This window comes from Asterias rubens, chromosome 1 (genome assembly GCF_902459465.1).
Source record: "Asterias rubens chromosome 1, eAstRub1.3, whole genome shotgun sequence".
NCBI lineage: Eukaryota > Metazoa > Echinodermata > Asteroidea > Forcipulatida > Asteriidae > Asterias > Asterias rubens.
The window spans coordinates 10,998,975-11,261,461 of record NC_047062.1 but is presented as its reverse complement, the minus strand read 5'-3'; the positions used below and the strand labels follow the sequence as shown (position 1 = coordinate 11,261,461).

The 262,487-nt window shown below is 38.9% G+C and overlaps 16 protein-coding genes across 27 annotated transcripts; 8 read left to right on the top strand and 8 right to left on the bottom strand.

Moving 5' to 3' along the window:
- Window positions 1–8,723: 8,723 nt before the first annotated feature.
- Window positions 8,724–13,689, bottom strand: LOC117289561 (probable RNA-binding protein EIF1AD). The gene is made up of 5 exons (XM_033770722.1): window positions 13,468–13,689; window positions 12,146–12,369; window positions 11,617–11,725; window positions 9,746–9,854; window positions 8,724–9,022 (listed from the first exon to the last, which is right to left on the bottom strand). The coding sequence occupies exons 2-5, from the start codon at window positions 12,230–12,232 to the stop codon at window positions 8,740–8,742; spliced, it is 588 nt and encodes a 195-aa protein (XP_033626613.1). The 5' UTR covers window positions 12,233–12,369; window positions 13,468–13,689; the 3' UTR covers window positions 8,724–8,739.
- A 4,097-nt stretch (window positions 13,690–17,786) lies between these two features.
- On the top strand, window positions 17,787–19,151 carry LOC117297041 (carbohydrate sulfotransferase 3-like). The gene has a single exon (XM_033780166.1). It carries the CDS (start codon window positions 17,787–17,789, stop codon window positions 19,149–19,151), a length of 1,365 nt encoding a protein of 454 aa, XP_033636057.1.
- A 2,676-nt stretch (window positions 19,152–21,827) lies between these two features.
- On the bottom strand, window positions 21,828–23,309 carry LOC117299823 (carbohydrate sulfotransferase 3-like). Its single transcript, XM_033783363.1, has one exon. The coding sequence runs from the start codon at window positions 23,302–23,304 to the stop codon at window positions 22,060–22,062; it is 1,245 nt and encodes a 414-aa protein (XP_033639254.1). The 5' UTR covers window positions 23,305–23,309; the 3' UTR covers window positions 21,828–22,059.
- A 5,740-nt stretch (window positions 23,310–29,049) lies between these two features.
- Window positions 29,050–31,028, top strand: LOC117299818 (carbohydrate sulfotransferase 3-like). The gene has a single exon (XM_033783347.1). It carries the CDS (start codon window positions 29,245–29,247, stop codon window positions 30,559–30,561), a length of 1,317 nt encoding a protein of 438 aa, XP_033639238.1. The 5' UTR covers window positions 29,050–29,244; the 3' UTR covers window positions 30,562–31,028.
- Window positions 31,029–43,420: 12,392 nt separating this feature from the next.
- LOC117290044 (carbohydrate sulfotransferase 3-like) lies at window positions 43,421–44,792 on the bottom strand. Its single transcript, XM_033771281.1, has one exon. The coding sequence runs from the start codon at window positions 44,691–44,693 to the stop codon at window positions 43,458–43,460; it is 1,236 nt and encodes a 411-aa protein (XP_033627172.1). The 5' UTR covers window positions 44,694–44,792; the 3' UTR covers window positions 43,421–43,457.
- Window positions 44,793–51,051: 6,259 nt separating this feature from the next.
- LOC117290033 (carbohydrate sulfotransferase 3-like) lies at window positions 51,052–52,477 on the bottom strand. The gene has a single exon (XM_033771270.1). The coding sequence runs from the start codon at window positions 51,916–51,918 to the stop codon at window positions 51,133–51,135; it is 786 nt and encodes a 261-aa protein (XP_033627161.1). The 5' UTR covers window positions 51,919–52,477; the 3' UTR covers window positions 51,052–51,132.
- A 3,463-nt stretch (window positions 52,478–55,940) lies between these two features.
- On the bottom strand, window positions 55,941–59,005 carry LOC117290027 (carbohydrate sulfotransferase 3-like). The gene has a single exon (XM_033771257.1). It carries the CDS (start codon window positions 58,219–58,221, stop codon window positions 56,896–56,898), a length of 1,326 nt encoding a protein of 441 aa, XP_033627148.1. The 5' UTR covers window positions 58,222–59,005; the 3' UTR covers window positions 55,941–56,895.
- Window positions 59,006–59,141: 136 nt separating this feature from the next.
- On the top strand, window positions 59,142–66,089 carry LOC117290014 (B9 domain-containing protein 2-like). 2 transcript variants are annotated; one of them, XM_033771246.1, is made up of 4 exons: window positions 59,142–59,174; window positions 60,882–61,005; window positions 61,495–61,620; window positions 65,181–66,089. In XM_033771246.1, the coding sequence occupies exons 2-4, from the start codon at window positions 60,918–60,920 to the stop codon at window positions 65,489–65,491; spliced, it is 525 nt and encodes a 174-aa protein (XP_033627137.1). In that variant the 5' UTR covers window positions 59,142–59,174; window positions 60,882–60,917; the 3' UTR covers window positions 65,492–66,089. The 2 variants fall into 2 exon arrangements, with proteins under 2 accessions (XP_033627137.1, XP_033627129.1); XM_033771238.1 differs by having other exon boundaries at window positions 59,161–59,286.
- Window positions 66,090–73,922: 7,833 nt separating this feature from the next.
- LOC117297032 lies at window positions 73,923–79,588 on the top strand. The gene is made up of 6 exons (XM_033780155.1): window positions 73,923–74,078; window positions 74,859–75,156; window positions 76,007–76,081; window positions 77,838–77,942; window positions 79,026–79,091; window positions 79,560–79,588. The coding sequence occupies exons 1-6, from the start codon at window positions 73,923–73,925 to the stop codon at window positions 79,586–79,588; spliced, it is 729 nt and encodes a 242-aa protein (XP_033636046.1).
- Window positions 79,589–80,975: 1,387 nt separating this feature from the next.
- LOC117296897 (cation channel sperm-associated protein subunit gamma 2-like) lies at window positions 80,976–100,193 on the top strand. The gene is made up of 15 exons (XM_033780004.1): window positions 80,976–80,993; window positions 81,831–81,995; window positions 82,806–82,933; window positions 83,258–83,462; window positions 84,119–84,256; window positions 85,940–86,057; window positions 87,714–87,826; window positions 89,193–89,333; window positions 91,871–92,027; window positions 93,240–93,399; window positions 94,988–95,170; window positions 96,101–96,203; window positions 96,926–97,070; window positions 97,657–97,743; window positions 99,146–100,193. The coding sequence occupies exons 1-15, from the start codon at window positions 80,976–80,978 to the stop codon at window positions 99,235–99,237; spliced, it is 1,953 nt and encodes a 650-aa protein (XP_033635895.1). The 3' UTR covers window positions 99,238–100,193.
- A 5,515-nt stretch (window positions 100,194–105,708) lies between these two features.
- LOC117291457 (ubiquitin carboxyl-terminal hydrolase 34-like) lies at window positions 105,709–190,877 on the bottom strand. 4 transcript variants are annotated; one of them, XM_033773157.1, is made up of 76 exons: window positions 190,684–190,877; window positions 186,930–187,020; window positions 186,044–186,611; window positions 183,671–183,724; window positions 182,860–183,009; window positions 181,519–181,586; window positions 180,812–181,004; window positions 179,938–179,996; window positions 179,484–179,562; window positions 177,844–178,062; window positions 176,631–176,787; window positions 175,674–175,804; window positions 174,449–175,299; window positions 173,413–173,669; window positions 172,513–172,634; window positions 171,065–171,192; window positions 169,203–169,292; window positions 168,812–168,910; window positions 168,258–168,340; window positions 167,671–167,825; window positions 166,734–166,847; window positions 165,468–165,567; window positions 164,565–164,727; window positions 163,137–163,263; window positions 161,870–162,169; window positions 160,635–160,820; window positions 158,000–158,128; window positions 156,141–156,350; window positions 155,093–155,161; window positions 154,130–154,207; window positions 153,185–153,271; window positions 152,276–152,467; window positions 151,936–152,044; window positions 150,916–151,040; window positions 149,614–149,754; window positions 148,547–148,743; window positions 147,014–147,134; window positions 145,861–146,044; window positions 145,024–145,187; window positions 143,372–143,584; window positions 142,602–142,658; window positions 141,160–141,237; window positions 140,530–140,624; window positions 139,346–139,509; window positions 138,060–138,265; window positions 137,021–137,074; window positions 136,284–136,388; window positions 135,940–136,080; window positions 133,954–134,067; window positions 133,714–133,794; window positions 133,389–133,471; window positions 132,408–132,489; window positions 131,596–131,682; window positions 131,043–131,117; window positions 129,294–129,488; window positions 128,333–128,482; window positions 127,265–127,369; window positions 126,767–126,914; window positions 126,032–126,129; window positions 125,368–125,449; window positions 124,675–124,760; window positions 124,243–124,326; window positions 123,630–123,736; window positions 121,691–121,868; window positions 121,003–121,160; window positions 119,541–119,619; window positions 118,317–118,443; window positions 116,777–116,884; window positions 115,700–115,804; window positions 114,914–115,035; window positions 113,966–114,089; window positions 112,435–112,514; window positions 111,165–111,302; window positions 109,225–109,359; window positions 107,869–108,067; window positions 105,709–107,267 (listed from the first exon to the last, which is right to left on the bottom strand). In XM_033773157.1, the coding sequence occupies exons 1-76, from the start codon at window positions 190,730–190,732 to the stop codon at window positions 106,753–106,755; spliced, it is 11,157 nt and encodes a 3,718-aa protein (XP_033629048.1). In that variant the 5' UTR covers window positions 190,733–190,877; the 3' UTR covers window positions 105,709–106,752. The 4 variants fall into 4 exon arrangements, with proteins under 4 accessions (XP_033629048.1, XP_033629068.1, XP_033629078.1 ...); XM_033773177.1 differs by having other exon boundaries at window positions 131,043–131,111; XM_033773187.1 differs by having other exon boundaries at window positions 154,130–154,198.
- An 85-nt stretch (window positions 190,878–190,962) lies between these two features.
- Window positions 190,963–200,672, top strand: LOC117291472 (aldose 1-epimerase-like). Of its 7 annotated transcripts, none has more exons than XM_033773199.1 (8): window positions 190,963–191,061; window positions 192,908–193,107; window positions 194,279–194,433; window positions 194,930–195,139; window positions 196,062–196,143; window positions 196,509–196,650; window positions 197,540–197,714; window positions 198,302–200,672. In XM_033773199.1, the coding sequence occupies exons 2-8, from the start codon at window positions 192,921–192,923 to the stop codon at window positions 198,377–198,379; spliced, it is 1,029 nt and encodes a 342-aa protein (XP_033629090.1). In that variant the 5' UTR covers window positions 190,963–191,061; window positions 192,908–192,920; the 3' UTR covers window positions 198,380–200,672. The 7 variants fall into 7 exon arrangements, with proteins under 7 accessions (XP_033629090.1, XP_033629132.1, XP_033629107.1 ...); XM_033773241.1 differs by having other exon boundaries at window positions 191,039–191,052; XM_033773216.1 differs by having other exon boundaries at window positions 191,050–191,097.
- A 974-nt stretch (window positions 200,673–201,646) lies between these two features.
- LOC117291448 lies at window positions 201,647–221,564 on the bottom strand. Of its 2 annotated transcripts, none has more exons than XM_033773140.1 (12): window positions 221,137–221,563; window positions 217,629–217,776; window positions 214,364–214,500; window positions 212,421–212,556; window positions 211,427–211,528; window positions 208,343–208,473; window positions 207,698–207,804; window positions 207,053–207,209; window positions 206,161–206,265; window positions 205,136–205,294; window positions 202,986–203,081; window positions 201,647–202,096 (listed from the first exon to the last, which is right to left on the bottom strand). In XM_033773140.1, exons 1-12 carry the CDS (start codon window positions 221,404–221,406, stop codon window positions 202,028–202,030), a joined length of 1,617 nt encoding a protein of 538 aa, XP_033629031.1. In that variant the 5' UTR covers window positions 221,407–221,563; the 3' UTR covers window positions 201,647–202,027. The 2 variants fall into 2 exon arrangements, 1 of the variants encoding a protein (XP_033629031.1); XR_004519153.1 differs by having other exon boundaries at window positions 202,010–202,096; window positions 205,186–205,294; window positions 221,137–221,564.
- A 4,168-nt stretch (window positions 221,565–225,732) lies between these two features.
- LOC117296340 (transcription intermediary factor 1-beta-like) lies at window positions 225,733–227,857 on the top strand. Its single transcript, XM_033779214.1, has one exon. The coding sequence runs from the start codon at window positions 225,733–225,735 to the stop codon at window positions 227,662–227,664; it is 1,932 nt and encodes a 643-aa protein (XP_033635105.1). The 3' UTR covers window positions 227,665–227,857.
- A 3,979-nt stretch (window positions 227,858–231,836) lies between these two features.
- On the bottom strand, window positions 231,837–253,971 carry LOC117293812. Its single transcript, XM_033776267.1, has 16 exons — window positions 253,851–253,971; window positions 250,444–250,580; window positions 249,350–249,425; window positions 247,461–248,682; window positions 245,804–245,940; window positions 245,464–245,546; window positions 244,653–244,786; window positions 243,441–243,534; window positions 242,483–242,619; window positions 241,726–241,922; window positions 239,120–240,915; window positions 238,316–238,398; window positions 237,600–237,736; window positions 236,375–236,547; window positions 234,147–234,231; window positions 231,837–233,342 (listed from the first exon to the last, which is right to left on the bottom strand). Exons 2-16 carry the CDS (start codon window positions 250,482–250,484, stop codon window positions 233,193–233,195), a joined length of 4,545 nt encoding a protein of 1,514 aa, XP_033632158.1. The 5' UTR covers window positions 250,485–250,580; window positions 253,851–253,971; the 3' UTR covers window positions 231,837–233,192.
- Window positions 253,972–254,146: 175 nt separating this feature from the next.
- Window positions 254,147–260,590, top strand: LOC117301290 (lactoylglutathione lyase-like). The gene is made up of 6 exons (XM_033785181.1): window positions 254,147–254,315; window positions 256,002–256,084; window positions 257,067–257,207; window positions 257,501–257,571; window positions 258,299–258,388; window positions 259,566–260,590. Exons 1-6 carry the CDS (start codon window positions 254,247–254,249, stop codon window positions 259,655–259,657), a joined length of 546 nt encoding a protein of 181 aa, XP_033641072.1. The 5' UTR covers window positions 254,147–254,246; the 3' UTR covers window positions 259,658–260,590.
- The last annotated feature ends 1,897 nt before the right edge of the window (window positions 260,591–262,487 follow it).

The following is a 262,487-nucleotide window of genomic DNA, read 5'->3' as shown; positions in this document are numbered from 1 at the left end:
ATCTTGTACAAAATTGTTTTTTCGTTTCGTTGTTTTCTTGTTTAATTTGTTTTCGCTTTCCGTTTTAATACCGGGGACAGAATGTCAAATGTGCAATCCGCATTATCAAAATGTTTTTTTTTATTATATAAGTAAGACACGGTTAAGGTTTAACTGAGATCAGTTGTTGATGAGGGCAATGTTTGGATATTAGAAATGGAGAAAATGTGCCTAGAAGTGTTACTATTTGTTGTCAATTGGTGCAATGACCGGAGAGTTTCAATAAAGTTGAGAAGTCATCAAGGAGATGAGACTTTAGTAAGAGCTAACACCCCAGCCCCACCAATCTCCACCCCATTCCCCAATATCAACCCTAAACAATTCACAAAAGCATCATCAAATTTTGCCTTTATTTCTTGGAAGTAAACAGATTTATGGGCCTTGTTTTGGGAAATTTGAAATTTAATTATGTAAATTACGTAGCAAAAGTTTATTATTTTTTTTCTGTTTATCTTGAGTCAAACTTGCCATGTAAAAAAATTGTGTGTAATGCGGAAAAAAGTTGTAAAGACGGATGTTTCCTTTTGAGATAAAAGAAAACATTTTTCTTTTCGCAAAACCAAAGAAGTAAAACAATCAGTGAAATGACCTATTGCTCTCATGCCAACATTCTCTTGTTCATACCCACAAATTTCTGAACAAATAAAAGTTTTAGTGTGGTTTTGGGGGGGTTCGGTGAAAAAGATGTTGTTCATCAAATCGTTAAAATATATTTTTTTTAAAGGCACTGGACACTATTGGTTATCACTGTCAGCACAAAAACTTACTTGTTAACGATCAATGGAGAGCTCTTGATAGTATAAAACATTGTGAGAAACGGCCCCCTCTGAAGTAATGTAGCTTTCGAGAAAGAAGTAATTACCTACTAAAATATTTGAATTTGATTCCAAGAGCTCAGAATTTGATTTTGAGGTCTCACTGCTGACAACAACACATTTTGAGACGATAAGATCAGGGCCTAATTTCATAAAGCCTGTAAGCACAAAAACTTACTTACCACAAAAAAAGCTTTTGCTAAGCAAAATTAGGTTACCAGCCAGGTACTGAGGTAATAATAATTGTTGGTTTTTATATAGTACTTTACACCTGAAGGGCGTCTCAAAGCGCTTCCGCATTGATAGTTGCTTAGCAATTTCTTGCTTAGGTAATTTCTTGCTTAGCCATGTAGTTTGCTTAGAAGAGTTCTTTGCTCTATGAAATTGTGCCCAGGTGGGAATGCATAATGTTCTATTCTCTCTCAATAAAAATGCCCAGAAGAAAACAAAAACCTGAAATAACTGTAATATTTGTTGTGTCCTCTGCAATTTGATTACCACAACACGTGTTTAGTAATCCACCAAATTAACATGAGCCAATAGTACTTTGTGCAATGATATTATAAGAACGGTGTTACAATACATTGCAATATAGAAATGGGTAGAATACTGGATATGAAAGAAAACAATGATCGGGACAACCAATGATGAGGAGCTCACTACACATGAACAATTACTGGTTTTTTTTTGTCCAGGTGCCTCCTAGGAAGAAAGAAATTCTTCAATAGTTATGGGAAATGAATGATATGATCATGAGTTCAATTAACTATATTTCAGCTATTTATTTTTCGATATTATTTTGTTTACTTATTTTTGATGAATCTATCTGGTAATGAGGTTAAAGGCACTGGACACTATTGGTAATTACTCAAAATAATTGTTTGCATAAAAACTTACTTGATAATGAGCAAAGAAGCGCTGTTGATAGTATAAAACATTGTGAGAAATGGCTCCCTCTGAATTAACAGGGTTTTTGAGAAAGAAGTGATTGCTCTCTGAAATATTTGAATCAAATTTCAGACCTCAGCTGAGGTCTCGAATTCAAACATATGAAAGCACACAACTTGTGTGACTAGAAAGGAAACTATGAAGAAATTTTCAGTTTTGAAAACCAGTGTGATCAGGTACCCAAAGTCTAAACAGCGGTGTAGAAAGGCAGGACAAATTCCACTAGGCTAATCTAACTTTTTGATGAGGATACAACACCCATGTTTTGGGTTTTGATGTATTTTGGCAAATAGTTTGGTTTGATTTTTATGATAAACATACATACATGTACGAAGCTCATAAAAGGCACTGGACACTATTGGTAATTGTCAAAGACCACTATTCTCACATGGTGTATCTCAACATTTGAACAAAATAACAAACCTGTGAAAGTGTTGAATCAATTGGTCATCAAAGTTAATGTGGTAATAATGTGGGTGTGGTTTGGTCGTGCTTGCCTATTAACTTATTTACATTCATCTACCAGACAACTGAGGCTGCTGTTAGTTAGTTTTATTTATTTATTTTCAATTTTAGTTTATAAACAAAAACTTTTTTTTTTTTTTTTTTAATCATGGCGCTTGTACCTTGGTACTGAAATTTATAGGGTTCATTTATGGCTTGATGTAGCGGATTCTTCAGACAGAATCTGATACAATTTAAAAGGAACATTACAGAATTGGTAAGAACTTGTCTAATATCACAGATCTACATACGTAACACGAACACTGTCAATTTCTTGTTTGCAGTTCATTGCTCAGTGAGCGTTTATTGTTTCTTTCTTTGTTTTTTTAATTGATGTCATGCAAAATGTGTTGTCGGTTTTTCACTATTTTCTTGTGACCTAGATGGCCAATTGATCTCAAACTTGTACAGGTTTGTCAGTTTATGAATATGGTGGATTACATAAAGTGCTTACACTGCCAGCAACTGTTATGGTAGCAAAAATCAATTCTGTTATGTTCCATTAAAACATGATTTGGTCCACCCAGGTTTTTCCCATGGAAGATGGCATTGTTACTGGTGATATATTTATGTATTTGTTTATTTTTTTGTAATTGCTGAGACATTCGGATTGCAATTTTCAAGTTACTCAAATCATGAACACAAAGTTTAAAGCATTTTGCTTGTGTAAGGGGTAAAAATTAATTATATTCTTTATCCAAGATGCCAAAATTAACATCTATTAAATACAAAATTCTAATTTGAAAAATTATTACAAGTAAAGAGAAGCGAGCTCTGATTGAATGTGTGGTTAAAAATTTTTTATGTGAACAAAAGATTTATCTGGGTTTTTTTTTATTGGATTGTTGTTGTTTTGGAGTGTTTTTTTTTGGGGGGGGGGGGGGAGGGGGGGTGGCTGTCTGTTATTAAATGGGAATAATACACTGCCAATATCTAGCCTTGTGGTAGATTCAGATATTTTCTTTGAGAGTCAAAATTGTGAACATTGTGTTTGTTTCTTTTTGTCTCCATTTTAAGGCTTTTATTTATGAGAGCAGATACTCAAATATAGAAATTTTAATCTACATCATGACATTTTAAACTTTATTTTAAGCTCTTGGGGAAAAAAGCAGGAAGAGGCCAAGCCATAAATTGGACAAATTTAGTTTATCTTTTAGGTTGTACAACATTTTGTTTTAATGTTAAAACTTAACGGTGGGGTATGCTGTCCCAACAGTAGATTTCAAAGATCCATTTTTATTTGGACTGTCTTCCAAGATTTTCAGCTCAAATGGGCCGCAGTTATAAGCAGGTGAACTGCCCAAAAGACATGTACAAAACATTGTGTGATTGGTGCCCTGCCTTTCTTGGGGGTGGGTGGCTAAGCAGATAATGCTTAGCAAACTTATTTTTGCTGAGCAGCTTCATTAAGTGGGACCCTTGGTTCTGCTTACTGAAAAAATCTGCGCTTAAGGAAGCAAACAAATCCATGCTTCATGAAAGTGTATTTCATATGTTGGCAAAGATTTGTGGCCGTGTAATTCAAGTTGTTACTATGTTCATGTGTAGCCCTACTTGGCCAGCAAAGCTAGTGCAGGAAAATGGCCATGTAACACCCCCCCGCTTCCCCACCCCCAATCACAAGGATACTAGGTAAACACACAATAAACCATCAAAAGTGTTAATCATGCAAGTCTATTAAAAAACATGGCATACAATATGTGTTATAATAATAATAACAATTATTATTTAATTTATACTGCGGCAATTCCAGACAACGCTTATCAAAGGGCGCATGTTGCCTTTTGTAATACACAGTTAATTTCCATCAATTTTATTTGTATTTATAAACAGTCATGTTTTACTTTAGACTATGTCTAATGTGTTTTTTTCTTATCCCCCAAGTGTGCTTTGACTGTAAGATTAATCAGAGAGTTGTTTGTAAGTCGACTGAGAAAAGAAGAGAAGTAGAAATCATGAATGGTATCTTAAAATTCAGCAGGATGTTTGGTTTTTGAGTGTAGCTGGCTTGTGCAATATAAAACCCTTTTCACATGACATCAATTTAGTAGGGGTCCCTTGCTATATTTTAGCATGGTTGTGACATTTTACAAGTTGGAAGGACAACAATGTTTGAACTGTCCAAGGTCCCTAGTAAAATCTTCTCAAATTTGCCCTCCTTTATGGAGAGTATAAACATTATTTTTCTATCACACGAGGTGCATTTTTTAAAGTTTCACAACCATGCTAAAAATAAACAAGGGGAGCCTTGTTAGATAGCTGTCGTGTGAAAGGGCTTTAACCTGCATACATTGATGGCCTCACCCTGTTACGATGATATATTGTTTTTAAAACTTCACGCCACTATTTTTTTGTTCTAAAAATTAGTATCAGAAGGTTGGTTCAGTTTTATTTAAATTTCGCCAATTTGGATTGGATTCACACCTGCGCCCACTTTCATAAAGCCTGTAAGCACAAAACATGCTAAGCACAAACAAATCTTGCTTGGCTAAAATACGTTGCCAGCGAGAACCATACAGTTACTATTGCTGCATTTCTTGCTTAGCAAAGAAATTTGCTCTGCAGAGTTTTCTGCTGAACAGGCTTTATAAAATTGTGCTCAGGTTCCAATTTCATGGCTCTGCTTACCAATGAATTCAGCGCTACTGGGCCATTAGAATCACACGCATTACAAGACGCCCTAAGTGCTGAATGCTGTGGTAAAGCAGAAACATAAAGTTGGGTCCAGCCGATGAAGGGAAAGTACAACATTGGTATCGGAGTTACATCAGATTCATTAAAAGATTCACTAACCATCCGAAGAAATGTAAAGTTTTAAGTTTTGTATCGATTTCATCTGCTTGCAAATGAACATGCAGCGCTTTCAGGCGTGCAACTTTTTCAGCTGATCGGCTGATTTCCTCTTTTCTTTTCATAACAGTGCCATAGAAAACTGGAAAACACTGTACAAAGGTGATCGACCATTTCCTCTTTTTTTGCAATAAGAAAGTTATATGTCTGGCTTTGTGTAGAAACTTGTTACCTATTACACAGTTGCTCTTGGAACCCACAAAAGTGCTATTCACATGACAGCAATTTAACTGGGGTCCCTTGCTTACTTTTAGCATGGTTGTAAAATATAGCTATGTTTGAGAAGATTTTGCAAGAGAACTTAACATGGACAGTAGATAAATTGTCCTTTCACACGAGGTACATTTTCTAAAGTTTTACAACCATGTTACAATTTAGCAAGGGACCCTTGCTAAATTGTTGTCATGTGAAAGGGGCCAAAGTGTATTGTGCTTCCTGCTGGTTCTGATTGCACATTGACCACTAGAAATGCATGCTGTGACTACTCATATAGCCCATGAAAGTACAAATCTCAAGACGGCATTTCCAATTGAAGACTCACTTTTGTTTGATAAAAACTTTCCCAGTTTTATTTTCTTCTCTAAACATAAAAATGATTGGTGTTGCCGGTTTTTATCAAAGTGTACCTTCCCCTGTCAGAACCTTGGCCCAAATTAATGGCACTGCTTAGGACAGAGCTCTGCGCTTATAGCATTGCACAGATTTCTGTGGACAATAAGCACAGATTTCTGTCAAAAGCATCGTCAAGAATTTGGCACTTTGGGTATTTTTTAAGCATATTTACAAAAATGGATACTCGGTTAGGTAACCAAGGTCTGTAGTTTCTTTAACGGCAATGTTTATTGCAATTGGGGCAATATTTTCATAGAGTATTTTATTTGTGTATGAAGTGAACCACCATGGTCTTTCCATATTACCTTATTTTAATTAAAAGGTTCATGGTGAAAGCAAATTTGATGCATCTCCTTTTCTTTTAAGAACCCTCTCCCGAGCCTGTTAAAAACGTTGTTACAACAAAATCAACGCTAAACAGGTTCATCTAAAAGATTTGAGTGGTCTTTGCTAAAGAGAGATATTGGTAGATTTGGCTTATGTATAAGGTAAACCATAACCGTGTAATGGTTGAACATTTTATGTTAATGTACTGTTTTCTGTCTTGGACAGTTTTGTCCATCTATTTATTTTAAATGAATGTACATTTCATACTTTTTTTTACGGGCCTAGAAATGTACGCCAAATGTGTGTACTCTAGACTTTGTCTGTTCACATTTGTCTAGTTCCACTCTTTTGTTTTCAATAATAATAAAGGGGTGGGGAAGTGGTTGCTGTTTATTCAATACCACAGTAGCTGCCTTGGTTTTTTTTTTTTTTTAAGAGCCAAATTTTAAAAACCTACAAAGTTTAAACACTTAATGGATATTTTGTGTGCAAATTGATTACTAAATTCTTCATCAAGTTTCCACTTGAGAATTGTGTCTTAAGAGTTTATATATTCATCATCTCTGAAGCTTTCAGAAATTTAAAGATTTAAATCGTTTATATTTGAAATCTGGGTTCAAGCTAAACGCACAAGTATAACATTTACACAGACAGTGAGAATGCGTTTTTTTTTTTTAAGTGGTGCACACACAGCCGTGTGCTTTATACTAAACCTCGCATAAAACAAGAATACATGAAGCTATTTATCCCATGTTTAAAAACAAAAAATAAACATAGCTAGATGGTGAATGGCTCCTAGCTGTACTTGTGTGGTGGACCTGTTGTTCATGTCGTATATAATTAAAAAAAGATTACGGTGAAAAAAAAAATGTTATCGAAAATGTACTGGAGTTTAGATACACTACCTTGCTGTATCATACCAGTTATAAACGTTAATGTGGTTCAAATCTATTAAAATAAATGTGCACCTTGTATACAACTTCAGTTGGTAATTTTTTTGTCTTTATTTGAATGCATTCATGGTTTTATTGTGGTATAGACGTTAAATGATGATCAAATGTTTACAAATTGTCATTATTTCGTTTAATTACTGTTTCTTGTGTTCTTTGTGCGCCTTTGGTGCCATTATAGGCAGATAAATGCGCTTAACAAATCTTTAATTATTATTATTGTTATAATAAAGAGTAATAATAATAACACAGCATTTTTAAAGCACACTTATACTGTAAAACATTCAAAGGCACTGGTCAAAGAACAAGAAGAAAATTTCACTCAATGTCTGCATAGGCTAATCTGAAGAGATGGGTTTTGAGAGAATTTTGGAATCTTGAGATGTCATGCGTTTGTTGAGATATTGAGGCAGAGAGTTCCAGCAACATAGCCTGAACTTCCTACAGACAATATTGTATACAACCCTTGCATAACGTGAAACGCTACACGGACGCTGAGCTCACGCGCACGTTTATACGCACAAAGAACAGCACTGTTCAATCATTTGCCTCCTTTGACCCAAGAGAGGGTGCTTTTTGACCCCAGTGAGGGCGCTGTGTGACGTCACATGCAAGGGGTCTATAGAAGAGCGCACAAAACAGGTACATTTTATGGAGATTGCCCCTTCTGTTTTTGATAAGAAGAAAGTGGGGGGGGGGCATATCTCAAAATACATTCAGCTGTTATTTTCATAATTCTTTAATTTAATTGGAAATTATGACACAATAATTATGTAAAATTTCCAATTATGACCAGTGTACATCTAGAATCTTGCCTGCCAGGAAGGCCCTTTATACAGTTATTTTTTCAACAGAGGGCAGTTTGAATGTAAACAAAGGTCACATCGTCTATACAGTACCTTAGGGTTGAAGCATGGTTTTTCAACTTCACACAACTTTGTTTTCAGCTTCGTTGTACGAGGTTGAAAAACATTCTTCGACCCCCTGGTATACTGTATATCAAGAACTGCAGTATCGGTACTACACCCTACCTGATGAATTCAAAAGGGTGCTTGCATATTGGGACAAGGCTATATGCAACTACCAACATTCAAACTCGGCTAATATTCCTTCAATTACTTATTTACAACATTTTATACAATCACAATATTTAAGGGGCTGTGTCATCTGGATCGATCAAAGCAGGCTGTTGTACAGGGTGTATGTACATGGAAATATGAACTCTCACCAAGTTTTAGGGCACGATATTCTTCGTACTTAAGTCTGATTTCTGATTTTGTTTTGCCTTTGTAAGTATAAACCTTTGTTTATGAGCAGTAAAAAGTATTGAAACATGGGCGTGACACGCGAGCTTGCACCTGTGCTTATAAGACAGTTTCTTTATTCCTATTGGTCGAGAGGAATGCCATCCTATTAATAGCAGATGTCTTACTACTAGACCATGGAGCATGAAGCTTGAAAAGTTAAAAGTACGACGAGGAATGTTAGCGATCTTTTGGAATACAGATATTCCAGCAGTGAGTACTCAATGCTTTCAAGAGTCCTGCAGAAAACAAAACTCAGGAGGGATTCGAGCCCACTACCAACGCCACCCTATTAATAGCAGTTGTCTCACCACTCGACCATGGAGTGTGAAGCTTGAAATGTTAAAAGTACGAGGAATAATTTAGTGATCTTCTGGAATACCAAAATATTTATCTTTCCTCGTTATCTTCCTCTTCCTCTTCTTCGCTATCAGAGTAAAAATAAGTCACTGTAGGACGATTCGTATTCACAAACAAATCGTCATCGTTATCGCTGTCACTCTCTTCATCCTCATCTTCCTCATCACCGCCGCCGTCTCCAAGGGGACTGCCGGCATCTTTCAAGGACATTTCTGAGATGTCTTTGGCGAGCGCGTCTGTACTTAGGTCGACGCCTTGTTTTCCAGCTGTGTCCAGGTCACTGCTGGAAGTCTTGCTCTTGAACTGGTCTGGCCTAGTGGAGAAATAGATGGAATAACAATTATTACTTAATCCTACAAAAAACCTCGGACATATGAGTGGGCGGAAACAAAAAAAGGCAAAATCTTTTTGGGGGTTTGTGTAGCTTGTGTGGAGTGTAGTGGAACATCATGGTATCTAAGAAAGGCCCCATTTTTTCTGTAGATTTGAGGTCCACAAAATTGCGATTGCTGGTTGCCATATTTTCTCCTGTAGTACATGTTGGACTTCTGCTTTCACTGTTAATCAACATTAATGACTTCTGCTTTCACTGTTAATCAACATTAATGACTTCTGCTTTCACTGTTAATCAACATTAATGTCACTTCACAGTGGATGAATTTCCATTTGCAACAAATGTCAGGCATGCAACTCTTCAGCGCAAAATATTTTGTCCTATTGATCGCGCGTACTGAAGCTAGCCGCGTATTGGAATTCCCCTCGCATCCCCTTATACAACAAGCAATAAAAGCACTATGGAGCCTTTTTTCATACAGCGTGATTTTGCGCAGAGTTTTTTTGTAACGGCGGAGGGAATAAAGTGGAAAGAGGGGTTCTTAGCAGGGGCTCCTGCCATCCCTGGCCCCCTCTTGTTACGCCTCTGGTGATCACATTTGGAATACAGGGCGTGGTCCATAAGATGTTTTTGCCCCTCTGACTGAACGTCTGACGACTCACTTACTGACTAATCTTACTAACTATAATAACAATGACTTACCACAAGCTCTCCTGCTGAATGTATTTGATCTGCTTTGGATAGAGGATGCTTGATATCTCTGCTTTCACTTTATCCCCTTCCTGTATGGGGTCGACTATCACAAAATCACCTAGAAAGAAAAAAAAAGAAAAAAGCATTTGTATGGCGCCGAGTTAAGCCCGATTTCATACCTCCTGCAATTTGACGTGAATTTGAGGTAACACCTCTTTTTTCGCAGCGAATATTCGCAGAAGTTGAGCACAGCTCAACCCCTTCGAATTATTGGTTGAGAATTTGTGTCTTCAACATTAATATCGCATTCGCATTCACAGGATGAATGAACCAGGCTTTAGATTTAAATAATGTCTGGTACAATGACTTGCATAGTCACAATGTACCATTTACATTCAAATTCATCAGACTATAGAGACAGTTGCTGTGTCAAATGGTTCGTTGCAAACTTTTGCATAGCAACCTCCAGATGAGCAAACCCCAGTATCATTGTGCCATACACATCCATTCAGAAATGTGTGTGGGTGTTCACCGACTCTTACGTAACTATGGAAAAGCTTGCCCTGAATCATGTGACATAGCAACTGTCTCGATAGTCTAAGGAATTCAAATTTAAAGGCAGTGGACAGTGTTGGTAATTGTCAAAGACTAGCCTTCACAGTTAGTGTATCTCAACATATGCATAAAATAATAAACCTGTGAAAATTTGAGCTAAATCGGTCATCGAACTTGCAAGATAATAATGAAAGAAAAAAACACTCTTGTCACATGAAGTTGTATGCGTTTAGATGGTTGATTTCAAGACCTCAAGTTCCAAATCTGAGGTCTTGAAATCAAATTCGTGGAAAATTACTTCTTTCTCGAATACTATGGCACCTCAGAGGGAGCTGTTTCTCATCACAATGTTTTATACCATCAACCTCTCCCCATTACTCGTCACCAAGAAAGGTTTTATGCTAATAATTATTTTGAGTAATTACCAATAGTGTCCACTGCCTTTAAGAGGTAACTTGTGATCAAGCAGGCCATTGTACCAGACAATTATTCAAGTCTAACACACAAATGGCTTGTTAGCGTGTTGTCTACTGCATCAGAATCTTGTTCTTATGGCTAAATCATTGGAACATATGTCCTTGAGCAAGGCACTTTAAGCCAGTGGTCACTTTCGTTAAACAGTATTGTCCAAGGCTCACACTTTGTGTATCACAACTTCTATATATAATAACAAACCTGTGAAAATTTAGGCTCAATCGGTCATCGGAGTCGGGAGAAAATGACAGGAAAACCAACAGTTGCTTCCGCACGTTTCGCTGTGTCATGACATGTGTTTACTATAAATCCGTAATTCTTGATGTCGAGAATTGATAATTGTTTTAATGTTTTCTCAAAAAGTAAAGCATTTCATGGAACAATATTTCAAGAGAAGTTTTTACCATTACCTTCTGTAAACCCTGTAAGTTATTTGTAAATCTGTGAACTTTTATTTTGTTTTCTGTTCCGAAAGTGTATAATGGCTTTAACCATGATTGTTTCTATTCAAACAGGTGTAGAAATGGGAAACTGAGCGGGCCGAGAAATCACTATTGTAAGTTGACTGAACCCCTTAGCGCTATTTAGCAGGGATAATAAAAGTTGTGTCTTGAACTAGCTTACTAGGATATCTGAGCTATATGAACACATTTTGATGTATTATTAGTTTGAGAACTTCAGTGACCCCAGCTCACTAAACATTCTTGTGTCTGACTATACTCCAATCAAATAGCAAGGATCTGCTTGGATGTCATAAATATTTATATACATTTCATGCAAAAGTCTCTTTTGTCAGAATATAAACAAGGTGAAAACTGGACCAATCCAGTCTCGTAGAATCGGTACTGTACCTCGTTTAATCCAGACGTTTTTGCGGAACCTAGTTGGCATGCTGACAAGGAACAGGTCCCCTTTTGCCGCCTGCACCTCATGAAGGTTGTTGCCTCTGCTAGCAGTCACCTAAAATGAGTTTTGGTTATAGAAAAAACAAACACATAATTGAACCTGTGGCGAATATACGTAATTGTCATACACCAGTATCTGCAAGAAATTCAATTCAATTATCATGACGATCTAACTTGTACGTTGGCAATTGTTACTGAACGAATGAAGTCGTTAATAATAGCCCATCACTGTTTTCTGTTTCTGCCATTTACTACAAATCTTCAATCTCCCAATCATGCTTAGTTTTGCCTAGTTGCATCAGGCACATTTGGTTGGAGATGCCAGTGGTAGAAATGAAATCTAAGCCCAGTCATGTCCAATCAGTAATGGCAAATTACACTTACAAGTTTAGGGTCATGGATTTCTTTGTGTAAATTTAGGGCAGGTCCGTCGGGTAATCGGAAACAGAACATTTATTTTATTTGGCTTTAGTACCTTTACGATCTGCTGTTGCCCTTCGGGCAGATTGTAATCATCAAGGACTTCCCTGGTCACATGTTTTCTCTTTGTAGCTTTCGACATAACCCTTTTTTATGAGACTTCTAAAATCGTCCGCCAACTGGTCAGGATCAAAGTCCAAGCTTGTTGGAAACAACGTCGTTGTTCTACTGTCACTGGTGGTGAGGGCTGGTGGTTGGTGGTTCAAAATTGCACTTTACCTGTGGAAAGAAGAAGCCCACTAATTACATCAGCCGTCCATTTCACAAAACTCTCCCTAAATCCTAACTTAAGAGTTAGACTAATCTTAGGACTTAGGACGAGTCCCAACCCTGCACTGTAGCATGCAGACCTTAAGATTAATCCTAAGTTAGGACGAGTAACTCGTCCTAACTCGAGGAGATAAGACGAGTCCTAACTCTTTGTGAAATCAACCCCTGGGCCTACTTACATAAAGGGTTTGAAGGCAATGATGTAGGCTACGGTTTGTGGCAACCAGAGACAACAAATTAGAGGTTGGTAAAGCCCTTTCTCTAACTTTAAATTGTTAAAAAGTTATAAATTCTAACTAAAAATTCAGTTCCAATCCACACCATGCGGCGATAAAAAAAAAAAACGCTAACAGTGCACTCTACAGCATTGCAAGACAACAGACAGTAGACAGTGACGCCGCGCCTCTATATGCTTCCCGCCTTTCTCTTCGCCCTGGCAAGAAAGGCACCAAGCCATTGTATTTTCTCCTTATAACTGTTTAATAAGAAGTAAATAAGGCCGTAAATACATACATGGGATTAGGACTCAGGAGGGCCGTGTGACACCCTCTCTTCAGTTTATATAATAATATGAGGAAATTGTACATTTCTACATACCTGGAATTTCATCTTTGAATCTGTTGAAAAGGCAAAAGGCAAGGCCATTTTCATTTTGTAAAAGGGCACTTCTAATTAAATTGATTGGTTGGAAAATCTTTTATTTGTTAACACATCTTGTGACATGGTATGATAATGATGGGGGCATGGGATTTAGTCACTGGATAGTATAGTAAACAAATGGGAACTTTTTGTGAAGGGCACCAACGAGGCCAAGACCATGGCCTCCGTGGCCTTCGTATAATTCCCGAGCCTGTTTGTACTGAAGGTACTAGCACTAACAATCAGACCATTTACTACATCCATGTACTATGAATTGATACAACCCAAACAAGACAGTAAGCCGACTCCTTCATTCCATTGCGTCATCATCATACTCATCATATCATACGCTGATCATGCTGACCTTTAGTGTAGTCAGCCGCATATATCACTCAGTAGTTTACTTACCAAACACCGTGTAAACGAAACGGCCTAGAGTGCCAGTGTTCGACTCCACTCTACGCCTCGCTAGTTAGCCATAATTGCAGACAACTCCACAATGTTATGTTCTACAAGTTTTTGATTCCAAAGCAAGAGATGAAAAGACAGAGCAGAACATTGGACATCTAAAGATTTTACAAACTGTTACACATGTCGCCATTTTGCTTTATTTTGTGATTCACGCTCTCTGAAGAAAGAGTCAGGTCACTTTTCTGAAACGCCATTACGTGTGTATCTCAGGGCATCCTAGTCGACTGGGTACCATACATCAATATTATTTCACAACCTTCACGCAACTTTTGTCCAAAATTATGCGCGTGGAATATGTTGCACTCTGAAAAGAAAAAAGAAAAGAAATTAGCTTTTGTTTAAATTTACTACCAGTCTACTTTTCTTCCTCGAAAATAATTTCGACTGATGCACTTTTACTTTCGAATTTATGACTTTTATCATGATCCCAGGAGCTTCAGGAACTTGGGACGTCGAATACACGAAATCATTAGCCGGGGCAACTGTCTCGGGTTTGGAGGGGGGGGGGGGGGGGGGGGGGCAATTTTTCAATCCTCTGTTCGATGATTCTCTACTCTGTGCTGAATCTGGTGGCCCTCGATCGGTAGTCTTGATTTATTTTTTTACAACCACTAACTAACTACCTTTATGTGACAGAAGACGTTTGCCCCTCCCCCTAAAGTTTCACAATCTTATGGACAAACATTTCCCAACATGTATGACTTGAATGGTCTATAATAAATTGCATATTATTATTTGTTTATTTTTAGATTTAAGTAGGCCTAATGAATACCTAGCGTTAAAAAAAATGTAAAACAAAAAAACCCCAAAAAACAATAAATTTTACAAAATACGATAGGGACATGGATTTTCCGGGGGTTGACTTTTCGAGAAAATAACATTTGTGTCATATATCCGCACCTGTTATAATTTATGTTCTGTTTCATTCATTTGTGTCTCTTATTGGCCTAAGACTTGACGCATGCAGAGCATCTAAAATGCCCAATTTTCCCGGGCCCTTGAGCGAGCGGGCCCGGACCCCAAGCCGTAAAAAGCCCCGCGTTCCACACTTGCACGCCCCATTTTAATAGATTTGCCCCCCCCCCCCCCTAAAATGTATTGTCTGGATCCGCCGCCTTGACGATGATGGCGATGATTGGGGGATGAAACGCTGTCTGGGCATTAAATATGAAGAAATAATATGGATACGAAGCTATTATATAATGAGTTGGTTTTTTGATACAATAACGAACAGCAAAAACGAAATGAGAGAGGGCACATCGTACCCCTCAGACTCCCTAGATTGCACCAGAGAGCATCGGCCTCAACCTTCCCGGCACTCTACAAACTCACTCGGATTTAGGTCCAAGGGGGCCAGACCCATTTCTAGGTCAATTTGACCCGGACCCATTTCTAGGTCAATTTGACCCGGACATGTCACTGTGTCCTGGATTCCGAGTCAAAATCCCGCTTTTAACCAAATTTCTGGTCACAATGACTCGGATTCCGGTGTGGCGGTTTCAGTCTTCCACCGTGTTCAGTTTTCCGGGTGACGTAGCCGGACATTTCAGCACGTTGTTCGAACGGTCACTTTAGCTTTCCGGCGTGTTCCGTTTTCCGGGTGACGTAGTCAGACAAAAAAAACTGCCGCGAGTATCCTGGCGAGTACCGTAGTGTAGTTCTCTCAGTGACCCCCAAATTGTTTCTATTATTTTTATTACGATTCTTTTCTGTTTAGTCACATATTCTTTTGCCCCATCTTAACACGTATTCATGTGTACAACACTGCTTGTGCCACTGGTTAAAATAAATACAGGATAATTTGTTTGGTCTTCAAATTCCCTCATACGATCCACGCGTTTGCCGCTCGTTGTACTCGTGGACGCCGCCATGACAGCTACCGGAGAGTGTAACACGGATGACTCAATACGGCACTAAAAGTGGACTACTTTCGCTTGCTGTGCGCAGGCATCGCATGACGTATTATGTTACCGTATTTGGTCATTCGGAAAACTGAACACGGCGGAAAGTTGAAACCGCCACACCTGGTCACATTGTCACGGATTCCGGGTAAAATTGATCCAGAAATGGGTCTGGCGACCCAAATCCGGGTCAATTCTGACCCAGGAGTTTTTACGCCGTAAATGTTATGACTAACGATGTCCGCTCCCCCCCCCCATATTCCCAAACAGATTGACGCCCATGACCGTGGTGTTCTAATGGCTAAAGTGGCAGTTAGAACATAGAAAGACAAGTAAAAATTCTCTCCAAGTCGTCCGGCTGGCTAGTCCGGCTGGCTAGGTATTTTTACAAACCTGCAGCCGATCTCAAGAAACGCTAGGATTAATCGTATCTCGAGTTAGGACGAGTAACCCGCCCTAACTTATGGCAGAAGGGTTCAATTCGTCCTAACGTCTTCGAACTGTACTCCTCCTTCTCCTAAGATTAATCCTAAGTTAGGAAGAGTTTGGTGAAGTCGACGGATGACGGACCGTGAAATGCCAATCTAAATGGTCCTATATACTGGCTATAGTCAGGACCGTAAAAAAAAGTTACACTGCTGATCCGTTTTTAGGTAGGAGTCCTGTCAGTTTGACCCATTTCTGGTTCATCTTTACACAGATTCCGGGCAAGCTACATTGACACAGAAGTGGGGGGGGGGGCGGTAGCAGGTGGCAGCAAGTAGAAAAGACGGATGCTCATTTGCTTTCGATTTGGACACAGTTCATTGCGCAGAGATAATTGTACTGAAAACATCCTATGTGTGTATTAATATCACACCTGTGCCGTCGGGGTGATTGTGTCTTCTGTTTGTTCTTGCGCTGTAATCCCAACTGACCATCTCGTCTGGCTAGATCCTTTCGTCAACCGTTCATCTTGAGACGTGTAGGGCTCCCTTGCTTCATATAGGATAATGCCTGGGAGCATACATTATGTCCTTGCTCCTTTGCTTAAAGGCAGTGGACACTATTGGTAATTACTCAAAATAGTTATTGGCATAAAACCTTTCTTGGTGACGAGTTATGGGGAGAGGTTGGTGGTATAAAACATTGTGAGAAACGGCTCCCTCTGAAGTGCCAGAGTTTTCGAGAAAGAAGTAATTTTCCATGAACTTGATTTCGAGACCTCAGGTTTAGAACTTGAGGTCTCGAAATCAACCATCTAAACGCACACAACTTCGTGTTGCAAGGGTTATTTTTCTTTCATTATTATCTCGCAAGTTCGATGACCGATTGAGCTCAAATTTTCACAGGTTTGTTATTGTATGCATAGTTGAGATACACCAAGTGTGAAGACTGGTCGTTGACAATTACCATTGGTATTAACAGGCAATGGAGAGCTGTTGTTAGTGTATAAAACATTGTGAGAAACGCGCTCTTTTTGAATTAACATTATATATAGTTGATGTGAAAGAGTTCTCACTCAAATATTAAAAGACCTCGGGGCTGAAGTATTTTATTGGGCATCTGCAAGCACACAAATTATTAATAAATTGTGCAACAAGGGTGTTTTGCTTTTGCAACTTCAATTACCCATTGAGTCATAATTTTCACAGATATGTTATTTTATGCCTACCAATAATAATTGGGACTCTGGTCTTTGACAATAAACCATTAGGCCATAACCAAAGGTGTCCACAGTGCCTTTGAACAGAGCAATGGCAGAGAATGCAGACCACCATCAGTTGCAGGTTATAGAACTTACATATCGCTTTTCATATTGTGTTTCGATAAAAGCAAAATGAATTACTTATTATTCATAAATAGCTCAGACAGTTGCGCTATTCCTATTTGTGGAGAGCGCGTCACGTGGGTGTGTATAACCTTTGTTTATGACCAGTAAAAAGTGTTGAAACATGGGCGTGACACGTCTTCGTCTCGGTAAAATTATCAAGAACCAGGCCTCGTTGGGATTAAACTACTAGTTGAAAACCTCTTCACCACACATTGATTCCCTTTTTAATATTAAAATGACGGGATGCAGTGTGTGGGCTGCGCCTGCAAATTAGTTTTTGGATGGATGTGTACACTGTAAATAAAACCAGCTGCGACACCTCATGCTTGGTAATTACACGATATCTTCCCAAACGCCGTAATTACATGTTATTGGTATCTTCTTAATTTACACTTTCAAATCGCCATGTTAGCCGGTAGAGGTGTGCTGATGTCACAGTTTGTATTTGTATTCCGTTCTGTGTGAGAAAAACGTTGTAATCCTACCTCCATGGTTCAGCTTCGACTTTTTAAGTGAGACCACAAAAGACCACACCCGAGACGATGGTCTTCTGCCTGGATCTTAAAATGGCTCGTCAAATCTCAGCTTCTAACAATCGCAGAGTATTTATAGTTGGAGTAGCAGGCTTTTTATCAGCAACGTTGATATTTATAGTCGCTGGTGGTGCTACGTGGCTGGATGATGCAGTTTTTAAACCTCAAGTACGGCAAGGTGACTACGGGAGCATGAAACTTGACCGTAACAACGGACGTCACATTAAGCCTACCGTATACCGGGCTGTATCATCGGGAGTAATTGGTGATGGGAAGATCAAGGTGACGGAACCCACCACATTGCGAGACGAAACAGCAATTCCTCGTATCGATTTTCCTCAAACCCAGAACAAACCCAGGACAACCGAAGATACTCCAAGCGGTGCGAAGATTATTATCTTAGCATCAATGAGAACTGGATCTTCCTTCGTTGGTGAGATGTTCGGCCAAAATAGTGACATTTTCTACCTTTTTGAACCCGGCTTTGCAATTCAGACCACTCTCCATCAACGAGGTGCTGTATTCTTACAGCCGCTTTACATTGATTTGTTGGACAGCATTTATCAATGTCACTTGACTGGGTATGAATATTATTCAAAATGGTTATCGAGGCTGGTTCCAAAACAAATTTTAAAGAAAGCCCCAGCGATGTACAGAGAGCTGTGCTTCAAGTCCAAAAATTCTTCTCACTGTGGGAAAGTTACACCTCAGCATTTCATGCAAACATGTATGGATTTGAAGAAAGTTGCGATCAAATCAATTCGTATCTCTGATATTGGAAGTCTGTTACCGTTGATCAAAGACAAGACGATCAATCTGAAAGTGATTCATCTCGTTCGTGATCCGAGAGGGATGATCGCTTCGCGGGTGCTTGCCATGAACGAAGTCAAGAAAACGATGGACAAAGTGGAATCATTTACGGACGGAACGAGGGCAGCACTTACCAATTATTGTTGGAACAATTTGCACAACACGGACGTGGGGAAGAACCTGCCCAAATTCCAAAACAACTATTTACTCCTGAGGTACGAGGATGTCTCTTTGGATCCACACGAAGCGGCTCGACGTATCTATAATTTCACTGGTCTTGGTGCTGTTCCTGGGAACGTGTCCAGGTGGATTCAAGAACACACGAGTGCTCACGTAGCCGGGACTTACTCAACCTCACGAGTGTCAAGTCAAGTCTACCAATCTTGGCGCACTAGACTCAGTTTCCCAACTGTTAAAACCATTGAGGAAGTTGGAACCTGTTCTCAAATGATGCAAAGATTTGGCTATCTCCCAGCTAAAGATCAAGAACATCTGACTAATCTAAACATCTCCCTTTTATTTGACAAAGTGCCGGATGTCAATCGGGATATGTACGTTTTATGATTAACTTCATGTAGGAATCTGACTGCGTTTAGTTTAGGTGTAGGGAAATATGCTTTAGGCTATGTTGTACAAGTTTTTTACGTAATAATCTCACAGTTAATGTTTACAATCATCTGACTAAAACCTAAACAGCTCTCTTTTATCTGACACTCTGCCTGTTCTAAAACAGGATCTTAAAGTCACCTGGAAGTGGTATTTTGTCAAAATAAAGCTTTTTTCACTAAAATATGTGTTTTGATGAGTGGAATATGAATAAACAATTAACTAAGGTTTAAGAAAATCAGTTTCCATGTTATTTACAAATTTGAAAAAAAGCCCGACCCGAGAGGGCGCTGTTCGTGACGTCAGTCGAGGCGCGATGAATCGCATGCAGTGCCAAAACAACATAGTGACGCTTGGCGCAAGCTAAAAACATGCCCTCAAACTTGAAACAATACCTGATTTTTGTTCACGTTAGGCAAATGCTCCGTTAGGTTCGTTACGTCTTTCAGGTACCTTCTTCGACTTCCCCACTAGCTGGACAAATTATTGGGATGGCGTAATGTTTTAGAAAAGAACTTTTCTGTTCATGTCAAAATGTGTAGTGTATTCCGGATTCTCGAAGCACGACGGCTCGAATGAAGTGTTTGCTGCCCAGCGCTGGAAAAGAAGTCGGACCGGACAACTTGGCAAACTGACTTAATCTTTAGTTGTTTTGCTGCATCCAGCAGCAATACAACTGGTCGACATTGCCGGAAAAATGCAAGAAAAAAATTGTTTTCAAAACGTACAAACTAACGACTAGGACTTGAATGTACTTGCCCGTACGTGTGTTCGATGTTCGATCGAGGCAAAGTCTTCCTCGATTGACGTCACAAAAGGGGTAGGCGGAGTCACCCCCACACAACTTTATTTAATTTTTTAAAACTTATAAATCGTTAAAAAAATTACTCAAAAAATTATTTTATTGTTCAGGATTATATACTCTATTTCCAGGTGCCTTTAAGTTCACCTTCAAGTTCACCTTCATGCAGAAGCGGTTTTGTCTCTTCATTTTTCAATTGAAACTGACATTTAATTTCCGACGTTGATGCATGCGATTCCGTGAAAAGGTGCCGGGTGGAATTTTGCTGGTCTTTTGTATGATTTCAGCCCTCTGTATGATATATTATCCACGTATTCTGGAAGTGGAGGAGTTGGCTCCAACTAAGTCAAACACAAGTTTGTCAACTGCCTCCTCACATAACACACAGGTATAACATTTTCAAAACTGATATTGATCAAAACTAAACGAGGAAAAAATAATACTTTTTAAAAAAAGTGTAGCCCAAACCACAGAGGAATTACCCTAAACTTAACCCAGTCAGTGTGGTTTTTCAAAGGCATGATCCCGTTTGACATCCGACACATTGTCAGATAAAAGGGAGATTTTTAGATTAGTCAGATGTTCTTGATCTTTAGCATATTTGCATCATTTGAGAACAGGTCCCAACTTCCTCAATGGTGTTAACAGTTGGGAAACTGAGACTAGAGCGCCAAGATTGGTAGGGCCCCCCCAAAAAAAAAAAAAAAAAAAAAAAATACAACAGTATATAGAGTTTGACAAAAATTGCTGCCAAATAAATACACATATAATATTAACTGATGAAAACAAATGCTTTATCCAATACAAACATTACAATTAAACTTGCAAAATGTTTTAATGTTTCACTAAAAAGGGCAGACGTTTATACATGTTGCTACTCAAGGCCAGAAGAAGGAGTAGTAGTCTGATATAACAAAACAGAAAGTCAATAATCAATAATGTGAATTTATAAGCGGAAAATGACACAATACGGCTCTTTCCAACTGTATTGTGCATCCTCATAATATTATAATATAATAAGCCCTTATCCATATATATATTTTTTAAATTGATTATTGAGGTTTTGCAGCTACGCGGAGGTGTTGTGATGATCCCGATCGACACGTGATGCTACGTGACAGCAACACCTGCAGTGGTTTATATATAATGTGCGTGTTGGGGTAGGATAATGAATGAGGCGGTTTAGGTGCACTTGGTTTATTTACACAATACAACAACTGCAATACAATCTGTTGCCTAAATAAAGTTCAGAAATAAGCGTTCTAAAACGTTAAACCAAACTATTATTGTATATCGTTAGCCCGTAAATATTTTTTGGTAACCTTTATTTGGCGACTGGACACACAAAATGGCGGCCGCCACACGCCACATGTTTATTTGTCCGCCGCCACTTATTATCGCGGTTACCAACCACGGTGCGCCTCGCCCCCGCAAAAAGTTTATATTTTGGCCTATAATGTTGTCATTTAATACCAATATAACATTATAAATAATAGGCTAATGTCTTACTTATAAGAAATTCACAAACTTTTGGCAACAAGTTGATACATCATTTTGCTACTGTGCAAGGCCTTCCATCGGCCTATGTCTCAAATTACACTCACAGGGCACAACTTTATATAGAGCTTAGTAAACTGTCTACACAATTGCACATTAAAGACGAAGGTAGACTGCAGCCAAAATACCGTGCCACATGATCAATTTGTGACTAGTTTCCTGCTCATATTGTGCTAGCAGCAATTGTAAAGAAACAATCTGTTCCAGCAGATCTATGAAATCGGTCACAGATCTGCTTCCAAAATTCTTTTGATTGGATTTTATAAACTTCCGTTATTTTAGTGGTGGAATTTTGCTCCTTTGTATAATATTTCATCCACTTATCCTGGAAGTGGAGGAGTTGGCTCCAACAAAGTCAAATAAAACACAAGTTTGCCAACTGCCTCCTCAAATAACACACGTGTATAACATTTTCAAAACTGATAATGATCAAAACTAAACGAGGAATAGAACCCTTTAAAACGTGTAGCCCAAACCTCAAAGAAATTTCTCTAAACTTTAACCCAGTCAGTATGGTTTGTCATAGGCGTATATATCCCGTTTGACATGATCCGGCACATTGTCAGATAAAATGGAGATTTTTATATTAGTCAGATGTTCTTGATCTTTAGCTGGGAGATAGCCAAATCTTTGCATCATTTGAGAACAGGTTCCAACTTCCTCAATGGTTTTAACAGTTGGGAAACTGATTCTAGAGCGCCAAGATTGGTAGACTTGACTTGACACTCGTGAGGTGGAGTAAGTCCCGGCTACGTGAGCACTCGTGTGTTCTTGAATCCACCTGGACACGTTCCCAGGAACAGCACCAAGACCGGTGAAATTATAGATGCGTCGAGCCGCTTCGTGTGGATCCAAAGAGACATCCTCGTACCTCAGGAGTAAATAGTTGTCTCGGAATTTGGGCATGTTGGTCCCCACGTCCGTGTTGTGCAAATTGTTCCGACAGTAATTGATAAGTGATGCCTTTGTGTCGTCCGTAAATGTTTCCAATTTGTCCGCCGTTTTCTTACCTTCGTTCAAGGCAAGCACACGAGAAGCGATCATCCCTCTCGGATCACGAACGAGATGAATCACTTTCAGATTGATCGTCTTGTCTTTGATCAACGGTAACAGACTTCCAATATCAGAGATACGAATTGATTTGATCGCAACTTTCTTCAAATCCATACATGTTTGCATGAAATGTTGAGGTGTCGTTTTCCCACACTGTACCTTTTTTTTAGACGAAATATCTGGCTCGGAGCAAAGCAGTTTGTACATATCCGGGGCTTTCTGTAACAAACTTGCCGGGACCAGCGTCGACAACCATTTTGAAAAATATTCATAGCCAGTCAAGTTACACCGATAAAGGCTGTCCAACATATCAATGTAAAGCGACTGCGAGAATATATCACCTCGTTGGCGGAGGGCAGCTTGAAGGAATGTGCCGGGTTCAAATAGGTAGAAAATATCACTGTTTTGGCCGAACATTTGACCAACGAAGGAAGATCCAGTTCTCATCGACGCTAAGATGATAATCTTCACACCGCTTGGAGTGTCTTCAGTTGTCATGTGTTTGTCCTGAGTTTGAGTACAAAGCGAGTACTGTCTGGAATTCTGAAAACCAATGTGAGGAATAGGTTGGTAAGTGGTACCATCCAGCCACGCAGCACCACCAGCGAGCATGAATATTGACGCTGCCGATAAAAAGCCTGCTGCTCCAACAAGGAAAACTTTACTAACGTTTCTAGAAGCTGAGGTTTGTTGAGCCATTTCAAAATCCGGTTTCAATAAAAAAAATCTAAAAAAGAATCTGAAGTATACTCTATTATACAAATATTGAGTGGCTCAGAGTGGAATGGGAGGAATATTATCGCAAGGTAAAATTTGGACTGTTCCATTTCACGAGGGGAGGAATATTATCGCAAGGTAAAATGTGAACTGTTCCATTTCACGAGGCGCCTCGTGAAATGGAACAGTCCAAATTTTACCTTGCGATAATATTCCTCCCATTCCACTCTGAGCCACTCAATATTTGTTTTATAGAACTGACAAATAGATCCTTGTCATTTGATGTATAGCCTCATGAAAAAAAACAAGTTACTGACAACCAAAAACCATATAGCGCCGCGTAGCGGCAACAACGCACAAATCGGATCACAACCTTTTGCACAGGTGCTTCTTTGTCTTAGCAGCGGCGCGGCGGCGCTGTACTCCTCAAAAACATTGGGAACAAGGATGATCCTAACTGTTGAATGGGAAATGCTATTCCCCATGGGCGAATAGGTCTTTTTGATCACCGGTGCGGATGGGAGTAATAGTGAATGTCACGTGAAGTAAGTTCCCCAATCAAATGACAAGGATCTGTAGGTCAGTTATATAATACTGAATCACCGTTTTTTGCTCACTAGAGTCAGTCATCCCCAGCACACACAATTTGTATTGATGATGAGTGTATGCACTAAACAATACGCCTCTCTTAATATTTATGCATGAGGTACGTCACAATGCTAACTCAAAACGAGACGATGGGCGCAGCCACTGAAAGCGATGGGGGAAGTGCGCCCATAGCCTCATTTTGGGTAAGAATTATGACGTCATGCATAAGTATTAAGAGAGGCGTATAGCCTCTAAAAGGCGCTCCCGCGACCGGCATAATCCGCGCGAGTCCACTGAATTCCGCCAGCGCACCCCATATTACATAACACGAAGCGTGAATATATTGCGTGTACAGCGTATGTACACGTCATGTACATGTACGGTTTATACATTACATTGTACATGTATGTGAGTACCAATTAACCCACACCTGTGACGTCATGCTATTGTTAAATCGCTCCATTTTTTTTGAACGAATGGCGCGATGAGTACAGCCAAGGGCGTCGATCGCTACTGAAAAGTTGGCGGTGGGGGGGCGGGCGAAATAATGCCTTACATTATTTGCACCCATACCATTACCTTTACGTTAAGATTCTGTGTTACACGTCTTCCCTACTTTTTGTTTGACAAGGAGGCGAGTTACAGGGGGTGGATTATTAAACAGCTACCTGAGCGGTCTGTTTTCAACAGAAATTGTATTTTTACTTGTTTATAACGCACTTGTTTACCATTTTAATGTAATTTTGATATGTGTACACTTCTCAACTTTTCGTAATTATCGAGTAAAAAACCAGGCACCTACCTTAAGGTTTTTGCTTTGTTATACATCCACGCTGCAACAAAGCGGCTTTATGATCTACTTATGACGTTTTGAGAGTGATTACGTAACGGGGCTTTTCGCAAATCTCGCAGAAAAGCTCGGGCTAGGGCATACAAATGATTGTATTTTTACACAATTGAAACCTATCATATGACTCGATTTCCTTATTCATCGAAAACATTTCAAGTGGAATTCAGCAAAGTTCACGACTTGACATTTTCGTAATAACATCATCCGATGGCAACCGAGATTATATCAAATTCAAACATCGTATGCACAGTCTTTTTTAATTATAACAACATCGCGAAAAGTTATTGGGTAAAATTCTGAGAATTCTTTATGTTTTTGTTTCCTTTCTTTTTCTTTTATTTTAAGATATTTTACCTTCAAATTACCTACATTTTTTACCGTGTGTATCAGCTGACCTGAGCCGAAATTCCCGTCCGGCGCATGGCTCAACGCAACCCCTCTCTTTCCCACCATTTTAATTTTTTTTTATTTTTAGGGCCTTTGTATTTGCTATAGCTGTCTTTATTTATGTTTACTTGTATATACTGTTTTTGTGAACGTTATTGTCTTTGAATCTTGGCCGAATAAATAGTATTTATAATAATAATAATGATCTTTAGAATAGCTGACCGTGCAGTATGTTGTTCTTCTCGAAGTTTGGAGTCGAGTTTTGCACATTGATATCAGGTTCGATTCTTCAATTTAAGATTTTGAGAAGCAAGGTTGTGATTGGACACTCATGTTGTCTAAATTTATCTGTGCTCTTCTTCTTGCGAAATCCCTTTGACACAAAAGCCCCATCTGTACAGTGGGCAAGCCGAGTAAGACTTTGCGGAGTAGCACTAGCCGTTGGTTGATATCCATTTTGCTTCTGTGACAACTGAGCCCAAACTGCTCGGAGCTGCTCCTATGGATTTTAGTGAATTATTTTGTGCCTTGTGTGATTGTAAAATAAAGGTAAAATATTTTGCACGCGCGTACACCCACAAACTTCCGGATGCATCGTGTACCGAAACATATCGTCTATTGTCTGTATTAAGGAACACGTTGCCTTGGAACGGTCGAGTTGGTCTTTGAAAAGCGTTTGTAACCGTTTGTTATGAAAAAACATATGGTTAGAAAGATGTTTAAAAAGTAGGATACAATGATCCACACACATTTGCCTCGAAATTGCGTGGTTTTCCTTTTACTTTGCGAACTAACACGGTCGGCCATAATTTTATGGGAGTCAAAATGTTGACTCCCATAAATGGCCGACCGTGTTTGTCGACGAGATAAAAGGAAAACCATGCACTTTCGAGTGATACTTGTGTGGATTATTGTATTCTACTTTTAAAATATCTCTCTAAACATATGCATTCTATAACAATTGGTTACATACGCTTTTCAAAGACCAACTCGACCGATCCAAGGCAACGTGTTCCTTTAAAGAAACGGAAATAGGCCCTTTAACCATTCTGAGCGCTGTCCATCAGAACCATGATCAGAATAAAGATGAAATTGAAGAAGACATTTCATCGTATGTCCGCAATTCTTTTATTTTAACAAACATTGTAATAATATCAAGAAAATTATGTATATTTTATACTTTGTTGCATATTTTCTACTGACAGTCAATCAGGTGGGGGACATCTGATTCCTTGACGTATCTTGTTAAAAATCTTAGGTCAGGTATCACCCACGGTTAAAAATAGAGCATGACGCAACTTGTCAGGGTCGGGGGTCATCTCCAGGGAAACCATGTCTGCACGTACTACTAGTTGCGATAACGTAACCCTCCTCCCAACGGCCGCCAGGCCGGAGGGTTACGAGATTATTTTGATCGTCAATTAATGACAATCTGGTTCAACACGTATAATTTCGACAGCTAGTCACCAGATTTTTCCCCATTTTTACCACTTTTAAAAATCATGAAACTTAATCCTTAATCAATGTCTAATGAACACTCAAGTCAAAACACCTTTGAACAAATATTTTTAAAGAAAAAGGACAAAAACTTACCAGATCCCGGAGCGATTTCCCAGGTTCATATGTTTTGAACTTGTCGCCTGCATTGACAATAACTGGCATAACAACTCCTGGATCTACGGCCGACAGGACTGACATTACGAGTCCGTACCGAACATGAACGATACTGTCCGAATGTTGACGACAACACGTTCGGAACAGATCGGATAACTTCGAAAGAGGAGGAATTCCTCCTTTTTGGTCACGTGATTTTGGGTGATACCGGTGTGGTGGTTTCAACTTTCCGCTGTGTTCAGTTTTCCGAATGACCAAATACGGTAGCATTACGTCATGCGATGCCTGCGCACAGCAAGCGAAAGTAGTCCATTTTTAGTGCCGTATTGAGTCATCCGTTACCCTCCGGTAGCTGTCATGGCGGCGTCCACGAGTCGAGTACAACTAGCGGCAAACGCGTGGATCGTATGAGTTGTTTTTTATGCAAGCAGAGTGTGACCTGCCTAAAGTTGTACCCATGAATACATGTAAAGATGGGGCAAGAGATTATGTGACTACACAGAAAAGAATCGTAATATTAACAATGTGGGGTCATTGCTGAGAGAACTACAGTACTCGCCAGGGTACTCGCGGAGGTATCTGACAAGTCACCCGGAAAACTGAACACGCCGGAAAGCTAAAACCGTTCGAACAACGTGCTGATATGACCGACTACGTCACCCGGAAAACTGAACACGGCGGAAGACTGAAACCGCCACACCGGACCCTAAATTCGACAGAGCCTAGTCGGAGATTTTTGGGTCTGGGAACCAGACTACCTTTTACAAAGGAAACAAGGCTCTGATCCGGCCTCGTTTTGTAACCTCGTTGATACCTCGAAAGCCATGCTTCGACCCCGCGGTATCAAGTACTGTTATGTGCCGTGCGGTATAGTATATGCATTTCGTGAAGTCAGAGCGGGCCGATGCTTGCGTAAAGTGCCTTGGACAAGGCTACAAAGCAGTTAGCCCAATTTGGCATAAATAAAAAAGAAATTCAGATTATACCATGTTTAGTTAGCAACTGATGACTTCAAGGTGCAACAATTTTAAAAAAATCATAAAAAATCATGTGACGACGTCATCATAACGTCATTTCACATTCATAAGAACTTGCCAATGTCTACCAACCTAGTAAGTTTCAACATGATCGCATTATTGCTTCGGGAGTTATATTAGTTCAAAAAGTGCACCTTCAAGGCCGCGTCACGTGACCCCCGATGACATCATTGATCTGAAACTTCACACATATGGTGGCTGCCTGACAGTAAACGTGTGTGTAAAATTTGAAGTAATTACAAAAAACTTCACCACACACATCTTCAAAAAGTCCATTTTGAAGAGTTTTCAACCTGCCGCTAGAGGGCGTTGTTGTAATTTGTGACGTCATCAAACTTTTTTTGAATTGCCTACCATTGCTCGACACTTTTATCCGGAGAAGCAACTTCATAACTTTTACCACTTTTTAGTTACAGGGCACTTTCGTTTTTGGCCCGTTTCGATAGGAAGTAGAGGTCATGTGAGGTCACGCACACAAAATAAAATGAAGACCCAATCTTACCTTACTCAATCCCGTAAACAGAAATCTACGGTCTCTTTTGGTTGATTTGATATAGATTTTCAAACATTTAAACAAAACACCTTTAAGATGACGTCACGTGACCGGTGATGACGTCATCATGACAAATTTCTTTTACAACCCTTCTTGCACCATCTTCCACCAATGCCCTTTATCACTGAAAATTTCGTTGCAATTGCTCTTTAGGAACATTGCAAATCGGCACTGAGACAAAAAGTTCTGAAGAGTTCTAATAAAAAATTGAACAAAAACAATAGCTGTTTCGCTGCGCTACTACGAAACAGGATAATACGTGACATTCTTGTGGACCATGCCAGCAAGTTTTGGACTTGCTACGCTCCCATGCGATTATGGAGCAATACATCTGGGCCCAATTTCATAGAGCTGCTAAGCACAAACATTTGCTTAGCATGAAATGTCTTCCTTGGATAAAAACAGTATTACCAACAAAATTTCCTTTTTTCGCATAATATTGCTTGTTACTGGTATTCAGCTGTTGTTTGCTAATCCTAAAAATTGCGTGAAAATTTGGCTGGTAAAAGAAGAAACATCATGCTTAGCAAATGTGTGTGCTTAGCAGCTCTATACAATTTGGTCCTGGTCCTTGCCCTACCACCAGCTGGTTTAACTTTACGATATCTTTTCACACTTCGCTTGATTACACACAGGCTATTACATAATGCTCTGTTCACAGGTTTGCTGATTAAATGCCGAGTGGACAGATAAACAACACAGCTTGCAAACGTGGTTCGGTGAAGAAACTGTAAATAAATAGTAAACTTGCGGTACACGTGTAAATCTCATTGTGTGAAGGTTGGCTCTGATTTTGATGAGTACGTGCTGTGCTCGTTCGGTGTGTAGAACTTCAGTTGTAACGTAATCACACCCGAACCGTTGCTCTCCGGAGTCTCTAACCACATCTTGAAATGGCTCGTCAAATCTCAGCTTCTAATAACTGCAGAGTATTTCTAGTTGGGGTAGCAGGTTTTCTATCATCAGCGTTGATATTTATGCTCGCTGGTGGTGCTGCGTGGCTAGATGGTTCAGTTTACCAACCCCATGGACGTCACTTTAGGCCTACCGTGAACCGGGCTGTATCATCGGGAGTTGGTGATGGGGAGATCAAGGTGCGAGGACCCACCACATTGCGAGACGAAACAGCTAATCCTCAAGTCGGTTTTCAGAAGTCTGGACAACCCCGACTTTGTACTTCTATTCCCAAACCCAGGACAACCGAAGATACTCCAAGCGGTGCGAAGATTATTATCTTAGCATCAATGAGAACTGGATCTTCCTTCGTTGGTGAGATGTTCGGCCAAAATAGTGACATTTTCTACCTTTTTGAACCCGGCCTTGCACTTCATACCACTCTCCATCAACGAGGTGCTGTATTCTTACAGCCGCTTTACATTGATTTGTTGGACAGCATTTATCAATGTCACTTGACTGGGTATGAATATTATTCAAAATGGTTATCGAGGCTGGTTCCAGAAGAATTTTTAAAGAAAGCCCCACCGCTGTATAGAGTGCTGTGCTCTAAGTCCAAAAATTCTTCTCACTGTGGGAAAGTTACACCTCAGCATTTCATGCAAATATGTATGGATTTGAAGAAAGTTGCGATCAAATCAATTCGTATCTCTGACATTGGAAGTCTATTACCATTGATCAAAGACAAGACGGTCAATCTGAAAGTGATTCATCTCGTTCGTGATCCGAGAGGGATGATCGCTTCGCGGGTGCTTGCCATGAACGGAATTAAGAATGTGACGGACAAAGAGAGATCATTTACGGACGGAACGAGGGCATCACTTATCGACTACTGTTGGAACAATTTGCACAACACGGACGTGGGGAAGAACCTGCCCAAATTCCAAGACAACTATTTACTCCTGAGGTACGAGGATGTCTCTTTGGACCCACGCGAAGCGGCTCGACGCATCTATAATTTCACTGGTCTTGGTGCAGTTCCTGGGAACGTGTCCAGGTGGATTCAAGAACACACGAGTGCTCACGTAGCCGGGACTTACTCAACCTCACGAGTGTCATGTCAAGTCTACCAATCTTGGCGCTCCAGACTCAGTTTCCCAACTGTTAAAACCATTGAGGAAGTTGGAACCTGTTCTCAAATGATGCAAAGATTTGGTTATCTCCCAGCTAAAGATCAAGAACATCTGACTAATCTAAACATCTCTCTTTTATCTGACACTCTGCCTGTTCTAAAACAGGATATCTACGCTGTATGATAAACAAAGCACTCTGGGAACATGCGCCATTTTGTGTGATGACACTCGTAAGTTCACCTTCATGCAAAAGCGGTTTTGTCACTTCATTTTTCAATTGAAACTGTCATTTAATTTCACTTTGATGCATGTGGTTCAGTTAAAAGGTAGGACAATAATAAATGACACGTACTTTTTGTTTTAAAGACAAGTATCCTCGCTTGGTGTGCTCTAACATGTGGGCAACATAAAAACCTTTGGAAATTTGTCTGCAATTGGTCACTCGGAGTCGAATTTGCAAGAAAGCAATTAAAGACAAAACTAATAAACTGTGTGCTTTCATATGCCAGAGACCCAAATAATCTATTTTTTTTTGGGGGGGGGGTAAAAACAACAGATTTCTTAAAAAGTATACACAACTATTTTTCGAGTAGGGTAGTTGACAAAGTTGTTTTTTATTTACTGTAAAGGATTCGGGTACTTAACTTTTTCAAAATGTCCACAGATTTACATTGAAGATAATGATAGTGGAAAGCTTCCCTTCAAATATTACTTACTGAGGTTCTGTAGTTTTTGAGAAATGAGTAAACTGGTCACAAAATAATTTTTGTCTCAGGAAGACGAAAATTAAATCCCATTCACCAGTTATGATTATACCATAATCATCATAGCATATCATAGCATAACTGGTTAATACTAGTACTATCATAATCTTTAAACTGTGTAAGTTTAAAGTAAATCTGTGGACATTGTGTTTTGTGTTAGGAAAAAGTATATATACCCTTTAAGAACACCTCTTCTCGTATAGACGGTATAGAAATAGAGTAATGTTGTAACATCATTAACAGGCATTGGCCACCTTTCGTAATTGTCAAAGACCAGTCTTCTCACACTTGGTGTATCTCAACATATGCATACAATAACAAACCTGTGAAAATTTGAGCTCAACAATTGGTCGTCGAAGTTGCAAGAGAATAAACGAAGCGAAAAACCCTTGTCGCACAACTTGTGTGTTTTCAGATGCTTGAATTCGAGACCTCAGCTGAGGTCTCGAATTCAATTCATTATTTTAGTGAGAAATAACGTCTTTCTCAAAAACTATACTTCAGAGGAGGCCGTTTTCCCCAACGTGTTTTACACAAGCTCTCCATTGCTCTTTACCAAGTAAGTTTTTATGCTGACATATATTTTATAAGTAATTACCAATAGTGTCCCCTTGTATAATGCGAAAGACCAGCAAAATGCCCCCAACAAGTTGAAAATCTTCGAATGGAAATTCTTGAACATATATAAATGTTTTGGTGTTAAAATGTTAAATGGATACTTTGGCATGGTTATGCATACATGAACAAATCGTACTATTATACTGTAGATCTTATTTGTATACAAAATTACACTGCAAAAATTGAGGTGTTAAAAATTGACTGCCGACTATATTTGTATACAAAACTACACTACAAAAACGGAGGTGTTAAAATTGACACCGTGTTGTCACATTACAAATAAGAGGAAACAAAAGTGTACACCGTGATGGTGTTAAAGCCATTGGACACTTTCGGAACAGAATTATTTTTTAAAGTTCACAGATTTACAAATAACTTACAGGGTTTACAGAAGGTAATGGTGAAAGACTTCCCTTGAAATATTAGTCCATAAAATGTTTTACTTTTTGAGAAAACATTAAAACAATATCAATTCTCGATATCGAGAATTACGGATTTATTTTAAACACGTCATGACAAGGCAAAACGTGCGAAAACAAGGGTGGATTTTCTCCCGACTCCGATGAGCCTACATTTTCACAGGTTTGTTATTTTATATAGAATTTGTGATACACGAAGTGTGGGCCTTGGACAACACTGTTACTGAAAGTGTCCAATGACTTTAAACTAGCATTTTTATTAAAATTAATACGATTTTATTGTTATTATTTTACCTCCTGGTGATAAAGGCATGGACACTATTGGTAATTACTAAACATTATTTTTTAGGATAAAACCTTACTTGGTAACGAGTAATGGAGAGCTGTTGGTAGTATAACACATTGTGATAAACGGGTCCCTCTGAAGTAACGTAGTTTTCGACAAAGAAGTAATTTACCACGAATTTGATTTCGAGACCTCAAAATTAGATTTTTGATGTCTCGAAATCAAGCATCTAAAAGCACACAACTTCGTGTGACAAGGTTGTTTTTCTTTCATTGTTATCTCGCAACTTCGATGACCGATTAAGCTCAAATGTTCACAGGATTGTTATTTTATGCATATGTTGAGATACACCAAATGACAAGACTATTGTATTATTGTTTTGTATGACAGCATTGAAATAAATGTACTGAGTATAGACTGGTCTTGGACAATTACCATAGTGTCCAGTGTCTTTAAATTTGATTGTGTCTTGGGTGTATAATATGTCACAACACCCGTGTTGTCCATTAAAAAAAAAAAAAATCTTTTTGCAGTGTACGCAAAATCTGGGCCAAATTTTATAGATGGGAAAGAAAGAAGCACCAAACCAACAAAAATACTCATTTGCCTGGATGGGATGGGGGACAAGTAGAAAAACAACGTTATGTCTTGATATCTTGCACCACGGTCTCTTTGGTATATCAATATAATCGTATTGGAGAGATTTCGAGAAGTACATTTAGAAACGCTTGTGTCCATGTACATGTACATCACAACGCATTGCCTTTGGACAGCCATCCCAGTGGGCAAAATACGTTGAAATAACGTTGAAACAACGTCATACCCCGACGTTGAAGTAACAACGTGGGAATATTAACGTTGTTTCAATGTCGGCATTTATACGTTGTTTCAACGTTAAGTTTCTATGTTGAAACAACGTTGAATAATGGTTGGATTTGCAAATCGTTTTAACGTTGAAATGCCGACGTAAAAACAATAATAAAATCACTATGTTGTATCAACTTCAAGTTTAGACGTTGAAACATTGTTGAATAATAGTTGGATTTGCAAATCGTTATAACGTTGAAATACCGATGCAGAAACAACGTTGCAATCACAATGTAGAAACAATGGCTCTTTAATTACCTAGTTAATTAATTAATTAATTATTTATTTCAGGTAATTTATTTCGGATAACTTAATTAAACCAAATTGTTTTATTATCAAAAACACACTTCTAGGCCACGTGACCCCCAATTTGCATATTAAGTCAACGTTAAACCAACGTTGGATCAATGTTGGATCAACAATAGCGTGATCGATTGGTATAACACTGAAGTTTTCGCATAATGCAAACAAAACGTCAACGTCAATCATCAAACATGTTTTACAATATTAACTATTCTGTAACTATTTTGTTAGGACAGTTATATTTTATGAATTGCCGCTTATTGTCGTACTATGACCAAATAGCTCAACATAAGTTGCCCACGGCAGCTCGCCGATAATGTAACCCAATAAAACAAATCAATGATAGCTATATTTTTTAGCTTAAATGCTGCCAACATTGTGTCAGCACTATAATAACAGGCGTTGGCTCAGCACTGAGTGCCCACATAAGTCCAATGTGGTAAATGTCGAGATAAAGCCATCATTGGTCCCACATTAATAATATTAAGAAAAACAGGTATTTAGAAATGCTCCCCATAGAAAACCATATCACAGCGCTTACAAAAACTGAAATGCACATTAAACAACAAAATCTTAGCGGAAAAGCTACATACACAATGTTCGAAAAAATTAGAAAAAGAGAAAAGCTTAAACAGGAAAGAGATGTGTTTTCAGAAGTTTTTCAAATTGATCTGTGGATATGTCTTAACTTCAATGCTGTGGATTCAGTTACAGTGAAAGTGCGATCGCCAGATTGCTACGGGTCCTAGGAATGGTAAGCAAAAATGGATCTCGAGAAGAGCGAAGATTATGGCGAGATGGGTTATGAAAAGTAAAGCAATCCTTGATATATAATTGCGTCTGGTCATGGAAGGCTTTAAAAACAAACAAAAGTACTTTGAAGAGAATTCTTTCTTTTATACGGGAAGCCAGTGATTGGAAAGCAACACATCATGCTTTTCTGCTATTGCTTTTGAATCCATTTACAGGAAAGCAGTGATTGTGACATGACCTAATCAGATAATACACATTTCGCCGGCCTTATCCCGAAATCTCTGCCAGCAAGTTGTCTATTAATTGTATTCAGAACACACAAATTGTGTCACATATTTTGGTGAGTGCACGAAACATCCCGCCGATACATACATTTTCAACAAAAGATGACATGTTGATGGCACAATGATTTTAGTAGGTTATTATGCAATGCAATAACAACCTTTATCCAATTTGTGAAACTACCTGACTGATGACGGGTTGGACCAACGTTGATTTTAGGTTGTTATCATCACGACGCAAAAACAACCTTTATCCAACAGTGTATGTCAGAAACCTCATGTTGAAACAATTCGTTACCAGACTGATGTTTGATCAACATTGATTTGGGGTTATTATTATCGTGAGGTAAAAACATCCAACGTTGCACATACATCAACAATTATTACGTCGATACAACGTTAGCACACTGATATTGGATCAACATTGATTTGAGGTAATTACCGTGACGCAAAACAGCCTTTAAGCAACGAAATAAAACGGGAAAAAAATAACGCTATTACAACATCGCAGGCTGATATTGGATCAACATTGATTTTATCCAACGTTGCAGGCCTACATACTTCAAAAACATTACATTGATACAACGTTGGCAGACTGATGTTGGATCAACATTTATTCTTGGTTGTTATTATCCTGACGCAAAAACAACCTTTTTCCAACGTTGTACATACTTCAAAAACATTACCTTGATACAACGTTGGTATTCTGATGTTGGATCAACGTTGATTTTTGGTTGTTATTATCCCGACGCAAAAACAAACTTTATCCAACGTTGTACTTACGACCAAAACATTACGTTGATACAACGTCAGCAGACTGATGATGGATCAACGTTGATTTTTGGTTGTTATTATCCCGATGCAAAAACAACCTTTATCCAACGTTGTACTTACGACCAAAACATTACGTTGATACAACGTTAGCAGACTGATGTTGGATCAACATCGATTTTTGGTTGTTATTATCCAGATGCAAAAACAAACTTTATCCAACGTTGTACTTTCGACCAAAACATTACGTTGATACAACGTTAGCAGACTGATGATGGATCAACATCGATTTTTGGTTGTTATTACCCCGACGCAAAAACAACCTTTATCCAACGTTGTACTTACGACCAAAACATTACGTTGATACAACGTTAGCAGACTGATGTTGGATCAACATCGATTTTTGGTTGTTATTACCCCGACGCAAAAACAACCTTTATCCAACGTTGTACTTACGACCAAAACATTACGTTGATACAACGTCAGCAGACTGATGTTGGATCAACGTTGATATTTGGTTGTTATTGTCGCGACCCAAAAACAACCTTTATCCAACGTTTATGCAACGTCAAAGAACAACCTAAAGTCAACGTCGCAAATGTGACGTTAAAACAACGTTGATTCATGGTACTTCAACGTTGCGACTCCAAATCAACCAATATCCAACGTTGAAATAACGTTGTGTGCCCACTGGGATAGGACTTAACCGACATCCCATTTTATTAGTTTTAGATAATATCAGTCTTTAGAGAATCCACAAAGGAATTGTGTTCACAACAGAAAAAGTATATGCTTTAATTAAACTATTCAAATTTGTGTTGGTTGGTAATTTTGACTATTCAAGCATACGTCATAATTAACATAGTGACACGTCCAGGTTTCTGCTCTTCAGATTGTGCACACTCTATACTATTATGTAAAAGAGTATTTAAAAAATAACTCGTTTTGCCAGCCATACCACTCTTGCAAAGAGCCATATGGCGGGCAACTCTTTTTAGAGTGAAAGTGGGTACTTTTAACTCGAATTAGAGTGAAGTCCGTTCTAATTTTTTAGTGGAAAATTCCTTCTTTCTCGAAAACTACGTTACTTCAGAGGGAGCCGTTTCTCACACTGTTTATACTAACAATTATATTGAGTCATTACCAACAGTGTCCTGTGCCTTTTGAGCCGTGTTCGCACTGGACTTAATTTGGGCAAACGCAAACTAACCGAGCCAATGGGTAACTTACCCATTTTAAGTCCAGTGCGAACAGCCTGTGTAGTTTTCCTGACAGGTAACTTACCCACGCTGCGCGGTTAGTTTAACCGAGCCAAAGGTCCCTAGGAAGATTGACCGAGTGCCCAGGAAGATTGACCGAGTCAGTTTAACCGAGCCAGAAAGTCCAGTGCCGCGACGTCTCGGTTAAATCTTCCTGACCCGAGGAAGCTGACATGTTTTGTCATGGAAGAATAAGATTTTCGTGATTATCGAACTATTCAATGTAGCACAAATCAGGAATGCAACTCGTAAGCTGAAAAACGCGGAATAATTTTCCCGTACATGGATTTATAAGTTCGAGAAATGACCCGTTCAGAAGTTGCGATCAAAAGTTTCAATATGACGGTGATTTGTACAGCATTAATAGGCAAATGCAGTCAACAACCGCTAGATCGCGTGTACTAAAGCTAGCCGATTATTGGTCCCTATATGTCTTTATGCACAACACAAACACAACGGAGCCAGGCCGTGCAGAAAATAGTGTAGAAGGTATTCCTAGCCGAGTAATGGGCCCTCGGAGCATGCCTCATTGGCAGGCGGCGTTGTCTTCCAAGTTGTAAAAATACAAAAGAGGAGCGGTGAATTTGATATCGAGTCGTTTGGATTAACAATATTATTTGCGAAAGATCGAGCTGAAAACCAAAAAGTGCGGTCAAAGGTTACGCCTGGAGCCAGCTCGGTTAGTTTACCCACGGTCTCGGTAAGTTTACCCATAGAGTAAGGGTTTACCCGAGTCAAATAAATCCAAGTGCGGACGAGTTAACCCGTCGGAATGTTACCCAGCGTCATGGTTAAGTTACCCAAAATATTAATCCAGTGCGAACACGGCTTAAGAGAGCATGTTATCGTTTGAATGGTCATTAAGTGATGATTGAAACAAAATGAACCCCTGGTACTTTCAAAGTTTGGTTCGGTGAAGACTATGGTTAAAAAAGTTCTTGGGTCGTGTTGAATTCGAATAAATTTACATGTAGGCCTACTCAAACTGTTAGTGGAATATTGTTCGCTTTAACTATCTGTTGTATTCTTTGTAATACCCCCAGGGGTTTGATTTGGCATCTTAATTTGTTACTGGAATACTGACCAATCAAAACATCGTCTGCATGCTGTGTCCACACACCTCCATGGTCTACACGAGTAGGCCTATTGCTTGTGTATGTACTTGCATGTAATGTTGGTGTAGGAATTGAGCCTCGTCGGAATTTGACATACGTATCTCTATGTGAATGAATGTAGGTCAAAGGTGAAGATACATGGCGACTGGAGGCCAGTCTCTGGCGTTATTCACGAGCCTCGAAATATGACGTCAGATGTTCAGGCTAGATCTATGACAGCGTGCAGAGCCGAATCTATGACCAATCAGTCAGGAAAAACCGTTAAGAACGGCTTGCAACAAGACTATGACACGATTCGCGTGTACATTACATTGGTGTTTTAGCCATTTAAAAAAAATTCATGAGTAACGGATTCCATTGGTCATTTTTTCCCTCCATGTTTTGTCAAACAGTATCTTCACGACTCCACCACAGAGCAGTCCTTCCTTGCTGACAATGTACATAACAAACACCTGTAACAAGCGAGGAAATAATTAGCACTCATATGTGTTGACATTCTTCCTCCATAGATAAACCTTAAAGATAAACAAGATGATATAAGTTGGTGTTAATTATCACTAAACTATCGCTATCCCCACTATCGAACAACAGCGGGCGCTGCAGGGAATACTTCCAGACTAGTTTGAACATAGACCTTTTCGCAAATACCGGGGCGCGCGCGTAAAGCTTGGAATTAGGTGCATTGTGGTCTGGCTGGTATCCAAATTTGATCCATATATATCCCAAAATGCACCTCATTCAACAGTCTGCGCTTGCGCATTGGTATTTGCGATAAGGTCTATGGAGCTATAAAAAGCTGAACAACGCCTAAACCATTGGGGCCCAATTTCACGGCTCTGCTTACCGCGTAAGAAAACAAGCGGCGCTTGCGGAAAGCAGGGAATTCCGCGATCACAAAAACACACACAAATTAATTAATCCACAATGTTTTGTATAGCCTAGATCAAGGCGCTCCAGCCAGACGCGACCTGCAAAATTCCAGTCCCCATGACGGAAATCCGCCAGCGCCCCCCCCCCCCCCCCCCACTCCATAACACACAGTGCATAATACCACGGAGGAAGGAAGAGAACCCGCAAAACCGCAGAGTAACAAAAGAATACATGTATACTCTCAATGCCCCTGTCTGACCAGTGGAAAAAGATAGGAGACCTCCAGCTGGACGGCTCGTCTTAGTCTAGGTTCCAAGACCATTGGTGTTGCGTGGTCACACACAACCAACGTTCCGATTATGCGCGGCAAAAACTGTACACGCTTGTAATGAACGAACGCTAGCGGGCGCTCTGTTTCTCTGATTTCCGGATCTCACCATGTCCTGTGCTCACCATGGTCTGGGACATTTGCAAATTGAAGGCGTGGCCAGACTATGTAAATTACTTTTAATGTATGCAATATTCATATCACGTGACGAATTGAAGATGACTATTCAAACTAGACCGAGTCAAAGTTCAATATGATCGGCGCTCTATTTTTAATAATCTTTGCTCAAAGAGTAATTCCGTGGTCATTATAGGCCTATTAAAAGGAAAACAGTGAAATTTTAAGTATAGACTACCTATTCAGATTATGGATACGTGACGATTTGAAATCGTAAATAATGGTCAAAAATCGAACGTAAGATTAGCATTCAGAGAGTCCGTGTAACGGACGCTTGTATGGCCCCACGGCGTGGAGCAATCGGAACGTGAAATAAGCCTTGTGGAATATCACGTACCGCCCATGCCGTGTCTCGTGGATGGGGGTTGGAGGTGTTAAATCCCGGGCGCTATGAACTCCCAGCTTGCGGGTGTCGACTCCGTTGTTTCTTATGATAGCAACGTTCCAATATGCCAATTTTGATTCATGGCCCCCTAATTTCTTTTTGTTATGAGTTTTCAAGTAATTTTGATGATGTCAAAACGTAGGAATATCGCATCTACCTCCATGGTTATATTGACAGTGTTATTGTGTGAGTAGCTTAAAAATATTATGAGAATTTTGTATAAAAGGTTGAAATAAAAATAATGCTAAAACAAAATTCCCTCAAAGCATAATTTTGCCAAACAAAGTATTATTTTTTAATTCTGTGAATGAAGAGTTATTTTTGAGGTAATGATTAAACTGGGCAACTAGTGGAATTTATGACCTGACTATTTGCCTCAAATAACTGGGAGTTGAATAGCAGTATAGTCGCCAACCGACAAGCAATCAAAATTCGCTATTTCTCATGAGTTGTTCCAAAAGATATTGTTACGACTACATTCCAAAAAATATGATGTGGTTACGTTCCAAGATGCAGCTTGAAATGCGATCGTGGCGTTTTGCTCCCGACGTGCCAGGGCCCACACTGATGAAGCCTGTACTGGCTAAACAATTTGCTTATAGTTAGCACAAAATAGTATTGCTTAGCAGAAACTGGTTACCAGCCAATTTTTAATTAAATTTGAAATGTTGTAGACTTATGCCTAGTGCCCAACTAAATGTTTGGATAGTAAAGAAATTTTGTACAGTATTCTACTAAACAGATATTAACTGGTGGGCCCTGTAGTGTTATTCACAGTGAAATTTTTTTAATCTTGGGGGAAGGAAATCTTGAGGGATTCAAAAGCGTCTTTGTGAGAATGTATTTTGAAACGTAAGCGTAGCTGCAGATCTTGGAACGTAAGCGTAGCTTGACTCGGGATTGACTCAGGTCTCAAAAAAGTTGTTTTTCTGTATTATATCCATAGGTCGCCCATTGTCTGTATAAGGTATGTGGGGGATTACGAGGTGTCGTTCAACAACCGCGGTACCACGGGTTCGACTTTTGAAGTCCCTTCGTTCGAGCTCCTTCTCTTCCTTCCTCCATGATAATACTAAATACGTGTACAGCAGCGTATGTACACATGTACAATGTATATTTGGTTTGCGGTAACACCATGTGTGTATCTACTTGCCAGGTAGAGTTGTTCTGGGGAACTGTCTTGCTTTATTCTACTGCCGTGGAGTAGATAATCGGAGGTTCGGGAGACTTCTCAGTTCTGAAAAGAACTGTCCTGCTTTTAACTATTACCAGGGCGGATGGTATAGAAATTAGACTGGACTACTACTTTAGCTTATAGGATCGTAATCAACTGTACTGATTGCTCTAGTCATCGTCTCAACGTTTCGACTAGCTTGCTCTAGTCATCGTCATTGACGATGACTATAGAGCAAGCACGTCAATTCGACTAGCTTTCTCTAGTCATCGTCATTGACGATGACTATAGAGCAAGCACGTCAATTCGACTAGCTTTCTCTAGTCATCGTCATTGACGATGACTATAGAGCAAGCACGTCAATTCGACTAGCTTTCTCTAGTCATCGTCATTGACGATGACTATAGAGCAAGCACGTCAATTCGACTAGCTTTCTCTAGTCATCGTCTATACGTTGTTCGTCTATACACTGCGTGCGGTTTTTGTTTCCTCTTCGCCGCGCACCGGGTCTGGGCACACTACGGCAACAGCCTTGAATCAATGTTTTGTATGACAAAACAAGACCCCAGCAGCCTTCGTGATGACGTCATGCAGTTGCTTGTTGGAACTGCTCAACGTATAGGTGGTATTTTCGCGATCCCCAGTGGTGAGTGCCATGGGTCTGGAAAAGTCGTCATTTTTAAGTATGACCAAAAGGGTAAAATCTTTCGGGGTTTTATGTGACATAAATAAAGCACCAGTCTACTTTTAATCGAAAAGGAAACCGCAACAGATATCGCTCCAATCTCAAACAGAGAAGGCTACGAAAGTTTGCAGAACCAAAATATGAAACGTATAGTTTTTACACTTACTATATCATAATGAAGTCGTATAGTGCCAGCGCAAAGGGGGTGAACTTTCTTTTTCACAAATATTTGTTGGCAGGCTCCTACCCTTTTTCCGGCAACCGACACCCAAAATGGCGGCCTCCGCACGCCCCACAATAAAGTGTTCGGCGCAAATTATAATCTCGCGGCTGGCATGTCAACCACGGTAGGGCTCACCAAAAAAATATAACAGTATATAGTTTGACAAAAATTGCTATCAAATTAATAGCCACATAATCTAACTGATGATTATATATGCTTCAATCCAAAACAACAAGTACAATTATACGTGTTTATATGTGTAATTTGCTACTCGATGCCAATAGGTCTGCAGATGTGGACACGCAGTCAATAATCAATAATGTAAATTTAGAAGCGGTGCACACAATACAATGGGAAAGAACATTCTTTCCAACTGTATTGTGTACCCTATCTAATGATAATCCCTAATCCATATTTTTGTGGAATTAATTATTGCGGTTTTGCAGCGACGCAGGGGTGTTGCCATTGAATTTCAATTTCAATTTCAATTTACTTTATTATCCACGATGGGAAATTAATTTCGGCCTTTTATACATCAAATTTACATAAACGATCCCGATCGACACATGGTGCTAAGGAACAGCATCTGCAGAGATTTGATTCTGTGCGTGTTGGTGTATAATGAATAATGCCTTTTAGGTGATGTTTTACTTGGTTTACAATAATGAACTACAACGACTGCAATTCAATCTGTAACCTAAAGTTTTAATAAGTAAAGTTCTGAGTAAAAGTTACAATATAAATAATAAGCGTTCAAAAAAGTTAAATAAACTATTATTGTACGTTGTAAGCCCGTAAGTATTTGTTGGTAACCTTTATCTGGCGCCTGGACACACAAAATGGCGGCCGCCACACGCCCTATCTTTCCGTCGCCACCTATAATATTGCGGCTACCAACCACGGTGCCCCTCCCCCCAAAAAAATAATAATAATAATAATAATAACAATGCCAAATAATGTCAGTTAATACTCATATAATATTATAAATAAGGCTAATGTCTTACTTATAAGAGCAAACTTTTGCCAAGACAGTTAATACATCATTTTGCTACTGTGCAAGGCCTTCCATAGGCCTATTATGTCTCAAATTACACTCACAGGGCACAACTTTATATAGAGCTTAGTAAACTGTCTACACAATTGCACATTAAAGACGAAGGTAGACTGCAGCCAAAATACCGTGCCACATGATCAATTTGTGACTAGTTTCCTGCTCATATTTTGCTAGCAGCAATTGTTAAGCCATATTTTATTCAAGCATCTCTATGAAATTGGTCACAGATCTGCTTCAAAAATTCTGTCGATTGGATTTCATAAATTTCCGGTATTTTAGTGACGAAGAAAAAATAGAACCTTTAAAAAATATATATAAGCCTAGACCACAGAGAAATTACCATAAACTTAAAGTCACACTATTGGTAATTGTCGAAGACCAGTCTTCTCACTTGTTGTATCTCAACATAATGCATACAATAACAAACCTGTGAAAAATTTAGCTCAATGGCCGTCAAAGTTGCGAGATAATAATGAAAGAAAAAACACCCGTGTCACACGAAGTTGTGTGCTTTTAGATGCTTGATTTCGAGACCTCAAAATCTAATTCCGAGTTCTCGAAATCAAGTTCGTGGAAAATTACTTCTTTCTCGAAAACTAATTACGTTAATTCAGAGGGTGCCGTTTCTCACAATGTTTTATACTATCACCATTAACTGCTCACCATTACTCATTACCAAGTAAGGTTTTTTGCTAAAAAAATTTTTGAGTAATTACCAATAGTGTCCACTGCCTTTAACCATGACAGTCAGTATGGTTTGTCAAAGGCGTATATATCTCGTTTGACATCCGGCACATTGTCAGATAAAAGAGAGATGTTTAGATTAGTCAGATGATCTTGATCTTTAGCTGGGAGATAACCAAATCTTTGCATCATTTTAGAACAGGTTCCAACTTCCTCAATGGTTTTAACAGTTGGGAAACTGAGTCTAGAGCGCCAAGATTGGTAGACTTGACTTGACACTCGTGAGGTGGAGTAAGTCCCGGCTACGTGAGCACTCGTGTGTTCTTGAATCCAACTGGACACGTTCCCAGGAACAGCACCAAGACCGGTGAAATTATAGATGCGTCGAGCCGCTTCGTGTGGATCCAAAGAGACATCCTCGTACCTCAGGAGCAAATAGTTGTCTCGGAATTTGGGCATGTTGGTTCCCACGTCCGTGTTGTGCAAGTTGTTCCAACAATAATTGATAAGTGCTGTCTTTGTGTCGTCCGTAAATGTTTCTACTTTGTCTGCCGTTTTCTTGATATCGTTCATGGCAACCACCCGCGAAGCGATCATCCCTCTCGGATCACGAACGAGATGAATCACTTTCAGATTGACCGTCTTGTCTTTGATCAACGGTAACAGACTTCCAATATCAGAGATACGAACCGATTTGATCGCAACTTTCTTCAAATCCATACATGTGCGCACGAAACTGTCATGTGTCACACTCCCACAGTGTACCTCAGACGAAATATCTGGCTTGGAGCAAAGCAGTTTAAACATATTCGGGGCTTGCTGTAACAAACTTTTGGGGCCTTGCGTCGATAACCATTTTGAATAATATTCATAATCAGTCAAGTTACACCGATAAAGGCTGTCCAACATATCAATGTAAAGCGACTGCGAGAATATATCACCTCGTTGGCGGAGGGCAGCTTGAAGGAATGTGCCGGGTTCAAATAGGTAGAAAATGTCACTATTTTGGCCGAACATCTGGCCAACGAAGGAAGATCCAGTTCTCATTGATGCTAAGATAATAATCTTTTCACCGCTTGGAGTATCTTCAGTTGTCATGTGTTTGTCCTGAGTTTGAGTACAAAGCCGGGATTGTCTGGAATTCTGAAAACCGAGGTGAGGGATACATTGGTAAACTGTACCATCTGGCCCCGTTGCACAACCAGTGAGCGTAAATAGTAACGCTGCCGATAAAAAGCCTGCTACTCCAACTAGGAAAACTCTGCAACCGTTTCGAGAAGCTAAGATTTGTCGAGCCATTTTAACAGTTTCGGGAAAAAAACAAAGGTTCGGGTGTACTCTTTTAGTTGTCACACTTACAACCGAAGTTCTATACACACCCAACCACGTTGTTGCTCACACGAGGAGAAACAAACCCAAGCAATTATGAGCGATGAGCGATGTTGTTTATCTGTGTTAGTATAGCCTGGTCCCCTGACGGACGGGCATTAGTTTTACAGATCCAGCGATATTATTGGTTACAAAATACATGTATTACAGTACATGTACATCCATGCAGTGATATTTTAAATACTATGTATCGCGCACGTAGAATTTGACTGCAAAATTAATGCGAGATCAAATGTACATCCGTACCTGGGTATTTTTTAACTGGAGTGCTGTCCTGTCCTGTCGGCCTGCTCACAGAGGCGCAGGTAGAAGAAAGGTACAGGTCGGACGGAAACCAACAACTTAGGCTAGATCCCCTGCCTGTGATGTGACAATACACACCACCATCATTAAAAATTTGCAACAAAACCATATTTTGCAGATGTTAAAACAAAATTGTGCCGATCGTGATCATTACGACACCCCCGCGTCGCTCACACCCAAATAATACTCAATAATAAACAAAGACAATTATTGATTAGGGATTATCATATCATATTTGGATACACAATACAGTTGGAAAGAATATTCTTTCCAACTGTATTGTTTGTCCCGCTTATAATTTCACATTACTGATTATTGACTTTCTTTTGTGTTCCCATTAGACCTATACTGGCCTTGGGTAGCAAAATGCATGTATTAAAAAAGGCTCGGAAAAAAAGTGTGCCCTTCTAATAAAAGACATTTTCTAAGTACATGTATATTGTAATGTTAGTTTTGTATTCATCAGTTATATTACATGGATATTAATTTGGCAGCATTTTTTTTTCAAATTATCTATCCCTTGTACTTTTTGGGGAGCCCTCTCGTTTTTGGCATGCCAGCCGCGAGAGTATAAGTGGCGGCGGGCAAATAGTTGTGGGGCATGTGGCGGCCGCCATTTTGTGTGTAGCTTGCTGGAAAAAGGTTGTTAAATGTACCAACAAATATTCACGGGTTTGTGAACAAGAAAGTTCACCTCTTCTCCCGCACCATTCGACTTCTTTATAAAGCAATGTGCAACACTAGTTTATGGACGCGTATAACTTCTATTGTAACCTTGACTCTGAACTTTACTTATTAAAAACTGTAGGCTACAGATTGCACTGTTGTAATTCATTATTGTGACAAAATAAAACAATGACCTTTATGATTTATGGACGTGGGTCGTTGATCATTTACAATAATAGGCAAAGATCAAACTAAGGCAGTGGGGAAAAAGTAAAGTAACTAACTAAAATAATATGCCTAATACTTGTGCCGGCTAATGGGTTGCTATAACATGTAAGAATTGGTAAAGCAAAATACAAAGGCGGTGATACACAGAAGAAAAAAAATTAAAAGTTCACAGATTTAAAAAATAATTTACAGGGTTTTACAGAAGGTAATGGTGAAAGACTTCTCTTGAAATATTATTCCATGAAATGCTTTACTTTTTGAGAAAACATTAAAACAATTATCAATTCTCGATATCGAGATTTACGAATTTATTTTAAACACATGTCATGACACGGCGAAACATGCGGAAACAAGGGTGGGTTTTCCCGTTATTTTCCCCCGACTCCGATGACCGATTGAGCCTAAATTTTTACAGGTTTGTTATTTTATATAGAAGTTGTGATACACGAAGTGTGGGCCTTGGACAATACTGTTTACCGAAAGTGTCCAATGGCAAATTACATCATAATGTTTACCTACTGCCCCCCCCCCCAACTGAAAGCCAGCCCCCTGTGGCCCCAACTGAAAAATTTCTGCCTACGCTGCTGCATTCCCCCCAAAATCTTCAAAAACGAAATTGCAATGTACAACAGAAAATTCATGCGCGCAGGACTTTATTATTATTATTATTATTATTATTATTTTATTCGCCATAACAGTACAAAACAAAATACATTGACAACATTATACCCCAAGATGGGCAAGGGACAACAAAAGCAAATACATACTATGATCCGTAGATCTGTTGCCCCACATCTGGGGTACACAATAAAATTAATATAGATTTAACATAATATAGTACACAAAACAATAATAAAAGCAGAAAATTAAAAACCAATAGAAAAACCAGCAGAAGCATTCCCACTTTAGTTCAACTGCAGAACTAGAGAACTTCCATTAACTGATATTGATGTATGCAGGAAAGAGATTTGCTTATTCACCACCAGTGTACAGAGTGCTAGTCTTGGTGCAAGACGTTTCTCGTTTTCCTTTCACGCACACCGCGGCCAAATCACCAACAGCGCCCGCACCGACTCACCTGACTTAGTCCACTCACCGCCTCGCCTGAACGTCTGACGTCATTCTTCGAGGCTCGTGAATAACTGGGGATACCAGTGTGGCGGTTTCAACTTTCCGCCGTGTTCAGTTTTCCAAATGACCAAATACGGTAACATGATGTCATGCGATGCCTGCGCACAGCAAGCGAAAGTAGTCAATTTTTAGTGCCGTATTGAGTCATCCGTGTTACTCTCCGGTAGCTGTCATGGCGGAGTCCACGAGTACAACGAGCGGCGAACGCGTGGATCATACATGAGAGAATTTGGTGTGAAGACCAAGCAAGCTATCTTGTATTTAACCAGTTGCACAAGCAGTGTAACCTGCTTACAGGTGTACGCATGAATACGTGTAAAGATAGGGCAAGAGAATGTGACTAAACAGAAAAGAATTGTAATAGATACAATTTGGGGTCACTGACAGCACTACAGTAGTCGCCAGGGTACTCGCGGCGGTATTTTTGTCTGACTACGTCACCCGGAAAACTGAACACGCCGGAAAGCTAAAACCGTTCGAACAACGTGCTGAAATGTCCGGCTACGTCACCCGGAAAACTGAACACGGCGGAAGACTGAAACCGCCACACCTGGCTCAAAAAATTCCAAAACCGGCGTGTAGTTTGACCTCTGACCTCTGTCGTTTCACATAGGGTGCGTTCGTTTAGCTTCCCTGGGTCGACCCCGGTGCGTTCGAATAGCTCTGACGTCATTCCAGGGGCTCACCTGAGTCAGCCCCCCAGTGCCCTAGACTTGATTCAAGTCCCATTCTCGTGTGAGAGGTCCCTAAGCTATTACCTCAACTTACTATGAAACAACCCGTAGCATACAGTACAGTGCGCGCTCGCCGTCAAAATGTGGTCCCGAGAATGGGACTTGTTCTGTGCCTACGGAAGCGTATTTCACGGGTTAGCGGCGAATTTGGGCTTCTGCGCGTGCGTACTTCACGTTACTAGGCATTCTACGCTTACAAGGCTAGCGCAGAAGTTCGGCGCTTGCACTAAGCGGGGAATCGCGATCGTAAGCGCAGAATTCGGCGGTAATCAGAGCCATGAAATTGGGCCCTGTCTTTATCCTTGCGGATTTCACCTTGCTTTGTTCTCAAGACTTGAATTAAATGATCAAAATTGCAAAACATGTCAAAACAACATGATGACGTCATCATAACGTCATTTCGAGTTCAAGAAGTTAATGTCATTGACTAACAATACACCAAATTTCACCTCAGTCGAACTTTTGGTTTGGCAGGCACACACCTTTGAAAAGTGCACATTTAAAGCAATACCACGTGACACATGATGACGTCATCAAGCTAGGACTCCACAGATATGTTGCTATCATGAAGGAAATTATGTGTACATATACATTTTGAAAAATTTGTCATAAACTCTGACACAAACATCTAGTAAAAGTGTATTTTTAGATCTGCCGCTATAGAGGGCCCACTTATTTTTGGTGATGTCATCAGCATCATTTTTTAAACCAGACCTTTTCCAGACTTGTATTTTGTAATTGTAAAGCATCAAAGTGTACATATCAACATAAAATCCATGAAATAGCTTATGTGTTTGAGGAAATAGGAACTATGAAATATGAAAAATGACAACTGTAGAAGCGAGACTGACCGAGGGGGAAACATTTGTTGAAAACGCCTTGAAAAAATACTTAAATGAAGCTTTAATTTTTTGTATACTAATAGCATATCAAAATGAAAAAAAATCATAAGGAACATGTAATATTTTAAACCTTTAACTTTTTATTTCTAACTCAACGGTTTCCACGAGAACTAAAAACGAATTGCATAAAACAAATAATTATTCACAAAAATGCCTAGCATGTAATGCACATGTTAGGATTTTTAAAAATAAATTGCTTTTGTTCAACGGATTTTTAAACCTATGACGTCATTAAGTTGTGTTCCTATTGAGAGGTATATGTATGTGCTTAGTAAACTAAAAAAAAAAAATGTCGTCAGCAAACGAAACAAATCTTTTAGTGGGCGCTGCTCACGTTAAAAGTTGGGGTCAAACTTTATTTCATACAGTGAGAACATGTCGGAATTCTTGATACATACAGACCTTTAAAATGATGCGCAGGAACATTTTGTTCAATTTATCTTCAGATTTAAAATAGTCAGATTGTCATAAGTCATACAAAGCAATATTATTGTTGACTTCCTTTTTATTATCTTTGCTGCAGACCTCGAAACTAGAGTAGTTATATACCCAATATATAATTGATTCTTTATTACTTTGATAAGTCACAACTTCACACTAGCCAGCATGCTTTACCTTTACATTATCAAGTTATATTTCTTAGAAACTTTGGATACTTATCAATTATCGGTGCATGAAACATTGATGTTTATTGCATTACAGTAAATGTATACACGTTATGATATGTTGTTAAAATACCTCAAGAATAGTGTGTGCATTTTATGAAAGGCTTGCTTTATATTTATATAATGATTTTCCCACAGAAAATATGAATAAACAGTTGACTATAGGTTCAAACAAATTGTTCACTTTATTTACAAATTTAAAAGTAGGCCCGACCCGAGAGGGCGCTGTTCGTGACGTCAATCGAGGCTCGATATTTGAATAGAAAATGTGTAGTCTGGCTCCGTACACTACGTCTGGATACCTGATCGGTATGATGCATACGTACAGAACTACGGTCACGGAGCAGACTGCACGCACTGTATGACTGTTGTGCGGACGGTCCACTCGGATTACCCAGCACGGTGAATCGCATGCAGTGCCAACACAAGATAGTGACGCCTGGCGCAAGCTAACAAAAATTTATGCCCTTAAAATTGAAACAATACCCGATTTTGTCACGTTAGTTAGGCAATCGGATCCTTTAGATTCGTCACACCTTCTTCGACTTCACACTAGCTGGAAAAATTGTTGTGATGGCGTCATGTTTTCAAAAAGAACTTTTCTCTTCATGTCAAAATGTGGTATATTCCAGATTCTCGAAGCACGACGGTTCGATCTAGTGTTTGCTGCACAGCGCTGGAAAAGACGTCGGACCGGTACCACTTTCAAACTGACACCATCTTTAGTTGTTTTGCTGCACACAGCAGCAATACACCTGGTCGACATTGCCCGAAAAATGCAAGAAAAAAAACTTTTTTCGAAACGTACAAACTCACGACTAGGACTTGCATGTACTTGCACGTATAAGTACGATCGATTGACGTCACAAAAGGGACAGGCGGAGTCGCCCCCAAACAACTTTATCTATTTTTTAAACTTATAAATCGTAACAAACAATTACTCAAACAAATATGTTTTTGTTCAAAAACATAATATACTCTAATGTTTGAATAAAAAAATTATACTTAAGCTGCATGAAAAAATGGTCACAGATGTGATCAAAATGTGCCCATTGTATACCAATAATTTCCGGATTTTAGTGGTGGAATTTTGCTGGTCTTTTGTATGATTTCAGCCCTCTGTATGATATATTATCCACGTATTCTGGAAGTGGAGGAGTTGGCTCCAACAAAGTCAAACACAAGTTTGTCAACTGCCTCCTCAAATAACACACGTGTATAACATTTTTAAAACTGATATTGATCAAAACTAAACGAGGGAAAAAAATAGAACCTTTTCAAAAGTGTAGCCCAAACCACAGAGAAATTACCCTAAACTTAAAGGCAGTGGACACTATTGGTAATTACTCAAAAGAAATTATTAGCATAAAACCTTTCTTGGTGACGAGTAATGGGGAGAGGTTGATCGTATAAAACATTGTGAGAAACGGCTCACTCTGAAGTGCCATAGTTTTCGAGAAAGAAGTAATTTTACACGAATCTGATTTTGAGACCTCAAATTTAGAACTTGATGTCTCGAAATCAACCATCTAAACGTACACAACTTCGTGTGACAAGGGTGTCTTTTTTTTCTTTCATTATTATCTCGCAAGTTCAATGACCGGTATTGAGCTCAAATTTTCACAAGTTTGTCCTTTTATGCATATGTTGAGATACACCACCTGTGAAGGCTAGTCTTTGACAATTACCAATAGTGTCTACTGCCACTGTGTTAACCCAGTTAGTATGGTTTGTCAAAGGCATAAATATGCCGTTTGACATCCGGCACATTGTCAAATAAAAGGGATATGTTTAGATTAGTCAGATTATCTTGATCTTTAGCTGTGAGATAGCCAAATCTTTGCATCATTTGAGAACAGGTTCCAACTTCCTCAATGGTTTTAACAGTTGGGAAACTGAGTCTGCCGCGCCAAGATTGGTAGACTTGACTTGACACTCGTGAGGTTGAGTAAGTACCGGCTACGTGAGCACTCGTGTGTTCTTGAATCCACCTGGACACACTCCCAGGAACAGCACCAAGACCAGTGAAATTATAGATGCGTCGAGCCGCTTCGTGTGGATCCAAAGAGACATCCTCGTACCTCAGGAGTAAATAGTTTTCTTGGAATTTGGGCATGTTGGTCCCCACGTCCGTGTTGTGCAAATTGTTCCGACAGTAATTGATAAGTGACGCCTTTGTGTCGTCCGTAAATTTGTCTAATGTGTCTGCCGTTTTCTTACCTTCGTTCAAGGCAAGCACACGAGAAGCGATCATCCCTCTCGGATCACGAACGAGATGAATCACTTTCAGATTGACCGTCTTGTCTTTGATCAACGGTAACAGACTTCCAATATCAGAGATACGAATTGATTTGATCGCAACTTTCTTCAAATCCATACATCCCACACTGTACCTTTTTTTTAGACGAAATATCTGGCTTGGAGCAAAGCAGTTTGTACATATCCGGGGCTTTCTGTAACAAACTTGCCGGGACCAGCGTCGACAACCATTTTGAAAAATATTCATAGCCAGTCAAGTTACACCGATAAAGGCTGTCCAACATATCAATGTAAAGCGACTGCGAGAATATATCACCTCGTTGGCGGAGGGCAGCTTGAAGGAATGTGCCGGGTTCAATAGGTAGAAAATATCACTGTTTTGGCCGAACATTTGACCAACGAAGGAACATCCAGTTCTCATTTACGCTAAGATGATAATCTTCACACCGCTTGGAGTGTCTTCAGTTGTCATGTGTTTGTCCTGAGTTTGAGTAAAAAGCGAGTACTGTCTGGAACTCTGAAAACCAATGTGAGGAATAGGTTGGTAAGTGGTACCATCCAGCCACGCAGCACCACCAGCGAGCATGAATATTGACGCTGCCGATAAAAAGCCTGCTGCTCCAACAAGGAAAACTTTACTAACGTTTCTAGAAGCTTAGGTTTGTTGAGCCATTTCAAAATCCGGTTTCACTAAAAAAAAGTATACTCTATTACTGAATCACTGTTTTGCTCACTAGAATCAGTCACCCCCAATACACGCAATTTGTATCTCTTAAAAGCGCTGGCTCCAGCCGACATCTACGAACGTTTTGACCGCATCATGCAATTATTTTTGTGTTTACCCATACACCTTTGTATAGTTCATGTTATTACAGATTTGAATGACAAAGGAAACGAAATGTCGTACGTTGCCTGATAACAGTGCCCTTGTGGGGAAAACCAGGTCGTTCTGACAATCCTGTTTTTACTGTCTCGAGTAATAATTCGGTGTGTCAGACGCCCAAAATATTTCACAAAACTATGACTGGAAAAACTATGTACACTCGGAGTTCTCAATAACTTGAGTTCTCAATAACTCAAAAATCGTCGAGGCTGACAACAGTCCTCTCCTCGGAAATCTCAGATGGATTCTTACACACCTTATTTTTCTCCCGTGAAATTAGCCCAAAATCCCGCGATAAGGTCTCGTGACTATAAGGCCTTTTAAAGGATTTGGGTACCTTTTCAAAATTTCCATAGATTTACATTTAACTTATACAGGGTTTGAAGATAAGATAGTTGAAAGCTTCCCTTCAAATATTACTTACTGAGGTACTGTAGTTTTTGAGAAATGAGTAAAACAATGTCATGAAAATACGTTTGTAAATGATTAAAATAATTTTCGTCTAATGAGACGAAAATAATTTTCATGAAATTGTTTTGCTCATTTCTCAAAAACAACAGCACCTCAGCACGTAATGTTTTCAGGGAAGCTTTCTACTATCATTATCTTCAAACTGTGTAAGTTTGGTGTAAGTCTGTGGACATTGTGTTTTTGTCCTACAAAAGTAACATACATCACCCCTCAACACGACCTCCCTTTCGAACCAAAATCTCCGGTTCGGAACCGGTTCCCAATCTTAAAGGCAGTGGACACTATTGGTAATCAAAATAATTTTCCACGAATTTGATTTCGAGACCTCAAGGTTCGAATTTGAGGTCTCGAAATCAAGCATTTAAAAGCACTGAACTTCGTCACGTGACAAGGATGTTTTTTCTTGCATAGTTATCTCGCAACTCAGACTACTAATCGAGCTCATATTTTCACAGGTTTGTTATTTTAAGCATAAAAAAATGTTGAGATACACCAAGTGAGAAGACCGGTCTTTGACAATTACCAATAGTGTCCACTGCCTTTAAACACAAAAGAGCTATCGGTCCGATTCCTTATTACGTCTCAAAAGTTTGGTAAACTTTACCCTATAACAAACTTGAACACAATCAAAAGAAATGTCATGTCATATTTGCGGCGCTTTTGGCCATCACTATAAAATCCTTGTTACTCGTGTACTCTAGTATTAATTAAGTACAACTGCAAACTGAGGAAACCACAGTAATTCTTTAAAGTTCGTATCACTCCCCAAAAAAAAGACACTGGTTCTGGGTTTTTGAGGAGCTTTTATACATTTTGGCTCAGTTTTGGAATTGGAGAAGTGCCTCATGAAAACTGGCGGCAAGTCGGTGAGGCAAAACACATTGGTTCGGGTGTTTTTTTTTTTTTGGGGGGGGGTGAATTAGAAAAAAATCCAAACGGCTGACACGCACAAAAATTGACGAGAAATCCGTAGTTTAGTGGTCTGAAAATATATCTGATTGGTGTTCAAGAGGTTGAGAGACCTTTTAAATAGTTTTTGAGTACTGATTAATATTTAGTATTATTTTAACATTGGTTACTGAGAGGTTATAATATTTGTACACAGTGGTGCACCCTCATCGACGATCCTGCTTTTCGTTGTGTATCATAGAGGGCGCTATACATCTACTGTTTTGGATGCGGAAAGTCTACTATCGGAAAGTCTATACTATCTGGATCGAAACGGAAATCAGACAGATCAAACCGTGACATGATTCAGTTCGAGACGTTCAGTGACAGAGAACACTGCAAAAACGGGGCTGTTGAATCGACACCATGATGGGTATTGTCACATAATTTTAGATACACAAGAGAGAATACAAATTTAATAAACATCGTAAGGTGTTAAAATAACACATGTTATTGTGTTGGCAAAAATTAGTGTCATTATAACACCCTAGTGGGTTAACTTTGGTTTTTCTTTTCTGTATCTAATGTGACAACACCTGGTGTCGGTTTTACCACCCCGTTGTTTTGTAGTGTGAGATGTGTATGGTGTACAATAATGTGTATAGGTCACAACTTTTTCAGTTGGAAATGACAGTTTATCGTGTTTGGTTTGCATCGAGTCCGTCTCGGGAGCATTTCATGTTTTTCTGTACATCAAAATATTGTCAATGTCGTTGTGCATTTCAGTCAGAAGTTTGTTTTTTATTACTTGCTTGAGGTACTTTTGTAACACAAAACACGATAATATCCACAGATCTACATTCAACTTACAAAGTTTGAAGATTTAATGTGAAAGATTTGTTCCAGATTTAATTAAACTTTTTAACACAACAACAATGTGATTACATTTGAATAGTCGTGTTCCTTAGTGTATTAAGTAGTGTGTGCACCAAGTATCGTGTTGAGATTTGCCATGGCAACGATGTTTCATAACATCGTATACACTGTATTACTAAAGTACAACAATAGTCCATTATTAATTTACACATGAGTCGTTTAGAAAACACCATCTGCATTAATACTTAATGTCTTCATTAAATGAGGCATAGGGCATATTTGGTAATAATGTCAAGGACCAGTATTCAGCTATCCCAGTATATTTAAAGGAACACGTTGCCTTAGATCGGTCGAGTTGGTCTTGTAAAAAGCGTTTGTAACCGTTTGTTATAAATTGCATATGGGTAGAAAGATGTTGTGAAAGTAGAGTATAATGATCCACACAAACATGCCTCGAAATTGCACGGTTTTCCTTTAACCTCGTCGACTAATGACGGTCGGCCATTTATGGGAGTCAAATTTATAACTCCCATAAATGGCCGACCGTGTTAGTTCGCAAAGTAAAATGAAAACCGTGCATTTTTGAGGCAAGTTTGTGTGGATCATTGTATTCTACTTTTAGAACATCTATCCAATCATATGCATTTTATAACAAACGGTTACAACACTTTTTATAGACCAACTCGTCCGATCCAAGGCAATGTGTTCCTTTAAGCATAACATTACAAATCTGTGGAAATTTTGACTAAATTCGTCATCGAAGCCGACAGAGAATAATGAAAGAAAAACACCCTTGTTGCACAAAATAATGAGTGTGCTTTCAGATGACTGCAGCTGAAGTATTTTGTTATTTTAGGAAGAAATTACACCTCCTTCTAAATAAACTATACTTCAGAGGGAGCCGTTAATTTCTCACAATGTTTTATGTCAACAGCTCTCCATTGCTCATTTTTATGCTAAAGTAATTACCAGTAGTGTCCAATGCCTTTAAAGACCCTGTATACACCTTTGGTAATAATTTTATTGTCCAAGACCAACGTATAAATATGAATAAAATAACAAACCTGTGAAATTTTGAACTCAAACACCCTTGTCGCACAGCACTGTGTGCTTGCAGATGCCTCCTGAGGTCTCGAACTCAATTCAAATAATTTTATTGTAGTGAGAAATTACTTCTTTCTCAAAAACTGCGCTACTTCAGGGAGCTGTTTCTCACAATATGTTTCATCAACAGCTTGTCTATTGTTCGTTAATACGCAAGTAAGTTTATATGCCAACAATTATTTTGAGTAATTGCCAATAGTGTTCAGTGCCTTTAATTATTCCTTCCAGCAACTTCAGGATTCTGTGACCGGAGAACAAGTCCTTGCCTATGGTGATTTCCAATGCCTTGAGATTGGGCGCTTTGGGCTATTACAACTTTTTGTTGTTTAAATTAAATATAATTGGAAATATATTTTAAAAACAATAAAAATGATAATATCCCATGATTATGTTTGTTTTATGTAGTTTCATGACAGAGCGTGGTCCGCTCTTTTGTAGAAACAAAGTGTTACTGGGTGTATTTCATGAGACAGTTTGTTGTTGATGATAAATCACTCCTCCATTTTTTTTTTGGCACGAACAGCTCTTTGACAACAACAAAAACAAGGAGCAATTCCAAAAAGCAACATTTGGAGAGATTTTGAAGGCAAGATGCCCCAACATTGATCTTTTCACCTCAGTCCATAACCGTCAGTCCCTCCCGGGGGTTATTAGATTTATATAACCCAATCTTGCTTAGCTCTGATCGACAAACCCAAACTACTTAGTCATAATAATACTAACTCCGACTTTCCCCTTCCAACATACTTCTTTCGCAAACAATAATACCAGACTACTGACATTAAAATGCGACGAAGAAAGAGCCTTGAAATTTTGAAGATTAGTCTTCTGTCATGACATCACCTGTGACCCCAATGATAATTTTGAATGAATTTCATGATTATTTCTAAATAAAATTTAGTGGAGCCTAAACGAAACAGGAAGGAACTATAGTCCTTGCCCTATGCCTGAACTAAACACAACACTATCAGTCAGTATGGATTGTAAGCTACATAAAGTTTGTCATATAACGTACATCTCCCGATTGACATCCGGCACTTTGTCAGATAAAAGGGAGATGTTTAGATTAGTCAGATGTTCTTGATCTTTAGCTGGGAGATAGCCAAATCTTTGCATCATTTGAGAACAGGTTCCAACTTCCTCAATGGTTTTAACAGTTGGGAAACTGAGTCTGCCGCGCCAAGATTGGTAGACTTGACTTGACACTCGTGAGGTTGAGTAAGTACCGGCTACGTGAGCACTCGTGTGTTCTTGAATCCACCTGGACACGTTCCCAGGAACAGCACCAAGACCAGTGAAATTATAGATGCGTCGAGCCGCTTCGTGTGGATCCAAAGAGACATCCTCGTACCTCAGGAGTAAATAGTTGTCTTGGAATTTGGGCAGGTTCTTCCCCACGTCCGTGTTGTGCAAATTGTTCCAACAGTAGTCGATAAGTGATGCCCTAGTATCGTCCGTAAATGTTTCTACTTTGTCTGCCGTTTTTTTTATATCGTTCATGGCAAGCACACGAGAAGCGATCATCCCTCTCGGATCACGAACGAGATGAATCACTTTCAGATTGACCGTCTTGTCTTTGATCAACGGTAACAGACTTCCAATATCAGAGATACGAATTGATTTGATCGCAACTTTGTTCAAATTCATACATATGCGCATGAAATGCTGAGGTGTCATTTTCCCACACTCAAATTCAGACGAATTACTTGACTTCTTGGAGCAAAGCTCTTTGTACACACTCGGGGCTTTCTTTAACAACGCTTCCGGAACCTGCCCCGATAACCACTTAAAATAATATTCATAACCAGTCAAGTTACATTGATAAATGCTGTCCAACAAATCAATGAAAAGCGGCTGCAAGAATACAGCACCTCGTTGATGAAGAGTGTTATGAAGAGGGAGGCCGGGTTCAAATAGGTAGAAAATGTCACTATTTTGGCCGAACATCTCACCAACGAAGGAAGATCCAGTTCTCATTGCTGCTAAGATTATAATCTTCACACCGCTTGGAGTATCTTCGGTAGTCCTGGGTTTTGGAATAGAAGTACAAAGCCGGGGTTGTTCAGACTTCTGAAAACCGGTGTGAGGATTTTCCGTCACCTTGATCTCCCCTTCCTCACCACCGCCACCAACCTCCGGGGGCGATACCGCCATGTAGACTGTAGTAGGCATAACATGACTCGCACGGTGTTCTTGTTGCTGATTCATAACAGCAGAACCATCCATCGATGCAGCATTTCTGGCGAGCAAAACAAAACACGCTGTCGATAAAAAAACAAACATTCCGAGGACGAAAACCCTGAAGTTCTTGGCGATTTCTCGAACCATATTAAAGATTCAATGCCAACTTATCAGTTCAAGGGATAATAATTTTGTGATCACCATTTCCAACTCAATCCACGGTTGTTGAAGCCAGACCTTCTTTGTGCAAGAACGTACCGTGAGGACTATACGTCCTTTGTTTGTGTCTTCACAATCCAAACAGACCAACGTCAGAGTGTCGACTATCTGTGTATACATTCAGCAATGGAGGAAGGAAGAGACATCAATTACACTCGCTCACACTGCGCCAGAGGTGTTGCTTATCTATACAGTAAATCAACATTGTTAATTTGATGCTTAAAGTAGACCTCATGACAGCATATAGAGCAAAATAATAGCAAATAGCTATATTATGCGAGCAAGATGTCGATACTGCACTTAGCCATTACATGATAATCGGCCTAATTAAACCCCGAAGATACATGTACATCTCAACATTACAGAGCCTGTTGGCCTACCTACTACGCTGTTTATATTGAGCCTGATGATGTAGAACAGAGGCTAGGCAAGTTGACGTTCATGTAGCACTTCCCGGGAAGTGGATGGTTCATCCATCATTAATGAAACAGAGATAGGACGTTCATTATAACACGTGTCACTTGTCGTAAAGCAATTCTGACACGATGCAAAGCCTTGATTGAAGGGCCTAATTATAGCAAAAAAAGAAGTAGGGTAAGCGTTTTAGAATGCTCAGCTTCAGAGAAAGGCGCTCTGCCCGAAGACACAGACCTCGAAAGTGATCGTGGCACTGTACTCTACCGGTGGCACTGGTGGTGGGATGGGTCACGGGGATATTTTTACTAGACTGCCCTGTCTTATTCACGAGCCTCGAAGTGTGACGTCAGATGTTCAGACGAGGCAAAAAATGTGTTCAACGTATCTGTCAACCAGTAGAGGGCGTGCTTTACATCTCCGACTGAAATATTGTTTACATTCAACGCGACAACAGCCACCAGAAGGTAAAACTCCAACTTATTACATGTATATCCCACCCATTATTCTGCATAGTTATAAAGTTAATAAAGGTCCATGATTAGAGAAATGTAGCGGAATAACGCCGTTTGTATGTTGGTAAGTCAGCCAGGGTCCGTTCTTTCTTCACACATTAAAAACGAAACAAATTGACAATTTTCAAATGTTGAGTGTGTTGACTCATACCATAGAGTGGTTGACTGGAACTTGAAGTTGTGTTGGTCATGTTTGTGTTTGGACAAGTCGACCTTCTCACATGGACTGTGGAGGTAGAACCTCTCACCTCAGACTCAGTTGATCATTTGATCGAGGTAGAATTGGATCATAAGATCTGAGATGGGGCTCTGAAAAGTTTTGAGCTAAAAAAAAAGAAAAAACAAGAAAATAAAGACAGGAAGGATGCCATAAGATTAAAGGCAGTGGACTCTAAATAATAATGGTAATTGTCAAAGACTAGCCTTCACAGTTGGTGCCATGGTTGGTGTATCTCAACATATGCATAAAATAACAAACCTGTGAAAATTTGAGCTCAATCGGTCATCGAATTTGCAAGATAAAAATGAAAGAAAAACTACCCGTATCACACGAAGTTGTGTGAATTTAGATGGTTGATTTCGAGATCTCAAGTTCTAAATCTGAGGTCTCAAAATCAAATTCGTGGAAAATTACTTCTTTCTCGAACATTATGGCACTTCAGAGGGAGCCGTTTCTCACAATGTTTTATACCATCAACCTCTCCCCATTACTCGTAACCAAGAAAGGTTTTATGCCAATAATTATTTTGAGTAATTACCAATAGTGTCCACTGCCTTTAAGATTAAGAAAACATATTTATTAAATTAAACTTTAAAGGAAGGTTTATCGCGATTCAGAACTGCAATGCGTTGTAACCTGTAGTTTGAGAAAGTACAAGCATTACAATATTACTTGCTGAAAAACACACTACTAAATGTTTGGCTTAATACAATTAACCAACTAAAAGCTGAGCTGAGACACAAAAGGAAGACAGCGCCTTAGTAGTCTAGTGCACAGTGGTTTTGAGCCATGGAGTTCGATGGGGATGGGGGTTAACTCAAGCAATTTCTTTTTTTAGATTTGAAATAATATTAGGGCCTGTACTGTAGTCAGATTTATGCATTTCACACTAAATCAACCCGAGGTGCTTTACAACTTAAAACATACTCAAATGAGAAAAAAAGAAAAGAAAAAAAAGAAGACATGCACAGGGTATGTACATTACATGTAAACCTTATACAATTAAAACAGCCGAATGGTACATTAATTTAAACCATTGGACACTTTCGGTAAACAGTGTTGTCCAAAGGCCCACACTTTGTGTAACACAACTAATATATAAAATATTTAACTAATATATGAAAATTTAGGCTCAATCGGTCATCGGAGTCGGGAGAAAATAATGGGAAAAACCAACCCTTGTTTCCGCACGTTTCGCCGTGTCATGACATGTGTTTAAAATAAATCCGTAATTCTCGACAACGAGAATTGATAACTGTTTTAATGTTTTCTCAAAAAGTAAAGCATTTCATGGAATAATATTTCAAGAGAAGTCTGTCATCATGACCTTCTGTAAACCCTGTAAGTTATTTGTAAATCTGTGAACTTTTATTTTTTGTTTGTTCCGAAAGTGTATAATGGCTTTAAAGCAGATCTTTTAATTTTTCCCCTCTGGACAGAGCATTTTCACCCGATGATGTAATGAGCTAGACAGTATGGCAGAGGTTCATGTTATTGGTGAGATCATCGGAGCAAGTGGATTTCCAAACCATAGTCTTTTTTGTAAATGGGGAATACATGCAGGTAAGTTTGTCCAATTCATCTTCTTCTTTGTCTTGCTCCTCTTGCCCCAGCCCAGGCCGTGGACACTGTCGTCTGGGCAGCAGCAGTGAAGTTACTTCATTTGTGCCTGGCCTGGGCTTTCTTTTTACCTTTTGTCAATGAAGCCTAGCCCCTGGTTTTCACATATTTTCCTTGAGGCAGTCTGCCCAACAACTGACAAGGTCACTTGCCCAGCCCCAAGGTTGAGTTCATAGAGTTGTCATGATCTTGTGGCATTTCAAAGCCACTTTTCGAACCTCTGTGAATAAAGGCTTTGCAACAAAACATTAAATACATGCCTTGAATTTCATTCCTGAAGGGGGCACAGAAACTTTCTCTGGTAAGGGGTAGTTGTATTGGACCTTTGCACAAAGGGCAACACAGCAAAAGCATCTGAGGGGCACTACGGCAATTGCTGTGGATGCTGTGAGTGGTTTCGAGACCTAACACCATTCCTTCCATTTCTTTTAGGTGGTGCATGGAAAGTAATAGCTGGAGCTAGAGAGGGGCAGACCCAGGTAGACCTCCCTCAGAATGAGGCTTTCGCTGCCTGGAGTCATCCTATCGACATTCATTTTGCCACCAAGGGTCTTCAAGGTACGTTGGTTGTCAATATTTTTCTACTGTCACAGAAATTAGGGATCTTTCAACTAGGCCTGGGCGACTAGTGAAAAAAGCAAAGCCCGCATTTTCATAAGTAAATTATATTGTCGTGAATAGTCAAGAGCGACACAATTGGTTCACCAAACAGGTAGTCCCGTCTTTTTTTGTAGTAGCCTGTAGTCATGGCAGCCAGATTAACCGTGTATTTGAAAAACATAGTCGCGACTCAACTAAGAAATCAATAGTTGCCACTACGACACTAGTCGCCAAGGCATACTTTCCAACATGCATGACTGTAAGGACCAAATTCAAGGCTCAGCAGAGTTTTGTAAAAGTTAACTGATGCAGGCTTAAATGCAAATAGCCACCTTGAATTGCGTGCGTGAGTGGTCATTGGGTTTTGGCAGTGCTTCATGTTGTAATGTGTGGCTCACTAGCCTACAGGAGTTCATGAAGTGATTATGTTTTAGTTTATTGTGGCTGGGCAGTCATAGTGTTACCTTTACTAATCGGTTTCACGGTTTCATAGAGATACAGAAGGTGTTATGGATCCAATAAACTATTTTATTATACCTCATATATATTCATGACCGAGAGTTGAGTTCTTATTGGTCCATTCATCATCACGTGCCAGGTGCTACTTTTGCTAATTACCAAACGCGCACGCGAGTAGTCACACACATTGGAAATGCACATGACAAGTAGAGTAGCGCCCGGGCGCTACTCTACTTGTCATTCGCAATAGACTGTGCAAGTCTCGCGCAGTCTCGTGCGTATTTGAACTTCCGGGACCTTTATTGTCCCAACCTTTACGTTGGGGAGATTTTGTTTCGTCCATTATTTTAGTTTAACGTTGGACACAACAAAACTTCCTGAAGTTAAATGATGATAAGACAGAGTTTCTTTTATTTGGGTCACGTCAACAGTTAACTAAGGTTTCAGTGCCATACATCTCCATCGGTGATGCTCGGATAGCTCCCTCGCTAAAAGCTCGGAACTTGGGGGTTATTTTTGATTCATCGATGACACTTCAGCCACACATCAACAATATTGTTCGTTTATCATCATATCACATCAGGAATATAGGTAAGATTCGCAAGTACTTGGATAAAAGTGCCACTGAAAAGGTCATTCACGCATTTGTTACTTCTCGTCTTGACAACGGCAATGCTCTTCTATACAGTCTACCTAACAACCAGATTTCCCGACTTCAACGGCTCCAAAATACTGCTGCCCGCATTGTGACACTGTCTAGAAAATCCTGTTCTATCACCCCCATTCTGAAACAACTACACTGGCTCCCTATCTCTCAACGAATCATCTTCAAGCTGATGCTCATTGTCCACAAAGCTCTAAATGGCAAGGCTCCCCACTATATTTCTGAACTGCTTCAAGTTTACACTCCATCAAGGAATCTTCGATCAAGTTCCATGCTTCTCCTCATTGAACCCAAGTCTCGACACTCATGGGGTGACAGGTCTTTTTCTTCAGCCGCGCCACGCATCTGGAACTCTCTACCACTTAATCTTCGATCTTGTGTTTGTACCGCAAAATTCAAGTCTCTTCTCAAAACTTATCTTATGTCACAGGTTTTCAATGACTAATTTTGTTGTGTCTGTTTTTCTTTGTGTTGTGTTTTTGTTTTTGTTTTGGTTTTACTGCGCCATGAACACCCAGCAGGGTGGATATGTGCGCATTACAAGTCTTATTATTATTATTATTATTATTATTAACGTACCTTATGACCATAGAAAAATACATATGTTGTTGAAGATGTAATACTAGTCAACAATAGAAGTACAAATAAATTCAACAAAATAACGAAGAAAAACCTATACTTTAACTTGACTTCAGGTCAAGTTACTTGAAAAAAATTGAGAATTTGTGCCCACCTCCGATCGAGAAACTGGGTGAAAAGCCTTTACATTGGTCATTTAAGCGTAAGCTTCCTGTTTAAACTGCGTCACGCGATAATCTAACGCCCTCGTGACCATTGTGCAACGCGTAAAACCCAGCTTTTGATAATTTCACAATCGGGCGTAGATTTGCAACAGGGGATTCAAAAAAATTTAAGATCAAATAAACATCCTTGTCCCAGAAATTTCCTTTTGTCTATACATAAACTATAACCGATTAATTGCACAAAAATGTTTAACAAGCTAAGACCAAATTGAACAAGCTCTAATGAGTATTTTTGTTGTTCAAATTCGGTATTTTTAATAATTTAAGGCCTAGATTAGATTTGATTTGATTTGATAAAAAACAAGTTTTTCATTTGTCGTGTTTTCTCGCTCCGGTGCGTGCAAGACTGGCACAGTCTATACCATTGTGGGACAGGTCAGCCCGGGCGCTATTCTACTTGTCATGCGCATTACCTGTTCTGATCGTCGTACTGTTTTGTATACACGCACGAACATCGCTCTTTAGCGGCGACATCCAACACATGAACAAACTTATCATGTGCATTTTATTTCCCAGTCGTCATTTTTCCTTGCTCCAAATCATGCTCCGGTAACTGAATATGTATGATGTATAGTAGAAGATTCTCGGTATTGGAAGTTGACTCTCAGTATTGGAAAATGACCAACTAGTTCCCTCGGCTTCGCCTCGGGAACTAGTTTGTCAACTTCCAATACCTTGGGGAGCTAATATCGACTAGTCACCCTCAAACCATGGTGTATTTGTATTATTAGCAATCAACAAATTGTCTGTTTATTTAAGCTTTGAACTGGACCATTATAATGACTCTTTCAGCATTCTCCCTCAAAAGTTGTCCACTGGTCACATGTCTTCTTCTGCTTATCGGGTCCACACACCAGCTAGAATGGAACATTGTGTTTCAGCCAGAACTGAGCACAATCTTTGGCATTTTAGTTATTTTCATATAGGTCTCCAGCTGGAGACATCTGAGTTGTTGATCCATAAACTAAGTTCATAACAACCATAGACACTTGACTCCCACCCAAAAGAAATAATAATAATCTCAGAAATTCTAACAAACTTGGCTCAATCAACAGGTACAAAAACAGCCCAATTCCATCTCTAACCACACTTCTCAACAGTTGAAATTTTTACTACTTGTTTTTTTTATCCAAGTATTTTGTCCCCCTTTTTATCCACTTTCCTTTTTGTACATAATCGTTATTAAATTTATTTTTCTGTAAAACACTTCCTTTTTTTATTCTGAGGAATTTAAATTTAAGTGATCAATCAAGCACGTTGTTGTACCAGACAAAATTCAAATCTGACACGCAAACGGCTCATTAATTACTCACAATTGGTTTTAAAAAGGCAAATCTTACCTGTTAAAAGTGCAGCTTACCTCTTCGTCTTTTCATTTCATGTCATTTAATTTGCCAAACAATAAGTCCAAAGACAAACAAAATATTTTGTATACAATGCATAAATTGTGCCTGCCAAATTGAAATTTATTGACAACTGAAATTATTGTGCAAACAATTATATTAAGGCATTACAATTGTCCAGGTTGATGATAATTTTCAAAAATAATTTTTGTTTACACATTTTTTTTGTAAATTCAATTGAATTATTAGGATGGCCAAAGCTGAAGTTTGAAGTGTACCATCAGGATGACTATGGACGCAATGAACTCTATGGGTACGGCTTCTGCCATCTGCCTACATCCCCAGGCACGCACAACATTGAATGTGTTACATGGCGTCCCACAGGCACCTCCAGGGAGCAGATATCGCAGTTCTTCATCGGGGGTGCCCCCCAGCTACGCAATCCTGACCTGGTGCACAGCGCTGAACGATATGCTTTGAGCACTTCGGCGATGGGAAAAGTCCACTTGCAGCTCGGCATTATCTTCAGGAACTTTGACCGGTACGGTGTGGAGTGCTAGGGATTGAAGGAGCACTCTCACCCAGTAAAGATATATCCACTCGGACCTGGAATTACACAAAGGCCAAGGAGGTCATGGCCACTGTTGCCCATGGTCTTGACCTTGGTGCCCCTTCAAAAATTTCCCATTGACTTTAAGAATTTCAAATGGAAGTGCCCTTTGCAAAATAAACTTGCCCTTTCAAAATGTTTAAAAATGAAACTCTAGGCCTGATGACTGTTATTAGCAAGATCTGAGGAATTGGATTCACTTTTGGAGGTGAATTTTAGAGATGAAAGGCTAATGAAGCATGGACTTCATCATCATCATTTGGACCTCGGTCGACCATCATCATTCTTGATAAAGACAGTTAGTGGTGTAACTACCTGGCAGCAAGCAAGTTCTTCAGACATTTTTGTAGTTCATGAGGGTTTTTTTAACTCATAGACACTTTGGAACTACTGTGCTTGCCAGTAGAGAAATCACCTAACATCACAAGGCCAGACAGCCACTTCAAAGTAAGGGCCACACTACGGATTTACAGTAAAACAATCAAACGGTTCCAAAACCAAAGGCACACTTTTAAAGGAACACGTTGCCTTGGAACGGACGAGTTGGTCAAAACAAAAGCATCTGTAACCGTTTTTTATATAATGCATATGGTTGGAAAGATGTTTTAAAAGTAGAATACAATGATCCACACAAGTTTGCCTCGAAATTGCGTGGTTTTTCTTCTACTGTGCGAACTAACACCGTCAGCCATTTATGGGAGTCAAAATTTTGACCCCCATAAATGGCCGACGTGTTAGTCGTCGAGGTAAAAGGAAAACCTTGCAATTTCGAGGCATGTTTGTGTGGATCATTGTATTCTACTTTTACAACATCTTTCTACCCATATGCATTTTATAAAAAACGGTTACAAACGCTTTTCAAAGACCAACTCGACCGATCCAAGGCAATGTGTCCCTTTAAGCTCAACAAAATGATACTCACAAGAATAAGGCTTCATGCTTAAATACCATTTTACATACTGCAAAATGTAACTGATAATCTGCTTAGTTTTGCCAAGCAGTAAAAGTATAAACAATATTATTTTCTGCTAAGCTGCTCTGCAAAAATGGGCCTATGTCTTGTTACTGGACCAGGAATATTTCTGCAACATATTTTATTTATTTCTTGTTTGATATTAGCTTGACTTTATTAAGGAGTAGGTTTGGAATTGTAAAGCATAGGTGTAAACTGTAAAGTTCTCACAATAATCTGTCTGTAAAACACTAGTCAGCAGGCTGGTTTTATACTGCAGTAGGCAGTGTCTTACCAACATCATCATCATCATCATCATCATCAGTTGGCTGCACAGCAGGCGGACTCAAACTTTTCCCATTCTCTCCTGTCTTGCGCTATTCTCTGAATCTCAAGCGGGGAGAGCAGAAAATCCAGGGAGACTAATCTTCCGATGTACTCGGGGTACAGAAGCGCGGACGACCTTGACCGCACCAAGATGCAAATTTAACATGTACTATATTGTTGTCGTACCCGCAGCTAAAAACATATTATTCTAACTGCCTCTAGCTACCGGCGATCTCGGTGTTCTAGTTGGTAAGACACTGCTCTAAAACGGAATATTATTTCTTCATCATCTTTTCCACACAGTTATCTTCGAGCCTACACAGGTCACATGTTACGTGTGAGAGTCCCTTGGTGTCATTACCGAAAAACATGAAAAAAATAAACACATTTTCTATTTGTATGACTCAAAAGAGTCGTATACATGTAGGCCAAAGGTTGTCAGGCACAAAGTGTACTTCACCAAAAGCAATTTCTTGTACAATTTAGTTACATGAGTGTGTGTAAAGCACTGTATACTCGGTACTTTCCAGACTCCTGTGAAAAAAAAAAACAGGCATTTTAGTCTGCATGTGTAAATGTAATTACTTGTAGTGTATTTCACAGGAATGCTTATTCCCTTGTGAAAATATCCTCATTTAAGAATTAATAGTAGCCTTGTTTCAACTGTTTAAAACAAAATATGGAAGAACAAATAAACAATATAAATTCAGAAATGAATGGTCTATCAGGTTTTTAGAGTACTCTAGTGCAACACTGCCTGAAAGAAACACAATGTTAAACAATAAATTATATTTTATGTACCGTTATGGGTTCACTTTGAATTAGAGTGATGAAATAGAAATATTGTGTATAATTTATTTGAATGTGTATTCAAAAGCAACAATAAATCACTATGAAATTGCAGTTAAAGTTTGTTTTTCCTGGAATCTTTTTTTATGAGCTGTTGGCCAAGATGTTTCTATTTTCACAATTTGACTCCATAAGTTTCTATTAATACTAGAAAATCATGTCATGCAATCCTTGTTGTACATTCTGTTTGCATTTAAATATGGACATCACACTGGGATATAGAAGGATTAAACAGCCCCCCCTATCCCGCCCCACCCACCCACACAACTGAAACAAAAGATGGAAAAGTGTGCAAACTATTGGACATGATTCAAGTCCCGTTCTTGTGCGAGAGGACCTAGGCATAAAATCCGCCGTCGATATGTAGCAGAGTTTTCTGATGGGACTGAAAATAGAGAGATTCTCACGGGATTGGGACTTGAGTCAAGTCTAGCAAACACTGTGCCAAACAAAAAAAGTACTGGAGTAGAGAGTGTAAGTTTACAAACACCCACACCGCCGAAACAGTCGACCAATCACGAAGGTATAAAACTTTGCTTGATGGCGGCATGCAGCACATCTTTTCCCTAAAAAGTGTCATGATGTTTGCGTGTAAATACGTTTTTCATACGGACGCATTGTATTGTATTATTGCGGATTGAGCTTGTAGAGAATTCAAGAGATATCGACGATCCATGTAGAACCGGTTTTTAATGTTTGTTTGCAGCAAGTACTACTTGAAGTAGGCCTACTTGATGCCCATTAAAAAAAATGTGTCAACGAACAAAGAATAATCATTGTTGTAACTAATTGGCATGCATTGACGTACGGGAGTAAACACAAGGATAGTGACTGATTAATCCTAGGTACCGTAAAGTATTAAAGGATGGCAACTGCAATACTTTCAACTTGTCTGATAAAAATGAGGTAATGTACAATTTAAATATAATTAATAAGTCGCACAGTCGCTAACAAGGCACTACACTAACGTTACACTGGCACTGGCAGTGGTGTGTGTGTCAGCAGCAGTAGTAGTAGTCAGCAGTTAGCAGTTAGTCAGTGGTTGTCACTGTCAGATTCACATTACTGGGTACTGCACTTGCACTTGCAGCAGAGTGTAAAAACTGTATCCATATCACCTCAATATCATAATCATGTATATAAGCAGAAGTGTGTTCTCGTATTTATTTGCATTTTCTGTTTATTAAATCGTCATGTAAGTTAGTCATCATGTTGGTGGTGCTGGGTGATTGCTTTTTTTGATTTGGTAGGCCCTGTAATTTATAGAGCTATATATTGACTAAAGCGCTAATTTGCTCAGCGTTTTGAAGCCACCCTGGCATCCTGGGCACAGATATGTTTGGTGTGTTGTGGACTACGGAACAATTTTAACTTTAAGAGAACACATTTTTACATTCGGCGTGTGCGCTTACTACATACGCAATTGCCCATTCGCATGCATCCGGCTACGAAAACCATTTGTTCGACTTGATTGACGTACCGTTAACAAAGTATACGCGCCTTTTAAACATGACGCACATGACTCGCGCAGTTTGTACGCTCATCAGCAGATTGTGCGTTCACATTTGCTGCATTTGTCGGTTCGATGTCGCATAGAAAAGAACAATATGCACGATCATGCAAATAGCTGTACAATTGCCGTACAAAATTTCAAGCTTTTGTATTGGTTTGTACATAAACATGGATGCGCCCACACGGCTTCAAAACCTTAGTGCGTGTATAACGGGGTGTTACTCTAGTCAATATATATAGCTCTATGGGTAGGCCCAAGTCCAAGAAAGTACTGCAGAACCGTTATTCTGTATTCAGTTAGTCTTTCGGATCACTGTTCATGCATACATTTTGGTTATTAAAATAGCCGGGGCCATGAACATTGATTTCTAGGCTTTCAGAAGAAATGTGATACTTTTTCGTGACAGAGTTGGTGTCAAACATTTTGTAGTTATTAAATTTATAATATAGAACTGGTCGTATTATATAAAAAATATTTTAAAAAATATATTAATTCAAAATAAAATTAAAAGCCTGTCAATCCATGAATCCTCTTCTTCAGCATGTTCAGGAGTTCAGCCTTATGAATGTCTCAAATAACCCACCGCACCTACAGTAATTGCTGATGAGGCGCCCTGGGCTTTTGCTGTGGTGTCCCTTTGCAAAGTTCAAATACAAGTTTACTACATTTTCCTCATAGAAGTGCCCAGAGGAAAATTGCTGTGCCCCTGCAAGTTCAAGAGTTAAGTTCAAGACCTGTTAATACAGCCTAGGCAACCTGTATGAACTATGACTGTGACATTGACAGAGATACTAACTTCCCAATGTTTGCCAAAGACAAGTTTGTTATCATTTGTTTTTACTTTCATTTAGCTGGAGTATGACACTCACATTTGTTGCGATTGCAAGTCTTTTAATGGACTACACATTAGCAGTGTGCCAGTGGCAAGTTGAAGTAGCCAGACAAGACAAACCGTTCACGAGGAGTGCCTTTGTACAAGACAGACAGCCACTAGTATCAATGTCAGAGTTCTTGAGCAATATTTCTGTTGCCAACATGGGCTCGTCGGATGCAATGGTAAGAATCCTAGGTCACATCAATTTCAGGGGGGACTATCATTATGATCAAAGCAGGCCTTTACAGTGGCTGTGTATGGAGTTGATGGACTCGCACCCAGTTACTGCACATGAACGCTGGCCATTGATCAGGTATAGCCAACGCGCATGCAAGTGCAATTGGGTATTAAGAGTTCATATAGTTACAAATAGAGGCCTGCTATATGATCATGGACACAGTTCCCATTTTTAAAAAAAAAATTAAAAATTAAAAGCTCAATTTTTTTTCTGTTCAGACACAGAATACTCACCCACAAACAATTAAAAAGATTATGCAACAGTGCAGCAGTATTTGTCTAGAGCTGAGTCCCCTGGTCAATACTCATTTTTATTTTCCGATACAATAGCCTATTGTCCGATAAATCTCCTTTATCCTATAATATATGGTGTGTCATGGCTGAGCAGTCGCAACTGCGATTGATTTGCCGTTACGATCAATCTTATTTTTTTTAGCCCTTTGTGAAATCAGCCCCTGGCCTGTATGCGTCGTTTTAGAAAGGCCAAGGGCACCAAGGCATTTTCTCCTTGGTTATTGTTATGAGGAAAATGCAAAGTTCTACTGGGGCATTTTATAGGGCATCAAGGCAATTACCATGGAGCATGGTGGCAATTGTCTGTGATACTTGTGTCTTTAAGAAAGACAATTAGCTTCTCTAAAAGCCAGTGGACATTTTCGGTAAACAGTGTTGTCCAGGCCCATACTTCGTGTATCACAACTTATGTATAAAACAACAAACCTGTGAAAATTTAGGCTCAATCGGTCATCGGAGTCGGGAGAAAATAACGGGAAAACCCACCCTTGTTGGGATAGTATTGTGTTAGATTCACCCCTTAGTGAAAATTTAAGCAGTTTGGGGTTGCTTAATCCTCAAAAATTTGAGGAATGGACTAAGTATGCCTGACGAAAAAGGGATTACAGGCCCTTTTTTTTTAAAGAGCCTTTGTCTAAGTTTTGTGCATGCTATGAGAACCACTTTCCTGCTAATTTTTATGTTTATATCTTGATTTACTTGCCTGGACCACAGGTTCAAGCTAAAGTTGAATCTGTAAACCGATTTCTGCTTTGGTGAAATAAATACAATAATTAAGGGAATCAATGTGTGGTGAAGAGGTTTTCAACTAGTGGTTTAAACCCAACGTGGCCTGGTTTTTGATAATTTTACCGAGACAAAGTCAAGGTAAATTATCAAGAACTACTAATTGAAAACCGATTCAACACACTTTGATTCCCATTCATAATACCTTTTCGGTCAAAAAACATCAACACTTTTTGGTTAAAAGGTAAAATAAATGCAAAAATTATAATTGTTCAATGATTTCCTTCAACAAAACACCCCTCCAGCTATAATGGTAAGGCCCTCGGGTAAACAACTCCTTTTAAAGGAAATGCTGTGCGCGTAGCGTGTATTGCGTGATGTGGCACAACTGTCCCGGCCGTTGCTCTCCACCAATAGGAATGAAGAAACTTTCATAAGCACAGGTGCAAGCTTTCAACAAAACACCCCTCCAGCTATGAAATGGTAAGGCCCTCGGGTAAACAACTCCTTTAAAGGGAATGCTGTGCGCGTAGCGTGTATCGCGTGATGTGGCACAACTGTCCCGGCCGTTGCTCTCCACCAATAGGAATGAAGAAACTTACATAACCACAGGTGCAAGCTTTCAACAAAACACCCCTCCAGCTATGAAATGGTAAGGCCCTCGGGTAAACAACTCCTTTAAAGGGAATGCTGTGCGCGTAGCGTGTATCGCGTGATGTGGCACGACTGTCCCGGCCGTTGCTCTCCACCAATAGGAATGAAGAAACTTTCATAAGCACAGGTGCAAGCTCGTGTTCCACGCCCATGTTTTCAACACTTTTTACTGGTCATAAACAAAGGTTTATACACACCACGTGACGCGCTCTCCACCAATAGGAATAGCGAAACTGTCTGAGGTATTTATGAATAATAACTAAGATAGCCCAAAAGACCCCAAACCATGTCAGAATAAATATTATAAATGGTTGTTTGATTATGGATACAATTTCAGAACTTCAAACTTATAATAATTATAGTAGAAATAGCAGCTTCTCCCCCCCCCCCATTACTAAGTAAAGAATCAAATTTAAAAAGTATGGGAAAGCTAAAATTAGCCACACTTATGTAGCTGTCAAAAACAATAGGCCTTACGTTTGAAACACTGATTATTTTCACGAATTGATTTCTAAGATTTGAAAAAGAAAACAAAACTGACGACGTGAATACAAGTTTTCACTTTTAAGGGGCTTGCCTACACAAAAGTCTACAAAAATTTTTTTTTAAATAATTGGAAGCAAATATTTATATACATTTTACCCAAAGACTCATTTTATATAACAATATATAAACAAAATACATGGATTTCTTTAAAATATTATTTGTTGAATGTTTTCGATGTCATCTTTGCCTTTGTTTGTCTACTCCCCATGCAGGACTATTTGTCATATCCATATTTGTTATATCTCCAAGTATACTGCAATGGTTATCCATCACCTAGCGTTGGCAGAACGGTAGCAGCATCGGGTATAAATCCCACAGTAACTTTGACTTACTCCGAGCAGTCGTTTGAAGAAAGTTGCTCAAATGTTTTAGAATACACCTTGCGTGGCGCTCTAGTTAGCACCAATGATAGCAATCAGCCGGCTGTCTTGAGCAATCCAGCCTGGCTAGTGCCTCTGTTATTTAACAGCCACACTAGATCGATACCAATCTGTGTGAGGACTGGAAGCACAGGCTATGATGTTGAGCCAAAAAGGTAATACGTTCTTCATTGATGATCATATAGTTAACATAGTGTTCCATCTATGAAACATGCTTCTTTGCACTCAATTTAAATACAATACAAACAAATTCTGTTCAAGTTTTAAAACTATATTTAAAGTTAAATAGACAGTACTTCAAATGGGAATGCCTCAAACCCCATATAAACAGTACAATTTCATTTTACCACAAAGCAACATGTTGGTTTTTCATTTCTGATTAACCCTAGCAGTTCGCTGTATCAAATATGAGTAATGCTCGACCTTTTTTACAGGAATTGCGAATAAAAATCGTAGAAACATATGGCTGTAGTCAAAGCATAGTAAAGACGTGTTGCATTGTAATAAAGACAAATGCATTTTAAAAACACAATCTGGAAAACTCCCCTTTATTTTTCACATAATTTATCAGGATTTTCCACTGATGTCCCTGTGTCTTCAGATTTTCATGATGGAGAGAGGCTAATATGTTGTCACAGAGAGTCGGAAAACCACTAAAAATTCTGTAATTCCAACCCAAGAGAACATCTATTTAACATTTTCATTTCCGTACAATCTCACGACTGCTTTTAAGCAAGCCTTGAATTTCACTCCTGAATGGGCGCAGCTGGTGAGGGGCATTTGTATGAGAAAAATATAAATTTGTATTGGAACTTCGCAAAGGGCACCACAGTAAAAGCGCAGGGCACAATTGACAATTGCTGTGGGTGCCGTGGATTATGTTGAGGTCTGGTTTGATTTCAAATAATAATACTGACTGTGGTTGACAATAACAATTCTCATAGGCATACTATCAGCTTGGATGGTTTCCATGAGGTACATCCCAACGGCAGCCAAGACTCAACAAGTGTCTTAGGTACAAAGGTACCCATGGAGAACATCTCCAGGAAGCTGCTGGCTGGAAGGCCCTACCAAGTTGGTCCAATCGCCAGTAGTACACCTACAAATGTCTTTGGTGCTGGGATCCCTGACTCGTCAGCTGTGATTCTCAGTAATGATGACTTGACGTCGTTTGAGGCTCTCCAGGTAAATGACTTGGGTTCTTTTAAGAGGGGGTGCGGAGAAGGGGTTTGCCCTTTCAGCAACAATTGCATTTTGTTTTCTGCTTTTTTTCTTTCATCAAAGCAGTGAAAACTTACATAAACAATAGTTAAAAAACAGTCATACCAATTGTGAGATATAATAAAAACATGCAAACTTTCCAAAACAAATGCATCTTTTTCCACCATGTAAAACTCAAAACAAGTTTTATAATCACTAAGGGAGGTATTGTATTTTAATTAAATACTATTTTCATTCAGGTTAAACGAACTTGAGCTCAATGTAGAAGTCAATTTTACTGTTTATATTTATGTTGGAATTGAGCACACAATTAAAAAATTATTTGTTTTTCTCCCTGTGTAATAAACCTCTGTAAAATTTTTAGTTGTTCTTGTAGAGCTGCCAACTCCCATATTCTGCAGATTTTCCCCCGAAAATAAACAAATCTTTCCATGTTCTGATGAATAAATTTACCAATCTCCCTGATTGTGTGACCTCTTTGTTGAATGTAATTCTAAATATCTTCCTGATTGCAAGATGCGAATGTTGGCAGCTTTGCGCTTAAACACAATAGTTTATATTGACTCTTACATGTACATTACTTATCCAAAAGGTTTGGAGTATTGTATACTTGTTTTTTACTGTTTTTATACAACAAATTTTCAATCATTTTGCCAATTTGTGCTTGAATGAAAAATTATCTGTAACTCTGTATTCATCGATTCAATGAGAAATCCGATAACACACAATATTTTCCTCTTACAGATTTCTTTACCAGATGAGGATGATAATTTATGCACCAGCCTTCCGGTTGGTGGTCCCCTCATCAAGCATGTCTTAACCCTTCCAGACCGGATTCTCTTTAGTACGATCAGCGGTTTGTACGAGGCGTTCGGACAGTACCAAGATACGACCATGCCTGCGGGGATGCTAAGGAACACTCCAGCTCGATGCTATGAATGGATGATGGCCCCTACTCAGAGCAGAACGGCTGAAGTGTACATACTAGCTCTAGCAAAATCTGACGACAAACAAAAAGTCTTCGCTGCTCGCGTCCAGTCAGGTCTGTATCTGGGGCCATGGTTGGCTCGTGCATAAAGCGCTCGCCTCACACCACGGTGGCCCTGGTTCGATACCCGGCCAGGGCCATATGTGAGTTGTGCGTTTGGTTCTCTGATGTTTCACAAGGGTTTTCCAGACCATCCGAAGGGGCCCTTGCACGAACACAAAATAGCTGCTACCTTTGCAATTCAGCTCTTCGCTGCGAGTCAGGATGATTAGCCTCCCAAATTATTTCTCAAATCCCTCCAGGAAAATTCTTAACTTTGATGGGGTATATAGATTGAGAGGTCAAGTACAACTAGATAATTATTTTCGACAGATTTCAAAGTAAGAATCTAATAATAATAATATTAATAACATGCATTTATAGCATTTAAAGCAATCGCACAACATCGGTAAACGGCCCACACTTCGTGTATTACAACTTATATATAAAATAACAAACCTGTCAAAATTTAGGCTCAATCGGTCATCAGAGTCGGGAGAAAATAACGGGAAAACCCATCCTTGTTTCCGCATGTTTCGCCGTGTCATGACATGTGTTTAAAATAAATCTGTTATCCTCGATATCGAGATTTGCGACAAATTGTGTAAATGTTTTCTCAAAAAGTAAAGCGTTTCGTGGAATAATATTTCAAGGGAAGTCTTTCACAATTACCTTTTGTAAACCCTGCAAGTTATTTGTAAATCTGTGAACTTTTAATTTTTGTTCTGTTCAGAAAGTGTCCAATGGCTTAAATACAGGGCTTAAACTAGAGCTTAATACAGGGTTTCTAACACTGAAAACAAAATTTTCTCAGATGTGGCCCACCAAATAAACTATTATTTTTTCTCTATTTTTTTTGCCTCAGGCATGATGTTAGATTTTCAGGAACTACTGGATGACAGTGGAGGAGGCGTTTGTAGTGTTTTAAATCAAACAGAGAGTAAGTGTGAAACGATAATAATAAAGGTGTTCTTTTATATTGCGCCATGCCTGTCATAAGAATGATTTTATAAGACCATAATACAATACCTTGAAAGAGATATTTGGTGACATGTTGCATTGCTACCAGACCATATGCCAGAAACACCTTTGCAAACCTAGACTTCTGGACAAGTCGTTTAATGGTCTGTCACTGTGAGATAGTCCAGTCGTGGTGGTAATGGTTCAGGTTTCCGCGATCGAATACTGCTCTCTCGCGAAGCTGCTGGCTGCCGACCACTTCTCCCCCATATGGGACTGCACATCAGCACGATCCAGCAGTAGTTGCGGGAATCGTGGAGAGAGTCGAAGCGCTTTCACCACAACAGACATTTAACGACTGATCCACAAGTCTTGGGCAAACCCCTTTCCTTTATAATAAGTGTACTGGGTTCTATTACGTGCATTTCACAAAACACCAGACATATATTTACATCCCATCCAAAAGGATGAAGCAATGAGGTTATTAAAGTGTCTTGCTGAAGGTCAAAAGGGTCATGAGCGGGACTTGAACCCACACTTTGTTGATCAGAAACACTGGAGTATTACAACATGCTGTTGACTTTATATGGCACTGGATTATGAAGGACTGGAATCAGTAATTTAATTATATTTATAGATTCAAGAAAATGATCAGTTTCTCATGTAAGGTATTGCAAAAAAGGAAATTGGCTATTGACTGTTTATGGCACTGGATTTAAATGACTGGAATAAGTAAGTAAAATATTTCTTATTTAGATTAAAGAAAATTATCATTTTCTTATTTAAAGTATTAAAAAAAAAAAAAAAAAAAATCAGCCAGCGATAATTGCTATTTAATTAAAAACTAACAGTGAATCATTGTGGGGATCCTGACATCATTTCACAACCATCAGCCACATACTGTGTACACATAATTTTGCATGTTAAACATGTACATTGTGCACTGTCTGTGGCTGTTGTATGTCTTTTGTTTTGATACAGCATTATCTGAAACAAATTAATTCAAAGAAAAAAATAAATTTCTGCAAGCAAGTTAGCCAATTCTTGCTTTTAATGAACAGAATTGTGTTGAAAAGTTAGAATTGAATAACACAAACAGACTGTTAACCGTAGCCATACACTTAATTTCCTTGTTTGTTTGATCTGTTTTATTTTTCTGGGGATAAGAATGCTATCAACAGTTATTTTGTACTATATAAGTTGTAAAGTTTCAGAACTTTTTGGGGTTAATATGCTTTTTCCATTTATGCATCAACTCTGGAATCATCTTCCTACTAATTTTTGCTGATCTCCTTTTAGCTTAAAGGAACATTACAGAATTGGTTTTGCTAGCAAAAAAGTTGCTGGCAGTGTAAGCACTTTATGTAATCCACCATATACATAAACTGACAAACCTGTAGAAGTTTGAGATCGATCAGCCATCTGGGTCATGAGAGAATAGTGTAAAACCGATTACAAATGTTGCATTGCATCGATGCCAAAACAAGTGCGAAGTTAGATTTTTTATTTCTCATCAAATATGAAATTTCAGACAGAAATATTTCAAGGGATGTTTTCTACTTTACAACTTTTATGTAAATGTGTGATCTTTACGATTTTTGTTTCTTACCATGTCTGTACCGTTCCTTTAATGTATATAAGTAAAAACTGTCTGTACAGCGTTTTGAAGTTTTTAATGTGAGGCGCTATATTACGATAAATGATTATTATTATTATATTAATGTTCTTTGTAAAAGGTACTTCTTGTGAGATTGTTAGCGGCACTGTCAGTGGGACAAAAGATCAAGAGTTCTTGCTACTTCTGAAAGGAGATTCAAGCTACTACATTGTGACGTATAATGGTAAAAAAAACAAATTTTACGGTGTGAGGCGAGCGCTTTACGCACAAGCCAACCATGGCCCCAGATACATACCTGTTAGCCACTATGTGATAGTAATGCAGTTTAGATTTTTTATAGTGTTACGATTTTTCCAAATATAAAAACCACAACTTACAAAAAACAGGCCTGTGATTCATCTTTGAGAGGGCAAGCCCATTTTTTTTTTTTTTTTTTTTCAAATCTTAAAATCTATTGGAAACTTCTGAAGAGGCACGATGCCAAGACGAGGGGGCAACAGAGGCTGTGGCCTCCATGGCCTCCGTGTAGTTTTTTTTCTGAGGTAACTCTGAAATAACGTAGTTTTTGAGTTAGAGGTAATTTCTCACTCAAATAAAATACTTCCAGGCCTAAATCAGAAGCTTTTCATTGGGCATCTGAAAGCACACAATTTTGTGCCACAAGGGTGTTCTTTCATTATTCTCTTGCAACTTCGATGAACAATTGAGTCCAAGTTTTCACAGATTTTTAATTTTGTTTTGTATATATGCACATATCAGGGTACACCAAGTGAGAATACTGGTTTTTGACAATTGCCAAACGGGTGTCCAGCGCCTTTTTTAAACATCTAGTTTTTAAGAAGTATTCTTACATAGTGTGCCTGCCTTGTGGACCCCATTGCCCATCGGTATCCATTGTTTAACATCTATCTCTGTAGTCAAATCAGCTGTTTCTCCTTGATTCAACCCATACAAGTTCACATTTGTCATTGTGTATATCTTGTAATTTTGGTATCACACCTGTCTGAACCTTTTATGGATGTTTTTATCCACAGACTGAACCTTTTGGTTATAAGTAGAAACATTTTCATTTTTCCTCCTCAGTTTAGCATTCTCCATCTCTATTTTAGGTATTAGTGTATTTCTTTGGTGTGTACTTTTTATTGAATTAATGGAGATTAAATAAAATAATAACAATAAAAAGCACCCATTAATTAACTACGTATACTTAAAATTATGATTTGGTAAACAAATTAAGTGATTTGGTAAACAAATTAAGTGATTTTGGAAGTTTTAATTTTTTCGAGATGATGTGTTTAACTTTTAGGTGGCACCCCTTCACGTCAATGGACTGTTCTGAGAAATTTCTCCGGTAGCCAATTAGCAAATGAAGGTAATTGCTCTGGTTGTGATTCGGATAGTACTATTGTTTTTAAACAATCATAAACAATAGTGTTATAATGAAGTGCACTTCCTCCATCCTGACCACTCCTTATCAATCCAATCTCATTTTCAAATGTGGAAGTTCATTATTAAGGGCAGAACACATTTACAATTACAATTTATGACAAGTTATTTCCTGTTGAATTGGGTGGGTTCAGAATTTGACATGGTTTGAAAAGTATTCGACTGTCATAATTTATATTATGGTTCGAATATGGATCGCTAATGAGAACCATAATTAATATTTAATTAAATAGTTCTTCCTGGATAATACATGCAGTCTTTAAAGGGATCCTATTACTTGATGAATTGTGAAGCTGCAGCAATGAGCTGGTTTTAGTTAGTCTGCCCCCCCCCCACACCCCGGATGGTATATGCCTGCAACCATAGACCTCCTATTGTTCCTCTTTTGTTATAGGTCCCCCCTGGTTTGAATGTTTATCGTAACCTACTCACTCACACACACACAATTAAAAATGGATCATGACATTCTTTCTAAAATTGTACAACCTGCTGCAAAACCTAATTTCATTTTTCATGACCGCTAAATTGTAATTTTGTTCCACCTCTAAAGACACTGGACACTATTGGTAATTGTTAAAAACCAGACTTCTCACTTGGTGTATGTCAACAAAAATAACAAACCTGTGAAAATTTTTGCTCAATTGGTCGTAGAAGTTACGAGATGATAATGCAAGAAAAAACACCCTTGGCACACAAAGTTGTGTGCTTTCATATGCTTGATTTTGAGACCTCAAAATATTTTCTGAGGTCTCAAAATCAAATTCGTGGAAAATTACTTCTTGAAAACTACGTTACCCCAGAGGGAGCAGTTTCTCACAACGTTTTGTAATATCAACCTCTCCCCATTACTCGTTACCAAGTGAGGTTTTATGCTAATAATTATTTTGAGTAAATATCAACAGTGTCCGATGTCTTTCATAATATCCCTAATCTCACTACAGACCTCAAATTCTTATTACCCGCTGGTGGCTTCTTGCCCATATTCATTGCAACTGTGCATTTACTTTTTTACTTTTTTTTGGCTTTGTTTGTTGGTTTTTTTTTTTTTTTTTTTTTACCCCTCCCCTTTAATTTGTAAAACTCCTGGATCCTATCTTTACTAATTATTCCTAAAATGAAACTGCAGCATGTCCATTTTTACAAATTAAGTTAAACATCAACTTATAATTAACCAGAAGGTATAACTTAAATTTAAAATTTTCCGATAAATGCTTAATTTTTTCCTTTCATCTAGGTTCGGGTGATAATGAAGTAATTCTCAACGCTGTTGAGCAGGCAGAATCACTAGTTGATAGAGAGACCATCCCATTGCACCTGAGGGGAGTAACATTCGGTGGAATCATCTCCTCTCAATTATTTCTATGGGGACGGAAACTACTCTACAGGTAGCAGAACAAACTGCTAAGTGATTTTTAATTAATACTAATGATAATAATATTATTGGTGTAATAGATCTTAAATTTTCATCATGGATATCGAAAATTAATTTTGGTTTTTACCCATACACCGATGTGTGTTATAGCACTGTATACAAAGTACTTTCCCGAGTCCTGTAAAAATATCACAGGCATATGCTTTTTCAGAACACAATCTGAGTGGACAAAAATGACGAGCAAGAACTGGCAATCAGACCTAAACTTACCCCTTTTGTAATTTTGTTATTTATTTAATTTTATACTTCTTCATGAAATCTGATTTCTACTTTTGTTTCAGTCCAAACGCAGGAGAATGTCTTCAAGTTATCTCTGAGTACACATCGGACTCTAACATCACATTGTTGACTTTCACACATGGCACAGGGTTTGCTTTCATGAATGAGCAGTGTGAGGTATAGGATTGTTCAATTACTTCACAAAGTTAACAAACTTAAAAGTAAATGTAGATCTGAGATGGTAAGCGCGCCAAGATTCATTATTATCAGTATTATTATTAAGTATTATCTCTACAGAGTAGCCCCATCAGTGTAAAAACACGGTTCTCCTTGGGGACCCTGTTGAAAAAGCAAAACGCAGAACAATGAGAAAACAAACAAATAGAACAAACCCCATAAAAGCAACAACAGCACACCACCTGGGCCTAATTTCATAGAGCTGCTAAGCACAAAAATTTGCTTAGCATGAAATGTCTTCCTTGATTAAAACAGGATTACCAACCAAATTTCCATTCATTGCATTTTGCTTGTAACTAGTAACAGCTGTTGTGTGCTTATCCTTAAAATCACATGGAAATTTGAATGGTAATCCTGTTTTTATTAAGGAAGGAATTTCACACTTGGCAAATTTTTGTGCTTAGCAGCTCTATGAAGTTGGGCCCAGGAACAAAAGCAGAGAAACTTGGAAATCTTGGATATGTGACTTTAGGTACCACCCCAGCCCCCCTCCCCCTCTCAAAAGAAAGGGAGATTTATAATCCTTTCCTTATATTTGTATTTCTTGTTTTAAGGATGAAACAAAAGTAACGTTTCTGGTAACTTTAAATTTACTTCATTAAACTTGTGGGCCTTTTTTTTAGTTTTAACCATTTCAAACATAGGTACCATATAACGATTATTATAACAAAAACCCATGTTTTAGTTCAAACTACTTGGTGAATATTTAAAAAAAAAAAATTATTGTTGTTGTTTTGAACTAAAGAGTCAGTTTTGCCAATTTATCTTATAATGTAGGTTTGGTATGGTGTGGCAGCAGAGACTGTTGTTCTCAAGCTTTTGAGGCCCTCGTCAGGATATTCTCTTTATTCTTTCCTCGGTGGACAAATCACACCATCGGACTTCCACGAGGAAGAACAGACACTCAGTATCTTCTTTGACGCAGACAATCAATTACAGGAGGCAAGTGCATAAAAGATGTCCCTGGTAGGACATCATCAGTAACCCTGTTTAATAATATTAATAGTAATAATAATATTGCGCCTTGAACACCCAGCAGGGTGGATATGTGCGCATTACATTATTATTGTTATTATTATTATAATAACCAGTTTTGATATATAGTGCTTTTCACACAAGAAGGGCGTCTCAAAGCACTTCCAACATTATTACCCCTGGACACTGGGCCTCAATTCATTCCTTAAAACCATCTCAGCTTCTTGGGAGTATACAGCATGTGCAACATTAATTATGCGCTACTCGGCTAAATCAATCACAAGAACCATCTCTGCCCTCACAGGTACCCATTTATCCCTGGGTGGAGAGAAGCAGTCAGGTGCCATGACCGGGAATTGAACTCCTACTCTGCTGAACAGAAACACTATAGCTTGAGTTCGGTGCTCTTTCGCTTGGCCATTTTAGTTTTACATGTACCCTTACACTGCTGTGTATAAGCACTTTGTTCAACACATTTTGAGTCCGGTCTTGTAAAAATAAATTCTGGTCCAGTACAAATTTTGAGCTACGAGCCCAGCCGTTGATTTCACCAAACTCTTCCTAGCTTAAGATTAATCTTTAGACTTAGGAGGAGTCCCAACCCTGCACTGTAGCACGCAGACCTAAAGATTGATCCTAAGTTAGGGCGAGTTACTCATCCTAAACTCGAGGCTGGATTATACCTAGCATTTCGTGAAATCGTCTGATGCCAGTATTGTACAATTTCAACAAATTTGATCGCCCTGCCATAGATTGGTTTTACAACTTGTGTTTCAGATTATAGCTACAGTAAACAACAGTACAGAGAAGTTGAGGATCATCAAACGAGGTCTTGAAGTAGCTGATATAATAGAACATGAAGAATGGCTTCTAAGGAAGGAGGAGTTGAGACAAGATGACACCGGGTGAGTAGTGGTAGCGTCAAACTTAGTTAAGCTAGCAAATTTTATGTAAAAATATCAACTTAAAGCCCTCCCAGCCATGTTTAATAATTTCCTTCCAGTTTATAGTCATGATTATAACACATTAGGGAAACTGTTCAGGGACGCTGTTTCCGTGGCAGACCACAAACCACCTAATGTGGACATCTTGTGCTGGGACTCTGGCCTGCAACGGGAGGAGCTACGTACATGCAATGGGAAACCAACGTGTTTGAAGGGCCATCATCTGATTGCAGTTATTAAAACTAAGAAATTGAGAGAATCTTTAAATTTTCTGTCCTTCATCAGTTCCTTTGAGATGCCACCCCCATGCCCATTTGAGGTGCTTCGGTTTGAGTTTACCAACATCCAGCCGTACTCCAGATTGAAACAGTATAAGTTGGAAGCGCCGTATGTTTCATTTAACGACAGGCTTCATACGGCGGAGTCTTTGAAGGTCTATCAAGCCATAGTGCACATTATGAAATCCCTGGATGAAAATGCTCCTCTGGAGGTAAACAATTTATAAGTTGGGGAGGTGGTGCTTTCTGTTCTACCAGCCGGGCTTCTGATGTATGATATACCCAAGTCTACATCCGTACATGGGCTGTAGGCCTAAAGGAGAAAACCCTATTTTATCCTCGGGAGTAGGTGGCAACGGCCCCCAGAAAAAGAGTTGATTGCCAGCCCACACATTGAAGTGGCCTTCAGGCCTTGTGTGTCTGGCAACTTGCATAGAATAAAATAAAAAGGAAACAAAAAACTTGCAGGAATGCGAAAATTCAAGTTTTTCTTTCTTTCTAAATTCATATAACTTCATGTCTGCCTGGTGCCAAAGACACTGGTTCAAGTCCTGCCCGAGTAAATTTGTCTTTGGTTAACCAAAAAGTATTACAAATTTACCCTTACTTTCCCTTGTGGTTTATTACTTGCTATGTTACCATGAAGTTAACATCAGAAACTACTTTTCTGCTAATTGACAATAATGTGTTTTATGTGTGTGCGGAGGATAAACAATTTCTTACCTTTGTTTTTCTCATCTCCTCTTCCTACTGCGACTTCCTTATCACCTGACAATTTGTTTTACTCCCCCCCACTCCGCAAGTATGTGGTACTAGGAGGCCGTTCCCAATTTGTGCAATTTCTGGCATTCAAACTTCTTAATTTCAGGTGAATGAGTTGACCAGGTTTGATCCCGTGAATGCTTGGCGTCAGAGTAAACTTCCACTGATGCCCTACAATGACTACATCTTCAGGAACCATCTACTAGAGTCTCAAATAGCTATATCCCCATTGGAATATCTTAAGGTACTGGCATACCCTTCCTAATTTGACAATTAGGGGCAATTCAGTTTTAATTTTACCATGGTTTTTGTATATATCATTTGTGTATTGCTTTTACTTGCCATCTTTTGTTTGAATTTTCAATTTTGGAGTGTGTTATGTATAGTACATGTATATGGATGTTTATCCTTTTTTTAACAAGTACTCTCTCCTGCTTACAAACGAATGAAAGAAATTGATCATTTTTAAGAGGAGTTATGTCTATTTTAATCAAGTTACTCATTTTGCAAGCTTTCCACGGAATACTTGATACAATCATTAACATTCCATGGACAGATTAGAATCAGTCAAGCATTAACATTCCATGGACAGATTAGAATCAGTCAAGCATTAACATTCCATGGACATATTAGAATCAGTCAAGCATTAACATTCCATGGACAGATTAGAATCAGTCAAGCATTAACATTCCATGGACAGATTAGAATCAGTCAAGCATTAACATTCCATGGACAGATTAGAATCAGTCAAGCATTAACATTCCATGGACAGATTAGAATCAGTCAAGCATTAACATTCCATGGACAGATTAGAATCAGTCAAGCAATAACATTCCATGGACAGATTAGAATCAGTCAAGCATTAACATTCCATGGACAGATTAGAATCAGTCAAGCATTAACATTCCATGGACAGATTAGAATCAGTCAAGCATTAACATTCCATGGACAGATTAGAATCAGTCAAGCATTAATATTCCATGAACAGATTAGAATCAGTCAAGCATTAACATTCCATGGACAGATTAGAATCAGTCAAGCATTAACATTCAATGGACAGATTACAATCAGTCAAGCATTAACATTCCATGGACAGATTAGAATCAGTCAAGCATTAACATTCCATGGACAGAAAACTTGAGTGCTTTCAGTAAAACAGGCATGAAATGATCAGGAAAGAATGCATGGTTAATATCACTGTTTTGAGTGTCAGTTGTTTTGTTTTTAAATCATAAATGTTGGTCAACTTCGTTTTGACTCACCTTGTATAAGGAGTTGTATTTATTGACCTCATTGACTTGTTGTTGATTTGAGTCACTGATGACTTGGACTCTAGTCAGACTCAAGCCGCCAATTTCATCGACTTGTTACTTGACTTAACTTGGGAGAAATTGACTTGAACTGACTTGAGGGAAAATGACTTGCTACTTGACTTGACTTGGTAAAAAAAATCGACTTGTGACCATGACTTGGCTTGGTGGAACAAACTTTACTTGTGACTTGGCATTACTTGGTGACAAAAATTACTTGTGACTTGACCTGACTTGAGAAAAAATTACTTGTGACTTGACTTGACTTGCTCAATTGATAATTAATTTGATTTTTTAAAATGCGTAAATGGTGATGTTAAAGCTCAGTAAACCTCTGAAATGTAACATTCTATTTGTTCAGTAAGCTTCATCTCAAAAAGAAGATATTGTTGTCCAATTATTCAAGAATTTTTACTAGTAGTTAGTTGCCAAAAATTTTAGAAGGCTTCAGCTTTTGAGAAAGACTCTTCTGATGCCTCTAAACAATTTTTTTAATTGTTTTTCTTACACTCTTAGACATGATCAGAAGTATGAGTTCATTTTCTTGAACATACAAACCTTGAGTATAAGGTATCAAATTAACTGTAGTAAAATGGCTGTAATTGTTAATATTGCAGTTAAATGATGACATTGATGTTGAGGCAACTTCTGTGATGCCGGAGGAAATCTTTCTGGATCATTGTGAGATCTTTAGGTTCGCAGTATACCTCACCGCTACAATTAATCAAGGAAACAGTAGGTTTTTTAAAAACTTATTTTAAAATGTTTTTGTTTATGAGAGATCGCCTAACATCACAAGGCCAGACGACCACATCAAGGTGAAAGCTACACTTGGGCTATTGATTCAAATTAACTTCAACGAGGGGCCATTGCCACCTACTCCTGGGGCTGAAACAAGATTACCCCTTCACAGTCCGTAAGGACATAGGTATGGGTATCATCCACTAGGAGCCTGACTGGTAGAGCAGAATGCACTACCGACAACTTTTTACAATCAACTAGTCTGATTACCTTTTGGCCAACACCATTTTTAATCAAGATTATACATAAGTGCCCAAATTCTAAGAGCTGCTTAAAATAATATGCTTAACTTAATTTTCTGCTTAGCCAAACTAATCATGATACCAGTCACAGATATCCATTTTGGCTGACAGCCTTAAACTGTTAAGTAAAAATGTGTACAATTTTGTTGTGATTAATTAGATCTATGGAGTTGGGCCTGTATTTGTTTTCACAATAGCCACAAGTTAAAGACAGTGGACACTAGTGCTGGGCGAATAGTGAAATTTTGTTATTCGGATACCGCTGGCCAACTATCCGAAATTAACCGGATATTCGAATAGTTTTTTCGCCGCTTGTGGGCGCTATTACCAAAATTTTTTTAAAACATTTGCCGCCAGAGGGCGCTGTTCGTTTGTGAATGAGATCTTATGGGCGGATTGATATTAGTTTTAGACAGTGTCACTCGGTTCATTCATAAAAATGACCGGATCTAATTTAAAGATGGCGATTTGCTAATTCTTTTGATCGTGATTGACTCTACGTGAAGGAAAACTTTTGTAATCTTTGAACAAATTACGTCAGAAATGTCATTGTTTTAACTCTTCACGGAGGTGAGCATAGTTAAATACTTAATTTATGCTGTTTTATGCTGTCTTAATAAAGTTTCATAAGGATTCAGACAAAACATTCATATCAGTTGTCGCCCGACGTCCGCGGATATTCCGATATTAAAGAATATCCGGTTACTTGGTTGTAATTACAGAACTATCCGGTTTATAAATAGCTATTCGCGCCCTATGCGGATATCCGGTTAAGAAAAAAAAGGCAATCGCGGTTACGGATAGGAAAACCTATTCGCCATTAACCGGGTATTCAAATAGTTCGCCCAGGCCTAGTGGACACTATTGGTAATTGTCAAAGACCCGCAGTCTTCTCACTTGGTGTATCTCAACATAAGCTCAAAATAACAAACCTGTGAAAATTTGAGCTTGATTGGTCGTCGGAGTTGCAAGATATGAATGAAATAAAAAACACCCTTGTCACACGAAGTTGTGTGCTTTCAGATGCTTGATTTCGAGACCTCAAAATCTAATTCTGAGGTCTCGAAATCAAAATCGTGAAAAATTACTTCTTTCTTGAAAACAGATAAAACTACGTTACTTCAGAGGGAGCTGTTTCTCAAAATGTTTTATACTATAAACGGCTCTCCATGCTTGTTACCAAGTAAGTTTTTATGCTAAAAATTAATTTTGAGTAATTACCAATAGTGTCCACTGCCTTTAAGCAACAACTCATTAAAGCAATATTTTCCATTTTTTTCCTAAAGTTTGTTCTGATGATTTTCTCCACTTTACAAAGTTTTGACTTTCTTGCTTCATCACTTTTCAGGCACATCGTCTCTAGATGACCTGCGGCTTTCAGTGCTTGTGTCCGATAACAATCTCCTCCAAGTATCCACCAACAGGGAGGTATTTCATCTCAACAATTCCGTGAAGTATCAGGTAACAATGGACTTCAGAAAAATACTATCCCCCCCCCCCCACTAAAAAAAAAAAAAGAAAGTTAATTGGAGCCAACACCTTCATGCCTTTGTGTGTCAGATGATTAGCCAAAAAAAAAAACTTTGGTCCATAATTCTTTTTTTTGCTAACATGAAATTTAAAAGCTTGGTTTTTGAGCATATGTTGAATGAACTGAAGAAGAGAGAACAAATGGGATTGAATACAGTAATGCAAATCCAAACATGCATTGTGCACATTTTATTGGTATTTATTTGACCACACTCACACGCCTACATTCTCTCTTGTATTATGCAATTAACACTTACCTGAAAGCAAAACTAAAAAAATTGCAAAAAATTAAGAGTTTTTTTTTCTTCAAGAAAACAACACATAATGATTTTTTTTTACGGAATTTCCTCCATGGGTATAGATGGACCTTTTTCCCCAGAGGAAACTTTTCGCCCCTAAGTAGATATACACAATCTGGCCCTTTGATATTATTGAATGTAAACAGTACAGTTTTGTTTTATATTTCTGGTTGTAAAATCAAGGATGCCTCATAACTAAATCATTGTAGCTAGCAAGCCTGAGGAAACCTGTAAACAAGGATGTTTGCAATGTGACCAAGAAAAACCAGCGGAAGTGTTCTTGTTTTTTTTCTTTACGTACAACCCAAAGCTTGATGTCCTATTCCAAAAACATCAAGACAAATAATGACAAATCATCTTGCCCAAGACCCACAACCGGGACTAGAACTGACATTACCTGCTGATCAAAAACTTGGGAGCTTGTCTGAGTCTATAGGATTTGAGGCATCTCATGGTGAGGTATCAAAATATTTGGTTTGTGGTAACACCATGAAGTGAACCCCTATAAATAAGCCCACTTCTCTCTTACTTCTTCAGTCTCCTGATGATGACTAGAGCAAGGTAGTCGAAACGTTGAGACCAGTTCAAGAACTGACTCCGCTGTAGTACTGTTAATTACGATCCTTTAAGCTAGGGTAGTAGTCCCAGCCTATTTCTATACCATCCGCCCAGGTAATAGTTAAACAGCAGGGCAGTTCTTTTCAGAACTGAGAAGTCTCCCGAACACCCGAACAATCTGCTCCGCGGTAGTAGAATAAAGCAAGACAGTTCTCTAAGAACAAACTCTACCTTGCAAGAGTGCACACATGGTGTTACCGCAAACCAAATATATATTGTCTGAGTCTGTTAGTAGCTTAACTGCTCCGGCCATGACACTATTATCAAACAGCTATGGATCATGCAGGCATTTGATGACAACACTACTTATTTTAGATTAAACTTGAATTTTATGAATCTAACAAAATATTCAAATATTATTTGTTTGTTTATTCTTCGAGGTGGATGTGGCGGATAGAGGAAACCTGGGTAGCCAGTCAGTGCCTGGTGTTGGTTTAAGACCAGTGTCAGTTACATTCAATGTATGGAACTCTCCCTTGAACTGTTTCACTCATGATGTTTATAGCGGCAATCAGTTACAGGTAATGTACAATGCTATTCAGGCTCGATAATTTTTCCTACAAAGGTTTGATTTTTGATTTCTTTTCTTTTGCCATTGGGAAAAATAAAAAAAAGTGTGGTTAAATTGTTTGTATACATGCCTTGAAATCACCTGCGTCACCCATGCAGCAATTTCTGTGGTGCCCTGTGCTTTTGCTGTGGTGCCCTGTGCTTTTGCTGTGGTGCCCTCTGCAAGGTTCCTGTACAAATTAACATTGTCCTCATAGAGATGCCCCTTACAAGAGGAAAATGACAAGGGCTACGTTCAAGGCCTGTGTGTAGTAGGGCACAGCCTGTACTTGATAAAATGTTGCTGGTTTTTTTTTTTACAAAGACAAAATATCTTGCCTGTTATTGCTAACTACAAAATTGCTTCATTTAGAAATTGCTTCCTAACAAAATCATGTTTTTACTTTACATGAACAATTTTGTAAAATTAGGAATGTGTACTTTGGACCTGAAACAATGTAAATATATTTTTTCTGTGCTTTTTAATTACACTGCAATTTGAATATTAAAACGAAAAGTGAATATTGTAATACCTGAATAAGCCAAAGAAACAAAGGAAGATGCATGGTTTTTGAATTACACTACACAAGTTTAGTTTTAAAGTTGCTATGTCAGATTTTTGGCCGATTTGACCCAACAGTTTTGATTTAAAATTCAATAGGTATTTTGATGGGGGTCGAGAAAGTTACAAGCTTTCATTTGAGCCATTGCTCGAAAAAGTCCGCCAATTAGTAGTAGCAGTGAAATAAAGTGCTCAAAATTAGTTTTTGTCGGGATCCCAACAATATATCACGTGACCAATTCTTATATGTGTTTTATAAGAAACGTTTTAAATTTTTGCCATGGATCCTGACCATTAAAAGCAAAAGTCAAACTTTTTTCATAAGAGCGGGTGATACTCTTTGAAATACCCTTCACTCAAAAAATTTGGGGCCAAAAATCCGACATAGCATCTTTAAAGGCAGTGGACACTATTGGTAATAAATATTTTGGGTAATTACCAATAGTGTCCACTGCCTTTAAGCGTTCAATGTATCAGTTAATAAATAATGTAATGAAACCACAAGGGAAACAAACTGGGGTACACTTTACTTATGTCCATTTCTCAACAAGTGAATGTTGCTTGAAAAAAAGAAAATTGTATTTCATTAAGCAAACAAAATCAAACTTACATATCTTTCTGTGACAGGCTTCTCAAAAATACTTTCAAATCTATAACAAAACTTGAAGAGAAATTACAGAAAACACCATGACTGATTTACTGTGTAATTGGTAAAATAACACAGTATAATTTATGAGGAAACAAAACCCCAAACCCAAGAGCTATTAGAACTCTCTCACAAATCCTGTTACCAAATCATTGAAATGTACAAAATGAAATGTAAAGAAAAATAGTGTAATAATTAAAGCAGCCAAGATATTCCTCCTACTTTAGTCTGATTTGATAAGCAAGTGCTCTTTATAAACTGGTTTTATTATTTTACCACAGCATGCAAAAGATAAAAAGAAAGATACTATGTTTTCCCTTGTGCCAGTTATTCCTGGAGTTGTGTCATGTCCCAAAGCCTTAGATCTGAGGATACTGTTTCCCAAAGCACCGCCTTACGTAAAAGATCTATCCTTGCATTTATCCCTATATCCAAACTTATTATCTTCCCCTGTGCTTTGGTATTATTATTTAATTTTATAACAGCATGCAAACAAATATCATATTTTCTTTTTTGCTGTAAGTCCTCAAGTCAGGCTGCGTCCCAGAGCTTTAGATCCAAAGGTTTTATATTTTCACATAATCATCGCTGTTCCCAAAAGCACCACTTCATAATTCATACTGTTATCACTAAGTTTAAGGACTAAGTGCGCGTATTTTTGACCGCATGGTATTTTACCATGGTTTGGGTGCGCCATAGTTTTAATTTGCTTTGGAGCTGGATAATTTTTAAGGCTCCTTTAAAGACAGTGGACACTATTGGTAATTTTCAAAGACCAGTCTTCTCACTTAGTGTATCTAAACATATGCATAAAATAACAAACCTGTGAAAATTTGAGCTCAATTGGTCGTCAAAGTTGCGAGATACATGTATGAATGAAATAAAAAAATACCATTGTCACACGAAGTTGTGTGCCTTCAGATGGTTGATTTCGAGACCTCAAATTCTAAACTTGAGGTCCCGAAATCAAATTCGTGGAAAATTACTTCTTTCTCGAAAACTACGTCACTTCAGAGGGAGTCGTTTCTCACAATGTTTAATACTTTCAACCTCTCCCCATTACTCGTTACCAAGTAAGGTTTTATGCTGGTAATTATTTTGAGTAATTACCAATAGTGTCCACTGCTTTTAAAAGAAGGTCCTATTGTCCATGATAAATATGATGTTTGCAGTGGTAATGTGTTTCTGTTTTGGGTATGAATGAATATACCCCTGGAAGTAATACAAGTAAAGTTTGAGAAAGCTCTAACGCGGTAACAATTTGGCACATTTCAGGAGCTGTGGTTTAATTTTATCCACAGGGAACCAAAAGTCTAAGTGTTCAACTGGGTTGCCCTTCTGGTAGACATCTAGTCTTTGACGTTGATGGAACATTCCAACAACTACGGACGTCGTATGCGAGCATATATGACTGTCCGATACCAGATCCCAAGTATCCATGCTTCTATTACAAGCAAGGTAAGGTAGATTAGTGATGCCCCTTTGCACCAGTCAGGCACTAATGTCTTGGAAAAATTGAAATGGCGATGAAAGTGAAGACAACTGACACATCAAGGCTTGAGTTCAGTGTGATTTGATGTCTTAAAGAGCAAGGGAAGAGCAAAATTCAATTTTGTGATGCACTCCATTTCCAATAGAGTTCTTATGTGGGTTGGGAAATAATGAAAAGTCTCTACCCTCACATTAAAATGGTACAACTTGCTTTTGTATTCAGTACCATTCCAGTGCAAAATTTGTCAATTTCCAAATTATATTATACTGAAAGCACAGAGTTGGCGCTTACGGAAACAGGGAATTCTTTGCGTACAACAAGCGTATTTCACAGGTTAGTGGCAAACTTTGACTTCTGCGCGTGCATGCTCCACGTTACCAAGCATTCTACGCTTGCAAGGCTAGCGCAGAAATTTGGCGCTTGCATGTAAGCGGGGAATCCTGATTGTACATGCAGAATTCTGAGAAAATCTTTTGCATAGGGGTATTTTGGTTCATTCATGAATTTCAATAAATCAAAACGGCAAAGAATTTGAAGTGTTGGCTGTCAAAAAATTCCTCCTTGGAATACGAAGACCATTAGTTATTATTTGTTGAAATCCAATGATGTCATTTTTTAAATCTCTCTCTGAAAAAGTTGGATGTTTTGGATTTCAACAAATATTGCACTGGAAGGGTATTGAATACAATGACAACTGATCAGTTGGAAAATGAGTTCATGACAAAAATGAATTTAACATTTCCCTTCCTCTTTAAACGTTGTGTACATGGACAAATCTTGTAGGCCTTAACTAGGTTATTTGAAAGCTCTTCTTTTCATCAAACGAACTAATCTGGCCAGATTTTAGTATTGGCATGAAGTGCCGGCTTTTGGCTTAGCGAGGCCATTTATATTATTGGCTGTAACTACTTCAACAAATAAGTCGACCCTTAAAGTAAAAAAAAGTTCATCAGTTTTGGGGTCCCTTTTGGCACCTTGATTACTACAACAAAGGTAGCTACGTTGTAACTAGCATTGCTATAATGATTACTGAACCCATGTCAGTTACTGCTTTAAATTCAAGGTTCAAATTATGATTTTGTCTTATTTTGTACAGCGCTTTGATCTTTTTGTAAAGGCGCTTTTTTTAATACCTTTTATTAATGTGACTTATCTGTCTTGTGTTTGTCACATTGCAGAGTTTAGTCCTGTTTTCCGCCTGTTGGATCTAGCAACAGGGAGATCCAGTTTGTTCACTGGGCAGTATTCAATGATTGTGATTGGTGGTAGTGTGGACAATCCAACCAATGCAGAATACTTCAACAATCAACAGATCGCTCAGTATAATGTACAAAATGGGTAAGCCATTATCCATATATTTCAAACTATTTCTGTGACGCCACTAATGAAAGTGTAGATTATTTTTACGAATCTACACTCAACTGTAGATGGATTTCGGTACTTTTTGTAACACAAAACACAATGTCCACATTAAACTTACACTGTTTAAAGATAATGAGAGTAAAAAGATTCACTTAAAATATTTCTTGCTGAGGTGCTGTAGTTTTTGAGAAATGAGTGAAACAGTGTCCAGAATACGATTTAGGCAACTATCCCCAGGAAAACACAGGGATATTCTAACCCGGGGACGTTTTTCCTCCCGGTCCAATAGCTTTCAAATTCATAACGGGATTATTCCGGGACACTTCACTGACAGCTGAGCTGTATGTTTACATTCTTTAAGATTAGCCGCAAGCACTCAGATCGTTATGTACTGGAAGCCTTGTTTGCGGTCACCACTGAGCGAGGTGTCACCTGCTTGTGGTTTTCTCAACCAGATAAAGCCAACACTGGGATATGAACTGGGATCTACACAAGCACACTAGTTTTTATGCAGTTATCATTTAGCATTTTGGTAAATTCTGGTTGACATCATGAAAACAATTCTCTCAAAATATTGTAAAAGAACTACATCTGTATGCGTGATGAAAACACTTTAATTATTTGCAGAGTTGGTTTGTTTTGTACTTTTGGATACTGATTTGTTACGTGTAAACATTAACTAACTTGGAATTAACTTTGAGTTTTATTTGAAGCGTTTTTGTTTTGTTTATAATCCTACATACTAAAAGCCCACAACGTTTCTATCTTCAAAGCCAAGGGTGTCAAGTACAAATCAGTCTATAAACTTAGTGGGGAAGAATATCTCACACAGAACTGCTAGCACCAAGATCAAGAAATGACACATGGAGTCGCCCTTTAAATACATGTAGCTACATATAGTTTCGAGAATTGCAAAATGATTGATGTTATTTTCTTCCACTAATTTTTGTGAAAAACCTGTTTACTTTGAAGTATAATGTGTTCATGGAAAAGTATATCCTTTTTTATTTCCCCCAATTGTAATCCAAGAAGCATAATCGACAGGTTCTGATTTTTCTGAGATTGTGTATGTTCTGAATACTGAATATGATTAATTCTTCCTAATTCTTCCGATTTTTTACGATATCTTAAAAACGCAGCCACGTTTTGAAATGAAATTTTCACAGGTTAGTATTACTATATAAATTTATTTATATTTATATAGGGTTAAAATAATCAAACGGCTCCCTCTGAAGCAACGTAGTTTTTAAGAAAGAAGTAATTTCGCACTCAAATATTAAAAGAATTCAGACTTGCAGCATTTTATTTGGTAACTTGTGCAACAACTGTGTTTTTCCTTTCATTATTGTCTTGCAACTTCAATGACCGATTTAGTCAAAATGTTCACTTGTTATTTTAAGCATATGTTGGGATACACCAAGTGAGAATGCTGGTCTTTGACAATCACTAAAAGGTGTCCATCCAGTGCCTTTAAGTATTGAGGTCTACACTATTTTTCTTCTTCTTATTCCGACTTCTTACTAATTTCCCCAACATGCTTCACCGTTCCTCCTCTCTTTCCCAGATCGGGACCTATCATATGGAAACCAGCCGATGTAAGAAGTCACGGTAATGGTTCAGTTCCGATCTTCACTCATGAGTACAGTGGGATTCTCTGGAACTGTGAGCAAGGATCGCCATGCGGCAGTGTTCCTATGAACTTCCCCTGGCCACCAGAGTACTACTTCGTCATCCAAGTAACAAACAGGTACTTATATTCAGAAATAATGCCTTGATCTGGTGAATCCCACGTTGTGCTTTCTTTTTAGGTGTTCGGGCCAACAGCCCGGAAGACCTCTTTTTTTTTGTTAGTTTTTTAAATTTTAATTGATACTTCTTCTTCGTCCCTTGTCCCCTAACAAAAGGCACCTTTCCCAAACTCGTATGTACTTGAAACTTCACACATAGTTAGATGTGGCTAAAAACTAGAGTGCTTGCTATGTGAACCAGAAACACCGGTGTTATAACCCCTATACATGTACCCGGTACTCTCCATGATAATTGTTCTGGGGTCGATTTTACAAAGAAAGTGCCAAGGACTAGTCTTAGGACCTTCAGTTATCAAAAACTTAAGGCTAGTCCTAAATAGGATGAGGAGTAACCAACGTTCTTACTTGAGATAAGACTATAGTCCAAGGTGAAATCCACCCCTAGGTACTTTAACATGCATATGGCCTATCCTAGTACACAGGAGCTACAGCTTAATAATACATGTAATTTCACATCCGAAGGACAAAGCAATAATGGGAAGTATATCCTGCTCCAGGACACAAGTGGCACAACTGGGACTTGAACCCCGCACTCTACTTGTGGTCAAAAACACCAGCTGTCTATTTCACCAAACACTTCCTAACTTAGGATTAATCTTAGGACTTAGGACAAGTCCCAGCTTTGCACTGTAACATGTAAACTTTTAGATTAATCCTAGTTATTAGGACTAGTCACTCGTCCTAACTCGAGATAGGGTAATCCTTGGCGTTTCATTAAATCAGCTCCAGAGTAGTCTTAACCAAGCGGCCTTGTTGACAGACAAAGACAAAGTTCTTTGTGATAACATTAGCACATTAATTTTAAGTTTTCGTTCTTATTGAGATTGTGGTTTTGTGTTTCCTTTCTCCCCCCCCCCCCTTTTTTATAGAGATGTGGACTCTGACTCAACCTATTGTGAATATACCACGCAGTTCACGATAAAAGTGCATGGATTAGAACTCAGTAAAAATGATTTAGTGATCATAGTTGGGGTAAGTATAATGGTCAAGTCCTGAAGGTGGGTCTTCTTAAAAAAGGCCAGTATCAGGGAAGTGTCCTCAGAAAAATCAAAATGAAGATTTTGTTTGTATGTTAATCAATGTTTTGAAACGAATGTATGTAATGGCTCAATAACAATGATGTTGCGATCATGGTTGGGATATGAGGTACAACTTTAATAAGCTGTTCTGTGTGGCAATCCGTCACAACATGCGCACATCTGCAGCATGGCTTGATGCATGAAGTTTCCACACTTCTTGCTCCAAAACCGGCAAACATTTGTGAGCAATTTTACAATACAAATATCACACATTTCATCGTTCAAAAGCATTTCTTATGAAATAAACTGTTAATTCCAGGCATGATATTCTTAGGACAAATCTGAAAAATGTCCGCTAGATACCCCAACTGCCTCTAGCCTCTAGCTACCACCACATATGGGGAAGGGATCAAGCTTAGCAAGCAGGGAAAGACATTTGATCTTTCAAAACATTCATTTGTATATTTCTGTTCTAAAATCTCATAGGGGGTGGTAAGAGTTCCGAGAAAGGTTCAACTATTATCATCTCGGAATTACAGCCATGATATGTTTTTGTAGTGAATGTTTTTTTTTGTAGCATTCCGACTGTCCTACATCTCAAAACATTCCTACTCTTGATTTGATTCAACTTCTAGGGTTTTATTTCTTTTTCTTGTCGTAATGAATCCTCTTTAGTGGTCTTTGGGGATATCGTTGTTAATCATCCTGATCTTTGTATGCTGCAATCGAGCCAAGAGAAGACCAAAGAGGAAACCTCGTCCCCGTAGGAAGAGGAGTAGAGTAGCCCCGATGCCAACCATTAGGGAGTCAGAGTTATCAGGTAGGTAGAGGACTTGTTTGGTTGTCTGTTTGTTTGTTTGTTGGTTTGTCGGCAAACTCTGACAAGGGGATATAAATACCACTATGGCTGGCAACAGCCAATCTATCTCATACAAACATTGGTTTAAAGTATATGGTAAGGAATTGCACAAATAAAGACAATACTTGTTTGTTTGTTTGTTTGTTTGTTTGTTTGTTTGTTTGTTCGTTCGTTCGTTCGTTCGTTCGTTCGTTCGTTCGTTCGTTCGTTCGTTCGTTCGTTCGTTCGTTCGTTCGTTCGTTCGTTCGTTCGTTCGTTCGTTCGTTCGTTCGTTCGTGTGTTTGTGTGTTTGTGTGTTTGTGTGTTTTTGTGTTTTTGTTTGTGTTTTTGTTTGTTTGTTTAGATAATCTTTCCCTTTCAGGGAACTTGACAAACTCCCACAAAGGGATATAAATGCCAAGCTGGCAAAAGAAAATCTCTCAGTCTCATACAAGCATTGGTTTAATGTCTATGATTAAGAATTGTACAAATCAAATTCTAGACTAGTAACTCTCGCATCGAACATGGAACTGTTTTGTAGAGACTGTTTTTTTGTTTACATTTCTAGATGACAGCGAGACTGATGAGGAAGTTCTCAATATAGAAGAAGGTTTTGGTTTAGGGGACATCTCGCGTGTCAACGTCAACACACCTGGTAAGACCATAGATTATTTCTGTTTAATTGTTTCTCCATTTTACTTTGCCATATGAAGAACTAGTGTGCATGTGCTCGACGCCTTTCACGGCGACCCGTTCAACACGGGAAATTCCCTTCAAATTCATACACTCGGGACACATTTTCATCAGTTTTAGAAAAGTGATTCTGTTATACTTACAAAGTCGCTCGGCATCGTATAGTATATATATTCCTCTTTTGAAACAGTACACTTTTTATATAATTAAGAGCCAGGAAAGAGGGGCGCTTTTTGATTGAAAAAGATGCATTTTGACTAAAATAATCAGTTTCCTATGGAGGTCACACCACATTTTGTCATTTTTTGCAGGGGTTGTCCCACTAAATTCAACAGCAAACTCGCTAGCAATCTCGCACCACCAGAAGTCGCTTGGTTTATGAAACTAGATGAAATAAGCTTTCCATCCATGTAACATGTTTTGTGATTGGTGGACTGGAAAAGGGGGCACTTTTTGTGTCAAATCATGAAGTCCGTTTGGGAGAGCTTGCACCTACGTAGTCTGGATTACGAGCCGTTATGGCCAGTGGGTTATGTGGCGGAAAGCTAGACCTCTTCAAACCGCGCGAAGCACAAACGTCGTTCAATCGGAAGCAGACTACGTCGTTTGGCAAAGCTTTTTGCTGTTTCAATTCATTCTTCTTTATGCCTCAACAATAATTTTATATCTAAGAAGCATTTTTATTCAACATTGTAGCGTTTTTTAATGTCCAAAAGTATATTTGAATCGTGGAATTGTGTGCTTTTCTTCGACTCGAACATCACTCAACGTGGCTGGATTACTACATTTAGTTAATAGGGAAATTTGAAATTGTTTGAAAATGTCAGAAACCTGTTTCCAGTCATGGTTGCCAAAACACACCGGCAGATCAAGTCTTTTAGCCGCTGTGGTCTCAAACTAGGACAACACCCTACACTTGTCTGCTATAAAGAAGGAAAAACACAAGTTTTCTTTTGCAGTTGGAGATATTATAACCACCTTCCTTGTTAGTTTTGTTATCATAGTGTGTTCAATGTAATCCTATTTGAGTTGAACTGTTAATTTGAAAAAAAAAATAAAAAAATCCTTTATTTTTGCTGTAATATGTCTCATTTGGTATTTGTCAGTGGACATTTCAAAACAAGCCTTTATGGCTTCTGTAAATAACCCCTTAGTGGTTTGCTCTGTGTCCATTACATTGTATTAGTTTCATTTCATTATTTGTTTTTGTTTTCATTTACTATTTTTCTCAATCAGTTCTTGATAGTCTTTGACTTAAGTTATTGCTGTAAATTTGTTTATTGATCTCCTTTTTCACCAACATGGACATAAATAGTGTTTTGAATTGCATTGAATTGACTCACAATTCTATTTTCTTGTTACAGGTGTTTTGAACGACCCATCCAGAAGTTCCCATCAATCAAATCTTCATGTTCCAACCATCATTCCAAGACATGTAACATCTGAAAGATTATGAAAACTATGAAAATAGTATCAGTCTTTTAACAGCCTTGACCAAAACTCGACGAGTAGAAACTTTTTGAGAGAATAGGAAAAAAGTCTTAACAAGTACAGTATCCGCTGCTAAAATATGTGATTCAACCTAGCCACTGGAATAGCTCAGTGGCATAGTAATAAGACATCTTCTCCAGAATGGGCAATGGTCTTGAGTTCGAATCCAACACGTGTAGTATGCCTGTGAATTTTATCCACAAGACTTGGGGAAAGTACCGAATAAGGGGTGCTGATAATGCACTTGTTGTGTAAAGACAAAAACCAAAATGATTCTTTATACCTGATGCAAAATGAACATTAAATCGTTGCGGCATGTTACCAATGCTAAGATGTAGGTTCCAATGGCCTCAAGCCACATGGCTAGCTCGATGGCCTAGAAGTAAAACATCTGCACCAGCATAGCAAAGGTCAGGGGTTTGAATCCCAGCCGAGTAATGTGCCTGTGGTGTTTTGAATAATAGTAGTTAAAAAAATCAAAGGGGGAGGAGGTGCTTGTTTTTTCGAATCAAATTAAAAACAAAAACTACAGGAAGGAAACTTTACACTTGTGTCTAAATAATAACTAAACGAAAAATAAATCAAGGATTAGTCAAATAAGTTACAGTGATTTCATTCAAGTTGATCTAGGTATAAGCTTCAGTTGAGGGAACCAACTTTTAATTTTGTTTTCTACAAATTGTTTTAAAAAGTGGTATTTGACCCAAAAGAGTCTTTCTAAAAAGATCTTCTTGATTGGTAAGTAGTTTTTCTTTATGAAAATGATTTTATCTGAGATAACAACTCCACAATAAAAGAGATTCCGAAGTTAAAGACACCTTCAAATACTCAGGTTGAAGTTTGATATCCTTTAAAGCCATTATACACTTTCGGAACAGAAAAAAAATTAAAGTTCACAGATTTACAAATAACTTACAGGGTTTACAGAAGGTAATGGTGACAGACTTCACTTTAAATATTACTCCATGAAATGCTTTACTTTTTGAGAAAACATTCAACAATCATCAATTCTCGATATCGAGATTTACGAATTTATTTTAAACACATGTCATGACACGGCGAAACATGCGGAAACAAGGGTGGGTTTTCCCGTTATTTTTTGTCCAATGACCGATTGAGCCAAAATTTTCACAGGTTTGTTGTTTTATATATAAGTTGTGATACACAAAGTGTGGGTCTTTGGACATTACTGTTTACCGAAAGTTTGCCCTGCAATCATCGTTTTCAAATCTTATGTTCAATATTATGCAAATTCTTGTCGATGCTGATTCTCAAAGGGAATCTTGAATTTAAAAACAGTTGTATAGAGTGTACATATTATGCTTTGCCAGTGTTAAGAATTTGAATAAAATGTTGATGGAATGTCACTTATGTCTCGTGGACCTTATTTAAGTGTTCGTCATTTAAAAAGTCTTAGCCCCTGACTTTAATGTGTATGATCCTGTTGGTGGGCCAGGGTTTGCCCTTAACTTTTTCAGTGACTAGCCAGTAGGACCAGTTAGCTTGTCATGTCATCACTAGTCCGCCAGTATTTTCACTGGTTCATATTTTAAGGTTTTCTTTCAAAAATTTCCATTAGCTTTGGACTTGTAGGATCTGCCCTTTACTTTTGTAGTGACTAGCAAGTTGGATCAGTTACATACATAGCTTGCCAATTCACTAGTCCATCCACATGCCTTTTCACAAGTTAGTCCATTAATTTGTCAAATGAAATGGTGATGCTTTCCAACATAGAACTAAGCAGCCGGACCACTTGGAGTGAATTGTGCCTGGTCCTTGTATTTGAACTAGAACTTGGGCAGGGGACCACTGTTGGGAGAACACTATGGGTGGAGGGTCACTCGTAAGTAGTGAGAGTCTAAATGTGCAATCAAAACGTCCGAAAGTGGCACAGACTTCCCCATGCACTCATTCTGGTAATTTTGTTTTCCGTTTACAGGGGCTGCCTCGCTTGTGAACTATTATCTTTTTGGGGTGAATAAATTGAAATAAAAGAGCTGCATCCAATAGCGAGTTGTCAGTGTGTACAACGAAATACGCCCTCGTGTGGTACAGACTTTCCAGTGTATTTATTCTGGTACAGACTAGTCTAATCGCAGAGGGGTGAATACAATAAAAAGCCTATTCAGTTCTCAGTTCTTGCTGTTGGGAATGACCAGGGGTCGATTTCACAAAGCAATAAAATTCATCGCCAGACAAAATATCCAGTTACCATATAGCGATCTGGTTCGGGGGGGGGGGGGGGTATTTTATTAGCAGGCAGCTTCACATTGATGTTCTAACATCAATTTATGTGAAGCTATTCTGCTCGCAACAGTATAGTTGTGATCAACTCCTGTGAAACCTTCGCTGCTAAAATAGCCATGTGACATCAAAATTTGCTTTGCATTTGCAGGAAGTATGAATGAAATAAAAATTTTCCTATGCACTGTTCTTGTACAAGTAGAATATAGAACAGTTAACCTCACAAAACAAAAGCTTCACAACTGTGTAAATATCCAACCGCATGCCTCAGGCACAATCATTAGTTCTTAATTAAGTTGATAAAGAACAACCCCATGGTCAATATTGTCATAGCTTACAAACAATATGCTAATTGCCTGAACAGCTGTAAAGATCCATCACGGCTGTGTACCAACCACTCCGAAAGTTTTGTGTCTACAAAATGAATGAAGACGGCAATATTGTTTTAACTACATATAGTATTTTGGAAGTTGGTTGACGGAGTAATAATTAATATGAAATCACACAAGTAAAAACAAAAGGCCAAATCTTTTAGCTAATGGACAGTTGCTGGGGAAATGTACAGGGATTCAAAGTTAATTAAATGTATTCAAATTATTTGGAAGAAACCCAAGTATCCTTGTCCAATAACTTCAGGATTACACAACTTTAAAACATGAATTAAAGACTTTTTAAAGCCACTGTACACGTTTGGTAATTGTTAAAGACCAGTGTTCTCACTTGGTATATCCCATCATAACAAAAAAATAACAAGCCTGTGAAAATTTTGGCTCAATTGGTCATCGTTGATGCGAGAAAATTATGAAAGAAAAAACACCCTTGTTGGACGAATTTGTATGCTCTCGCAGATAGGAACAAAAGACTTCTAGCTAGAAGTCTTCTATTATTTTAGTGAGAAATTACCTCTTTCTCAAAAAATAGTACTTCAGAGGGGGTCGTTTCTCACAATGTTTTATACTATCAACAGCTCTCTATCACTCATTACCAAGTAAGTTTTTAAGTTAATATTTGTTTTGAGTAATTTCAATACGTGTACCTTCCCTTTAAGACCCTTTTAATGCTACCCTTTTTAAAGTTTTAGAAATAAGGCAGAGAAGAAACAGCTACAACTATTCAGACCTTTGTTTACACAGCAGAATTCGGTTCTTTTTAAGTTGAAAACTTCTTTTACTCTTATACTGCATCCATGTTTTAAGAACTCAAATAATTGAATTTAATACTGTTTCAGGCCTTAAATTTGGAATACTCAATCTAAGACTTAAACAACAAAAAATTAAGACACGCAGAAACTCGACCTGACAAATGCTCTCATGTGTTGGGTATCTCGGCTTACCAGCTTGGTCAGACGACAAACACGGCCCAAGAAAATAGAAGCAAGCCACAATGTATTAACTCAAGGCAATTTATTCAGTCATTCTTTTTTTTTTGGCTTCTTTTAAAATAAACTTTTTTACATTCTAGCATAAGCTGATTACTTTACATACAGATAGTTATATGTTGATAAATGCTGTTTGTAACTAGCTCTTTTTTTCTTTTTTTCTTTCTTTTTTCTTAATAAGACACCAAAGATATGCAAACTGGGGCGTGTCTGCATCCAAAGAACCAAAGCTTTACAACTAGTCATGGGTCCTAAAAGAGAACACCAACAATAAATAGCAAATTCTCAAACGTCTGGTATTATTACATATGCCATAATTAATACTCTAGACTCCCCCCCCCCCCCCCCCCCTCATTAGAAAGGACAGCACCATACAAATATAATTCCAAACTGTTTTTCGTCTGCGGCAAAAAAACAACACAAATTGTCATCAAGATCATAAAAACCTACACAGTGCCTCAGCAACAAATTAACAGTTTGGTTGTTAAATTTGTTCGTAAAAAAAAAATGGACTAAAATTAAGGTGTGAAGAGCAATTTACATTGATTAAAGGACTTTAAAAAACCAAGTTAATTTTGCCACTGAATTGTATTTTTCTTTTAGATTAGAAAATATAAATTGGTCGATGACTTAATTCAGCACCACGGTAACAAAAATAAGAAATCAACGTCTTTGGGATATCCCTTGTAAAATAAACAAGGAGTTAAAATGAGAGACCAAAAGAAAACGAAGAAAGAATGCAAATTGAAGTGGACGTTTACAGTACTGAATACAAAATAGGGAAACTTAACCCCAATATATAGGGCAGGATATTAATGGGTCAGTTAACGAAGAAGGGTAATAATGATTCTTAATCGAAGGCTCTTGACTAAAACTAGCAAGTATGAACAAGTTCTACACTTCAGGGCAGCTCCACAATTGTCATGACGGTGCTCCTCCCACCCCCCAACACTCTCAAAGCAAACAAAAGAGGGAACAGACCCCACAAACGATGTTGATATAGACCTTTTCGAAAATACCATTGCGCAAGCTCAGACTGTTAAATGAGGTGCATTGTGGGATAGATATGGATCAAATCTGGATACCAACTAGACCACAATGCACCTAATTCCAAGCTTTACACGCGCGCACCAGTATTTGCGAAAAGGTCTATTGGCAAAGTCACATCACTGCTGCATTTGCTGTTCCAGGGCAAAACAGGGCAAAACTCGAAAAATGGTATGGGATGAAAATGTAACAAGAATTTTGAATTTCAAAAAAGGCCCTCAAATTACCCAGAAATGATGTTATTATAAGAAACAAAATATTTAAAGTTAAGCTGTTTGACATTGAAGGCACCCCCCCCCCAACCACCAAAATAAGACATTTCGTTTCCAGTAGCAGAGGGCGCTGTTGCAAATGTGTGGATTTGACTATTGCTTGCATTATATTCTTTCTACTTTAATCCGGTTTCCGATTTATTTGCCCTAAGAATTTTGTTTATTTAATAAGCCTGAAAAGCCTATAGCAAGTGTACATCCCTTGTCCCGTGTCAGCCCTTGTGCTCCATTAAAGGTCACTACTATTGTCCATGAGCCAAGTCTCATGCTGCCAATTGTTATCGATATTTGTATGGGTGGGGTTGGGTTGGTGGATGGGAGGGAGCTAGGCCCTATTTCATGGCTCTGCTTACTGTTCTGCGCTTACGATCACCATTCTCCGCTTGCAGGGCAATTTCTGCGCTAGCTGTGTAAGCGTAGAATTCCTAGTAACATGGATAACGCACGCGCACGAGCCAAAATTCCCTGCTTACCCGTGAGATACGCTTGACGTAAGCGTGGAATTCCCTGCTTCCGTAAGCGCAAATTCTTTGCTTATGGTAAGCAGAGCCATGAAATTGGGCCCTGTTGAATCCGTTTGTCAAATATGATAGTCTGCCATTTTAAAAGGCAAATAATTCAGTAACAATTGTTACAAGAACGGCAAATTCTAACCCTTCAGGAAGAATTTAGGTCAATCAGATTTCTGGGCTCATCACTTTTTACTTTAGTCTTTTCTGTAAGCTGCCATTGGTGTAGCAACAAAGTTTTATAAAATAAAATGCAAGTAACTGTCCATCCATTCTATAACTCAGTCACAGGGATGTTTTACGTCCTATTCCGTACGACCATCCAAGCCACGATTTAAAAACAAATTCACACCGGCTCATCACAAATAAAATAAAAACTTACAATGTACGGTAGATCTCAGTTTTGAAAAAACAACTACTAGTTCAAAGAATTGGCACATAATTAAAAGGATGCTAAAGTCGTCATCGAATTTTGGTTTGTGACTGAAGCATATAAGCACACACTTGTTTGGTCGTCAATCTATCTGACAGTATCAAACAATCTCAGGAACTTTCAAATCCATTTGTGCGTAGTCAATTTTATTTGGCTCACAAGATTTTACAAATGATACTGATCCCCAAACGCTGATGCATTACGTTGCAAAGTCCAGTGGCTATAACTGTCGAACAAAGAACTTGTTAAAGGCACTGGACACTATTGGAATTACTTAAAATAATTGTTAGCATAAAAACTTACTTGGTAACGAGCAATGGAGAGCTGTTGATAGTAAACATTGTTAGAAACGGCTCCCTCTGAAGTATTACATGTAGTTTTGTGAAAGAGATAATTTCTCACTCAAAAACATAAAACACTTCAGCTGAAGCCTTTTATTATGCATCTGAAAGCACCCAAAGTAACGCAACAAGAGCGTTTTTTCTTTCATTATTTTCTTGCAAGTTCGATGACCCATTGAGGCCAAGTGTTCACAGATTTGTTATTTTATGCATATCTTGGGATACACCGAGTGAGAATGCTGGTCTCTGACAATTTACCAAACCTGTCTAGTGCCTTTAAGTTATTCTCACAGATTTCTCAGCAAGGGAATGGTCTGACACTAAGAAATCAAACGGTAGGACCATGGTAAGAACTCTCACTCTATTGACGGAGACGATAAACTAAAATGATTTCTTATTGATGCACACTTAAAGTGTCTGCTGAGAATAAGTCACAATAAATATCTATTCACAGCCAAGCCTCTTTTCCCTGCACAGATTTGAAGGACAGCATTTTTTTAGTATGTACAATCAGAGGGCAATTCATCGGTATATATATTTTTTTACCCCATTGATTTTGATTCAATCGTGATTTTGCATCTTTCCTCATCCAACCCGATCCAATCTAGAAATACACATCACAAGCTCAATGATTCAGTACTGTCTGAGTCAACTTGTGATTCACTGAGTGATTTCACACAGTATTTCACAAAAGTGATTCACTGCAAAAACCCCAAATAATGGCTTGCTCAAGCATTGAAAAAACTTTCTCATGATTAAACCAAGTCAGCACTTCTCAGACAGATTTTCACTGATTCCACAAAACTCGTTCAAACATTTCAGAAACTTCAATGAGTTATTCACTGATAAGTGATTTCACAAAGCCTGCTCCAGGCACAGTGATTAATAAGCAATTTTCACTGAGTGAGTTCACAGAATGAGTCTTTCACCCATAGATTTCACAGGATGTTGCACACTGAATGGTCTCATACAGACTGCCCCAGTGATAAAAGAACTTCATGAGGGGTTTCACTGATAGATTTCATTTTCACTGAGTGATTTCACACAGCCCGCATCAAACAGAGTAACCACTCAGTGATTTTTACAGAGTGACTTCACTGAATGTTTATTTCCACTGATAGATTCACAGAGCATCTTTTCTTTTTTCACCGAGTGATACCGCACAGCCTGCTTTAAACAACAGACTTAATCAGTGATTTTTACAGAGTGACTTCACTGAAAGAGTATTTCCACATATTCCTTTTCACCGATTGGTTTCAGACAGCCTGCTCCAAACACTTCATCAGTTGCTCGATGCTCCTAGCAAGCACATCCACAAAGTTCTGCTGCCTCAACGTCGAGTTTGACAACCTTCTGACAGGCTCTTTAGAGTCAGCGACTGCTACACTCGCGGTACTGGTGGATGGCACGTCTTGACTCGGCGTCTCATTCCTCGCTTCCTGTTTCTCTTTTTTGGGGGACTTTGGTCTCTCACTCTCTGCCGTCTTGGCGTCCGACAAGAAAGTCTTATCCCCTTCAGCATCCGATGACGGCTGCTTACCCTCTTCCACTGTGTCCTCTTCCACACCTTCTTGATCACTGCCATCATGAGGGCTGGCAGAATCTCTCGTCTTCTTCTGCTCGGCTTCGTCAGTCTTCGACGTGGTGACTTCATCAGGTTGCGTCTTCTCTTGGTCTTTGGTGGAAGCTTTGGGAGAATTCCTCTCTTCTTTCTCGGCACCTTCGGGACTCAACTTGATTTTCTTCCTGGGGACGGCCTCCGAGTCAGTATCTTTGATAACAGGAGATGCCAATAAATATTATCAAGCTGCGAAGATGTATAAACCTTTCTGATTTACTTCTTCATGAATCGTAATTTACAAATACTATCAATTAAAAAACGATTCCGAGAAGCGGAGTGTTTCTCAAAGTCTAAATGACAACACGAAACACATACAAACAAGCAAACACATACAAACAAGCAAACCCATAAGTAATTCATATTTCAGAGTAAGTAAACTTAACATCAAAACAATGAACATCGCGTTGGAAATTCACCAACAAAAAAATAATAATAATAAATCAGTTTTAATTACAAACAAATTAAAATAACTTAAAAAATGTAAAAAGTCAGCCCAAAATTATTGCCCCCAAAAGAACAGTTTTTTTGTCAGAAGATGATCAGAGCATACTGATCTTTTCATAAAATCCCCAACTCAATTAGAGATTATCATTACATAGTGTTACCACAAACCGTACTATATCCTATTTCCACCATGCAAAATTTGAAATCTTACAGAATCTATAGAATTTAGTAACTTCGCAACAGTAATACAAATTTTTAAATGCTTTAAAAAAAAAAATGAAAACCACCCAAGGCTCGTCCCAATTACCTCGATCACTCTCCTCACCGTTGACCTCCTCCTTCTCAGTGACCTCTGGTTCCGACCTTTGAACTCTACTGACCTCGGCTAGCCTGGCTTCTCTGTCTCTTCTGCAGGCTGCGAGGATGTGTTGGAGGGCTGGTGGGAAGTGGGGATTCATGGCCCGAGGGGGCACCACAGAGAACATCAAGAGAAGGGCACGGATATCCTGAAACACAGAAGAGAACAAATAAATTAATGCAGGCTTTAAAACTAAAAGTATACACATAATATGAACTGGCGGTGAGCTAATGAGAGTTTATCCACCCCCCCCCCCCCCCCCGCGACTTTGTGTGACCAGAACAAGGAAATAGGTCCCTCTTCTATTCACTCAAAGGCCCAAGGGAGGATAAACGTGCACTAGTGGCCTAATTATGCCAGTCCATATATGTTTTATAACACACCTCGGTTTGAATATGAAAAAGGAAAAGAAACTTTTCAGGTTTTTTAAAACTAAAATGATATATTCAACAGTTACCCCATGAGCAATTAAACTACAAGCAACTCAACAATTAAAGGAACGCTTTAAGTTTCCCCGGATTCAGTTTTTTCAAGTTGCGGTTCATTGTTCACATCACAAGAGGCCGCTGTAACCATTAATTTTTTTTTATAGTATGTAGACCATTAAATAAGACTATACCTGCCCTACAACATGGCGTCTGTGAGTGTGTGGGTGCTCGCGGGTATGCGTGCATGTGCTATTGAAATCAACCCGAGAATGCTGCGTGCTTAATTGATATGCAGGCTCTTAAACGCGCATACGGTCTGCCCTACAACATGGCGACTTTCATAGCAACAAAGGGGTTATTCGATACGGTCTATTGGCCAGTTCTGGAACTATTTCCCACAAATAATGAGCGCGCGTTGTCTAGACGCGCATCTAGTGGTGAGCACTTATCTGATTCACCTGATGCAACATTCCAGTGAGGTACTTACCCCATTGAGTTTCCACTTATCTCATGCACTAGCCTCTATTAGTTAACACCTGATGCAACATTCCAGTGAGGTACTTACCCCATTGAGTTTCCACTTATCTCATGCACTAGCCTCTATTAGTTAACACCTGATGCAACGTTACAGTGAGGTACTTACCCCATTGAGTTTCCACTTATCTCATGCACTAGCCTCTATTAGTTAACACCTGATGCAATGTTACAGTGAGGTACTTACCCCATTGAGTTTCCACTTATCTCATGCACTAGCCTCTATTAGTTAACACCTGATGCAACGTTACAGTGAGGTACTTACCCCATTGAGTTTCCACTTATCTCATGCACTAGCCTCTATTAGTTAACACCTGATGCAATGTTACAGTGAGGTACTTACCCCATTGAGTTTATAAGCCATGAGCTTGAGTTCATCTTGTTTGTAGCGATCAACGTCCTCAGTCTCCCCAAGTATGCCACAGATGATGGAGTCTACCACCGACTCCCACGTATTGCACAGGATTTGTTTGTACACCTGTCGCAACAAGAACCAGATCATAAGTCATCTTAGGTCAACAAATCTACTTCAGCAGAAAAGGCTGCTTAGCAATTTCATTTGCTTAACGAAAAAATAGCAGGGAATCTGTCACCACTAGTATATTTTATCTTTTGGTATATTTTTATTAATATTATCACCTTGTGATTGAAAGGTCAAATCACATGACAATTTACAAGAAAAAAATATCAACATCTAAGTAGACAACAACTAAACAATAATTATAAATTGGAAAATATCCAAGAAAAATGTAAAAGAACAAGAAAAAGGAAAGTATACACATTGCACATACATGCAGATTCGTCTTACAATGAACAAGTTAAAGTGACATATAAGTATGCATACAAGTAATCATCGTTATAATGAACAAGATTAGATAAAGTGAAATATAGGTGTGTCTACACAAAGTGCAACACTTCTATACAATCAAACCAATTGCTAGTGGCCACAAATGGATTCTATCGTGACCAAAACTATTGTCACAATGTCCTCAATCTATTATTACTCCATCCAGATAATCAGATGGTGGCCACTGAATAAAGACCAACTTAAAGGCAGTGGACACTATTGGTAGTTACTCAAAATAATTATTACCTCTCGGGAGAGGTTGATAGTATAAAACATTGTTAGAAACAGCTCCCTCTGAAGTGACGTAGTTTTAGAGAAAGAAGTAATTTTCCACGAATTTGATTTTGAGACCTCAGGTTTAGAATTTGAGGTCTCGAAATCAACCATCTAAGCGAACACAACTTCGTGTGACAAGGGTGTTTTTTCTTTCACTATTATCTTGCAACTTCGACGACCAATTGAGTTCAAATTTTCAAAAGGTTGGTTTTTTATGCATATGATGAGGTACACCAAGTGAGAAGACTGGTCTTTGTCAATTACCAATAGTGTCCACTGCCTTTAACTTTAAGTAACCTAACCCAAAACATTACACAACAATGGTGACAAACAGCAAAGTTAACAACATCAGTATGACCACAAAATGCAATATTATCAATCCTCAAGTTGAAGAAAGCACTCATTTCAAAGTTGTTACACACACAGCATTTCATTACAGGAAAAAGCAATGATCTGTACAGTGGGGAAAGGAACACAATTTAAAACAATAATTTTGATGCAGATCTGAAAGAAATTTTTTATACAAAATGAATACCACATAATGCAACAAAATACAACAAGAAGTGGCACAGAATGCAAATGGAAAAGTTACATCAGCTGGATTCAAAGCACAAAAACAGCCAAACAAATACAACATGCAATCAAAAAAGGAACAGAATATGATACAAAGCTACAGAATACACTGCTTATTCCACTGTACAGTAGCTTACATTGCAACATTCTCATATTGTGACATCGCTTCATCAAAGAAATGGAATCCATAGGAAAATACAGAATACTATTAAAAAATACTCTGCAGAACACTCTCAGAATACTCCAACAGAATACTCTGAAGACTACTGTACAGAATACTCTACAGACTTCTCTACATAATATTCCACAGAATACTCTACATGATACTCTAAGAGAATAATTGATCAGAATACTCTAACAGAGAATCATACAAAATATTCTAGCAGAATACTCAAATAGAATATTCTAACAGAATACTTTCACAGAATACTCTAATAGAAAATTCTACAGAATACTCTAATAGAATATTATACAGAAAACTCTAATAGATTATCCTACAGAATACTCTACAGAATACTCTAAAGAGCACTCTACAGAATAACACCACAGAATACACCACAGAATACACCACAGAATATTCTACTCACCTTAGGGAAGAATATACAGAAGAATGAGTTGATGTCTGGGTTGTTGAAGGATGTCCTCTCATCTAGTAGGATGCCATCCACATAGTCATGGAATGTATGAAGGCTACATAGAAGCTGCACACCAGTCTTATCGCTTCCCTGTCAGGAATTGACAGGAGAAAAACAGAATCAAGACAAAGCAGACATGGACTCTCAAATACCGTTAGTCAGTTTTCATTCAGATATTACCAGTGAAACAGAAGCCCCAACAACTGTAAATGAATGCATTTGCCTTCAAGTCTCATCATTTTCAAGCCGACAAATGTGCGCTCACACAGTGCAATTTTGCTCATGTAATTGAGTCGGTACTTTATATAGAAGAAGAAGCACTTTACCAAGTGTGTGTGGTATCTTAAAGTCTGATACTTAATGGTAAGGATACGTTTAGATTTTAATCACAAGACTAAAACCAAAAATTAAGTCTCCAAGGAACAAGTAACTTAACATTTTGAATAATTATTATCTCATATAGAAGCAACACATGATGAGCAAGCCCCTGAAGTCAAAAGAGTCAGCTACAATCCCAGCCCTATCTCCCAGGGCCCCCGCCCCCTGGCTGGCCTCCCGCCCCCTGGCCGCTGTTCAATAGTGGCTCTCTTACGGGTAGGTACACTATTGGTAGTTGTCAAAGACCAGTGTTTTCACTTGGTGTATCCCATCATAACCATAAAATAACAAGCCTGTGAAAATTTGGGCTCAATTGGTCATCAAAGTTGCAAGAAAAAACACCATTGTTTGACAAATTTGTGTGCTTTCAGATAGGAATTAAAGACTTCTAGCTAGAAGTAATTTACTATTTAATTGAGAAATTACCTCTTTCTCAAAAACTACGATTCTTCAGAGGGACTCTTTTCACACAATGTTTTATACTATCAACAGCTCTCCAATGCTCGTTACCAAGTAAATTTATAAGTTAATATTTGTTTTGAGTAATTACCAAATGCGTATCTTCCTTTTAAGCTGGAAATAACAACATTGAGTGGGAAGGGGGGTGGGGGGAAGGTGTGTGCTTTGTCACCAAAAGCAAATACATTATTGAAATGATTTTGAAGGTTTGCATGGTGAAGGTACAAGGAAGTGACACCGTGTGTGACACCTTGAGAAGAACCGGAGATATCAGTTATAGAGCGTCGCTGCAGCATAAATGGTAGAGTGAGAGATGACGCGTGTTCCATCAATCAAATGACAAGGATTTGTGTGTATGGTATAAAAAGTGTGTTATTAACTATACCTCAGAATGGTAGATGAGTTTCCACAGCTTGGCAAACCAGTCAAGCTGAAGGGGTACACCTTCCAGCGCCACCAAACCACCTGAAATAAATAATAACACAAATAATAATCAAACTCAAGAGCAATCTATCTATAACCAAACAAATTTGGAGGCGCTGGGGAAAAAAAAACTTTTAAAAAGCTAACACTACATGTACAATAGATAATCTAAGTATACAGGGGATGTAATTCAGAGCACATTAAAGAGAGATGTGCACACTAACAAAAACAAGTGGTTAAACACAATATATATAGACCATGTGACCTTTGTTTACAATAAGTGTGACCTTGTACAAGTATTCTGGCAGGCACTGTACTACACTGGTCCTATGGGAAAGTTGACATTTTGTGTCATAATTTTCACATAAAGCCAAGAGTTATGAAAGTAAAAGCTGGACAAGTTTTGAGATGTGCGCCCTTTCATCATATCAAAAGTTGATAAGAATTAGAAAGTGCAATCTCCATAAAATATAAGATTTTATATTTTCTTCCATTGAGCTGTGTACAAATCGTGCCTGCTGGAAGTCCAGGCTCTGTGGCTCTTTTGTAAACATGTGATGTCACAGGTCACATCGTCTTTAACCAGTCATAAGGAATGCTGAACACTGTTTTAAAGGGTCTATGTAACTTTTGTAGGACAAAAAACACAATGTCCACAGATTTACACTAAACTTTCACAGTTTGAAGATAATGATAGTAGAAAGCTTCCCTGAAAATATTACGTGTTGAGGTGCTATAGTTTTTGGGAAATGAGTAAAACAATGTCATGAAAATAATTTTCGTCTCATGAGACGAAAATTATCTTAATCATTTACAAACGTATTTTCATGACAATGTTTTACTCATTTCTCAAAAACTACAGCATCTCAGTGAGTAAAACTTGAAGGGAAGCTTTCCACTATCATTATCTTCAAACCCTGTAAGTTCAATGTAAATCTATGGACATTTTGAAAAAGTACCCAAATCCTTTAAGAATGCTTTTGAAATTAAAATATTACAAACAGCCAATATGCACACACGGACGTTGAAGCAGATGATCCAAAGAACAGTTAAATACTGCTGCAGCCGATTTCACAAAACGCTAGGATTAATGTAATCCTATCTCGACTTAGGATGGATTCAAAGTATCCTAATGTCTACGGTTACGGAACTTAACAAGTCCTAAGATTAATCTTAAGTTTGGGAGAGTTTGGTGAAAATCGATGACTGGAGTGTAGCTGACAAACTACGTCACTTCAGAGAAGACCAATCAAAACACTGCAATAGAGCTCTTGCATAACACGAAACGCAACAGGGACACTACCTCACGCGCCGTTTTTACGCACAAAGAACAACTATCGTCCAATCATTTGACTCCTTTGACCCCAGTGAGGGCGCTTTTTGCAAGAGGTCTATCGAAAGCTTACGTCACTGCAAGTTTATCTACTGAAATCACTGGGCCTGTAATACCAGTGTAAGTCTACAGGGGGCCAGTCTAACTGACTACTACTTACTGAGGTTGATGGTATCCTCTGTGAAGAGGTTGACGTTGAGGGCAGTATGACAAAGCGTCTCTACGAGCTGATGATATGGTAGGAAGTACTCCCTCAATGCTGCGTCATACGCTGGATCCGAACCCTGTTAATGTACATACAAACAATTTTAACCGCTATTTTTTTAATTTTATCGTATATCTTTTTCCCTCCAACTGTCTGACCATTCCATATCATCCATGAAGTTTGGGATGATAGATGCACTATGCCCGCCTGCCTACAATACAATGCTGTGTGATGAATACATCTACATAGTACACAGTTAACCCTCCTACTTACAGACCATTGTTAAAAAGGGGCTCAAAGGTCAAAGGGCTCAAAGGTCAAATTCGATTTTGATGTGCTCCCATTTTCCAATAGATAGAGTCTTTATGAAAACAGACAAAAGTTACAAGTCTTTAAACTCACTTTGAAATGGTGCAAAATTTTATTTGATATTCAATTTGTAACAAGACATCATCGCACATCAACAACAAACAAATAGGTACAACTCAAAGAGGAATTTTAGCACCAGTCAAAAGTTCAAGTTCAATGCCGTTTTGAATGAATATCAAACATATTCAAGAATGAACTAAAAATTCTCAGCACAAAAATGTCCAGATCCTTTTTCAAATTGCACATGTGAGGGTAAATACTTGAAATTGGTTCCCCATTTGCATCCGAACTCCAGACTTGAAATGACCCACGGCATTCACAGCAATTGACGTGGTGCCCTGAGCTTTTATTGAGTCGCCCTTTGCAAAGTGTCAATACAAATTAACATTATCCTCATAGATGAGCCCCCTTATCGGGTGAAAACTGCAGTGCCGAGCCAAGAGCAAAGTTTAAGACCTGGAATTCCATCTATTGGAAAATGAGTAAATCACAACACTGAATTTGACCTTGGAGCCCCCTGGTTCAAACCCTTACATGAGACGTCTCCAGTTGGCTGGGATGAAGGAACATCTGAAGCTCAGGTCTTAGAGGTCTGATGCTGGTCTTGTTCGGGGCAGGCTTTGGCATACGTCTTGGGAAGTACGGACCTGTGGACACTGATACATGCAACCAAAAATACAGGTTTGATATGAATATTATAATAACAATGCAATCATTTTAGAGTGAGTAAGGTCACAAAGTTTCTGCCTATAATTTGAAAAAGGGCAACCATAACACCATCAAATTAAATGGCGATATAAAACGTATGCTAACATTTAACATTTGTCTGAAGTCTGAAAAACAACAGAAAATATATATGAATATTTATTAAAATAACCCTCCGATCCTACTGACTTATCAATCAATATCATTGACTGTAATTTGGGATGATAAATAAACTACGCAGCCTGCAATATGACATCATTTGGTGAACAACACGCGTACACAGTACACAGTCAACCCTTGAACTGTCTGACCATTCAATATCATCCACTATGGTTTTAAATGATAGATAAACTATGCCAGCTAGCAATATAATATCATGTGGTGAATGCATCTCAACAGTACACAGTCAACCCTCCTACTATCCGACCATTCAAGACCATCCACAATAATATTTGCCAGTCTGCATTATAACATCCTGTGTTAAATGCACCTACACAGTAAACTGTCAATAAACAGTGTGGGGGAAAAAAAATGTGAAAAAAGAAATATGACAAAAATTTGCTTTAAATCTGAGATTTCGCAGGTCTGAAAATTTGGATTTGGCAGTAAACTTACATGGGATGTTATTTGTCTGAAAGTGGTGATGAGCGTGCAGGATGATGGGTACCAGTCTTTGCACACATTCCCTTGGGTAGAGGGTTACCAGTTCATTCAGTAGAGCTGCAAATCAATAGCAATAAAATGCAGAATAAATAAACTTTTCAAAACTCCATGATCTGGTAGATGACAAAAACTAGGAGCTGCCGTCGATTTCACAAAACTCTTCCTAACTTAAGACTAATCTTAGGACTTAGGACGAGTCCCAACCCTGCACTGTAGCATGCAGACCTTAAGATTAATCCTAAGTTTGGACGAGTTACTCGTCCTAACTCGAGATAAGACGAGTCCTAACTCTTTGTGAAATCGACGGCAGATACAATAATAAATACATACACATGGAGTAGGAATTAGGGACAGCTCAATTCAACCTCCAAGTCACAACAACGAAAGCAAAGTTAACAATCTTTCCTGATCTCGTTGCCCATAGAAATCGTTGCAATGTGATCCCGCCAAATTTCTGTAACTAATTTGTTGGAGGCTGTTTTTATCACATCTTGCTTAAACAATTTGTGTAGTACTTGCCTTAAAGAAGAAGAGCATTTTACTATCGCATATCATTCATGTCGTTTTTACAAAATTGCGCAGGACCTTTAATCAATAGTGCCTTTTAAAATTTTTGTATCTGCTTGTTTTCAGAAATTGGATTGTTCAGATTTTTCAAGATTATCATGACATGGTGTTACTGCAAACCTTATTATATTGACCCAATTCACCTGACGTCATCATCAGAGTAATCTTGGTTGCGCTATATTGGTGGGCAATGTCACTGTGCGTTTTTCAGTGAAGTGCGCATTTTAGGCGACGCGGCGTTTACAAGTAAACCTATTGACCACCAAAATGGTGAGTGTGGCACAGTCGGGGGGTCAATATAAGATTTTTCAAGTTTTTTATCGGTTAAAAATCGTGACGATTTAAATTCAATTGGAACGATTGACAGGAATGCGAATCACTCCCAATCAGGTAGTGACACTTTACCACACAAGTCTCTTGACATTTGTACGCTCGGTCTCATCCACAGCAAGGTCAACTTACCAAGACTTTCTTTCCTGACATTATCCGGTGTGTAGCAGTTGAGTAATGTCAACAACTTCTGGGCAAATTCCAACCGCTCCTGCCACTGTAGTAACGACTGCTTCACATCTGTCAAAACACAATTGTTTATAATCTGAGCTTATAAAATGACCCCTTGCATATGATGTATTATTCTTAGGCACCATATTAAAACTTTCCCCGGACAACTTGTGGATGGGTTTTCCCGAAACCATTTGGGAACAACTGCTGGCTCTCAGTAGATAGCAAATCTAAAGTGTGTGCGGTTTTACCAACATTAAACAAATGGCGCATAGAACTTTCCTGAAAACATTTCCTGGAGTTTATACAGAATGCACTATATTTTGTTGAGGGATAACAAATTAGCTCCGGGAAAACTTTTCCTCAAGTTATCCGGGAAAAGTTAAGATAAAGTGCCTTATTACTCTATCCTATCTAGAATAGAGGCTAAACATGTGTTGGTGGTGTTGACGGAGTGTTTCTTTCCTCGCCTTCCACCTCGAGGAGCCCTGTTTGAATCCTGTCTGGGGCTAAGTTGGACTGAGTGGATTAAGTTTTGAGCCCCTACCAGCCTGAGTGGGTTTTCCCCTGGAATAATTCTATAGGGTTTCTAGTGAATGGAATGGAATCTTTTCTTGTAAAGAGAAGTTCTCAAAACAAAATGATACTTGAATGGGTACCTGCGAGGGTAGAGGTTGATATTGTGTTTGAAAAAGCCATAGGAGCGTCACGGCAGCTCAGGGCTGTGTACTCCCCAGGAAGCTGTGAAAGGTTAAAGGAATACTTTTGGCCCAATGACCAGGGCACTAATGTAAAGCGCATTGATATGTTATTGTAAAACGTGCTACTTAAAGTCACCTGGAAGTGGTATTTTTTCAAAATAAAGCTTTTGTCACTAATATATGTGTTTTGATGAGTGGAATGTGAATAAACAGTTAACTAAGGTTTTAAAAAATCAGTTCTTATGTTATTTACAAATTTAAGAGTAGACCCCGACCCGAGAGGGCGCTGTTCGTGACGTCAATCGAGGCAGACTTTGCCTGTAATGCGTAGAGTAAACACAATTGCAAAGGACATGTACAGATCAAGTCGTGAGTTTGTACGTTTAAAAAAAAAATTGTTTTGTTTTTTTCCGGCAATGCCGACCAGGTGTATTGCTGCTGAAAGCAGAAAAACACTTTTTGAAATGTACCAACTCACGTCTTGGACGTACATGTACTTTGCACGTGTGTTTACTATACGCATTGCAGGCAAAGTCTGCCTCGATTGACGTCACAAAAGGGTAGGCGGAGTCAGCCCCCCAAACAACTTTATGTATTTTTTTAAACATATAAATCGAGACAAACAATTACTAAAAAAATTGTTTTATTGTTCGTAAGCATATACTCTTATGTTTGAAAGAAAAAAATTCTATTTCCAGGTGACTTTAATAACTAGTTATTATCATTACTGCACTACCCCAAACCTCCTCAGCCAAAGAGCGTAAGAAGAACAAGTGACTGTACATTGTCTGATTACCTACCCTTTCTATCTCTGTATTTGACGGCACATTGTAGAGTCAATAGCGTGATAGAGAGAAGCTCAACCAGATCTCCAGTGACATGGCAGGCCGTTGCCTCCTGGTACATCATGTGAAGTGTGTTGAATGCCTGCAAATCAACAAGAAGAAATCAACCATGTTGGAAAGACTACACAAAATGCACACAAGGCCTGAAGGCCACTTCAAGGTGTGGGCTACAATTTTTTTTTTCCAGAGGCCGTTGCCACCTACTCCTAGGGCTAAAACAGGGTTACCCCTTTTACAGTCCAAACAGATGTATGTAGGCTTGGGTATCATCAGTGCGAAGCCCGGCCAGTAGCGCAGAAAGCACTACCTCCCCAATTTTACGTGGCAAGTGTCAAGACCGGGATTCAAACCTACACTCTGTTGGCGCCAGATATTTCATGGGTTAGGGCAAGGCCCCAAATATTTTATGGGTTAGGGCAAGGCGCCAGATACTTCATGGGTTAGCGCAAGGCGCCAGATATTTCATGGGTTAGGGCAAGGCCCCAGATACTTCATGGGTTAGGGCAAGGCGCCAGATACTTCATGGGTTAGGGCAAGGCGCCAGATACTTCATGGGTTAGGGCAAGGCGCCAGATATTTCATGGGTTAAGGCAAGGCGGCTTTTTTGAGAAAGAAGTAATTTTCCACGAATTTGATTTTGAGGCCTCAGATTTAGAATTTGAGGTCTCGAAATCAACCATCTGAAAGCACACAACTTCGTGTGACAAGGGTATTTTTTCTTTCGTTATTATCTCACAACTTCGACGACCAATTGAGCTCAAACTTTCACAGGTTTGTTATTTTATGCATATGTTGATATACACCAAGTGAGAAGACTGGTCTTTGACAATTACCAATAGTGTCCAGGGTCTTTAAGTCTCTTGTTCAGTGGTGGGCAATAAATCAAGGCAATCCACCAAGGGCGAGTGGATCAACAAAATTTGTCTTGTTTAATTATGGGCCATTATTGCTGTAGTGGAGCCAGGTTTCCAAAATGGCCTTTTGACTGTGTTCTTTCTCTACAACATTTGATACTCCTCATCATTTACTATGTCTCAGATCAATGCACTGGGTGGCACAAAGTATTTTGCTCAGAGTGCTGGGCAAAAATTGTGAGTCCAGCTACAACACTGGTTAAGATGCAACTCAGCACTTTGAGACATCTTCTCATGAGTCAAAGAGATTGTTGTTGATACTTACATCCGCCAGTCTGCTGAGCCCATGGTATGTGATGACGCCCAGTCTGTCTTCATCATTCTCTAGTAACACGCGGAACGCACTGCCAAGAACAAACATCAGACACTCAACATTAAAGTACAATTTAAAACTTGCCATGGTGGAAATACAATCCAGCAATTAAGACATGTAGATGTTAAACTTGCATTGGGGATATAAGAATATTCTATTTGGTTTAACCCATCATCGAAGTGTGTTACCACTGTATACTCAGTTCTTTCCCGAGTTCTGTGTAAAAAATCACAGGCATATTACTCGTGTGGGATTTGAACCTTTGACCTTTGCAATTCTAGAGCAGCGTCATACCAACTAGACCACTGAGATTGCCCGGTTCGAATCCAGCAAGGTTTGCTGTAACACCATGTACCATGCCGTAATGGCATCCTAATTTATCTGCGTCACATTTCTACTTATTACTACTATATATTTATTGTTCTACTCATCTATTTGATCAGCAATGAAACCAAATTATGAGTTTGGGTAGGAAGTGCCTGGTTTTGGCATGGAGTGACACAAACAGCCTAAATTAAAGAAGCAATCCTTAAAATGAGCTGTTTATCATACAGAAGCCATCTTGCTCTTTTCCCCTAGGTACACTATCCATTATTACACTATTTCTGTGACGTCACTCTATTGTTGAAAGTGTTGATTATTTTTTACGAATCTACACTTTACTGTAGATTCGTATTCGTTACGACACTTAAGTGTAGATTCGTAACATAATCTACAGTTGAGTGTTCATTACAAACTTAAGTAGGCCTAAATAGTTCAACTTGAAAATTACTGTTTTTCCAAACTGAAAGATAGCATGAAGTGCAACAAAACATACTCTAAAGTGTAGATTCGTAAATACAATGTACTCGCCTTCGGCTCGTACATTCTATTCACAAATCTACACTTTCTCGTCCATTCTCCTCAACAGAATACCGATTCTAAGTACACGAAAAAGGCGCCAAACTATTTCTTTCCTCGCAGCTTCATTCTAGTTACACTTCAAAAAGCTGTCAAGCTAGTTACACTTCAAAAAGCTGTTCAGCCAAGAGGCCATCCAATGCATAATGTTCATAACTGGTTCCCTGCATATTTTTTGTTACTAAGCACCATTTTCTGATTGACAGCTTGATGAAATTGGGCAAGTAAACCATAGTCAAGTGATTAGACTGCAGGACTTGCAATGCGGTTGTGGGTTCGAATCCCTCAAGCTAACCGCTGCTTTCACTATGACTAGATCAAGTATTGTGGTCTAGTTACTGAATATAATCATATACGTTGAAGTAGAAACCAATGTTAGAATGAGAGAGAACGGCTGATGCCAGAATGCTGTTTATTTACCCCTATGGGACTTTGCTGAGTTCCCATGAAAGGAAGATCATCTCAACAAATAAATAACCAAATTGGGCCCAGTTTTCTGTTATTTGTGTCTGACCTGATAAGGGTTGTCCAACAGGAGCTTCTTTCCAGGCATTCCAGGTAACACTTGAGCGTCATTCTCTTAAATTCCTGGATCTGAGCACTCTCCTCGCTCGTTATATCTGGCTGGCGGGACACAAACAGCTTCATCATGCGGAACAGCTCATCCACTACCTGAATGTCAGAAAGAGAAAGTTCGATACTGACGTCTCAGTTACAAAGAAAACGGACTTTGAAGAGAAGAAAATAACCTACAAGGGAAACTGACTGAAGAAAGATATTGGCAATATAGGGGGACCACCACTATTAGGGCTAGTCAACTCAGTTGATAGAACATCAGCCAATTTATCCGTAGGTCCCAGTTCACATCCCGCTTTGATCAAGCTATTATGTTCTACCCACAATTAGCTATTAAGCTCAGGAACTTCAATGCAAAGTTCCTAACCACATTAGCAGGGAAGTATATTAACAGACCCCTTGCATTCACTGTGAACCAACAACAAAAGACAAGACACACATAAAGGTGCCATGCAAAACTCTAAGCAAGTGACCTCAAAGAGGGCGCTGTTCAAGTTGGTCACATCATGCCCAAGGGGAGTCCTTTGTTGGCAAAGACCCCTACTTCCCCAAACAGCCCTCAGTTCTTATCATAGGGTATTACACAGCCCAAAATGCCACTATCCCAAATAACTTTCAGTTCTTACCATAGGGTACTGGCTAGCATATGGCGTGAGAAACCTGAATGCCCATTGCATGTTCTGATGAACAGCAAGAGCTCTAGCAAACTGTGGCGACTGTTGACAGCAGAGACGTAGGAGTCCGTAGTAGGCCGGCAACATGATCCTGTTGAACATCACCACCTCCTGGTCGTCATGATCCGCTCTGAAGCACAAAGAAAAATGGGAAAAGGAATTAGTGGAAGGGTTGAACATAACCTATAGACCATGTAAGTCATGCATGTATTCAAACATTTTGGGACCACTTTAGTCCAACGTACACTGCTTTGTCGCATAAAGAAAACAAACCCACACACTTTTTGGGGTCCAAATGTTCGAATTGCTCAGTCAATGAACACCAATGTCATATGTGACTACTGTCTGCCACACTCATCATTTGGGAGTCAAATTGCACATGAAATCATGGTAAGCAGTTAAACACCAACTACTCTGTACCAACAAGAAGACACTTAATACTAACCCCCGAAGCCGTTGCTACATTCTTCCGTAGCTCCTGTTATAGGCAGTGGACACTATTGGTAATTGTCAAAGACTAGCCTACACAGTTGGTGTATCTCAACATATGCATTAAATAACAAACCTGTGAAAATTTGAGCCCAATAGGTCATCAAAGTTGCGAGATAATAATGAAAGAAGAAAACACCCTTGTCACACGAAGTTGTGTGCGCTTAGATGGTTGATTTTGAGACCTCAAGTTATAAACCTGAGGTCTCGAAATCAAATTTGTGAAAAATTACTTCTTTCTCGAAAACTATGTCACTTTAGAGGGAGCCGATTCTCACAATGTTTTATACCACCAACCTCTCCCCATTACTCGTCACCAAGAAAGGTTTTATGCTAATAAATATTTTGAGTAATTACCAATAGTGTCCACTGCCTTTAATGTATATGGGAACCAAGAGTACCCACTCCTCAGACTACAGAGACAGTTGATATGTCAAACGGTTCAGGGTAAGCTTTTGATGGGCAAACCCTAGTTCAATTATGCCACACACATTAATTCAAAATTGCGTTTAGGCTTTCCAAGTCTCTGACATAGCAACTGTCTCTATAGTCAGAGGAATTCAAATTCTAGCGTTAAGTTGTGACTAAGCAAGACATTACTTAAATCTAACTCACAAAAGGCTACAAGGTTAAAAACACAGAGCGAGGGCAATAGACAAGCACCCCTAGGAAGGTTACAGAATTGGTAAGAAACAAAAATTGTTAAGATCACAGATTTACATAAAACTTACACGGTCTAATGATGATGACAGTAGAAAACATCCCTTGAAATATTTCTGTCTGAAATGTCATATTTGATGAGGAATAAATAATCTAATTTTGCGTTTGGAGTTTATCGTACAGTGAGCGTTTTATTCATTTTTGTTTTGGCATCGATGCAATGCAAAATTTGTAATCGTTTTTTTCACTAAACTTGTACAGGTTTGTCAGTTAATGTGTATTGTGCTTACACTGCCAGCATCAGTTTGGATTTTGACTTAAAGCCATTGGACCCTTTCGGTAAACAGTATTATCCAAGTCCCACACTTCGTGTATCACAACTTATATATAAAACAACAAACCTGTGAAAATTTAGGCTCAATCGGTCATCGGAGTCGGGAGAAAAAAACGGGAAAACCCACTCTTGTTTTCGCGCGTTTCGCCGTGTCATGACATGTGTTTAAAATAAATCCGTAATTCTCGCTAACGACAATTTATATTGTTTTACCGTTTTCTCAAAAAGTAAAGCATTTCATGGACTAATATTTCAAGAGAAGTCTTTCACCATTACCTTCTGTAAACCCTGTAAATTATTTGTAAATCTGTGAACTTTTTTTGTTTTTTCTGTACCGAAAGGGTCCAATGGCTTTAAGGATCCTGCCAACGAGTTACAAAGGTAAATGTAAATGAAGGCAGCACTTACAGGATGTAGTTGTACGGCAGGTGTTTGACTACAGTTGGATTGCTGATGATCAACTCTACATTCTCAGGAACGTCCACGCAGGCATTGTACCAGAACTGGAGCATAGCCTGGGCAATCGGGAAAGAACAAAGGCGTAAATAGAATGAGCCATTGCAAACTGCTTAACAACCTAAAGGACCTTTGGTATAAATGTAAAAATAGTTAATGGCGTGGCATTTCGACTCTAGACTCTAGCAGAGTCTTTCACGAAGGATAAAGACTCTGCTAGGGTCCAAACGTCAAGACCAAAATTAATGGTCTTACGTTTAACTACTTTTCACCAAATGGAAAGGTAACGATCCAGTTTTTGGTCAATAGACCTTATGCAATGCATCATCCCGCTACCAACTTAGAGGTAAGCCAATGATGACACAATGGAAACGCAAAGCTGTGCATGCGCAAAACACAGAATGAGCCATTGGCAACCTCCGTTTAACCTCCATTTTATTAAGGAAGAAATTTCATGCTAAGCAAATTGTTGTGCTTACAGGCTTTATGAAATTGGGCCCAGGGCTTCACAAGGCTCATTCCTGAGTTATGGCTAGTTGACTTTTCACAATCCTCCCTAACATACCTGTTTATTGTGGTTGCATGGTATAGGAGGCTCAGACAACTTGGGCTGGTAAAGGTTCCAAAGATCCATGAAATACTGGGAAAACTGTCCACAGAAAGAGCAATATCAAAAAATATGTTAATAACTGTGTCTGTTAGGTGATTCTCCACTAAGGCTAAGTGTGGATTCTTCTGCTTACCATGAATGTCAATTGTTCCCTTACAGAGCCAGGGAAGTTACACTTGGGTTTAAGCAACTGTTAACAGTGGTATTTTGCACATTATGATCATCTTTGACATACAGATTCCTTGCTTATCTGTGAAACAAATTTGCTTCAGCGAAAATTTTTCTGCCATCTTACTAAGATTTTCTTACAGTAAGCAGAATTGAAGGGAAAATCGTATATAGTACGGACAGAGTTACACCAAGTGGAAGTCTGGCTCCCTGACTTACCATTCTCTTCTCTATCCTACTGATGATACAGTGACTGAGAACAGAGAAGTAAGCAACCAGCTTGGTGGTCCCATGGATAGATGCATCTAAGGATAGATAATAATAAAACATAAGAACTCTGGGGTTTACTTTGATTTGTACTTTGATAAAATACCATTATTTTAAAATCATTGAAAAACACAAAAAAGGTGAATGGGGCAGAACAAAATTGATAACTTTAAGCTATTATAGACTTACTCACTTATCCTAGCAGGTAGATCAAGTGTCGTACAATACAAATAAACAAGTAATAACTACAACGTTCTAAACAGATCTGAATATTTTGGGCGGTTGTTCTAAAGTTTGAGCCAGTGCAGCCAGAAGAACCATGGCCAACTGCTTTCAAGGAATATGGCTTGCAAAGCGTTTAGACATCTTTGAGTTTGCTTTGTCTGCAAATCTTAGAAAAGAATCTTTAAGACTCTTAATGACCCCTCCCTCCTCACGCTGTTCCACTCTGACACACATCAATGCACCAACATTCCATGTAAAAATTAATTTTGCGAGACTTAATTTACCAATGGCGGAAAACCCCCCAAATACAAAAAAACTTCAGGATTATTTTGAACTGGTTCAAAACAACACAATAAGGTCTCCATCGACTGTGGCATTTCTTTTGCCCAAACTGTGAGACACATAAAAGGTTTGACTTACCAACATAATGCCTTGCCCTCGGCAGGTGTTTGAGTAGGATTGAGTAGATCTGCTGAAGGATTACCACGGCTTCTGGATTCAACTAAACAAAAATTGACCGAATAAATAAATGTAATCCAAAGCAAATTTTACGTAATAGTACAACAAAAAGAACAATGACATTTAGTGTTAAAACAGCATTACCTTGTCACCTCCAAACTCGGAACATATTAATCATGTCAAATTTGCAGTAAATTTGTTATTGTGCAACCTTAAAATTACTTCAAATTTAGGCAGTCGGTTTTCCTTGTGGTTTATTAGTCAATAAAAAGTCGCACCCCCTTTAAGGTAATCCCTCTCCTGCTGCTTCACAGGCTGTATCTAAAACTTGGATGTGATCCCTAGCTATACATAAGGCAGTTAACGACTAAATGGCTTCGGAATGGCACCCCAAACAAATATATTGACAAATTAGAATGGCCATCAACATTGGGCTGGACAGCTTAGTTGGTAGAGCGCTGGCATGTTAACCTGGTGGTTTCAGGTTCAAGTCTGGATCAATTTGTCTTTGTTCGACGCAAAATCAAATTTTTTTTTAGTCTTTTGCACAATTCCTCTACCTAACTTCTCTCAAGTGCGCATTTTTGGACAAGTAAACCAAGTCCGACTACTCCCAATGACTTACTCTAATCTCCTTCTGTGGACTATGAACTGACCGAGCTGAGCGGAAGGACTGTCTGAAGTGAGCGTCAGGAACCAAGGAGATCAACAAAAAGGCAGCGGCTGGTGACAAGAGAAAGGTATCATTGATGAAATGGATTAAACTTATTCATGCTTAAAGGTGAGGTCATATATTGGTAACTACTCCAACAATTAACGTCCATAAAGAATGACTTGGTGAGAAGTACTACAGCTGGTAATATAGCTTTTCAACAAAAATGTCAACAAAAATCCTTTTATTTGAACACTTGGCTCATTAAATTTCGTTCAAAAAATGAATGCTCTGTTGAATAAGCATTCAATATCAAAAACAAAACCGTCATTTCGGCAAAGAAGGTATGGAAGGATTTGAGAGGAAAAGGGTTCAGGCAACTGTTCAAATCAAAACTGAAAACAGATGAGAAAGGTAGACCTGAACTCCACTCAAGTTTAGACACTACCCTACTCCATGTGCCCAGAATACACAGTTCAGGTGACAATACATTCCAGTAACATGCGACTCTGGAGTGAGCTTTTACAGTGCATCCGCTACTCCCCAAGCTTGGATGCTTCTAAGAAGGCTCTAAAAACACATCTTTTTGAACAATGACTTTATACTAAGCTGTTTTCTTTGTTTTTATTCAGACTCTGTTCAGCACTGTGTAACCAGTTTTGAATGAGCCGAAGAGTAGTGGGGTCAGAGTTGAAGAGTCTCACTTACCATTCCTAACTCTGACATTATTATGGGCCAGTAGGAAATGCTCCACCCACGTCTTGACCCCCTGGAGCACCCAATGATGAGCCAGCTTATTCCTGGGGGTTTGAGCGGCCAACCAATCCAGAACTTGAATCGGGTTGAACTCCGACACCTAGGATGTGTACAAGAAAGAACAAAATGCAGTTTATTATGACTTCAGGACAAATGTCGAGCATTTCCTTCCTGAATCCTTTCTCATAGGACTTGGAAAAGTCATGTTGTATACAATACTTAGCACACAGCAATGTTATAGGTAAAACACAAATAATATAAAACAACAAAGATCAACAAACCACCGAATAAACAAAATAGTTAAAAAATGCTTCTCACAAAAGATGAAATTTGGGAGTGATTTTTAAAGATTGAATAGTTTTTGAGGTCCGGGTGTGAAAAGGTAGCTAGTTTCATGTACATGATGCAACAGTAATAATGACCTATACTGAATAAATCTAAATAGCTTACCTCCCATATTCTCTGGAGTATGATGGGTGTAAATGGAGGTACACCTGGTGGTCCTCCTGCCGTCTCTACCAACATGGACAGGATCTTGAAGAAGGGCTGGCCAGCCTAGTAACAAACAACAATACAAGTATGACACCACATCACAAATCTCTATAGACCGTATTGAATATGACGTCACCGTTCAAATATCTGACCTACAAGATGGCATCTGTGCGAGTGTGCGTGTATGTGTGTGTGCGTGCAGTAGAAACCAAACCGGGAATGTTGCATGTTGTGCTTCGATGACGTACGCGTTTAAACGCCCTTACAGTTTGTCCTACAAGATGGCAACTTTTCGTAGCAAAAAGGAGTTATTCAATACGGTCTATTACAAAAAACATTCCCCAAAGTTTCACATTTAAAAAAAAGATTAAAAAAAAAAAAATTAAAAAAAATCCCTGTAACAAATACGATTGATGAAAAAAACTAGGCCCAACTTTTCAGAACTGCTTAAGCAACAAATAGAGCTACACAGTTTTTTTTTGCTGAGCAAAAATGAGCAGGATACCAGTCACACATGAAACACGATGAATGATATTTTGGTTGGTGACCCTATTCTGCTAAGCATAATGTGCCGAAGCAGCTCTATGAAACTGGGCCTTGTTAAGTTGACATTTTAAATAATATTGACGTCTTACATAGCGCACGCATCTACCAACAAGGTACTCGAGGCACTTTAGCGTATACACTTATACACAAAGAGAGGTTACTGAAAGCTATGACTTCTAAGAACCAATTATGTAGCATCCTATATGGGTTTACAGGGCGATCAGCAGCCACAGCCAGGAACACCAGGGGAATACCCTTCTCTTTTCGGTAAGTGCACTGGGACCATGGTTTTACGTCCAAATAAATAATAACCTCAAAGTCTACTAACTACTAACTACTCTGTTAAAAAAAAAAAGCAAAAAAAAAAAACCCTAAATAAAACCATAATTAAGTCCAAATGGAATCTTATATAAAAACAAAAAGTAAAACCAAAATACAATTGTTTATTTCTTTCATCTCCGAGAGATATTCGCATCCTACCTCCGGATTGAGTTTAGCGATGGCATTGAAGATCATGGCAACTATCTGCTCGGCTAGTCTAGGCTGGAACCTCGTCAGGCTGATGATGAGATTACGAGTCTGCTGGAGATTGATGCAGTCTCGGATTTGTTGAAACAAGAACGGGAATCCCTGAAGAAAAAACCCCAATAATATACACATAAATTTTAAGTCAAATAATCCACGTGCAGGCACAGGTTAAGCTTTAACCATTGGAATTTTGCCTATGGTCTCGGTTAAATATTATCCCATTGCGAACGCAGCTTAAAGGCCATGTCACACGTGGCAATTTACAGGCAACCAGTTCCAGGCAATCTCCAAGAAGAAAAGCCACTCACATTTGAATGTTTACATATTATTCCTGGGGATTCGTAAAGACACTGCTTGAAAAATGACTCATGTGCTACCAAAGTGTTCTTGTACATTAGCATGCAGTTGGTTGCCTCCAAGTTGCCTGTAAAAGTTGCCTCAAGTGACAAGGCCCTTAGAGTAGACAAGCATTTAAGAGAGTCTCTCTGTGTCACATATCAGGTATTTTTAAAAATACTTTATTAAAAGAGAAATCGCCTAAAATCACAAGGACAGACGGCCACTTCAAGGTGAGGGATAACAGTAACACTTAACTGATTTGGGCCCTCAACCCAAATCAACTGTCACCGGGGGCTTGCTGCTACCTACTTCTGGGGCTGAAACAGGGTTACCCCCTTTACAATACATAAGGATGTAGGCTTGGGGTATAATCCACTAGGAGCCTGGTAGAGCAGAATAGACTGCCTTCGCAACTTTTTACAAAGAAATTATGGTCAAGTGTCTTGTCAGGGACACAAGTGTCTTGACCGGGATTCGAACCCACACTCTGCTGCTGACAACATCAGAGCTTGCGTCCGGTGAACTAGACCGCTGGGCCATGATACGCCATAGTGTAAAATGTTTGTTCACCTACCTTGCCAGCTACAAGCACCGCATAGTCCGTCTGCGACAGCATGAGTTGTCGATCAGTTCTTGAGGAGTCTACCAGGTACGCTATGAGTGAGATCATCTTCTCTAGGGACGTCGGTTTGTATTTGTCTTCCGTCAGCGAGATGATGTCATCCTCATCTTCATCATCTTCATTATCATCGTCTGAGACAACTTCCACCTGAGCGCCGTAAGGAAGGCAATTTTAAAGGGTCCGTAAACATTTGGTTTTGGACACCCAACAAATGTTTCACTCCTATATAAATGTAGGTTTATACAGTGAAACTAACCCATGAACATTTCATTGTAAAAGGTGGTCGTGTTTTTTTGAGATATCGCCTCAATCTGGAGTGATTATGTCCACACAGGAAGACTAATCACTAATAGGAATACACATAATCTGAGAAGGGTTATATTTTCATTAGGCCTGGGCGAATAATTCAAATATCCGGTTAATGGCAAATAGGTTTTCCTATCCGTAACCGCGAATGTTTTTTTTTTCTTAACTGGATATCCGCAATGGGCGCGAATACCTATTTATAAACCGGATAGTCATGTAATTACCACCAATTTACCGGATATTCTTTCATATCCGAATATCCGCGGATGTCGGGCGACAACTGATAGGAATGTTTTTTCTGAATCCTTATGAAACTTCTATTAAGACAGCATAAAACAGCATAAATTAAGTATTGAACTATGCTCACCTCCGTGAAGAGTTAAAACAATGACATTTCTGACGTAATTGTTCAAAGATTACATGTACGAAAGATTTCCTTCACGTAGAGTCAATCATGATCAAAAGATTTAGCAAATCGCCATCTTTAAATTAGATCCGGTTATTTTTATGAATGAACCGAGTGACACTGTCTATAACTTTATATCAATCCGCCCATAAAATCTCTTCACAAACGAATTTGACACTACCATTTTTCACAAAGTTTAACAAAAAAATATGTGCAAACCTCAAATTTTCGATTGTAATTGTTTACATTTAACAAAAGGGCATTAATGAATGGGATAAAAAGAGTAGTGACTTGTTCTTAAACGGCTGTTTTAAAGCACTTGACACTATTGGTAATTATCAAAGATCAGTCTTCTCACTTGGTGTATCTTAACATATGCATAAAATAACAAACCTGTGGAAATTTGAGCTCAATCGGTCGTTGAAGATGTGAGATAATAATGAAAGAAAAAACACCCTTGTCACACGAAGTTGTGTGCTTTCAGATGCTTGATTTTGAGACCTCAAATTTTAAATCTGAGGTCTCGAAAACAAGTTCGTGGAAAATAACTTCTTTCTCGAAAACTCTGTCACTTCAGAGATGTTTCTCACAATGTTTTGTACTATCAACCTCTCCCCATTACTTGTTACCAAGTAAGCTTTTATGCTAATAATTATTTTGAGTAATTACCAATAGTGCCCACTGCCTTTAAACCTTGCAGGGTTGTGGCCATGTGATTAAGGCCCAAGCCAAAGGCGAAAGCCATTATCACTTGGCCCCGACCCTGCCAGTTTCAAACAACCGTTTAAGAACTTGTTGTTACCCTTTTTTGCACTTTTTGTTACCCTTTTATTCCCTTATTTTTGCACTGACATATTAAAATAAAGCCATATAGAGCATTTGTGTGTTCTATTGGAAAATCCTGTAGTTGGGTAGATACAGGCTCTTCACTCAATTTGCTAGAAACAACATCAAGCTAAAGTTACTTTGTCTAAAAAAAAAATACTTACATAATCGGCAGCTTTAGTTCCGAGATAGAAGTTGGTCATGATTGAAATAGCTTCTACAGATGTAAGGAACTGTGCCTGAAGAATAAATGAACAGATATTAAGTTTCAACAGATTTTATTACAAAAAGTATTTTAACATTTCTATACATTATAACAAAAACACTATTAGAATTTATTACATGATTTTTCAATACAAATTGGCTATTTCTTTTTAACTTGAGACGAAAAACAATAAGGAATTTAAGAGAGGTTAGCGGTAACACCATGTGAAAATCTCTTTTGAGTAGTGTTGATTCTGAAAATGATTTGATCAGTATGCTATGATCATCTTCAGAATGCGTGTTCAGAAAATGCTGATCTAAACATTGAGTTGTCAAACACCAATTCTTTTCAGAACCACCACTACTCAAAAGAGATTTTCGCATGGTGTTATCGCAAACCTCTCACAGTTATACTTCCACCATGCAAGGTTTCAAATCCCATAAAGAAGCTACATAAAGAAGCTATACAAACAAAAAATAAATTTAAGATTAACATTTAAGATGTTCACCAACCTCATCTTCATCAATCTTGGCGAAGTCGTAGAGGACCGAGAAGTACTCTGTCAGGTGTTTGGACTGTGGACGTACACCATGCTCAATCTACATGCAGAAAAAAAAATCAAATACATAAGCAGGCATGTAACATGTTAGGGAGTAATGCAGTATTTAGTAACTGGAGGTTACTTGAGGTTGAACCCCAGGATAACCACAGGAAACCTCAAAGAACCTGCAGGCTACCCTTGAGTTACCACCGGCATGATTGATTCACTCTTCCTCCCTTAGTTAATCGACCACAGGTTAGTTTAGAACAGTTTTCTCATATCCCCAAAACAAAATGAAATGTCAATGAGATAGTGATCAAATATGTGTGGCCTTTATGAAACATTGTTTGTTTGTTTGTTTGATTTCCATTTATACAACAACAAAAGTACAGGCATATTGATGACATTCTAATTCAGGAGGTTTCATGATAAAGAAACAAAGAAAACGAAGGAGATAACAGACCAAATCTCACAAACGAGGAGCAGATGTGGCAAATGCTCTGTCCCCCAAAGTTCTTTTGAAACAAGGTTCAAAATGTTTAGGGGCACTAGACAATCCTAGACCAGGACAAATGACAGAGGGAGATTGAATGAGGATGTCCCCCATCCAACAAATAATCTTAGGTCTTTTTTTCACAGAGCTCCGGAAAGTACTGAGTATACAGTGCTTTATACACATCGGTGTAAGAGTAGAAACAAACTATATTCTTTATCCCTGGTGAAAAACTAACAGCTATTAAGTTTTACGAGTTACACAACTGAGAGTGAAAGACTGGAACTCACGATGGAGAGGAGCTTCTTGATGAATCTTGTCACGCAGGAATAATTGCCAATCTCATCAGGAGGAATATCCACCTCGTCCTCCCTGCCCGAGTAAGAACAAACCAATCAAATTAACTGTAAGTTGCAAGGTATTCTAACTTGGGCATGTCGTCCTCTATCAGGTACGGTAGTATTAAGAAACACAACAGTGTCCGGATAAAAGACTTAAGGTCAAGTCACACAGGCCCCGATAACGAGAACGAAAACAATACTGATAACAATGCATGCCCTCAATGGGAGACTTTCTGGGACGATAGAGGGCAGCAGACTTACCGGGTAAATCCATTGTTCTCAGAATTATGCGCATGTTCAGAACTACGTAAACAATGGAAATTTACCCGGTATGTCTGCTGCCGCCTAGCGTTGGAAAGTCTCCTATTGGTCGAGTGAGCGTGGGCGTATTCTGCGTAGAGCATTTCAACCAATCGAGGGAGAGCATTTTTATCAGTATCGTTTTTGTTCTCGTGATTGGGGCCTGTGTGCCTTGGCCTTTTGGCAGTGTAAGCATGTAAGCAAAAAAAACTTGCTTAGCAAAGAAATATATCGCTTAGCAGAAATAGGTTACCCTTCAAATTACAGTACAGTTTACATTGATGCAGCTAGTACCCTAGTCAATGCGTGCTTCTACCAAGCAGAATAATCTGCTTAACAGCTTTATGAAATTGAGCCAAGATAACTGAAAAGGCCTGTTCTTTAACATTGTTGCTGCAGCCAAAAGCCACAGCCAGAGTGGATGTCGCCTGATTGAGATGGGGTCCTTGTATATGTAAACTTTGATCGAACTTAGAGGTACATGAATGATACAGAATAGGCGCAGTTGACAAAATAGGTGCATCAAGTGTGAAATGAGCAAGTGGTGATGATGGGGTTCTGGGGATTTTTTTCCTCTCTAGTGTGAAAGAGGCTTCAGAATCCCCCGTCTTTCTCGAACTCATGACTTACCCATCTACGATTGGATGAAGATACAACGGAGCGTGTTTGTCCCTCAGTTGTCTGATCACATGGACACAAAGTCTCTGGAACAACTGAATAAACAAAACAACACAAAACAAAACAAAACATTATGGCAACTTCATTATAGACAACTACACACTTTAAGACAATCTGATTAGCTAACAAACTTGCTAAGCACACAATAAGCTTAGCAGAAAAGGGTCACCAGTCAAATAACTTATTAACAAAACGAACAAAATGTAGCCACTAAGCAACGCTAAGCAATGGACGTCATCATGACAATGACCCCTGACCTAGCATCCTAACAGCTCACCTGTCTGCATGTTTGAATGGGACACTTAATCAGAATCTGCTGTGGCCACCAGTCATCATTAGCCATGTAGTCCAAAAACCACTGCAAGTAAAATACAGTCAAAATACAAGGTTACAAAAAAAAAATGATTAACTCTCTCCACCAGTTCATAAAATTAAACACAAAAGATAAAAAATAAAACCTAAAAGAGTTCTGGAGAAGATAACATTCAGGAGGAAAATGACTGTATTTGATACTGACCTCACAGGCTGCTTGGCATGTATGGAACTGTTTAGTCATAAGCTCCATCCATTGTAACATGGTGGGTTTCTCTCTGGCGTGAATTAACGTCTCCAAGACAAAGGTTGTCGTCAACTAAACAGGAAGGAAAACACTTCACTATTGAGAACAAGAATTTCTGTATCTATTTCTACTTCTGGATTGTAGTTGCTTCCTGCTTAATAAAGCAACGTATACACAAGGCCTTGCGAATTATTTTTAATTTTTATTTTTTAATCATTTTTTATTACCTTCATTGCACAGATACATAAAAAAATGACATTGGCAGGGCTCGAATTTGGGGAAAAAATCCACAAGACCGCAGGGCTTGTTGCTCAGAATTTTTACTGGACCGGAAGATTTTTTACAAGACCAAAATTTTATTAGGAAAAAAAAAAGTTAACACGATAGAACAGCAGGCCTTTTTCATCCCTTAGGAGGCTTTTTTTTTGCTGTGAAACCCAATCAATAAAGTTCCATATACCTACTTCACGTCATTCTCGCCGCCTCGGATTTTTTACAAGACCAAAATTTTATTAGGAAAAAAAAAAGTTAACACGATAGAACAGCAGGCCTTTTTCATCCCTTAGGAGGCTTTTTTTTGCTGTGAAACCCAATCAATAAAGTTCCATATACCTACTTCACGTCATTCTCGCCGCCTCAAAAAAAAAAATCCGATTTGACAGGCAAATCACCAACAAAACACTGCAACGTGCAGCATTCATAAAAAGATCGTCATAAAAAGATTGACCAAAAATTTGACAGCAGTAGTCAGAAGCTCATCACTGTTGGTAGCCATACTTAGCAAGACGTTTGGCAACAAGACCTTACTTTTAATCCATGCAACACAGGGATGTGTGGTATTACAACCAGACCTTCTTAATGCAAATTCAACACTCCTTTGTAAGGTATCAGACTTTACACATGGTCAGTGGTAAACAAACATCGCTGTACTAAGGTGTGCCGCCACGCCGGGTACCAACACATCACTCCCTCGTCCCCGCTCGCTCACTCCCCGGGTGCATAAACATCAATGGTTTGAGACTAGATGTACAAGGTGTGGGAATGAGTAAACTGAATGGAAAACTTGTATGCAGCCTGATGCACGTGAAAAAAGGACGGATTGACGTTCCGCAGGCGTGCTCAGAACACTGATTTGACGACAAGTAAAACAAACACTTTTATTTTAAATGAGATTGAAATACATTTTTTAATGAAAGATAATATATTTCATATAATTATTTGTAATAGTAACTATATTAGTATGCAAAAAAAACCACACAAGACCGCCGGACTTGTTCGGCATAAAGTTTACTGGACCGAAGCTAAAATCACTGGCCTCGGGCCTGCGGTCCAGCGTGAAATTCGAGCCCTGATTGGTGCAAAAGGGAAACCCCGAACAGGCACATTTAACACATCAAAACCAAAAGACAAGGGACAAACACAACTACAGGCAAACAACCAAAGAAAAAAAAATACTATTAAAAAAAAAAATAATAATCACAAAGAAAATGTAAGATTATCTACATATGATCTACATTCATGAGAATACTTTCACTCTATCTGATGAGGCAGGAATCAAATTTGGCGAAAAATCTGCAGGACTGCTGGGATTTCAGCTCAATTTTTTTCGCTGGACCAGAACATTCACAAAACCAGAATCGAAATGAGAAAAAAAACTGTACCCAGTGTAAACTGTTTTTTATATGTACTTGGAAAAAATAGTTAACCGCCGGACGTTTGGACCCTAGCAGAGTCTTTCTCCAAGGCTAAATGACAACACAACAAACATAAACAGGTATTTGTACTTGGGGTACAACTTTCATTAAAAAAATACCCACCAGAATTTAAAGATACTTATCTAACTTACATATCAATATTTGAACAAAATACGGTGAGGTATTATTATTCAAAAAATTTAAAAACACAAGAATGCCAGACATGTTTCTAAGTAGCTTTCTCACTTACCTTGGAGGCCATGAGTTGCACTTGTGAAGGGTCTGGAAGAGTTGACGGCAGATAACTACACACCTGCCACATGAAGTTCATGTAAGAGTGATCAAAGATTGAACGATCTCGAAGGTAGTTCTTGTTGTCTTGCCAGATCCACTGCAAACATTAAAACCGATCACCAAAACGAATAAATTCCCCGCAGTACACAAAATAATCTAGTGAACTGGTGGCAACAATGAAAGTTTTAAGGAAATGGGAAAATTCATCTTCAGCAAAAATGACATTGGTTTTGCATGAAGGAATCTTAGGAGTATGGAGTGCCAATATAAGATTTGGGACATCATCGGTCCGCTACATACCTCAGCAAGTTCTTTAGGTAGCTCTATGACAGGCTGGGCTGGAGGTTCTTTGTGGATATCCTCTGGTAGACATCGCTCATAGAATAACATATAGGCACTGTGGGTCTGCAGATGTAAATAATAGCCATTACAGAATAACATATAAATATTTAGTCAGTATCTTTTTGCTCAGGGGTGCAAATCAGAAGCCATCCAACCCAGGTTTACGATACATCTTGTAAAGAGTTATTACTAACAAAAAAGTCTGAAACTTGGATAAAAATTCAAAGGTATGTTGAAATGATGCCATCTCTACCTTTTGGCAACCCCTGAAGTTAAAGGTTACAATAAGCTTTTGAGAACATTAACCAAAGCACTAGAGAAGTAGACCAAAGACCAGGACTTCTTTATTTGTGGAAAACAAATATTGTCTGATTTTCTTCACCAGGTCGACATAAAAAGACTGAATTCAGATAAAAGTTTGAAGTATCTCATCCCTGGTTTACGATACATCTTGTGAAGAGGCTGCAAAGAGATCACCTGCACGGGATGCGACTTCAACTTAATTGCAAATATCAAGTTATAAACCACAAAGGAAACTCGACTAGGTGAATGATTTTGGTTGAACAAAGACAAATTTATGAAAGCGAGATTTGAAAGACCTCTTGGTTAACGTACTGGTGCTCTACCAGCTGAGCTTTCATGGTCTACCCAGGCAAGATTTTTGATAATAAATGAAAAGTCCTGTTTATATTTACCTTTTCGAATGAGAAATCCATGTACTTGTCTGTGACCGAATCATAAGTCTTGGTCTGAAAAGATGAAGGTGTTTTATTTATTATTTATCTACCTGCTTCTTATTTAATCCTGAGGGAACCTTTCCATTAGCACAGCGAAAACAAACATTCATCAATATCAAAATCTAAATCAGAATAAACACTTTTATTTGAGTTAGAGTACAAAAGTAAATGAAAGTTGAATCAGGAAAAAATAGGGCAAATGGGGGAAAAACAACAAATCTGGGTACCCAATGAAAAGAAAAAGAAAAAAAATTACTGAAGGAAAAACTGAATAAGTTGCACCTAGACATAGACAGTAAAAAATCCAAGTAAGACCTACAATCCCGGCCACAACTCGTTGGCCCCCTCTGTCCCCTTTCAATGTTGGTTCTCATTGCTGCACGGTCTTCTGCATTACAGTCGACATTGAGCGGGGGGACGGGGGACAGAACAGAGAGTGTTTTTTCTGTCTTGGGGAAGTGGACAGGGAATGGTTATCTAACATTAGGAATGGGTGGCCCAGCATTTTTACCGGGATTGTAGGTGCGAGAACATGCATCACACATTATATCTCAAACGCTTATAAATGCATACAACTAGCTATAAAGTGGAAGGCAAAGAATATTGAAAACGTGGCCAAGCAAAAAATATTGGTGTCTGCTAAGCAGATACCAGTCACAAATTGAACATATTACATGGTAGTTTGGCTGGTAACCTTTTTCCTGTAAGCATAACTTGTTTGTGCTTAGCTACTTTTGGGGGCTTGGGCCAATTTTACTTAAGTCCCTGTTTGGGATCATTGCTGTCACTATTTTCTTGGTGATCGCAAACCGCAAATCCATTGCTTTTGTGACGTCACTGATTTTGCGTTCTCACTTAAGTCACTGCAGTTGTTGCAATGAGTAAAGATTTAACAAAATCATTATCCAAAGATCCATTGCTATGTTGCGATTGGTTTCGACGTTTGTGATGTTAAAAACAGTGAAATCAGCCCCAGGTGTCTCTCACAGATGCTCACCGTCATTTCACCACCGAAGCACTCTCCAGCCAGCTGAGTGGAATCAAACGGTTTGACCTCGGCATCGTTGAACATGTACCATCTATCATCGGAGCTGTGCATACGATCCTTGATGAAGCTGTAATAGTGACCCCCGTCCGCCGTGCCGGTGTGGACCGTCACGCCGATCAGGTTATAGATGAAGGAACTATCGTCAGATTGCTTGTCTGTTTACACACAACGGGAAAAACAATTTGATAGATAGATAACAATAATAACAATGGTAATAATAATAATAAATTAGTAATGAACAGTTTTTATAACGCTCAAAATAACAATGAAGTCTCAAAGCACTTTTGGAAAGTGAAAGCGAGAAACCAGGACTATTGAAGACAGAAATTACAGAAAATATAGAAAGAAGGAACAAAGTGCATACAATAAAAAAATACAAGTTATTTAACATAAGCTTTGGTGGTGGCAGCAAAAGGAGTGAGTCAATAGTCGTGGATTAATTCTTTGAGATATTGAGGAGCTAGACTATGTTTGCATTTGAATGTCGTAACTAAGCGTTTGAATTGATAGATAGAAAAAATGGTTTCGATTAAAAAACTGTCCTCACAGCACAAAAGGCTGAATTATAGCAATTTTACATAATAAAAAAAAAATACAAATTGATATTAAATAGGAGGCTGAGTAGAACTCTATTAATTGAGTCACAATTTTACATTTCAAATTTGTTTGTCTCAGAGATCAAAATCTTGTATTGCCTCCTCGTACACATAAAGTGCACGACAACTTTGCTAGAGTATATAGGCAATAATTAGACCTTCGTAAACAGTAGGATTACAAGGATCTGGCCTACATGTACACATGGTTAAGATTCTAATAGACATTTTAGACTATTTAAAGGCAGTGGACACTATTGGTAATTACTCAAAACAATTATTAGCATAAAACCTTACTTGGTAACAAGTAATGGAGAGCTGTTAACAGTTTAAAACAATGTGAGAAACGGCTCCCTCTGAACTAACATACTTTTTGAGAAAGAACTTATTTCCACGAATTTGATTTCAAGACCTTAGAATTAGATTTTGAGGTCTCAAAACCAAGCATCTGAAAGCACACAACTTCGTGTGACAAGGGTGTTTTTTCTTTCATTATTATTAAGCAACTGGCTAAAATCATCCCTGTGTCATTCTGAAAGATTGACTAATGAAAAAGCTAACGACGTAGTAAAATTACGTAGTAAAAACTGGTCCTGCCGGCCAGTCACTAAAAACAGTTAAGGGCGAACCCTTCGTGCCTACCTTTGTCGGAGCCCATGAGGGCAGCCTCCGTGTAGCCCGCCATGTCCAGCTTGAGAGGGAATGAGAAGTGGGTATTGACTTTCTCTTTCATCATAGTCACCATGTTGAAGGTGTAGCGCATTGTGTTGAAGGATAAGATCTTGGGTAAGGTCTTGAAGCATGCCCTGTTGGGAGACACATACATCAAGCAATTAAATGAAGTCACCATAACCCAGTGGTTAGATCGCAAGACTTGCAATCACAAGGTTGGGGGTTTGAAATCCTACCCAACTTACAGCGCAGTGAATAGTTGTCTGTGAGGGCAGAGATGGTTCTTGTGATTGGTTTAGCCATGTAGCGCATTTAATTGTCGCACAGGCTGTATACTCCCCAGGGAGCTGAGATGGTTTAAGGAATGATTTAAGGCCCAGTGACATGGGGTAATAATGTCGGAAGCGCTTTGAGACACCCCGTGAAAAAGCGCTATATAAAAAACGTGTATTATTGTTAGATACCTTGGCATTCATATCAACCTTGCGGGAGTTAGCCGAGTTCCCTTTACAGGAAGATCATCTTAACAATTCAGATGAGGCAATTCAATAGCTAACCTGCATCTACCTTACTATACTACGGGAAATTCCCGTAGAACACACAACACTGTAAACACCTATCCACAGAACAACCTACAGATGAACAATAAGCTTGTAACTTTCAAAAAAATCTGAAACTACTATCTAAACTTTGAAATAATGGCAATTCCACCTTTTGATAGCCCCTGGTGTTATAGATTCCAAGGAGCTTCTGGGAACAGTATCCTCAGTGCTAAATGAGTAGGGGCCAATTTCATAGAGCTGCTTAAGCAAAAAATTTGCTTAAGCACGAAAACAGCTTGCTTATTTTACACATGCTACTGGCCAAAATTTCATGCCATATTTATTGCTTGTGACTGGTATTTAGCTGTTGTTTACTTAGCATAACAATTGGATTGAGTCTTGGCCGTTACTCTGATTTTACTATAAAGCAAGGATGTTTCTGCATAAGCAATTTTTTTTGCTTAAGCAGCTCTATGAAATTGGGCCTAGATAAAAAAAACAACCAAAACTCATGAGACTATTTTGTGTATGATGTGACCACAACCCTCGCTATAAGGAAGATATTGGTTATACAGGTTTGATGCGCGACTAAAATTCAAATGAGGCTCTTACCGTTTCTCTGCTCTGACTTTCTTGCCGCACTGTGAGCATGTGTACATGTTATCTCCCTCGAGGGTGTCTTTGACTGTCACTTCATCTAACGATTCCTGTGAGACAACCAACAAAATTTAGGATCTTGAAAACCCTCATCGATTAAACCTGTCTCATCAAATGTTTCCTCTCTAAGGTATTTTTTTATTTTTTTTGCAGTTTAGATTTTAGTCAAAATTTGCAAAGTTTACTTTACCGATTGCTGTTTCAGATGCCCGGAATATTTGCCACTAAGCTCAGTACTGAGCACACAGTGCTTAGTACACATCGGAGTACGGGTAAAAAAAGAAACTAAATGAGCTCATTGTTTGCATGATAATCAAAGTCACGGCTAGTTATTCTGAAAATTAGGGTACATGTAGACTCCATTGCACTGAATGTCACATGTTGCTACTGCCTGCCCATGATCTGCCATTAAGGGACCCAAATCGTTTGTAAAGATATTATAAGAAAGAGCTTTTCCCACTCATGTGAAAAGGTTCAATAGTGGATATTATGTTATAAAGAAAATCACAAATGGGAGATAATTCACCAAAGTAGTTTTAAGGAAAATAGGTGACTACCCAGCGGTAATACTAGTCATTTACTCACATAGAGGTTCTTCATGTCAGCAACTTGGCATCTGACTGTACAAAACTCTTCTGTTGTACTACTCACATGAGGACAGTCCTAGGAATATAACATCAAAGCAAGACATTAATAATGTACCTTCCCTTGCACACTAAACCATAAACTTGATGACAAGTTATTTTGTGATCCACAATAATTGAATCATCAGAATTGAGTGTTACTGTTCTTCTGTCAATCACATATACAAACATACATACATACAAAAATGTTTTATAGACCGCCATTTCATCAAGAACAGCGGTTTGTGATGAAACAGAGAAACAAATAAACGATGAGACAAAATGCGAGATAAATCAAACGGCAAAACAGTCATTGTGGGAACAGGTGTGATTTCAGATGCTTCTTGAAAATATGAAGTGAATCAGCAGAGCGTAGAGATGGGGGGGGGGGGAGACTATTCCAAAGTTTAGGGGCGGCAAAAGAGAAGGATTTTTCATCAGCTGAAGCAAGAGATCTGTGATTTATTTTGTGTTCAACGAGACGGGTATTTACTCTTCCTGGGGTGTACAAAACCAAGCATGATTTTAAATATGCTGGGCCCAGATCACACACACCTCAAACTAAAGTGGTTGTTAATTTTATTCCAGAAAGAGACGAGAGATTATGGAGCCACCTTTTAATCTCCATGAACTATGGTCAGATGCCCAAACCTGATTACATGGGTTTTCCCCTCTTGGGATTTTCCTCCCTCATCTAAAACTGACATTACTTCATCATCCTCTCTACACATGTATTTTCAGGCCTCTGCGTCACAGTGCTAGGAGCTTTAGAGGATCTCTTGGTGTCATTACCAGGACCCAATTTCACAGAGCTGCTTAAGCATTAAAAGTAGCTAAGTAAGAAAAATTTCTGCTTACTGGAATAAAGTTAAACAACCAAAATACCATTCCACATGTACCATCTGTGACTGGTTTTCTGCAAATGTTTGCTTAGCAGAAACAATTCAAGCAAGGTGTTGTGCTTAAAGACACTAGACACTATTGGTAATTGTCAAACCCCAGTCTTCTCACTTGGTGTATCTCAACATATACATAAAATAACCAACCTGCGAAAATTTGAGCTCAATCGGTCGTCGAAGTTGCGAGATAATAATGATAGAAAAAACGCCCTCGTCACACTAAGTTGTGTGCTTTCAGATGCTTGATTTCGAGACCTCAAGTTCTAAATCTGAGGTCTCAAAATCAAATTCGTGGAAAATAAATTCTTTCTCGAAAACTATGTCACTTCAGAGGGAGCTGTTTCTCACGACGTTTTATACTATCAACCTCTCCCCATTACTCGTCACAAAGTAAGGTTTTATGCTAATAATTATTTTGAGTAATTACCAATAGTGTCCACTGCCTTTAAGCAGCTCTTTGAAATGTGGTGCGGAATGTTCAAAAAAATTGTAATGATTAACTTACCAGAGAAACAACATTGTTCGTCAGCTCCCCCTTGAACAGATTACTTACTAAATCATTCTGAAATTTAAAAAAGATAGACAGAAACAAATCCACATGATGTTGCTAATTGGTCGTTTCAGATATTCTACATGTATACCAGTGGGCACAACTCTTTTCAAAATTACTGAACCAAGCACTTTCACAACTTATTTATTTTTTCAATCACTATCCACTTAATACTACATCTCTTTGGAACTCCTTGCCTGTTGCATCTGTTCCTCCATCCTACAATCAAGACTATTTAAGAGGAACATCAGGGTTTTTTTTAATTGCAATGTTTTCTTCTTGTACCCTTTACCAAGAGAGGCTTTTTGCATCATTTGTGGCGAAAAAAGAAAGGGCCCCACTGGGGGACTTGGACCTCCAAATATACAGGGTGTTGTGGCCGGGCATATAAGAGTACCGAATTCAAGCTCTGGTGTTTCTGTTGTTGTGACACTTGTGTCCCTGAGCAAGACACTTAAATATAATTGCCAGGGGTAAATGGGTACCTGTGAGGGCAGAGATGGTTCTTGTGATTGATTTAGCCAAGTAGCGCATTTGTTGCCCGAGGCTGTATACTCCCAAAGGGGCTGAGATGGTTTAAGGAATGATTTAAGGCCCAGTGACCAGTGCTTTGGGACACCCTTCGGGAGTGAAAAAGTGCTACATAAAAACCTAATATTATTATTATTATAATTATTATAACTCTGCCGCATAACCTCCTTCCCAAGAATCCCCCCCAGACTTACAAGCTGTGGCGTCATCTCTTCCATCTTACTGATGAGATCGGTGAAAAACTCCGTCATATCCTTCTGCTCCCCGGTGTTCAGGGGCTGCTTGTCCATGGTGTAGACCTTACAGAAGCTACGTGGGTTGTAGGCTTTCCTCTCGCTGTCTTGGAGGAAGGCAAACATTCTTTGAAGCTCCATCAGGATGTTGGCGTGGTGAGTGTCATCGGTTATCTGGAGAATGAGAGGAGTAGTGCTGTTTTAGGAAACAGTCTTAAAGGCGTTTTCACACGACAGCAATTTAGCAGGGGTCCCCTGCTTAATTTGAGCATGGTTGTGAAGTTTTTAACAGTCTTAAGCCCTTTCACATGACAGCAATTTAGCAGGAGTCCCCTGCTTAATATTAGCAGGGGTCACCTGCTTAATTTGAGCATGGTTGTGAAATTGCACAGGTTTCAGTTTGTGTGAAAGAACAACAATGTATGAACTGTCCAAGGTCCCCTGTGAAATTTTTTTTATTTTTATTTGTCATCCTGTGTGGACAGTTGAAACATTGATGTCCTTTCACACAAACTGTATTTTGTAAAATATTGAGACTTTGCTAAATTTCAACAAGGGACCCTTGCTAAAATTGCTGTCCACCTGAAAATATTACTTGCTGAGCTGCTGTAGTTTTTGAGAAATTAGTAAAACAATGTCATGAAAATAATTTTTGTCTCAGTGAACATGAGACGAAAATTGTTTTAGCATGTAAAACCGTATTTTCATGACACTGTTTTATTCATTTCTCAAAAACTACAGTACCTCAGCAAGTAATATTTTAAGGTACGCTTTCTACTATCATTATCTTCAAACGGTGTAAGTTTAATGTACATCTGTGGACATTGTGTTTTGTGTTACAAAATGTACCCAAATCCTTTAATGATAACTACCTTTGAAAGAAATTGTACAATTTTTATCTAAAAGCCTACTTGAGACGGTAAAATGGTAAGAATCCATCAAAATTATTTCATCTGAAGTGCCCCTATTGTTCGGAAATCAATAAAACACCAGGAAAATTTTAATCTCACAATATCGCTCAAAGGTGACTTTTAGTGATTCAAATTTCCATGGTGTCTGTTTATGAATGCTGTGGCCAGAGATGCGGTTGGTACCCCGTCAACTCCTTTTACCAGGATGGAAGCAAGTGTCAAAACCTGTACTCGACACACCAGGCCTTGAATTTCACCTTTGAAAGGACAAGGCCATTTCCATTTTGCAAGGCCGTGGGATACTTTTGAAGAGGCACCAAGGCCAAGACCAGGGCAATGGAGGCCACTGTGGCCACCGATAATTACAGACCTGACATACCACATGTATTAAACCAAGAGTGTTAATTTTTTTTAACGCTCATTTGTACAGGGATGTGATAGGCTGATGAGAAAAAAAAATGAACTCTGAAAGCAAAGCATGAAAGCATACAAGCTCAAAAACTTACAAGCATGAAGCCCAATATTAACACTTATTTGGGGTTTTAAAAGCCCTACTCTGAAATCTAGGGCATTATAATATGGTTATGGTTAATATCTCCCTTTTTTTTATGAATTTGGTCTAATGAGTTTCCTTTTTTTAGGAAAAAAAAACACCTAGAATTATGTTTAAAAATGGAGAAATCGTTTTTATTTGAGCCTTACCATGGCGCTGAGAATGGGTGCACGGGCCTCTGGCATCATGAACAGCTGCTGCATGCAAGACGCCATGTAACACGTCGCTCCGAGGTTGGTCAGACCAACATAGCCACAGGAGGACCGGCCGTCATCCTGAGGCCAATATTGCCATGGGTACGGGCCATGTGAACCTGGAGAAAGAAACAAACACCCAGAAATTGTTTGAATTATTCTCTCCTTTTTCTCTCTCTCGAGTCGACCAATGTCGGACTCACATTAAGATTTGCAAGTTCTTATTCATCCATTTATTATTTCAGAAAAAAGTACCAGAAACAATTACTAAAGTCAATTTAAAGCGTATTTCCTAACTGTTATTTGGTCATTACAGTTGCTATGTCACATGATTCGAGGCAAGCTTTTGTGTAGTTATGTAAGAGACGGTGAACACCCATACACAATTCTGAATGGATGTATATGACACAATGGTACCAGGGTTTGCTCATCCAGGAGGTTGCTATACAAAAGCTTGCCCCGAACCACTTGACATAGCAACCGTCTCTATAGTCTGAGAGAGTTGAAATTGAAGCGGTAACTTGCGACTAAGCAAGTCAGGGACAAGACTTTATTCAACTCGCAAATAGCTTATTCTCTGCCTAGAGCCCAACTTCATAGAGCTGCTTATGCAGAAAATATTGCTTAAAAGATTTTCTGGTAAGCAATAAGGAGTAGGATACCAGTAATAGATAGTCGTTGCTATTTCAGCTGGTATCCCCATTCTGGTGAGCATAATTTTTTTGAACTAAGCCACTTTTTGTGGTTAAGCAGCTCTATGAAATTGGGCCCTAGAATGACAAGTGTACCAACCTGGTGTGTGTTGCTGCAGCATGAGTCGATGCAAGCAAGCATAGCTGTCCTGACATCCCCTGGCAAGCTCGATCAGTAAGTCATAGTTAGCCAGCCGACTCCCCTTAGATTTACACTTAGGGAGATTGCGTTCCTCCATGTTGGCTACAGCAAAGAGACACTCAAAGACGTTGGCCAGAAACACCTGGGGGGACAGAGAGATGTTGTGATTTGAAATTCTGGACTTCCTCTTGAATGGCATTTTTTGTTGTCGGATACTCTGCACTTTGAAAGTGATCTTTATTATTATTCTTATGAATCATTTTCTCTAAACAGACACATTGCGAATGACGTCACTAGCTCAAACAGTGCCCACACTGAGATAAAATGTACCCTGTGTACTTCACTGAAGGATTTGAAACTTTGTTTGGTGGACGTATATACTATTAAGAGAGGTTTGCGGTAACAACATGAGAACATCTCTTTTGAGTAGTGTTGGTTCTGAAGAAAAAAAAACGGTGGTTTCCCACGGATTCCTTTTTAGAACCAACACTACTTAAAAGAGATGATCTCATGGTGTTACCGCAAACCTCTATACTTCACTGTACAAATTGATAAAATCAGAATGTAGCTGTTCATAAAATCAAAACTGGATTTTTTTTTTAATTGTCATTGTGCGAATATATTGTTACTTAAAATTTGGGGAAACTGTTGATGTCAATGATAACATCTAACACAGATTTGCCAAGATATTTAAAGAAGTAATTCTTTGTGAAAACGGTGACGATATGCGGGGAGCAAAATTCCAGCACTTTCAAGGGGACTGTGATGTTTGAATATGTTCTTCAATCGCATCTCATAGCAGCAGCATAAGTCAACATAAGTCTTAAATTGTCCTTGTGCTAATTGGTACAAATATGTAATTGTAACGCCTTATGAATGACTTAACCTGGGGAAATTAGCATGCCAATGATATATTAGCATGCCAATGATATCGTCCAACATGTAAAAACACTGATTTTCCAAAATATGATTTTAAGAAGTGCTTCTTAGTGAAAATTGTGACGATATGCGGGAAACAAAGTCCCGCACTTCAAATGGGACTCTGATGTTTAAATATAAATGGCACTCGTATCGTACTCAGCATTAGCGGCGGCTTCATCAGAAATCTTACCTGTCCCTCTTTGCTAAACTTGAAGGGTGGATTGTGTTTCATGACGGCCGTGCAGAGTTTAAGCAAGCCAGTCAATGCCAAGTCCTCAATAGTGTTATGTCTCTCCTCCAACACAGGGCGACTACAGAGGGAAGTAAAGAAAACAATCATATCAGGTAAGGAAATACTACAACAACTTTAAAGGGAAGGTACACACTTGGTAACGGTCAAAGACCAGTCTTCTCACTTGGTGTATCCCATCATAAGCATAGTATAACAAACCTGTGAAAATTTGAGCTAAATTGGTCATCAAAGTTGCGAGAAAATGATGAGAGAAAAAAAATACCCTTGTTGGACGAATTTGTGTGCTTTCAGATAGGAAAAAAAGACTTCTAGCTAGAGGTCTTATATTATTTTCGAGAGAAATTACCTCTTTTTCAAAATCTATGATACTTCAGAGGGAGCTGTCTCTCACAATGTTTTAAACTATCAACAGCTCTCCAATGCTACGTTACCAAGTCAGTTTTTAAGTTAATATTTGTTTTGAGTTATTACCAAACGTGTACCTTCCCTTTAAATGGAATATTGAATTGAACATCAGTATTTCTAAACGTCCCAAAGAGAAGTGTTGCAGAGCTTCCAACATTTGCATCTTGCAATCAGGAATATTTTGTACATCAGGGAGATAAGTAGGATTTGAAACTTTGCATGATGGAAATACGATATGTAAAAGTTTGCTGTAACACCATGTAGTGACTATCTCTATTGAGTTAGGGTGGTTCTGAAAAGAACCGTTGGTTTCAACTCAGCGGTTGAAACCAACGGTTCTTTTCAGAACCACCCCAACTCACTCTAAAAGAGATCATCATTACATGGTGTTATAGGGCAAACCTTTCCATATCAGGGAGATATTTATAATAACATTCAACATAATAGGGGAAAAGGTTTCAACTTTGTTTATCAGAGGATGAACACATTGGGGTATTTTCAGGAAACTTTCTGCACAACCAGGCCGGGAGAGTTGGTAGCGCTAGTGTTAGAGTAAAAACAAAGCTTGGCTGGATTTAACCGAAATGTACGCTGATTTTCAGGGGCTTTACAAACGTGCATTGATACTACCCCTAACAAATTTGGATTCTTTAATAATTATGGAGACAGAAAAAAATCCATGTCGCCACATTAACACTTGTTTTTTAGTTCTTCATGAACCAAACTTTGCAGAGTGGCAGTGTTGATCAAGGACAGCAGTTACTCACTCAAAGAGGTTATTCTAAGATTTGAAGGTCCAAAAGCAGGATCAAAATTTTAGGAGGTAGGTTGAAAAGATGGCATTTCCATCTTTTGAAGACCTGTGGCGGTTAAAATTTCAAGGAGCCCAGGGGTGGATTTCACAAATAGACTAGTCTTTATCTTGAGTTAGGACGAGATACTCTTCCTAACTTAGGACTAGCCATACGTTTTTAATATCTCCTAGGACTAGTCCGAAAGTTAGGACTAGTTAATCCTATCTCTTATTGAGATCGACCCCAGGCTTAAGATATCACTCCTGCGTACCTCTGAATGCCTTCTGCTAGATGTCTAGCGATGGTGTTGACATTAATAACCTTCTTCTCTTGATCCAGACCAGGGGAGCTACTGCCGCTACCGATGGACCAGTCATGCTGTCTGTCGATGTTGTCCACGATGGAGCATAACAGCCAGAAGTAGTTCCTACAGCCGGGACCGTAGTCGTCTACATTCTTACTGTAATCCTATAAGGGGGATTATAAGTGCCATGTATTGCTTCAATTGATCAATTTCACAAGGATTTGAATGTTTTATCAGGAATGAAACATGATACATTGCAAAAGCCTTTGTAGATTAAACGGGCCTTTGCTTTGAGAAATCAAGCCCTGGTACCTGAACTCCATGAGGGAATAGACACTTAGTCTCATCTGCATAGACCAGGGGCCAGAGCTGACTATTATTTAAAACCAATACTGGTAAATACGTTTTACCTGCAAAAATAATTTTCATCTCTTGAGACAACAAATGTTTTTGTGACATTGTTTTACTCACTTATCAAAAACTACAGCACCTCAGCAAGTAATATTTTGAAGGATGGCAAATTTCTACCATCATTACTTTCAAACCATGTAAGTTTAATGTACATCTGTGGACATTGTGTTTTCTGTCCTACAAAAAAAGGATCAAAACCATTAAGCCAAAAATATTGCTTAACAAATTTCTGATTAATGCAACTTGATAGGAAATCATTCAGAAATTGTACATGGGGAGACAGAGTTTTGGCTGGTAACCTTTTCTGGTAACCAAAATTGTTTTGTGCTTTCTTCTTTTTGAGCTAAAGCAGCTCTATGGAATAGACCCTTCCCATCGCGCATGCGTACAGACCCTGCTGGTTTGCAAACGCCATAGAGTTGTGCACTAAGTAGACGCACAATCGCGTCTGCATCATGCAGCCATAACCTATGTAAAAAACAGCGCGTTGCTCCCTCATTTTTGCCAACCACAATATTGTTAGTGGGCACGCGCTTTTTGCAATTTACATATTTCATGAAACGGGACCTAGTCACTATTACAAAACAGAGGCTTGAGAGACTTGACCAGCTTCTTTGTTTCACCTTCTTGGGGCGTATACTCTGAGCTTGTGAGAGGAAACTGAGGAGACTAGAGAGCAGAGCCCATGAAAAATGCTGACATGGGAGGCTACTTCCTTCACACAGTCTGTAGAGAGAGTCGCAAACCTCTCGTCTCACGTACACCTTCAGATAATAGTAATAATAATAGTATTTATTATTTAAAAAATACTTTCCATGTCACTTAAAGCAATCGCACAACATCGGTAAACAGTATTGTCCAAAGGCCCACACTTCGTGTATCACAACTTATATATAAAATAACAAACCTGTGAAAAGCTCAATCGGTCATCGCAGTAGGGAGAAAATAACGGGAAAACCCACCCTTGTTTCCGCACGTTTTGCCGTGTCATGACATGTGTTTAAAATAAATCCGTTATTCTCGATATCGAGAAATGATATTTGTGTTTTCTCAAAAAGTAAAGCATTTCATGAAATAATTTTCTAAGGGAAGTCTTTCACCATTACCTTCTGTAAACCCTGTAAGTTATTTGTAAATCTATAAACTTTTAATTTTTGTTCTGTTCAGAAAGTGTCCAATGGCTTTAAGTCATTAAGAAATATAAGAACAATAATAATAATATAATTATATAATATCATTTTTAAATAGCGCACATATCTATCGCTCAGTGACGCTCTAGGCCCCTTAACAAATAGTTTTTTCCTGCAAGGTATGTGGGACTCCGTTTTGAATAATGAGACCTACTCCTTTTACATAGCACCATGTAATGGTTTACAAGGTGCTGTGGTGCAATATGCTACCAATCAAACCAGGAACACCGGGACGAACCCATTCTCTTTTTGATAAGTGCACTGGGTTCTTTTACATGTGTTATACAACACACGGGACCATCGGCTTTTACGTCCTATCCGAAGGACAAAGCATCATGGTTATGTGTCTTGCTTAAGGACAAAGGTGTCATGACTCTCGAACCCACACTCTGCTGATCAGAAACACCAGAGGTTGGATCTGGAACTCTTAACCGCTAGGCCATGAACTGACATATTATTGAGGAGATTAATAAAAAAAGTGATTCTTGAAGGTGGTTTTTCAAAGAAGTTTTACAAATTTCCAGCATATTTGCAGTTCGGATTGCAATCGGCAGACTAATCCACAAGCAGAGGGCAAATATTATCAAAAATTAATCGCCTTAGTTTTTAGTGTTGCTGTTAAGATAGCACACCAGAGGATGTCGAGCACAGAGTGCGTGTTGTTGACTCTGGGATTGCTTTTGTTGACAGTTTCAAACATTTGGTGAGTTTGTTTTAAATAATGTTGCTGCGTACCTCACTCGTCTGGAGCACCAGTCTCTGCAGCCACTTGTCAAAGAGTTTATTCTGGCAGAGTAGTACCCTGACTTCAGGATCGCTGTATGCCCAGGAGACCAGTAGCTTCATGGCATAGTGGATCACTGAAATGTAGAAAAAGTCTATTATTCATCAGGTGTTAAAAGGCACTTGACACTATTGGTAATTACTCGAAATAATTTGTAGCATAAAAACTTACTTGGTAAACAAGCAATGGAGAGCTGTTGAAAGTATAGCACATTGTGAGAGAAGGCTCCCTCTGAAGTAACATTGTTTTCGAGAAAGAAGTTATTTCCACGAGTTTGATTCCGAGACCTCCGAAATAGATTTTGAGGTCCCGAAATCAAGCATCTGGAAGCACACAACTTTGTGTTTTTTCTTCTAAAATTATCTCGCAACTTCAGCTACCAATTGAATTCAAATTTTCACAGGTTTGTTATTTTATGCATATGTTGAGATGCACTAACTGACAAGACCAGTCTTTGACAATTACCAATAGTGTCCAGTGTGTTTAATATTACACTGACATGCTACTTTCTAATTGCAAAAAAAAAAGGAAATGGGCCAATCACACTTAACTTTTTTTCAGTTTTCTATGGCAATTTTTTGAAAAGAAAAAAAAAACGAAATCAGCTGATCAGCTGAAAAGTTTCATGCCTAAATACAGCATTGCTTTCTAATGGGGTTCATTCAACAATGAACACATCTTGAAACCACGGTCATTCCCAAATTTGCATCAGGAATAAAGAACATTATTTGATTTGCCCTCACACCGATATATTAGCATTCTATACTCAATACTTTCCTGAGCTCTGTGAAAAAAAAATCACAGGCACTTTTACTCAGGAGGGATTCAAACCCACGACCTTTGCCATTCTAGAGCAGATTCCCACACACTTTTGTGTAGAGTTACCACAAATAGGACAAAGATTGCCGCCACCTCTTGGCCAGTAGGCCTTGGTATGTAGTTTCTGTAAAGACCCAACCTATAATCCTTACCCCAGTATCCAGCACGGACTTGTACAGTATCAGACGGTGCAGCTGCTTCATACAGAACGGTCATCAGTCTGTCTAGAACACCTTCCTCGGACATCAACTCCAACAGTTGCTGAAAGAAAATAGATTCAATAGATAGATGTTACAATTCAGGAGGATCACAGACTCTGTGGATCATCAGAAATACAAAAACTACAGATTTGGACACAATGTTGGCTATTTCTTTCTCCCTTTGGTGATTACCACATTTCTCTCAAGACAATTAAGAAGCTCAAGCAGATTTTGAAACGAATCCTAAACTCAAGAGAAAATCCTGAAAAATCACTGTTTAATATCTTCTTACCTGAGATAGTTTGGTGGTGATGCCTCCCACGTCAGCACTACTCTGTCTCGTCCTGCGAGGACACTTATGCGGGGCTTCTTCACTGGAGGAATGCGCCTCAAAGACGTCATCTTGTCCCTGATCTAGGGGGGCCTGCTCGATGGCAAACTCATTGATGAGCTTCAAGATGCACGCCAGGCAGTCTTGTTGCCACTGTCATAAAAACAATGGAGCAAGAAAACAAGATAATGGTAAAATCAAACGGGTTGTGAAACAAGCATCAAAAATCCTAGGGATAGACATCGATCTTGATGAAACTTGCAAAGATAAGGTTCAATCTATAGCAGAGGCAGTCGAATGTAACACTAACAAATTCTTCATCAAACTAAGAAATGGTAGGGAGATGGCAGTCACTTCGATGCAAAACAAACAGGTACCTCAACTCCCTCATACCATACTCTGTCCTCAGTGTTCAACTGCTTTGTTTACTTTCTGCTTAGATGTTGGTTTCAGTATGATTCCATTGTGGTTTATTATGTAGTTTTCTGATTAATTAATAGTATGTATTTCCAGTAGTTTATTTATGATTGTGCTTTATTAATTTTGTCTGTATTGCATGTATTCAAAATGAATTTCCTCCACGGTAGGACCAATAAAAATTAAATTGAATTGAATTGAATTGAATTGAATTGAACTAAATTATTTCCCCCTTAGGAAATTAAACCTTGTTGAGTAATTAATAAAGTAAAGTCTGTATCGGTTGGTGATAATATTCAGTTTTCTTGGCGTTAAACAACTGAGAATATTTCTAAAGGTTGCCAGTCCTTCGTAATTAACTACCCGGCTCTCGCCAGTGCCCATTTATAGTCCTCGGTAGAGAGAAGCAATCCTGATTAAGTGCCTTTCTCAAGATTTGACAGAATGACATACCAGGTTCCAATGCTGTCCACTCTTAGCTTCCAGGTTTCCAGACATGAAGATGTTAAACAGGTGTTTCAGACCTCCACTCTCAACAAACTGAAAACAAGAAAACATCCAATGCTGTGACATAAAACTCTGTCAAATATCTGAATCTAAATTATATAGTCGGCAAAGCATCCTACATGTTATGGAAACAACACACCAACTTTTCATAAAGAAGACAATGAAGAGAACCTCTAATGGGAAAACCCACTGGAGGGAAGGGGGCTGAAAAACCCCAATCCACATGTCCAGGTATCAAACCGTTGGTCCCATAAGTGAAAGGCAGGGCCAGAAACCACTGAGCCAACCTGAATGCCAAACATGATGTCCGAAGTTGATGTGTTACTTGAATAGGCAATAACAGTGTAAACAGCCAGTCTTCACTGCATGTTAAAGGGTCTGGGTACTTTGTACACAATGTCCACAGATTTACATTAGTTTGAAGATAATGATAGTAAAAAGCTTCCCTTATATTATTACTTGCTGAGGTGCTGTAGTTTTTGAGAAATGAGTAAAACAATGTCACAACAATTATTGAAGTCTCAGTTTCAGCATGCAAAAGCGTATTAACCAGTTATGGTATTTTACTACAACATATCATAACTGGTTAATATGTTTTTACATGCAAAATAATTTTTGTCTCACTGAGATTGAGACGAACATTATTTTTGTGACTTTTATCTTCTTTTTCTCATTTCTCAAAAACTACAGCACCTCAGCAAGTAAAATTTAAAGGGAAGCTTTCTACTATCATTATCTTCAAACTGAGTAAGTTTAATGTAAATCTTTGAACATTATGTTTTTTGTTAAAAAAAGTACCCAAATCCTTGAGCGACTGGGTTGATGGCTGGCCACTGTTATTAGACCCAGCCTAAGGCCCAACCCCATTCCATTTTTGTCTTTATTATTTACCATTACGTTCCATGACTCTCTCCCATCATCTGATCCAGCAGTTGACAGACACGGCTCACTTTGACTCAGCTGAATACCCTAAGACAGGAAACAATTATTCATCGCTCATTCTAAAATGACAAGTCCTCTTTTTATATCTCTGAACAAAAGTCATTGAATAAGCCAGCAAAGCTGATAATTTATAATCTTTTCATGAGAAAATTGAATTAGCCGTGCAAACTGCTTTACCAACCAAAAGGACCTATGGTATAAAAACAAAAAGTAGTGTCTTTGAGCCTTCCAGAAAGACTCTAGGTCGTTTTTGTATTTATATATAAAGCACAGATTCCCTAAAAAATATTCTTGAAAAATAAACTTACAAGTAAAAGGCCAACTTAGAGAAACACAAGGTAAATGTGCCTGTGAATTGGATGTGTGTAGAAACCTGTAGACAAGGGAGGGTGCTTGCAATGAAACAAAACAAGTGCATCGGAATCTATCAACTCCATTATCAAAAAGTAACATATTTTAACGATTTGAAACCTTAAAGGCAGTGGACACTATTGGTTATTACTCAAAATAATTATTAGCATAAAACCTTACATGATAATGAGAAATGGGGAGAGGTTGATAGTACAAAACGTTTTGAGAAACGGCTCCCTCTGAAGTGACATAGTTTTTGAGAAAGAAGTAATTTTCCACGAACTTGATTTCGAGACCTCAGATTTCGGATTTGAGGTCTCGAAATCAAGCATCTGAAAGCAAACAACTTTGTGTGACAAGGGTGTTTTTTCTTTCATTACTATCTCGTAACTTTGACGACCAATTGAGCTCAAATTTTCACAGGTTTGTTATTTTATGCATATGTTGAGATACACCGAGTGAGAAGACTAGTCTTTGACAATTACCAATAGTGTCCAGCGTCTTTAAATTATCCTATCCATGAATTTTACATTACAATCACATTGAGTGATGTGGACCCACCTTAAGATCAATGGTGCCAAACTCAGACGAGCTGGGTAAAGGACTATGGTCACCTCTTCCAACGCAAGCCTGGGTTGAAATTTCAAGAAAGAGAAAAAAACATTACAAACTTTGATTTAAATTTCAAGGCAGTGGATTTAGACCATTAACCCATACACCTAGATGCAGTTGTAAGTGTGTCTGTGCGATACAAAATTATAACAACCAATAAACATTACAAATTTGCAGTAGTCACCATGTAGAAAGATCTCTTTTGAGTGATTGGTGGTTCTGAGAAGAAACTAGGGACTCATTGTTTGAGTGATTTGCCTGTGGTAATTTTTTTCACAAAAGTCAGGAAAGTACCGAGTACACAGTGTTAGGGTAAAAACAAATTATGTTCTTTATCCTCAATGCAATACTAACATCTATTTAGACTATTTTTATAATGTTCTTTTTTTTATAAGAAATGTTCCAGTATTATAAGGATTCAATAGTCACTTTTATTTTTTTTCAGATGGTCTCTCTATGACTGGAAACAAGATACATGACCACATCACTCCCATCCTCTATAATCTACATTGGCTTCTTATCAAACAACCCAACTACTTCAAAATTTCACCATTCTCACTTTCAAGGCACTCCAGGGCTCAGCCCCACTCTACATACAAAACCTGTTGACTCCCCGTACTACAAGACCAGCCGTCGATTTCACAAAACTCTTCCTAACTTAAGACTAATCTTAGGACTTAGGACGAGTCCCAACCCTGCACTGTAGCATGCGGACCTTAAGATTAATCCCAAGTTAAGACGAGTTACTCGTCCTAACTCGAGATAAGACGAGTTCTAGATCTTTGTGAAATCTGGAATTCGCTTCCTGAAAACCCCAGGGAAATACACAGCATCTCCATCTTTCAGCAGCAACTCAAGACACACCTGTTCACACTTGCTTTCCCAACCACTTGAGAATTCCCTCTTTTCCATCTTGACCAGTGCCTTTGAATGGTTTGATATTAGATTCAGTGCGCCTTTACAAATGCTGTGTTTTAATTATTTATGACAAACTTACCAGAGACTTCCCACGTTTCTTGCGGTCTGGCTGGCCGAGAGACTCTACAATCTGGAGTGAGTAGAGTAACTTATGCGTGTTGCTGACGTCAAGAAGCTCCGGCCAGTTGGCTTGGGTAGCTGTCGGGGTAGCAGAGATGTCCTCCTTGGTTGCTGCTTTCTTATCGGCAAGGACTTCTGCCTGGTCATCCTTTAAATCTTTGTCTGCTTCCTGTTGATAAAAAGACAAAGTTTTTTTTCAATGATAAATGAACTAAGCCTATTTACCGAGTTACATGTTTACTAACTGGTTGTATTTTTTAAAGAATTTACTCCTAATGTTATAATTCTGTTTCTTAGTTTTTAATTTGTTCCTTACTAATGCCATGTTCAGTGGCCTAGAGCATGTCAACATGATTAAGGTGCTATAAAAGTGTTGGTATTATTATTATTATTTAAGGGACACGTTGCCTTGGATCGGGCGAGTTGGTCTTTGAAAAGCATTTGAAACTCGTTTGTTATGAAATGCATATGGTTAGACAGATAATTTAAAAGTAGAATATAATGATCCACACAAACATGCCTCCTAATTGTATGGTTGTCCTTATACGTCGTGATATCAGACGATAACCTACTCCCAGTTTTTATATTGCACTCTGCGTATTGTGAGTGTCAATGCGTCACGCTCCGCATACGGTCAGTGCAAATATTACGTTATGAACTTTGCACATGCAAAATAAAAAACAAAAATACAACCTAACCTCATTGACTTAATGAGGCTGGAAGATAAAAATGTTATCACACGCCTGCTTGTGAAGTACAACCAATAATAGCGCTTCTGCGTCCTATATCCATCTTGGGCTCCGCCTCGTTGGATATGGAATGCAGAACACTGTATTTTTCCATATTCCACTTGCATTTGTGTGATAACTTACAATAACGCGTTTGCATCCCATATCCAACTCGGTTCATTAGCATTGTTGGATATGGGATGCAGAAGCATCACATCTTTCTGTATTCCACTGCACTTGTGTGACAACTAATACTGAACATGAATGCATCTACACAGCACATAGTTCCTACACATAGTCAGCCCACCGAGTGTCTGACCATTCAACCATATTAACTCTGTTTTTTTAATACCCATACACCGATGTGTGTTAGCACTGGTCCTGTGAAAAAATATCACAGGCATATATTACTCGGGTGGGATTCGAACCCACGACCCTTGCACCTCTAGAGCAGTGTCTTTACCAACTAGACTACTGAGATCACTCGGTAGCTAGAGGCAGCTCACATCTGTTATATCTCATTCACTGTGTTTTTGCACGACATCAACTATCCAAGAGTACGTTATGATATTATGTGGTGAATGCATCTGTAGTACACATTCAACCCTCCTACTGTCTGACCATTCAATATCATCCAGTGTGGGTTGATTAATACATAGGGTGCATTTGATTAGCTTCCCTGTGTCGACGCTGCAGTGCTCATTCGGGCGATCCCCTGACTAGAGCTAATGGAACGCCCTCTCGTGGTGACGTCATGCACCTCGGGCCAGCCCCAAGTGACCCGTTCAACAAGCAGGGCACTTGGGGCTGACCCGGGTGAGCCCCTGGAATGACATCGAAGCTATTTGAGTATAGCGTGGGCAGACTGGGGTCGACCCGAGGAAGCTAACTGAACACAACCATAAACTACACAATCATCTCCATTCCTCAGCACCTAAAGAATGGGCCTCATATCTCAAAAACAAAGCTCTGCATATGCTATATGTGATGCCACTATTACTGTTAGTATTAGTATTATTATTTTTATTTTTATTATTGTTATCGTTATTATTATTATCGTTATTATTTTCTAGACAGCTTCTGTACTTACTGATGGTGAGACGAGCACTTTGAATTTATTGAGCATGTCTGAGCTGGTTGGAAGAAGCATGAGTAGATGCCAGACATTACGAGAGAGCATCTGAGTCCGCCCTAAAAGCTCTTGAGCTGTTTCCACATCCTGGAGAAGATTATAAGAGAAATGAGGCAGGGGGCAAGACATGGTTATTGATTAATAACTGATTATTGATTAATTAATGTAATACTTGCATCAGACATACCTTGTGGACTCAACTGTCATATGACACCAAAAAGTCTGAAAATAATTCATGCTTGGGTGAGCACTCTTCACTGAACAATAAGTAGCCTACATCTTGGAGTGAATTTTGGAAGCTCCAAAGGACTTACCTCTAAAAAATTGGAAGGCTAATTACTGCGCAACCTAATTTTCATACCCTTTACAAAAGTTAGCAGTGCTCACCCAATCATGAATTATTTTTGGAAATTTTTTGTGTCACATGAAATTTGAGTCCATAAGCTACCCATACATATAAACCTTTTCCCCAGAATCATATTTTTTTTAATTTGGCAGCCATTTCAAAAGTGTAAAGTTTTTTTTAAAACAACCTGTAGAGAACAGTTTTGCAGAGATGCCAACATTGAATTTTAAAAAAGAGTAGCATCTCCCAAATGTTAAGGGCGAGCGCAGCTTGGGCTCCCTAAACCGATCTTTCTATTACTCTCTACAATGCTAATTAGCTCATTTTCAGGCATTGTTGTGAAATAACAATTACCTGTATGCATCAACAGAACAGCTACAAATGTGTATAATGGCCAGTGAAAAAAAAATTGAAAAAAACCCCTGATTTCCCTCATCTTCTGACTATGTTTCAAAAATAAATGTAACATACAAAAGGGTGGCCTTACATAAATGTAACATAAAAAAGGGTGGCCTTACTTAAATGTTTTTGTTTTAATGATCAGAAACGCAACAACAAGCTATTGGGAGAGTGAAGAAAAAAAAGAAAAAAAACGTGTCCGGATTTTGGGCAAAAAATACGTGTCCGTATTTTGGGCATTGTCTGGGCATTGTCTGGACATCGGCGCTACAATTACTGGTAGGAAAACATGGAAACTGTCTAGCTTAGACCTCACAGGCCACTCAGTTGAAGGTATTTTTGTTCAGAAGGTCTCCTTTTATTTTGCCAAGCTTCGATAAAGTACATGTACAGCCAGCGTGGGCACAATAATAGTGAATACATGAGGAATGAGGTTACTGTGATGTGACACGTTAGCTCACACACAAACTCATTCCCCACGCACGTGTGCACTATTCCCCCCCCCCCCCATCGTGTATTAGAGATCAATGGGTACGATCTTGCAGAAATCCACTAGCGTAGAAAATGCACTCAGCCGGCCAGCCAGCGGGGGAGGGCACGCAACAATCATTCGGCGAGACACGTACATTGTTCGAGTGAATTCGCCGCTAATATTTAACACCGCGTTCTAAAATTAAAAGTGTTTTTCTTTTCTGTTACAATTGTTTTGATATTTTTCTTAATTTTTATTTCCACTTCATAGCTCATTAGTTGTTTGCATGTATTGTACAATTTAATAAAATTATATTGGCCGGCTTGTTTGGCGTGTTTTATTGAGTATTATCGTAGTGTCGTAGTCACGGCTCGAAATCGTATTTGCTACGCCCAAATCGTGTATGTTGGTATCTCTGGTTTTGGGATTTTGAGTGCCAGGGATGAGACTGGATAGATGTGAACATTTCTGATAAAAAAATGGCTTGGGGGTTAGGGTCCCTCTTGTTTTAGACCAAGAACCTTTCAGATGTTGCTGCAGACTTACTAGATAAATCCATTGTTCCTGGTAATGTGAGCATGCTCAGAACTACCTACACAATGGCAGTTTACCTGATACGTCTGCTGCCACAGAGGACAAGTTTGGGTAGCGACCATTTGTCAACCACTGTCAATAGTTCATGGTTACCTACGCATGCAATACATCCTGGGTACCAGGCAAAATCGCCCAATGGTCAACTCTAGTCCCTCGCTCGAACTTGATGTCAGCGTTCCAAAGTCCGGATGTTTACCAACTGTGTGCATCACTAGAAATTCATAACTACAGGTTTGGACACAATGTAGACCATCCTCCCCCCGACCGTACTAAAGCGTTTCAGAATGTCATTCTTGCCTAATTCTTGCCACCAGTTCAACTCCAAATTCAAAAGATAATGTTTTTCCAGGTTTGCTGGCATCACTGATAATTTTTTGCAGGCCTCATTTGTACATAAGTTGTTTTTTGTTATTGTTCCACTTTTGATGATTTTTATGGGTTTTTTCATCTCCCCCAGATTGGAATATCTGACCCAGATTGAAATATCTGTCCCAGATTGGAATATCTGACCTATATTGGAATATCTGACCCAGATTGGAATATCTGACCCAGATTGGAATATCTGACCCAGTGATGAGCCATTGTTATTGGGGCCTTTATCCCTCAGTCTGGGTGATGGCAATTTAGTCTGAAGGCACAGGCTAACAATCCTGAAATCAGGAAAGCACTTTCTCCATGCGAGACAGGTGAAATGCATCTGTCACCCAGAAAAGTGATGAATGTCAAGAAATATGACAATAATACTTCATATAAGTGGGGGTTTTTTCATTTTACCAACTCACCTGTTTCTCCCCCTGCAGTTCATTCAGCTGCTGTAACAAATGGAAGAGGCAGCCAAAATGGGGTTCTTGTAGGAGCAGCATCATGGGGAGTTTGGCTTGAGGAGGTGGGGGCAGACACGAGGCCGGCTGGTCCATACCGTCTCGTTTCCTCTCCCGTCGTATTGCACCAAATGACACAAACACAAGCTGCAAAACCACACACAACCACATGAAGTTGTTATTCCACAACAAACGACAAAATTGACAAACATAACAAGAACATGAATTAAAAGATTCGTCTTTACAAATCCAAAATTATGTATGATGTTAATTTAGTAATTATGTTTCACTTAAATGTATAGTAACATCATACACAATTTAGGATTTGTAAAAACAAATCTTTTAATTCATGATCTTCAAAAATCCAGATAACCTTATTTAATGACATAACAAGAACAGTTTTTATAAAAAGCTAATCCACACCTCAAACTTGCCAATAAGTCCAACCTTTTTAAAACTGTCTGGGTCAAATAGGGAAATTGGAATTCTTGAGATTTAAAACCAATGTTTGTTGGCAGTTTTGGTTTTAGGTTGTTTAAACAATGAACAAGATTTGTCGGATGTGAAAATTCCTGAAACACGATAGTTAACTGCTGCACAGCTTCAGACTTGCACCCCAAACAAAGATATTGTGGCTTATTATTTGATGTCTGAAATAAAATGTTGCATCCCCTATAACATTTTGTTTTTCGGGTTTTCTTTTGTCCCACCCACCCACAATTGTTTTGCTTTGACTATTCTGAATGGCCCCCAAGGGGTAGGTGTTTCTAAAGTTTCCTAAAGTTTTCTCTAGTGATACTTAAGCTCAACTACGACAACTAGTCCAGCATTCTCCTAAAGATGAGCAGGGTACACTGTTTGAGACCACAACAGCTCTTTTCAGAGCCAACACTCACTCAAAGAGATATCATATATGGTTGTACCAAGTTTACCATTTGGTATTTATAGTTACTTCTTTTTCATACAGTTAAGCCCAGTTCATACTTCCTGCGAATGGGAATGCAAATGCGATATGAATGTTGACGTCACATGTTTGGCAACAAAAATTTGCGACAGTTGAGCTGTCCTCAACTCTTCCGAATATTCGCAGCGAAAACAGAGTTGTGATGTCAAATTCACGTCAAATTCGCATTGCACTCGCATTGGCAGGAAGAATGAACCGGGCTTAAGTCATCCATCTAACAAGTCATGCTCACCTGAAGATCACAGAATCCCATCTCTTTCAGGTTCTTCTCATCGAGGTCAGGGGTCAGCTCATGACCAACGGAGATCATTCTGACCGGCCTTTGACCCTGGAGCGAGGACGCCGACAGGGCCCCCGTCAGACCAGCAAAGCCCATTGCAGGGGGCTGCTTCTGGGACGGGGCGTCTTCTTGTTCTGGGCAGGCCTGCTGCTGTTGCTGTTGGTGTTGCTGCTGCTGGAATTGCTCGCTGATGTGCGTGACCTCTGCCCTGAGGTCAGCAACGAGGTCGGATGAACTAAGCTCTACTGTAAACTGAGGGTGAGAAGGTTCAAAGACAAATGATCACAATGTTAATGCATATTTTCAAACCACCTTTTCAAAGTCGCCAGTGAAGTTTCTCATACCTTGGACAATTAGATGCTGCTAATAGAATGCATAAGACAAAAAAACATGGAAACAATGGAGCTATCCAGGGCTAAATATCTTTGCATGGTGGGAGTTTAATTAGGCGAGGTTTTTTCGCAGTAGCACCATGTGTGGATCTCTTTTGAGTAATTGTGGTTCTAAAAAGAACCAGTGGTTGACAACACAATGTTTCCATCAGTATGCTCAAGCCCAACTACCAGTTTTCTCCATGGCAGTACTTAAGCAGCATCCAGTAACATAGTCTGGCATCCTCCTGAGGACGATCAGAGCATACTGATAGAAACATCGATGATGATCGGAGCATACTGATTGAAATGATGAGTTGTCAATTATCGATGCTTCCTCAGAACCACCACTACTCAAAAGAGATTTACACATGGTGCTACCGCAAAAAAAACATTTCACCTGCTCCAATATGATATTGTTCATCCAAAAAAATCTCTGGGTTTTGAATGATAACTTTCATTCATTAAACTTCCTGGGTGTTTTGTTTTTAGACAAAATTTTACAAATGATCTCCCTAAAGAAACAATAATATTCACTTGTATGATCAAATTACAGGGATGTGATAAGCTGTTGAGAGAAAAAAACTGAACCCTGAGCGCAAAGTATGAAAGCTTGCGAGCATGAAACCCACTATTAGCATTTGTCTTTGGTTTTAAAAGCCCTACTCTTCAATCTGGGGCGTTATTATATGGTTATATCTCCATTTCTTTTAGAATTTGATCTTTAAAAACCCGAAGTTCCTTCTTCCTTTTTTAGGGCAAACGAAAAAATTCTGTTTAAAAACTGAGAAATCACATCCCTGAAATTTTAAGTGTCCAACAACTGTGTTTACATTTTGATGAGTCACCTTTTCAGTCATGCCAGCCAGCTGGCACACTACTCTCAGCGTCTGTGAGTGCCCCTCCAACAAATGTCTCTTATGATTCGTGATTCCTCGTCCCTGGAGCTGCCACTGACGTAGATGGTACGCATACCTGCCAAGGATCAAAACAATGATAGAGAAAGGTGTGGGTTTTTTTCTCTGGATGAGGAATTTTATTCAAAATGCTTTTATATAAAAAAAAATGCACAAACTATTTGTAAAATCAACTACTTCTACAACATACATACATACATATACGAGTAGGGCATTTATATAGCGCCACTACGTCAAGAACGCAGCACATTAGATAGGGTATAGAGTAGTGCTGGGCGAATAGTGAAATTTTGATCCACAAACTATTTGTAAAATCAACTACTTCTACATCATACATACATACATACATACATACATATACATGTAGGGCATTTATATAGCGCCACTACGTCAAGAACACAGCGCATTAGATAGGGTATATAGAGTAGTGCTGGACGAATAGTGAAATTTTGATATTTGACTACCGCTGGCCAACTATCCGAAATTAACTGGATATTCAAATATTTGTTTTTCGCCGCTAGAGGGCGCTATTAAAAAAATTAAATAAAATAAAAAATATTAAAAATATTTTTTTTTGCCGCTAGAGGGCGCTGTTCATTGGTGAATGAGATCGTTTGGGCGGATTGACATTAGTTTTAGACAGTGTCACTCGGTTCATTCATAAAAATAACCGGATCTAATTTAAAGATGGCGATTTGCTTTTTCTTTTGATCGTGATTGACTCTACGTGAAGGAAAACTTTCGTAATCTTTGAACAAATTACGTCAGAAATGTCATTGTTTTAACTCTTCACGGAGGTGAGCATAGTTAAATACTTAATTTATGCTGTTTTATGCTGTCTTAAAAGAAGTTTAATAAGGATTCAGACAAAACATTCCTATCAGTTGTCGCCCGACGTCCGCGGATATTCGGATATTAAAAGAATATCCGGTTACTTGGTTTTAATTACAGAACTATCCGGTTTATAAATAGGTATTCGCGCTCTATGCGGATATCCGGTTAAGAAAAAAAAGGCATTCGCGGTTACGGATTGGAAAACCTATTCGCCATTAAGCGGATATAGAGAATGTTTGATACACTTCTTAAATGTTCAAAGAGAGTCGGATTCCCTGATTGAGGTGGAGAGTGCATTCCAGGTGTGTGGAACAAAATGTGAGAATGTGCGACTTGAGGCCGACTTAAGAACAATATGTTAAGAACAATATGTTGTTTTATGAAGTGCATGGCATTTAGTTAGTGAAAAGGTACCTTTCTAAATAATACTAATAACAATAGTGGATTCTCATATAGCGCCCATATCCGTCACTCAGTGACGCTCCTGGTGCTTTAATATGGCTATGTAAACCTCTTCTTTCTTACCTTTTCCTGAAGGCCTCAAGATGTGTCTTAAGGAGGATCAGTCCTCTCTGTAGCACCAAGAGACTGGAGTCTTGAGAAGTATCCAACTGAGCAGACGCCTGAGACAAACTCTCCATGCAGCGCTTTATAAACTCCTCCTCCTTCTCCAATGAGCCATTACCAGCTGCAATGGACCAATCAAAATTAGGTAAAGGGTCATGAATATTTATGGATTAAGGCAATGCCATGAATATGTTTAGATCAAGGCAATGTTGTGGATATGTAAAGATTTTGGCAGTATCTGTGCTGTCCTTAAAGAATCCATAACCAGCTATGACAAACCAATCAAAAGGAAGTAATAATGAATATTCATAGATGAAGCTGTGACTTGAATCAAACAGATATAACTGAGCTTTACAGCCATAGCAGAAATCATCAATAGACACTTGCACTGACGTCCAATGCAGCCTTTGTCTCTTTTTTCTCTTAACATTTTTTTTTTATGAGAGACACCTAACTTCACAAGGCCACTTCAAGGTGTCTTGGGCTGATGACCCAATTCACGTTGCCCTGTACATTTACTCCTGGGGCTGAAACAGGGTTTCCCTCTTCACGGTTGGTAAGGATGTAGGAATAGGTATCATCCACTAGGAGCCTGGCTGATAGAGCAGACTGCACTACCTTCTGTCTGCTCACAGCCTGACATTTTCTGGAGTTTTATACAAAATTTGAACACAGATTACACACGCGTCGCCTAAAATGCACACTACATAGTAACACACAGGGACGTTGACGCCCAAAATGGTGCAGTCAAGATTGATTTGTGGGTGATGACTTCGGGAGAATTCGGTCAAAAAAGTCATGAGACTAATACTGACCAGTTATGTATAAATTATGATATAAACTCTGAAATATTTGACCAACCGTTGATGTAGTAGGAGTTGATGTATTTGATTGCAGATAAGCTGACGTCAGTATTCTTAGCTCGCAGAGCAATCTTCCATAGATGATCAATTCCAGGCATCTACAACACAAGCATAAAGTTATGAAACAAATAATTTTAGCTAAAAACCTAGAGATCAGGCAGTCTGAACTTTCCTTGCCCAGAAAATAAAGCCCTGCTTCTTATTGCAATTTCCTGTCTTACAAGAAAATTGAAGCAACAGCTGTATCAACAAAAATACTAAGAAATCAGGGAAATTCAAACCATGGTGGATGAGGCAAACAAAATTTGTAAACGATTCAAACAGTCCTTCGAGAAAGACTCTGCTAGGGTCAAAACATTAGGCCATTAACTATTTTGGACTAACAAACAGATGAATTCACATCTAGAGGCGGGCTATCATAAACAATGAGTTTGCTAGTCTAGCTAAGCTCCACAGCTGTTGAACAAACGGACAGACAGAGACAGCCATAATGGACAAACAAACAGATAAATATACATCCACAGTAGGGTGCTGAGCTGGTAAGAGCACCGAACTCAAGTTCTGGTGTTTCTGTTCAGCAGAGTGTGGATTCGAGTCCCGGTCGTGATCATTGTGTCCCTGAGCAAGACGCTTCACTATAATTGCTTCTCTCCACCCTGGGGTAAATGGGTAACTGTGAGGGCATAGATGGTTCTTGTGATTGATTTAACCCAGTAACTCATAATTGTTGCACAGGCTGTATACTTCACAGGGAGCTGAGATGGATAAAGAAATAAACTAAATGGTCCAGTGACCATCAGAGTTTCTCGAGAAGGCGTCGGCTGAAGACATCCTCTCGCTCAACTGACCAGGGGCAATAATGTTGCAAGCATTTTGAAACGCCCTTCATGTGTGAAAAGGGCTCTTTAAAAACTGGTTATTATATTATTACAGGTGGGCCATCATAAGATTATGAGCTTTCTAGTCTAGCTTTAAGCAACACATCTACTGGGAAAACAGACAGACAAACAGGCAGTTGTAATGGACAAACAAACAGATATATATACCTCTACAGGTGGGCTATCATAAGATGACGGTGCTTGCACACCTACTGGGGAAACAGACATACAACCAGGCAGCCATAATGGACAAACAAACAGGTAGATATACAGGTGGGCTATCATAAGATGACGAGCGTGCTAGTCTAGCTTAAAGTAACGCACCTACCGGGAAAACAGACAGACAAACAACCAAATACAATGGACAGACAAACAGATAGTTATACCTCTACAGGCGGGCTATCGTAAGATGACGAGCTTGCTAGTCTAGCTAAGCTACACAGCTGAGTGAAGAGGTTAAGACCAGTCATGCTAATACTCTCCGGCTCAAGCTGGGGCATCTACAAAGACAAAGTAAATCCACTCCGATTAATGTTCACCTTGGTGTATGGTACGACTCACCTTGGGTTTTTTACCAAGAGTTTTCACCTGACAAAAGTATCAAAAACTTCTACATTCTTATCTAAATGTGAAAACTACAACTACAAATGTAACATGTAAAGTTTACTAAGACTTTATTTTTAAACTACTTGAAATTTTCAGTAGCAAAAGAAATTCTGATGCATTTTTTTACCACAAAGGTTCTAACAGAGTTCCTTTCAGAAATATAATTTTGTGGATATGTACGTTTCGATTGTTGAGATACATGTTAGAATATCATAGAAGAATAGTGAATCGCAACAAAATAACCTCACACTAAAATAAAGGAAACTACTTAGCACACCAAATTTCTTTTGCTTACAGGTTTTCAGTTGTTTATAAAAGTAAATAAATAAAGGATGCGAGAAAAAACTGTGTCCACTGTATCTCAAAAAGGCTAATACTTACATCAGGGATGAAGAACAGTATGGTTCTGTCTCACCCACAATTTTTACTAATTCTGGCGGCCATCTTGGCAGCCATCTAGGATCTCTAGTTAACAACCCAATTGTGTTTACATGACCCTAAAAGGCACCCCAAAATATTTGTGGGGTTAAGAACTGGGGGGGGGGTGCACGGGGGCCCTGTACATACCCCCTAACATGTACAAGTTCTGTAAATAAGAAGTTTTGAGTACCCTATACATGTATATTTAGAAATTTTGATATTTTGTTCCATATGCCAGGAAAGTAACTAGGGTGGGGAGAGGGATGTTTGAGAGGGGGGGGGGGGTTCTTAACATACCTTGTTGAAGAAGATATGCTTGAAGGTTTCTAACCCGAGTGCATGTTGGTCTTTGTTACCAGCCTGGTTGAGGAACCAACTCAATGCTTCATCACCACATTCAGGGTCTGTGGCCAGACACGTCCACAGGGTGTCCACTTGGTCAAGAGTTAATCCTAAGTAGGCCAAAATAAAATTAACATTTCATGCAATGAAATTATTTACATTTGATTAACCCTTGTACAATCAGTACACTTTTAACAGAAGTGAGTTATTCCCCAAAAAGATGTGTAGTTTTTAAAAAAATAAAACAGCTTGTGTCCACTCATTTACACTAAACTTACACGGTTTAAAGATAAAGATGGTAGAAAGCTTTCCTTAAACTATTACTTGCTGAGGTGCTGTAGTTTTTTGAGAGATGAGTAAAAACAACACACGTATTAAGAACTCAGTATTATTGTCATTATTAAATTTAAAAGAAATTAAACTCTGAAGATAGGTAGATGCATTATTCCTCACTTTTGGAAAACAGTCCAAGGTAAAAAAAAATTAAAGAACAACAACATTTGAATGAAAGATGTCAAGTTTCAAACTGTGTATTTACTTACTGAAGTGATCAGGTGATCCTAGAGTAGAAAAGACGCAAGTCAGGAATTGTAGTCTCGCTTGTACCTCAGTAGTATGTGTATAGCTGTTGAGAAATGACAAAGGACTGGTGTGAAAAATAGGACAAGTCTATTGGGCTGAAACAATATGAACCTATGTAATGGTCACACAAACTCAGGCGTGACTGGCAAACAGGGTTTCTAAGAAATCAGCAGCCTCGATCCAAGCTTTAACGGTTTCATAACTCTACTGGGCCTAATTTCATAGCTCTGCTTACCGTTAGCGCAGAATCGGCGCTACAGAAGCAGGGAATTCTGTACTTATGGCCAGCATATTTCACGGGTTAGCGGGAATTTTGGCTTTTGCGCGTGCGTACTCCGCGTAACTAGGCATTCTAGGCTTACATGGCTAGCACAGAAATTCGGCACTTGCACGTAAGCGAGGAATCGTGATCATAAGCGCAGAAATTGGCGGTAGGCAGAGCCATGAAATTGGGCCCAGATCTTTCTGAGAAAGAATAAAATATCAGATTAGGGTAAGAAGAATAAGCACTCACAGTGTTCTGTCGGGGCGTTCACCACTTCTGACCTGGCTGGTATAATGAATGAGATTACTGAAGAATAGTTCCATCATATGAAGCTCTTCCTCTGCCCACCTACATTGCATCAATCAAACAGGTAACCAGTCATTATTTACATCTATTAAATCTTTGTGGTACCACCTGCTAAAATAAAGGATTCAAACTACATCTAGCTACCGGGCAATCTCGGTGGTCTGGTTGGTAAGACACTGCTCTAGATTTGCAAAGGTTGTGGGTTTGATACTATGTTTTATACTACCAACAGCTCTCCATAACTCATCACCAAGTAAGGTTTTATGCTAATAATTATTTTGCTTAATTACCAATAGTGTACAGAGCCTTTAAGACACAAAGTTTTGAAACTTACATGGTGATCCAGTGGGTATTGTAATTATTACGATATTGTTGAAAGGAACCAAACAGCTTCGGCAAAAGACGTAGAGAAACAACTTCGGACCTGCAGATCAAAATTGCATAAAAAACATGAACAATTCATAGGAACAAAATCCACAGAATAATGTACATAGCAGACATGAAATTTGGTTGGAAGTAGAAGGGTTGGTCTACATGCACACATAACAAGTCTTTAATAAACATTTCAGCCGTCGATTTCACAAAGAGTTAGGACTCGTCTTATCTCGAGTTAGGACGAGTAACTCTTCCTAACTTAGGATTAATCTTAAGGTCTGCATGCTACAGTGCAGGGTTGGGACTCGTCCTAAGTCCTCAGATTAGTCTTAAGTGAGGAAGAGTTTTGTGAAATCGGGAAAAACAAAATTGCAAATCACACTTAAGTAGGAAGAATATATCATGCCTGATACAGCTAACAGGCAGTCAAGATGGCTCAGTGGTTTCTGTCCCTGCTTTCCACCTCTGTGTATCCCAGTTTGAGTCCTGGGCCCGATTTCATAGCGCTGCTTAGCGTCCAATTTTGTGCTTACTGTGCAATTTCTATTTCATAGCGCTGCTAACCGCAAGCACACGAAAAGGCATGCTTACCGCACGAAAAATAAATGACGTCACAATGCAAATCCAAGGTAAACACGCAATATGGCCGCCCAATTTTTCTGCTAACCTGTGAATACGCTAAGGCTTAAGCAAATTTTTCTGCTACAGCAAGCACGCAAATTTGCTTACCACTAAGCAGCGCTATGAAATTGGGCCCAGAGCTTTGCATGTGGAATGAGTTCTCCAGTCCCTACCTGACTGTGTCTGTTTCTCCTTGTAGGGGTTTTCCTCACATGTCTAAAACTTAAATTTCTTTATTGTCTTCTTTACAACAAGTTGGTGTGATGTTTCCATTAGGATGGTCTAGTATACAAACATTGAGTGGCTCAGAGAGTGGAATGGGAGGAATATTATCGCAAGGTAAAATTTTGACTGTTCCATTTCACGAGGCGAAGCCACTCAATATTTGTTTTATATAACTGACATATAGATTCTTGTCATTTGATGTATTTTAAAAGTATAACATTATGAAAAATCACACATTACTGACAACCAAAAATCATATAGCGTCGCATAGCAGCAACAATGCACAAATCGGATCACAACCTTTTGCACAGGTGCTCCTTTGTTTTAGCAGCGGCGCGGCAGCGCTGTACTGCTCAAAAACATTGGGAACAAGGATGATCCTAACTGTTGAATGGGAAATGCTATTCCCCATGGCCGAATAGGTCTTTTTGATCGCCGGTGCGAATGGGAGTAATAGTGAATGTCATGTGAAGCAAGTTCCACCAATCAAATGACAAGGATCTGTATGTCAGTTATACAACACTATCTAATTCATATTAATTTTGGTTTTACCCATATACGCTGGTGTGTGTTAGCACTGTTTACCATGTACTTTCCAAAGTTCTGTGAAAAAATAATCACGGGCACAGAACTCCAGAAAGTACCGAGTATACAGCGCAAACAACAGCAGTCAGTGTAGAAGTAAAACCAAAATTAGTATTCTTTATCCCGATGCAAATTTAACATCTATATAGTTCAGATTCAGAGCTACAATCCAAAATGCTTGGGACACCCATTCCTAACATTAAATAAAACAATTTCCTGTGCACTTCCCATTCTAAAAATAAAATTGTCCCTCGCCCCCCGCCCAATGTTGACTGTAACTCAGAAGACGATCGGCAATTGGAACCAACATTGAAAGGGGGCAGGGGGGGGGGGGGGGGCTTAACGAGATATGGCCGGGATTGTAGCCCAAGTTTTGCCCTTCTCTTTTACCTGTTGCTCTTCAGATTCTCCAGACAGCCTTCGACAAACTTCATGCGGATTTCTCTTTCAGGGAACCAACAGACGAGCGAACATAGAAGTTTCTCCGCCTCCGCTGCTAGTCCCTCTGCGAGATGGATCTATGTATGATATGGGTGAAAAAAAAAGTTATTGACAAATATTTTGTTCTAATCACCAAGGCCCAAATGAGGAAAACAGCAACGCTGTAAAAACTTTGTTAAAAATTTCAGGAGAAAAGGATAATTTCAAACTTGTTAAAAACATGCTCAAGTGCTGTGAGCACTTTCGTGGATACTGGATCTATAGAAGATGTCATTATTATTATTATCACTTTCATCCAGCCCCACTACATGTTCACTTCTATAAGTAAAACGAACAAGCCATGCCATTTGTTCAGAAGCGCAACATGAAGTTTAAATATGGTCAACTTTATCTGCATTTTGGTCATTACAATGGTCATTAGCCTTCACTCTCTAAAAAAACCTTTCTGGTTATAGGGGACCCAGTGAACGATTTCCATTGAATAGCAAAGCAAAATGCTAAGCAAAATGCGTCAGTTGCTACTCTTTTCCTTCGACGGCTCACTGCACTGAGAGTCTTGTATGAGCTTTTACCACCGCCGCGGGAGCCATGCTTAGGGGTTTCTGTTGGCAGGCACCAAATGCTACTCAATATCAGCCTTTGATGTACATAAAATCTGTTCAGTCAAAATATTTTGCTATGCAAAATTGCTGGATGAAATTATGCCCTGGAACCTCAATCCTCCAAAATCCCTTTCTTTTACTTTTTTATTTATTTTAATCCTTCTGACAATAAAATTAAAACAAGCACCGGCTGTTCAGGGAAGGGCAAAAGTTAAAAAAACTGTCATCGAAAAAGATGTGCCTTTCTTTGACAAAGCTCATAAAAAGGTTAAAATTCATATACTCTACATTACACACTCCACATCAAATTGTTTAGTCGTATTAACGTAACATTTTCACTCTTTCAGTGCAAAAGGTACGTGTACAATCTATTTTATGTATTCCGAAATTGCCATTATCATACATGGTTTTTTCTTCTTAAGATACTCAAGAAGTGTTATAAATCGTACATGTACGACCCATAATACACATGTTGTAACGACAGAGCAATATCACTCAATAACACTCAGTATACTCTTGACTTTGGGTTGTACCAATGCAACACAAATCAGCAAGATACATTTTGAGAAAGAAAGACTTAAAACAAAAAATTGTTTTCACAATTTCGAAAAACCTCCAAAATCTGGGTATTTAAGGTTCAAAGCGCAAACAAAAGGGGTCACTGAAAAAGTTAAAATAAATAACACAAGCAAAATAATGTTAATCTCTTTTGTTTTTGTTTTGTTTCCCCTTCAATACAGAATGAGGCATAACAGAACATCAGTACACAGACTGTGCAGTAAACATGATCCTTACAGCGTGCTCATCCTGTACTTGGTCCCACAGTAACGTGTGCCCTCTTTTGCAAACTTCCTCAAAGTTGAAGTCCACAAAGGGAGTGGATGGGTCCTCTCTCTCATTGTGATTGGAACACGTACCTGGGAGGGTTGACAAAAAATCAAGTTCCTGTTAAGACATATGGCAGTATTCATTACTCAATTAGACCAATAGAGTTCAGAATGTACCATCTTTAAGTACAAATTAATCAATATTGTGAGGCCTTTTCCAAACAATGTTTGGGGTTTGAGCTCAGGCTCTGGCTCCAAAATTAATTTTGAAAATGTAGACTTTCCGTTAATTGCCCAACGTTTCAACCCATAATTATAACATCAAAGTCTTATATAGCGCACGTGTTTACCAACAAGATACTCAAGGCGTTTAGTATGAACATCTATACAGAAAGAAAGGTTATTGAAAGTTATGAATTCTGAGACCCAATTATGTAGCACCTTAAATAAGGGTTTACAAGGTGCTACGGCACGTACAGCAGCCACAGCCAGGAACACAGGGCCAAGCCCCTTCTCTTTTGCGATGGTTAAGTGTCTTGCTTAAGGAACAAGTGTCACGGATGGGGATTCGAACCTATGCTGACCAGAGTTTGAATTCGGTGCTCTTAAACGCTCGGCTACGACACTTCCACCCATAGCAGAGTCTTTCTCAAAGGCTCAGCACAACACCAAATGAACAGGTGTAAAAAAAACGGTCAGGTAGAAATACATGAAAAGAAAGAGCGAGAAAGGCGGAAAATTGCACAGAAAACACAAGGAGCCAACAATGAATAGGGAGACAAAGGAGGAAGGGGTTGGAGAGAAGGGGCTGGTTGAACCACAAGAAGTTTTTCCAAAGCAATTCAGTAACAACAGATTGCACACTTACTAGACAGTCTACTTCGATACACAGGTCCCATATCAGGCAGGTGATGATGATGGCGATGACGATGTGAGTGTGGATGATGATGATGATGTATTGAACTGAGATGAGCGCTGAGTTGCAAGAGTTCATCAGAGCAGACAGAGTCTTCCTCTTCTTCTTCTTCCCCGTCAAAGTCGGCCATGTTCTTCTCGGACTTGGCGCTGGCCTGGGAGCTACTGCACGAGCCTTCGTCTGCGCTGATCAGCTCGTCCATTACATTGCTGTAGGAATGACATTTTTTTAACATCACTAGATGAAAACAAATCCCCTTTGGACAAGCTAGTATACTAATACTAATACTAGTTTCTTATATAGCGCTTTATCACACCCCTAAGGGGCGTATCAAAGCGCCCAGTATTTTTCCTGCAAGGTTTGTGAGCTACATTTTTAAGTATGAGACCTATTCCTTTAAAGCACCATGTAATAGTTTACCAGGAGCTGTGGCGTAATATGCTGCCGATCAGACCATGAACAACGGGGCCAACCCCTTCTCTTTCCAATAATTGCACTGGGTTCTTTCACGAGAGTTACATGTACACAACACACCGGACCAATGGCTTTACTTCCCATCACAAGGAAGAAGCATCATAAAAGTGGCTTGCTTAAGGACACAGGTGTCACGACTAGGACTTGAACCCACACTCTGCTGACCAGAAACACCAGAGCTTGATACTGTTTTGCAGCTTGCAATATTCTTTTAGATCGTGTTATTTATCCAGTTCAGCCACATACACCTCATACAATTTCTTCCCTTGACCTTGTTTTCTCAACAATAATTAAAAAATAAAATAATACAAACAATTCCGCTATCCAAATAATTTCTCCTTGACTAAGTTATAATAACTTCAGCAATCACATGCCCTTCAGAAAGCATCATTTACAAGTTCTAAATTTCAAGTCAGTTTCAACTAAGAAATATTTGAATAGTAAAGTGATGCTTTTAGGCAGGCCTGGAATTTCATCTCTGAGCGGGCAAGGCCATTTTCAGTTCTACACTTACCCCCGTATTGTATGCCGATGAGGAAGATATCTCCTACAGTCATAAATCTCAGTTTCTAGTCCTCTATTCCTAACGTAGTAATCCTCGGCCTCCTGAGCTTCTTGGGGTAGCTGCCCTCGATCGGACTGCGGGGATGGGGGCAAGGAACCCATGACCCCTTCACATCCTATCCGTGTCCTTTCAATCTCAACATCGACTGCGTCTCCGTCTCCTTCTTCCCCCTCCTCGGCCTTCTCCTCCTCTAAGTCTCCGATCAGCAGCTGCTGTTTCTTCATTTGTTCTCTCCTCGGCCGGACCTCCGCGGGGAAGAAATGTCTGTGCTGGACGCCGCTCTCCTCGGAGGAGGCACTATCGCTGATGTCTCCACCAACAAGGCACTTGCGTAACTGACTGCGCCGACCGAGCATTGTAGACCTGCAGCAGGGATGTCTGATCCCTGTCTCATCATCGTCCTCTTCCTCGCTTCGCATCTCAACATCACTCTCCTCGCTGACGTCCTCATACTCGCTTCCCAGCTGTGTGCCGTGTTCCTCACTTTCTTCAGTCACGTCACTGTCACTCTCTGAGTTCTCTGGACTCGTCACCATGGCCTCATTCTCAGAGTCAATGTTATCCGAGTCATGCTCGGTAATCGAACTCTCCGACCCCTCTTCAACGAGTCTCAGTTTCAGAAGTCTTTTCCTTCGACGGCTAGCTGCACTGAGAGTCTTGTGTGAGCTTTTACCACCGCCGCGGGAGCCGTGCTTTGGGGTTTTACTTCTAAGTTCTGTTTGTAAGTTTCCATCGGTTATTATCTCCTCTCTTTCTGTAGCGCTTTGAGAATCTACTCTAATGACATCTATACTTTCCTCCTACAGGAGATTGTTACAAACAAGATACATGTGTTAAAACAAGAAACATGTGTTCAACTATTTCGGTTATCAAATAATAAACAACGAGGGAAACTGACTAGGTAATTCTTAAAAGAATTGGGAACAAATAAAGGTTGTAACAAGCAGGATTTGAACCAATGACCTACAGGTTAATGTGCCGACACTCTACCTTGAATGTTGACAACGCAAATTCGCAATGAACAATTCAGAAGAGTTGACATTCTCTCAGCTCCTGCGAGACATCGCAGCGCAAAAACAGCTGCGACGTCAAAATTTGCTTCGCATTCGCAATCGAAGGAAGTATAAACTGGGCTTAAGAAAAGAAAAACCAAGAAACAAAGCTAGAACAATACCTCATGTGTGTTACTACAATGAGAGGACTGATCCTCCAAGGCACTCCGAATAGTCTCTTCTACATTATCCTCATCATCATCTTCCAGCTCGTAGATCTCCACCATACGACTATTGTTGCTGTTCATCCCACCTAGGTGACCAAACACAAATAACAGGTTAACTGCATCAATCTTATTAACTCATTCAGTGCCTACTTTTGTTTGCGTTTTGAACCTAAATTGCTCGGCTTTTTGATGTTTTTAAAAATTGTGTATACAAAAACACTTGAAGAATTATGAAGCCAAAATCATAAGGTTGAAGGTTGTGCATATCACAAACTTTCATACAGTGATGTCCAGTTTATGTGGCACTTCAAAAAATGATCAACACAGGGAGTTCCCTGATCAGCTGGGCAGGACAGGGCCCTTTTTCATAAAGCTATTATTGCCTAACAATTGTCTGGCTATTGCAGAAATGAGCAGGCTACCAGTCAAAATGTACATGTACATGTGACATGGTAGCTTGATTGGTAACCTTATTCTGGTAACTGAACATTTGTCGTGCGCATGTGCTAAAGCACCTCTATGAAATAGGGTCCTGGCAAAGATATCCAGTGCCACATTGCAAAGAAATGCATATTTGGTGTAAGATGGACTAAGTGAGTGCTTCTAAAATTAATCTGGTTAAAGGGGGCCTGTGGTTGCACATGGAACTATGAACTCCCATAGCGATTCTGCGAGTGCACGCCCTCCCTCTGTATCGTATCTAAGGTTTGCGTGCTTGTGTAGAAACTGGGTGAGAGCTCATAAATCAATGTACAGCCACAAACCTGCTTTGATCGAGATGATAGTGGCCCTTTAAAGCACAGTAAGATGTTTTGGTCAAGTATGAAAGTTGCCCGAATCACAATGTATCACCCATAAACGGAGTAAATGCGTAATTTTCTGTCCTGTATTTTGCGCAGGCGACAGACTCACCTTTGTCTGGTCCAATTTCTAAGTTGCTTCGAAGCAGAGGAAACTCATGATGCGAGTGTCTGGTATCCGGTCTCCTTAGTGTGGTGGCACTCACAGCGCTACTCGACACCGCGCTGGTCCATATGCACTTGGTTATGACTTGGGAAAGGTATAGCGTCTGCAAATGATGTAAAAAAAATAATTAAAATTATTTTTTTTTAAATCATGACTTTACCTGGTAAAGTTGTAAACAGATTTAAATGTGGAATAAAGATTGGAACCCATTTTCAAATTAATCACCAAGCTCTTCGTATAAGCATCACAAAATGCCTAGGCGTCGCTAATTTACTTGATCAAATTTTGTCAGTAAAATATTTCAACAAAAATAACATGAAACAGAAGATTTCTTTTGATTATAGACGTTGGGGTGCTATGTTAACATAGGAAACATTGAACAATTTCATATTCCGGTATGACCGTTACTTTGACTTCTTTGTGTAAGTGGAAGTAGGTTCAATATTGAGACCACTAGGGGCAGTTGTGTACAAGTCACTTATCACTGCTATGGTCTGCAAAGGGTTCAACTTAAATAGCAGTGTAATGAACAATTATCCCATGCTTTGCCCATAGATCCTATAGATGGATTGCACTACACATCATCAACCGCCATATTTGATGTATTTGACACGTAAAAATGCACGCGTGTACGTGCTGCGCATGACTCTTGTGCACTTTTCACATGTAAAATATATCAAAGATGGCGGGCAATGACGCGTATTGCAACCCATCTATTAGTATCTTGGTAACAATTGGAATTACCAATGACTGGAGCCACAGATCACTGTACAGTACGAGCTCGACAGGCCATGTCCAAATTAGCAGCTACGGCTGTTGCTGTTCCTAAGGGCTCTACTTTAGGCATCCTATACTTCAATACATTTTACCATAACGATCAAGCCGTAGCTGTAGCCGAAGCATGGCCTTAAATGTGTAAATAGTAGAGAGTGAAGCCCGGTTAATACTTTCTGGGAATGCAAATGCAATACGATTGTTGACGTCACACATTTGCAACGAATAATTCACAGCAGTTGATTTTTTCTCAATTCTCTTGCAAATTATGCTGCGAATATCCCTGCGAAAACAGAGTTGTGACGTCAAATTCACGTCAAATTCCCATCGCATTCGCAGGAAGTATGAACCCGGCTTAATTGAAAACCATAACTAAGCAAGTCACCTGCTCTGTGTGTTCTGCTGGGTGCAGCCTGGAAACAAGCTTCAGTAGGTGGAACAGGGGTCCTGCTTCTAGATTCTTAATAAGATGAGGGAAGAGATCGTGGACGTAACGGCCGGAGTGCTTCAGCTGGGTGGCTGCCCAGATAGTATCGATGTGCTTGGTGGTCAGAGCGCCCTCTGCTGCCAGGAAGTTGAGAATGATCTGACATTGCTTGATGATCTGTTGCAAAAAAAAAAGAGATTGAAATATATACATGTGGCAGGCCTCAAAATAACCCACGGCACCCACAGCATTTGCAGTGGTGCCCAGTGCTTTTGCCATGGTGCACTTTGCAAAGATCCAATAGAAATTTTTTAATTCCTCATAGAAGCGCCCTTTAACAGAGGAAACAAAATTCAAGGACTGATGTAGTTCTCTTTATCAATATCAGTTTTATCAAATGTTTATCAAATTTAATCGAATTTTTATCTTTTTTTGTGCATTCATGCCTGGAGCTTTCCTTCTCTTCTTTTAAGTCTGTGTTTTTTGTCATTGTTTACAATAATGTATGTAAACACGCCAATTTAAGTCTTTTTAACTTCTGTCGTGTATTTTGTGATATTTTTAATAAACCTTAATGAATTGAATTGAATTGAATATATGAAGATGAGTTTACATTCTACATTTTAGTGTCTTGACAGAGACAACGGTTTTACAAAGTCTCTTTTCAATCACACTATAGCACCTTGTAGAATTCTACAGCTTGAAAAGAAAATCGAATGTCAATACTTGTAGCAGTACTGAGGAATACAGGGCAAATAAAAAAGAAGCTGACCTAATTTTCTGATTGATTAAAAAAAAAAAAAAATGACACTCAAACCCCAGTGACGCACATACTATGTATACAAGCATTCTTTCCTGCTTATCTGAGCTATGACTGAATGAAAAAAAAAGATAATTTCTTAGAGAGGTTAAGCCGGTTTTACTGAAAAGCATTCATATTTGTAGCTGTCCATGGAATGTTAATGCGTGACTGAATCTAATCAACTGAGTAAGAAGCAAAAGGGTATTTATTTGTTTTGTCAAGTTCTTTGTGGACAGCATGCAAAATTAGTACCTTGATTAAAATAGACACAACTCTTCTTAGGAATCATCAATTTCTTTCATTCTTTTTTCTGATAAGCAGGAGATATTGCTTGTTTTATATATGCTTTAATGCACTTCTGGGTGCATTTGTTTGTTTAGAAAAACATCACAGATTCCGGTCAATTTCTTTTTGCTCACCCTGTATAATAAAATACTCTCGGAGGTTGTTGGTTCGAATCCCACTCTAGTCAACCCCAAATATCATTTCAAAATTTACCCAGTCAGTTTCCCTTGTGGTTTTTATTGATATCTGAAACAAAAAGTCGCATCCCCTTAAGGTGATCCCCTGGCTGCCGCTTCCCAGGTTGTATCGTAATTTGGGTGTGATCCCTGGCTACACGGCAGTTAACGGTTGTATGGCTTCTGACTGGCACCCCGAACAAAGATATTGACAAAATAGGGACACCCCCAATATAGGGCTAGATAGCTCAGTTGGTAGAGCGCCGGCACGTTAATCCGGAGTCAATTCTTTGTTCAACCCAAAAAGTCAATAAAATACTCTTGTTAAACCTTACCTCCAGATGCATATTGGGTCCAAACAGATGTTCGACAACCTCCTTCTCAAGCAGCCAGGCAGTCAATTGGGAACCAACACTGGATATAAAGAGACCAATCAGTCATTAACCCAAACCAAGATTAATCAGACAAGAAAAGAAAAAAAAAAAAAACAGATTTCTGGTTTTTGGCTTGCAGTAACCTCAATTGATATATCTACTTAAAGCCATTTCGACTAGCCTGCTCTAGTCAGTGAAAAGTAGAAAATACACATGTTAATCGTAAAACCAAACCTAACACATAAAAACATGACCATATAATATATAAAAATAACCTTGCTCTTGATTTTTGTTACTGTACTGCTTTCATTTGTTTCTCTGTCGTGTGTAACCTTCAATAACAAGTTTAATTTTAAATACAAAATTTTTCCAAATTTTGCCCTCCTGTAAAAGTAAAACAATTATAATCACTCACTTGTCAATGTCTGCCACAGACTCGTTGTTGCATACTTCGTTAAACATGTGAATCTGGCTCTAAAATAAAAACAACATTGTCAAGTAAAAAACAAAAGTGATATTTAAAGTGTTGAAAAGCACTTAATAGGACTGGGAAAAAAAAATCATTTTTGCCTGGTTCTATATTTTACTTGCAGAAGTTTTTTGACCAATATTTTCTGCTTAAGCCTCTCTATGAAATTGGTCCCCAAGTCCAGTTTCAAAAGCTGCTTAACAACACAAAGTAGCTTAGCACAATCAAATTATGCTGAAAAGAATAAGGTTACCAGCCAAAATATGATTCAATATATAAAACAAACAAATAACAACTGCTTTTACTCTTGCAATGGTTAAAACTATGACTGCCACCGTAATCCCCGGAGCGGAAAATAGAACGCGCAAAGGATTACCCTGGGTATCGTAGTTTTTGACATAGCACTCAAAGCAGTTTATCTTTATAGACAGGGCACGGCTAGAGTCAACCATCACAGAAAACTAAATAATAAATAAATAAAAATAAGATTCTATAAGTTATAACACAAGCGCGAGTGGAATACGAAAAAATATAGCGCTTCTGCGTCCCATATCCAACGAGGCCGAAGGCCGAGTTAGCCAGTGTTGGCTATGGGACGAAGACGCGCTATATTTTCCGTATTTCCACGAGCGCGTGTGTGATAACGTATTTATCTTCAAGGAAACTTGGTGCGTGACATAGAACACACAAGACGCACGTAGTGACATTAGCCGTGCAATATAGGTTTTTATCACCACTCCATTCTGCGAATCTGATTGGTGGATTAGCGCGTACTTGAAGATAATTTTTTATATCATAATTTTTTTGGAATCCTACTCACAGTTATCTGACTGAGGCCGGCGAGCCTCATGGTCAGTGTGGACGACATGAAATACTTGAGAGCTAACTCCAGGCTGTCCCGATCGAAGGACAGAGGCGCTTCCATTGGCTCCTTGATCGCACTCCACATCATATCCGCCATACTACGGGCGCTGGCGCGTCGTAACTCCTTATCAGGAAGCCGACACAAATATCTAAATGGGGGAATCACAACAAATTTTACTGATCTAAAACTTATCTAAAATGCAATGTGACATTTAAACCTTAAGATTAATCCTAAGTTAGGACTAGTTACTCATCCTAACTTGAATTGGCTGCAGGTACACCCAATTTTCATCCCCCCCCCCCCTCCCTCTTACTCGTCTGAGGACAGATAAGTTGGCATCAACATCTAGCAATAGTGTAGTGTATTCTTTACGAAGATTTGGTCGTTGACATCGACTTGCATTACACTGCTGGAGGGAGTTCCCCACTGGGAGTATCAGATGTTTTTCTAGCCGCACATTCTGGTCTTCATTGCATTTTCATGAGGCAAGTCTCACTTTACAAAAAAAAAAATTAAACAGTAAATTGACTTGTCTCCTCATCAAAACAACCTTGGGACTTTTAAAAACAAGACAACAAAATAGACTGGCTTCTTTTATGAATAGTAAATCTGCGGCAGCATAAGAGGGCCATAGAATGATGAGATTCTATTAGGAACTATACCTGATCACATGCGTCCTTAACGGGGCGACAAACTGCATCACGGCATGGAGATGAAGCCACAAACGAAGCTAAAATGCAAAACAAGAGCCTTGTTTAATATCAACATTGATACACACGACACCGTCAAGCGGTGCGTAATTTTCAAAATCAAATTATCTGCAGAGATGAAATGCTATATCACATTGTCAATTATTATCCGCAGGGAGACAAAACCGACATTGAATTCAGTGTTAAAATCATAACATATCACAATACACCCTTTGCACAGGGCACCATCACTCTAGTCAAACAACAGAGTTGGCACATGCCTCACACAACTCTCAGCTAACAGGTTTTCTTTCAACCTCAGTGAGGGCGCTGTTTTTGAAATTTTTGAAATTCAGACGCCGTGCGCAAGGGGTCTATTTACTTTGCAAGGTTTCCCCAGAAACTAAAGAATCTCTATTTGCTTATCATAACACAGGACGTGACAATTAAGTAACAGTCCACAGTTTGCGAAGCTAAAACACTGTCACATTAAACTTCCCATCAACAACAGATGACTGTACAATCATTTTCCTATGATATTAAGTTGTCATGAAGTGTCAAGCACTACAGAGCCAAGAGTGTCACACCAAGGTTCAAGTCTTTACTGGACAATCTGAAGTGAAGCACTTTGAAACCATCTTTGATGTACATGTAAGGTGCTTTGTGATAATTGCTCATTAAAGTCTCGAGTGTTTAAAGGAACACATGGCCTTGAATCGGACGAGTTGGTCTATAAAAAGAGTGTTTGTAACCGTTTGTTATGAATTACATATGATTAGAAAGATGTTTTTAAAGTAGAATACAGTGATCCACACATATTTGCCCCAAAATTGCGCGGTTTTTCTTTAACTTTGCGAACTAGCACGTTCGGCCAAGGCCCGAACGTGATAGTCGACGAGGTAAAAGGAAATTTCGAGGCATATTTGTGCAGATCATTGTATTCTACTTTTACAACACTTTCTACTCATATGAATTTTATAAAAAGCGGTTACAAAAGCTTTTCAAAGACCAACTCGACCGATCCAAGGCAACGTGTAAAACTATTAAATAGCATCCCATGTACAACAGATATAGTGTTATATTTCGCCATGTTGATCTAATTTTTTTAAAGTGTGTCATGCAATATTTTAATAAGTTTTTCACTATTTTTTCTTGACCCAGAAGGCCGATCGATCTCACTCTTCCACAGATTTGGCAGTTTATGTATATGGTGGATCAGATAGTGCTTACACTGCCAGCAACTGTTTATGTTAGCAAAAAAAAAACATTTTGTAACGTTCCTTTAACTCATTTCCGATGTCTGTCTGAACTTACATTTGCCACAATGGCAATGATGGCATGGGCCAATGAGAAGGGAAGGGTATCGGGTGTAGCTGCCTCGAAGCACTGTCTCATGACAGCCAGCCCGTTACTGTCACAGAAGAAGCACACATTACGCAGCAGGTGGATCGGCACATCCAGATCCTAATATAAACCAAAAGAAATGAAAGCTGATAGGACGAGTGATGCTTTAACGAGGGATCTGATCTCCTTTGCTGCCGAGAGGGGGGCACTCCCAAAATTAGCAACAATTTTCAGGGTAGCATGTAGAGGTACATGTACGTAAAGGGTAAAGAGAGGACTTGCAAATGTGTAGGCTAGGGTTCTCTTACAAACTGATAGCGCTGAGCCTAAAAATTGACCGTTTTTAAATAGGAACTCTTCTCTTTAGGTTTCATGCATTCACATATAAATGAATTGATAACATTTTGGGTGAAAAGTTCGGTGGCAAACCCTACAGAAAAAAAAAACTTTAATTACCGAACAAAACTTACACTACCAAATATTTGATCAAGTTAAGAAATCAATGAATCAAATATAATTAATTTTTACAAAATACAAATTAAGGCTAATCATTTGCACAAATCCACACAATTCTTCACTAAGACACTTGAAATAATAATACAAAGTTGAATAACAAAAGTGCAAAACGAAACGAAAAAAATCAAAAACAGAAAACAAGTGAAATAATCCTCCCAATCCCTGGTGTGTCCCTGGGCAGTTTATTTATACAACTTCCGGACTAAATATAGCCGATTGTCCCGTCCTGCCTAATCAATGCAGCGTATGTTTCTTGTCAACTTACATTCATATCGCAGTAATTGCCCAGGGCCTCCGACTCCTGAGATGATGTTTCCTGCTAGAGATACAAGCAAACAGGAACGAGGTTGTTACAGGCACACAAATTTCTTGCCCGGTCTCTACTAACAAGCAAATGGGCAAGTCAATTCCTATCACAGAAACAGCTTCACATGATTGGGGGGGGAAGGGGAGGGGAAACCTCAAACCCAATACAATGGTTTGAGTAGGATATGATGGAGATATATATTAGCATTAATTCAGAGATCGGAAGTGTACTTCTTATTTATTGCAATAATATACAAGTAATGAATGTTTATGAGTGCAATGGTGTAAATACTTTCATGAGTTGAAAAGATGGTGCCAAAATGTAAACTGTGCCTTGCATTAACTGGACTACTACATTAGCAAAGACACGCGCACGCAATGATGTGGTACCACATGTTGGACAATCCTCCAATCAAATGGCAAGGATCTGTTTGGGTGTTAACATCATTGGTGTTAACATCACCGATGTTTGGATTGGAATGATTGCTCATCTGACAAGGAAAGCAAATACAAATACACGCAGTTGTAAATTTGACAAACAGACCAGTTTGACAGATTAATTTAAGATCAGACCCAGTCAGCTAATTAATCACTTCAAGACATGTACAGTATTTTATGTTTGTTTGTTTTTTCTAAGTCATTAGTCATGTAAGAGAAAGCAATTGCTCAATAGAAAAATATAAAAAAATGCCAGAAGCGTATTAATTTGCATAAATTACTATTTACTTTTGAGAACAGAAGTTTCTACCAAAATGGACATTGTGGAGGCACCAAAATAGTAAGCCACAAGGTTCAATAAGTTCCATAAACTATTCTTATTGATTAAGGGCAGCATATTTACACATAAGCATATTTACACATAAATTTCAACTGAACTGCAGGCCAGCGGCCAGTGATTTTAGCATCAGGCCAGCAACAAATCACTACCCTGCCTACCAGAGAAGTCCCATAGCACTATGTACAGTATTGTCAATTTACTTTTGTTTAATGATGTTCAAAAGTTGACTTTGGGTCTAATAAAGTGTCTTCTAATTATGATGAAAAAAATCTGCTCTTAGTGCACATGTTCATATAAAAACATTTGAATATCTGTATTAAAAAACATGTCAAAAATCCAGTATTCCCTCATTTATACCCCACTAATTTTGGTCCTTATAGGGAAGGTGCAATAAAGCACATACTAATATTATAATTAAACAATAACCAAGACTTATAAAGCGTACAAATCCACAAAATGGCGCTCATGGCATTGTAACAAAGGAAGAGAGAGAACAAAAAAAGGGGGAAGCGACCAAAAGAAAATTAAGTTAATTATTAAGAACTAAATGCTTTTGAAATAAGGTGTAATTTGAGAGACTTTTTGAATGAGTGAATAGTGTTAGAGGTTTTTAATGTGAAGAGGTAGCTGCTTCCAGAGATGTGATGCTGCGACGGGTGCGATGAGATTTTGCTTCTTGGATTTTTTTTTTTTTTTTTCAGACGGAAGGTTGCCAGATGGTTTATAAATGTTGATCATAAATGTCCATACTATCCATGAAAAGCTTTATGTTCATAAGATTCTGCACTGAATTTACATTAAACTTAAGCCATAAACTGAAACTGCTGAATGACCTTAATGTCATGTGTATCTGTTTCTGTATCATTTCAGTTGATACTCCCAAGGGAAATGTTATACTTACTGACCTGAAAGATTCCCTATCATTAGCTACAACAATTTGAGACTTGACCGAGTCCCAAAAAGTAAACCTCTAAGGAAGTTTCAGCCAGGGGAGGCACAAGGCACAGCTACATGTAGGCATGATTTTTGCAATTTAAAAAAAATCATCGACAAGGGGTCTTTTGGAATAGGATCTCTCTGCTCTTCAAAATTAAACAGCAAAAAGCAACTGAACAGTTAAAAAAAAAAAAGTTTGCAGCGGAGAGTAATTTGCGAAAACAATTGAATTTTGGAAACACAACAGGCTGTACATGTACATGGCGAGTCAAAAAGAAGTTGACTGGGATTGGTGATGTTTTTCAAAACAAACAAATGACCCACAAATGTTCAGTAAAGCATTATTTAAAAAATGCTGTCAGATTTTTCGGTCTATTGCCTCCATGCCCCCTGGTCGTTGCCTTGGTGCCCTTAAAATGCTACAGTAGAAATTTATAATTTCCCCATAGGGTGCCCTTTACCAAGATGAAAATGCCTTGGTGCCTTTGGGACCTTTTTAAGTGCAAGATAGTTGTACTCATTCACTTGTAAAGTAACATACTTAAGAGACCTATGATTCACAAAAGCTTTAGTATAAGCGCAATGTTTGCAGACAGTAATAAATAGAAAACTGCTTACCTCAGCAAGACCATGGTAATACTGCTTGTGTGCTGCGTACATCGGAAAATTCATCTGGAACACTTTGGCAACAAACTGCAGCAGCTTCTCCTCATCTTCTAAACTCCATATTTCCACCTCCAGCTCCTTCGGCTGCCTGTTCCCTCGATCCACTTCCATCTCTTCCTTGGAAACATCTTCAGTAGAGTCCCCTCTGCCAGATTCATCTTTAGAGTTTGAAATACCCGCCTCCTCTTCGTCGTTTGTGTTAGCATTTGCATTCTTCGACTCCGAAGAAGGTTCTTCTGATGTTCTGGATGGCTTTGGGGACGCAGGTTTCTGGGAGTCTTCCTCGTCTTTTTGTCCAGCATCCTCCTCCTTGGAGACGTCCTCCTTGGATGAATCCTCTTTAGTTACCTCTTCCTGTACCTTTATGGATGGAGTTTTATCTTGGGTCTCACCCTCTGCAGTGTCTTCCAGTGGGTGCTTAGGGTTTGCAATGATGTTGATTGCGAACCTTAGGATAAGCTGCACCAAATTGTTGAGCCTCTCAAAGTTCTTGTAGTCCTTGAAGAGGCAGCTGCATTGCCTGAAACACAAATCAAGATGTTCATGACTGAGAGGAAGGAATCTTTAAGTGACAATGTAATCCTTCCATACACCTAAGTAGACTTTAAAAATGTGCTGTATCATAGCCAGGTCAAAACTGCAAATTGCAAATATGCGCCCAACTTGCGCCTTGAGCGAGACATTTAACCTCATTGCTTTTAATAAATGTTGGTTTTTCCCATATGCTCCACATTGCTTCTCATTACTATGAATTGAATCTTACCTGTGCAGTCGAAATTGGTGATCTGATTTATCAGCATGAGAGAGAAAGAGAGTGCAAATAGAGACTAAGACTTACCTCTGACCCCATGTTTGGGAAAACTCCAGTAAAGTCCAAACATCTTTCTTTCGTACTTCAAATTTGTCACCGGCTCCACATGTCTCAACATCTGGTAGGAAAAAAGAAGATTCGTTTAATAAATTCAAACAATGCAGTTTTTCTCCAAGGTGGTTTTGTTGGCTTAGTGGTACATGTATCATCACACAAGGAGCACTGTAAATAAGTGGACTGGGTTTTCAGTCCCAACCTGACTTTGCAGGTTTTCCCTGAAATCATTTTCTGGATTTTCCTCTCACATCATAAACTGAAACTTCCATCCTTGTCTTCTCTCCATTGGGTTCTTGGTTAGTGCAGTGTGTACATGGTAAGTTCACTTTTCTGAGAGTCCTTGGCTTCACAACAGAATAAATAAAATGAAGGGGGAAAATGTGAAGAAAAAAAAACTAATACTGCCTATTTCCTTTGCAGGCCGGGAATAAAAACTTTGAGAGGGCAAGGTTATTTTCATTTTGCAAAGGGCACTTCCATTGGAAACTCTTAAAGTACAACAATGGGAAACTTTGCAACAGGCACCAAGGCCCAACTAAGGGCTTCAGAGGCCATGGTTTGTGGCATTTGTGCAAGAACTCCAGGCATGTCTTTGTTTTACTGCTGTACCAATTGTACTGTACACCCAGCTTTAAGTAAAAGTTTGAATGAACTTATACCAATGGTCGAGAATCGATCATAATTATAAAATCTTCAAGTGTTCTGCCAGCCAACATGCCTTGATTGAAGGATAGGGTTAATGAGAACTGAAGTTGAACTTTTTATTAATTATTCCGAAAAGTGTTTAAGACAGTAGCCATACAGAGATGGCGATCTGGATGAAACAAACTGTGACAGTTGCAGCAATTTACATGTACCAGTACATAAATATTGTTGTTATTATAACTTTGTTTCAAGAATCTTTTGGTGAAAAAGGGAAAAGGAAGCTGACATTTCAATTTAAACACAGGAAGAGAAACTAATTAAGCACCCTTTTTGAATGCAGAGATCTGGTCACAATGAGATGGATGGGGGGGAACAGGGACGGGGGTGATTGGAGGAAATAGTCAATGACTAAAGTCTGTCGGCAACTTTGGCAATTTGTGTAAACAGAATTGTGCTTTTTCATCATTGGAAAAGACAGCCATGTTTAGGAAGTAATCAGAACTGACATGCTTTGTAAGTTAAATGAGACCATCCTGTATTCCTTCATAAATAAATAGTAAGAGTAGGCAATGAAATGATGAAAGGCTGTTTAAAACTAACAGGATTGTGGCCATGCAATTAAGGACCGTGTCAGGGCGAGGTCCTATTTGTCGCAAGGTCATGACCCTTCTCGTTTTAAATGGCCTTTTAAGAAGAAGAGAAAACTGAGTCACCACTCTCTAATTCCCATTTAGTACATTTCCTTTAAAAATACCCAAAAACTTTGAAAAATTAGAGCAAATCTGACAGTTTAGCCATAGCTCGCTGAATTTCTATCTATGTTGAGCGCTAAGCAGCTCCTCAAGCAAGTTCAGAACTTGTGTGCTTATTAAATAAGTTTCAGTGGTAAACAAAGTTGTAACAATGCAACTTTTTTTTAGTCAGATCAACATTTTATGTTCGCATAGTGTTACATGTATTAACCCTTTGGTGCACAGATTAACTCTATTGTTAAAAAAAAAAAAACGTTCTTCCATGTTTTCTCGAAATTTGTAATAGCGCCCCATATTGAACATCACATCAAATGAAAGCTTAACAATGTTCTAAACAGCCGAATGAGAGTGGTATATTTCAACCTGTTTTTGGTGGTCTCTAGTGACCACCTTGTGCACCAAAGAGTTAAAGGAACACGTTGCCTTGGATCGGTCGAGTTGGTCATTGAAAAGCGTTTGTAAACGTTTGTTATAAAATGCATATATGTGGGTAGAAAGATGTTGTAAAAGTAGAATACAATGATCCACACAAACATGACTCGAAAATGTACGGTTTTCCTTTTAACTCGTCAACTAACACGGTCGGCCATTTATGGGAGTCAAATTTTTGACTCCCATAAATGGCCGACCGTGTTAGTTCGCAGAGTAAAAGGAAAATCACGCAATTACGAATCAAATTTGTGTGGATCATTGTATTCTACTCTTAAAAGATCTTTCTACCCATATGCATTTTATAACAAACGGTTACAAACGCTTTTTATAGACCAACTTGTCCGATCGAAGGCAACGTGTTCCTTTAAGGTAATTAAACAACCAGCAGTTTGCTCAAAGGGAAAGTCAAACCTCAGATTGAAAAAAAAGCATCATGATGAGCATGCATTTTGCTTTATCTCAAATCACACTTTGACCATCATCCACTACTAAATAAAAGATTGTGTATGTTGCATCGCAGAAATATCGGCAGAAATATCACCAGACAAAAATTTGTAACAGCCAGACACCACTTGATAAGAGATTGATTGGATTTTTTAAAGGATGTTGGGCCATGGTTGGACTTTTTCTTTCCCTTCTTTCTTTAAATATTCCTTGTGATGAACTGGTAGCTGAATGAATCACTGAATTTTGACCTTTAAAAAGAAAAATGCAAGCACACAGTTCATCGCGCAGACAGAACTCTCTTGGGGGATTCCTCTCTTGCACAGCAATGTCTAGACCACCGAAGACCCCAATTTTTTTTCTTTCATGATTTTGATGATTTATAATACGGGATGGTAGGGATAACTTTCCGTATGGCGCCACCACTTTCTCACTCATTTTTACAAAAAGGGATATCTCATTGAGGTAAATAAGATACTAAATTATTCCATATCGAATGAAAAAGTGGTGGCCCCATACGGAAACTTTTCCGATGGTAGTTCGACAAAGTGCCTATATTATATATGCCTCTCTCTCCTGTAGTACGTATACATTCTGTCAACCCTTTTGGACAGGTAGGTATGGATATATTTGGGATACTTTGACCTACATGTAAATTAAAGGGTTATGAAGTGGTGGCTGTAAAAAGTGTATGTGGAATTTTGCTACCTACTTCTAGGAGTCCTAGAACTAAGAGAGGTTTGTTCGCTATCAAACCTCATAGTTTAGGAGTAGAACTGCCAGCGCCGGCCGTCGGGAGGAGGGTTACGTTTTTGCAACTAGCGCATTGTGTGGATATTGTGTGGGATGGCTTAATTTTTGAATTGTTTAGTGGTGGTAGGCTATAGTAATGTAAAGTAAAAACTGAATTATCATATGATCTACACTTATTAATATAGTTGTACAGTTTATAAATTACATAACATAGGGCTGGCTGGGCAAAACCACGGATAACTTTCCGTATGGCGCCACCACTTATTCACACATTTTTACAAAAAGGGATATCTCATTGAGGTAAATTAGATACTATATTATTTCATATCGAATGAAAAAGTGGTGGCGCCATACGAAAACTTTTCCAAAACCACTGGCCATGGCAAGCATTAGCATTGAGCATGGCCAGCCACACTGTCCACTGTCCACTGCTGTAATCTCAATCTGTGACAGTGTGATTTGTGAAACTAAAAAAGTAAATTTGTTTTGTTTTAAAATCGTTGTTTATTAAAGTACAGGTTTAAAATAAAGATTGTTTTATAATGGATTTTGATAAACTTACAACGAAACAATAAAAACTAATCCAAAATAAAAACAAAACATGATGATTACAAAAACATTCCGAGAAAAAAAAATACCCTGAATTTTGTCCATTTTCTTTCGTTAAAAAATGAAACAAAAAACGGGGAAAAACTTACATGATGACAGCAGCCGGAATACCTCCCGGCAAGTTTCACAGCCTTCCATTTCAAGCTCTAAATAATACAGCACGGCCTGCACATCACGCTGTCTTCCTTGTGGACCACAAACATTCACAGTGATTAACAAAAGCAGATAAACTTCACATGGCACAGGCTTACGGCTCACTTTTCGTGACTTTGATGCCCGCCATTTTGGCTCGATGGAATTCTGGGATTGCTAGCATGCTAGGCTCCACGTCGTGCTAGAGATGCGCGCGCTGACCAGCAATGTGGTGTACAACTCTGAACGCACGAGCAAAAGACTACGACACGGATACAGTGTGCATGTGATCGATTGAGATGGGCTCCTATCCTAGGCGGTAGCAAGTAAGAAAGGTGGGTGTGTGTGTGTGTCCATGGAGGAATAACATGGTGTGTTTGTGTACATAGGGATCTTGAGAAGTTGAGTGTCTTCGGAAACAATTGTTTGTCACGTGTGCCTTGTAGCCCACCTTGTTGAGCTGTTAATGGCTCCGCTTTTAACATCGGTCTCATCACTGGTGACAGAATGGAGGATCCTCCATCATGGTGACAGTGATCCGCTTTTAACATCGGTCTCATCATCACTGGGCACTGGTGACAGTGATGAGATCGATGTTAAAAGCGGAGCCATTTTATTTTTAACAGCTCAACAAGGTGGGCTAGTGTGCCTTGATAAACTGAGATAGTTGTTGGCCCATGCTTGGCCTAATCATGGAGGTAGAATGGCCTAATGTCATGAATAAATTGTTGAAATCAGCCAGGGTGGTGTTAAGTGCTCATCATCAGTGACAGTAGTGCTGCTCACTCACTAGTCTAGGATCCTTAACTGGATTCAGCTGTCCTTGGCCACACAAGTAGGGTGTGGCCAAGGATAGCTGAATCCTTAAGGATCCTTAGGATTCAGCTATCCTTGGCCACACAAGTGGGGCTACCACTAGTCTAGTTTACTAGTTAACACGTGCAACTGACAATGACTGAAGTTCCCTGAACTGCACTGGTACTTGTAACTTAAACTACTGCACAGGCTCAGTACTACTGCTGTGCACAGTCACACTCACAACTCGGAAGTCAGAAGTTTGTTGTGTTGTCCAAGAAGACCCAGTCTGCTGGGGTGTAGATAGATTCCTTTTTTTGAAATTTTTACATATAAGGTTTATCGGGGTTCAGAATCGCAATGCATTGTGGGCAGGCAGATGGGGCAGTTTGCTATGCCATGTATGTTGTCATGCCAACTCGCGCACGCATCGCCTATATCTTTGTGTGGGTTCAACAGCGCCCTCTCTTGATATTTTGCTAGTGGCGATAAACCTTATTATCGGTAATTTTTCAAAATTTTACATGACCGATAATGTCAACATTTCGAAAAAAGGAATCTAGCGCCCTAGTCACTGGGTCAAGGGTTCTGGTGTGTTTAGCTGTTTACTCGTGGTGGTAGGATTCTCCATGGTTCACTGGACTTTGTTGTTGTAGCCCGCCCATATTCAATAGGAGACTTTCCAACGCTAGGCGGCAGCAGACATACCGGGTAAATTTCCATTGTTTACGTAGTTCTGAACATGCGCATAATTCTGAGAACAATGGATTTACCCGGTAAGTCTGCTGCCGTCTATCGTCCCAGAAAGTCTCCCATTGTTGGGCTGTGACCGTGATATAATGGCTGTCTTTAGGCAGTGGACACTAGTGATGCCAGTCCCCTAATTACTCAAAATAATTGTTGGCCTAAAAACTTACTTGTTGGTATTGTTATGGAGAGCTGTTGATAGAATATAGAACATTGAGGAACGGCTCCCTCTGAAGTAAAGTACTTTTTGAGAAAGAAGTAATTTTCCACAAATTTGATTTCGAGACCTCAAGTTTAGAACTTGAGGTCTCGAAATCAACTATCTAAACGCACACAACTTCGTGTGACAAGGGTGTTTTTTCTTTCATTATTATCTCGCATCTTTGACGACACATTGAGCTCAAATTTTCACAGGTTTGTTATTTCATGCATATGTTGAGATACACCAAGTGAGAGGACTGGTCTTTGACAGTTACCAATAGTGTCCAATGTCTTTAATTAAAGTTGACAAATTGTCGCCTCAAACAGTTGGGTGTTACTAAATTTTAAAATGTCACATTAATGAGTATGACTATGTATACACGTCTCAGGCTTGTTTTAAAAATGTTGATAATAATCTTTCCCCTTTTATTTTGAAAGGGAGGATTTGAAAATGTCGATAACACAAGAAGATTATGGTCATACCAAGGATGGCCGCCTGGTGGTAGAGTACACCCTGAAGAATGAAAATGGAATGGTGGTCAAAATCATCAACTTTGGTGCAGCTGTCACATCCATTCTGATTCCTGATAAAAAAGGAAATGTTGACGATGTCGTACTGGGATACAAGAACTTTGAAGGTGAGGCTCGGCTTGTGTGAACGTTTTTTTCACTATCATACAGAGTTTATTCAAGTCACTCATAATTTGGTTCCAAGTCTCAAATCACTTGTAAGAGTCAGAGTCCAAGACTTGGTTCAAGTCTATCCCAGGGCACTCAGCTTCAGGCATGCAACTCTCCCGCATTTCCGTGGAATTCCGCCTTTAAAAAAAATGATCAGCGCTAAAAATAAAAAATAAATAAATAAATTATTTTAGACTTTTTTTGTTTGCATAGTATGTGCCTGGCAACAACAATGTACAACTACAATTGTAAAATAAGCGTAGTACATGCTAACAGTGCACCTCAGAGCATAATAAGCTTCAACATTTTCTAGGGTGCCATTGTGGGTCTCTTTTTTTCAACGGGCAGTTGCATGCCTGCAGCTTGAGTCAGAGTAAATGTCCAATTCCAGAGTCACTCAGTTTGAGTCTGTGAGTAAAAGTCAAAGTCATGAGTCACTCGGATTGTATCTGAGTAAAAGTCCAAGTGCGAAGTCACTCAAGTTGAGATTCAAGTCTTAGTAAAAGCCCAGGTCCCAAGTCACTCTGTTTGTGTCTGAGTAAAAGTCCAAGTCCTGAGCCACTTGCGGTTTGTGTTGGACTTTATTAAGGCCAAAGTCAAAAGTCATGCATTTGGTATGTAAAAGTGTAAGCGTCCGAATCACTCAGTTTGAATCTAGGTAAACCCCCGGTTCATACTTCCTGCGAATGCGAATGCGATACAAATGTTGACGTCACAAATTCGCAACGAATAATTCGCAGCAGTTCAACTTTGCTCAACTCACTTGCGAATATCGCTGCGAAAGGAGGGTTGTGACGTCAAATTCACGTCAAATTCACTTCGCATTCGCAGGAAGTAAAGAACCGGGCTTAAAAGTCCAAATGAGTCACTTGGTCTGTGTCCGAGTAAAAGTGTTTTAAAAAAATGTGACTTGTGAGTCTAAAGTCCTGAGTGTTGATCCAATTCATGGTAGTTGAGTCCAGCGAGTTTCTTGCCAATGTGACTCAAGTTGAGTCCTTTTAAGTCACCAGAGTTTGCAAATTTCTAGTCCCAAACAGAAAACGTACAGTTAGCATGGTAAGTGTACAATTTTGTTGCTTCTCTAGAAATGTTGCCTGATTTGTAAAATTCTCTTTGTTGTTCTTCTAGGTTATGAAACGGATGCCTTCTACCTAGGGATCATCGTTGGTCGACATGCGAATAGAATTGCCAAAGGAAAGTTCACAATTGATGGGCAGGATTACCAGCTTGAAACAAACAATGGACCGAACCACAACCATGGAGGGTTCAAGGGCTTTGGATTGGTAGGTCATCTTTGAATATTGAAATATTAAAATTGTACTTTTCATTAGTATGAAAATATTTATGGACTGTGAACACTACAAAAGTATTAGTTTACAACCAACATCAGTGGTGTGTCGTGGCCTAGTGATCAAGTTCACAGGACCCACCGTTTGGTTTTGTAAGCAGCAGAATGTGGGTTCGAATCCCAGTCATGACATTGTCTTGTGTCCTTGAGCAAGGTTCATAATTGCTTAGTAAAAAGCTTCTAGTAAAAATTTACTTAGTAATAATTTTTCCTCCCACATCTAAAATGTTCTCTTCCAATGAAGTTATTTGCTATGAAGTGATTGATTGAGTTCACTTTGCTGAGAGTTATTAGCTTCACAACTATTATTAATAAATGAAATGGCATTACTAACTAAAGATCATATTTAGATTTAAGTGCCTTGTATCCTTTGGTAATTTTGCAGTATAAGCTATATGAATCTAGTTTTGTTTTCTTTCTTTCTGGACAAGATGCTGTGGAATGCTTCAGTAGAAGGAACGTCTCTCAAACTGACGCACATTAGCCCAGACGGTGAACAGGGGTACCCCGGCCAGCTTACCACCGAGGTCGTTTATCAACTGACCAATGAAAACTCTCTCGATATTAGTTTTTCGGCCGTCACGACCAAAGCAACGCCAATCAACCTCACTAATCATTCTTACTTCAACCTGGCAGGGCATGTAAGTAATTCTTGGCCTAATTTTATAGAGCTGCTTATTAGCGGCTGATTTTGTGCTTACTGCATGAGTTTCCATTTCATAGCATGGCTGACTTTAAGCACACGGAAAGGCATGCTAACCTCCCAATGCTTACTCTATGAAAATGAGTGACATCACAATGCAAATCTGCATTGAGCATCCAAGCTGGTGCCTTATATTCTTGGTTACCTGTGAAATGCCTGTGAAATGTGCTTTAGCTAAGCAAATTTTCTGCTCTAGGTAGCGCAAAACTTTGCTTACTGGTAAGCAGCGTCATGCGAATTGGCCCCTATTCATAAGTGTGACGTAACTCCGCTTTAAGCCACACCCCTTTTACACAACTGGCTTCACTCCACTGACAACCACAAGCCCATAGGAGTTGCATTGAACTCATTTTTTTGTTATGTGTTCTTTTCAAGTTCCTATAAACACTACATGTATAAACATCTTGGAATTAAGTTACGGTCAAAAGAAATGTTTGTTGTAAACGATAAAATGGGTGACTTTTGTTTAAAATAACACATACTATATATATGCAAGCTTTGAAGCTAACAGTAGAGAAAACTTTTGTTGTATAGCAGATATGCATGCAAAAAACTTTTCAACAGGATAAACAATAAAGAAAGCAAAGTTGAATTGCTCGAAACACCTGTTCGGTTGGTGATATATAGTCTGGTTGAAGGGTTGTCAAACAGAGTTGCCAGACTCTAGTTCCCCCTTTCAGAAAAAAACATGGAACGCAACACTTGTCTGAAAAGAACATAAACCACTGACATGACTGATAAACTTGTGTTAATGAAGCCCTCCAGGCACATTGGTACAGTCTTCATTTGCAACAACAAAGAAACCACTAATTAAATAATATTTGTCTGTTCTTCCTTCTGTTTTTGTTTTCCTTATTAAGAGCGGTGGAACAATTTATCAACACAAAGTCAGTATAGATGCCGATAGCTACATTCCTGTAGACGACACACTCATTCCACTGGGTAAAATAAACAATTTTGTTTTGTAAATTTTCTTGAAAAATGAAAAGATTTTTATTTTATTATGTCCTATTACTTATAGGCCCCCTACTAGGAATCTCTTGTGGCTTTTTTCTCAAGCTGGACTTTAGCTCTGTCGATATGACAAAGCCTTATAATGGAAAGCACAGGATTGCTAGAACTGAGCCAGCAAATTTTAAAGAGCTGCTTATGCAGAACATTTATCACATAATGAACATGTGACAACTGGGTCTGTGGGTGTACGGGAGGGTGCGGTTAGCCGTACGTGCTGGATGCATTTGGAAACCAGTGTTGTGGAAGTGGAGTGGCTCCAATGAAACTTACCGCCAAAGTTTTTTTTTTGTTAGGTCAACTGGAATCTGTGAAGGACACAGTGTTTGATTTGAGAGACCCTATTCCTCTCATTGATCGTATCCATGATGCACCGGGCGGAGGTTATGACAACAGTTTCTGTCTCAACTCACCAGGGATGAGCCATCCTTCAGCAAAGTATAGCTTCTTAAATTTTCTCAAATATTATACAAGAATCTTAAAATCATCCACAACTCTCGGTTTTTTTCCTAGTCTGACTTTTTATAATTTGTTGTGCCCCACACAAGTGAAAGTTGTAGTCGATCAAAGATGATGACTTTATAATGTTTAATTAGTCTGTGTGTGCGTAGAAAAAAAAATGGTATAACATTTACTTTCAACACATAATTTGTAATCATTTGTTTACATCTTTCAGTAGTTCAGATTTTTCATAAATTGTACAGAAATCAGGAAAAATAACTTATATTGCTTTATAGCAGTGAACATTTCGACTCTGTTCAAAGAGTTGATATGACACCAAAAATTAAGTAAATTTATTATGAAGTAAAGTCAATTGGAGCATACTGATCGAAACATCGTTCTGTTACACAAATGGTTCTTTTCAGAACCACCACAACTCAAAAGATTTTTTCCCAATGCAAGGTTTCAAACCCTAGAAGTCCTGCTGAAATTATAATTATTTTCTTGACCAACAACCCTATTCTGCGATTAAAAGTTCTCATATTATGTATGGTACAGAGGTCAGACTGTAGGATTTGCAATCACAAGGTTGTGGGTTCAAATCCTACCAAACTAACCGCTGATTTCACAATGACTAGAATACGTTTTGTCGTCTATTTATTGAATCACAATATCTTGGTTTGCGCAATTCATAATCTAAGTTGTTACACCAATGTTTGTATGAAAGAGATTGGCTGTTGCCAGCTTGAGTTTTTATCCCCCTGTGGGAGTTAACCGAGCTACCTTGATTGGAAGATCATCTAAACAAATGAAACAAACAAACAAGTACAGTTTGCGAGTTTTGTAGTCCTTGGTTTGATTGGCAGTGAACTCAATGTAATTACAGGGTGTACCATCCTGAGACTGGCCGTTCCTTGGAACTCTTTACCACACAGCCCGGGATTCATTTCTACACAGCTAACTTCCTGGATGGTACCCTAGCAGCTAAGCAAGGAGCAAGCTATATGAAGCACAACGGTTTCTGTCTTGAGTCGGGGAACTACCCTGATGCTATTAATCAAGTAAGTACTCTGGACTAAATTGTTGCGTCATGCAGACGACGTGTAACTCGGTCAAACCCCTTGTAGCCCACCCCTTCTGGCTGCTACCCCCACCCCACCCCCCCCCCCTCCACAATGTTTTATACTATCAACAGCTCCCCATTACTCGTTACCAAGTAAGGTTTTATGTAAATAATTATTTTGAGTAATTACCAATAGTGTCCACTGCCTTTAATTACATGTAAACCACCTCCAACATGGCCATTTCTGATTAGCTTCGAAGCTCAGTTCATAGTACAAAACGACCAGAAATCTGCGATCTTCAAATAAATCCCTTCTGACTCCCCCCATTTATCAAAACCAAGTCATACGGTTCCCGCTCTTTCCAATATGCAGCAGTTCAGTCAGTCTTCTAGAGGTTGTCAAACAGGCTGAGACATCAAAACAATTCAAAACCTGGTTCAAAACATACCATTTTACTTTGTACAATAATTGTTAATTTCCTTCTACAGCGCATAGGGACCTCACGGTGATATGCGCTATATAAAAATGGTGTTAGTATTATTATTATTATTATTATTATACATTTTTTGTCTTGTTAATTGCAGCCAAGTTTTCCTTGTGCTATTCTGAAGCCAGGAGAGACGTACCAACATGCAACCTCTTTCAAATTTTCCTGGGAGTAGAAAGTACATTTCCCTGAAAATATTGATAAATCATCAAAGAGTTGTGGACAAATTGTTTCTTAATTTTCATGATTATACTGCGATATTGCTGTCTCTTGACTAAAGGGCAACATTGCCTCCAGATTTGGGCAAGAGCAGAAGTCTCTTGCGAAGCAGCAATCTAGCGAGAGATCAGTTGCGAGAGAGCCATTACGCTATCACAACGACAAGCGTTTAATGACTTGTATAGTCTTAGTTCATCACTGAATAGATAACACTGGAAATTATTTCACAACCAGTTGGCTGAGAACAGTCACAACAGTCAACCCTCGTTATAAAAAGTTATTATAACGAGATTCTGTTTGTAGAGAGGTCATTCTAAAGTTTTTAATCTCATGTTTCTTTCTTTTGCTGTCCTCTTTTAAGAACGTTCCTGTTATAAAGAAGTTATTGTGGCTGGCTCTGGTGTGCCCCACTTAATTTTCTTGAAGTTTATTTGCTGGGTTTGTCCTGAATACAAAGTATTGGTACCTGGTAAGACAATATTTTTGGCTGAATCGAAATGAATTCATGCTGTGGCATTATGTCACGGCAGAACATAATCATGCTGTCTCTTGTGTCAATTAGTCTGAGAATAAAATAGCAATAAACAACAGGGTGACTGACTGGGTAAATAGGAAAAAACTTTTTTGGGGGAAAATGATTCGATCTTGAAACCTCAAGGTTTACCTGCAATGGCTCTGCCATTCTCTAGATAGCTATGCTGGTACAGCGTTGGCACATAAATATGGAGGTCACAAGGTCAAATCCCATACTAATATTTTTTTTTTTTTTTTCAACCACCCCCAAAACGATTCATTCATGACTTAATGTTTTTTTGAAAACAGTCAACATTTTAATTGGATACAATCACAAGATTTCCATCACCACAATTTTATTTTATAATAAAACTCAGTGAATTTTACGTCAACATTAATATTCAAAAATACCATTTGCTTGTTGGGCCTTTATCAATGTATGTACACACTTGTGTATTTGATTCCATCTACATAGTACTAATAATACCATTACCGGTAAGTGTAGTACTGAAGGCACTTGAACAAACAGAGACAATATATAATTAAAGGGGCACGTTGCCTACAGGTTGGGTGCTTTGCGCTGAAAAAAAAACTTTAAAAAAAAACTTTAAAAAAAATGATTGTTTTGCAATCATAATAGTTTGAGAAAGGTATGTTAAAAGTAGAATATAATGATTCAAATTAGTATCCCTTGGCATTTTTTAGTTTGTTGGTAATTTTATGTAAGAACATGGTGTGCTATTTGGTGTAACTAAATTCTCGACTCCACAAAATTATGGGGCATATGTTTCACAGAGTAAATTTCAGGAGACAGGTTTCACATCTATTCAAACACCACTTACTTATTGAAAAACTTTGTAAATGTTTTCCGCACAAACAAAAGGATTTAAGCAATTCCAAACAGCAACATTTTGAGAGATTTTAAGACAATGTGCCACTTTAAGTCCAGGTTGTGCAAAATTAATCTCATTCTATCTCTATCTATCTTCAAATCAGTACATCCCTCCAGAGGAGCAGTGGAGACATTCCAACTTGACCTACTCTAACAACGATTTATTATTTGGTAAAGCTACAGTGTCACTTTTTTCCTTCAAAATATTATATGGAAAGGTTTACGGTCACGAACTCCATGTAATGACTATCTCAACTGAGATATTGTCAACAAATTAAATATTTTTGTATAAGATTTTTATATGTTTTTTATTTTTTTTCTACAAGATATGATAACAAACTTGCCAATTATAATCATATTGATTGAAGTTAACTTAAAACAAAAATAGATATGAAAAAGTAAAATTGATCGAGTTTACCAACTGTTACCTGTGCCTTGTCTACATGATGTTTTGCTTATATTAAAATTAAAAAAATTAAAAATAAAACAAATAAAATAAAAGAAAAACTTTTACATGTAAAGGATTTTCATATTTTAACATCTTATTGACACCTGCTCATAAAAATACCTCAACTTAATATTTCTGAGTTTGGTTTCTGTCCGAGTCCAGTGATAATTTAAAAATGTATATACTTATATATTAAAAATATATTTTCAACAGCCACGGTACTTTTATATTCTTTCATTAAACAAAACTTACAATACTTTTGTTATTTCATGTGTGTAGTGGGTTCTAAACATTTATTACGCTAAAATGTTGCCAATTATAAACACAGCTTTACTTTGTCAGGGCAAGAAGTTAGTTTTGTATTATTTTCTGATTAAATATAAATATTTGAAGGAAGACCGTCTGTGAATTTTAACAACACAATCATTCAATCATGTTCTTGCTTTGTTAGTGTTTTCACAAGCTGTAGAACCGGCGGATCAGCTGAACCCATAATACCAAAATAATTCTCTCTGAACTCAATTAAAACCAGTCTTGATATTTGACCTTCTGGGGAGGGGGCGTTCTATTTATCTATAAAGCAACATGATATTTTATTTGGGAAGTGTCAAGATATCTTTGACTTTGGAGGTATAGGCTGAGACACATTGTTTTTTTTTAAGATCTTAATGACCATCAAAAAGCGCCCTCTGTTGGACAACTTCCTTCAGGCCAAGGACATACATCTATGGACGCGTCAGGTGAAAATAGCTGATTAGTCGTAAAAATAATCTTGCGTTCATAAGGTCACATCACACAGCACCGCGAGACCCAACACAACAACCCATAACAACATCCGCTATACAATCGTGTACAAAACATGCTTGCTTTCACGATGGGCGCACATATTCTTTTTGGTTTTTACCCCATGGGCATGTTACGCAACATGTCCTCGTCGTCACTGGTGAGGACCTAAATAAAAGATGAAACCGACTGTGGTTTCGGCAATAAACCACCCTCGCCGATACATTGAAACCGACTTCTGTACGACCTCTAGGCCTATTCGCCAGCAAGCATTAAATAAATGACATCTGCATCTGTTTAATAACTGGTGTGGCTATCCCGTACATAATAAGATGAATCTCAAATACTGAATTATGAGATGATACATTTACAGGTTCAATCTACAGTGGGGATGGTGCACTCAAATAAGAAACAAAACGGAAGGCAAAAGGCCTAAATTAATAGTCTATAACCATTTCGGATTACATGACACTACATGCAGCACAGTAAAAGTTTTCGAAATCTGTATTCGCGTCGTCCGTGGATTGTAGCATTCAGGTCTGTAACTTAATAGTACAGTATTTAGAAATGTTTGAGGTGTTATAAAACAAATATTGACTGCTTTTACTCGTGAAATGGTTAAACCATAGCACTCGAAGCAGTCATATACTAGCTCACATAAAACAAGCTGGTACGTAGGCGAAAGACATTAGCAATTGATTGTTGGTAAGCCCTATAAAGGTAAGCCTGGAATTCTTCAAAAAGGCATATGATGATGATATACTGGGGGGTCGTCTCTGCCATTTTGAAGGTTGTCTACACTCAGATGGTTTCCAATGTCTGGTTCCCAGCAGTTCCACGCATGCATGGTTGGTTGATCTACCTCCATGTTTGTACTACAAAGAATACATTCATTGCAATTTGACTCCCAACATGGTCCCGCAGGAAGGTGGTAAATTCTTGTCATCAGAGGATAAGTTGTTTCCGTGTTATTTACGAACCATCGAATTCCCATCGATAAGCTCACGGAGATATGCAATGCAGCCCAGCTTTCCTTGCTGCATAGAGAAACAAAAACTACCGTGAGCACCTTGTTGTTTTTAACAAGCCAAGATAAATAAATACCCAACTACTTGCAATACAAAATGAAAGTGAAACGAAGGGTTAAGCTGAGTAACAAAGGGGAATTTTAGCTGTTGCAAACTGCTTACCAACAAAATTACACCAGGGTCAAATTATTTAAAAGTAAGCCAGAAAAGGAATAAGCCAGAGATAGACTAGTACTCTTTACCTAATTATGGGATCTATTCACAATTAATAATATTATCGAGTTGAATTAAACGAGTTGAAGTTTGCCAAAATGGAAAAACTCCAACCTGATGTGTCAGATTACAAATCACTGAAATAATTTTTTAACTTCCTCATTTGATTTCGTTCTTTAGCAATAAGCAATTTTAAATATCATCTTATAATTCCTACAAAACATATAATTTGCAATATTATGACGAAACCTGTTCTTTTTACTTATTTCTCACTCCTTATTTCTTATTTTATCTTCCTACTAAACACTATTCTGCAATATTATGATGAAACCTGGGTTTTTTTGTACTTATTTCTCACTCCTTATTTCTTATTTTATTTCGCCAATTGAGATTAAAAATAATAGCTGTCGGCAAACCATAACTGCCTTTTTCCTATTGTTCTATTAGTGCTATGATAACTTTCTCACTTCTCATTTCAAGGATTTTGTTGAAAACGGTGTTTTACTAGGTTGTTTTTTTATACATGTACATATATCTATAAGTACAATTTCAATATTGTAACATTCTAGTATTTTGGCCTGTGGGTTACGAGTTACTATGTAAATAAACCTATAGTTATACCAAAAAAAGAATGCAGTAAAAAAAAACAGTGGTATATGTTACGACTTGAATTGTTTTATTTTACCTCAACCAAATAAATCTGATCTGGTTTCTCCATTTTGAAGTCTAGTGTGTCCAGGTAGCCAGTGTCAATTCCAATAGTTCGGTCGACATCTCCTGCCTATCAGCAAAATCAAGTTTAAAAGTTGTCTTGTTAAGTCATTTAGATTCGAAGAAATCCTTCCTGAAACTTGTGAGCCGGACCCCGGTGAATCCACGCCGTATCAGAATTACGGCTACGGCTATCATGTTGCTAAGAATGTTGTTAAGGATGTCCTATACATCAACACATGATGACGGTGTAAATCTAGCCATAGCCTAAGCTGCTGGTGGTCTAAGGTAAAATAAACATGGCGTATTGTGTATTTGTACAGCGTGCACACACAGCCTGACCTTCTGATAAATGCAAACGGTCGTTTGTATTTACATTGAAGATAATGACCACCAATAGATTTGTCAGTAGGCCTATATGAACTTTGTTTATAAGTGTTACCTCCCATTCTTTGAGTATTCTGGCAGGCACAATACTGCAGGTCATATGAAAAAGTTGACATTTTGTGTCATAATTTCCACATAAATCCAAGAATTATGAAAGTAAAAGCTGGACAAGTTTTGAGATGTGCCTCTTTCATCATATCAAAAGTTGATAAGAATTAGACAGTGCAAACTCCATAAAATATAAGATTTTATGTTTTTTTCCATTAGGCTATGTACAAATCGTGCCTGCGGGAAGTCCAGGCTCTGTGGCTCTTTTGCAAACATGTGATGTCACAGGTCACATCGTCTATACACACAATGGGGTAATTTTTAACTGCATTTTTCATTTGTGGTTTATTTCCAAATTTACAGTATAAAATTGTCACTAATAATAGTCCTAACATTGCTATCAAAACAGGATGTTAAAACAACACATTTTCTGTTACCATTTTCCCTTCCAAATTGTGAAAAAAAAATGCTGTAGATTTTACGAATTAATCTAATAGTGTTGAGCAACAGGGAAAGACAATTGTGCTTTTTTATATGCCCTCTCTTGCCTTAATGTATTTTGGGGGATTTAGGAGACATACGCCTTTTGGCAATAGTTATTTTTTTAAATTTTTTTTTATGCTCTCCTGGGCACCCCACTGTTGTTTTACTTTGTTCTCTTAAATATGTTTAATGTATGTACATGTGCTTGTAAATGTGATTGCCCGAATAAATATAAATAAATATTATTATTATTATTAATTCCACCTCCTCTTGTTGGCTCGGTATGTGCACCCGATTCTAGCTTTATTTTCCCAGATATTTTATGGAGAAAAACAGGATAATTTTGACATTTTTGAAAAGTGACAACTTTTAGAAAAGTTGCTACCAAAAGTGAAAAATGTTATTTAAAAATGCACCCGTTACTCTTATTTAAGTTGATTTTTGAGGTTGAACAAAGAATTGACTAGAGTGGGATTCGAACCAACAACCTCCGGATTAACGTGCCGGCGCTCTACCAACTGAGCTATCTAGCCCTATATTGGCGGCGTCCCTATTTTGTCAATATCTTTGTTTGGGGGTGCCAGTCAGAAGCCATACAAACGTTAACTGCCGTGTAGCAAGGGATCATACCCAAATTACAATACAACCTGGAAGCAGGAGCCAGGGGATCACCTTAAGGGGATGCGACGTTTTGTTTCAGATATCAATATAAACCACAAGGGAAACTGACTGAGTAAATTTTGAAATGATTTTTGGGGTTGAACAAAGAATTGACTAGAGTGGGATTCGAATCAACGACCTCCGGATTAACATGCCGGCTAGTCAATTCTTTGTTCAACCCCAAAAATCATTTCAAAATTTACCCAGTCAGTTTCCCTTGTGGTTTTTATTGATATCTTATTTAAGTTCTCAGAGAATGAAGCGGTTTTGAGTTTTGAAAAGCAATTGTGACAGCTTTCCAAATGTATCTAACTGTCTATTTTGGGGTCACTACTTCCTTTGCCAAATGTATTTCAAATTCAGATGATTAGGTCTTCCTCCACGGGTGTCAAAGTATTTCCATTTTGTGAAACTCTGTAAATTGTTTAGTTTTTGTGGCGCGAAATACCTCGGTCTTTTCAGTTCACTGCGAGTTTGTCAAGGAACTTCGGAAGCAGCCTAGTCCGTTTTAGGTTGTATTGTTTGAAAGAAATAACATGAATTTACCTGAATGAATATTCTTTTCATATTGAGCAGCAAGGTTTCCATTAACGTACCAAAGTAGCTACGTAAACTCGTAATTTCCTGCCTTTGGTAACCCCGGAAGTGTTCCATGATACTCAACCCTTTCTTGTCCGCAAACGAAAGCAGTTCCTTGAAACTTATCTGCGGAATTGAAAGTGTTGATTGTGTAATGGTTAACAAATTACTGGTAAGAGTTCGTGTTGCAACACAGTGGAAAAAGATATCTGTATAATGACTTGCACTGGTTCTGAAAAAAAACTGTGGTGTTTCACGACGTTTCGATCAACGCTCTGATCATCTTCAGGCGAAAGTCAGCCTCTGAAGCTGAATGCTGCTTCAATAGTGTGTGATTGTAGATCAGCTTGAATTTTACTGTTTAGTGGTGGGTTTTTTTTAATATAAGTAACAGTGTGCTGAGAAAATGATATGGTGCGCATAATAATTATATGATTAGATGATCATTGGTGAAAATGTGCAAGTGAAAGCTAGACTTTGTGGTTTGCGTAAACACCAAGAACATCTCAAATGATTTGCAGTATGTCTTTATCATCCCCATCAATGACCTGGTGAACTGGGTCTTACACGGGAATGCATGCTTCTAATAATATAGTTTTTAAAACAATAAATCAATTCACACCCTCTGCTCTAGTGTAAATAAGCCACAACCAAAATGTGAACATGGAAACCAATTCAGTGGCTACCTTTTTGTAAGAACAACGTAATGCCAATGTGTTGCAAGTAAAATACAGTTTTTGTTAAAAGGCACTTTACACTTTTGGTAACTGTCAAAGACCAGCTAAAAACTTTCTTTTTATCAACGCTTAACTCTGTTTGGATAACTCTAAATTGCATCTTTTTGATTTGTACCAAGTCTGTACTGTAATGTTCAATACAACATCATGTTCATATAACCTGCGCAAGGAGTGTCAAGTTGACATATTATATTTGCGCTTTACAAATGGCCATCATTATTATTATTATTTATAACGAGAGCCGATTGTACTCACTTGATTATCTGATGACGTGTCTAATCTCTTGAACAATGCTTCAGTATCTCGGAAGTCTTCCCCAAATAGTCGCGTCTTGTCCTCATCTGTAAACTTTGAAGGTTTCTGAATGAAAAACGAGTTTTGGAACACCACAGGTGTTGTTATAACGGGTGATCACAGGGTCAACGGCATTTATTACATTGCATACCAGTGACATTTAAAGGCACTGGACCCTATTAGTAATTACTCAAAATAGTGTTGTTGTAACAGCTTGGTGTCATGGAGCAATGGAGAGCAATGGAGAGCAATGGAGAGCAATGTAGAGCTGTTGATAAGAAAATTGTGAAAAATGGGTCCCTCTGAAGTAACGTATAGTTTTTGAGAAAGAGGTAGTTTCTCACCCATATATTAAAAGACTCCAGGCCTGAAGCCCTTTATAATTATAGGCATGAAGGCACACATTGTGTGCAACAATGGTGTTTTTTCTTTCATGGCCCTCTTGGTTTTTCTTAGTCCCATCTTTGATGACCGAGTTAAAATTTTCACAGATAGATGCATATTTGAGGGACACACAAACTGACTATACTGGTCTTTGACAACATTACCAAAGGTTTTCTATGCCTGTAATGGACTGCCCAAAACAGTGTACGGTTTAAGTGTAAACAGATGCCTGGGAAATAGAGTTTCGTTCTGACCTCGGGCCTTGCGGGTTTTTAACAGGATAATTGCTAAAAATTACGATTCTTGTGCTAAATCCATGGTGTGACCAACCGCGTGCAGGGCCTTTTCGTGTACTTTAGATAAGGTTATAGTAGCACTATAAAATGGAAATTGCACGGGTAAGCATGAGTTGGGCTGCTACGCAGCTCCTATGACATTGGGCTTTGTAGTAAGACTGTACGGTCTATACCTTATGCATGGCAGTATTAAACTCGTCTACGCTGATGGTTCCACTCTCGTCGATATCACACTCGTCCAGTACCTGCATGAATCTCGACATTGACGCTACAAGTTCACCGTGTTCCTTTGCAGCACTCTCTAGTTTTCTTATTTTATCTGCACGTTGACTGCACAAATTTCAATGCAATCAACATTTTTTCCCATTATTGGTAAAAAAAAAAGGAGGATAGTAAACAAATTAAGTACAATTTGTTTAGTCAAATGCAGTCAAGAACAGTTCAAGAAAATAATAAATTAAAATGAAATGAAAAAATATATATTATGAGCGCCATTCAGAGTAAACCAAAAAGGGGGCATTTACAGGAGCCAGAAAGGCTTGTTCTGAAATGCCTGAATATAAAAAGTAAAAACTATTTTACATATATATTTTTAAACAACTTTACTCAAAGAGGACATACATACATAAAGATGTATTATATATAAAAACTGGCAACAATGAGGACGGAGTTATAACGATAAGGAACGGGCAAGAATACATACAAACTGAGCTGAGTAATGGTTAAACAAATTAGATACAACAAACTAAATTTGTATATACCTAATGCAAAAATTTAAATTATTATTAAAAATAAATTTATATGTATTTCTGAATTACTTGGCAAGTTTTGTCTCGGGATGTGGGATTCTCTCAGACTCAATGATTCGGTCTTTGAATCGTTCCTTCAAGACATCCTTCATGACTTCTTTCTCTCCTGCAGAGTACTGCAAAGGATTTAAACAAAAAACGTTTTAGAAACAGAATGATTAAATTTAAATACTTTGGTTTCGATTAAAATATAAATGCTTAAAGGATTTGGGTTCTTTTTATAGGACACAAAACACAATATCCACAGATTTACATGTAACTTGCATAGCTTGAAGAAGTATTACTTCCTAGTGAGCTTTTGAGAAATGGGTAAAACAATGTCATGAAAATAATTGTTCGTCTCAGTGAGTACTGGTAAATATGTTGTACATGTTAAAATAATGTTCGTATCCTGAGACGAAAATCATTTTTATTGTTTACATTGTTTAACTCATTTCTCAAAAACTACAGCATCTCAGCATCTAAAGTAATACTTTAAAGGACCTTTCTATCCTCATCATCTTCACTATATTAAGACTTTGTTTAAAGGAAAGTTTGAAGTTGTGATATAAAAAGACTTTGAGAATGCAGTATACGAGTGTATGAGATGGCAAGTTGTTCAAAAGACGAGGTGCATTGCACATGTTTAAGGTCAAAGTTCTCAAGTATACAAACCAGAAGAATCCCAATCGTCTTGTCATTCCTTTTGCCAAAACGTTCCCGGGGATCCCACAGCTTGGGTAACTCTGCTAATCGTTGAACCTTCTTCAGAAATGAATCTTGATGTTCCATTGACAGATACCAACCTAAAAAGATCACACACAATTGGGCACAAATAAATATACTTTAATTATTTTTGGGGTTGAACAAAGAAAACTATAATAGAGCGGGATTCGAACCAACGATCAATATGTTGGCGGTCTCACTATGTGTCAAAATCTTTGCCTTACAACCGTTATGCTGTCGTGTTGGGGATCAAATGCAAGTTTACGATACAAGAAAGGTATATAGCCAAGTTGTGATTTTTTTAAGCATTCCCCTCTTTCCCCGTTCAGCATATCATGGTGTTTTTTAAAGCATGACTCGCCATTGTCAGAACTACACATTTTTTAAAGTTAACTTTTCATTTAAATATTCACGGCAAAACTGTGTATGTTGTTGTTGACCCTTTGTTAATAGTAGTATGGAAAACCATATTACCGTATTACCGTCGGGCTAAGTATTTTCGATTAGAGTAAAACATTCAGCAACTTCTAAAAAGTCTACTGCTGATATTGGCGCGTTTTGTTATAAAAAACACTTAAATCTCCAGCCACACATAAAGTTCGGCTGCCTGAAACCAAAATGTGTCTGGGGTCGACCCAGTGTCGCTCCTAATTTACTGGTTCGGCGAGACTCTGAAGCACCTGTCTAAACCGGTTGTAAGTTTCATTTTTATATTAGGCATCCTCCATAATGGATTCCAATAATGTCAAAGATATTCCCTTCATGCAAACACCATTTGACTTGTGTTTTCAATCTTCACATGCATGTCTTTCCCCGATGGGGTTTTCCTTCAACATATACAATGGGCATGTGGTGTATTAAACCTGAGGGAGTGGGGAATGGGCCTTTCCCCTACCCCTCCCCCAATCATAACGTTTACCCCCTCCCCAAATCAGAACCCCGCCCTAATGAAATTGACAACAATTAACCCCACCTCCGAACTGAGGTATTCGCCCTCTCTGCCCTCGACCCACACCCCCACCCGCCATGTTTGGATAATACGTCAGTGAACTGAAAAGGTTACGGTTTAACAATTCAGAAAGACTATAAAATAACAGGAAAACTATATAAAAAAACCAATACTGCCTTTCGAGTGTGAACTTACGATCTTTACACATTGCCCTTTAGTCTTTATACGGCATTATAAATTATTATTTAATGTTGACACGATACATGCATGGTGTGATTTGTCATTTCTGTTGTCAGACTATACTAGTTTTATTGTTATCACGATCGAGTTACGACCTCAACATTCTATCATGAGTGCCTTCCCGGAACCTAGTGTGCCATTTTGGTCGCCGTACAAAGATAAGATTCCATAGCCACGTAATCCTGTTTTTGCTTTCGGTGCTCCAGGAATTGGAACTGACTTAAATGTCAGCGTTAAAGACCCTGGACACTATTGGTAATTGTTAGAGACTATAGTCTCCTCACTTTGTGTATCTCAACATAATTATGCATATAATAACAAAACCTGTGGAAATTTGAGCTAAATCGGTCGTCGAAGTTGCGAGATAATAATGAAAAAAAAAACCTTGTCACACGAAGTTGTGTGCTTTCAGATGCTTGATTTCGAGACCTCAAATTCTAAATCTGAGGTCTCGAAATCAAATTCGCGGACAACTACTTCTTTCTCAAAAACTACATTACTTCAGAGGGAGATGTTTCTCACAATGTTTTATACTATCAAGCTCTCCCCATCACTCATCACCAAGTAAGGTTTTATGCTAATAATTATTTTGAGTAATTACCAATTGTGATTTAAAGATGAAACAACTATACTTGTATACGTCATAATACATCTAAAAGTATTGGCTGCTTTGGTCACGTTTGGGGATTATCTGTTAGAACTGCCTTACAAACTAACCACTCTCAAACTAATTATTTGGTTTGCGGTGTATAATTGTGTTTTTTGAGAAATTGTCTTGCGGAGTAGATTTTCGGAATTCGGGAGACACCTCAGTTCTGAAAAGAACTTGTTAACTAAAACATAAACCTGGGTGTAGGCATCGGAAGGGACTTCTACTTTCGCTTCAGTGGATCGAGTGAACTTCTCATTGTTAACTTCACTTATACCGCGGATTTCTATTAATTGGTCTCAACTTTTCGACAGAGCTTGCTATATAGTTATCACTCTCAAATCAGGCATGCAACTGTTAACTCCCCGCCCCCTAAAAAGAGGACAGTACAACATTTCAGTGGTTTTGTAAAGAGAATTTTTAAAAAGAGAAAAAGTTGTACACTTGTCAAATTAATACTTCACATAGAATAGTCACAAATGACACATACAAAAGGAATTTACATTCCCACTTTTTATAATGAACTGAGCCCAAAGATTCAGAAATACAGTTTCAATTGCAATGAAAACATTACACCAATTATTTTCAGAAAACATGTATATTGATACATCCAATAGTGAGAACCCATATAGGGACTACAAACCCAATCCAAAGGTCAATGTGCCAGAGTTTGGGATTCGAACCGGGTCCACATATATAGGTGAAGGCAGTACCAAACCCGCCGAGTCAACTTGAATGCCAGAACACGTACCTTGCAGATGATCGCAATCGCACGGAATTATTTCAAAAACGCTGAGGGGGAATTCCACCTTAATTTACTCATAATCAACATTTATTTTTGCATAAAAACTTATAGTTGAGTTTTTAACGAGCAATGTAGAGATGTTGAACGGCTCCCTCTGAAGTAAAGTAGTTTTGAGAAAGAAGTAATTTCGCAATTATATAATAAATTACTTCAGCCAAAGGCCTTTTATTATGATGAAAGCACACAAAGTAATGCAGCAAGGGTGCTTTTTCTTTCATTATATTCAGGCAGATTCGATGACCAAGTGATCCAAACTTTTAACAAATTTGTTATTTTATGCGTAAAGTTCGATACATCAAGCACTGCAGGGTCTTTGACATTTACCAAACGTGCCCATAACAGTGCCTATATTTTACTACTTAAAAAATACACATGACTAGAAAACCTTACCATCAAAGCAGTGAATTGGGTAGTTACATAGCATTCCTCCGTCCACAAAGTAGTCATGCGTTTTGTTAACTGGATGGGTTACTTGTACTGGGCAAAACACACCTGTATAAAATGGGTGAAATAATATACTACTAAGTATACAGTGCCGACACATATCGGTGTATGATGGGTAAAAACCAAAATTTACATTCTTCATCCCCGATGCAAATTTATCATCTATTATAACTTTAACATATACTGTGAAATAGTATAAGCAATACATGTTGCCTTTTAAAAGTTATGTATATCTTTTTGAAGATTTCAATCGATGTTCGTTTTGTGAGATTTTATGACCAATTTGGTGAGAACCGTGTCCTCTCCGGACAAATAAAACATAAGAAAACAGATTTTACACAAATATTGGTTGCAAATGGAACATAGGCCTAGCAAATCACGAGGTAAAATTTCTGAACTGTTCTATTTCAGGGAACAATTTCAGGGACCAATTTCACGGCTCCTTGACCGTAAACAAAAAAATCTGTGCTTGCAGAAGCAGGAAATTCACGTTACAGGCATTTAAAAAAATACGCTTGCATGCAACAGATGGCGCAGATATTCAGCGCTTGCACATTTAGCGGAGACTGGTGATCGTTGCAGAATACGGTGATAAGCAGAGCCATGAAATTGGGCCCAGAGGCGAAACCAAGTGAAATGGAATAGTAGTCCGGTGAAATGGAATAGTAGTCCGGTGAAATGGAAGTCAATATTCATTTCTTCTAAATTGTTTGAATAAAATGAATTCTTTAGTTATTTTATACATTGTGTATTTCGCGCACAAAACCTTGTCATTTGATATGGCTTAGAATCGAGGGGGTAGTCATAACACAGACACATTTATTTTGACTGGCCTGACGAGCTATTTGTTTAAAGTTATTTATTTATCGAGATCTGTGCATGGAGATAGAAATGTAATGGTTGGAAGGGGTGTATGTGGGGGGGGGGGTTAAAGACTAACCTGGAATGCAAGCCGACATTCGTACAGCCTTCCTGATCGGCATATCTGGTGTTGTTTTAACATGACAGTATGTACAGTCCATACTGTTCATATTGGTTACAGTGATGCACAACTCACGCTTGGTTTTACTGTACAGCTAAGGTAGAAACGTTAAAAAAAACATCATACGAAGTTAAACAACTTAGGAATTGACTTTATTATAAGACTTTGGCCTAGAACAGCTCAAATCCTGCTAAGCAATAAAAAGGTTTACTAACGAATTGTAATGTAATGTTAAATGCTTGTGTGTGTTACAAAGGCACTTGACACTATTGGTACACCGTTAGTAATATACTCAAAATAATTGTTAGCATAAAAACGTCACAAATAACTTGGTAACGGTTGCATTTTGTCTCATTTGCTGTACTCGTTATTTACATAAATTATTAAGACTGTGTCAGTACTTCTGTCAGCAATTTTATGGTTAAAAACGCTGATGACACGACTCATGTGTGTGGATTAATTGAAAATGACGAGACATCGTACTGAAATGAAGTGCATTCTATTGTTAACCTGAGAACAATCTAGAATTAAATGTCAGCAAAACAAAGGAATTTATTATTGATTTTCGCAAAAATCCTGCAGCTATTGCTCTGAAGTGGAAACAGTGAAATGTTAAAAAATTTCTTGAAATGAGATTTGAAATGGGATGTAATGCCGATTCCATAGTTGAGAAAGGTCAGCAAAGGGTTATTTTTCTTGAGACGGCTGAGAAGTTTCCATGTCAGTCAGCCACTTCTGTTGAAGTTCTACCGAGCGGTGATTGAGAGTGTCTTACAGAATGATCAGCCGGATCGTTCGCACTGCAAGTAAGATAATTGCCATTGCCAACTCACATCACTTGATCAACTGTATCTCTCTCTCGAGTAAAAAAAAACACGAGCCCCCTCTATTTAGATGACAAGTTTCACCCGGCAAATGACCTCTCTCAGCCAATGTGGTCAAAGAATTGATTCCGTTCAATTAAATATGGTTCTAATCAAATTTTGCCGAGTTTTTACCCCACAGCTGTTCGTATTCCTAATTATGGATTTTAATCAAAATGTTGATTTCTGACTTCTTTAATAACGTGTTGTTTTTGTCTTTGTATTTCGCCTGCATAATTATAACACTTTTCATAAGTGTTTATAGATTCGATGTATTTTGTATGAATTGTAAGTCTGTAGTGTGCATTTTTGTAGGCCTATGGCATATTTTTTAGACACACAAAACCAAAATACATTTCACTGTACAATTATATTTTATCTGTGGCAATAAAACATTAATAATAATAATAAAATAATAACGAGCGATGGAGAGCTGTTGATAGTATTGTAAAACCATTGTGAGAAACAGCTCTCTCTGAAATAACGTAGTTTTTGAGAAAGAGGTGGGCCTAATTTCTAAGGCAAATAAGTTAAATAACTCCAGGCCTGAAATGTTTTATTGTGCATCTGAAAGCACACACATTTTGTGCAACAAGGGTGTTGTTTCTTTCACTTTTCTCTTGTAACTTCGACGACCATTGTAGTCCATTAGTTTTCACAGATGTGTTATTCACATGTAGGGATACACCAAGTGAGAGAACTCATGGTCTTTAAGAATTACCAACGGTCACGCAGAGCTCTTTATTACTTGGTAGACACTTTGTTGAGCGCCGTTTTCGAGTCAATTGCCTAGTGAAATGCGCCCCATGCTTCAATCTCTTGTTCGAGTGGTGACAGTTTTGCTCTTTTGAGAGTCGGTTTGTGTCACTCTTTATGAGTGGTATTTGAATGAAGTTCACTCTGAATCGAGTTGAATGTATACCCTTATTTACTTTAAACAAAACTTTCCGCCATACGGCTCTTTGAAAGAGTGGTTTGGCGGACAAAATGAGTAGTTTTTTTTCATGGATAAGAATTGGATTGTCAATTCTACTATACCTCTTCAAATGTCAAGTCAGCATTGCCCATTTTTGACTTGACTTTCTCACCAAACCATCGATTTATCTTCTCGCCGGGATGGCAGCCGTAATGCAGCAACATGTTCGGTAGAAAACTCAGTACGCCAAACCTTGCATCTGTAATCATGAATATTCATATTAGTTAAACTATTTATGTGACGTCACTCTATTGATGAAAGTGTATAGTGAGGTCTCGAAATCAAATTCAAATATTTTAGAGGAAAATTACTTCTTTCATGAAAACTACGTTACTTTTTAATAGAGGGAGCCGTTTCTCATGTTTTACACTATCAACAGCTTTCCATTGCTCGTTCCTAGTAGGCTTTCACGCTAACAATTATTTTGAGTAATTACCAATAGTGTCCAGTGCCTTTAAAACATCATTCTTGTTCAACAAAATTCACAAATTTATTGTTAACTTGACATTGTGTTCGATATTGTTGCAAGCACTTAATAGAGTACGCATATATATTTTGCAAAATAGTTATATAATGTAACCAAACGTCTTTTGACAAAGTCTATAGGGCCTCCACGAGATTAGTTCAGGTCAGAGATTAGATTCTAAAATGTAAATTTTAGTTTCAAAGCTATACGGTGTACTCGCCTTCGGCTCGTATAGAGATAGCTCTATGATTCTATGAATGAAGCTACACGTTCTCGTCCATTCTCCTGAACTGAATACATGATAATTCCGAATAAATTGACCTCCTAAAGCATATATTGAACGCCCCCCCCCCCACACACACACAAACGCACACACCAAGCCTCCTTTTATAAACTAAGATTTTCATGAGAAATGACAACTAAGTTTTACGTTGTCTTAACAGACCCCAATTGTGAGAATATAGTGCTCCACATTAATATGGAGAAAAGACGAGAGACAAAACTTGGTCACAGTTTAAAAAAACAAGACATCCGTTTTGTGCCTAGCACAAAAACAAAGTATTCGGGATGACCTAAAGTTAAACGCAGCACTTTCATGAATATTATACAAAAAATATATATAAAACAACATTGCAGCTTCACTTCGGCCCGAACATTCTATACTTTGTGTCAAATTGACATCAATTGAATTTGAGGTAGGAAATGCTGGCCTCCAAAATATACTGCACCCACTCACCCACTTACTTATTAAACTGCCCTGGAAAAGGGGAAAGAATCTTGGACGGGAGGGCGACAGATTATTCAGCTCACTTGAGCCCAGCCCGGCAATCTATGGTTTTACCGTCAATTAAAAGGTTGTAAAGGTCCGCTATTTGGTTCGAGCCATTTTATTACAAACAGAATGCTATTGACAAGGAGTTGAATATGGGCAGATGTTTTATATGGAGCAATCAAGCTGTGGAATGTTTTAGAATGATTCAACGTGGAGTTGGTTACGTCACTGCACCCAACAAAGGGTCGGGCTAACGGTTTTTATAGCACATTGTTTGCAAGGAGGTAAATGAAGAGCCGCGGACTTTGCATTGAAGTCGATTGACTTGTAATTTAACGGTTAACATTCTTCTAATAAGGACTCAAAAACCTGCCACGGTGCTGTCGGAGCTCTTTTGCTGTCTAGGCAGAAAAACATTGCAACTCTCTCCTCAATGAAGCAAGCTGGCAATGGCATCAATTATGACTATCAAAAAAGGCTCCAAAACTATGCTGTACGAATACTTTTTTCTCAACCCAAATACACCACACACTTCTCCGACCGTATACTTTACCTCTTACACAACGCACCATCACCTTCAAAACACGCAAAAAGCAATCTCAAGGGAGTCAAACGAACTTCTTTCCACGGAACACCACAAAACCTAAAAAAATTGGTCTTCGCCCCAGCAACAATCTAATAATTCCTCGCACTTACAAAACGGTCCTTCTCAGTTGCTGGTCCCGGAGTCCAAAATTAAAAACTAATCTGTTATCTTCACGCCCATAAACTTTCCATTTTGATTATTTTCAAGCTTTGTTCACATTGATAACACCACCACTGTGACGTATGTAGATCAATGGTAAGGGAGGTATATATTCAAATTATGTGACGAGTTAACTCTGTGTGCTCATGAAGAAATAAGAACTTATTCCTCAATAACCTTTGCTGCTGATGAAATGTCCCGACTGTTTAATGACAGGACAGAGAATAATGCCGGTGTCGCATGCAATTATGTCCTCTTTGCAGTATTATCCGGAGGACAATATTGCATATGCAATAATGTTCGCCGGACGCAATAATGTTCGCATACGCAATCGTGTCCGCCCGGACGCTGCTGCATAATGCAATTGTGTCCGCCCCGAGCAAAACCGTCCTTTAAGTAAATTAAACGCCCTTGGTCGACGGAACATGTTCACCATTTTTACAAGCTTAAGTGCATGTCATGAATGACATGGGAAATGTTCGGCCGTTGGGTATTCGCTGCAATCATACGTGAATATTCATGCTGCATATACGTAGGTTCAGTGCATGCACGCTCGCTTACGCACACACATACATGTACAAGTCATGTATATGTCCACCGGACAGTTTTTGCATAGCCCCGGACACGATTGCATATGCAAAAGTGTCCGATGCGGACAGTTTTGCATGGTGGACACAATTGCATTTGACACCGGTGCATGGTGTAATCATTGTTAGCATTAAAAACTTCCAAAGGAGCAATGGAGAGCTGTTGATATAGTATAAAACATTGTAAGAAACGGCTCCCTCTGAAGCAACGTATTTTGAGAAAAAAAAGTAATTTCTCACTAAAATGTTTGAATTGAATAAGAGACCTCGGCTGAGGTCTCGAATTCAATGCATCTGAAAGCAAACAAGGGTGTTTTTTCTTCCTTTATTTTCCCGCAACTTCGACGACCAATTGAGTCAAAATTTTCACATTGTTATTTTAAGCATTGAGATACACACAAAAATGAGAAGACTGGTCTTTATGACAATCACCGAAGTTTTCCAGTGCCTTTATATACAGGAACAAAGGAAAGAGCAAAAGATGTAACAAATACAGTGTTTGTATTCTACTGTTTGTAGCGTATAATCAAAGTGGTTATTAGACCCACAAACCCGCATTCATCGTGGTTCAATTTCATAGAGATGCTTAAACACAAAACGTGGCTAAGCAAAACAAAACTACGCTGACTAGAATAAGGTTACCAGCCAAACTATACCGTGTCATACACTTGGTGACTATGTATCCCGTTCATTTCTACTCAGCAGAAAATTGCTAAGCAGCTCTATGAAATTTGGCCCGGCGTGTTTATATACTAACCAAGAAACACTTTCCCAATGTCTCCACAAAGGAATTCTTCAATGTCATGTGAATTGTACCCGACACAAACCAAAGCGGTGATCATGGCCCCAGCACTAGCCCCAGCGAATCGAGTGATTTTACTCCAGTATCCGAGCTCTTCAAGAACCTGCGTAAATTATGGATAAAAGTAAACAATAGAAACAATATGTTTAGCTTTAGGTTACTTTGGAAACCAAACAAATAAACAATGCTGATGTTATATCTTGTTTTTAATGTTAACAAAATAAATTGTTAAGATTTTGTAATATCATAAATCATTGGGAGACCAAACAAATAAATCGCGCCGTCAACTTTTATTTAGGTTGATATTATGATTCATAACTCTGGGGCAAGCCAACAAATCACACAGCTCTACGACCGTACGGAGACCAATTCACCCCGATCTAAAAAATGTATTAACTTGGGGCACAATCGCCGTCAACATCGGCAAGTGTAACACCTCTTTCACACGAGAGCAACTATAGCAAGGATCCCTTGTAGCGTGGTTGTAAAGGAACAAAAAAATGGCATCGTGTGAAAGGACAACAATTTGTGTATAATGTCGTGAAAGGACAGCATTTTTGTTGTCCCTTGTGAAATCTTGTCGGAGGCTGGACCTACGAAAAATATTCCGCTAGCGGAAGTTTTGAACCGTTAGGACATGCGTAAAATCATGGAGATAGAAATCTCCCTGGTAAAATCATCGTGAAGGAAACAGCATGCCCGATTTTTACCTCCGTTCAAAATTCATATTAATGACAACACACATCTTTCTAAACTTGAGAATCTACTGAGACTTGAGAAGCTATTGTATAGCAATGTCAAAATTCCGAAGTGTGCCTGCCGACCCGTCGTGCACACAATAATCTACGCAGAATTTTTGTTTGTTCACGACTTGAGTAGGCCCTACTATGGCTGCGAATTAAAGAGAGATAGGGCCTTCCTTTGGTAGTCACTCCAAAATGACCACTTATACAAACTTACTTGGTAAACAGCACTGCAGCTGTTGATTGTGTAAACCATTTCTTAGAAACAATTCCATTCAAATAGGTTTTAAAGAATGGGATTCAAAACATCAATCTGAGAAACGTTTCTACGTGAAACGTTTCTCAGATTGAGTTTTTATTTCAATAACGGATTATTTTTCCGCCGTGGACAAAACCAATATGAAGCAATAGTTTCTTTAGAGTTAGAACTGGCTGCTCATTTATTTTTGTTTACCAGAAAAAATATAATGCTCTAATTTCTTTTGTAGCCGAGTACAACAGTATTATGCCTATCATTATATTGACCTGGCATCAAATTGAACCTTTTCTATTATACGACATTCACCGCCAGGTGTATGTCACATTATCACCGAAAATGAAACGACAATGAAGCACTCCGCATGATCAGCGGGCCTGCTTGCGTAAGCAAAGACCTTGCGCTGCTGGCGGGGCCTGATCCTTTGGAATGAGGTCATTCCGGTTTCAGACAGAAAGGCTTCTTGGAATAACAGCAGACGGTGAACAACACCTATTTAATGTATAACCCTTTTGATAACAAACACAATGCAGAGCAGTACTTGGCCTTTATCATGGCTCACCAATAGTGAACCTTTACTCTTTGAGACATGAACTTGAAGGGACACGGTGCCTTGGATCGGGCGAGTTGGTCTATGGGGGATTAGCGTTCGAAACCGTTTGTTACGAATTGCAATGGTTAGAAAGATGTTTTTACCAGTGGAAAATAATGATCCACACAAATATGCCTCGAAATTATGTGGTTTTTCCTTTTAGTTTTACTTTACGAACTAACACGCTCTGCCATCTTGTGGGCAGAGAAAGGGAATGTGGTTATGCAAATCAGTACCGTACTTATCAAGCAAACTTGATTTAAACTCCTCACAAAAGGTTCCGAAAAGGGTAACATAAACATGTACGGTATAGAGAGACGAAAACTATGTATACAAATTTCCATGTAATTTCCCCTTCAACCTTCTTCCTCTCATGACCGATTATTCTCTCGGTCAAGTGGAAGAGTTTAGTGTCACTCATCAGGAACTGTCTTGTGACGTGACCTTTATAATCTGAGGGTCAAGTTGGAAGTTAAACTTCAGTACAAGGAGAAATTCCTTTGTCACCGAAATAAACAAAAGGGCAAGTCACACGTTCATTTAAGCATGATTAAAGCATTTGTACAGCGGACAAAACTGACCCACGGTAAACCGGGTATCATCGACCACGACCCTCTCGATTGTGGTAGTCAACGGATCATGTCTGTCATTTGTTTGTCCATCCATAGGCTGTGGAACAAAAGCTGTTGCTACACCCGGACCTAGATGTTGCCATTTGTTTAAGATTCACTTTCGCAATACCGTGCTTAAATTTGATTATATAACATGTTGAATTATTCACTATGACATTCTGTAACATTGAATAAACGTACATCTTATATCTTATCTGTTCCGACACAGCTTGCCAGACCGCGCTACTTCCTTTATATTATGACAGGCGACCCACTGGGCGATAACAATGTTCTGTTCCGTATTCACCTGTTATAATCATCCCAATAGTCAACTGTAACATTCAAGTTGGGACCGGTAATGTTCTTACAGTTGGGACGGAACATATGGTATTTATACTTCTTATAGATAAAATATAGAGAACGGACGCACTAGGCGATGACAACACAGTAACAGCTTCCCGGTCACAGTGTTAACGAATTCAAGTTGGGACCGGTGGTATTCTAAAGTTGGGACAAAACATAATATAATGGGTATTACTTCTTTTGAGATAGAATATAGAGAATGGACGCACTAGCCGATAAAAACACCATAACAGCTGTATAATCATCCCAATAGTCAACTGTAACATTCAAGTTGGGACCGGTAGGCCTACCCGGCTGTGTTCTAAATAAAGGTCGGACAGAACATTTGGTATTACCTTAGTATAAACAAACGTAGTATAAACAAACGTAGAGAAGTGGTCCTTTCTCTATGACCTCGGTTTGCACTGTATGAGACCCTTGGTCAGAGAGGGGGTACCTTACCACTCCATTGCACCGTGGATAATATGTCATTGTATTTCACCAATGGTCTATATAATTGGTTCACTATTACCATGTAGAACCTATTTGCTCTTTATGGAGGACGGTTTTATTACTCTTACTTCATACATTATATTTATTTATACATGGGCAAATGCTCAATACAACCCTCCATCCATCTTGTGAGTGTGAGGCATGTCAGTAACTACCATGAAAGAAGAGGTAAAGAGAAAAACGCGCTGGAAAAAAGGTGAAAGATAACATTCCTATAGTATACTTTTGCACACAGAAAGTGAAGACAAAAAGAGAACAATCAAAAACCCCAATTAAAAGAGGAAATCATGTTATTAAAAGAGAAAATCTCACAATCACATGCCTGATGCATGGAGGAGAAGTTTGTCTTCCTCCATGATGAAGTAACCAGTTAAAATTATTTCCTAATATAAATACTTATACTGACCCGAATCGCCCCTGTAGCAGAAAGACCCTTATTTCCTCCACCCTCGAAGACGATATTCTCAAAAGTGAAGTCGTAGCCCCCGAGCTCCGCTGCCTGGTCGGCCGTAAGAATCGGCGAGCGCCCAGCTGTTGATGTTACTGCCGCCGTCGTCAACGCCATGTCGGAACTGTCACCATTGCTGAAGATGCCACCAGCCTTCTTATCTTCAGCTCCATTCACAGCTTTGTATTTGCCGCTTGATTTTGAGGATTTCAATTGCTGGCTCGTCATACTTTTTGTTCCAATCCGTTGAGTGCTTTTAATAAGTTTGCACTTGTATTAAATCTGTGAAACCACGTAGTATTGACCTCCGTTATCCAACACGTTCACGGCACTGGTCATGCTATTCGGGTTGCACGTGTGTTTGTATGCGCTGCATGTCCGTAAGTGACAGCCTTTCTCACTAAATTAGTGTGAAGACATACAGCATACAGCTACGTATGAACGCAAAAGAACGGCCCTGATTAGTAGTAGTAGTCTCTGTGCACGACGATCTCGTCACATTGCTGGCCGATTGGTTACTGTATTACCAACAGAGGGCTTTACCCAGCAGGGCAATCTGTCCTCTCCGGTGTGGCGGTTTCAACTTTCCGCTGTGTTCAGTTTTCCGAATGACCAAATACGGTAGCATTACGTCATGCGATGCCTGCGCACAGCAAGCGAAAGTAGTCCATTTTTAGTGCCGTATTGAGTCATCCATAACCCTCCGGTAGCTGCCATGGCGGCGTCCACGAGTCGAGTACAACTAGCGGCAAACGCGTGGATCGTATGAGTTGTTTTTTATGCAAGCAGAGTGTGACCACTGACCTGCCTAAAGTTGTACCCATGAATACATGTAAAGATGGGGCAAGAGATTATGTGACTACACAGAAAAGAGTCGTAATATAAACAATTTGGGGTCACTGCTGAGAGAACTACAGTACTCGCCAGGGTACTCGCGGCGGTATCTGACAGGTCACCCGGAAAACTGAACACGCCGGAAAGCTAAAACCGTTCGAACAACGTGTTGATATGTCCGACTACGTCATCCGGAAAACTGAACACGGCGGAAGACTGAAACCGCCACACCGGGACCCGAAGGTTCTATCCTCCACATGGCCCTGTCGGCTACCAGTGTTGAAGAATAGGCAGGCCTTCTCTGTATATGTAAGGGGGAAAAAACATCAAAAATAACCGTAATGTATCTAAATTTTGTCGAACCCCTGTGCTGAAAATGAACGTTGCCAACAATTACTGTCAAATCAAATCAAACGTGGGCCGAAAGGCTTTGCACATTCAGCTTGGACAACATGCCACTGCCGACTACACTAGCCATGCTTTTGCTATTGATGTCACACGAGTCACTTGGAGCCAGGTCGAGTTGTCTCCGGTCCCATGGAAGTCTGTTCCAGCCATCCGAGCACCGTATACTGACCGGTCACTCGTTCCTGAATCAATCAGGAACAGTTCGGACTCAGTGTATGATGCTTTGCGTGAGACACCGTGGGCCGATTTCACTAACGTCTATGTTTGCGATCATCGCTAACACACTTGCGATGAGATCGCTAACCTCAAATCCATCGCAATTGCGATGTCGCTAACTCTGCGTTTCACTAAAGTCATCGCAATTGCGATGACGTTAAAAGGGAAATAAAGTTTTTGTACGAGGCTAAAAGTAGTGACCTTTGACATCCCGCAACAAAATCGTCGGTCGTCGCTCGAAATGAAATGGCATTGTGCAGTTTATATGTAAATCGTTGTCATGTTGGTGCACACGTACGAACTATTGTGGACGATGTTTAGGCACTCATTTACAAAGGGTTAAAGCATTTATAGGCCTATGGCCTCTATTATAATTTTAGATTTTAATAAAACAGTTTTCGTAAATCTGTTGAAACGGTGGGATTGATGAAAATTCTGACATATCTGTCTAATAATACCATGGAGGAAGAAATAATACCAAGCTTCACACTGTCAATTTGCCAATACATTACACATTATTTTTTTTCTAAAAATGATGGTTCTACCTCCATGGTTAAAATAATCGAACCCTAGTATCTCCTTTTTTACCGATGATAAGGGGCTCTTTGCTGCAGTTGCGTCGCTGATAGTTGTCATCGGCAATCTGAGTCTACCAGCGATCGATTTTGGCGTTTGCGATGACCAAAACGCGTTAGTGAAATCGATCAATGGGTAATTCACTGAAAACATCATAAAGCAAGCACTTTCGCAATGGCTTCAACAGGCCACATTTGTCGTACTTTCCAGTTGAATGTGTGAAACTACCCAAAGGACCCACCCAAGTCGAACTTACGTCGAGTTCCTTCGGCGCGTCGTTTGATCACTCCCATTGGTCTACGTCTCCATACGTCCTTGCGCCACACCATAGAGTAACTCTATGGCCACACGCAGCGTGGGGTTCCCCCGGCAGACACATCCATTATCTGACTATGTCAAGTTATCTACTTAATGTTTCTGTTCTCAAATATTAATACCTCGCTCGTTCCGTTAATCAAAGTGCTCTGGGCTGCAGCCAGTGTCAGGTGCAATGGACCCTTCCCATGAAATATGCTAATTACATTCACGCAGGCGTACAGACCCTGTTGGTTGGCAAACGCCATAGAGTTGTGCACTAAGCAGACGCGCAGTCGCGTCTGCGTCACGCACCCATTAGCCGTGTACAAAACAGCGCGAAGTAAATTATCAAGAACCATAGCCGGCCTTGTTGAGGAGCTGTACACGATTTTTTGGACCAATTTAATTTTCAAATCATCACATCTGGACAAAGTCATCATTTAGTAAGCCCTGTTATGTGTCATAGTAATTCCACAACTGTAAGGAATAAAATGAGGTAGGGATGTTGGAGTAGTATAGGACTTTTTTAAATTGGAGAAATTTGCAATCAAACTACCACCACGCATTTTGCGACCTTTGAAACTTAGCATTTAAGACATGTATCGAAGGTGGGCGGTAATGGTGACTGTGATGAGCGATGTTAAAAGCGGAGCCAATTAACAGCTCAACAAGGTGGGCTACAAGAACCAGGCCTCGGCGGGTTTAAACCACTAGTTGAAAACCGATTCAACACACTTTGTGATTCATGATTCCCATTCATAAAAATTAATAAGGGAATCAATGTAAGTAATGTGTGGTAAAGAGGTTTTCACCTATGACCTAGCGGTTTAAACCCGTGGTAAGGCCCACGGGTAAACAACTCCTTATAAGGGAATGCTGTGCGCGTATCGCTTGATGTGGCACAACTGTCCCGGCCGTTGCCCTCGACCAATATGAATGAAGAAACTGTCTTATAAGCACAGGTGCAAGCTCGCATGTCACACCCATGTTTCAACATTTTTTACTGGTCATTAACAAAGGTTTATACACACCCACTTAACGCGCTCTCTACCAGTAGGAATAGCGAAACTGTCTGAGGTATTTATGAATATTAAATTATGACTAGACTCACTAGGCCTAGGGCCCACTTTGATAGAGTAGAGCTGCTGCTAGTGCTAAACACAAAATTTGCTATTCACTTGTCACGCTTGTCATGCATTTTTTACCTTGAGAAAAACGGGGGAAAAATTTTAGTTAATTTTTAAACTAAGGGCGGCGTGCGGAAAATTATTCAAAACAGGACTAACTTTACTAACCAAATTTCAACGTTATTTTCACGATTTGTGCAAACAACAACAGCTGACTGGTGAAATAGCATTTTTATGAAACAAATGGTTGAAGTGGATATTGTCAACTTAATTTAAAGCCATTGGACACTTTCGAAACAGAAAAAAAGTTCACAGATTTACAAATACAGAAGGTAATGTTGAAAGACTTTTCTTGAAATAATATTCTCTGAAATGCTTTACTTTTTGAGAAATTAAAATAGTTATCAATTCTCGATATCGAGAATTACAGATTTATTTTAAACTCATTGTGTGATCGTCCATTTTGAAATGCGTTTATTAGACCAAAAATGGCTTCACATCGAATGTTGTCACAGCCCTCCCAATAAACAGCTCTTTCGTAAATCTGCTGCCACCTTGTGTCTAAAAATATCCATTATACAATTGTTGCACGCTGTGACGGGTCCATGGCGTTTTGTACACTCGAGGGGGGAAATGGAACCTGAGGCGAAGTCGAGGGTGCCATTTTCCCTCGAGGGTGTACAAAACCCATGGACCCCAGTCACAACGTGCAACAATTGTTTTGTTATACCTTTGTATAATTGTTATTTCTCTTCTCGAAGTTCTGTTGTCATCTTCAAACATTATTACGACGGACTATTCCTTGTTTAATAAGCAGACGAACAAGAAACAATTCCCTCGAACCCGCGGTTGTTTCGTACACAGTGCGAAATCGACCAACGCTGGGAACGATCAAGGTGATGTACATCGGTGTACATCACTCTTCATGTTACCTGGCCCGTCGAGCCATGTAACATGCGTTTTTGTTGTGCGTCACATGATTGGTTCGAGGACCAATCAAACTTCACAGTTTGTTACCGAGGTATAACAATCATTGTTGGGTGAACTAACGAGAATGCCATTCCTTTTACTTCAGGTGTCATTATTGCTCATCAGGATGGCCGAAGCTGCACTACCCACTGAGACCACTTGCAAGATTAGACATGTACACATCGAGTGCCCAATCTGCCTGAATCGGCTCATCGATCCAAAAATTCTGGACTGCCAGCACAGCTTCTGTTTAAAATGTCTTCAGGAACTTGTAGACAAACAGGATCCAGAGAAGGCTATTATTATTTGCCCAGTGTGTAGAGAGAAGACTTCAATCCCAGATAAGGGAGTGTCAGCTCTTCTTAACTGCTTTTTCTTGAGCTCGCTAATTGATGATGTCAGCAATCTGGAAGGGTTGAAGGAGGACATTAACTCTCCTGTCTCAACATGCGTAGGATGCGACGAAGGTCTTGAAGCCTTCTCACGGTGTGTTGAATGTGATGCGACTTTGTGCACGGCATGTCTGGAAAACCATGCAAAATTAAAAATGAACAGGCATCATCAAATCATTGATGCTGTCAGCTCATCAAATCAGCGCCCTAAAGACAAGGACAAATCTGAATCTCACAACTGCCGGAAACACACTAACCAGGAACTGTGTTTTTATTGCGAAACGTGTGATTCACTTGTGTGTCTCAAATGTGCGGTGTTCGATCATCGAGCTTCAAACCACAACCTCTCTGAAATCAATGATGCCGTGAAATCTTACCGTCAAGCTGTTAATGATGCGTTGGTGAAGTTTGAAGAGTGTTGCAAGCAATTTCAGAAAGTGGATGACTCTATCAAACACTCACAGCATAGATTACAACTCATGGTCGACCGGGCTCTTCGAGATATTATTGCGAATGAGGAAGAGGAAATCACCAAGATAAGAAACGCTTCCCGTCTCCTTAAAGAAAGAGTCACTCAAATCGGTCAAGAAAGAGGTGGGAATTTTGATAGCATACAGAGCAGCAATAGCGACAAGATGAGCCGTGCAGAGCAGATCATAGCTTCAGTCAATGACTTGATGCAGCAAGCAGATGACTTTGAGCTGCTGGACCTCAAGCCAAAAGTTATGCACAATTTAGACTTCCACAAAGAGCTTCAGTTTCAAACAGTGCAGCATAGCAAGTCATTCATCGGGTTCAAAGGTCATGATATCGTCACTGATGCAGATCTCGGTGAAATACTAGAGGAAGAGAAGTGGGAGGTAAAGACAGAGTTTTTTAACGAAGGGGAAGGTGAGGGGGAATTTGAGTGGGCAGGGGACGTTGCTTGCTTTAGCAATAGTGACATTGTTGTTTCTGATACAAAAAGGTGTCTATTGTCCACATTTACATCAAAGGGTTACAAGTCTACAGATGTTCATAGAGGAACAGAGGATGGCCAAATAGAAAACCCTCGTGATGTTGCTGTGACCTCTAATGACCTGCTTCTGGTTATTGATGGATATGATGTAAAGGTTTATGATAAAGAACTGCAATATATCCGTCAGTTCAGACCCTCACAGAATCAAGTCGAGGAGCAGTCGGAGAGTCCACTTTGTGGTATTGCTGTGGACAAGAGAGACCGAATTGCTGTGCTTGACGGTGAGAGAAAGGTAATATCTCTCCATAATGTCGATGGATCCATCATTTCCACAATACATCATGACGATATTAATAGCTACTGCTTTCTATCTGTAAGCAACAAGGAGCACCTGTGCTTCACAGACTACGACAACATGAAATTAGTTTGTTTGGGTTTCATGGGAAACGAGTTGTTCAATATCAGCACCTCCATTGACGGCAGACAAGCATATCCTGGTGGTGTGTGCTGCGACGATGCTGGAGACATTTATGTGTCTATTGATTACGGTGACTTGACAACCGGCGAGATACATCATTACAATGCATCAGGTGAGCACATCAGCTGTGTAGCTCGTGGCTGTTACAATCCCCAAGGCATGATGTTTACTCCTACCGGTGACCTCGTCGTGGCTGATCAGCTCTCGGTCAAGATCTTGCATCGTGTGTGAGTGTCAATGACGTCACGGTCGAAATACAAAACTTTTAAGTTTTATATTGGTTTTAATAAGAGAATAAAAGGATAGCGACGAGTTCTTAAACGGCCGTTTAAATCCTTCAACGCCTCTGCAAGGTTTTATACGGCAGTTTAAGAACGAGTCACTACTCTTTTATTCCCATTCATTAATGCCTTTTTGATTAAAAGGCGTAATAAAGTAAGAAACTCTGTACAACTTATCCGTTTTCCGATGTGCTTGAGCTCTGTACGTCCGTGTGTTGCATTTTTATGACTGAGACAGTTTTCGGATATGCTTCGTGCGTGTAGTCTTGGTGCAAGACGTTTCTCGTTTTTCTTTCACACACCACGCGACCAACTCACCGACAGAGCCCGCATTTCCCGTAACGAGAAACATTAGACTAGCGCGTAGTATCCGAAAACAACCGGTTATAAACAGCACCAGCTGGTCATTATCAACCGTTTAAACACCCCCACGCTCTCCACTAATAGGAGTAGCGAAACTGTCTGAGGCATTTATGAATAAATATTAATTTTACATGTACCTACGTTCAATCAAACAGCTTTAAAACTCAAGAGTTCCTTTCATTCCTTTATGATTTAACATTATTATCATGTCACTTAAATGAAAATAGACACGTGATATCGATTGATGATATCCTTCCTAAAAGCATTGATATAATTTGGCAGATACTCCAGATATTGCCATTGGAAATATGAAAAAGTGTGAAGCCTCATCTACCTAGACATGCCAGTAAACAATTTTCAGTAGGTTATATACAGTATCACCATATTTATATTTTATAAAAAAAGTGACAACTTTTAAGCGCTTGTATACTTCAGGTATTCTTTTCTTATATAAACAGCTTGTAAAATGCATTTATTAAACAAGCGGGGCAGAAACTGCGAGATTAAGAATGTTAACATAACTCTTTTAATTTAATACCCGGCTCATTCAAAGTTGCATTTGTAAGTGAACACTATGTCTTGCTTGTACCAAGTCCTCCTGTCAGAGAGATTATTCAAGGGATATACCGGTAGTCGTCGACCATGACAAACAGGCTGTAACTGGACACTCAGGGACACTATAGGTAATTGTCAAAGGCCAGTCTTCTCACTTGGTGTATCTCAACATATATGCATAAAATAACAAACCTGTGCAAATTGGAGCTCAATTGGTCGTCAAAAGAAAAAAAACACCCTTATCGCACGAAGTTGTGTGCTTTTAGATGGTCGGTTTGGAGGCATCAAATCCTAAATCTGAGGTCTTGAAATCAAATTCGTGGAAAATTACTTCTTTCTCGAAAATTATGTCACTTCAGAGAGAGTCGTTTGTCACAATGTTTTATACTATCAACCTCTCCCAATTACTTGTAAGTAAGGTTTAATGCTAATAATTATTTTGAGTGATTACCAATAGTGTCCACTGCCTTTAATGCTGAAACCTGTTTTAAATTGTTACTTCTTTCTTTTCATTTGTCATTGTTTATTATAAATTGAGCATCGTCTCATAAAGCTTATAAGACTAACACTTTCTATGTTTAGACATAATCTAAACAAGCACACCGGCCACAACTTCTATCACATACGGGTCAGCAAATTTTATTTCAACAATTTTGCTTTCAAATTAATGTAAAGGAACACTACAGAATTGGTTAGAAGAAGAAAAAAATGTCTAACATCACAGATTTACATAAAACTTTAAATAATAATAATAAGACTTGTACGTATCCACCCTGCTGGTTGTTACACGGTCTTATGATGGTGATAGGTAAAAACATCACTTGAAATTATTTGTCTGAAATGTTGTATGCGATGAGAAAAAAATAAAACTAATTTCTTGCAAAATGTGTTATCAGTTTTTCAGTATTTTCTTGTGACCCATATGGCTGATCAATCTCAAACTTCTAGTGTGTCAGTTTACGTATATGGTAAATTACATAAAGTGCTTACACTGTCAGCAACTGTTTTGTTTGTGAAAACAATTCTGTACATGCCTCTGCTTTGTGAAGCAAAGTTTATTCTATATTTACACCTGCATTGATGGTAAAGAATGTCGCTAGTGGTCATCTGTTGGTTGGGTGGTTTTTTGCTATGGGGTGGGTTTCAGGGGACATTTCTTGTGACAGGACGGCTTTGTAGAGGTGCTGGTCACCTGTTCCTCCTCGTCACTCACTGGCTTGGTATTTTTTATAGCTAATTTGATTCTTTATTTCTTTATGTATCGATTTGTATTTCTATATTTTTATGCCAGTGTAAAGTCTAATAAAACTAAAACTAGAAGTGGTCCTTTAAAAATGACTCAAACTACATTTTGGGTGTGCATGTACACAGATTTGGCGAGTGGGCACCTTCCGATATAGACTTGACTCAAGTCCCAATCCTGTGAGAGTCCTTTTATTTTACTTTTGGGCGGCCGGCATCCCCAACCTGCACTGCGTGACCACAAAATCTGTATACATTTTGATGCTGGATATGCCGAGGGACCTTTCAAATGAGAACAGGACTCGAATCAAGTATATTTCCGATACGGTAAAGTGGCAGATATTTTTTACAAAAAGGAAAAAATAAATAAAAATTGTTTAATTGTAAACCCCACAAATCAAACCTTGGAGTAAGGGCCGGGCAGGAGTCAAGGGGTGGATTTCATAAAGAGTTAAGACTAGTCTTATCTCAAGTTAGGATGAATATTAGAACTTACCTTAAGTTTTTAATATCTCCAATTGTAAGGCCTAGTCCTAACTCTTTGTTAAATCGAACCCCGAGCCCACAGAAGGGCCCCCTGGAAATGTTTAGGTAGGCCCTACTGCACTTTCGTCGTCATTTAAATATTTCTAGGCAAACAAGAATGGTGTGTGACAATACAAATGCCCCGCTGAGATAGGAGTTGCTACACCAAGTCCTTTTTGAGTTATTGTTTTAGCAAAAATTAGCTTAATATTTATCTGAGGGGGTCCAAAAACAACAGGCGTTTAGGGGATCCCATGACCAATCAACAAACCGAGTTTTTAAATGATACGCCAAGTCCTTCTTGAGATATCGCTCGGACAACATTTCTTTTGTTTTAGCCATAACGATCCTCATATTTATCTGAGGGGGTCCAAAAATAATAGGCTTCATGGGGGATCCAGTGACCAATCCACAAACCAAGTTTGGAGTTGATACGCTAAGTTCTTCTTGAGATATCGCTCGGACAAGGATGATGTGCACGCACACACAAGCAATGACAAGGCAAACACTATATGCCCCTTCGGCTGTCTTCGTCGGCGGGGCATAAAAATATATTTCTTAAGGGCCAGGGGAATATTGTAAACATGATCTCTGGTGCAATCTACGACATTTCAGAAAGCGTTTTAAACATTTTGTGGTTTTCCCCAATTTTGAAATAAGATATGCACATTGCAACAAGTCGTCAAGAGTACCGGATTAAATGTTCAATTTTATTCTGACACTTGACTCTCAAGGCAAACATTCCCAGGGTATCCACTTCCCGCTCTTTTCAACACGAGCCAAAGGACCATTATGTAATGCTAAAATAAACACAAACAAATCCACTGCATTGACATTTCTCGGATCCAGTCTCGAAAACAAATGATATCCATATTTATCTACATTGTTTGTACATAAGAAGTAAAAAAAAGAAAGCCGTTTTATTTTACAGACCTTAAAAAATCATTGATTGGAAGCAAACCCGATCACTTCTATTAACAAATATTTTTATAGAAGAATCAGAGCGTTCACTTATAAACTTATTATTAGGAAGGGATATGTCAAATTCAATTTTGTGATGTACCTATTTCCTATCCTGAGTTCTCATGCGAGCGGGGACAAATTCTATCTCTATCTTTCTGTTAAAGGCAGTGGACACTATTGGTAATTCATAAAAATAATTATTATCATAAAACCTTACTTGGTAATGAGTGATTGGAAGAGGATGATAGTATAAAACATTGTGAGAAAAGGGCTCCCTCTGAAGTAACGTAGTTTTCGAGAAAGAAGTAAATTTTCCTCAAATTTAATTTCGAGACCTCAGAATTAGATTTTGAGGTCTCGAAATCAAGCATCTGAAAGCACACAACTTCGTGTGACAAGGGTGTTTCTTCTTTCATTATTATCTCACAACTTCGACGACCAATTGAGTTAAAATGTGTACAGGTTTGTTATTTTAAGCTTATTTTGAGATACACCAAGTGAGAAGACTGGTCTTTGACAATTACCAAGTGTCAAGTGTCTTTAAAATGGTGTACATGCACATTGTAATTGTATTTGATACCATTCCAGTGCAAAATTTTTGTACATCCAAAATCTGAGATAAATGTGTCTGAACATTTTTGTGCATTGTTGTTTTTGTTACTAGCCGATTTTTTCAGAGCGAAATTTTAAACATGGAAGTCATAAGATGTCAACTGCCAATGGATCTTTACATACCAATGAGGATTTTTTTGTCGGTCACAACGTCATATTTCAAATGCCGTTTTGATTAACTATATCAAAATCAGGAATGAACAAAATTAACATTCCCGTACAAACATTGTACAGACTCATTTTCCTCAGAATGATGTCATCAGGGCCCTATTTCAAGTCCCTGCTTACCACTTATAAGCAAATAATTTGCTGGGAATTCAGCGCTTATGTCAAGCGTAACATATTTCATGGGTTAGCAGGGAATTTTTGCTTCAGCGCTAGGACAAAAAGCGGAAAATGGTGACCGTAAGCACGAATTCGGCGGTAAGCAGAGCCAAGAAATTGAACCCTGGTTTTTGGGATGTTGACAAATTTTGCACTGGAAGGGTATCATCTACAATGGCAGTCAGACCATTTGAACATTAGGCTAGAGAGTACATTTTCCACACTCACATAGGACTTCTGTTAAAGGAACACGTTGTCTTGGATCGGTCGAGTTGGTCTTTTTGAAAGCATTTAAAAAATTAAAACCGTTTGTTTTTAAATGCATAAGAGCCAGACAAACATGCTTCGGAATTGCAGGGATTTCCTTTAATGTCGCGAGGAAACACGGTCGGCCATTTATGGGCGTCAAAGCTTCTGATAAATAGCCGACTGTGTTAGTCTACGATGTAAAAAGAAAACCACGCAATTTCGAGGCATATTTGTGTAGATCATTGTATTCTACTTTTACTTCTTTCCTATTACAGTGTATATGCATTTGATAACAAACGGTTACCAACGCTTTTTATTGACCAATTCGTCTGATCCAAGGCAACATGTTCCTTTAATCTATGGGAAAATGAGTACATCAAAGAAAATGAGAACATCACAAATATTTCCCTTCCTCTTTCGTCAGAATGAAAAACTACGTACAGAATCTGTTATTCAAAACAATGCAAACAACACATTTATAAAACCATGTTGTTTTCATGAGTAGACTGTAATCAAGGTATAAAAAAATGAAATGTTTAAAACATTCATTAAGAGTTATGAACAAGAATTCCACCAAACCCATCTACATCATCAACGTAATCCTCAAATTGCCTTCTTTTTAAAAAAGAACAAAATTTCTGGTAATTATCGTTCTTCATCGGACCAATAATAATCTTGATCCTCATCTGGGTCAGAGTCAGAAACAGGGGTGACTTCAAACATGTCGGCCATCTTGCTTTTCATGGCATTTGTCAGCGAGGCACTACCTGAAGATTTTGCAATTCCTCTGCCGACCTGATGGAAGAGAAGAAGACGTTGGATATTTATTTATGAGATATTTGTTAAAATTCTATTATGAAACACTTACATGTGTCTGTAGCCCGTTGTAGCACTGCATGCTAAGATATTTTAAACCAAAATACAGAAAAACAATTATGAAACATTGGAAAGTGGCCATGCCAGAATTTGGTGATCTTCATGAAGGGGCAAATAAAACGTTTGAACGATCAGATGGGGCGTGTTTGTGAGGGCAACTATGATATGCCATCTTTGGTTTTCGAAATATCAAGGGTGTGTAGTAGATACGCACTTTGTTTGATGCAATTACTAATAAAATAGGCCCTAATTAACTGACTTTTTTTTATAGACACTGAACACTATTGGTTATTGTCAAAGACCAGTCTTCTCACTTGGTGTATCTCAACATATGCATAAAAAACAAACCTGCAAAAATTTGAGCTCAATTGGTTGTCCAAGTTGCCAGATAATAATGAAAGAAAAAACGACCTTGTCACACGAAGTCGTGTGCTTTCAGATGCTTGATTTTGAGACCTCACAATCTACATGTAATTCTGAGGTCTCAAAATCAAATTCGTGGAAAATTACTTCTTTCTCAAAAACAAAGTTACTTCAGAGAGTTGTTTCTCACAATGTTTTATACTATCAACCTCTACCTATTTCTCATTACCAAAGTAAGGTTTTATGCTTATAATTATTTTGAGTAATTACCAATAGTGTCCACTGCCTTTAATGCTCTTATTCTCATAATGCTCTTATTCTCTTATTCTCAGTTCCACATGATAATAAAGAACATAGTACCTTATTTGAGGTGAACGACCTCTGCGTGAATCCGCGGGCTTTCTTCTTCTTCTGCAAACCATGGATATATTGATCAATGTGCTTCCTGAAAACAAAATCAATTTGGTGGTCAACTTTAGGTCCAACTCAGTGGGGTCATTAAAGCTGTAGGTCCTGTGCGTTTTGTAATGCACTTAAAGAACCCAGTCGATCATTACGAGAAGGGGTTTGCCCCGGTCTTTGATTGGCTGCATATTACCCTAGAGGGGCCTTGCAAATAATGGTGCTATGAAAAGGAAACAAACGTAGCCCCACATTCCTTGGAGGAAAAACCTAAAACGCACTTTGGTCTACATGAAATGGTGCCACAAAAAAAACCTTTGTATATGTACATTATGTAGTTAGAAACACATTAAAAATTTAGAAGAAGAAGCAACAATGCTTAAAAACTTTCTTTGGGAAATCAATATTCACCAGAAAGAGAATTATGACCTTTGACCATGGGCAGCACTTTGATGGGATACTAGGCCCTATTCCTAGACTTGAGGACAAGTAATTAATGGTCTGTCACAGTGAGATAATCGAATCATGGTGGAGGCATCAAATACTGCAAAAGCTGCAGCCTGCCAACTATTACTCCCCAATGGACCGATCCGGCCTATCAATCAAACTGTGCGCATTCACCCATTTGACCAATCACAGCAATGATTGTGGTCGGACAAACTCGGTCATGCGTGCGCGTATATTTGGCACGCGCGGCAGAATCGTGCAGAATGGCATTGGGAGTGTTCGTACACGTGTCTTGCTCACGTGCGCGGTGGGCGGAGCTTAGTGGAAAGCCGGAACGGTCCATTAACTGCACAGTGCGAGAGCAGTAGTCTCTCGAGTGTCGCGGGAATCGGGGAGAGAGTCTGAACGCTATCAACGCGACAGACATCTAACGACTTGTCGAAAAGTCTAGCCTATTCCTTGCATATACACTACACATAATAGTGATAGTAACCATAGTAATAAAGCATTTACATAGTGCCTTTTAAGTTAGGCCGCAAAGCACTCACAAAAATACACAAATCAGCATCTATATTTACATAAAGTACATGCAAACTTTATCAATATGCAGTCAAAGCAAATCAAACATTCAATACAATTACAGGATTTTAGTAGAAAATATCAATATCAACCTAAAACAAGCGTGATGTTTGGTACTTGGAAAAAGTAGGAACATTACTTTAAAGACACTGGACACTATTGGTAAATGTCAAAGACTAGTCCTCATATTTGGTGTATCTTAACATATGCATCAAACAAACCTGTGAACATTTTAGCTCAATCGGTCGTCGAAGTTGACAGATATTAATGGAAAAAAAAACACCCTTGTCGCATCATGGTCACACGAAGTTGTGTGCTTTTGATCAGATGCTTGATTTTAGACCTTAAATTCTAAATCGTGGAAAATTACTTCTTTCCTGAAAACTACGTCACTTTAGAGGGAGGGAGCTGTTTTTCACAATGGTTTATACTATCAACCTCTCCCCATTTATACTTGTTACCAAGAAAGGTTTTATGCTAATAACTATTTTGAGTGATTACCAATAGTGTCCACTGCATTTAACCGAGAAAAAGGGTTGTTTTTATGCAAGTCGCCAGATACACAAGGCTGAAGGCAACTTCAAGGTGTGGGCTACGATAAAATTTTTCCAGAGGCTGTTGCCACCTACTGTTAGGGCTGAAACAGGGTTACCCCCTTTACAGTCCATATGGATGTAGGCTTGGGTATCATCAATCCGAACGAAGCCTGGCTGGTAGAGCAGAAAGCACTACCGCCCCAACTTTAAGAAGCAAGTGTCACGACCGGGGTTCGAACCCACACTTTGGTGATCAATCACCGGAGCTTGAATCGGGTTATCTTAACCGCTCGGCCTTGACAGGGCTGACCAACAAAGACCTTTTCGCAAGTACCCATTGCACAAGCGCTAACTGTTGAATGAGGTGGACGGTGGTCTTGCTAGAATTCAATCTTTTGATCGCTAACTAGACCAGCATGTACCTCATTCCACGCCTAGCGAGCACATACCCAGCATTTGCAATATAAAGGTTTTAGAGGAATTTTCAGGCTATTTTGTTTGTCCAAGTGAAAACATAAATCAAAAATCAAACTACAGATGGAAGAATATCGTGCTTGCTCCAATACCAGCACCACAACGTCCTCGCAAAGATTGCAACTCTGAACCCCTTGTGTGTGTACTTACCTGTCAACAGAGGGCAGCAGACTAGGACTAATGAGGTTGGAGTATGGTGTTTTCTTATCCGATAGGGGTAGCACCCCCTGATGGCGGATGCTTGGCGTCTTGAATTTTGCGGACCCAGGAGTCTTTCCAGCTGGGCCTTCTTCTTCGTCTATCTCCCATTCTCCAAGTGGTATCTGGAAAAAAACACAAAAAAAAAACAATCCAATCTGCTGCACCTTTGACCGCGCGAGGGCACTCTCAATTTTTGTTTTATTACTTCCGGGGTATATGCAATTCGTCCTGCTCAATTTAATTGGCGTTCTGTCACTTCTGTTGACCACAGTTTTAAGTTGTTTTAGAGGTGGATTAAAACGGCTCTTTTACTGTCCGTGATGGATATGATGTCTGTGATGGTGATGTGTTCCGGTCATTAATAGCTGTTTCGGGGATGAACTTATGAGCCCTATATAAGACTCTTCCTCTGTACACAGATACAGAGTCCTATCTATTAAGGCCTGTTTCTGGGGTGAAAAAATTTCAAAGCTTCATAACTCAAATCTTACCTGCAACAGATTCACATTCCATGGCGGCATACATTTTTCTGCGGTGGGTTTTGGTCCTCATATATTCCTCACAAATCCGTCATTTTCGTGAAATAATGCAGTTCCTAACTTTAAAAAAATTCCTGTTTTGATTGTGTTCTCAGTGTTGTCTAATGCCATGCGTACGCGTGAACTCTTGGTCACCGTATCTTGACTGCACAGGGTCAACACGCAACCGCAACGCAAGATTTGCACGTCGTGCGTACACATGGCAGACTGTGAGAGTACAAAAATTCCTTAACGTTGGGAGCTGCATTATTTCATAAAAATGACGGATTTGTGAAGAATAACTGACGATCAAAACCCACCGCAGAAAAAAAATGCTGCCATGGAATGTGAATCTGTTGAAAGTAGTGGTTTCTTGCAGGTAAGATTTCAGTTATGAAGCTTTGAAAATTATTCCGCCCCAGAAATGGGCCCTGATATCCAGGACGTCACTGTATTATACGAGTTGAATTAACTGATGGAGGGACCTTGTTTAGAATGATTTTACGAGAGAGGAAGCAACCATAATACAACACCTTGAAGAGATACAAAGTGAGGTGTTGAGTATTGCTGCCAGACCATGCTAGAAATCACAAATTTTGAAATCATTCAATTGGTCATGTATGGTGGCACCAGTACACTACTTCAACTTCAGTTACCTTGAGTTTCTTCTGTTTCTTGAACGGCGTGGATTCAAAGATGTCATCCTCATACCCTCGATTGTGTTGCTCCACCAGGTCCCTCAGCTGTCGTTTCCTCTTCATTGTACCCACCTTGGCCGTTAGAGCTATTGAAGCTGCAATATAAGGACACAAAAATAAGTTACCGGAGAAAGGGTGTATGTAACTACTGCCCCAAATTGTGCTTCAAGAAAACCGAGTGTGAAGGTTCGATTGGTTTTCTGCCATCCATAAGTCGATATAGGAAGGTTAAATTTTGCATGAGAATGGGGAAAACATCTCTTTGGGGTATTTGGTTGCACCCCTCCTAACCCCCCCCCCCCCCCCCCCCCCCCTAGCTACAACTCTTTAGATTTGACTTTATTACAGCTTCAACAAGCATGATATTTTGTTGTTAGAACAACAGATGGAAAATTTTCAAGTACAAAGCCTGATGATCTACATGTACACATGGAGTAAGCTAAAATAGACTTTTCAATCAAAACATTTCTGTGTTGCCGGAAAAAAAATTAAGTACAATGAATGTCACGGCTGCTTTGGAGCTACGCATCTTGTGTACATAATTTTTTGGGTAAATAATATCTTCACACTCTGAAAGACAGTCTGCTATATGAAAGTATTTGTTCACAAGGACAATAAAACTAACTTTTGTTCTTTTAGAAAACAATTCTAAAAATGAACGAAAAAATACTCACTTTTTGCTTGATTCTCCTGCTGTTTGGATTGCTCTTTTGTTGACTTTGTAGCGACAGAATTTGCAGGACTTAACCTTGTTGGACTGGTATAGAGAAATTTAAAAAGGGGGGGGGGAATTTAATTGGAATCAAATACCACCATGATAAGAAAAGAAACAAAATTAAAATTACCAACGCATGTACTTTCTGAGAACCTAATGCTGATGATACTTGTACTGCTAATTATCTACTATTGCTGCCTAAGTTAGGGAACAAGGTGGAATGGAATTCTACTTTAGCTTAGCATCAGAGGAACTCTTGAATAAGTATCTTCACTTCCCCAACGTCAGACAAGCTGGTCTCGCAGTCTAATTGTTCAGATTGCTATTTTTATTGACAGTTATAATAATTATTCTTGTAAACTTGTTCTATCAGCCACTTCTGTGTTTCAATTTGTTTTTATTTTATATAAAGGCACAGGATGTCCACCTTTGGCAATTTTCAAAGACTAGTATTCTCACTTGGTGTATCCCAACATACGCATAAAAAACAAATCTGTTAAAATTGGGGCTCAATTGGTTATCGGATTTGCAATCTGAAGTCTTTCTCTGATTCCAAATATTTGAGTGAGAAATTACCTTCCTCAAAAACTACGTTACTTCAGAGAGAGCTAATTCTCACAAAGTTTTATACTATCAACAGCTCTCCGTTGCTAGTTACCAAGTAAGTTTTCATATATTTTGAGTAATTACCAAATGTGTCCAGTGCCCTTAACAAAAACAAATTCTTTTTAAATTCACAAAACAAACCAGAAGAATAACTCACCGATGTGAAAGTTCAGGCTCATCGATTTGCCAAACGCTTTCTTCATTTCCGTCTTCGACGCTCGGTGTTCTGTTCGACGGCCTATCCCTAGTTTTCTTATTTTGTACCCTTCCTTTTTGCATGACGTTGGTCTTGATAGGGGATCCAGATATTTTCCCCTGGTGGAGCCTATTCCTACTGAGACCATCGTGGCTGTCTCTTTCAGATACTTCATCAGTTGTTTTGGAGTGAGTCTTTTGATGCCAAGCTGCTGCTTGGTTTTTGCTTACAGCTAAATGGTTTTGAGTGGTCTTCTTAGTTTCAGAATCATTCTCAGCTCTCTGACAGTTTCTCCTGGGTTGATGCCTCTGGATGACCACTGCTTTCTTGCTCAGTCCGCGATGGACAGGTTGCTTCTGGTGTTTACTTGTGTCGTCAGTATCCTCTGATGAGGTTTCGGAGCTTGTGAATCGCCCTGTTGAAGTTCTTAAGGGTACCACATGTTTCTCACGACATTGGTCATCTTCTGATGTCTGGACAGGTTTTCTCTGGATCGCCTTTCGGGAACGACTGCCCGATGATTTTTTTGAGTTTTTTCTTAAAGAATCAGAATTCTCCGAGCACTTAGTCTCATCGTCTGAGCTTGAAATATTGATAACCTTAGACGGATTCTCACTGTCGGGGACAGTGGTCGTTTCTGTGGTAGTCCCGTCGGTGTTGTAGTTAGGATCCTCTAGGGTGCCGTAAACTCGCCTGTGGGGTTTACCCCTGGTCACCCACGTCATGTTGACGCTTTTTTCTCCCTCTTCGCTCCAATTACTCACCGACTCTCCCGCTGTCGTTGAGGTTTGAGTGAAGAGAACTCTCTGAGGGTTGTCTTCATCACTGCTCAAGTCATAGACATCCGATGTGCTGGATGAATGACTGACCTTGATCCTCTCGGCGCTGGATGCCGATATCCTCACGGTTCTTTCTCTCATCTTGGCAATGCGCCCTTGTTTATGCTTCTCCACTACCGCCAAGATCTCCTGCTGAAGGTTCAACGTCGATGGTGCTACATTTGCCTTAGAGGGATGCTTTGATTGAAAAACTTCTGGCACAGATTTCTCATCACACAGCCCTGTGTCTGAGGACACCTGACTGTCAACGCTCCCTTGTGACTCGCTGCTCCCCTCAACACCATTTAGCGTTTTCCCAGAAAAGTCGGACTTAGCCTGGGCGACTTCCTCTTCTGTTCCTGGGCTTACTTGATAATAAAGTGGTGAAACCGGTGCCCCACTTGGATGCCGAGTGCTTCCATCCACAATCTTCCTGACTCTGTTTTTTCGCGGCGGGGGAGGTTGCTTCTGACAGTCCTGCCGACTTGACGCATGCATCGTAACTATTTCATGACTTGGGACACCTCTCCTTGACTCATCGATTGGTTTCAAAACAACTGAACTATCACTCTCAGCAAGGCGTTGCTTGGGAGGTCGACCCTGACCTCGTTTAGGTTTGCCTTTTCTCTCAGAGCAAAGTGTACCATCGTCTTGAGGTGCATCTGTATTATCAGATGAAGCTGCAGTGTTCCTAGTTATCCTGAGTGCCCTTCTGGCCAAATCATTCCCTTTAGACTTTCGGTGTTGCTGACTTTTACCGGTTGGTACCACTGTGGTATCAGTATCTGTGTCCAAACACGAAGTAGTCGTGTTATCTCCCTCACTCTCCAGCTCTTGGTAGTTGCTTTTTTTCAGTTGTGTTTTGTGTTTCTTCTGTTTCGCTGTGTCCACCGCCTTCTCTTTCTTAATATAATTGCGTGTCTTTGCTCGCACTGCTCTCTGAATTGAAAAAACAAATATTGAATATTTATTGTTGACTGTACATTACTTAGATAAATATAAATTTGAAGGGGGGGGGGATGGGTGAATTTTATAAAAATATAACTATTCAGTCTAACTAATAGTACAATGTCAATTCAACAATCGGAGATTCTTGGAAAGGTTTTAAGTTATTGTGCCTTGAATAAGATTTAAGATTGGAAATTTAAAAATGCAACTAAATCTTCAATTTGATATCATCGGACATGATTTTTGATCCTTGGGAAAAAAGTAGGAAAATCTTTTTGGGCACAAGGACTGACCTTCTTGTTTATAATGAGTAGGGGTTTAATGTACTTTTCAGGCTGTTTCTGATTGCTCAGAGTCTTAAATCAGACTAGAGTAGGATGAATATTAGGCCTGGGTGACGAGTGAAATTTACTACTCCACTAGTCCTGCCGCAACCCAAGCTGCATTGAAGTATAATGTTTGCCGCAGGCACAAAATATCGCTCAAAGGATTGTGTGTCACTGATGTCTGATTATGTTTCGTAAGTAAATTATACATGTACTGTCATGAATAAGCGACACAATTTGTTCACCCAAAGGGTAGTCGCGACTAATTTTGTAGTAGTCGTGGCGGCACAGTTAACCAATTAGTTGAAAAACAGTAGTCACGACACAACTAAGCAATCATAGTCACGACTACGATACTAGACGCCAAGTCTTAAGGAATACTATGCCTACACTGTATGTCATTCAGATATATAATATCTCTGTTAGTAAACAAAAATGAAGGACTTGAAAAGGCCTAAAGATCAAGGTCGCTTACCGGTCCAATTTCCAGAGAATCTTGCAGACTTATCTTGGAAGCAGACACAGACGTGAGGTCTTCTGTCCCTGAGAGGATCTCAACAAAGTCTAGGGAGGTGTTGTGACGGATGCGCTGGCCAGTCCAGTACGCTAGGGGAGGCTTGAGCAGACGACCGCTACTGGATCGGTGCAGGTCCTTTACGCAAAGATTCTGAGCTGTGTGGAGAGGAATACATTGAAAGGGTTAACCCTCCTACTTTCTGACCATTTAATATCATCCACTGTGGTGTTTTGAAGGCTAAATGCACCAAACTGGCAGAAGGTTTATTGAATACCGATTGACCATATGAAAGTATTTAATACATGAAGACATGGTAATACATGGTTGTACTCGCAAGTTTACTATTGACAATTTAAAAATCATTCATATTTACTTCTTACCATTTAAAGGAACATTACAGAATTCGAAAGAAAAAAACTTGTCTAAGATCACAGACTGACATAACTTAAACTTACACGATCTAATGATAATGGTAGCGAACACATCCCTTGAAATATTTGTCTGAATTGTCATATTTGATGAGAATTAAATCAAACTAAATGCAAAATGTGTTGTCAGTTTTTCACCATTTTCTCATGACCCAAATGGCCGATCAATCTCAAACTTCTACAGGTTTGTCAGTTTATGTATACGGTGGACACATAAAGTGCTTACACTGCCAGAAAAAAAAACATTTCTTTAATGTTCCTTAAAATTGGGTTATAAAACCACTTACGTGTCAATTCAACTAGGTTTTTCTTCTTGACTTTCTTGATGGAATCGTTGAAGGTTTGCTCAACGAGGATCGGCACAGGAGACAGTCCAAGAGGCTCCTTCTGATGGGTCGCCTCGTTGGATTCCATTCCTGATTCCCTGTTGAGAAGAAGAAACATTCCTTATTGTTATTTCATTCAATAGTCGACCATGATCATGTAACCCATAAACACATGATAACCATAATATGATAGTATCTATGTATACAGCGCTTATTACTTTGTTTCTAAGCGCTATGGTGCTGTAGTCCTTGAAGAACAATAGTAAAACAAAAGGTCGATTTCACAAAGGAGTTAGGACTAGTACTAACTTAAGACTAGTCCTAGGAGATTTAGAATTTGAGGTCTCTAAATCAAGCATGTATAAGTGACGAGGGTGTTTTTTCTTTCATTATTATCTCGCAACTTCGACGACCAATTGAGCTCAACTTTTCACAGGTTTGTTAGTTTATGCATATGTTCAGATACACCAACTGTGAAGACTAGTCTTTGACAATAACCAATAGTGTCCAGTTTCTTTAAACAAGGTGCTATACTTGAAACTTTGCATGGTGGAATTCTGATCTAGTACGATTTGCGGTAACACCATGTAATGATAATCTCTAACTGAGCTGCGGTGGTTCTGAAAAGAACTCAAAACAGAACCACCCCAACTCAGTTAGAGATAATCATTAAGGTATTCCTGCAAACCATACTAGAATGTTCTATACATAAAGTAACACAAAAATGATGTGAAGATCCTAACGTGGATCAAAACACGTGCATTGTGAAGATCCAAACAAGTGCATTAGAGCCTTATGTGGTTGTCCGCTACTATAGAGGCAAGACAGCTCATCTGTAGAATGCCAACACGTCAATCGGGAGGTCGCTGGTTCAAATCCCACTCTGGTTATTCTCAACATAAAGAGTCTGAAAGCTTACATTTTTTCTGAATCAAGGAAGTGATCATACAGCAACTCTTGCCAGTTTGGAGGAAAGCCTTTTTGAAAACTGCGAACAAATTGTTCTGAAAATCCTGAAAAAAGGGGGGAAAAAAAAATAAGATATGAAATAACCTTTTTTACAAAAACATCTAAAGTTTTTGAGCTTTTATGACAGAGAGTCGAAAGAGTCTTTCAAGTTACTTAAAGAGTCCATGGCCCGATTCAATAAAGCTGCTTAAGCACAAAAATAAGCTAAGCACAACAAAATTATGCTTACCAGAGTAAGGTTACCAGCCAAAATACCATGTCACATGTACCATTTCTGACTGATATCCTGCTAACTTCTACGAAGTAGTAATTTGTTAAGCAAAATTGTCTGCTTATAGCAGCTTTATGAAACTGGGTTCTGGACTTGATTTTAAAAAAGCTTTTAAAAGCAATTTCATATTGGTGAAAGTGAAAGAAAAATAAAGGTACAAGGCAAAGGTTGATCAGTGAAATCCTGAAATCTGCTGCTTATTCATAAATGAGCTTTCACTCATACATCGTCACCAAAACCACTTAAAAAAAAAAAAAAAAAAACTATTTCCACAAGCTGTAACCAGCCTTGGTGTGTAGTGCGCATGCGCTGAAACAACATTTTTTAAACAACTAACGCACAAGCATCTATAGATACATTAAATGGTGTATGTTCATGGCAATGGAAAGTGCCTGGTTGGGCAAATTTGTGTCGCCACAAACTGACAAAAACCTTTGTTACTATTTTGCTTATTAATTTAGGGTTAAAGGCCTCAAGTCCACACTGTAAGAAAACTAGTTTAAAATACCCCATTTTTAGTTTGGCAATACCCATATATTTTGTAGGAAAGCTTGATTTTGAATTATGTTCAACTTCAGAATTTGGTTTTCCTCGATTGATACTTTTGACTGGTACACTGAACTAGTGTATCAGTTTGTGGAATCAGTGACATTAGCGAGCTTTCATTTTTGACAACGGATGGTTCTGTGATGGTAATGACAACATTTTGCATCATCTGCACATGTAACGGCTTTGAGGACGGTCGTCCCTCAATTTCTACGACGATAATTGGATGAATTTGCATTGTGCTGAAAACAACAACGTTTGGCTGAAAACTGCTAACCATCGCAAAACCATCCGTCATCAAAAATGAAAACTCCCTAATATGTACTGGGAGAGGACAAATCTTACCCTGTTCCATGGCTAGTGTTCGGTCCATCTTGCCTGAAAGACGATACAGGGTACCAGACTTTGTGGCTAGTAAGCGAGGTTTGATCCGTACGCTGATGGCTGTGCTGTGCCAGAACTGGCCTGCATGGTCTCCACTGTTGGAATAAAACACAACGTGAATAATGGTCAGGTTCCCAATGGGCAAGGCCATTTTCATTTTTGAAAGAGCACTTAACTTTTAAAGGGGCACCAAGGCCATAACCAAGGCCATGTAATTCCTGGCCTGACATGTACCCATCTCTATTTTCAAGATGCACATTCTTTTCAGGGCCTAACTTTATAGAGTTGCTACTTAAAGTGCTCACATAAAGTAGCCAACCAGAAAAGGTTTAAAATTCCAAAGAGTTGCTATTTAACACAAAACACAATATCCACAGATTTACATCAAACACTGTTTGAAGATAATGATAGTAGAAAGCTTACCTTTAAATATACTAGCTGGGGTGCTGTAGTTTGTTTACTCATTTCTCAAAAAGTACAGCATCTCGGCAAGTAATATTTTTAAGGGAAGCTTTCAACCACCATTATTTTAAACTGTGTGAGTTGAATGTTAATCTGTGGACAGTGTGCTTTGTGTCCTACAAAAAGTACCCAGACCCTTTAAAATAAAGTACATGAAGAATTTAATCAAGGTCAGCTAAAGTAACATATACCACATGTACAATCTGGGACTGATATCCTGCTTATTTTTGCTTAGCGGAAAATTTTCTGCTAAGCATCTCAATGAATTTGGCCCAGATTACTGAGTTGTGTACATAGAAGTAATACTCACACTCTGTGACCCTCAACACACACGCCTTCACATTTTGGCACTGGCTTGACGATCCATCGGTTGATGATCGTTTCTGGCTTCTTCTACAACAAAATAAATGAACAAAACTTAACAATTTATTGCTTTCAGAAACCCAACTGATAAATTGACACAAAAAAGACATGTATGTCCTTAAGCGAGACACTTGACCATGATTGCTTCGTAAACATTGGGGAGATAGTGCTTTCTGCTCTACCAACCAGGCTTCTTATGGATGATACCCATGCCTACACGTATGGACTGTAATGGACTGGAACATATACCTTCCCTTTAAGACAAGTGGGGTTGTCTGGGGATTTACCTTGGGTATCCTGGGCGTCTCGTCAGAGGTTGAGCTTTTGTTCCGCTGCCGTCCATCACCATGCTCTATTTCCTCAGGGTCGTTTATCTCTTCATGTATTGGTTTATCCAGTGAGAAATTATCATTATTATCCACCACTGTTGGTTGTTTGCACAAGACCACAGAAAGAAAACAAATCATTTCAAAATAATTAATAACTTGCTTTGTTTCAAAATATCAATCTTTCCTAGCTACAATTTGGGAGAGAATACACACAAACTTTCAAAACTGATCAAAGTCCAAAATATAATGATCAAAATACAGAATCAGCAGTGACAGTAATTTTGACAAAAAGGTCTGAACTTTCATCCAAATTTAAAGGGTTTAGGTGTATGTACTTTTTGGTAAAAACCTTTCCTTAAGCAAGTCACCAAAACAATTATTGGCTCAGTGGAGAGACGAAAACTATTTTAGGATGTAAAACGTATTTACCAGTTATTATTGTGACATGGTTTTACTCATTTCTAAAAAAAGACAGCACACCTCAGCAAGTCAAATTTTAAGCTTTCTACTATCATTATCTTCAAACTGTGTGAGTTGTAAATCCTACAAAAAGTACCTGGACCCTTTAAAGAGGTATGCATTATCCACAAGAACGAAGGGCTTATAGTTCAAAATGTTGACAGGACCAGAATTAATTTCACAAAACCAGAATCATCATGACTTACACGTAAGCACTGAGGTCACAACTAGCTCATTTGTCATGCTCTAAGTGTACTTCGATTCTCAACAGAGTTGAAAGATACTTAAATCAGATTCATTAAGCAACATTTGTTTTATTATTAAGCATTATTATTCAAGTAAAAACGCACAATACCACTACAAATGTAGGCATGTCTGGGCCCAATAGAGCTGCTTAGCAGCCGATTTTGTGCTTACTGTGCCGTTTCCATTTCATAGCACAGCTAACCGTAAGCACACGAAAAGGCATGCTAATCTTCCAGTGCTTACTGCACGAAAAATGAATGACGTAACAATACAAATCAATGGTTAACGCACAATATGGCTGCCTAATTTTTCTGCTAACATGTGAAATACGCTCGCACCTTAGCAAATTATTCTGCTATGTACAGTAAGCACGAAAATTTGCTTAGCATTTAGCAGCTCCATGAAATTGGGCCCAGGGTCCAATTTCAAAGAGCTTCTAAGCTAAAAAATTTGCTTATAAAAGCGTGATATTTCTTGCTTTATAAAAAAAAGATTACCAACCAAATTTTCACATGGTTTTCAGAATAAGCAAACAACAGCAAAAAACAGTAACAAGCAATATGCAACAAATGACAATTGGGTTGGTAATCCTGTTTTTATCAAGGAAGAAATTTCATGCTGAGCAAATTTTTGTGCTTAGCAGCTCTATCAGAAATCACTGGCGTTGGGCCTATGGTGCAGTGTTAATTTTGAGCCTTGTAACGATCGAAGTTATAGACCGTCAGGAACAGTATTTGCAGTGCTAGAGAGGTAAATCAAAGACCATGATTTCTTTACGTCTGAAAAAAACATCTTTTGATTTCACCTAGCAGACAAAAAAAGGGTCTGAACTGAATACAGATAAAAAAGCTGAACTTCTTATATCAGGTCCCGTTTTTCCATACGATTATTTGGAAATATTATCACTTACCCTGTTCTTCCATCCCTACATCAGTTGGATCTGATGTCTCTGACATTTCCTTCCCCACCGTAGTTTCGTCCTCTCCCCTCTTGCCCAAGTCATCTTCAGCTGCCTCGTCCTCACTTTCTTCTTCCTCATCATCTGGCGATTCTCTTTCCATTCTATCATCATCCTCATCATTTCCATCCTCACTGGTTTCTTGGCTGCCTGCCACTCTTCCTTCATACGGAATCTCCGATCTGAGACTTTCTTCTTCGAGAGCCTGTAGACTCCTGATCAGACATCCTGCATAACGTTTACTTCCCTTTGATCTAGATTTCAGCCGATCGCTCCTGTGATTCACAGGCGTCTCGTCAGACAGTGAGACCTCCGATACCTCAGGTGTCACCAGGGGGGACAAAGTCAATACTTGAGTACCTTTAGGAGTCTGGTTGGACCGACCATCAACGTCTCTCATGCTGGACTGCGTACTCCTCTTTGATTCTTGATGGGGGCTTGCCAGGTTACGGTCTTGATAAAGTCCACGTTGTTGCACTGACCTCTTTTGACCCTCATAAATACCGGCTCCAGAGTTGTCCTGATGGGATTCCTCAAAGGTTGGTTCTGGATCCTTATCAAGCCGCGATTTCGCTTGACTAGTCCTAATGATAGCGCCTGATACATTATTACCGTCTTCATTCTCATACGCCAACCTGTGATGTGAAGTTGTTGGCGTGAACAAATCATCAGGAATCTGTCTTCCCTGCTTAACGACATCGCCCCCACACCTGGGATGTTCATCAGGGGTTCTTTCCTTATCAGGGGAAGCTAGCTTCTGAATGAGACTGTGCAGGTTGGGTGTCCTCTGTCTACGATTACTCTGTCTTTGTAGACCCTGATGAAGACGAGGCTGTGGGGATAGAACTGTCTGATTACCCTCTACGATAACCACTTCATCTTGAGGTGAATCCCAAGAATTACTGGAGTTGAAACTGGACAAGCTGCCCTCGGGCGTTCTTGTTAACAGTTCCTCTCTGATCCTCGGGCCTGCTGAACTTCTTGCCTTGGGCAGTTCCTTTTCATGTTCCACCGGTTGTGAGTCTTGGCTTTGGGCACACTTTGCTGGCATTGACTTTTTAGGAGTGACAAGTGGAATCTTGAACCTCTTGGCCGTTGTTGAGTTCCTGCTGCCACCGTCCCTCGAGACGGGTTTTTTAGGGCTTTGTTTCACCGTCAGCCCCTGCAGAAACACCTATACAAGATGGAATTAGATAAACCTTTATATAACGCTTATTTACAACAATCCATTATTGCTTCATAAAAAGTTGGGAAGGTAGTGCTTTCGGCTCTACCAGCGAGGCTCCTAGTGGAAGATACCCATACATCCTAACGGATAGTGAAGGGGGTTACCCTTTTTCAGCCCCAGGAGTAGGGTGGTACTGTACCTGTGTGCCCCTGGTGAATGTTGATTTAGGCCAACATTGAAGTGACTGTCTGTGGCTTTGTGATGCTAGGCGACGTCTAATAAAATACTAATAATAAGGTCAATACATGTAGTTGCGCTATTATCACCAATTTCTCATAAAGAACTTTTGGAAGAAGGAAAATAAAGTTCAAAGTAAAAAAAAAAAAGAAGAAAAAAAAAAGGGGGCTTGGTTAAAATAAGGCATATTTATCCGATTGCTTTTTGGGCCTGCAGTTCAGCAGTCCACACTGTCAGACAACTTACATGTGCTAGCAAGGACTTAAAAGGAATGATGTCGGCAGAGTTAAAGGTACATGTAACGGAAGCAACTTTAACTTAATGTTTTCAGTGCAGCCAAAATGATTGAACTTCAACCTGAATTCAGATAAATGCCTTGGCACAACTTATTACATATTTTTTTTTTAATTCCATGATTGTTTTAGCGAAAACTTGCCTTGGCCATGGGGCTCTGCTGATAGAGTTTCTGGAACTGATCAACGTAGTACATCGGAACTGGTTTAAGCAGAGAACTGTTTGGGAAGAAGAGAGAAATAATAAGAAGACTCGAATAAGAAGTTTACAAGTCACCATCATACATCTGACCTGCTACAACCGTATGTCCCAGCGCTTTCCTTACGCTCTTCCTCAGAGAACCTCTTGGCCGAACATCGCACTGTCTGTAGAGCTGGTTCATGTGCATTTTCTGCTAATGCTCCAAATCTATGGAACTCATTGCCATCACATCTTCGCCATGCAACTTCACTTCCACAATTCAAGAAACTATTTAAGATTCACTTGACCGTTTTATTTCACTTTAAATTGGAGCATCTTGAGTTTGGAATTCTTTGTTGCATCTTCTGTGGGCGCTTTGTAACCTTGGGAAAAAAGGCGCTCATATAATTGCTGAAATGAATGTATGGAATGTACATGTATGATGTGTTTTTAAACACTCTCTCTACTACATTGTACAGACTTCTCACAGCCATAGATGCAACATGAAACAACTGATGATTGGGCCCAACTGTTTCAGTGCAATACAATTCAGCATCAAGCTTGTTTCTTTATCAAAAGTACAATGATGGCTTTGTTGAGCGCAAACAAAAATCTGCATGTAAGTTTTTAAAAATGCCTCCACAGATAAAGAAAGTACTGGCCCCTTCATGTTATTTACTTTGTGCTCAATAGCTCTGTTAGACTTCTCACTTTTGTGATTAAAAACACAATTTGTTTTTCTTCTAAACCCTAATATTTTAGCATGGATTTCTTTTCTCTGAAATTCTATGAATTCAGAAACTCGTTTTTAAAGTACAAGATATCATTTAATACAACAAAATATATAAAACCATAATGATTAGAAACGATTATCAATTATATCGATCCTCGCTTGAAAAAAAGTTGCAAGTTTAATCTAAAATTCTGGAAAATATGTGGAGGTCAGAAACAAAGAAAATTCTGCAAGTAGTGGTTTTGGAATCAGAAATGACGGCCGGGTTTTACAGCAGCCAACCCATTGGTGGACAAAAACCCCTGAATATTAAATATACACACCTGGTCCCGGCAGATGAGCGTTGGTCAGAATCCGTTTCCATTGTGTGTCAGTTGAGTTGAATATTATCACACTTCGTTTTAGATGCTTACAATAATGAGATCTTCATCTTGGCTCAGAGATCATACTGTTGGTAAGACTTAGATTGAGAAAAAACATTTCTTAGTTAGTTGAGGAAGTTAAAAAAAAAAAAAATGCAAGATCAGATATTTACGCCCCACTTTAACACTCAACTAATTACAGTTGGGACTTTATCATCGTCAAGATGGGGCAGAACATTGTCATGCTAACTGGGAAATGTTGCTGAAGACAAGAGTGAAGGAAACATGGTGAGAATCAGACCCAGTAACTGGGGCTCTGCACTCATGATGTACTAATCACTTGACATATTTATTTTGCATCTTTGTATTAGAACCCCAGAGAGGTCACGATACAGGATATTATTGGATGAACCTCATCTCGCTTTGATTTACTTGTTACCCAACCACGAAAAATGCCTCAATCAAAATTACAAAAAAGACCAAACCAAATGCAAAAAATTGCTAAAAATCACCTACTCTACAGTGCTACCATGGAGGTAGAAATAATCACATCACATACACTGTATTCTACAGACGCAGTCCTGCAAATATGGAAGTTGTTACAAATGAGTCAGAAGCCCCAGTTACCATACCGCCTTGGCTGTAAAACATTGTTTGTCCTATCTATATCATTATCATATTTTTGGGGTTATTTATTTATTTTTTGGGTTTTAATTTTATTTCATATGATTCATGAATATGATTTATGAATGTGATGATGGCGGTCCTACTAAAAGCCGACAACAAGTCCAGAGCGCCGCCAACACGCCGCCAACAAGTTTTAAAAACCTCAAAAATGGCCAATAAACCATAGATAAATTAGAACTGTTTGCTCTGTAATATAAACATAAATTTAACGGAAAAACTTCACGAAAAAGTGTGAATTTTTTAACCAGAAAAAAACTTCACTTGCACGGAAAGCGGTCGGACGCCATCTTGGCTTAAAAACAGTGTTCGGACCAGACCATTATGATATGGGTAGATTTAGCACTTGTCAACAACAGAGGGTGGGCTTCATGTGAAGACCTTCACTGCAGTGTGCGCAGTGCATGACGCCCGCCCTCTATTGCTAAATCTGACTTACCCGCATCATAATGGACTGGTCCAAACCTGATTTTAAGCCAAGATGGCGTTCGACCGTTTGCCGTGAAAGTTAAGGGCTTTTTCTGGTTAAAAATTCCCACTTTTCATGAAGTTTTTCCGATAAATTTATGTTTATATTACAGAACTCACATAGTTCTAATATACTCCTAGAACTATTTCGGTTTCATCCGCCTATCGTCTCCCGTAACCTCATAGGTTTATATCTCTCACGCGTTTAACGACCCGTAGTTCAATGAATTTTGGAATCAGAAATCTCTCTTTATTTTTTTTCTTTAATCTCGCCAAAATTAGGCTCTATGTGTCCTTTGATATATCAATGTGCGCGGGCGCGACCAGAGAATCCACTCCGCAATCTCAAAAATTGTTAAAAATGATAAATTCTTACCGTAATTTCGGATTCTCTATCTACTGTACGTGTTACTCCTCTGCCAACAATAATTGAAAATTACCCGACCTCGTTTTGCGAGAGTGCGTCACGAGAGGGCGGGTACGATCCGTGATTTGTGTATACAAAACATACACGGAACCATGAAGCTCGCACAGGGTACCAGTATGTACACGGCTGTGTGCAAAAAGTTTTTGAGGTATTTTAAACTTGTTGGCGCTCTGGTCTTGTTGTCGGCGTTGTCGGCTTTTACTAGTAGGACCCGATGATGGACATAACGAATGAAAAAGTTGTGGCAGGATACGGAAACCCTTCCCTCTCATGCCCCTCCCCTACCCTATTATAATATAGTGATGGCTTCAAACGTGAATTTATGACAGCTAGCTGCACAATCAACTGGATGTGTATATTTTGTATTGTAAAGACTAAAGTTCCCCGTGCATGCAGAGAAATGCATACATCATGATCAGGATACCAGTCATCTCGCCCCCCAGCAAAGTCGCCCACAACAAAGTCGCCCCCAGCAAAGTCACCCACTACAAAGTCGCCCCCCAGCAAAGTCGCCCACTACAAAGTCGCCCCTCCCTTACAAAGTCGCCCCCTGTCAAAGTCGCCCCTCACAAAGTCGCCCCCTGATATAGTCGCCCCCCAACAATGTCGCCCCCGACACAGTCGCCCCCTAACAAAGTCGCCCAAGAAGATTTCACTAAGTGAGGGCGCCCTTTGTTAACGGTTTAGATTCAACCATTGGAGATTCCAGGCTTGGCGAATGCTCTGTCTTTTCTCTAGATAACTAATTAGCTATTTTCTTTTTTTTTATACTTTGAATTGGCCTTCTAATATTATGTAAATCTGTATCGAACATAGACAGTTTTCTGAATTAAATTAAGCATGCCAACCATTTAAGATTGTATACATAATTATTGCTGTGCATAATTTTTAATCCATACCGGAAACATATTTTTATACCCAATATTTTTAGTTAATATTTTTAATCAATTTGTTTTAACAATAAACAATTGTTATGACTAAAATGTGATTTTGTCTGTAGGCCTAGTGATCGACTTAGGGTTTTAATTAAAGTAGGCAACCTGTCAACTTATCACAACAATAAAACTTCAAGAACTTCAAATAATGTATCAAAACACATCAGTTTTAGAGTTAACATAATTTTATTCAATTAAACAACATATAGACTATAAAAAAAGAAGGTTTTAAATATAAAAAAAAAACAATTAGAACTTTATTTAAAAGCAAATAATATGTAACCACCATAACTTTTAATAAATTCGCGAATAATTACCATTGCACAAACATTTACACAAAGATTAAACACGCTCAAACCCGTCGTGCACGCTAAAAATACCGTATCATTCCTTCTGTAACAGCATGAAGGTGCCTACATTTCGAAAGCGCCCCACTTTTGTGTACGTCGCTCAACCATGCACTGGGCGACTTTGTTAGGGGGCGACAGTGTCGGGGGGCACCTTTGTTGGGGGGCGACTCTGTCAGGGGGCGACTTTGTGAGGGGCGACTTTGACAGGGGGCGACTTTGTAAGTGAGGGGCGACTTTGTGGTGGGCGACTTTGCTGGGGGGCGACTTTGTAGTGGGACACTTTGCTGGGGGGCGACTTTGTTCTGGGCGACCTTGCTGGGGGGCGAGATGACTGGTTTCCCATAATCATGTATTACATGATGTATTTCTCTATGTCAATCAATTCAGCATGTTCAGTGACACTGTATTCCTTGTAAGTGTAACTGTTGACAAGTTACAGTGCTGTGGCTTTGATTTGAATTATAACATCACAACATCAATGAAACGCTCCGAAACGGCACTTACCCCTAAAACAATGATTTAACAGTGACTCTTCTGCGTTGAATACTTTAATAAGCGATGGAATAAGCAATTCCTAAATTCTCAACTCCAGAAATCCATTTTGAAACAGTTTTGTATGGGCATAGCCGCGCCAGTCAGTGAATAGACTGGCCCCTGTACACCTAACAGTATATGCACGTACATTACCAAGGGCAATTGGAAAGGAAGGGCAGGGATCCTTTCAAAACAGGGACATTCAAAAACAATGGACACATGAGGGCGCTAGACAAGGTCCCCTTAAAAATTAAAAGTAAACAATGATCACCATCTCGCATTGCAATTGCATCAAGAGCTCCCCTCCTTGCATCTAGCTGCCTGACAAAATAGGAACCACGCCTTCCTCTTTTAAATTTCATCAGAATGGCAGTCAACACCATCACTCAAGATGACATCACTTCAAATTGTTCTTTGCCTGACCAGAGTACAAAAGTGAGATGGTATTTGGGAAAGTTTTTGGTTTATCTTGACATTTTGTTTGACCTGAGCTAGAGCCATAGGATTTTAAGAGCTATAGTATTAGGACCACCTACTTTTTGGTAATTTTTCCAAGACACCTAGGACAAGGAATATTTTTTCACTCGGCCTTGTTGGTGTATACAACAAGCCCCAACATATGTATGAAATGTGGGCAATTGAAAATATTGGTCATCAAAATATATCATTTTAATTTGTAGACATGTCTTCAAATTAAATTATCTTCCATCCAGTACACGCTATACTAATCCACCAATCAGATGCTCGAACCGGAGTGTGATACACCTGGATAAACCAAAACCTACTCCCATTTTTGTTTTATTGCACTCTGCATAATGTTTGTGAGTGTAAATGCATGGTCAGTGCAAAAAGTACATTCTAAACTTTGCGTGTGGATTGTTTCTTTATGAGGTTGACTTATTTTATAAAAACTAAATATGATGAGGCTGGAAGATATTCGGCCTCGTTGGATATGGGAAGCAGAAGCGCTATATTTTTCCGTATTCCACTTGCCCTTGTGCGATAGGTTATATTAATTATACCTTTTGAAGTGTTCAGTAAAAACTTGAGTGTGTTCCTTTCTCAATCCATGGATATCGTACTCCTACTGTTTTATGTGAATAAAGACACACATGCAATGGAGAATAGCTGAAGCTGTATAGACCTTATAATGCACATGACGTCATTTCAGTAGGGCGCCCTCACCTAGAGGTCAAAAGGAAGTTGTTCATTGGCCAATCCTGTGCGCCGCGTGTACAAGTCTGTGCATTTCGATTGTTTCATCACCGTTTTTCCACTAAGATGGCCGCTGGATGACGTCAATACATAAGGTGTATTAAAGGGACACTGTCCTCATATGATCAAAGCTGTGGCTGTACATGGAATTTCCAACTCTCATCACCCTGCTACTTTAAACTCTTAAATCAAATGATTAGAGAGCGCACGCAGGCATGTAGTAGTTTGGTAAGAGCTCATAATTCCATGCACAGCCATAGGCCTACTTTGATCCTGACAACATAGCCCCTATTTAATTCACACTCATTTTATATACCAATAGGAGACTTTCCAACGCTAGGCGGCAGCAGACATACCGGGTAAATTTCCATTGTTTACGTAGTTCTGAACATGCGCATAATTCTGAGAACAATGGATTTACCCGGTAAGTCTGCTGCCCTCTATCGTCCCAGAAAGTCTCCCATTGGAGAATGATGTTTTAAAGACTGCATGGAACTGGTTAGGTGCTGTAATCTAGTAACCTGCTATCCTCTATGACCCTCAGGAGGATCAAGGGTTATGTGGTTATCGCAACTATGAACCGATGGGTTCTTTAATAATAATAATAATAATAATAATAATAACAATAATAATAATAATAATAATAATAATAATAATAATAATAAAGACTTGTAATGCGCACATCCCACACTGCTGGGTGTTCAAGAGGCAGTAAGACCAAAAAGCGAAAAGTAAACAGACACAACAAAATTGGTCCTTGAAACCCTGTCTAATAAGATAAGTTTTGAGATGAGATTTGAATTTTGTGGTACAAAGACAAGATCTAAGATTAAGTGCTTCTTTGATGTTTTCAGCCATTAATTTCTTGTTCATTGACATTATTTTAAAATTTCTGCTTTTCTAAAGGACTTCATCATGCAGCAGACAATGATCCGAGTGAAAGACCCAAGAAAGTCCTTGGACTTTTACACACGTGTTCTGGGCATGAGGTAATAATCAAATCAACATAAACAGGACATTAATATAAAACGTCTTTAACAAGAGGATGTAAAGCGCTGGTAAAGGAAAGAAGAGAATGCCAGAAAGATGGGAGGGGCAGACTGGAGAGACTGACAAGTGGAATCTTCTGAACAAGATCTGTCTGACAGTTACTTTTGTTTCTCTCAACAGTCACTGACTAAAGCCCGGTTCATACTTCCTGCGAATGCGATACGAATGTTGACGTCACAAATTCACAACGAATAAATCGCAGCAGTTCAACTCACTTGCTGAACTCACTTGCGAATATCGGTGCGAAAAGAGGGTTGTGACGTCAAATTCACGTCAATTCGCTTCGCATTCACATTCGCAGGAAGTATGAACCGGGCTTGACAATATTGTAAATGCGTCGTTGGAATAATATTTCATATTACATCTTGCTGCAAACCAATTCACATTTTCTAGACAAGTACAGCAAATACCGATGATTAAATCTTGCTTTACAAGTTAAATAAAACTTGTCACGTTCAGTGCCTGTTTGCCTAAAATTTAAGGGGTTGTTCCAATATACATTTTCTTATTGCCATTTTATGTATGAGTTTAAAAGCACTGGACACATTAATTAATTGTCAAAGACCAGTATTCTCACCTGGTGTGTCCCAACATGCATAAAATAACAAACCTGTGAAAACTTGGACTCGATTGGTCATTGCAGTTGCAAGAAAACAATTAAAGAAAAAAGGTTTTGTCTCAGTGAGACGAAAATTATTTTAGCAGGTAATTTGTATTTTCGTGACATTGTTTTACTCATTGCTAAAAAACTACAGCACCTCAGCAAGTAATATTTTAAGGTAAGCTTTATCCTATCATTATGTTGAAATGGTGTAAGTTTAATGTAAATCTTTGGACATTGTCTGTTGTTTTACAAAAAGTACCCAAATCCTTTAATAGTTAAATGTATATTGAACTGTGGAGAATTTGTTTCCTTTCCAGGCTATTGAGGAACTTTGACTTTCCCGAGATGAAGTTCTCATTGTTCTTCATGGGTTATTGTAAGGAGGAGGACATGCCCAAAGATGAAGCTGAGAGGATCAAATGGACCTTCAGACAACCTGCTACAATTGAACTCACTTAGTAAGAAACCAAAATCTTAGGGTGGAGAAGGGATGCTTTCATAAAGCCTATAAGCACACAAAAACTTGCTAAGCACAGGAAAGTGTTGCTGAACACTTACCAGCTAGGTACAAGCACTGTGACTGTTGCATGAACGGCAAAATGTGTGTTTGTAACAGGCAGTGCTAACGACATCAAGTCTAGACATGAATTCAGCATTGCCCTTCAAAAAGGTTGAAAAGCAGAAGTAAAGAGACCTAAAATTGTTTCAAATGTGACTGAAGTTTTTTTCTTCTTTTTCTTCTTTATAACAGCAATTATGGAACAGACGCTGATGAAGATTTTAAAGGCTATCATAGTGGCAACAAAGATCCCAAAGGATTTGGTATGTTTTCCCCCTTTTCGTTCAATCATTAATGGTTTATTCTTAAGTTTAGAATCCCCTCATCCCCTGCAAACGTTTGGTTTTTGAAGTTTAATTTTAAATGAATAAAGTAAAATAATACAATAAAGAAATTGCTGATATTGACACACTTAGGGTTAGGTAACTCAGTTGGTAGAGCACTGGCTTGTAAATACAGAGGTCACAGGTTCACATACCACCTCATAAATTTGTCTTTATATTTGATATTTTAAATATACATTGGCATCCCCTTAAAATAATAAGGTGATCCCCTGGCTGCCGCTCCCCAGGTGGAATCGTAAACTTTGGTGTGATCCATGGCTAAATGGCAGTTACATTACAGGTTGTATGACTTCTAACAGGGCCAAATTTCATATAGCTGCTAAGCAAACAAACTTGCTTAGCATGAAAGTTCTTCCTTGATAAAAACAGGATTACGAAGCAAATTTCCATTTGTTGCATATTGCTTGTAACTGGTATTCAGCTGTTGTTTGCTTATCCTGAAAATTACGTGGACATTTGGTTGGTAATCATGTTTTTCATGCTAAGCAAATTGTTGTGCTTAGGAGCTCTATGAAATTGGGCCCAGGCACCCCAAAACAAAGATATTGAATTTGTTGTTCCAAAATTGGCTTCAAATCGTACACAGCTCTGAAGTTAAGTGATTATTAGAGTAATATCTTTACCTCTGGTTTGATTTTATTTTCAGGACATATTGGGATATCAGTTCCTGATGTAGAATCAGCCTGCAAGAGATTTGATGAGCTTGGAGTCAACTTCATAAAGAAACCCACTGATGGTAAATTAGTCTGCATTTTTATACATGCTTGATAGGAGAGATCCACATGGGACGTAACACAGACAGAATCAAGCAATTAGGTTGTAGTTTTATCATTTTGTTAGGGACCGAATGCCATGGTCCAAATCCCAAAAGGGAAGCAATTATCGACTGATTGTGTGGTGAAATATTTTTAACCTAGTTGTGACCTTCTATTTTTTCATCAGATTTTAATGTCACATTTTGATGTTATGTTGAAGACTAAACTCTTAAAGGAACACGTTGCCTTGGATCGGACGAGTTGGTCTTTGAAAAGGAAAGAAAGCCAATCATGTCTACATGTTTTTTCTTTCTTTTTGATTTATTACGAAGATGTATTGATTTAAATTACGTTAGTACACTATTGAACTTAATCAATTTATGAAACCTAATTTACCCATTACAGCTACCATGTAGGAGATATTAAAGGAACACGTTGCCTTGGATCGGACGAGTTGGTCTTTGAAAAGCGTTCTGTAACCGTTTGTTATTAAATCGATATGGTGAGAAAGATGTTGTAAAAGTAGAATGCAATGATCTACACAAATATTCCTCGAAATTGCATGGTTTTCTTATTACCTCGTCGACTAACACGGTCGGCCATTTATGGGAGTCAAATTTTTGAATCCCATAAATGGCGGACCGTGTTAGTTTGCGACATTAAATGAAAACCGTGCGAGTTTGAGTGATACTTGTGTGGATCATTATATTCTACTTTTAAAACATCATTCTAATCAAATGCATTTCATAACAATCAGTTAAAAACGCTTTTTATAGACCAACTCGTCCGATCCAAGGCAACATGTTCCTTTAAATTCTGTATTGTTTCCCCTTTTTATTGTAAATTGTTGCAATTCAGCATGTGGCTGTGTTGTGTTCTTACGTCGTCAATTAAGTCAATAACAGACAAGGAAACGGGTGTAACGTTGCATCAAATACTCAGGTTCTATTCACGTGGTTAAAAACAAGCAAAACAACATAGCTCTCGTACAACAAGATCTCGCATTAAACAATGACATCATATTCTATAAATAGATCACTGAGTCTGCATACACTACAGGCTGCTTATGAACATTTGGTAATAAACATTCTGTATATATAAAGTAATGAACTGAATATTGAAATGAAAATGACTTATTATATTTTGTTGTCTTTGAAGGAAAGATGAAGAATATTGCTTTCATTACCGACCCTGATGGCTACTGGATCGAGATCCTGTCTCCAAATGACATGGGAACTTTACTGAAGTAGGAACATCACCAGTACTGACTGAATCCTCGAAGAAGCTGATGAATGAAGTATCATCAGCTACTTCAATGAAGGTGCTAACTTTGACACGGGTTGACACCTTAGTGGTGCCAAGTAGAAGAAACTCCCCCTTGGTGGTCCCGAGCAGTTAAGTGCGCCGAACTTGAGTTCTGTTGGCTGAGTCATCAGGGTGTGGGTTCGAATCCCTGTCATGACACTTGTGTCCTTGAGCAATACACTTAACTATAATTGTTTCTCTGCACCCAGGAGTAAATGGGTACCTGTGAGGGCAGAGATGGTTCTTGTGGTTGATTTAGCTTTGGTGCGCTTATATACTTTGGTCGTCAGACTGATACTCCCCAGGGAGCTGAGATAGTTTCAAGAATGAAATACTGAGTGGCCCAGTGTCTAGAAGATAGTAATATCTGAAGCGCAATGGTCATTCTTTAGATTTGCACCATATAAGAGCCGATATCATTATTACTTAAAAATTAAAGCAATAATATCTAGGTCCATTCTAGAGCTTTTTACATCAGTGTATCAATGCACTTTACTTTGTGGTCTGGTTATCACCTAGCCAAATAACATTCCTGTAATCTTTCTCAACTCCCTGGGGTCTTTCTCAACTCCCTGAGGAGTATACAAACATAATATCAACAAACATAATTTTAACCGGATCTATCCTCGTAGGCACCCTTATCCTCCTGGGATGAGCAGAAGCAGTTATAAAAAAGCACCCTGCTCTGGGACAAAACTGTCACAACCAGGATTTGAACCCACATATCATGCCACCAAGGTTATTTTTAAAGTGTTAAAGTGCACAAAACCCACATAAGTCATTGTCTTCAGCAAGCCTTAATGGGAAGGTACACGTTTGGTAATTGTTAAAGACCACTCCAGTCTTCTCACTTGGTGTTTCCCAACATGAGCATAAAATAACAGGCCTGTGAAATTTTAAGCTAACTTGGTCATCGAAGTTGCGAGAAAATGATGAGAGATGAAAAACCGTGTTGGACGAATTTGTGTGCTTTCAGATGGAATAAAATACTTCTGGCTGGAAGTCTTTTATTATTTTTGTAATAAATTACCCCTGTCTCAAAATCTATGCTACTTCAGAGGGAGCCGTTTCTCACAATCTTTTATACTATCAACAGCTCTCCAATGCTCGTTACTAAGTCAGTTTTTAAGTTAATATTTGCTCAGAGTAAATACCAAATGTGTACTTTCCCTTTAGAAGAACAACCCCAATGGGCAAGTCAAATGGTTAAACTACCACTCGATAACTACCACTCAATACAAATGCAATTATACAAACTAAAAAATCACTAATATGAGACTATTGCACACTTTTAGAAGAAGAGAATAGTGTCAAATGAGGCAACTTCCACTAAAAAGATGGCTACATGTCAAAGTGGATGATGGCGAACCCTTCTCAACTGAGCTTCTTTTATTTAAGAGCAAGGGGCTGATTTTAACCCCAAGTTTAACCAACTCGTTCAAAGCTGGTTTCTTAAAGACACTGGATACTATTGGTAATTGTCGAATTCCAGTCTTCTCACTGGTCGTCGAAGTTGCGAGATAACTATGAACGGAAAAAAACCCACCCGTGTCAAACGAAGTTGTGTGCTTTCAGATGCTTGATTTCGAGACCTCAAGTTCTAAATCAGGCGTGTAAAGAAATGTTTGAAGTCTAAACTAAACGGGGGTAACATGATTAAGGCGATTAACACATGGGCCGTGTCTTTGATGAGGTACAGCGCGGGTATTGTCGAGTGGACTAAGGAAGGTCTAGATGTCACTGACAGGAGGACAAGAAAACTAATGACCATGCATGGCATGCTACACCCGCGGTCAAATGTTAGTAGACTCTATCTTCCGAGGTCAGAGGGCGGAAGGGGGTTGCTTAGCGTGGCGGACAGTGTTAACATCGAGCGCAGAAGCTTGCATTGTCATGTCAGGAGGACCGAGGAGAGCTTGTTGAAAGTTGCACAAAGGTACACGAGGGCAGACGAAGTTGGGCCGAAAGAGTACAAGAGGGAAAGGAAGGAGGAAAGACATCAAGATTGGAGGAACAAACCACTTCATGGCCGGTTCTTGAGGTGTACTGAGGAAGTGGCCAGCAGCAAGTCATGGAATTGGTTAAAGAGTGGAGAACTAAAGAAGGAAACAGAGGGCTTGATTACTGCGGCGCAAGACCAGTCTCTAAGGACAAATGTAATGAAGGCAAGGATAGAGAAAGCAAACGTCTCTCCTATGTGTAGAATGTGCAATAAAGCAGAGGAGACTGTATTTCATATTGTTAGCGAATGCAGTAAGATGGCCCAGACGGAGTACAAAGGAAGACATGACAAGCTGGCCAAGGTGATTCACTGGGATCTGTGTAAGAAGTATGGTGTCAAAGTACTTGCGAAATGGTATGACCATGTTCCGGAGAAAGTTGTAGAGAACGACCAGGTCAAGATCCTATGGGACTTTAACATTCAGACCGATCATGTTATACAACATAGGCGTCCGGATGTTGTGCTATTAGATAAGACGAAGAAGATGTGTCATCTCATTGACATAGCGGTGCCAGGTGATATAAGGGTAGCTTCGAAGGAGATGGAAAAGATCGAGAAGTACCAGGACCTGGCCAGGGAACTTCGTAAGATTTGGCAGGTAAAGGTAAAAGTAGTCCCCGTGGTGGTTGGAGCACTTGGCACCATTCCCAAAGCACTGGGGAAACATCTAGATGAAATAGGGACAAATGTGAGGGTAGATCTATTACAGAAGGCAGCGCTTTTGGGAACAGCGAGGATCCTGAGAAAGACCCTTGAGATCTAAGGCTACGGGA

What these genes read in the sequence shown, in the direction of transcription:
- LOC117296897 (XM_033780004.1), top strand. An exon ending in ACAATTCCGTGAAGTATCAG is followed by an intron (nt 87,827 to 89,192) that starts GTAACAATGGAC and finishes TTATTCTTCGAG; the next exon opens with GTGGATGTGGCGGATAGAGG. An exon ending in ATAGCGGCAATCAGTTACAG is followed by an intron (nt 89,334 to 91,870) that starts GTAATGTACAAT and finishes TTTTATCCACAG; the next exon opens with GGAACCAAAAGTCTAAGTGT.
- LOC117290033 (XM_033771270.1), bottom strand. Translation starts at nt 51,918, where the DNA reads ATGAATATTTTTCAAAATGGTTGTCGACGCTGGTCCCGGCAAGTTTGT.
- LOC117291457 (XM_033773157.1), bottom strand. Translation starts at nt 190,732, where the DNA reads ATGGAAGGCTGTGAAACTTGCCGGGAGGTATTCCGGCTGCTGTCATCA. An exon ending in TGGATTTCTCATTCGAAAAG is followed by an intron (nt 136,389 to 137,020) that starts GTAAATATAAAC and finishes TTACATCTGCAG; the next exon opens with ACCCACAGTGCCTATATGTT. An exon ending in TCAGACAAATAACATCCCAT is followed by an intron (nt 115,036 to 115,699) that starts GTAAGTTTACTG and finishes TGCATGTATCAG; the next exon opens with TGTCCACAGGTCCGTACTTC.
- LOC117297032 (XM_033780155.1), top strand. Translation starts at nt 73,923, where the DNA reads ATGGAGAACATCTCCAGGAAGCTGCTGGCTGGAAGGCCCTACCAAGTT. An exon ending in CGCTGCTCGCGTCCAGTCAG is followed by an intron (nt 75,157 to 76,006) that starts GTCTGTATCTGG and finishes TTTTTGCCTCAG; the next exon opens with GCATGATGTTAGATTTTCAG. An exon ending in TGTTTTAAATCAAACAGAGA is followed by an intron (nt 76,082 to 77,837) that starts GTAAGTGTGAAA and finishes TCTTTGTAAAAG; the next exon opens with GTACTTCTTGTGAGATTGTT.
- LOC117299823 (XM_033783363.1), bottom strand. Translation starts at nt 23,304, where the DNA reads ATGGCTCAACAAACCTCAGCTTCTAGAAACGTTAGTAAAGTTTTCCTT.
- LOC117293812 (XM_033776267.1), bottom strand. Translation starts at nt 250,484, where the DNA reads ATGGAAACGGATTCTGACCAACGCTCATCTGCCGGGACCAG. An exon ending in AAACCTAGTTGAATTGACAC is followed by an intron (nt 241,923 to 242,482) that starts GTAAGTGGTTTT and finishes CTCTCCACACAG; the next exon opens with CTCAGAATCTTTGCGTAAAG. An exon ending in CTGCTGCCCTCTGTTGACAG is followed by an intron (nt 234,232 to 236,374) that starts GTAAGTACACAC and finishes TTTTGTTTTCAG; the next exon opens with GAAGCACATTGATCAATATA.
- LOC117291448 (XM_033773140.1), bottom strand. Translation starts at nt 221,406, where the DNA reads ATGACGAGCCAGCAATTGAAATCCTCAAAATCAAGCGGCAAATACAAA. An exon ending in CTGCTACAGGGGCGATTCGG is followed by an intron (nt 217,777 to 221,136) that starts GTCAGTATAAGT and finishes TAATTTACGCAG; the next exon opens with GTTCTTGAAGAGCTCGGATA. An exon ending in CCCGAGACAAAACTTGCCAA is followed by an intron (nt 207,210 to 207,697) that starts GTAATTCAGAAA and finishes AAATTTGTGCAG; the next exon opens with TCAACGTGCAGATAAAATAA.
- LOC117301290 (XM_033785181.1), top strand. Translation starts at nt 254,247, where the DNA reads ATGGCAGTCAACACCATCACTCAAGATGACATCACTTCAAATTGTTCT. An exon ending in ACACGTGTTCTGGGCATGAG is followed by an intron (nt 256,085 to 257,066) that starts GTAATAATCAAA and finishes TTTCCTTTCCAG; the next exon opens with GCTATTGAGGAACTTTGACT. An exon ending in GCTACAATTGAACTCACTTA is followed by an intron (nt 257,208 to 257,500) that starts GTAAGAAACCAA and finishes TCTTTATAACAG; the next exon opens with CAATTATGGAACAGACGCTG.
- LOC117291472 (XM_033773199.1), top strand. Translation starts at nt 192,921, where the DNA reads ATGTCGATAACACAAGAAGATTATGGTCATACCAAGGATGGCCGCCTG. An exon ending in GGTTCAAGGGCTTTGGATTG is followed by an intron (nt 194,434 to 194,929) that starts GTAGGTCATCTT and finishes TTTCTGGACAAG; the next exon opens with ATGCTGTGGAATGCTTCAGT. An exon ending in ATGAGCCATCCTTCAGCAAA is followed by an intron (nt 196,651 to 197,539) that starts GTATAGCTTCTT and finishes ATGTAATTACAG; the next exon opens with GGTGTACCATCCTGAGACTG.
- LOC117296340 (XM_033779214.1), top strand. Translation starts at nt 225,733, where the DNA reads ATGGCCGAAGCTGCACTACCCACTGAGACCACTTGCAAGATTAGACAT.
- LOC117297041 (XM_033780166.1), top strand. Translation starts at nt 17,787, where the DNA reads ATGGTCTTCTGCCTGGATCTTAAAATGGCTCGTCAAATCTCAGCTTCT.
- LOC117290044 (XM_033771281.1), bottom strand. Translation starts at nt 44,693, where the DNA reads ATGGCTCGACAAATCTTAGCTTCTCGAAACGGTTGCAGAGTTTTCCTA.
- LOC117290014 (XM_033771246.1), top strand. Translation starts at nt 60,918, where the DNA reads ATGGCAGAGGTTCATGTTATTGGTGAGATCATCGGAGCAAGTGGATTT. An exon ending in TAAATGGGGAATACATGCAG is followed by an intron (nt 61,006 to 61,494) that starts GTAAGTTTGTCC and finishes CATTTCTTTTAG; the next exon opens with GTGGTGCATGGAAAGTAATA. An exon ending in TGCCACCAAGGGTCTTCAAG is followed by an intron (nt 61,621 to 65,180) that starts GTACGTTGGTTG and finishes TTGAATTATTAG; the next exon opens with GATGGCCAAAGCTGAAGTTT.
- LOC117290027 (XM_033771257.1), bottom strand. Translation starts at nt 58,221, where the DNA reads ATGGTTCGAGAAATCGCCAAGAACTTCAGGGTTTTCGTCCTCGGAATG.
- LOC117289561 (XM_033770722.1), bottom strand. Translation starts at nt 12,232, where the DNA reads ATGTCGAAAGCTACAAAGAGAAAACATGTGACCAGGGAAGTCCTTGAT. An exon ending in GGCAACAGCAGATCGTAAAG is followed by an intron (nt 11,726 to 12,145) that starts GTACTAAAGCCA and finishes AACTCATTTTAG; the next exon opens with GTGACTGCTAGCAGAGGCAA. An exon ending in ATTCAGCAGGAGAGCTTGTG is followed by an intron (nt 9,023 to 9,745) that starts GTAAGTCATTGT and finishes TTTCTCCACTAG; the next exon opens with GCCAGACCAGTTCAAGAGCA.
- LOC117299818 (XM_033783347.1), top strand. Translation starts at nt 29,245, where the DNA reads ATGGCTCGTCAAATCTCAGCTTCTAATAACTGCAGAGTATTTCTAGTT.